General features: G+C 39.6%; 1 pseudogene; it reads right to left on the bottom strand.

Moving 5' to 3' along the window:
- Positions 1-54,069: 54,069 nt before the first annotated feature.
- LOC119056309 (C-1-tetrahydrofolate synthase, cytoplasmic-like) lies at positions 54,070-207,693 on the bottom strand (annotated as a pseudogene).
- Positions 207,694-288,358: the final 80,665 nt, after the last annotated feature.

The raw sequence follows: 288,358 nt of genomic DNA, 5'->3' as shown, positions 1-288,358 counted from the left end.
GTGGTTACCTAATTACTATCTTCTGCTAATAAATTCCAAGTCCGTAAAAGTATATGTGGCATCTTTTAGCCCATTCGACTGTAAACATCTGCCAAAGCCTTTCCAATGCATGTCAACACCATAAACTCCCCCTGCCTCACAGAGAAGCACACCAGAGTGAATTAGGACTGGCGACTACTGTGGGAAACATATAAACTTAACACAACAGTGGCTTAAATGAGACAAACTTCACTCATTCTCTTTCACATAAAAGCCAAGAGATGGCTTATATATAATCCAGGGATGGCAGAGTAGATATGTTTCACAAAGTGCTTGGAGACCCAGGCTGTTTTCTGTTCATTCCTCAGCCATTGCTGGAGTATAGCTTTGTCCTCACAGTTCCAAATACTTGTATTCCAGGCAACAGGTAGAGAAAAGAGGACAAAGGTATTAACCAATTATCTCCTAAAGAAGGTTCTCAGAAACTGCCACAAGACACTTGAAGTCTCATCCCATTGGACAGAATTTGGCCACAGGAACACACTTTGCTACAAGCTAGGCTGGGGGTATGCTGTAATCTATTCTGGGTGCTAGAAATTCTATTGTTAAGGAAAGAGGAGAAAACAACTGTTGGAGGAGAGCTAACAGCCTCTGGCACAACACTAATGTGCATGCACTCACCCCACCCCAGGACCTGGTTCCCTCGCTCCGTATGCCTGCTTTCCTAAGGAGTTGGGGGTCTGTAACCACAAACCTGCATCTCACGACAATCATTAGATTGCTACATTTTGAGATGCAAGGCTGGTTCTAAAGCCATTTCTGCTTCTAATTTGTTGTATGATCTTGAACAAACCACTGAATATTCCATATATATGTATATATATAATTTTTTATTTTACTTAATATACATTGAATATGTCTGTGTGTCTGTATGTGGGTATAATGAAAATCTCCAGCTAAATGGTGTTAAAGATTGTTTCTAGATTTTAAAGCATGCCTTCTGTATATGGATAAATAATTGTACCATTTTTGTTTGTTGTTTATTTTTAATCCTTAAACTATTCCTGTTAACTTTTGACATCTTTTTCAAAAGTTAACTAGTTGAAATAACTAAAATTGCAGCATTTACAACAGAGAACATGTCCCTTTATAAATAAAGCAATACCTTCATTTAATAATGTCACTATTTTTAAATTTTTTTATTTAATTATTTTTCAAGTACAGTTTTCTGTCTTTTACTCCCATCCCAGCCCATCCCCCCATGCTCCCCACCTCCCTCCCATTTCCACCTCCCTTAGTTGTTGTCCATGTGTCCTTTATACTAGTTCCTGTAAATCCTTCCCCCTTTTTCCCCTGAAATTCCCTCCCCTCTTCCCTCTGGTCACTGTCCCCCTGTTCTCTATTTCAGTGTCTTTGTTTTTATTTTGCTTGTTTGTTTGTTTTGTTGTTTAGCTTCCTGTTAAAGGTGAGATCATATGGTATTTGTCTTTCAATGCCTGGCTTATAATGTCATTCTTAAGTAATGAAATTTTATGCTTAATATTCCAGAAAGAGATCATTTGGCTTCTAAGGGCTTTTTTGGATCTACTGCCTTAATTAAATTCCTGGTGTCAAAATCCATTACAGTGGCCACATGTGAAAGCTACCGGTTTGTTGCACTAGATAATGAAATTGTGTCAAAAGAAATATGGACTCAATGAAGTAGTGTCAATGGTTTGTATCTCTCAATCTGAAGAGACTAACTTTAACTGTTGCATTTCCAGAATAATTTGGAGTTTTTAACAAACAACTTTCTTCAAAGCTTTTATGACTTTAAAACCCAGTCAGAATGGTATCGGTGAGGGAGGTAGGGAAGCCAGTAGAAATGGAGGTGGAGAAAGGGAGATAGAGAGCAAGAGAAGAAACATGAGGGGAAGTGAGGGGAAATAAGAGGAAAGTGGAAACAGGTTCAATATTCTTAGAAATGAATTAACTCATGTAGCCACTCTCACATATCTCTGTGCTCACCTCTGGACAATGGATAGCTGAGTAAATGGCCCCTTTAATTTTTTTCCAATAAATTGTTTTTCTTAATATTTTATTTATTTATTTTTAGAGAGAGGGAAAGGGAGGGAGAAAAAGAGGGAGAGAAACATAGATGTGAGCAAGAAACATCAATTGGTTGCCTCTCCTATGAACCCTGTTCAGGGATAGAACCTGCAAGCCAGGCATGTGCCCTGACTGGGAATTGAACTCATGACCCTTTGTTTTATACTTTGCAAGTCACCCAATCAACAGAGCCACATTGGTCAGGGCATTTTCTGTGACTTGTAAATTAGTAGTTATTCCCTGAGAAATCTTGGGAAATCTCCTCATTTACAATGTGGTGTCCATATAGTTGACTTTAACTTGTACAAATCCAATATGTATGCATATAAAAACAGGGGGAAGAATAAAACTATAGCTTTGATAGTGGGGGTGATTGCACTCACATTCCATCTAAAAGCAATGTTCTGAATGGAATGTGAAGAGAGAGCAGTGCTCTGCAATTCCTCCTGACGTGAGTGTCTCACCATCACGAGGGTAAACCCGATGTTTAAAGACAGGTTTTCATGCATCACAGCTTTTTTTCTGTAAATGGCATTTTACTGAAGAATAGTTTGTTCCCATTCTTGGGGAAGAAACTGGCTGTGCTGGGCTTCCCAAGGCCCCATGTTGGTCTCCATCAAGCAACAAACTATAGAATTTTTTAATACATTTTACCAACATACTTTATATCCTAACTTCTGCTTCAGGCATGGTATCACTATTTTGTTGAAATGAATACTTTATTTTTTAAAGATATTATTTACTTATTTTTAGAGAGAGGGGAAGGGAGGGAGAAAGAGAGGAAGAGAAACATCAATGTGTAGTTGCCTCTTGCATAACCCCTACTGGGGACCTGGCCTGCAATCCAGTCATGTGCCTTGACTGGAAATCAAACTGGCAACACTTTGGTTCATGGGCCAGCACTCAATTCACTGAGGCACACCAGCCAGGGCAAAGTGAATAGTTTATAGTGTCTGGAATTTTGAAACTTTATGAAAAATAGAACAATCTAGAATTATAAGATTTAGCATTTGGAATGGATCTTAGGGGTCAATCAGTACTATCTTGGCCTCACTGAGCCATCGATCTTTAGCACCTTTGCCAGATGAGTAGCCTGCCTGAAGTGATGACTGAGCATCATTTACACCATGCTCTTCTATATGGCAATCCCACTTTTGCTTGCCTCAATTTTTAAAATTTAAACAAAACTAGCTTATCATATTATGAATTAAAAGTCATTATTTTAGTTTTTTGCCTTTTTAGATTCTTTGGGTTTACTAAGATATCAAAATGTGCTAACTTCAAAAGAATTGTCCACATATAGTGTGAACAATGGAGAATAATTCAGCACTGCCATTTCCTATGATTAGGCACTAGTGTTACCCTTTATAAACTGTCAAAGAGCATTAACATTTTTTCCTACCCTGGGCCCCAGGAACCATCGATCTGATTACTCTTCATACTGTTTTACCTTTTTTGAAATAGTATCTGAATGGGATCATACAGTATTCAGTGTTTTGAGTCCAGATTCTTTTACTTAGTATAAAAAAATTGAGATTCTTCCAATCTATCGGTTCATTATTTTTTATTGCTGAATAGTATTCCTTTGTGTGGACATACGGTAGTTTGTTTATTCATTCATCAGTTTATAGACATTTGATTGCTTCCTGTCTGAGGCACAAATAAAGCCATTATAAACATTTGTGACAGGTTTTGGGGTGCACAAACATATTTATTCTCTTGAGTAAATGCCTAGAAGTGAAATGGCTAGATAATATAGCAGGTGTGTGTTTGAGAGTATAAGCAACAGCCGAATTCTCTTCCAAAGTAATTTTTCACTATTATACATTTCCAACAGCCCAGGGTCTCTTTCTCATCTATGTTCTCCTTCCCTCCAACTGGACAGAAATTCAATTTAATAACCATTTATTGAAAGCCTTGCTGCTGTCAACTCTTGTGTTTTCCTTTGGGGAGCTGCATACTCAGGGGTAGCCAAAACATTCTTCTGAGCTTTAATAGGAAGACCACTAGAAACTGTTTAAAACATTTTTTGTCTTGAGCCTTCCTTTTTTTTAAATAAAAATTTCAGTAAAGATGCATATACTTAGTTGTGATTTGTTGGACGTTTCACCTTCTCCACTTTGTTGCACATGTGAGTAGATGCAGGAGTGACCATGGTCAAGGTTCAACTCCTCCCGGACTGGGTTGCCAGGGAATGTGGCCTTCGACTGAATGAATAAAAAAAAAAAACCCTGAAGGGGCTGTTACCCTATTCTGGCATCCTTTCCACCCTGTTACTGAAGTTATCCATTGGTTACCCTTTATCTACACTGTTTCTCACTGCTTAATCACTTGTTTAGGGTGCTTCTATGTTTGGATCTTGCTGTTTAGGAACTCTTGTTTTGCTGTTGTTTGTTATAAGGTGAGCTCATTGTATCTCCCCCTTAGAATAATAAAAATAATCATTATAGTATTAGACTTCATGTAGATGCCTTTTTTACATTTGTTTTATTTAATATTCATAATAGTTCCTTAAAATGACTATTTTGTTCACATTTTACAGAAAGGGGAATTGAGAATTAGAGAAAGTAAAATTTTCAAAGCCATAAAACAAGGGGCAGAATTATAATCTATGTCCATGTCTTTCTGAAAACAACTTTTGATGACAAAATTTTAATTTTTTGTCAATTTATTTATTTATTTTTTAAACATTTTTATTGATTATGCCATTACATTTGTTCTATTCTCCCCTCCTTTCCCCTCCACCCTGCACACCCCTCCCCCATCATTTCCCCCTTCTTTAGTTCATGAACACGTGTCTCAAGTTCTTTAGATTCTGTATTTCCTCCACTATTCTTACCCTCCCCCTATCTATTTTCTATCGTCTGTGCTACTTATTTTCTGTACCTTCTCCCTTCTCCTTCTCCCACTCCCCTGTTGCTAATTCTCCATGTGATCTTCATTTCTATGGTTCACTCCTGATCTAGCTGTCCTCTTAATTTGCTTTTGTTTTAGGAGTGGTTGTTGATAACTGTGAGTTTGCTGTCCTTTCACTGCTCATCTTTTTTTATCTTCTTTTTCTTAGGTAAGTCCCTCCAACATTTCATATAATACGGGCTTGGTGATGATGAACTCCTTGAATTTGGTCTTATCTGAGAAGCACTTTATCTGTCCTTCCACTCTAAATGAAAACTTTGCTGGATAGAGCAATCTTGGTTGTAGGTCTTTGGTTTTCATGACTTGGAATACCTCTTTCCAGCCCCTTCTTGCCTGTAAGGTCTCTTTTGAGAAATCCGCTGAGAGTCTGATGGGAACTCCTTTGTAGGTGACAGTCCCCTTATCTCTTGCTGCTTCTAGGATTCTCTCCTTCATTTTAATCTTGGCTAATGTAATGATGAGCCTTAGTGTGTTCCTTCTTGGGTCCAACTTCTTTGGGATTCTCTGAGCTTCCTGGATTTCCTGGAAGTCTATTTCCTTTGCCAGAATGGGGAAGTTCTCTTTTATTATTTGTTCAAATAAGGTTTCCACTTGTGACTGTTCCTCTTCCCCTTCTGGTACCCCTATAATTCGAATGTTGGAAAGTTTAAAGATGTCCTGAAGGTTCCTAAGCCTCTCCTCATATTTTGAATTCTTGTTTCTTCATTCTTGTCTGTTTGGTCATTTTTCCCTTCCTTCTGGTCTACTCCCTTGATTTGAGTCCCAGTCTCCTTTCCATTACTGTTGGTTTCCTGTGCATTACCATTCATTTCAATTAGTTTAGCTTTCATATGTTTCTCTAATTTGTGACTAAAATCAACCAGTTCTGTGAGGATCCTGATCACCAGTGTTTTGTACTGTGCATCTGAAAGTTTGGCTGTTTCTTCATCACTTAGATTTATCACCTCTGGGGCTCTCAATTGTTCTTGAGCCATTTTTTAGCCTTAGTTGTTTACCAGGGCGGGGCCACTCCGGTTGCTGGTTTGTGAAGCTGTATGTGGGGGCGGGGTAGAGAGGGAGCAATGGAGGTCCTCTCTGCTCGCCAGTCAGTCCCACTGCCCTGGCCTGTTTATCTGAGCGGAAATGTGCAAGCCCGCTGCCCTGCGCTGTGCGGTCTCAATGCTGACCTCTTCACTGGTTTATCTGCTTACAAATGCTCTACCGACCGCAGGCAGCCAGCCCCTCCTCTTCCCTGTGTCTGCCAGTAGCTAGCTCGCACCTGGGATCTGCGCCTTCGGCTGCTTGTGCACCACCTAGGTCGGGGATCTTTTTTGCCAACCCACTCTGCTGCTGGCTTCACCCCTCTTACCAGTTTAGCTGAGCATTTTGTTGTTTTCGGACTCCGTATTGTCAATTTTCTGTGTGGTTTGATTATGTTTATTGTTGTTAAAACTCTGTTTTTAGATTTGGTTGTGCGCGGATGCAAGGTATTTCCACCTACGCCTCTATCTTGGCGGAAGTCCTCCCAAAATTGTTATTCTTAACTTCTTTCCTATGATGACATCTAAGCCAAGAAGAAACAAAGGCAGGTTTTTTGGGCAGCCCACCAAAGCCAGTAATTCTACCAAGTTTCAGGGGAAAGCTTCATCAGTGACCAGTTAGCTTCTGTTGTATAACAATCAACCACAAAATTCTCTAAGACTGGGATTAATGAGAGATCAGCTAAGCACTTTGGTGGTCACAGCTGGGCTTGCCCTTATATCTGATGGTTGTCTACCCAGTAATCTAACCTGGCCTGCCCTTTGCTAGGGCAACAGGCTAGTTGGCTCTGCTTTATGCATCTCTTCATCCAGCAAATGAGGTCAGGTGTGTTCTCGTGGTGATGGCCAAGGCATGAGACAGCAAGCCCACTTCAGGACACAGTTTGTGTCAGTCTTCTCACACCCCTTGGGCCCAAAAAATCCATGTAGTAGAATTCAGGCTCAAGGGTCAAAGCCCATCACTCACAGCCCCAATCCTACACTAGCATAAAAGTGGGAGGACATGGTCAAAACAGTGTGCTGCTGCACTAAGGATATCATAGAGGTGAATGTAATAGAATGGGATAAAGAGTACAGAAGTAAGCCCATACATTTATGCTTTCAGTTGACTTTCAGTAAAGTAGGTACATATAAGTCCACTAATTCTAGAAGGAAGAATAAAAATAATACATGAAGGATACTTTTTAAAAAGTGCGAGAATCAAACTATATACACGAACTCTACCTTTTGCTTGGTTCTCCCCACTGATGACCACCTAAGAATTATGTGACCTTCACTTCCTAGTAAAGAAAAAAATTCCTTCTTTTCTGTGTTCTCTTGTCTAAGTACCCAGTGTCTCCTTGATTCTATTTTTCTTCTTACACAGAGTCCTTAGGAAAGGGAGTTTTGATGTGTATCCTGGGTGCGTTCATGCTGAGGACCAGGTTTACATAGATGTTATATCTGGAAGGTATTTGCCATGGTGGGGATAGATGATGTCTCTATTCCCAATATCACCACCATTTCTACCATTAGTTTATGGTCTTCAGGGGACTCTGAAAGTATCAGAAATTGCATAGCCAAAGCTTCTATTCCTGGTCCAAACCAACAAGTCTGCAATGATTGAGCCATGAATTGGCAGTGGTTTCTAAAATCAGGGTGTAGGAAAAGGAGGGTATAAATGCAGGTGAGATGACTCCTATTTTGGAGGATAAAGCAAGCATTTTCTATCTTAATATGGAGTAATATTTTATGTATTATTTCTCAAAATAATATTAACCACCCTTAACTCTTGTATAGGATTTCATAAAATAGAAGTCACTTTCACCAGTCAAGATGGAGGCATGGGCAAACATGCTTTACCTCTGTACACAACTACAGCAAAAATTACAACTAGACTGCAAAACAAGTATCACCCATGTTCATCAGAAAATTGAGCTGCATGGAAGTCTAACAACCAAAGATAAAAATAAGGCACATTCATCCAGATGGGTCAGAGGGGAGGAGATGCAGAGAGATGCAGAGAGGTGAATGTGGTGGGTAAAAATTGTAGGGATACCTCAGGGCTGAGTGATCCCAGTCCAAGACTAGACCACCCAGCTCAGGGTTCTAGAGCCAGGAATATAAGTTCCCATAACTCCTGGCTATAAAAACCAGTGGGGATCGGGGCAGTGGAAGAGACTGAGGAGTCCTCTAGATACTCCTCTTAAAGGGATTGCAACAGACTTAGGACACACACAGACCCACACCCTCTGGGATTCAGCACCAGGGAAACAGCTAGGGCACAAGTGGCATGTGGGGAGAAGACAAGAGAGGTTACTGGCAGCAGGGTGAGTTCCGGGAGACAGCTTTCTTCTGGAAAATCTCCAGAGGCCAGGCAGCGTCATTGTCCCCCCCCTCAGAGACCTCCTCCACAAAGAGCCACAAAGCAGGGAAATGGGTTGCCTGGTGATTAGGTAAGGCTCTGTTCCACATAATTTATAGGTGCCTTTTCTACAATAGGACATGCTGCTAAGACAGGGAGCCTAAATAGCTCTACTTAATACACAGAAACAAACACAATGAGTTCTGCCAAATTGAGGTGACAAAGAAATATGGTCCAAATGAAAGAACAGAAAAAGACTGCAGGAAAAGAACTAAATGAAATTGAGATAAGCAACCTATCAGATGCAGTGTTCAAAACACTGTTTTTCAGGATGCTCGAAGAACGCATTGGGTACTGCAACAGCATAAAAAAGACACAAGCAAAAATGAAGGCTGCATTAAGTTCAATAAAGAAAAGTCTCCAAAGCCAAGCGGTGAAAGAGAAATACCATATGATCTCACCTATAAGTGGAACCTGAACAGCAAAACAATCAAGCAAGCAAAATAGAACCAAGATATAAAAATAAAGAACAAACTATCAGTGACCAGAGGGGAGTGGGGAGGGGGATAATGGGAAAGAAGGGGAAGGAGCAAGTCCAGGAACATGTATAAAGGACCCATGAACAAGAACAATAAGGGGAGGATTGAATGTGGAGGTGGATGGTTGGGCAAGGCAGGGGAGAGTAATGGGAGAAAATGGGGATAACTGTAATTGAACAGCAATGAAAAGTTTAAAAAAATTATTTTATCATATTATGGGTCTCTATTCTAACTCACTTTTTTATACCAAAAGCAACATCATATTGTTTTTATTGCTATGTTTTTAGAGTATATTTTAATCACTAGTAAAGCATACTTCTGACTAAAAAAAAGAAAATCTCCAGAGAACCAACTTTGAAGGGGATGAAACCAAGAATCAAATCAATGATTTGGAACATAAGGAAAAGCATTCATTCAGAATGGCAAGAAGAAAAGAGAATTTGGGGGTAAAATGGATAGAATAAGGAGACTCTGGGACATCTCCAAATGTACCAATGTCTGAATCATAGAGATGCCAGAAGGAGAAGAGGAAGAGCAAGACATGGAAAATGTATTTGAAAAAATAATCACAGGGAACTTCCTTAATTTGGTGAAAGTAATAGACATACAAGTCCAGGAAACACAGGGAACAAGTTGGACTCAAAGAGGACCACACCAGGACACATCATACTTAAAATGCCAAAGATTACAGATAGAGAGACAATCTTAAAGGCAGCAAGAGAAAAGCAGAAAGTTACTTACAAAAAGTTCCCATAAGACTGTCAGCTGATTTCTCAAAAGAAACTTTGCAGGCCAGGAGAGACTGGCAAGAAGTATTCAAAGTAATGAAAAGCAAGGCCCTACAACCTAGATTACTCTAAATTGCCTCCCAAACAAGGTGAAACTAAAGGAGTTCATCACTAAGCCATTATTATATGAAATGTTAAAGAGAACTATATAAGAAAAAGAAGATCAAAACTATAAGTGTTAAAATGGCAACAAACTCACAACTATCAACAACTGAATCTAAAAAACAAACTAAGCAAACAAGCAGAACAGGAACAGAATCATAGATATGGAGATCATTTGGAGTGTTATTAGCTGGGAGCAGGAAGGGGGAGAATGGGGGGAAGGTATAGGGATTAAGAAGTACAAATTGGTAGGTACAGAATAGACTGGAGGATGTTAAGAACATAATAGGAAATGGAGAAGCCAAAGAATGTATACATATGACCACTGGACATGAACTAAGGGAGAGGATTGCTGGAAGAAATAGGGGTACTGGGTAGAGTGGGTAAAGGGGGAAAATTAGACAACCATAAGAGTATAATAAATAAAATATATTTTTTAAAGAGCACTTTCACATTCATTGTCTCATTTTTCTGCCCTTCAACAATCCTGTGAGGAAAGTAGAATTTGTGCTGATCTCATTCAAAAGAGGGTTAAATGGACATGCAGATAGGTTTGTGATTTTCATGAAGTTTAACAAACAGTAAGAGATCAAGAGTTCACATCAAACATTTTTCCTCTTTCTCTGCATGATATGTGCTCTTACCGCATCCCAGGCCCCTTACCTGCCACTGCACAAATTAAGACATGTTCATTTCTGCAGGAAGCTTCTAAGTAACTCCTTGCCTCCTTTATACATTATATTCTATGTAAATATTATCTGCTCATCATAAAACACAAATCTGATGATATCTTTCTCTTCCTTAATATCCATTAATGCCCTTCTCCTTACTGTTATCTGAAAGATATAGAATGGCATAATCTGATGTCCAGTTTCTCAGCCTCTATACCAAAACCCTATACCACAAAATCTGTCCTCAAAGTGCATACAAATTCCTCAACTAGAACTGCACACCCCAGAGCAGCCTAATGCTTTCTGAAGCACCAGCATCTCCATCAGCATCCTTCAATGAATGGTTCCTAAAGAGATGCCAAGTTGAGTTGTGAGTTTCTTTTGTGCTCTTGAAGAATCTTGAAGGATGTTGCTTGAAGAATTTAGTTCTTTTCATATGTTCTACCCTCTTGGTGACTCTTCTCCCCTTGTGGGGTTATAAATGAATGCCTATTCATTCTCCACACATCAGGTCTAATATTACTGTACATGCTGTCTATTCCCTGATTCTCATACTGTGAAGAGTTAATCACTGCTTTCTGTGAGTTCTTTTGGTCTTGTACCATATACTGTCCTATAATAATGTTGCAATTAAGTGGAACTGTAGATTATTAACTCCATAAATTAGAGACCAGGATTTTTGATTGGTATAACCTCATAATACAATATAGTTTCTGGTATATAGTAAGCACTCAATAAATATTTGTTAAATGTGTCCATGAATGATTAAGGACCACTTTATTGATAATATGATATTGACCAGGTGGAGAAGGTGTTTTCTGACTCTCACCCTTTTTTCCTTCATTCCGTGCTACCCAGACTGCTCCCACAACTTGTTCATCTCTGTTAGGATAGCTGTGACCTGCCAGATTCATCCTCGCTAGAAACAACCTGCTTCCGTCATTAGCACACTCTCTGTGGGTGTTGTGCAGCAGCCCATGTGGAGCTGAGGCAGTGGAAACAAGGACTCTGAGGATGATACAGTTCCACCTGATTCCTTCCCTCTTTCCACACCTGTCTCAGGGGGCAGAAATCACATTGCATATGATTGCATCTGCTTCAGGGTCTTTGAGACTAGAAACTCATAAGACAGCTGGAGTCCACAGCTTCCTCAGAGAAACCCTGGGCTGGCATTGACCCAAAACATGGAAATCCCAGGGGCTTCGACTGAAACAATCTGCAACAGGAATGTAATACTCCAAATAGTTTCAGTTAGTTCTGGTTTCCATTTATCTTTCTTTCTTGGCAGGTAGGGCAAGGGTGAGAGTAAAATGGGACAGGTGGAGAGTGGAATTTGATGGAATTACCTTCCAGGACTACAGAAACCCACACAAAAGAAACTCACAACTCAACTTGGCATCTCTTTAGGAACCATTCCTTGAAGGCTGCTTAGGGAGATGCTGGTGCTTCAGAAAGCGTTAGGCTGCTCTGGGATGATTCACATGGCAGCGTCAGTGTAAGAACATATTGTTCTTGGCAGAGGTGTAAAGAGGCTGCTGAGATGGAAGGCAGATAAGAGACTTCTCCAGCCTACCCTCTGTCTGCTGCCATTATTTAAACCTTTGCTTCTCATGTCCCTGAACTAAGCCAAGATTTTCTCTCCTCATAAAGTTTGGGTTCACAGTTTCCATGCAATATTTATCCTGTTCTCTTTAATATTGAACTTCTTATCTCGGCCACAGAGAATTTGTTACCATCCTTCCTATCCCATTTGATATTTACGAGCACACTTTCTATATCATTTAGTGACCGAGACCATTCTTTTTACTGCTTGAAATGTACAAATATCACTTACAAAAGAATATTCTAGTGATTTCAATATAATTAGAGATTCAAAACAGGCCAGTCTATTTCCTCTATCTTCTGGAATCTTAGATTAGTTATTATTTCTAACATTTACCTGAGGCTTGTTCATGCCAGAGTCCATGCAGCGGGTGCTGCAGACCTTTACTGAGGTCTAAATTTGTAGACCTTTACTGAGCAACTGTACCAGACTTGTCATTGAAAAACACAATCCCTGTCCCCACCATAATATTGTCCTTTGTAGTGCCACATAGCACCCATTTGCTTCAGACATCCTGCTCCAGGTGAGTTCGTGAGTCAGGGACTAGACATCCTTGTACTGTGCTCATCTTGATACAGGGTGCAGCCAGGGGGGGCCCCCAAGAAAGGGATTTGGAATGGTGTCCAGACTTCAGAGTGTATAGGAATATTGGAGAGACATGTAAGATGCCCTCACCACCCCCAGGGACAAATGGAGCAGGGGCCATTGAGAGCTGTTTTGCATAGCAATAGTTTTGCAGCTAACCTCTGGAATGATTATTTAACATATCTATAACCTTTAACTGGTTTCATAGATATGTTAAATAGCTGTGGCCAAGTTGGGAGCCAGGGAGAAGGGAGTAGTGGGTTTGGACTCAGGATGAAACTAGGGGCTGCACTCCCAGAGTGAGAGCACCTGTGTGAGAGCTTAAAAAAGACTGGCTCCAAGACATGAAGGGTCCCTGTTTGGCCAGATGGAGAGACAGCCACACAGTTTCAGCAGAGTGAGGACCCCCTCTTGGTGAGATGAAAGAGGGAGCCACGTGGTTTTGGCAGGGTGCAGACTCCCTCTTTCCCAGGTGAAAGGGAAAAACCACGCAGCTTTGCCAGAATGGAGATCCCTGCAGCCAGGTGAGGAAGAAAGCCACATGCTTTTGGTGGAGTGCAGACCCCTGCAGCTTTGGTAGAAGAGGCCCACGTGGCTTTGGGGTGCCCCCTTTGGCCGCGGGGCCTGAAAACCAAGAGAGACTTTGACTGGAACTGGGCACAAAGCACTCTTGCCAGTGGACCATGAGAGGGTACCACAGTACTTTGGATTAACTTGAGATCCTGCGCAGTGACACAGCTGACGGTGCCAGCGGCCTGCAACACAGACGTGTGCTCTTTTCCTGATTTACGGTACCCGGAGTTGGGACAGTGGGAGAAGGGAGTGCTGTGTGGGTGTAGGTGTATAACCTAAAAGACTTTGATATTTTAGTGGAGGCATTAGGCCTGAATAGCATTAAATAAACATTTTGTTTCCTTTTCACAAATCTCTGGCATTGAGAGATGTCTTCCCAATTGGCGGCGGACAGAAGAACCCAGTAGATATTAGTATTTGTTTTTTTGGGGGGGGCCCCTGTTGTATAGCAGTTTTGGGCATCCCTAGGTGGGCCAAATATTGTATTGCCCCTCCCTCGGACCTCTTGTTCGGTAACAATCTCAGTATTAGGAACATGGCACAAAAACCATTTTTTCTTAAAAAATTCAGTTCTAATTTCTCACTGTCTTTTTGTAACAGGGTACAGCCAAGGTGGGGGAGGGCAGGAAAGGGATTTGAAATGGGTCCTAACTCAGGGTGTCCAGAAAATATTAGAAAAAAATATAGGGTGTCCTCACCCCCACAAGTCTGAGCTGGGGGATGGGACACATGGGGCAGGGCAATTGAGAGCTGTTTTACATAGCAACAGTTTTGCAGATAACCTCTAGAACAGTCATTTAACATATCTATAACCTTTAACTGGTTTCATAGATATGTTAAATAGCTGTGTCCATGCTTTGAGTCAGGGAGATTGCAGTGACTTCCACCCGGGTTGTAACAGGGAGGCAACTCCCCATGGTTACAGATCTTGCTCAAGAGCTTGGAGATGATTGGCTCCACACCACAGGGCCACACCTGCCTGGACTTATGTGGCAGCCCAGTAAAGCTGGAAAAATACGGGAATGCTGGCAGCTGTGGCTAATTGTGGGAGGGAGTCAGAAATGGTGTGGCAGAGGAAGATTGGCACTGGGATTTAAACCCAGGTGAGACAGCCATGCAGTGTCTTTTTGGGACCACACAGCTTGGGCAGATAATCCCTTACCTTTTCACCAATGTCTGGCATTGACAGATGTCTTTCCCTGGCATCAGGCAAGACAAAGCTACTACAGGGTTGGGGACCCCCAGAGCACAAGGGTGGGTCCATTCTGTAATAGTATATCATTCACCACTTCACTGGGTGTGTTCTGCAACATTTTCACATCCTTGATAAAGATGGAATCACAGTATAAGTGATTAATCCAAATAAATACACTAATTCTTGTACAACTCTTCAGAATGAAGACCTCTAGCCTCTGTGATGTAGGGCCTTCCATGTTTTTCTGGGAGTCTCCAGGAGATGTCTCAGAAGATCCAAAGAAGTTCTATTTCCACTGCCCTGATGGGCCCTGTAGTTCACATCAGATACTGATGATAGTCTTCCATCTGTTACCTGGCCTTCTTCCTCTGTTCTACCAGATACCAGAGGCCCTGCCCCGTGCTCGCCCAGTGACAGTACTTCCCTGCAGCACTCTAGATCCCAATGCTGTGCAGGCCTCTGTGAGGTCCCAGAGTCCTACACCCTGCTACATTTAGGGAAGTGGCTCTTTCTGACTTAAACACAGACTGCATGTTAGAGTTCAGAATAGTTGGAGATTACATTGATTAAATTGTTCTCAGAAATATCATTCTCTCTGGTGATTATGGCTTGTCATTTTTTAATCTTCATCCAAGGATATGTATATTGATTTTAGAGGGTGGGACAAGGGGGAAAGAGAGAGTGGGAGAGAGAGAGAAAAATAACATTGATATGAGAAACTGATCTGTTACTTCCCATGCGTGTCCTGATTAGGGATGAAACCTGCAACCTAGATATGTGCCTTGACTGGGGATCAAATCCACAATAATTTAGTGGATGGGGCAACACTCCAGCCACCCAGCCAGGGCTATAGCTTGTTATTCTGTCCATCAGCTTTGTGAAATATGCCCAGTTATGTCTGAAACCCTGAATGAACACTACCTGTGGCCAAAACTTAAATCTATGCTATATTTTAAAATGTCTTATTATAAAAGTAATATATGTTAAATGTAGAAGAAAATAAAAATCACTTGGAATTCTACCACTCAGACTTAACATTTTGGCATATATTTTAGTTTTTTCTGGTGTTAATTTAAAATAAAGCTAAGGAAAATGCTATTGAGCAAAATTCCTCTTGAATTTGTTTAGAGACATACTTTGAGAATGAGACACTAATATGAGGCTTAGTAGCAGAAGTTGATCTCTATAATTGCTCAGAAAACTAATGGGTTAGAGCTTCTCTAGAGAAAAAAAACTGGAGAGAAGAGCGGAAAAAGGTAAGGCTGGGAACATTCTTTCAGAGTAGAGAAGTAACTGGAGAGAACTGAAAGTCTGAATGAAGGTTGTTGACCCATGGGCTGTGATCTCTATTATCATGACTTTAGAGAACAACAGAGAGAGGCAGAATTAATAGAATGTCATATATATATATAATAGAGCCCCTTGGTTTGTAAAAAAAAAAATGGTAGAAGGGAGAGAAGTATCAAAGGCAGGGGACACTCTAAAATCAAAAAGAAAAAATAGGTAATAGTGTGTCTTGAGCCTAAGAACATTGACTGTGAGACCCCCACGACTTATAAGAAATGAAATTTCAAAAATGCTTAACAGTGCTGAGTGTTCGCAAAACTACCATATTTCACTATGTATATTTAATACAGAGAGTCTGTATCAATAGGGTACCTCTCTCAGCCAATGGGAACATGGAAGGAAAGATCAGTGAGAGGGAGAATGAGATCCTTCCTTATGAGGTTGGCCTAGACCAGCTGTGTTCCTTGATGAAAAGTCCTCCTCCTCCCAAGATAATTGACTATGCAATTCTGTCCACTCCAAATCCCAGGAATCTCTCTCCCCATGCCCCTTTAGGTCTAGGGTTGTAATAGCTCAACTTCTACCCGTTCTAGGTAATCACACTAGGTAATCTAGAAAGGATCACACTATCCTTGTGAATCCCTTATACCGACACCTCATAAAACTGTGCCATCTGTCTTCCTATTTGGAATGATCCTATTTTAAGTGTACCATATGTTTTCCGTTGGGACTTGGCTAATAATTGATTCCAGAAATGGCCTAGGAAAGAGGCTCTCAAAATGAGATTGCAGCATTGGGTTGGTCATGTATTCAAGGGGTTCAAGAATATCTTCCTTGCTGAATGAAAATAGAATAATTCAAATTATCTCTGGTGGCTAGAACAGGATAAAAGACAGGAGGGAGAAGAAAATGTATTGGAAGAACATAAGCCTGTGGCCATGGCTTCCTGTGGGAAATAAAAATGATAAAGATTATGGAGAAACTGGGCTTCCTCTTAGACCTTAAATGCTATACACAGAGAAAAAGAAGTAGAAAACCACGGACATATAATTGAGGACACACATGGAAAACCAGGAGATTCTCCAGCAAGTATTCCAGGGTCCTTCACATCCTGTGGTTCTAGGAAAGATGTAGCTGAGAGATAAGTCCAGAGGATGAGTGTAGGGATGGTTGAGGTGCAACTCAACTATATGCTTAACCCCATTGAGCCTCTTAGGACATTATAAGGACATTGATAGGGGAAACAGGCACCCTAAGAGATAAAAATGAGAACATCTGGGCAAACATGGACAAAATTGAAAATAGAACATCCAAATTTAACTCCCATTGTAGGAAGAGGCAACCTAGCATCCTCCCTGGTAAAGGTAACTAACCAGTTATTCACATAAAAGCTTCTGACTGACTATACCTGTGGCAGGTGCCTTATAAGTTGATGCCTATTCACCTAGGACCCACACTGAGGATAGCCAACTTATCCCAATTTGCCTGAGACTTTTTTAGTGTTTAGTAATGAAAGTCTCATGTTTGAAGAACTTCCTCTAGGTTAGGAAAACTGGGACAACTGGTCACCCTACTGTACCCAATAACTTTGATTTCTTCTAGGTCCATAAGGTGAGTTAGAACTTAACACAGCATAAATGCAGAGGTACAATGTTTGCTCCAGAAGATAGTCTATAATCTAAGACAGTAACTAACCTTGTTAATGAGTATCAGCTGAAGCCTAGGGAGAGCATCAATTTTGGAACTTAGAGTGTTAGCTCACACAGCTTGCAAATACATTAATGGTCTGCTAGTTTGCCTAACCAAATGTTAAACTTAATAAACATTCATATTTTGAATGTTTATTAAGTGCATTGCTGACATATAGTAGAAAGGAGGCTTAGCAAAATGGGTGTGTTGGAAGAATCTCTCTTGTATAACTTGCTCACCCACCCATTTCCTACCATGCCTCTAGCAGAGCACATGGAAATGTTAGTTATTTCAATTTTTTTATTCTAATTTATATTATTTGACTATTTACATAAAGCATGTGTTTTAAAATCAGGAAAAAGTGGTTTCACTAACTAATTTTTCAAACAAGATATGAGAGAAAAGACTGATAAAAGAGTGTAAAATAGTTCATACATTTTTGGGTGAGTTTAAAGATGACATACTTCTAGTAGGTGGAGATTTGAAATTTCCTGAGAGGCAACAGGAAAGAAATGTATGGAGGCCACTCTCTAAAGGAATGTGGAAGAAAAACAAAATGGCACTAGATGAGGCTCAAGCTTGAGAAGCTGTTGGACTTCTGGATGGACACTGCACTGGAACCTACAATTCTAGGATAAGGGGTATTGTTTACAGAATGGATGTGATTGGCAGCCTAAAAACTTACTGACATTATATTTTTTTTATTATTTGGCTAGTATGGTGGCAGGACAGACACATGAGAGAAACATCTAGAATCCAAAATTTAAAGAATATTTATCTGAACCAAAAATATGGGGGTAAGCAAGGAAAAGAGGTCCTGAGTCAGGCAACCATTTAATCCTTCCTGTGGGTGGGAAGGAAAGGGATGCATTTTAGAAACCAGTAAAACTGTTAAAAACTAGGTTGAACTGCTGCAAATGAAATTCCAGTAATATTTCTCAGCTGAAGATCTTAGTTCCTTCCCTGGCCAGGTAGCTCAGTTAGTTAGAGCATCATCCTGATGTGCCAAGGTTGTGGGGTCAGTCCCAGGTCAGGGCACATACAAGAGGCAACCAAAGAATGCATAAATAGGTGGAACAGCAAGTCAATGTTTTGCTCTCTCTTCTCTCTCTCTCTTCCTCCCTTCCTCTTTCTCTCTTAAAAAAAAAACATATTGTTTCCTGTTCTCTCTGAACCTGGAAGATTCAAAGTTTTTGGAGCACTAATTTGGTGGAACTTGTAGCAGAAGTCATACTGGTGCACATGGGGCACTGACCACACAGATGTTTAAAACATCAACAGCTTCAGTTCAAAAAATCATTGAGAAGGATGGTCCTGCTGGAACAAATCTAAGGTTGAAACAAATACACTCCTGTGCAGTTGTTTTCATAGGCTTAAAAAATTGCAAAGCAAACACCAATACTTAGAGACATGTCCAACAGACTTCATGGGCCTTGGGGCCTTGCTGGTGATTCAGTGAGAAACAATAGGAGATCAAAACAGCAAAGGAAGCAACTCCATGGACACTTCTATATCCCCACCACAAATTGTGAAGAATTCTTGCCACAAGAAGGGATGAGATCTTTGTCACTAGATTCTAAATTTACTTTAATGTGGAGATGCCAGGAAAAATACTCAAAAGGAAATAAAAATCACATGTTCACTAGGTACATGCTGAACCCTCAGGGGGTAAAAAAAAAAAAAGGACACACAAACAAATGTGGTGATTAAAAAGTTGGTATTATTGAAAAATTTGGAATACAAAAACACTATTTCTAACATTAACTCTTTCAAAATATAGTATGGAAGGTAACAGAAATTACCGGGTGTGAAATTTCCCAACAACTATTTTAGTTCCCATTTGTTCAACTCTGTGCAACAGGCCCAGGAGGCTGCCTGACATCCTTGAGCCTGAGGTCTCGTGGATGTTGTTCTTTTCTCTCACATTTCCATCTTTGCTCCTTTTTCAGCAAATCACCAAGGTTCTGCTGGAAGCAGGTGCTGAGTAACATAATTTTATTGTAATTGCTTGGAGGGCAGGGGAGATTCCTATTTATTTTCCCACGTTTTATAGTGGGGCACACTCTGTGATACCCTACAAGTTTTATTGACCCTCAAACACTACATAAATGTTGCACAGTAGAGTTGGGGGTTATTTTGCTTTTGATTCATACTTTTCTACTCCATTTGGTGGGAAATGGGCATTGTTGCCAGACAACTATGAGGCAAGTCATCTTGACTAAACCCAGATATCTTTAAAAGGCAGCAGCCTGAGAATGAGAAAAATATAAGATTTCAGGGGAAAAAACTTCCATTTATTTTGTAAGATTTCATTTGAAACTTTAATTTTTCCTTAGAGACTGAATATTGGGAAAGTGGCTACATCCAAAGCTTATGTGTATCTCTGTATGTGTTTCTGCCATTAAATTGTTTGACTATATTTGGAACCCTTTGCTACCCATCTCATAACCCTCTCAGGTGATGCAGGTAAACTATATGGAACAACATGGCTAACAGTTATAGGTTCACTGAGCAAGAAATAGTCACTTTTATTGTTTGTACCACTTGTTCTTGTTTAGTATCATAGTTCCACCTACAGGGCTAATTCAATGTGTATCCACACATTGTGTTTTCCCTACTGTACTGCATTCTCTTTAGGGGAAGAAATTTGGTTTTTGTAACCTTAAAAATAAACACGGTGCCTCCACTCATCAGTGTAGAGGACTCACCCACTGAGTGAGATGCACCTGCAGTGTGAGCCCTTCTACACTGCAGATCAGTCATGGCTGCTGTTGACGATTCTGCATACAGCAGCAGTAATGGTGGTGGTGACAGACACAGCTGGGAAAATATGCTTCAGCTGCCAAAACAGTCAAAGAAACAGTCAGCGAGAGACACAGACACATTGCTTGTGGGGAAACAGTATTCCCAGTCTCTGACCAAGCACGTGACCTCTCACCCTTCATATGCCTTCTCTTCTCTGTCAGTTTTTACACAAAGAAGTCATGGACTTTGGATCTACCCACCTATACCTGCCATGCTTAATTTACTTAGTGCTGGCTGAGGCCCTAGCATCTTGGTCTTTCCCTAAGTAAACAGAGACCAGGGGAGGGAGGAGGGAATTATAGCAGAATTTTACTTAAATATGTGCCGAGTGCTTTATAATATTTTTCTTGGCCCTGCCACTCAGTAGTTACCTTTAAATTTACTTTATGTGAAACCAGAGAAGCCTCTCCCTGAAAATCCATTTCAGGTGGAGTTCGAGCTCAGAAACTTCAGATTACCTGGTTGGTCCACTCACTGCTTTGCCAAAACTATTGGACAAACTGCCACTTGTACTTCTGACCCCTTGAATTCTCTTTTTGCCCCCTAAGTATATACCTAATAAATAAGCTACACACACACACACACACACACACACACATGCACACTGTATATCCCCAAATATAAGGTGATTCTTCATTTTCCCAATGAGAATATCAATGAAAATAAAATGTTGGTCAATTCAAGTATTATTAATATAGATAAAAAGATAAAATCTCTGTGCCCAATAATTAATTAGATACATATACTATTTAAAAGTGCAAACTATGTAGAATAATCCTGTAATTTCAAAGCATTGCTTTTTCACATTTAATCAAGAATGCTACTCAAACCTTCTCCATGCAGGTTAGAGTAAAGATTCAAGATCACTGACTTGTCTTCTTTAAATCACTTTCCCTGAGTCATGAAACATAGTTTCCCCGAAAATGGTATCTCTGCTTCTTTTCTGAGAGGAAGTCTGGTCTGAAGCTGTGTGTAGGGATGACACTGAGGGCTTCATGCCAGGCCACAAGTTTCCATTTTCAGAACATAAGGGCAGTTTTTGGTTTCTTTGTTTTTGTCCCATCTCTCCTTGAGGGGTGTTCAGGTGGGGGGCTGCCACATATTCACTTACTGTTTGACTTCTTAAAATAATATTTAAACGGTTTTGGTTTTTAAAAATTTGATACCCCTCAGGAATAATTACTAGATTTGTTTAAATTTCTTTGCATATTTTTAATAGATTATGTCAGGTGCCCACTATAAAGGTCCAAAATTAGCAATAATTGAAGCTGTTTCAAGCTAACATGCCTTTCCCAAATGGTTTGTTGTTCTTTAAAGTAATTTAGAAAGTAGACACAATATTAAAGGAATGGTAAAGATTCAAAAATACCACAACACTGTCTTTTCTAATGATAACTTTGTCTTAAATGAAAAACTCAGCTTCACATATCTGTACATGTTTAAATAGGTCTTTTTTTCTTACATAAAACCCGAGTTAGATCTGTAGCAAGGGAATTAACTCTTATTTAATGAAAGCTCTTGGCTTCAAAAGATAAAAACTTAACTCAGACCCCAAAAACATGTCAAGAGACTTAGTGGGTCATATAAATAGAGGACGGGGATAAAATAGGTTTGGAACTGAGTGAATCTAAGAATTAAAGGATGTGGACTTCTCTTGATTTTCTTCACACTCCTGAGTAATGTCTTTGTCGATCCTTCTTGCTCATCTCTGCTTGCCTATCTATTGGGCTCATTTTTCTCCTCTTTCATAAAGTTCTTTTCCACGTGGAAAACACACAGACCAGGGAGTTACAGCCTTACACCATTCTGAGTGAGCAACTGTGATCAAGGAGGAACAAGGTTGTTTCTCCCCACTAAGCAAGTGAAAAATGACAGAAGAAGGATCTGAGGTTGCTTGTCCATCTTTGGGATTCATTTCATTGTGAGTCATTCTCACTGGCCTGGCCTGGACCCTGCACAAACCCCTGAGAACAACAGAGTACCCACCAGCTACTCCAGCAAGAGTGAAGAGAAGAGGAAGGAGCTTGCAGAGAAAAGTGTGGGAAGGGAATTCTGCACATATCAAAACCACAGACGTGCAAAGCAGACACATTAGATTCATTTATAAGTTAACAAATTTGAAGAAAAATGTTTAACTAAAATATTCAGAAGTTGCTTTATTTTAAAAATCATAAACTACTTAAAGCACATCTTGCTCTGAGTCTGCATTATAGCTGTGTAGACTAAATGTCCAAACTACTGATAGAACTGATTTCCGCTTCAGAAATATGATTGACTTAATAATATTGTATGTCTCTGTCTGAACTTACATGATAGGAAAGTCCAAATAATAAATTTATTCACTTTACTCCTGTTTAACCATTTCTGCTATAATGATTCATACTTAAAAAATGTTTCTACTGTCCTGCTATTCTTTATATCCTTTAAGAGAAGTAAACCTATATGGTTTTAGAATTTAAAGCAGAAACTAAGTCCTAGTCAATATTTTGCCATACTTGTAATCAAAACTTTGGTCTTTCTTAAAACTATAAACAGTTATGCTTCACAGCAAAATATAATTTTGTCCTTTGCCCTTTGAGAAAGAGTTCCAGCAGCCTTCTCCATCCACCTTAAACTGCTTTTCCCAGCTGCAGGGGATTAAACAAGTTATGAGATTTTCCTAGTAGTAAACTTTCTGAACAAATAGAACAGTTTTTCATTGTGGTGTTTGGGAATTTTTCAAAGCTTTAATTTTTTTAGTTCTTTTCCATTAGGTTTTAATTTGCAAAGTTTTATAAGCAAAATTAAGCAGGAAAATCAGATCTTGATATATAAAATGTTTCCAATTAGAAAGTCTTAATTAAACAACATAGCTCTGGCCCTCTGTCTTTCTCTTTAAGTGGTATGCTTGCAGGTATCTGGAGGGCATGGGAGAGGGCTCAAAAATCAGAACAAAACTTCAGATTTCAACATACAAGACAGTGTGAATGGAATAAATTAATGTAGTGTGAACTTTTATGAGTTCCAAATACCAGTTATGGCCAAGTCAGTTGGGGCTCAGGTGAGCAACACTGGTGTGCCTGAACATTACAAAAGACAGCACTCTTGGCTATAACTAAAAGACCTAACATAAAACATCACCTATTGAAGACTTCAGAGAAAAGAAAAAGCTTTAGGAGCTACTTTGAAAACCGTATATCTATCGAAACTTGCTCAACTGTCTCAGGAAGAGTAAAAGCTCAAGTCTTACAATGGCTACCAGATCTCATGAGATCTGCTCCCATGGAATTGCTAGGTTTTGCAAAGACAGATACAAGCCACCCAGTTAAAGTTGAATTTCAGCCCTGACTGGTGTGGCTCAGTGGATTGAATGTTGGCCTGTGAACCAAAGGGAAACAGGTTTGATTCCAAGTCAGGGCACATACCTGGATTGCAAACCAGGCCCCCAACGAGGGGCACATGAGAGGCAGCAACCACACATTGATATTTCCTTCCTCTCTTTCTACCTCCCTACCCTCTCTAATAAATAAATAAAATCTTTTTAAAAAGTTGAATTTCAGATCAACAACAGGTAATATGCTGGCATAATAAATCAATGTAAGTATGTTCTGTAGTTTTTCTGGCCACCCTACCTGCATTTCATCTCCCCCCTCCTTACCTGCCTTGGTCCATTTAGAGTGCAATTCTGTTTTGTGCCAAAACACCAGGCTCTTTTTGTTTACACTGCCTAGAATTCTCTTCTCCCAAGTACTCACATAGTTAGGGCTACCAGATTTAGCAAATGAAAATATAAGATGCTTGGCTGTATTTGAACTTCATATAAACAACAATTTTTAGTATAAGTAGCATGCACAATAAAACTTTTTTGTTTATATAACATTCAAATAAAATTGTGTATCTATATAGTTTCCCGGGGCTGCTATAACAAAATATCACAGACTGAGTGACTGAAACAATAGAAATTTATTTTCTGACACTTTTGGAGGCAAGAGATGCGAGATGAAGGTGTTGACAGGTTTGGTTTCTCCCAAGGCCTCTCTCCTTGTCTTGCGGGTGGTCACTCTCATTGTGTTCTCTTATGACCTTTACCAGGGTGCATATACATTTCTGGTGTCTCTTCCTCCTCTTTAAAAAAGATTTTCTTTATTTTTAAATTATAGTTGATGTATAATATTATATTAGTTTCAGATATAAGACCCAGTGATTAGTCGTTTATGTAATTTACTAAGAGATCTCGACAAATGTAGTACCCCAACTGATGCCTAGCTATTACGGTGTTATTGACCTTATTTTCTATGCCCCACTTTATATACCCAAGACTATTTTGTAACTGCAATTTGTATTAATACTTCTTAATCCATTTCTATGTTTTCACCCATTCCCCGTAACCCTTCTCTCGTTTCTCAGTCATCAAATTGTTCTCTGTATCTATGAATCCATTTCTGTCCTGCTTGTTTGTTTGTTTTCTTAGATTCCACTTACAAGTGAAATCATATGGCAGTTTTCTTTCTCGGTCTAACTTATTTCACTCAGCACATTACCCTCAGGTCCATCCATATTTTTGCAGTTGACAAGATTTCATTATTTTATTATGACTGTAATATTCCATTATATGTATGTACCACTTCTTTTTTATTCATTCATCTATTAATGGGCATTTAGGTTACTTCCATATCTTGGCTATTATAAATAATGCCACAGTGAACATAGAGATGCATATGCTTTTTCGATTTAATGTATTGGGTTTCATAGGATAAATACCCAGTAGTGGAGTTGCTGGGTCCTTCTTTGACTTTTATTATAGTCTTTGTTTTAAAGCAGCAGTGTCCAGTCTTTTAGCATCATGGGCCACATTAGAAGAAGAGTCGTCTTGGGCCACATCTTAAATACATGGCTACACGTAATCACACACAAAGTCAAAGTGTTTTTGTGTGTTCACACACACAAAAAACCTCATAGTGTTTTAAGTAAATTTACAGTTTTGTGATGGGCTACATTCATAGCCACCCTGAACTGAATGTGGCCCACAGGCCACAGGTTGGACACTGGTTTTAAAGTCTGTTTTGTTTGGTTTATTATGTATTGCTACTCCAGATTTTTTTTTTCATTTTCATGAAACATTCTTTTTCATTTTTTACTTTCAATTTGTGTGTCTTTCTATCTGAGGTGAGTCTCCTTTAGACAGCATACATAAAGGTCTTGTCTTGTTATCAATTCAGCCACCCTATGGTTTTTCTTGGATCATTTAATCCATTTTTATTCAGAGTAATTAATGCTTGTTTTGTTGATTAGGTTCCACTTACAGGTAAGATCATATGGTATTTGTCTTTTACCACCTGGCTTACCTTCACTTAGCATAATGCTCTCCAGTTCCATCCATGCTGTCATGAAGGGTAGGAACTCGTTTCTTTCTGCCATAGTATTCCATCATGTATATGTACCACAGTTTGTCTTTAACATTTTTTACTGTTGTTCAAGTATAGTTTTCTGCCTTTTCCCCCACCCCTCTCCACCACCCTAGTCCTCCCCTATTTCCACCCCTCCCCTTGTTATTGTCCATGTGTCCTTTATAATTGTTCCTGTAAATCCTTCCCCTTTCCCCCATTATTTCCTCCCCTCTCCCCTTTGCTCACTGTCAGCTTGTTCTCAATTTCAATATTTTTGGCTATACTTTGCTTGCTTGTTTGTTTTTGTTAATTAGGTTCCTGTTAATGGTGAGATCATATTGTACCACAGTTTTTGATCCAGTCATTTACTGATGGGTACCTAGGCTGCTTTCAGCACTTGGCTTTTGCAAATTGTGCTGGCATGAACACTGGGGTGCAGGGGTTCTTTTGAATTAGTGTTTCAGGATTCTTAGGGCATTATCCCAGCAGTGGAATTGCTGGATTAAAAGGCAGTTCCATTTTTAGTTTTTTTTGAGGAAATTCCACACTGTTTTGCACAGTGGCTGCACCAGTCTGTGTTCCCACCAAACAAATAAGAAAACAAAATATAACCTGAGATACTGAAATAAAGAACAAATTGACATTCCTGGCTGGTGTAGCTCAGTGGATTGAGCTCAGGCTGTGAACCAAAGGGTCGCCAGTTCGATTCCCAGTCAAGGCACATGCCTGGGTTGTGGGCCAGGTTCCCTGTGCAGGTCATGCGAGAAGCAACCACACATTAATGTTTCTCTCCTTCTCTTTCTCCCTTCCTTCTTCTCTCTCTAAATAAATAAATAAAATCTTTTTTAAAAAGAACAAATTGACAGTAACCAGAAGGGGAGGGTGAGGGAAATAATGGGAAAAGAAGGTAAGGGTTTGTCAGGAAAATGTATGAAGGACCCATGGACAACGCCAAAGAGGGGTAGGATTGAGGGTGAGGTGAGGGAAAGTGGTGGTAGGAAAATGGAGACAACTGTATTTGAACAATGATTAAAAATGATAAAAAACAAAAAACAAAAAAATAAAGTAATTAATGATAGGTATGTATTTATATACATACTTATCCATTTTACTATTTATATTTTTATCTCTTTTTTCTTCTTCTTAAAGAAGACCCTTTAACAGTTCTTATAAAACTGGTCTGGTGGTCATGAACTCCTTTAGATTTTTCTTGTCTGGGAAGCTTTTGATCTGTCCTTCAATTTTAAATGATGGCTTTTCTGGGTAGAGTAATTTTTGTTGTAGGTCCTTGCTTTTTATCACTTTGAATATTTTGTGCTAATCCCTTCTGGCCTAAAATGTTTCTGTTAAGAAATCAGTTGGAAGTCTTACAGGAACTCTATTGTAGGTAACTATCTCTCTTGCTTCTTTTAAGATTCTGTCTTTTATCTTTGGCATTTTAATTATGATGTATCTTGGAGAGGGCCTCTTTGGGTTCATCTTGTTTGGGACACTGTGCTTCCTGAACTTGTCTGCTTCCTTCACCAGGTTAGGGAAACTTTCTGTCATTATTTGTTCAAATAAATTTTTGATCCCTTGCTTTCTCTCTTCTTCTGATACCCACCATGATGTGGATGTTGGTGTGCTTGATGTTGTCCCAGAGGGTCCTTTAACTAGGCTAGTTTTTTTTCTTTGTTTCTTTTCACTGCTCTAATGGAGTATTTTCTGCTACCTTACCTTCCAAATTTCTGAATTTATCCTCTTCTTCCTCTAATCTACTGCTGATTTTCTCTAATGTATTCTTCATTTCAGTATTGTACTCTTCATTTCTGGCTCATTCTTTCTATGTTTTCTATCTTCATTTTTGTGTTTTCTATCTCTTTGTTGAAGTTCTCACTGAGATCATTACGCATGCTTATAACAACTGTTTTGAACTTTTTATCTGGCGATTGCTTTTTTCTATCTTATTTAGTTATTCTCCAGAGTTTTGTTCTGTTCCTCATTTGGCACATGTTTCTTTGTCTCCTAATTTGGCTGCCTCCTGTGTTTATTTATATGTATTAGGTGGAGCTGCTACATCTCCCAGTCTTGTCAGAGTGGTTTAATATAGTAGATGTCCTATAGGGTCCAGTTATGCAACCTCCTGGGTAACCCAAGCCAGACAATCCAAGTGCATCCTCCTGTTGTATTTGAGCTTTAGTTTTGATACATCAGCAGGAGGGATTGACTCCATGCCAGTTGGGTGCTAGTGCCAACTGAGACTATGGTAAAGGAGCTGCTGTGCAGGGGAAACCACAGAGCAGGATTCAGTTTAGCAGGGCTCTGGTGCCTGCCAAGGCAGCTCCTTGAGTGTGTTGCTAGTGGAGGTGGTTGAGTCATGCTCCAGCATGTTCTGAAGCTATTCATTGCACCTGGTGCACTGGCTCTGGGGCCTTTCAAAAATATAGGCCAGTGGTCCCTGGCCCAGGCCAGTCAACATGAGCTACAAAGAAATCTGCAGATGGATGTTACTTGTGCTGAGCTTGGAGGTGCCTGGGAGAAGCCAAGCTGTGAACCAAGGACAGCTTCCTCTACTGCCGGGCTTAGGACCAGTTAAAAAGAGGTGTATGACACTCAGAGGCCAGATGCTCTTTGTATGGGGTATGTAAACCTTTGAGAGATTTTAGGATAATCTGCAGCATGAGCCAATACAGGCCATCTGTATTGAAAGCCCCTGGAAACAGCTTGGGTGGGCCCCAGTTCTAGGTGGGATGGGGTCTCAGAGCCTCACCAGCACAGGGTGAACATTGTTAGCCAGGTTGATGAAGATTCAGATGTAGTGCCTGCCTGCACCTACAGTGGGAGGACTCAGCAAAGGAACAATGACCTTTGCCAGCATTTCTGTCTAAGGGAAAGCTGGCCCTCCACCCCACCCCAGAACCAAACAATTCAGTTTATTCCCCCAGCTGAGCTATCCCTCCTGATTTTTAACTACCACACAACTCTGCTCCTCCTACCTGTCTCAACATGGTTCTTTCTGTATATTCTTACTTAGAGAATTCTGTTCAGCCACATTTCAGGTGGTTCTCAATAATGGTTATTCCATAGTTTAGTTGAAGTTTTTATGTGGTCATGGGCAGATGGAAGTACCATGTTTACTTACTCTACCATCTTTACCAGAAGCTCTTACTCTTTTTATAAGTACACCAGTTCTGCTGGCTTGGGGTACTGTCCCTACAAGCTTCATTTAACCTTGATTACCTCTTTAAAGTTCCTGTCTCCAAAAGTAGTCACACTGGGTGTTAGGGCTTCAACATATGAACTGAAGGGATATCACTGTTCAGTCCATAATACTCCACCTTCTAGACCCCCAAATTTATGTATTTCTCACATGCAAGATACATTTATCCCTGTATTAGTAGCACCAAAACTCTTAACTCATTTTGGCATCAACTCTAAGTTCAAAATCTCCTGTAAGTATCACCTAATCAGGTATTAGTGAAAGTGAAGTTATTGTATTTCACCATGAGGCAAAATTCCTTTCCAGCTGTGAACCAATGAAACCAAACAAGTCATGTGCTTCCAAAATACTTTTCTACATTTTACTTATTTATTTGGCTATTATTTGTCTTCTCCCACTTGAGTACCAGCTCCATGAGGGCAAAGGTCTTTATATGAGGTGATTCTCTACAATATCTGTGGACCTTGAAATGATAGGCACTCAATAAATATTTAATGTTAACAGTCAACAAGTAAAGAGGAAGATCCCGTTTTATGTAGGATGGTACAGTTAACAGGTTTAACAAGAAGAGTAAAATTTTGAAAACTTGCCCTGACTGGTGTGGCTCAGTTGGTTGGGCCTCGTTCCACAAAGCAAAAGATCACTGGTTCAATTCCCAAGGTCAAGGCACATGCCTGGGTTGGGGGTTCAGTCCCTATTCATGGTAAGTAAAAGAGGCAACTGATCAATATTTCTCTCTCTTTCTTTCTCTCTCTCTTCCCCTCTCTTTTAAAATAAATTAATTAATTAATAAACAAACAAACAAATAAATAAAATCTTAATTAAAAAAATAACTATAGAAATTCCAGAGTAGCCTCCAGCCCCAGGTAACCCACTGTGAAATATGAATGGTTCTGAAATGTCAATGCTCCTGGGCTACTTGCTAATAATACAGGTTCCTGAGCTGCATTGGATTCCATTAAACAAAGACCTATTTAACATGCACCTAAGCTGGTCCTACACAAGGACAACTCCTTGAAAAGCAGAAGGCTACCCACAGCCCCCAAACCAATCTGGCCAATACAAGAGGATTATGGAATGGAAATGGGGGTTGAAGCAGGGTGCTTCTTGAATTAAAAAAATAATAAAAACCACCTTTGGCTCCCTTTAGCTTTTTAATTGTTGCTTTTGCTCAGAGTTTTTTACAGAAACTTTTTATTCTATAAAACCATTCTCCTGGACTTCTACCATAGCTTCCTTGCATCCTTGCCCTCATTTACTTTACTTTCCATCCCCAGGGCTTCAGTGTGGGTATGGAGTTGAAGAGTCATAGCTGTACCTGACAGTGGGTGGGGCTGGCCTTCACCTGCTTTCACCTCTCAAGGCAAATCAGGGGAGTCATTGAGGCAGGGACTGTTAATGAAAAGGGAGAAAGTTGTTAGGATACAGAACTGGCTGACATTTCCCAGACCCTAAATCTGTGTTCTGGGTCACACCAGGAGGTCCATGAAACAGACCACACCAGGAGATCCATGAAACAGCACTAGTGCCAGCTATGTTTCATGATTCTGCATTATCTTATCTCACTTAAGGTAAGAACTATAGCCTTCACTCTCACCCACACAAACATGGCTTTGCTGATTTCTCTAGGTTTTGTGTCATGTCTCTGCTTCACCCCCTCAGCCTCAGTTCTGTTTCTCTGTTCTGCTCTGCCACATCTGGCTTCTTGACATCCACTGCTTTCTGAACACTTCTCTTGTTTCCAATTAGATGCCTAAGTTGAAGAAAGACAAAGAGATTCAGTTTTGATTTAGGCTAACTAGCTGGTAATAAAATTTTAGGCAAATATTTTGTTTTCCTAGCAAATGCAAATGTTTTCCATTGCCTCCCATCCACACACAACCTTGGAACATTTCTTTCTTTAAAAATTTGAAATCATGCTTTTATTTATAAATGCCTTGCCACTTATGAAAATAAAGGTATACTAGCTTCCTAATGATTTTTGTTATACCCGTCATTTTTCATAACTATCTAATGGGACCTATTTGTGAAAATACCACGTTTTCCTCTCTTGTACTCTACTTATCTAAAGTCAACACTAATATTTTTATTTTAATGTTTTGAATTATTTCTTCTGATATTTATTATCACTTTGTTAGTTTAGTACTAGATTAAGTGTATAATGTACTAAAATAGGGTTTTACTTTAAATTAGCAATTCATATTTTATATATATAATTATAAATGAACAATTAAAGAAAATTCTGGGGAGAAAGCCAAATCATGTAAAAGAAGCAGTTCTACTTTATAAATGGCACATGGTAAATGATTAAGAAATATGTGTCAAGAAATAAAATAAAGGAAATTAAAGCATTGGGTGGTTAGGCACTCAGCCACTAAAATGCTTTATAATTTGGAGTCAGTCATTTAATTTTTTTGAACATTGGTTATCTCTCTTACTTTATAAGGATCAAGTGTCATAAGTAATTAGAAAATCTTTGAAAACATTATATTGCAAATATAATTAGTGGTGTTTTTTGTGGAAACACAGGTTAATTCTTTTACCTTGGCTAAAGCTGGCCTTCACTTTTCCTCACTACATGTGATCTACCTTTGAATCTGCATACCAGTGACAGTGCAAGAGCTGGGTGAGGCTTTCTGGGAATGCTAGGCAATGGGTCTCAGGACTCAGGAATGGCTGTTCAGGACAGAGATATACACTTCTGATGACCAAATCCTTCCTCTTTCTGATATCAAAACTTCTGCCCTTGCTGGTGTGGCTCAGTTGGTGGGAGCATCAACCCATAACCTGAAGGGTTGCAGGTTTGATTCCTGGGTAGGGTACATGCCCGGTGTGTGGTTTTGTCCTCGATGTCCCAGTTAGAGTGCATGCCAGAGACAGCAGATCAATGTTTTACTCTCACATTGATGCTTCTCTCCCTCTCTCTCTCCCTCACTTCCCCTTTCTCTGGAGTCAATGGGCATGTCTTCAGGTGAGGACTAAAAAAAACCATCCATTCCATTAAAAAAAAGCCCTCCCTTTTCGGTAACCTGCTCAAGAGCTCATTCATCTGGATGGAGGTAGGAGACGTGCCCCCATTTCAATCCATGTCTACTACAAAAGATGGGCAGGTTTTGGCCTCTTTTCTGCCCATGAACAGCCAATAAGAAAGCAGTTGACCTGAGGTCTTTCCATTCACATCAGGAGACACACACCATTTCTGGGTTTCCTATTATGAGCAAGCTTTGATGGAATGCTGAAAAACTTTTCCAGGGCATGTTTAGTCATTCAACCATGCACACACAATTAACTTCTCCACAATATGCTCCTCATTAAAAAAATTGCCTTTTTATTCAGATTCTATTTTCATTTCTCAGTGGTGATCTATAAATCCATATGTAACCTGACTACAGGCTTAAAAGGACAAATAATTTGAAGCAAAAGACTACTGAAAGGTGACATTAGTAGAAAGGCACTGAGGGGAAGATGCTTTAGAGAGAAGAAAGTTACAGATTATGGAAAAAGCAGAGATAAGGAATCACTTTTCCTTTCAGTGTTGGTTAGCTATTGCTGCATAACAAACTATCCCAAGATCTGGTGACTTAAAACAAGAAGCATTTATTATTGCTCATCACTCAGTCATCTGGGTAGATCTGCTGATTTGTGATTTGTTTCGGGCCAGTTCAGCATGTCTTTAAGGAGCAACCAAGGAACAGATTTAGGTCATTTGTGGACAGGTTTAAGGTGGCCTTGCTCCTACATCTGTGGTTGTTTTTTGTTCCTGGGGCAACGACCTGCCTGAGCCGTGTATCTCCCATGGTTCAGCAGGCTAGCCTAGCCTTATACACATGGTACTAGCTTAGGCTGGGATCCAGCACACCACCTTGTCTGCTGCATGCTATTGGTCAAAGTGAGTCACAAAGCCAGGCCAAATGCAAGTCGTGAGGAATAAACTCTACTTTTTCACTGGAGGAACTGAGAAGGATTGTTTTCATGTGTGCAGTCAGTGAACTACTCCTGTCTTTCATAAAACTTGTAAAGGCTCTCCATAAGGACAGGTGCATTGTTTTGGAGAATGCACAAAGTTGGAGGTATGGCTTCCCATGTAACATTGGATTCCCAAAAGACAGGTGAAGCAGGTTGGGGCAGATGTCTGTGGATGATCCTCAAAAGATTATTTAAAAACCTCTCTGGTAAAACCTCTCCCTCGTGATTAAGCCTAGTTTTCAAATGTCAGACGACAGTATTGAGTATCAACTTGTGTGTCTGCCACTAGGGACACAGCAGCGAACCACACAGACAGACTCCCTGAGTTTGAGCTAATGGAGAAGATGGTGAAAATGATTACATATGTGCTAAATAAGACAAAGGGCCTGCTTTTTCTCCAGTGCTAGCCCTCAGCATTGTCTCTCAAATAATAGATGTACTTTCTTAAAGAAAATAAATAAATTTCAACACTTCTTAAAGATGGTAATGCAGGACTATGGCGACAGGTATAGGGACTACTGTGACGTGATTTTACAGTGGGGAAGAGGGATTGAGCTCAACTCTGAATACAGCACTAGCAAGTGGGAATCGATAGCCAAGGAGGGTGATGGAAGGTCAGTGGATGAAAAATTACTCGGAGGGAACACCAGAGGAAAGGGGGTTTCTGGCTAAATGGACCTAACAGGATTATTGCTGAAGGCAGGCCAGGGTGATCCGACATCATGGCAGGGATGGTGGAGGACAAGGGACTTGATTCAATATGAGATCCAATATCAAGGGGTGGAGTGCTGATTAAATGGACTTAGCAGAGTTTTTACTAAAACCAGCTTTTATCATAAGTGCAACAATAGGCCTAGGAGAAAATTCAGGAGTCTTACTAAAGTTTGGTCAAGCAAAGGATCTCTATCAACTTGCAATCTCCCAAATGCACCTTGCCATTTAAGCCTCTGGGCCTGTCCATCCACTTTCCTTCTCTGGTAGTGCAGGGCTCCCTTCCCATAGCTCCACATTCTCTCTTGAAGCAATGACCTCCTGCAGTCTTTGATTTAGATCTTGCTCTTCCAGGTAGTGTAGCTGTCCCTACCCTTCACCACAGTGCCATCTGGGCTCTCCCTTCTCATCCTATCACAGCATGGCCCACACTCTCTGTCACTGCTGTCACCTTGCCAGTTTTTACTAGGAATCTCGGGAAGGGCTTATGAATATGCTGCAGTGGTATAAAGATTACTTTGAGCTGAAGACATTTGCATCAACAGCCAAAGAAACAGAAGTTCCTGTTTTTCTCAAATTCTTTTATTTGCCTGAAAGCAATGCCTTCCAAAACAATTCAACTGCCATGGATGGGGTTCAGGTCACACTACTCCAAATATGGCACCTTGGCTGGTGGGGCACTTTAAGCTGAATACGTTTCAGAGGCTAAAAAGAAAACAACAGGCTCCAAATGGAGTTGTTTGTACAAAGCCACACTGAGACTGGACTACAGTTTTGGCTCTCCCAACAATGGCATCTGACACCCACCTGTCAGGAATGCCCTGGTCAGAGGAGGAGGTCACCTGCCTGATCATCCCCCACCACTCCCTAAAGGAAAGTGACCTAGCAATAACCAATGGCAGTTTTTTCCAGTGCAACTTCCTGTCCCCACTCCCTTCTGTTTACCACGGTCTCATTTTGTACCACTTTCAGAGCTCCTTCCCATCTGTGAGATGGAGGTACCTGATTCATGTATCACTGAATAAAGCCAACAAATCTCTAGTTTTTTTTGTCTTAGTATTATGCTTTATGCCTTATGTTTTACACCTAATATATTCCGACAATAACAGAAACAGGGAGGCTACTCTGACCTTCCCCACTCTTCACCCCTGAAGCAGCTCATAAAACTCTTTGGTGAGAGGGGCCCTGAGATGAGGCCTTCTTCCACCAGGATGAAAGGAGCATCTTCAACTTCAGACAAATTGGGCTACAAAGAATTCCATCAGGTCTTGTGACTGTCGCCCAGTTTATGACACTTACCTCCTATGCTCTGGGCTCCCACATTTCTACACAGCTGCCCAGTTTGCATCAGACCTGGCATAAATATATTCAGGATTAACTACTTCTTTGGGTCTTCATTTTCTTACAAAGGCTCTTGTGTCATGTAAAACTTACATTAAGTTTAGATGCTTTTTTCCTGTGAATCTGTCTCTGTTGGTTTAGTTTTCTGGCCCAGCCAGAGATCCCCAGAGGTCTCCCCTACAAGGTGGTGAGGCAGGTTAAAAACCCCAGTGCCTGTGGGGCCAGGCAGGAATAGCAATGCATGAGGCAGAAGGATGCAGGAAAAGCCAGCTGTTCCCTTTCACTGCCCTGAAGTGTCCCACTTTTCATAGAAATGTGTGTGAGGAAAATATTTCTGCATTAGAATGAAAACATCAGTTCAAGGACAATGATAGTGGCTAGTGACACAGCCTTGGGAGGGGAGGCATGATGGCCTTGGAGGACTTGGGGCACATTCCCACCAAAGAGCATAGCTTGTCCTGGGAGCCCATGTCACAGCTGTGTGGGGTATAGGGCCAGCTTTGTCACACTGGCCCATTTTTTTTCAAGAGAAACTGGAAATGCATACCTTTCTGTGAAATGTGTTTCTTTTTAAATGTTGGTTTGAGCTTTTAAAGAACGATGGTGTAGGGCAGAGGGCACATCTGCAGGCCACATCGAGGCCACAGCAACAGTTTAAAACCTTAGCTGCTGAGGCTCCAATGGACAAGGTCTCATATATAAAGCACTGTATTTAAAATATTATTTATAACCATTTCAACAACACAGATTTTTCTAGCAGATAGGATGGTCCCTTGGACTTAGCAGTCTCTGGCATCCATTCCCATGGGGAGAGTGATTTGCTTTGAGGTAATATGACTGGCTAGCTCCATGCAAGGCTGTAGAGACTGAAATAGTAGTCCTTAGTCCTCTTCAAATTCACCTCCTGGGTGGGCTTTCATTCCAGCAGGAACCTGGACTCAATCTTCATTTTGGTTTCAACTCAATGTCTGCCGATCATGCCCAAAGACATGAGCTCATAATGGCTAAAAGCCTTACACTTTGAAAAAATATTTAAATTTTAAATGAGGATTCAAAGATGAAATTTTAATCTTCTTTTTTTACCATCCCTTTCTAAAGAATGGGGATGTTATTAAACGGCAAAGTGTGACAGGACCTGGAGGCCTTCCATAGATCTTGCTGACACCACCCATGCTTGGATGTGAAGTAGCATCACCTAATTAATTTTATAGTAATATTGCTTTGTTCTAGTTTTGGAGGTTACCAGGAATCCATAGAAGTAGTCTTCATGATATCCTAGCATTCTCAAGAAAATAAAACTAATTATTGAGAATAAATGTAAAAGCTCAAGAAAAAGAAAATGGCTTTTTTTAAAACTAGGAGCACTAAATCCGTTTACTGAAAAGATTCTTTTTTAATGTTGGCCACTCACACAGATGAAGTTGATTATGAAGAGAGAAATTGTTTGGCTCATTAGGCTTTAATTATAGAGATGAATTATTATGGATGAAAAGAGGGAACCACAAAATTATGGAGATTGAATTCCAGTTCAATAAACCAGTTCAAATATCTTTACTGGAGACATAAGCTAGTCATGTTCCTCTTCTTTTTCCCCAATTTAATCTGATGCCCATTGACCAATGATGTTAGAATGTCCCTGGAAAAACCTTAACATCTACAGTGTGTTAGTGGTTATCATTTAAATTATACTTTTTCCCTAATTATATTTTCTGATGGAGGTATGGAGAGAGATAGGCCTTATTTCTGTTTCAATTTATGTTATGTAATAATGACAAAATGTTACATACTGTTATGCCATTATCCATGAAGCCAAATTGCTCTTATAATAGCTCCAAGGCCTTCGATGGCTCCCCTATGAGTGCAAAGATAAGCTGAAAATCTTGGGCTTAATATTTAAGGACTTTCAGGATCTGATCCAATATCTAATATTATCATTTAGTATTTTGTTTTAAAGTTACAAAAGTTCTGCCATACCAAATGTTCTGCTCACCATCTCACAAAAAAGGCCTTGTTTCATTTGTTCTCAAGATTTGAGGCTTACCTTCCCTTATTTGTATTTTCCCTTTTATTTATTTATTTTTGATGTTTACATTAGCTTTATTTATAATTGCCAAATTTGTAAGCAACTGAAATATTCTTTAGTATTTGATTTCATTGTCTGGATTGTCATATTTTCCCTCCTAAAGTCTACTTGTATGAGTCTATTTTCCAGGCCGTGTTCAAATTTTATGTACTTCATCTACTTTTCTGAGCATACTGCTTTTGTTGACCTGCTGCCTGTTTTATAAAACATATTTATACCATTCTTCTTTAAACCTCTTACGTTATTGGTAGTTTTTACTCTGAAGTCATTCAACCAAATTTTAAATTCTATACTCAGTATATCTTACATGATAGTCTACACTGAAAACCCTGTAGTTTCCACTGAAAAACTACTCAACCTAATAAGTGAATTTGGCAAAACAGCAGGATAAAAAGTCAATATTCAGAAATCAAGAGCATTTTTGTACATAAACAATGAAATATCAGAAAAAGAAACTAGAAAAAATCCATTTACAATAGCAACAAGAAAAATAAAGTACCTAAGAATAAATTTAACCAAGGAGGTAAAAAGCCTGTACTCAGAAAACTACACAACACTGAAGAAAGAAATTAAGGAAGGTACAAATAAATGGAAGCATATACCATGTTCATGGATTGGAAGAATTAGCATAAAAATATCCATACTGCCAAAAACAATCTACAGATTCAATGCAACTCCTATTAAAATACCACATTCCACAAATCTAGAATAAATATTTTAAAAAATTATATGGAACCAAAAAAGACCCCAAATAGCCTCAGCAATCTTGAGAAAGAACAAAGTAGGAGGGATCACAATACTTCATATCAAAGTATACTACAAGGCCACTGTAATCAAAACAATCTGGTACTGGCACAAAAATAGACACATAGATTCATGGAACAGAATAGACATCCCAGAAATAAATCCATGCCTCTATGGTCAACTGATATTTGACAAAGGGGGCATTAGTATACAATGAAGTAAAAATAGCCCCTTCAATAAATGATGTTGGGAGAACTGGACTGGTACATGCAAAAAAAATAAAACTAGACCAACAACTTACACCATATACCAGAATAAACTCAAAATGGATAAAAGACTTAAATATAAGTCATCAGACCATAAAAGTCCTAGAGGAAAACATAGGCAGTAAAATTTCAGATATCCCATGTAGCAATATGTTTGCTGATATATCTCCTAGGGCAAGGGAAATAAAGGAAAACATAAATAAATTGGACTACATCAAATTTAAAAGATTCTGCATGGCTAAAGAAACCATCATCAAAATGAAAAGGGAATCACCTGTATGGGAGAACATATTTGCCAATGATATATTGGACGAGGGTTTGACCTCCAAAATATACAGGGCCTGGCAGAAGTAATACCTGCTTGAGTGTTGTTGGTAGAGTAATTATATGGGTATAATAATTTATAGTTTTAATTTGAACATTTCACCTAAAATGTCATATGGTATATTTGAGTGTTATATTGTTATGTCATAGAATTACGTACTTATGATTTTTGTAACCTGGCAGCCATGGTGAGTGGCCTGAAATGCGCATGCATGAACAATGACAACTTAACTGTACTAGTCAGTGGGGGGTGGTAGATGCCATTGAGTGACCATGTGTACTTTGTGGCCATCGCATTCAAAACAACTGAGTGAGTTGAGCAACGAATCTGTATCAAAGTTTACATTAAACTTGAACATTTCTCCACAGAAACTACTTGGATGATTCAGAAGGCTTTCAGGGATGATGCAATGAGTGCAGCACAAATAAAAGTGTGGTACAAACACTTTCAAGACAGTCAAGAATCTGTTGAAAGTGATCCACATTCTGGAAGATCTGCAGCAAGCAGAATACCTGAGAATGTTGAACATGTATGGGCTGCAGTTAACCAAGATTGGTGACTGACAATATGAGAACTAGAAGCTGATCTGGGGACTACAAAAATTACTGTGTCAACTATTTTGATGGAGGATCTTGGCATGAAGTGTGTCATGGTAAAATTTGTTCCACAGGTTCTGCTACCAGAACAAAAGGAATGTTTCACTACAGTTGGGAGAACTGAGGTCCCAAGGTGCCTACTTTGAAGGGGACTGAGGAGTCATTGTCTTGTGTACAATGTTTCTAGTATCTACTGCAATAAATGTCTCTCTTTTTCATAGTTATATGGCTGGATACTTTCTGGACAGATCTTGGTATGATCATGTTGAATCAGAGAATCGAAGGAAATCTTAGATTGTAGAGTGAAAAGAGACCAAGTGAAATCAATTAGGCAGGTGAAGTCCAATCCAACCAGAACAGGTATCAGATTCAATTGTTGCAAAGTGCCCAGCATATTTTCACTCAGTGATGAGGAAATCTTGATGCCCATCTGAAAACTGTTCTTTCAACATGGAGCTATGCTAAGCCTTCTGTGGACACAGGGGAAAAAAAAGTGTGCCAGCTCTATGACTATCAAATGCAGTTCAAATAAAGGCAGATAACATGTTATCTTGACCCTTGCCATGGTTTAGCAACCTCTTCAAGAAAAGCCAATTCACACAGATAACCCATGGGTGGTGGGACTGGGGAACACTTCACCTTCTCAGCCTCATTGGAATGAAGACTCTTGGGCTTTACTCAGCACAAATGCAAGACATCTGGAGGGCAATGATGTTCACTATCCTTGTCAACACAGGGTTGACTTTTATGGATCACAAGCCTTGATTCCTATAGTCTGTCACTTTCTTATGTTAGCTATTCCTCCAAAATGTTGCTGAATCCCCAACTGCTGGGTAACATATACAACACTTACTGGAAAACAAAGTACAATAAAATTCATTATTCAGCTAAGAGTAGGACAAATGAGTTGATTTGTTGAGTGCCTGCAGTGTCCCAAAGGCTTTGTAAAAATTGTTTATACTACAATCACCTAAATTAAAAGACATTTCCCCATACAAGGTGAGGAAACACCAATTGACAGGGCTGGGATTTCAAAGCAGGTGACAGAACACGCGAGGACCCTTCTACTATATGTGGTTTCTCAAATTTGTCAGCACCTTAGAATGATCTGGAGAGCTTCAAGGAATGCCTAGGCCCTATTTCTTGAATATCTCAATTTAACTTGTCTTGGGTAGGGTATCAATATTTGGGGGGGATTGCCAAGCACAAATGGGATTGCCAAGCTAGTCCCCTTCCCTTCTCCTTGGTCTATAAAATGAGGGGATTGGCATGCAGTCTCTCTAAGATGAAGAGAAGTTACCTGGATGAGCACACAGGCTCAGAAGCTGCTTGCCAGGGTTCGGATCCCACGCTGCCACTTACTAGCCCTCTGGAATGTTAGTTACTCCAACTACACAATAGGAATATAAGCAGTGCCTACCATGTACAGTGGCATTGGGAGTATAAGGGGGCAGAACATTTAGAAGAGTGCTCCATGCTCATTAAATGCCACCAACTTCAACATGTGTCACACAGAGGCCAAGGGAGAGCATATCCTCACAAATTTCCTGCACATGTTCTGCATGGACAGCATTCAGTTTAGCTTGTAAGGCTGTTCTTGCACCTTTTTGGGTCTATTCTCCTCTCCCAATTCCCCAATCATTACTGTTTTCACATTTCCTGAATGCAGTCTTTGCCCTAGATCTTGGCTACAGCCGCTTTGGAGGTTCATTATTCTATTGTTATCTACTTTTCATCCACTTTAAAACTGCCCAATAAAGAGCTAATTTTTAAAAAATAAAATGAGAATAAAGCTGTGTCTCATCTCCTATCTTAAACATATAACATCTAGTTTCCAAAATATTTTCCAGGGGCTCAGGGCTCACATTTACTATTACATGTTGTTATTGAATAAATTTATCAAGAAACCTCATTATAATACCTATTCATCTGGCCTTACCATTTAATCATTCACTATTTACTTGAGATTAAGCCAAGCAGACAACTTGTCACCTTTGCTAACATTAACACACTCTCTTTAGTGTATGTCCCAAGAATGCAGACTGATAAATTTAGACATTTTTATTTGTTATATATCTATTTCCTTGTCTCAGCCAGTGACATCACAGGCATTTTAACAACATTTTTCTGCTAAGGGTCTCATTATCTACAAGGCTTCAATAGTTTGTTGTCCTGCTATCTTGAGGAATGTTATCAGACCTTCTTACCCTTCCCAATATCTCTAGAATGTGCATAATAATTGCTGTTGTGAATATGTAGGGTTTAGGGAAAGAGTACTGACAGTGCTGAGAATTATGATTTGAGCTCTAAAGGGAATGGCAGATCTTCTAGGCCAACAACTGATTTTGCAGAAATGAAAACTTAGGACCAGAAAGTAGCTGTATTTGCCCTGTGTCCCACAGCTATCCAGCAGTGCAAACTATTTCTTTTCTATTTGCAGGTGACTTACATGGTCCTTAGCAGTGATGACAGGGGGTGTGACAAGGGAGTGAAGTGGGAGTGAGCATCCTGTGCACATGGGACAGTTGCTTTCAGAGAATACAAATACTGACTGGCCTCATTCAAAGGTTTCTCAGGCCAGTGCTTCTCACACTTTAGTATACATCAAAATTATGATGAGGACTTCCTGAAACACAGATTGCTGGGCCCTGTCCTAGGAGTTTCTGATTCTGATATTTACAAAGCCTGAGGGTTTGCGTTTTTAAAAGATTTTATTTATTCATTTTTAGAGAGAGGGGAAAGAGAAGGAGAGAAACAACGTGTGGTTGCCTCTTGCACATCCCCTACTGGGGACCTGGCCTGCAACTCAGGTGTGTGTCCTTACTGGGAATCATACCAGTGACCCTTTGGTTCCCAGCCTGGCACTCAATCTGCTGAGCCACACCAGCCAGGGCAGGATTTGCATTTTTAACAAGGAGACCTAGCACCCTGAGGACCAGATTCCTTTAACAAGGAAGGCCTGAGAACCAGAGTCTTAGCCAAACACACCTAATTCATATCCCTTACTCCCAGTTGTTACCATTGTTAATCATTACCAATCATTATTAATAGTGTTCTCAAATGCAGTGCTCTTCTCAATACACTTGCTTCCATGAAAGGTGGTTCACATGGCACCTGCTAACTAAATTTTCTTCCTCTTCACTCCACTGTCACTCTTCTTTGCCCATCACCACTGAGGCACTTGTTATGTGTCTAAATGTCAATGGTGCTGTTTGGCACTAGCTCTGCCACATTGGTCACTCTAGGTCATGCGCCATTCGTGGTAGGAATCCCAGCAGGGGATTTCCACTTCAGCTCTGTCATGTGGTAGGAGAGAGACACAATTGTTTGTTTACAGTCCCCAGACAATATGGGCCCTAAGAATAATGTTCTACTTTTTTGATAAGTTATTTATTGTGATTAACTCATACATTCCTTAGTTGTGGCTCAATATGAAAGACTCTCCAAGGAGAAATGTTACCTAGAAGCACAGCCTTACCCACAGTTGCTGGGATACTAATTGAGAAATTAACACTAAGACTGTTTTCCCCTGATGAGAGCTTCTGGATTTCTATCTGTTATAGGGTAATGATGCAGGTGGAAATTCCTCATCTAAGTGATACAGGTGTGGACTTCACACAGTGTAAGACATTCCAGGTTGAAAATAAGGAGCATGTTGCCACCAACATTACATATGGTAATGCATGTGGAATTGTGTTTCCATGAATAGTGAATCATGTTTTTCAATCTGAGCAAGTATTTTATGATTTCTGTTCATAGAAAATATAATGGACACACTCCAGAGGTATGAAAGAAACTTTTTTTAAAAAACTTTTTTAGTGTTGCCAGAATTATTGCAAAAACATTCAGAGAAGATGAGAAAGGGACAAATTTAGTCCCCTGGGGAGAAAACATACTGCATTCAAATCCATTGATCAGAAAAATTTACATTGCTAATCCATAAATACTTAATTAAGGGTCATACTACGTGGATAATTTATTTTTTATGGTGCCTTGATTTCTAACCTTTCCTCATTTACACATGTCTGTTATTGATTCACTTTTCGGCCAACCAAACTGCACATTACCAAGACTTGGCATTTGTTGCAGCGCATTTGAACGAACACATGAGAGCACATGGACAACGTGGGGTCTGCAATGCAGGGGTCCCAATGACAGCAAGTGGGCTTCCTCTGGGTACTGAACTGCTCTACTCCCCTTCCTCCCAAGCCAGGACTTTTAGCATGTGTCACAGTGTATCACTCTGTCATTTTTCAGCCCCTAATTTTTTTCTAGCTGTGAGCCAATCAGATCACTGACACCACTTTCCATGTCTCTTAGAGTGTTATCTAGGGATTCATTATTTAAGAAGCTGTTTTACCCATGAGTGTGCATGTGTGTGTGTGTACATATAGAGAATAAAGTTCCTCTTGTGCTGTTGCTATGATGTCAGGGGCAGTTTCTCATTCCCTTCTACAAAGCTTTCCTTCTTCTGATGCAGCAATTAGTCGACTATTAATAAAAAGACATTAGGTTATGCTTATTTATTTTTAAGGAATGACATCATTCCCTGCCTTAATGTCTAGCAATGGAGCAATTCACAGGTCTTTCCATTTATTACATCATGGAAGCCAGTTGAACTTGGCAATTACCTTGCTGTTTTCACAACAGTGTTGAAAAGGGTACTGAAAGGGGGGTCGGTTGCAAGGGTCTGAATAAACATCTATGTGGCTATGTGTCCTCTTATTTTGTTAAGTAAATTTGTGGGCAGTGAAAAGTACCTGAACAGCCTGGTTCAGAATGCAAATGTCCTCATTTTACTGCACAGAAAAGCTACAACTCAGTCTGAGTGGATAGAGCAGACCTGGTAATATCCCTTAGTTGGCTGGCTGTCAGAGGTTATCCGATAACAAAGGCCTGCTAACTAAAAGCTACAAACTTCTAAGTTGAGCAGTTCTAGGAGTGCACTAGCTAAAACACTAAGGTTCATAGAAATTTGCAAGTGGAGAGGACTTCAAGGCTCAATTTTAGACGCAGGGGAATTGAATTCTAAATTGCTGAAGAAGTTTGATTAGTGAGGAATAGTTAGCAAGTGGCAAGACTGATTTTATTTCTACTCTGTGATAATACTCCTGTCTTAAACATTCCACCCCTCTAGACTAATAAAGATTCTCTCTCCACAAGTGGAACTTAAATATATTGCTTGAATTTATCTGACTCTTTGTATTGATTTTTAAAAAGCTATTTCTCATTGCTGGAGTACTCAAGTCATGAGGCTGCTTCTCACATTGAATAACTTTGTACCTGTAATTTAAACTTCAGTAGCAGAACCATTCAAGCCATTGGTGTCAGTGGCCTATTGAAATGGAATTATTTCACCTCCATCCTTCCCAAAAGACTGTATTTTAAGGGCAGAGGTTAGTCCTCACCAAAGGGATAATATTTTTTCCTGAACTCTCATTGTGGTCAGGAGCAAGGCACTGGCTTTATCAATAAAGGATTGATTATGTCAGTCATGAGGAAGATAATCAGATGTATTTCTCAGTGATGAAACTGCCAGAGGTCTAACTAATTGAATAGAGAGGTATGGCCTTTGACCCAGTCAAGAGAAACACCTGTTTCACAACCATGGCTCCTGCTCATGAGAAGGTCTGGTCATAATGATGACAAGACCCACTGACTCTATCAACTTGTACTTATCCTTAGAATCAAGACTTTGATGGAAAACACTGGCAGAACTACATACCCAGTGTTGCAACTCTAGGGGAGGAAGAAATTTTCCTCTACCCTCTTAGGGTTCCTGGCCAGCTCTGAAAATTACCATATTTTTCGGACTATAAAATGCACTCCCCCCAAATTTGGGAGGAAAGGGGGTAAGTCTTGTAGTCTGAATGTAGCTTACCTGGCTTGCTGTGGGAAGGGGGCGTGGCAGTGGAGCGGGGTCACAGGAGGCAGGAGCAGGGTCACTGCTTGGTTCAGGAAACCAGTGGCAGCAGGAGTGGGGTGATGCTGTGAGCCCTGGACTAGGAAGAGGGGTGTCCAGGCAGTGTGAAGCAAAGGAGGCAGGAGAGCAGTCCCTGCTGTGGCATACTATAGTGCTAGGGAGGAGGGCACAGATGGTATAGACACATTTGGAGAAGAAAGCCTGTGGCACCTGTAAGTGCCTCCATCATGCAACTAGTGTGTTCCCCATTAACATTAATAGGCAAAATCATTAGCATTAATAGGCAAATTCCACTGCAGGGTCACCTGTCAATGTGGCCCTGCAGCTGTTGCAAAACTACAACTCCCATCATGCTTGGACAGGTTGGGATGATGGGAGCTGTAATTTGGCAACAGCTACAGAGCCACACAGGTTGTACAAAACTGCTGTCCTTATACAAGAGTGTTGCATCACCTGTGGACCTCCAGCAGCAGATCTCCCACATAACAGTGTCAGCAGCAGATCTCCTCATAACAGTGCATCATCCACTGATGTTCTCAGCTACAGTGCCCCATAACTATGAAGGACACAGTGCTGATAGTTCTGTCATTACTGTATTTTGTTGTAGAAAGATATGATAGTGTACCATAGTCTCCTGCTAAATCTACCATAATCATGGAAAGATGTCAAAGCAGAAAAGGATTTCATATAAAATCCCTTTAAACTGGAGGTAGTGAAGTACACCAAAGAACATGGGAACAGAGCAGCAGAGATACACTTCAGGCCACCTCCAACTGAAAAAATGATACAGAAATGGAGGAAAGAGGAGGATCAACTGCAAATAATGGACAAAACAAAACAACGTTTTTGTGGGCATGCTGCAAAATGGCCACAGATAGAAGTGGATATGAAAGAGTAGATCGCACGTCACAAGAACAATGGCTTTTCAGTATCTATGAAAATGATCATTTATGAAGGCAAACATCTTGCTGTAGAGAAAGGCATTGAGGACTTCACTGGATCACCATCATGGTGCCACAGATTTATGAAGAAATGTGGCCTTGCTCTGCACACCAAAACTAGGATTGCACAAAAATGGCTATAGAATATGAATCCAAGATGTGTCTTTTCACAAATTTGTACTGTATGCGAGAAAGAAAAATGGATTTGAAATAAGCCAGATGGGGAACATGGATGAAGTCCCACTAGCCTTTAATGTTCCATCAAGCAAGACTGTTGATGTGAAAGGTGCCAAAACCATAACTGTGAAAACCTCAGGGCATGATAAACCCCATTAACATGGTTATGTTGTCCTGCTGTGTGGATGGCACCAAACTGCCACCAATGCTGATTTTTGAGAGTAAAAAACATGCCAAAAAGGCAGTTTCAAGAGGAGTTATTGTTCATGTTCATGACAAAGGATGGATGGACAAAAATGGCATGAAGATATGGATAGAAAAGGTGTGATCCAAATGTCCTGGAGGACTTCTGAAAAAACCTGCTCTATTAGTGCTTGACCAGTTTAGGGTACATATCACTGAAGCCACAAAAAAAGAGATTTAAAGAAGAGAAAACCCATCTAGCTGTAATTCCTGAGGGGCTTACCAGCCAGTTGCAACCTTTAGACATTTCCATCAACAAGCCATTTAAAATTTTTCATGAGAGAAGAGTAGAACAAATGGATGGCTGCTGGAAATCATGATCTGACACCAACTGGATGAATGAAGAGGCTCACTATTAACCAAGTTTGTGAGTGGGTGAAAACCTCATGGCAGTCACTTAAGGATGAAACCATTGTGAAGTCCTTCAAAAAATGTGGTATCAGCAATGCTTTAGATGTCTCTAAAGATGGCATCTTCTATGAACAGAGTGAAGACAATGATGCTAGTGATTCTGAGGAACTGCGCTTCATAAATGTGGACAGCAGTGATGAGGAGTTCTTGGAGTTCACTGATGATTAGAGGAGTTTCTGTACTCAAAACTTAAAGTCAGTCATAATGGTTGTTAATGCTGCTGTTGGATTCTGCTTACATTTACTTTGGTGAAATATTATGTTATTTATGTTATTGAATATTTTACCACATTTTTCTGCTTCAAAAAAATTTTCCCTATTTTTCTCCTCTAAAATCTAGGTCCGTCTTATGGACTGATGTGTCTTATAGTCTGAAAAATATGGTTCACTGACAGAGAGCAATTGATGGGGAGCAAGCAAGCATGCTTTATTAAATATTTACACTTACATGGGAACCTTCACAAAATAATGAAGGCCTAAAGAAGCAATCAAAGCAGGAAGATTTTATACCTTTTAGGCAAAGAAACAATACATTTGTGAAGAATTGACAAGACAAAGGGGTTTGGGCTATGTGCGGTGTAGTTAATGGGGAAGAAGAGTCATTTATCAAGATGTTTGTACAGTCTTCTCAGCCCTAAATTCCTTGTATCTGGTCATAAGAATGTCTTCTTTTATCCTGGCACAGGGTGGCTACTTCTCACATGGAGGTGTTATGTCTCAAGGAGGAAAAGCCTCTGCCGTTTCCTGAAATTCCTTTAGTTTAAGATTTTTAACACACCAAGGTGCCATCTCTGGAGTAGCATGTCTGGAACCCTATCACAAGCAATTATGTACCATGTACATACCTAGAAGATTGTCATCCATTCCAATAACCTACCTGTTTCAAAGGTTTAAGGAGTTTAGAGCACTTTTATTTGTTTTGGGACAGAAGAAGATAAGTATAACGTGATATACAACCCAGAAGTACCATTTTTTCATGGAATGTTTTTATTTTTTGCTTCACGGTGATTGTTCCACCCACAAGAGAGGAAGCACAGCACCTTACACACAGTGGACCCTGCAATGTTTGGCAACAGAAGCATTAAAAAATTTAAATGGATTGTATTGCTCATCCCAAAGCCCCAGGCAGAAAGCTCATTTATAATAAAATACAGTCATTTGAAACAAGATGTGGAGACAGAGACACAAACTCTCTGCTGCCCACCAGCTCCACCAGCGCCACCATACATTTCACCCTAGGGTCCTCAAAGCTTCTACACTGCATACATGGCCACTGGCACACCACGTGCCATAGCTGAATGTTTGCTTCCTCCAAAAACATCATAAGTTGAAACCTAACCCTCAGAGAGATGGTATTAGGCGTTTGAGAGGTTATGAGGTCTCAAGGGTAGAATCAGACAAGGATCCTCACCCAACCATACTGGAACCCTAATCTTAGACTTCCAAGCTTTAGAACTGTGAGAAATAAATTTCTCTTGTGTATAAACTGACCAGCCTGTACTGTTTTATTATCTCAGGCTGAGTGGACTAAGACACCATACATTGTATGCTATGTGGACCCACTAGAACTTTTATATGAAAGAGAGGTCTGAGGAGAGTCCATATCAACAGCGCTAAGCACTTATTAAAATGATGGAGTATTGGGCTCCAGCCAAGACATTCTGAATCAGAATCTGCATTTTAACAAGTTCCCCAGGTGATTCTTATGCAAGCTAAAGTTTGAGAAGTACTCTTTTATGGGAATGATTCTCAAACTTTGATAAATGTGGACTAATGGGGAGTTTTAGAGAAGCCCGGGCTCTTTCCCTGAGTGTTCAGATTGAATTGCCATGAGGGTGCATTCTGGGGCTCGGGATTCTCATGTGCAGCCAAGTTATTGAATCTGTGCTCTAGACCAGTGTTTCTCAAGCTTCCCTGGTAAAAACTAGCTGGAGGTAACTTAAAATTTCATATTCTTAGGCTTAATTCTGAAGTCACAATTGCAGTATCTCCAAGGGCCACATCTTGGAAGCTTATGTTTATAGGTGCCCCAGGTGAAACCGACCATCAGGAACCTTGGGCAGACAGTGCTTCAGAGTAGTTTGGATACACAGAGCCTGAGAAAGAAGTAGTATCTTTCAAAAGAATGTGGTCTGGGCTCTTCTCAGATGTGGCATTACTTCCTGTCTTTATGAGACAGCTCGTTCCCAAGGCACAGTTACGAATGTGCTATGCTTGGTTCACTAAGTGCTTTGACTATTAACCTTTATGCTTTCAAGCAGAATCTTTAAAGTCATTATTTTTCATTCAACAAACATGTGTCAAAGGTTATATTAACTAGACAATGTTCTAAACACTGAGAGTATAGCTAAATACTCTATACTGATGACATTTTTATTCAAATGAGGAAACATATCAAAAAATAATAAAGGATGGCTTTGGTGATACAGACTATGAAGATAGAAATGTAATGTAATAGAAAGTGGGTGCTGGGTGTGGGTGAGAAGCAGTCTTCTTTGGAAAGGTTAATGGAACAGCTTTCTGTAAGGTGAGATTTAAAATATAAGAACCTCCAAATAAATAAATAAAACTGTCAGGGAGAAGTATGTTCCAGATAGAGAAAACAATTAAGACCGAATGAGCTTGAGCGAGCTCAGGATGCTCCAAGACCTGGTTGATGCAGCCGTCCCTACTTGAGCACTGGAGTGGTTTGGGATGAAACTGCAGACAGTTAGGGAACTGGTACATGCAGTCCTTGTCAGCTGGGCTCCTGGACTAGGTTTCACTAGGGGAACAATGGAAGGTCATTAGAAGGTTTTTACAGGGAGGTGATAGGATTTGGAGGCTCTTTGGAGGATGGATTGTCATGACAAAAGTGGGAGCTGAAAGCCCAAGCAGATGGTTACTGTCATTGTCCAGGTGAGAGAAGACAGAGGCTTGGGTGGGAAGAGCAGGTATGGAGAAAAGTACATGCATCCCCTAGTGTATGCTCCATTGATATATTGCTATGAGTTGATTTAGTTCCCATTTCAGAAAAGGACATTTGTTCTATGCAGTTTATGCTTTACTTGTTTTGTAGAAGCCTTAGTTTTGTCTTTGCTCAATCAGCCAAAAGACAGGAATTCACTGTAATATGGGTGCAAGTCCAGGGAGATTCTGTCCACTCACTCTGGCTTAGTTAAAGGTTTTCATTCATCAATCTCTGGAGTATTTGCTTGTTCTGATTTTTTTCTAGCTTAGGTTTTCAAGTTCCTCTAATGCTTTTTGTCAATTGTGCTATACTTTTCATGTGAGTTGAAGGAGAACTCACACCATTTTCAGTGGTCAGGTGCCTTTAAATGATTTAAAATGTGGGAAGATATTTAACTCTTTGGCAAGGGGATTTGGAGAACATGTTATTTCCAGCTATGGGTTAGATCCATATTGGGGAGGAGAAATTCTTAGCATCAAAAATAACATAGAATACAACCAGGTATTTTTAAAAAGCTGCAAAAAATATTGCAGCCAAGAAGAATCTTTCATTGTTCCTTCATGATGCCATACTTCTTCCTCAGTGAAAATGGATACCACACATCATGCTTCTGAAAGAACTCTTGGATTCATTCCAGTCACCTAGGATGGAAAACAGGCTTTTGAGAACATTAAAAGCAGGAAACTAGAGCAAGAGAGTGTGGGCACTTGCAAAGGTGCTAAAGATGAACAGGATTTAACTTTGTAAAGAAACGAGTCTGGGGTAGGTGGTAGAAAATTCCATTCCGGAAGAACAGGGATTGGGAGGAGGACTTGAGAAGTAATAAACCATTACATTGATGGTGCTAACTTAAGAAGAGGAAAAAAAATAAAGCAAGACTATGTCATCATAACTCAAGTAAAATAGTTGCTTTCGGGACCTGCACAAGTTATCAGCTCACAATTGGTTATATACTCAACATAACTGTAACTGGGTTGTAAGAGTAGATGCCTGGAGTTTAAGGTTGACCTCCAGGAGGACAATCAGACAACAAATGCCTTTGTGTTGCCTTAGAGAGAGGACGTGGGAGTGATTGGATCATGGACCATTTTAGTATAAAGACTGAATTAAGTTTGCTGGGCTTCGATCCAATTAATAGCAAAGCAATTCAACATAATTGACCCCAGAATAGTTGATTTGGTGACACATGGATAGAGCTTTGACAGCTTAGCAGTGAGATCAGGGAAGGAAATTAATATGTGATTTAAGTAAACTCAGGCACCTGGTAGTTTAATAGACTTAGACACTTTCATCTTTTGTTATTGGATTGAATCTGGCCCAGTTGGGAGTTATTGAAAAATTGATTGCAATAAACTGGCCTCCATGATATGCCACTTTGGGCTCAAAACTCTTCCTGGATCACCTAAGGGAAATGATGCAACAGCAGCACTGGCACACAGTCCTGTATTTAACTTACACAGACCAACCTTGTGTTTCTTCCTAGGAGGTGGCTGCAAGGTGTGATAAATGGTGAAAAGTTTTGGAACCAAAGGTAAGACTTAAAAATGACAGAAAGACCTGTGTTGGACATAGTTCAAGAAATACACTTTTAATTAAAGAAAAAAATTGTTCTTGACTGATTTCTTCTAGGTTCTGCTCCTGTGTTTGATCCAATATTTTCATGGCAGAAATAATGAGTTGGGCATATTTGCTCAGCTCTGCCTCTCATGCTTGTTCATTTTTTGCTTTTTAGACTTTGCTATTTCACCTTCTCGTTCCACTACTCCATGTTGGCATGTATGTGGTGTGCGTGTCGTGTTATGATGTATCTAAAAGAGAGGGTCTAAAATTTTACTAGCTTTTTACTGTAGCTGTAATACATGAATAAATTTTCAAACCATCTGGAAGTAAATAAAGTAAAAGAATATTTGAAATTTGAATAGGCTTACCACATTTTGGTGCCTTACCAAATAGGCATACCACCTTACCAGGTGTCTTACAAAAAGTCTATACCGATTTATCCTTCCACAATAGTATAGGAGCAGGTCCTTTCTTTTTCATATATTTGCTCAGAATTGATTTAACAACTTAGCATGTCTCAGACTGAATGTGGAGATATTTGAATGTGTTTTTTTGTTTGTTTGTTTGTTTGTTTGTTGTTTCACAACATGGGATCACTCAATGTTTTCCAGGTCTACTTTTCTCCCTTCTGGTCTCTTCGAAGTGGCCTGCTCACAGACACTACTGGGTGTTCCTAGCTGGCATCTTCTCATCTTTCAAGCCATTGCTCAAAAGAAGCTCCTCCTGACAGAATTTTTCTCTCCACTGTTTGAAAGAGAAACCCAATTTTCTATGAGGTAACTGTCTATAGTTCTCTACTTATTTCCCTCAAAGAATTTATCATAATCTGAAATACTTTTCTTTGGATATTCATCTGTTCATTTTCTGTCTTTTTCCATTACCTCTTTGATATCTGAGACCTGTGCATCTTTTACTGCACTCTTTCCCACCTGGCCCAGTAACTGGCAAAGAATAACAGTGAATGTGTTGAATTTATGGTAGGCAGCAACTCCATTCTATTCTCAAAGGTCAGGGGGGAAGGAAAGGGAGGTAGATGGATGTGGCAGCTCTGAAGACTCCCGCTAACATTGCAACTTCATCACTTCTCCTTTTCTGGAGATAAACATAATGTTTCCCCATAAAATCAGGTGCTTTAAAATTTCCTCTTCCTATTCTCCTTTTATTGAAGTTTGTAAGAAGTTATTACATTTGAGACTCATACTTTTTCCTATTTATTTCAATGCATTTGCCAAATTAGAATTTGTACCATAGATAATTTACTTGTTTTTAAGGGGGAAAATATATTACTTTATTAGACTTTTGTGCACTCTCTACCACCTAAGAAAAAGCAGGGAAAATTCATGACAACTTGATAAGACAGGAGTTTTTCTTGATGCATATTTTTATCCTGATCACATGTTTATTATAGAACATTTAGACAAATTCTGAAGAGTATAAAGAAATAAATGTAATTCTTGCATTACCTTTTATTACCCAAATATGCATTTTGTCTTAAGCCAGATTTCTCTAAGAGCAGACACAGAGGTAAGGATGAAAATGTAGGTAGTATTTTGGAAGTAATCTCAGGAAGCACTTATGGGAGCGTGGAGAAGTACTGGGAGGAAGGGAAGAAAGGGAGTACAGGCTGTTTGAAAGAGCAGGTGGACATTGTGGGAGCAGGTGGACATTGTGGGCAAGGGGAGCTCAGTCCCTCTGGTACATCTGTGAGATGATGTAACACATCCTTCTGTGTTGTTTCACCTGAGAGACAAGTAAATCTGTGTATTTGTATTCTATTTCCAGTTCATGATTGATTGAGGCATGCTTCTAGGGTTGTTAACTCCATGCACCCCAACTTTGTCTTCTGGGTCCTGCTTTAAGAACAGGCTGAGCAAGCTAACGTGTCCAGAGAAAGCCTTTAGGCAAAGAGTTGTGGGTACTTAAAATATGAAGCCAGTGTGTGACAAAGACCTAGGCATGGCATCAATAGCATTGCCATGCAATCAGTAGAGGAACCAAAGGTAAGACTTAAAAATGACAGAATCTGCCCCAAGTGGACCCAATGTATACCAAGTTTTACCCTCTCCCACAAACATAGTGCTTAAAAAGTAGGACACTCACAAAAACAATAGTTTTTAAAAAATCAAATTCAAGACTGAGCAAACAAAAATCACCATTAATGAATGTGGCAGTGAGCCAAAGTTTCAAACCTGCTTGTGCTGATCAGTTTGGTCTCCTGTATTCCTACACTCTACCAAGAAGAGAACATGCCTCCAGGTAGCTTATCTAAGGAAGGTGTGAAGTGAGTCAGACCTGAATCCAACCTGAATTTGAAAGTCCAGCCCAGCCAGATACCATCTAAAGTGGAGCCACCTTGATTTGTAGACTTGAGAGCAAGAATAAATAAATGCATATGGTAAGCCATTGCTCTGCAGAATTACCTGTTCTGTAGCATTCTCATAACATTTGACTGATATAGTGCTCACTGATACAGCTGCTATAGTTTAAAAATAAATACACACATATATAATTATGATTATTACAGATCTTTTTAAAATTTTTTTATTTAATTGTTGTTCAAGTACAGTATTCTGTCTTTTACTCCCATCCCAGACCACCCCCCAACTCCCCACCTCCCTCCCATTTCCACCTCCCTTAGTTGTTGTCCATGTGTCCTTTATACTAGTTCCTGTAAATCCTTCCCCTTTTTCCCCTGAAATTCCCTCCCCTCTCCCCTCTGGTCGCTGGTCATTTTTTTTAAAGAAAATAAACTAGAGAACTTATAAATTATAAATTTTATCACTAAAATTAAAAGCTCAATTATAGGGATTAAATATCATGAAAGCAGATACAGAAAGACAAACTCATGAGTTAATAAATTGAACCAAAACCTTTTTTTTCAATTACTTTCTTTTATTCTGTGAGATTTTAGTAAACAGGTATGTGCATGATATATGTTAATTTAGACATGATGGGAATGAAGGCCAAAGGAGAGGCTTCTGGGGAAACTCCCACTACTTTCAGATCTTTAGGATAGAGACTAATTTCTTTTGACTTCCCAACACCCTTGACAGTAGGCTGAATACATACTGGCCTAATTTTCTAATTAATTTCTTGAAGATGGACAGTTTGTATAGAGGAGACCATTCACCTGTTCAGTTTTAGGGTCCAAGTCAGTGTCATAGAAACAGGGCCAGGTAGGGAGTCCAGGCATTGTGCTCATCATCCCCATCAGGGGGTACAGAAAACTTGCCCCAACACTGGTGCGGAGGTCACAAATGGGCAGGATGAAGCAGATGGGCACGCCTTTTTGCTTTGGATTTTGAGACAAGGACAGGTGCATTTTGGCCATGCTGGTGGGCAGATTCCCAAAGCCCTGCTTTGTGTAGATTCTGCCTTGTGCTGAGTTTCAGGGAGCAACTCAATGTCATCTGCCCCATAGATCTGTGTGATGATCCTGATTTTATCTTCAACTGGAAGCTTGAGGTCATAGAGGAGCTGGAAACTGCTAATTGCCTTAGCTGCTCTCCGGACAGCCTGAGCAGGGCTAGGGCGCTCTTGCTCCCTTCTGCTGAGTAAGTATATTTCACAGCGTCCAAAGCCATGTTCTTTGGCAAGGTGGCTGACGTGGTCTAGCTCAGTCTCTGTATCTGTCTTGAATGCATTCATGGCCAAACATTCTGGCATTTTCAATCTGTTTCTTCAAGTTACTGAGGCCTTTTTTAACCAACTCCAGGTTGTCCTCTATGTAAGCCTTGGGAAGAGACAGTATACAGTCACCATGGGGCCACCTCCATGCAGCCCTGACAGTAGCAACAAGCACCACCACATGAGGGTGGAGATCAGAACACCGGCATTGATGTTAAAAAAACTTTTCCATTCCAATGTCAGATCTTAATCCTGTTTCAGTCACTACAAATCCTTTGGGCCAACAAGTCTGAGCACAATCTGGTCTGCAATGATAGAGGAATTCCCATGCTTGATATTAGTGAACAGTCCAGTGGGAACAAACACTGGAGTGCCCTCTAATGTCTGCATGAGATTGGGCTTGACTGCATCCTTCATGAGCACGGTCCATTCGCCACTCATCCCCAGATCTTCAGTACTGATAGGCTCCCCTTTCTTGCTGGATGCCACCACCATTTTGCTCAGTTTCTCTCTCCTGTCTTCTAGGGAACTGGTCAGAACCAGGACAGCCATGATTTCACTGGCTACAGAGATATCAAACTGGGCCATCCATGTGTGCCCTTTCTCTGTTGGAGATCAAAGAAAGGGCACACATGGACTGTCTGATTGTGATCTTCCTCAGGAATCAATCATTGGTATCAAACATTCTTTGCCAGGTTATAGATTCCAGATCAATATCCAGTCTAGCAAATCTGTTTATCTCTTCATCTGTCAGTGTTATAGGGTTGGTCTTTTCAACACCTAGTCTCCAGAACTTCTGGATTTGGGTATCAGAAAACTTTCTCACTCCATTTACTGATAGTACCAACTGATTAGAGAGAGCCTTGTCAGTCTGGTCAGTTCATGGAATATGTGGGCATTAATGGCAGCAGCCATGAGGTTATTAGCTGCAGTGATGGCATGGATATCATTAGTGAGGTGCAGATTAAACTCTTCCATAGGAATGGCCTGTGAGTAGCCACCACCTGCAGCACTACCTTATATTGCAAAGGTGGGGCCCTGAGAAGGCTGCCATACACATGCAAAGACATTCTGATGGAGGTGTGCTCCAAGGTCTTGCACCAGTCTGATTGTGGTCATGCTCTTCCCCTCTCCCAGGGGAGTTGGAGTTATTCTAGTTACCACCACATATTTTCCATCAGGTTGCGGCTTCAGGCATTTCAGCACCAACAGCAAAACTTTGGCCTTTGTTTCCCCATATATTTCCACTTATTCATAGAACAGACCAATTTCTCGAGCCAGGTTACCAATGGGCTTTGGCTTGTGGGATCACGATATATCAATGTCACTAGGAACAGGTGTCTTGAGGTTAAGCTTGGTATATTGAATCAGCTACTTTCCATGCTTAAATTTCTTCAGGAAACACTTTGCACTCTCTACTGTGCTCTGCATTAGCATGGCCCAATGCCACCAGGAACAGGAGTGATGAAGCCCACCCTCTCCTTTGCCTCACTGTATGCCACATTACCCACAGTCTTTTTCCCACTTGGTTTAGTATCATCTGGGACATAGTTGACTCCACAGTTGATGAAGATTGCTCCAGGTTTAATCCACTCCCCTTTCACCATTTCAGGCTGACCAGTTGAGACCACCAGGATATCATCTTTACTTACCTCCTCATCCAGGCTGGCAGTCTTGGAGTAGCACATGGTCACTGTGGCATGGTTCCACAGAGGCAGGTCATGCTGGGGGGTGCCGCACAGTTATTATTAACTGCACAGTTATTTTGCTGCACCCAGCCACCACAGTGTGCCTCCCAGCAGTCTGCACCCTTGTCCCTTTGATGGGTTCCAAGCATCCTTTAGGTGCACAAGAGATGAAACAGCAATTTAGGTCACCTCTAGCAAATTTTCCAGCACTGATATTAGTCAATCCGTCCACATTTTTCCCCAGTGAAATAGTGTTGACCACTGCTCTGGTGTTAATGGGATTTTCTGAATCTAAAGGTAGCTGCACTATGAACCCGTGTATGGTGTATGGTGAAGTCTTCATTCAAAGATGTAATGTACTTTAACACCTCATTCTGTGGCAGATTCTGTGGCAGTTCTTGGTAACTTAATGTGAGTGGCTTTGATCCCAATCTCCTCTGTAGCCTTCAGCTTCACATTTATATAAAGATTGGAGTCACCTCTGTTGCCATCCTGTAGTATTGCCAGGCTTGGTGTGAAACCAGGTAATTGCTCCTTTATCTCAGTGACCTGGTTCTTAAGTCACTGCCGTATTTGTGTGGAGACCTCATTCCTGTTCAGGATTTTTGCTAGTGTTGTGACCTTTACTAGTCTGTTACCCACGATGGATAAAATCAATGTTCACCTCCCTTTACTGTCGTACGGGACCTGAGCCAAAAACTTGATCTGATAATTTAGCACAAAGAAAGAAAAAGATAATTATGAAATAAAAATTAAAACATGTTAAAGAGATTAAATAATGGGGAGAAGGAAATAATAAAAGAGGTAACAGAAAAAAAGCAAGAAGTAAGAACTCATCAGATTGTTCAGCAGGACTAAATGAAAAGGGGCTATTATGCAGATACATTGTGGCAAAATTTCATTAGAATGAGAATTTGGAAGAGAAAGGGGAATGGGGAAAGAATACCTACAAGGTACATTAAATTAATGAATACCAAGATTCTCATAAGCAACAGTAGATTAAAAAAATTAATTTAACAAAAGCTTTAGTAAACTAAGACCAGAGGATAACTTCATTAATTCACAACTTTAACTTCTAGAAAACTATATCAAACATTATACTTAATAGTAAACTCTCAAATTATTTCTTCTATGGTTTTAAATTTCAAAAATATCACATATATGTTTTCATTCTAAATTGATATAGATCTATATAAACATTTTGAATCACTGCATGGTATTTCATTATATGCATGCATATTTTCTAAATTACTTAATCAGTCCCTCTTTAATAAGGATTAATTGTTTCTTATTTATTATCAATAAAGTCTACCTCAATGAACATTGTAGTTGAAATTTCTCATATCCTCTCAGATTGAATATCATCAATATCTTTAAACTTGACTAAATTAATGATTGAAAAATAAATACTGTAGGGTTTTTAAAGTATTCTTGAAAAATTGCTAGTGAAGCTAAAAATCATCCTGTGTTTATTCATTCAACAAATAGTTCCAGATCTCTGCCAGGTCTGTTCTATGAACTTGACACACATCCATTGCTGCATCAAACAGATGTAATTCGCTGCCCTTGGGTATTCTGTATATTTCATCCTTTATGAGCAGCTCAGAAATCTACTTATCTGGGAAGCACTTCATCATCACCAAGTCCTTATTATATGAAATGTTAAAGGGACTTATCTAAGAAAAAGAAGTTAAAGAAACATGAACAGTGAAAGGACAACAAACTCACAGTTATTAACAACCACACCTAAAACAAAAGCAAACTAAAAGGACAGCTAGATCAGGAGTGGAAACATAGAAATGAAGATCTCAAGGAGGGTTAGCAACAGGGGAGTGGGAAGAGGAGAAGGGGGGGAGAAGGTACAGAAAATAAGTAGCATAGACAGTAGATAGAAAATAGATGGGGGGGCAAGAATAGCATGGGAAATATAGAATCTAAAGAACTTGAGACACATGGTCATAAACTAAAGGGGGGGTAATGGTGGGGACGGGGGGTAGGGTGGAGGGGAATGAAGGGGGGAATAGAACAACTGTAACAGCATAATCAATAAAAAAATTTAAAAAAAAAGAAATCTACTGAACTGTTCAGCTTGTTCCTTTTGTTTTTTTAGAAAGTTTTATGCATTAGAATTTTTTAATTACTTAAATTATATTATTGTTTAATGCCATAATTACAACCAATTTAATATCTGTTTATATTTTAACTTTTATAGGTTTTTTTAAAATTCTTTTGCAGCCCCAGAAGGTATACCTGTCAATGTTTCCCAGTATTTTTATTCCTACCAATCTGAGGATTACAGAAATACTCATCCATATTTTCTTCTCATGTACTTATAATTATTGCACTTTTAACTCAAAAACTCATCAAATAATACACGAAACAGACTTTCTCTCCAGCTGGCCTGACCTAAGAATCATGTATACCATGAATAATGTTGGCTGCATTGCTTGGTAATGAAGGTGTGCTTTTTTACCTATTAAAGGGTATGTGTTATTCCTGCATCAAACTCTCCTGGTATCAAAACATGGTGATGTCAGCAGAATTGCTTCAAATAACCTAAGTCAAAATGTTGTTGGAAGCAGAATGACCACCTTCAGAATAAGGTCTAAATTCTTAAGGGACTCCTTGGCCCTGCACTGATTCCACTGCAGCTTCTTGGACAGGGCATGTCCTCTCCTATGCACCTCTCAGCAGGCATTGATCCTGAATGCCTGGGTTTCCTCTCTATCTTCACTTGACTGACCCCCATGACACTTCAGACCTCAGCTTCAAATTATCTAGTTGGGAGGAAACTGGCAGTCAGTTAATAAATATTTATTGGACCAACTAGTAAATGCCAGCTCTTCTTTGATCACACTCTCCCCTCAGCTCCCTAGCCAAGGGTGGTGAGGTGCTACTCCCATGTATGGTCATATTACCCAACACACCACGTTATAATGGCCTCGGTACTTCACTATAACAACTGCAAGGGAGTAAGCACCTTGTCTTGTTCACGAGGGTATTCCCAGCCACTGACATATAAATCAAAGTGGATATGAACCAAATAGTAGACCAATAAGGATCAGGAGGAAAATGTGAGACAGTCAAGAGAAAATCAACAGTCAAGAAAAAATGTACCCATCCTACAGAGACCTGTACTATGTTTGACTTAGAATTCTAACACAGGCTTTGAAGTCAGAAAAACTTATTTCAACTTGTGGTAACATTGGGTCCTACTCCTATGACCTTGGACAAACAATTTTTCTCAACTCCATTTTCCTTGTCTATTAATTGACATAATGCCTACACTCCCGATGTCTTAAAATAACATTTCTTGAGCTCTTTTTATGTGCCACCCATTGAGATTATTTTATTAATTATATTACCTAGTTTAATCTTCCCACCTTATGGTGCAGATACTATTATTGTCCACACCAATAAACTGAAAAATACAAGGACATTGAGTCCAGATAAGGACATTGGATAGGCTTACTGAGAGTACTAAGAGTGATTAGAGGTGCTTTAATTTACTCCAGAAGTTTAAAAGGTTAAATGAGTTAACCAAATTCACACTTCTTGAAAAAAAAACAAACCTGTGATTCTGACCCAGGACATCCCCAAACCTGACCACATCACTGAATCATTGTTTAAGACTTATTCAATCAGGGCAAGGGAGTTGTAAGTGGATGGGCTTTGTAAACTGTCAAGCACAGGGAAAAACCTGGTCATGAGGAGCAACTCATCTGTAGGTCAAAGAAGACAGCAGCAGTATCTGAATGTGAATTTGCCTTCAGGGAGGAATGAATGCCTGGGATTTCAGATCTGATCCAGTTCAATGTGTTTAGCCCAAGGTTATTTTTGACTCAAGGCCACTCTGTGCTGGTTTCTATCAACACTGAAATAAACACCACTTTGTAATCTGCACCTTTTATTAATGATGTGACTCACTTAATGAGGGCTTTGCTGAGTCACATCAATCTTCCTTCTAGAAGAGGCCCATCAAGGAGCTGTGGGCAGCTGCCAGCCTGGGTCTCCCCTGTGTTCACATTTGGCAAAAAACAGCCTCTTTGCAAGCATCTCCTCTCTCCAGCAGAGGGGAAGGCATGAACCCTAAAGACTCAGGATGTGCACAAAAACACACATGAGTTTTAAGGGCTATTTTATTGGCTTTCTCTGTACATTATTTTTTATTTTACTTTATTTACTTTATATTATATTATTTTATTTTATTTATTTGTTTCAGGCAGCCAAACAGCCATGGATGAATTCCTCTAACAACCTGATCATAAAATATTCTCCAAGTGGACAAAGGCACTAATCAAAATTGTGAAAGATCTGAATAAGGAAAGAACAAAATGAGATGTAGAAGATTTTTTATTGCACAATTTCTCTGATTTTGCACCCCAGGCTGACTCTCCCATAATGATAACATGTGAATTAGCATTGTCATTATGGAATGGTCATGTGAGAAGGCAGCGTGGTTTTCCCAGATTCTGTTAATCTATGATTCTGTCTGTGTATAATCAAACAGTGACCATTTTTTTCCTGAGGAACTGCTTTTTGTTTGCTGTGAAAATAGAGCCTTTACACAATCCACTAGTTCTTAAGTCTAGTTATTTCCACAGTCCACATAGAGTTCTGGGAAAGCAGTTCAGGCCAAACGGGTCTTTGTTTTACATGGAGATGCCAGTTGCACCTCCCTCCTTCTCATTCTGTGAGTAGCATATCAGGTTTGGGAGCTTCCGGATACTGGTACCATCTTGAAGACCAACTCCTTTCCCCTTATCACCATTGCAGTCCTGACTGAACTGAGGAAGAAAGCCCCAAAACAGGGAAGATGTCTTTCTAAGTATAGCACAATGGGAGGGTGCTACTGAACTGTGAGGATATAAACTACACAGAACACAAAGGTGAAAGATAAGGACAGCCAGGACAGAGTGGTAGCTCATCTTTCTCGGAAGGCAGTTTGGGCCTCAGAAGATACATTTAGGGAAAACCTGGTTGCTCTTGTGTTATTTTGGTTGTTTCAAAGTTGAGGGAGGTTGCAAGTGAGGAAATGCTGAAAGGCTCAAAGGGAATGCTCCATACAGGGGACTCTCCTTGGCCATGGTGGCACACTGGGAGGGAAGACTTCTGTGCAGTGCAGAGTGTGGGAATTTCCATAAGCAGCCACATCACTGCCCCCAGGTAGCAGTTTCTGGAGAGAAGTCTTGTGGAATTTACAGTTGGTTTCACCAGAACACCTGGGCATGAAGCCAGAAGCCAGAAGTCAGCAAAGGCAATGAAAATAGTATACCTGGTCTCTCCAACTGCATTGTACCAAGCAGGGCCCACCACTGCCACATAGCAGCTGGTCGGGTATAGAGAAGAGTAGCTGTGAGGAGTTACCCTGCCATATCATGGTGTCTGGAGCATTGCACACCCCCATTGGGCTGTTTGGCTTCTGAGTTGGTAACTAGCCACCCCAGTTAAAATTAAAGAGGAAGACCCTGTCGGAAGAAAGGAAACAAATGGAGGACCTGAACAGTATCCAAACAGAATGAAAATAAAAAAAAGTCAATATTGCACTCCAGATATGGTGGAAGAATTAGGGGTCATTATAGTAGACAAAATACAGGTGTGTTGCCACCTCTTGCATTTCTCAGCAGTGCTCCTCAAAAGAGAGATGAACTTCATCTCCCAGCTAGCCAGCCTGGCAGCCAGGTGGAAGGCAACACAGGTCTTCCAGGAGAGACATTTTCTTCCCATGGTCTTTGATCTAAGTTGATTGAGAGTTTGTTAGTATGAAAGCCTTGCAGGGGTGAAAACAGAAAAATGTCTCCTAAACTCTGAGCCGAAGCAGTTTTAAGTAGTGACTCAAAGCTCTGGGCTTAGAAAGAGGTAAATCCACCTTCATATCACTTTAGAAATATCTTCCATTAAGGGTTCCCTGCCAGAGGACATGTCCCAGGCTGGTGGGAATAGTCAGGGTCCCCAGGAGAATCACTGAAGTCTGTTGAGAGGAGAGCTGGGCAGAGCACAGAAGCAATTAAACAAAAGACCTCATTTGAAATGGTAATGGCACCAGATCTTTGACAGTAGTGGCTTGTACATGGAACAGATGAGAAGCAGATAAACAGCACAGCTACTAAAATACTGAGGAAATTGTCTTCGACGGTATTGCTAGGTAGGCTACACTGCCTAAGAAACTCTCAACCCTCAGAGCCCGACACCACAGGAAGAAGGTCAAAAGGATACACAGTGCCCTGGACAGTGACCTTTCCTAAATCCACCTCCACTGTGACCCCAGGAGCAATGAGCAGAGAGCAGGACCAAGGCTGTGAGATGGGACACCTAGCATCCCCGCTCACCTACAGAAGCTGATTCTGCTATTTCTCTTCAGTGACTTGGGTCACTTTTATAGATTGAACAGAGCTGGGAAGGTAGAGAACTAGCAACACACAGTAGTCACTGGTCAGTAACTGTGCTGTGCTTTCAATTCTCCTGTCTTATTTTCCTCTCTAAAATTTGTTCATTTGGTTTTCACATTACTTTTTCACTGGTGTAGCTTAGGCATATGGGGACAGAGCCCTTGGGTTTTAGGTTATGACATAGTCATGGGAGCCATTCTAGACTTAATAGTCAGAGTTGTACCTCACCCAGGGGTCATGGAGTTTGGGTTGCATGCACAGCCAGGTAGAACCTGAGACTGTCTCCCTGCAGGAGAGGATGGTGAATATGTAAGGGAAAACAATGCATATATTTAGGCAGTCAAAACAGCAGATGAGCAGAGATGAAGTGCACCAGCTAGCTAGAAACAACCATGATGTGATGCTGTCTTGACCTGTATCCCCTGGGAGAAATCCTTCTCACTCACATGCCCAAGTTGCACTGCTGGCTGGCCAGTTTAGATCTAGCTCCATACTCCTAGGACTGCTGTGCTCTAGCGGTTGAATTACAGGGCCATGGAATGTTAGAACTAATAAGAACATTACGATTGTCTTGCCCTGTCCCTAAATTTCACCAAAAGGAGGAACTAGAGGTCAAAGATGCAGGGTGACTCCTGATGTCACAGATCTATGTTATGGCGAAGCGTGGCCTAAAAAACTTAGTTCCCCCAGTACCTGGGCCTGTGAGCTTTCCCACCACCTCACCATCTCCAACCAAAACACATCCATTCTAAATGGTCATTCCTGGCATATGCCAGGCATTCTTTTCTGCAGCTCTCACAATAAAGAGGCTCCCAAAAGGAAAACACTGGAAGGATTTGGGGTGCAAATGCTGGCTTTGAGCTAAACTTGCTATGTGGCTGCAACTGAACCATAAAGCAATTTGGTCTTGGCAGCCCACTTCTTTTCATTCAAATTTGCAAGTAAAGTAATAAAGTATAACAGAAGCTTCCTTTGATTTAAGGCTGCTGGGGGAGAGCCTTGAATTAGATCTGAGTTGTTTATTTAAACCAGTGAATGGAACTTTAACAGAACAGCTAATAAACAAACCCTGCCCAAGGTCATGCCAGGCTCCCTGGGACCTGAGGTGTTGGGCCTGAAATCCAGCCAAGGAGACCAAGGCCCCATTGGTCTCGCAAAAGTCTCCAGTGGTCTCCAGCATCCCTGTGAGGCTCAGCTTTGGAATGCCTTCTGACAAGCCAGGCCTTGGGGATGGAAGCAAGAGGGTATTTATGTTATCCCCCCTAGAAGGAGGGACAGCCAATGGATGCTGCCAGCCAGGGAGGCCAGGACCCTACAGTGCTGAGGCATGCAGCAGCCTCTTTGAGATCACAGACCCATCCTCCAAGGCTGCCATATTCTCCACAGAATGCAACAGAAGAATAATAATAAGACTTCAGACACAAGCCAACTAACATTTAAAACAGACTTTTACCTTTGATTTATAATTATTGGGTGGGCAAAAAGTTCATTCGCCTTTTTTCCTGAAGATGGATTAAGATTTGGTTTTTTGAAAAAATGGCTCTAGTAGTGCTTGGTTGTCTTTAACTTCTTTCAAAAACAATTGTTAGATTGTACTGTGCCAGGTGTAATATCAGAATGCATTTAAAAAAACTTACCAAAATTGGTGAATTTTTGCACAGCCATTTTAATATTAAAGATAGAAGAAAATATGCAACATTTTCAACATGTTATGCTTCATTATTTCAAGAAAGATAAAAATATTTGTGCAGTATGTGGAGAAGTTGCTATGATTGATCAAATGTGTCAAAATTGGTTTGTGAATTTTTGTGCTAAAGATTTCTCGCTGTATGATGCTCCATAGTCGTGTGGACCACTTGAAGTTGATAGTGATCAAACCGAGACATTAACTGAGAACAATCAATGTTCTACCATGTGGGAGATAGCTGACATACTCAAAATATCCAAATCAATAGTTATTGGTGAAAATGAAAAATGTGTCTTTTATTTTACAGAAAAAAACCTGAATGGGTTTTTTGGCAACCCAATATGTTCACTAAGGACATAATAAGTGGCACTCTGACCTTAGAATGTTTCCTAGCTTCATCAGAGATTTTTCTCCCTAAAGCTTCTATTCCTGCTGCCCCTTCTTATGCAGAATTGTCTTCCTTCTTCTTTCTTCCTGTTTTTCAAGATTGAGGTCAGAAATAGCATCTTTCATGTTTTCTTCTTTTAACAGCTCAGGAAAGATTGAACTTTCTTCTGCTTCCTAAGGAAGCTGGACCTGTGGCTTGCCATTACAATGTGTCTTCTAATATTGTCTAGCTCTGAACACAATTTTCTCTTTCCTGCATGTTTTGTCCACAATGAGCACTCAGCAGAAACAATGGGAAGCAGGGAGAATGTCAGCACAGTGATGGAGAGCTGGTATCATCCCAGAGAAAATGAGGGAGGCTAAGGTGTCTTGCTGTGTTACAGTGCCATAAGGATCCATCTCCACTCACAAAATGAGCTCTGGATTTTGTTTTGTTTTGTTTTTGGTAAGAGAGGTGCATCTTAGAGCTTAATTCTATTTCTTTTGCCTTTTTAAATGAGGTGTAAAGCCCCAGCTGAGGTAACAATTACTTATGACTTCCCTTTGAGTTATTTTTACGAAAGCAGTTTTACTAATAGGCTGTTTACAGTCACTTCCCTTTCACAGCTGGCCCCAGAGTGAAGTGAAAAAAAATGATACCCAGGGGTTTTATCTATTTTTCTCCTTTATAAACTGTTAGTATTTCTCAGCAGGAAAAGTTCACAGTTCCTGATTTACAACTCCTTTTATCAGGACTTGTCTGCCCAGGTTGACTCATCACATGGAAAAGGCCCAGAGCCCTCTGGCAGAGCCCAGTGCCCCTTGCTGAGCCTGGCAACATCGTCATCATTGGGTCGGTGCAGTGGTTGGGGGTCTGTGGTTTGTGGAGCACTGGAGCCTCCCAGAGAGAAATAAGGACACTATCCTGAGGTGAATTAATGGGGATTCCAAAGAGCAGAGGGATTTTCCCCCTCTTTACATGTTTTCTTATTTTTAATTTTTCCAAGAAAAACCTCTGGTATGATACTCAGTATACAGGAAGTAAGGAGCAGCATGCCAGCAGCACCTAACATTTGAAGCCAAAGTAAAGAAAGTAAAGGGTCAGGGGCACAGACCAGCCGGGAGGAAAGGATGATGCAGAAAGCAAAAGCAACAAGTCAGATTACCTCATTGATGTGAAGAGAAGGCCATAGCTGAATCCCATCAGCATGGCATGTGTGCTGAGCTGTGACAAGAGTCATCACCTCAGAGACAGGTAAGTGGCAGGAAAGAGTTTGTGCAAGGGGCCTTTTCATCCTTTAGACATGTGACATGTTAAATAATACAAGACCATACTTATGATTTGATTTTGTGACCTTTTATCCATTTAATATTTTATTCCCTTATTTATTCATTTACTCAAAATGAGTATCAACTACAGACTGAGTTAACAATAAAACAATCTCTCCACTCATAACACTTTCACTTTAATGCTAGGTGTGAGTTTAAATACATTATTCCACTGACTAGCTGTGTAAAAAGGGGGAGTCATCCCCAAATCAGTTCACACAGCAGAAGCAGGAAGGACAGTCCTACAGAGGTTCCATTGGGTCTGAGGCCTAAAGGATCAAAAGATTGAGGCAGAAAAAGAAGTAGAGAAACAAATGCTATGTGGAAAAAGGATCCTAATACTAAAAGAAGCTTATCAAGTTAGAGAGAAAGAAAAGGCCAATATGATCAGACCAAGTGGCTTAAGACAGGGAGTGGGTAGTGGATAGTCATTTAAGGTGCTATAGTTCACACTGAGGATAATGAATGATACCTAAAAGGCAGTGGGAAGTTATTGGAAACTTTTACATAGCAAGAGATGGTCGGATATGTGTATTATGAATATTACTCCATATTATCTATAAGAAATGAATCTAAGGGTGCAAAGACCACTGGGAAGTTAATATGATAGTTTGAGGATAAATGGTAGTTCATTCATTGTAGAATGTTATCTTGGGCTCAGGTGATGGCAGTAGAGTTGCAGAGAGTGGAGATTTAAGTGAAATAAGCCAAAGGAAGAAAAATACCACATGATCTCACTTATAGGTGACATCTACTAGACAGAATAAACTGACACAAAAATAGAAACTGAGGCATGGATACATCAAATGGACTGACAGCTGTTGGAGGGGAGAGGGGACTGGATGAAAGAAAGTGAAGGGATTAGCCAAAGTACATGTATGTATGCATGATACATAGACACAGGCAACAGTGTGGTGATAACCAGAGGGAAAGAGGGGCAGGGGCTTGAAGGAGGGGAACAAAGCAGAGAAAATGGGGACATCTGTAACAGTGTCAATAATAAAATAAAGTTAAAAAATTAAATGCAGAATCTCCCACAAAAAGCACAACAATGCAAAAACAAAAACAAACCCAAAATGTGGCACTAGTAGATCTCAAGCACACTTGTTTACAATATGAGAGCTGGAACAAGAAGTTTTTAAAAACGAAGGTAGATTTGGGAAGTAGATTTGGCAAGATTTGTTGATAAGTGGGATATGCAGTAGACATCTCACACAGCAAGCTGGTAGCTGAGGCTTTTGTTTTCTCCAGCCAGCACCTTACTGTCTACTTCCCCTCAATCAGAACTGGAGTGAGGCATCAAGTTTCCCTCTCTTCAGTCTCATGTTCAAGCTGCCATCCACCTCTCTATCAGCTTCCTCTAACCCCTGCCTTTCCACTTGCCAGCTTGGGGTCCTTGGCAAGCTATTGAATTCCATAAGTTTCAGAGCCCTTGTCTGTAAAATGTGGGAAGGTGTGAAAATTAAATGAGTGCATATCCATAGACTCCAGGAACAGAAAAAGAACTCAGTTGATGTGTTTATTTCCTCCCTCCTCCTCTGAGATCTTGAACTTGGTGTTTTCCTTTTCTGAATATAACCTCCTTCCTGCTCTCTTTCTCATTCCCTATCCCACAAAAACATGCTCTTCCACCTCATCCAAATAAATATTCACTTATTGCCTCCATCCATCTAGTTAATTCCATTTTCCATGTCTGTTCTACTCAATTTCCAATACCTATTTTTGACCTCATGGTTATTTACAACCTGCATTTACAAAGGCCTCCTGTTTCCTGGTTTCAAAAGCAGTAAAGTGGCTGAACTTGGGGACAGAGGTGGAGTGCTCAGGAAATAAAGAGATGTTGCAGGTCAAAGGCAGGGCAGACAGGGACACTGTCTGGAGCTGGAGCCGATTCAGAAGCAGAAAAAACAGAGCCAGGCAAGCTGTTAGGTGAGTGGAGGCAGACCTAACCTGACAGAGATAAGGGGTTTTGAAACAAAAGCAAAAACTTGCCTCAGACAGGAAACCTCTCATTCCCTCCTGTCACTATTGTGGCTGGATCCAGGGATCGCCTTCCTCCACACATTTGCTAAAGGAGTCCTGGAGCCCTGGGCTGCTGTCTGAAGCCACTGCCTCATTAGCAGGCCAGACAGCAGGCTGCATGCAGTCGTGAAGTCTGGCTTCTTCTAGAGATGTCAGATCTGTACTGTGTGCTCCAGAGAGTGCCTTCCCAGCGTTTCAAGATATCTTTAAATGAAAGAGGCAGTTTAAGCCAGTTTGTCTGAGAGTCCTTCCAGGTCTACGAATTCTTGTCATCAATGGAGTAACTTGACTTTATTTTGTTACTTAGCACATTTCATAAAATTATTTATTGAACAGATAATAAATGTGTGTGATAAAATGAAATCAAACAGCATAAAGGGGCATGTATATGCCAGAACCTTCACTTATCTTCTTTAGAGAGAGCCACTGCCACAGGTTTTACAGGTAGTATGTATGTATGAAATTTTTCATAAACATTTCATTGTGAATAATCACTTACAAGTATGAACAGCTAGGCACCTTTTCCAACCATTCAGTTATGTTTTAATCATGAAAGCAAACCTTTCCCCTACCCCCATTTATAGATTGGTTCCTTTCTATTTGGTGTTCCCCTTGTACTGAGTATAGACTCCTGTCATGTCTATAATGCTTTCCCATCTACATATGACTCACTCCACATATCAAAAAACAATAAACAAAATAATAAAATAAACCCCCCCAAAACAAAAGGAAGAAACCTTAAAGGTGGTAGCAGAAATTAATGCTAATATAAAACAGCCACACAGAAAAAGTTATAGTTGATCTGTAAAACCAAAGTTTGTTCTATGTAAAAACTAATGAACCACATAAATCTTTGGTAGGTCTGACTAAGAGAAAAAATAAAGAGACAAAAGTAAGCATTATTGAAAGCAAGAAAAGTGATATAATGATAACTATAGAGGAAGATTTTAAAACATGAGAATATTTTGTACCACTTTATGCCAACAAATTTTAAAATCTAGATGAAAAAATGGTTTCTCAGGAAAATAGAAATTGCTTGAGAATGAGTATACAACCTGTATATACTAATAACCATACAAATACTGACAAGGTAGTCAAAGATTACCACTAAAACTTTGGGCCCAAGGGTTTTATAAGCCAAGTCTACCACACTTTCAAGGAGAAGAATCTCTACATCATTGAACTTACTCTATAGCATAACAAAAGATAGGAAATTTCTCAACTCAATCTGCAAAGATAGTGCAGGGGGAAAAAATGTTGGCCAGTTTCACATACATAGATGTACATGTTCTACATAAGAAATTAGCATATAAGTCCAGTAGTTTAGTAATAGAATGTCAAAGTGGTTTATCCCACTTATTATTGGACAATTCACTAATCCAATTTATCATATAGGCTGATTAAAAGAGGAAAAAAACATGGTCACCTCAAAAGATGCCAAAGAAAGCATTTGATAAAATTCAACATCATTACTCAGTAAAATAAAATACTTCAAAAATATTCTTTCATTAGAATGAAATGCCCTCACCCTCCAAAAGGGTATTTGACAATACTACATTTAAAATATCATGTAACCGTGAAATATTAAGGTGTTTATACTAATCAGGAACAAAACAAGATCTCTGTTATAATTGTCACTGGAAATGTAAGCCAAATTATAAGACAAGAAAAAGAATAGTTTAAATTATTGCAAAGAAAAGAAACAAATGACTAATTTTCACAATTATCAATAAAGAAAACCTAAGAGAAACCATTAAAATATTATTAATAAGAACATCCTTGGCCCTGGCTGGTGTAGCTCAGTGGATTGAGCGCGGGCCTGCGAACCAGACAATCGCGGTTCGATTCCCAGTCAGGGCACATGCCTGGGTTGCAGGCCGGTTCCCTGCAGGCCAGTTCCCAGCAGGGGACACACAAAAGGCAACCATACATTGATGTTTCTCTCCCTCTCTCCTTCCCTTCCCTTCTAAAGATAAATAAATAAAAATCTTTGTAAAAAAAAAAAAAAAAAGAACATCCTTTAATAAAGTGGCCAATAGAAAACAACATAGCAGGGCCATTTGTTTTGCTATATAAAAGAAAATATATGAATAGTAAGTTGGCAAATATTTATATATTCCTATAATATGCAATGTGATACTTTAAGTGTTTTACACAGATGAACCCATTTTATTCCTGCTCCAACCCCAGGAGTCAGGTATTACTATTGTTACTACCTCACAGAGGGGACGAATGAGCCACAGAAAGGTGGGGCAATGTGCCCATGATCACGCATCTGATAAGTGACACTGCCGTGGTGTAAACAGAGGGAGTTTGGCTGTGTATTCCATGCTTTGGAAATTAAATTCAGAGTGAAAATCCTCATTAAAAGTTTTATGAAAATACAAATGATTCTATCAGGTTGGCAAACTCATTTGAATTTGATAAACCTAAGTAATGATGATCACTAAAGAATTCAGATTTCTCCAGTACTGGTACTTGAGCTATGAACTGATGATGCCCTTTTGAAGACAAGTTGATAGTATCTATAAAACTGCAAACAAGTTAGAAATGTTACAGAAAACATCTCAGTCGCTTTTGGGTGTACAGAGTGGAACTTGATTTACGCATGCAGACCCAGAGGAGGCAGTCTCCAAATTCTGGGCCCCCATCAGTGGGGAACAATTGCTTATATAGGGTGAGGGGGTGGTCTGTCACTTGGACCGTTACTTCTGGCGGAAAAGCAGGAAGCAGCTTATAGAAGCAAGAAAGCGGAACTGCTGATAGGAGTTAATACAATTTTTTTTTTGTTTTCACTTCTTAGTTACTTAGTTACTTGCTCTACCTGATCCTGTTGACTCAGCTGCGAGCCCCCTCCTGGGCAGGCCATTAGCCATTACATTCATCCTATTGATTCAGAGGCTAGCTCCCCTCCTGGGCAGGCCACTACAATGTATGTTAAAGAAATCTTTGAGTACAAGAATACTTGTTACAGAATTATTGGAATTAGCATGAAATAGACAATGGCTAAATAAATCTCCATTAATAGGGGTTGAATACTGTTACTATAAAATAGTATGCAGCTGACAAAAAGAATGTATCGGCATGGAAAACAATCATAAAGACAAATTTTCAGATGAACTGTTGGGAACTGCTCTGCCTAGTTTCAGGAGTTGTAACTACCTCCCATGGCTAAGGCTGAGTGAGCAACCTCAGGAATGCGAGCCAGTAAGGAGACAAAGCTTGTCCCTGGCAGCAAGTGCTGCTTCTATTTCTTCCCCTGCCCCCAATGCTTGGTTGGTTAGTCTATGATGGGTATGACCCCTCAGAGGAGGGGCAACCTAAGCCAGACATGATCACGTGGGAGGCCATCATGGAAAGACTCGGAGGGGCTGCAACAAAGAAGGAGTGATGGACCCTTGCCCCCAGCTATTCTGACATAGCCTGAGTCCCCATTTCTGTCTGGGAGAAGCTCTTCCTGGCTCTAATCCACTTAAGCCTAAAATTCTATGATGGGGAAGGTGGTGCAGCCCTGTGCTGGAAAGGGTGGATTACCCGGGTGATCAGGCCTAAGAAAGAATATGTAAAATCCTGTGAAACCTGCTTTGTTTAGAATGCTCTCATTTAAATGATAAGGATCCAAGCAAGAAGTTAGTTCCTCAAAGTTTTAAGGCTTGTTAGCTATCTGACCCTAACTGAGAATAAGCACTCATAGTTCTTTGAATGCTATCTATTTTTTATCTTTACCTGCATTCTTGTGCAAACAAACCCAATAAAAGCCCCTTGAGCAGGGGGCTCTTGGCCCTTCCCCTTTGAGGGATAGGCCACCTTTCCTCCCCAAGTAGATCATGTCTTGGTAGTTTCACTTTCATTCCTGGCAAATGGGGGGACTTGGCGGGCAAAGTTGCCCCTACAACGAACAAAGTAAGCCATAGAACAATATGCATAGCATGACCCCACTTGTGTTTTGAAAATGGCATTAGATATGTAAATGGCACCTTCCTCTCCAGAGAAGTGATTCAATGCCCTTTCTCAGAGGGCACTAGAAAGCTGAGAGTGTAGGAGTATGTGGAGGTGCTGTGGGGAGAGGAACTCATGCTCAGAAAGACTGGCTGGCTGAAACACCATCCCATCTGTGGCTGGTAAAAAGAGCCAGGGAAACATTGCCTGCACCCATATGCTTCAGTGTGAGCAGCTCCAGGTCTGGGTGAGAGGCATCAGTTAGTACTCAGGAAGGAGCAATAATAACAATAAAATAAAAGCAAACCAAGAAATAGCAGCAATGCCTAGTGTTAACAGTGCTGGCTCTGAAAACATCTGCCTAAAGATCTTCAAATGCTCTGTGACCTTGGGCAAATTGTGTAATTTTTTTTATCCTCAGTTTATGCCCCTTTAAAATAATGATAAAACAGTTTTCTCATAGGTCTGTTGTAATAAATAAAATAGTCAAGTGCAAAGCACTTAGCACAGTACCTGGAACATAGTAAGTATTTAATATATATTAGGTATTATTATAATGTTATGACCACTTTAAGGACTAGATAAAAGCAATCAGACTCCTTTAGAAATTTGTTCTCTAACTTATGGTGTCTTTGCTCATTGACAAAGTGTGTTCCAGGCTCTTAGAGAAATACATGGTTGTTTGGGCTGGGCTGGAAAACACTTGTCTGCTAACACACAGGCTGGAGCGGTGCTGTCCAGTGAAATAGTCACCAGTGTCAAGAGGATACTGGGAACCTGAAGTGTGATTGGCCCACATGGAGGTGCCCTGTAGCATAACTAATACTCTGGATCTGAAGACTTCATGTGGAAAAAGCATGTAAGATATATCATTATATTTTTTATATTAATTATATCTTGGAATGATAATATGTCCGCGATATTGGGTTAAATAAAATATATTATAAAATTACTTTCATCTGTTTCATTTTACTTTCTTTAAGTGGCTACTAGGCAGTTTTAAATTACACATCTATTGGACAGATCTGGGTTTCAATCTATTTGTCCCATTAAGTATCATTTTGGTATTTTCAAAACACCTTCTTTAAGTGTTTTGAAAACACTTCTTTAAGTTTCTAGAAGAGTGGGTGAGAAGAAACTTTTCTCTGTTACTAAGATAGAGAAACTGAGAAAGTGATTTGCTCATAGACATTCTCAAAGTGTCCATTCAGGGAAAAATTCAAGTAAAACAGAAGCCTTCATAATAAAAGGCAACAGCCTTCCATTTCACCGTGTGTGTGTGTGCGTGTGCATGTGTGTGTGTGTGTGTGTGTGTGTGCGTGTAGTGGGGCTCCTGGTCACTTCAGCATGAGCCATGCAGCTCTTACCAGTTCTGAACATTTCTTCCAAAATTCTTTTCTGGTGCAGCACCCTGCCTTCACTAGAACAATTCAATCACTCAGTTGTCAAAGCACAGTCTTAAGTTCATAACAAGGACTGTGGGTTGCTTCCAGAGAAAAGGAAGTAAGAAGTGTTTGACTTCAGTCATCTTTTTTCCACAACTAAATCTTTTGTGGCCCTAGTGCCCGCCCTGATTTGCAGCATAGAATAACCGAAGTGGAGATGTCCTTCCTTCTAACAGAACTCTCCCAATTTTTTGAACTAAAGAATTCTTCTCAAAAGATGATATGGCCTCCCCAAAGTCTGGCATTAATTATCAAGGGGAAAGAGAATGAAAAATCACATAGAGCCTACAATATTAACTACAGGGTCCAGCAGAAGTAATGTCTGCTTGAGTGCAATTGGTGGAGTAATGATATGTATATAATAATTTATAGTTTTAATTTGAATATTTCACCTAAAATGTCATATAGTGTGCTTGAGTGTGATATTTTATGTTACAGAATTACATGCTTATGATTTTCTAATAAAAGATTTTGTCATAAAAAGAGGTGTTATTTGCGCCGGACCCTGTATAAGAAAGATTAACTCTGAGGTTGGCAAACTTTTTTCTGTAAAGCCATATATTATGTAAATATTTTAGGATTTCGGGACTATATAATCTCTGTTGCAACTAATCAGCTCTGCCATTGTTGCACAAAAGCAGTGCTAAATAATACATAAATAAGTGGGCATGGCTGTATTCCAGCAAAACTTTATTTACAGAAACAAGCAGAGGGGCACTTTTGCCCAGTGGCTGCAGTTTTGCCAACCCTAGGATTAAGGGTTCTAGATAAAAACCACATCCAAACCACAGACATAAAATCTGCACAAGGCAAGGAAATACATTTTACACTGAGTAACTCTGTCTATGAAAAACAGTAATACAGGATTATCTGCCAACAGGATATTCTGAGAAGATGCCTGGATTTTTTCTGAAGTGATGCAGATGGTGAGAGAGCAGCCCTGATAAGGGGCACCATGGTAGATGTACCTTGAGATGCTGGGCTGGGGGAAAGTTAAGAAAAAGTAGCCAGAGAGGCTGATATGCGTATCTGGTGTGCATTATCTCCCCAACAGTGGGGAACACTGTTAACACAGTTAACACAGTTAACGGAGAGAAGAGGTGAGTAGAGAGGAATGATTAAGTCATTAGGGAAGCAGGAGGACTTGGTGTCACAAAAGGTGGTAAGTTTGTCTGGACAAGAAAGAGCAGCATTTCTTATTTCAAGAGAGGACTGAGGATTGAGTTAACCCCAGTCTCTCAATCACCACTCAGTTATCTGTTTTCCCTGCCTTCATGATGCATTACCCTGTGTCCTTTTCCTCTCACTCACCTGTATCATCATGGCTGAGTTTAATATTGGCCTTTTTTCTTGAGCAAAAGGAACCCATGTCAACAATCTTTTCATCTTTGTATCTTTTCATATGGTGTGCTACAAAGAGAAGACGCCCAGTATTAGACTAGAGGCAAGAAAGTGTGCATGTCTTAGAATGCATGACAGGGCAAGAGGGACGCTTTATTAGCAAGCCTCCATTTTAGATAGAATTAAAAACCATCACAATTTAAGAGGTCACCTAGCAAAATGCGGGCCTACCCTATGAGTGGATGAGCATGAAATGGGGCTGATGGCAGCCATGCTTCCTGAGTGTCTGCAATCAGAGGATAAATGGAGATGACTGATTTTCCTGAGTAAAGCTGGGTTTGCATTCAAGATAAATGGCCAGGCAAGGTGAGTTTTGATGATGAATGAATTCGGATTAGAATTGCAGGCATGATGGTGAAAGATTTTCTATTCCTGACACTTAAAATCATTATTCTTGATTAACATCTGCCACAATTAATCACTCCACTCCTGTGTGTGCTCAGAGTACTTTGTTTGGGTCTCAATTTGAGTACTGATTTTAGTCTACCTTCTGTTATTCATGGAAGCATGAAAGCCTGTTTTTCCCCTGGACTGTGCTTCCTTTGAGAGTTTGGATGTTTTAACTAAGAATGTATCATAGTGGAAAATCTAGAATTACTGCAGAGAAGTGGTTTGGGGGGTACAATCTAAGGCAAGGCATGAAAGAAGAGTCTCTGGGCTGGATTTGCATTGCAGCTGAATTTTCTTTTACATTGTATGTTTCTTCTGGTAGCTTTAGGGGGTGGATGATGGAGGAATAGTAAATCTCTGGTAAGCCACCCCTTGGCAACAAAAGCATTTCTAAAATACCTTTTAAAATGAATATGTTGACATTTTACATGGCTTTTTAAAAAATGTTAAGGATATGGAGGAACTGTGTGTCACCTAACTCATCTTTCTCACATGGACAGTTGCTCCACATGTTGGAAGCCATATTTTGATGACTTCCAATGTCTATGTCCTTCAGAGAACTTGAGATTGTACTTCCAAGGACTGGCCTTCAGTTTCCTCAGTGTAGGAATGTGATTTAGGACTGGGGGGCTCACTTGTTACCACAGAGAGAAGAGGCATGAAGACGCAGGTACAATAGTTTGAGGAAAGTCAGCTTGAACCAGCTAGAATGGCAATACACAGAAAGAACACCCCTTACACATTCATGCATGTATGCATACCTTTACTGGTGATGCAGTTAAAAATGGGCTTTGGAGAGCAGAAATATCTAAAGGGCATTTAAATCTATTTCTTGAGAGTGTACAAGGTGATCCCTGCTGCAGACCTGGTGACCTGAACCACAAAGTTTTTTGTTCCCCAGTGTGAAAGGACACAGTTGATACAGAGAGGTATCTACCCAGCCAGGGAGTCTATTTCTTAGCTTCTTTGTACCTGGGTTTTCCATGTGGCTAGTTCTTGCCAATATAATGTGGGTGAATAAGGTATGACCTTCCAAAATGTGGGGGTTAAAAATTGGGAGCTCTATTCTTGAGGTCATAGGTTGGCATATTTTTCATAAAGGGAAGATAATAAATATATGCAGGCTTTTTTAGGCTACATAGTCTTTATTGCAACTACTTGACTCTGCTACTTTTTATAATAGAAAATATATAAATCAATGGGCATGGCTGTCTTCCAATAAAACTGTACTCATGGGCATTGAAATTTGAATTGTAATAATTTTCATTTTTTTAATTATTTTTTCACCCATTGAAAACTGAAAACCATCTTTAGCTTTTAGGCCATAGAAGCCTGATGCTGGGCTAGATTTGACCCATGAACCTCAGCTGGCCACCTGCTCTAGGTGATCTCTCAAACCACATGCCTCACATCACCTAAATACAGGAGACCCACTGGAGGACTCTGAGGTCCCAGGGAGCAGTGGGATGACAAGATGGAAGGATAATCACCCAGGTGAGCTGCTCAAGAGAGCTGCCCAAGTAAAAATGTCTTTGAATAAAAAATAAACCTTTATTTTGTGAAGCCTTTGAGATTTGGAGGTTCTCTGTTACAGGAGCTAGTGTTATCTTTATCACTTCCCTCTTCCATCTCTTGCCTCAAAGAAAGAGTCAATAATTTCTCCATTGTTCACTAGGTTTTGCGGGGTGGGGGTGGAAAAGAGAAATAGAGGAATACTAGACACCTAGGCTACAGCATAACATGTGGAATGTGGTAGTTAATTTTTGGCAAAGTATTCTTAATATAAATAACCAAGAGTCCTGGTGAATAGTGTTGCATCCGCCGTCACGAGAAACAGAGGTTCAGAGACTTTCAGAATTTTCAAAACGTTACTTTATTGGCCAAGTTTTACCTGCGCAGGGGCGAGCTCTCTGAGTGTCCGAGGACACTATGCTCAGGAGAGCTGCAGATGAGAGCTGCGCCCGGCGCTTACAGTTATGTCCTTATATAGGGGTATGCAAGCAAGCTTTGAACAGAAGCAGATGTGGCTGTTAGCTATTGGCTGGCTCTAAACAGCTGATTGCCATTGGCTTATTAGGGAAATTGGCAGTTAGCCCTTTTAGGAAGTAAAAATCTTCCTGCTCCTGGTCAGCCTAACTTTAGTTCCTGGTCAGCCTAACTTTATCCGGGGCTCGTTCGGGATTGTCCCTTTTCAACATCTGTTTTGGACCTCAACAAATAGAAGCTTATACCAAATACTGGCTGGACTATTTTCAAAGGCTTTTTGTTCTACTTTAAAATAACATCCCAGAAACAAGCACTAACACTTCATTAATTCACACAATTGTCCTTTTTCCTTCACTACCTGCTATATATCTTATAGTAGTTGTTTATAATTAATTCCATATTTTCTCAGACTTCCAGTGCCATCTTTATCTTTGATGCCACAATTTAACTGAGTACATCATTCTCTATGAATCCAGGTTCATCTTCTCAAAAAATTCCTCTCTCCATCTGTCACTAGTCTTCATTTCATTAAGATGCCTTTAAATCAGTATCAGCTATTTTCATTCTGTTTTGAAGAAGGAGGCTCCGTCTTTCTACACAAATGGATCTCTCTCTCTCTCTTTGTCTCTCTCTCTCTCTCTCTCAAAATCTTTCTCTCCTCAAAGGATCTCTCTCTCTGTCTCGCTCTGTCATTTAGTTCCTCTGCTTCTAATTGATTCTTTCCTCCTTTCTTCAGAGATGCTATAATTGTTCTTATTTTTTAAGTGTTTAAAGTGAAAACAGAGAAGAACAGTTTCTTTGAAACCCTTAACTTCTCAAGCCTATGACTTCTCTCTCTCTTTAATACACTTCATTTTTAGAGCAGTTTTAAGTTCATGGAAAAATTGAAGAGAAAACAGATTTTTTGTGTATTCCCTGCCCTTACACATACATAGCTTTCCCTATTATCAACACCACCACCACAATGGGAAATTTGTTACAGCTGATGAACTTACATCGTTATCACCCCCTGGAGGGGTACATTTTATGGACAAATGTGTAATGATATATATTCACCATTATGGTATCATGCAGAAGAGTTTCTCTGACCTAAAAATCCTTTGTGTTCTGCATGTTAATCCCTCTCTTTCCTCTAACTTCTGGAAACTATTGATCTTTTTGCATTCTCCATAGTTTTGCTTTTTCTGGAATTTCATGTATTTAGAATTATACATTATACAGCCTTTTTGATTTGGCCTTTTTCACTTAGTGATATGCATTTAAGGTTCTTCCATGTCTTTTCATGGCTTGGTACCTCATTTATTTTTAGCACTGAATGATATTCCATGTTAAATAATTCAGTTTATCCAGTCACCTACTGAAGAACATCCTGTTGCTATGACTTTTCTTGTCCACCACTAAGTTTTTTAGCCAATCCTTGATATCTTCATTTTATCATTCATCATTGTTACCTTTTACAGTCAAGTATCAGCCCTATTCAGACCACTATAAGAGCTCTTGGGGTCATCAATGATTTGCAGGCTGGAAAATCAGTGATCTTAAGCCATGATAATTTCTGCAGTCTTGACCCCATAGAACACTAAGTGCCCTAGGCCTGGGGTATCCAACTTGTTATATATAGCTTCAAAGCCTATATTAAATCAGTTATTTGTCATTAGTTCTGTATATTTACAGGCTCAGTAGAGGAAAGCTAGATAAGACATAAACTTAAGTGTGGTTTAGGCAGGATAGAACTCTCTGCTAGTTGCTAGAGGTGTTATCTAGTGTGCTCATCTGCTTTCTTGTAAATTGTGTTTGTGACAACTAGTCACTTCTGACAAAGTCAATGCTTTTAGTAGTGCAGGGGAAAATGCATAAAAGTAGAGTAAATGCAAGAAATATAGGGAAAAATGAACAAACATCAATATACTTTCATTGTAAAATTTAAATATTATTAGACTTAATCAAATGAAATCACCAATATTCAACATTTCTGACCTACAGAAATTTCAGTATTATATGACTTGATCTATTACGTGGAATATCTTTATTTCCAAAAGCTTGCATTTAAAAGTCTGGAAATTACATATATCTTTAAAGGTTGGCATATAGTAAGCACAATGCATGTTGAACTGACTTGGAATTCAACTGAAGACAAAGCCTGCACATCAAGAAATTTTATGTTTTAGTCTTTGCTCTGCCACAACTACCTGTGCCAACCTTGTTGTCACCATTGATCTGAGTCAACATCCTTCATCTGTAAAATCAGGATGGTTTCTGTACTCTCTCCCTCAAACAATTCTTGCTAGAATCAAATAGCATTGTGCATATGGCAGTATTTTTGTCAGTTGTAAAAAGCTGTGGGGCTGTATCTAATTTATAGACAGGATTCACTCATAGGTACTGTTGAACTAACATGAAAATAAGAAAAATACTACCATTGTGACCTAAATGTGTTTTCCTATTCATAGATCAATAAGTGGGGCTGAACAGGGACATAAGTCAGCTCAGATACCTGGGGTACATATCTACTCCTAGAACCTGGATGTTTTGCATATACCCTTTCCCTTTTTGAACTGCATAGGGCATTGAGCCATAAATTTCACACTACTTTTAAAAGGCAGGGCTTTCAAAAAAACTGCACTGTTTCTGTTCTCATCTGAAAATTGAGTGAGCAGCTAATGAGTAGAATTTTTAACACTGAAAAATTCTACTATCAACTCCCTAAAACTAAGAATTCTCCCAGATACCACTTGGGGCTTTGCTTATGTCTTCTGGTCAAGACCGTTCATGCCCAGATCAACTCCAGCCTCCAGTTTGTGAAAGATCTTCAGGAGCTCTCTGCTGTCTAGTCACATGCTTCTTGACTTGGTTCCAAGGAATCTTCCCTTTCATCTTCCCTTTTTCATCTTCCCTTTATTAAAATAATTTCATTTATTACAACCTTTCAAGAAGACATGGACTGCAGCAGGGAAATAAGTAGAGCCAATCTATTTTGAATCATCAAAGTCCTTAAATGATATAGATGTGAAATGTCAATTTTCTCTTCTTTTCCTTTTCATCATTGTGCTGAGGACTATTGAAAAAAATGAAGCCTGTTTCATTTTTCTACTATTAATGTGGATTTTAGCTGAAATGAAATGAAACATTGTCTTTGAAGGGAGATTACTTTTACAAATTAAACCAATGTATCTTACTGAGTTCTATTTCCAGAAATGTGACCTTATTATACTTCATAATTAAAAATGAGAGCAATAAAGACATGCTAGCCAACATGACTTCTAATAATGCCTGCTGCATTTGAAATAAGTTTGATCTTGACCATTAAAACATCAGCAAGTATCCTGTGTGGACTGTGATGAAAAGCTCCCCATTGGAGCAACAGTTATTGTTCATTCAAGAAAAAATAGAAGTTCCCATCTTTTCTTAGTAAATAAAAGGCTCTTGAGTATTTGGTGCTTTGAAGAGAGGATTCTTAATATGGCTGCCTGCAAGATGAGAAAGAAGGAAAGGAAAGGAGAGGGAGAAAGAAAAAGACAGGCAGGCTTAAAATCCAGGTTTCCTTTGGAAAGGAAGAAGCAGCATAAAAGCAGAAAAGGAAAGAACCTAAAGATTGACTTGTGAAAGGAGCCACGGTAGAGGTGTGAGAGTTTCATGGATGGTCTGGGCTGGGAGAGGAAGGACCTGCACTGTGCGAAGTTCTAGGAAAGTAAATCAGAGGTTTCAGGACATCAGAAAACAGGGGGAAACTTTAAAGGGGAAGACGGGAGTAGACAAACAAAATGACTCAATCTTATAAAAAGAATAAGGTTGTTGAAATGTGCCTGCTAAGCAGGAAAATGCAAAATGCTTAAGCCCATAGATTCTTTTGGAATGACTTTCCCTTCCCACTGTGGTAGTAAACTCTGGTGCATCTAGCACACCAGCTCTCAGACTGTTGTTTATACAGAAGGACAGAGGTTGGGGAACGTAAGGGGATGGCTCTGTGATTCCAAACCTTGTCTCTCCTTCGGAGCCCCAGTGGTTAAGACCAAAACATTTTCTCTTCATCCACATTTGCTCTGCATTTATGGTCTCCATTTATTGGGGTAGTTAAAGTGCCTTTAATCCTCCATGCCCAGCTGAACTTGATCCCAGCCAAAGTAAATTTCAAATACTCTGAAGTCTCAAAAACAAGCCTGCACTCAATATCCCACAATTCCAGTACAGAATGCAGTGGTCATATTTTAAACACCAGCTGGTCTAGGCAACCTGTGATATTGGACATAGATGGAATTTCACGTATCACCTGCCCAGTCTTAAACCACCCCACTTAAAAAGGTGCATTGTCTTCACAGTGGACAGTGCCTAGAATTACAATATAGCAGCATCTATGTCTCAGAGTATATGCATTCTTATCCCACTTTCTTGCTATGTCATATCAAGCAAGTTCTTTAAACAGCTTCTAACATGTGAGATATGAACATTAATGAATCTACTTTATAGAGGCATTGTGAGAATTAGATTAAATCATAGAAAATATGCCAAATGCTAGGCCTGCCAATAGCAAGCATTCAGTGATTAGCAAATATTACCACTGTAGCTAATACTTCTTATTATTGCTGCTGCAGTGTCTATTCTTATTATTAGACTGCTTGTTCTGCATCTTTTCTCTGAGTGTGGCCCCTTTCTCCACCATTTATTTGGTTGCAATCGGAGTAACCATTGTACTTGCTTTTTCCACCCACTTACAGCCTCTACTATAATTTATGTCCCAGGAGTTGTGTGTTGATTCAAGCTCAATCAATGGGTCCCTTCTGAATAAATTTTAATGCAAGTACAAATGACAGTGAATTCAGACTTATCTTTGTGTCTGAATGCACAGCAAGGAAAAGATAGGTGACATCACTGTCATGAAGAAAAGAGAAATGTAGTCCATGGCAGTAATCTTTATTGAGCACCAGAATCACCAGGAGGACTTGTTCAAACTGTACTTGCTGGCCTCTACCCCTGTTCTTAATTCTGGGGCAGGGTCTGAAACTATACATTTGTAACAATTTACTAGGTAATGTTGGAGCCACTGATCTGGGTATGACACCATGGTAAGCAGTGATCTATAACAAGAAAGAAGAATAAAATTGATTTATTGAGTACATCAAAGATGATAGATAGGAAGGAAGGAAGGAAGGAAGGAAGGAAGGAAGGAAGGAAGGAAGGAAGGAAGAAAGAAAGAAAGAAAGAAAGAAAGAAAGAAAGAAAGAAAGAAAGAAAGAAAGAAAGAAAGAAAGAAAGAAAGAAAGAAAGAAGGAAACATATTCTGGATTCTCTGGAGATATTTAATTCCTTCCTAAGGCTCAGATGCTCCATCTTTTGATTTCATGAAATAATCCAGGATTATTCCAACAATGTAACTTTCTTGCCTAAGTTAGTTTAGAGATTTTTGCAACACAAAACATCATTAAAGAGTTTGGAAGGCAATGTAGTCCTCTGTACATGAAAAGCCAATTCTTTGTATTTTATTTCAAACTTCCAGGTAGTATCTATACCCATACTTTGTATGAACAGGCAGTAACCTAATTTTCAAACTAAAATGAAGCCTTTGGAAGTAAGGTAAGCCTTCCAGGACTATACCACCACTGAGCTGTGTGATGTGTATTGTAATTCCACAGGCAGCCAGAGTGAGGACCACTGCTCCAGCCTGTTGGGGGAGAGACTCTAAAGCACTTCCCAGCCAAGACCACATCTGCAGGGCCTTCCTGCAGCCTGGCATGTTGAAAGGACAGCAAAAGAGGCTCAGATATGGACCCCTGCTTGGCTGCCCCCAAGCTATGTGTCCTTGGGGAAGTTATTATTTCTGAGCTTCAATTACTTCATCTATCAAGTGAATTGGATAACCTTGCCACATTACGGGTTTGTCATTCTGCTGATTATTAAGCAATGGAAAGTATCCTGTGTAATTTCTGGGGTGTTTGAGGAAGGTGCAGAAGAATCATTACCCATAAGTAGGGAGTTGGGGCAGGGGGAAGCCAACAAGATGAGTGGTATGAGGTCATATAGAAAACCAAACGGCTGTAGCAGTTTGTCAGGTGATGAGGCCAGAGGGTCACTCTGGCCTTTTCCATGCTCCCTCCTTCTCCCTGTACCAAATACATCAAGGTCTACTGCTGGGAAAAGGCAAGTGCAGAGGCCTAGCCCTTAGAATCCTAACATACCACCAAACCCTCTTTGTCTGTTGGTTTATTTCTTTCCACTCAGCGACTACAATTTCTAATGAGAGCACAGAGTAACCAAAAATCCCCCTGTGGGGACATGCTCAGGTCAACCTCCAGTTGTATGTCCTGGCTCTTCCCATAAGGTCCCTGCCCCACACAGACTGTCCTGGGAGGTGGCTGGCTCATCAGCCCTGTTCTTCAGAGCAGGAGCTGACAGCAGCGAGTCCCAGTCGGGAGCACCCTGTTTCCTTTTGCCAGTATCCACACCATCCAGGGAGGGCCCCTGAGCTTAACTGGCTGGGCTATCCAGGTGTAACACTGAGGTAATTCACTCACTTTTAATGAATGAATACCCCAGCACCATGGCTCCCTGATGTCTGCTGTCCTGTTTCAAGCAGGAGCCTGTAGACGTAGCGATGTCTTGCTCTACATGTCTCTGGAATTCCCCCAGTCCCCAAAGCCACAGCATGTCCTCCACAACATCATTATTGGTATCAGATTTTCATCTGCTCAAAGTGAATTTGATTTTGGAAATCAGCTAAGAGCTATTCATTGCCAAGCCCAGAGAAGAGGGCTGATCAGTAATAGAACTTTGGATAATAAACAAGAGTGACTTTTGAGACTGAATTTTCTGGGCACAGATCACAGACAGGTTCAGAGGGAATTAAGAAATACAGGCACTTGCTCTTTCCCAAATAGGCTTCCCTACTGAGTGAGTGATTGTGCATGGGGGTTGTGCCATGGGGATCAGCTTGTGGGTGTTTTTATAGTGACGTGGTGAGTGCCCTTGTGACTCTTAACTGCTCCACCTGAGCTCTAGAGGTTGCGGCAAAAGCTTGGGAGAGGGAGCAAGGCTCCTGCTTACTAAAGAAAATACAGTTGCAAATTGGTTGCAAGAGAGAGCAACCTAGAAAGAAAACCCTTTTCCTCTGAAATCCAACACACCCTTATGACCTTTCTGAAAAGCACTTTGGGGTCCTTGGCCCTTACCTGGGTTAATGTGTGCATATTCCAACCAAGTTGGTGTGCCGTCCACAATGACAGCTCCTAGCCCTGGGTCCCTGCTCAGGCACCAGCTGATGTGGACCCAGCTGGTGGGGTCCACGACATTGTGGATGGGGGAGAGATATTCATACGGACTACCGAGTCCTGTGGAATAAAAGGGACAGCATTTTTTTCTCTTAAGGGGAGCAAAAAGCCTCGGCCTCCACCATGACAGGTGTTTATTATTTTTTTCTTGGCACATTACAGGGTGGTCCTCATTACTATGTACAGGTTGCTTTAGGTGGTTACCTTTTATAGAAAACAAAGGAGCCAATGCTGCTAATTACATCACAGAAAAGAGATATTTGCAAATGAAAAGGGAAACATAGTTGAACTGGTTACACTAGTCCTTGGAAGGTTTAGCATGGATTTTAGGAAGCTATTTTGCTGCAAATTAGGGTGAAAGAGTTTTTAGCAAAAAGCAAGACTTGAAGTAGCCTAGGCACATTGCAGGCCTGATTCCCCAAGGGAGACCCTATCTATGGGTCTGGGTCCTGTGATCTCTGAGTGGGCACTGGGTCCACATCACACAGAACAGTCTCCTACAAGTGAGCAGTGAAGTGACAAATGCTGAGTGCCTCCTGTGTACAGATGCTTTACATACATCTTGAAAAACATGCTCTGATAACTATGCTACATGATGACCATTTGCAAAAGAAGAAATAGAGCTGCTGAGCAGGGGCCCACTTTATCTCACAGAGGTGGTGAATGGCCCAGCCAGGATCAGAATCTAAGCTTCCTGACTGCAGATGCTCAGGGTCCAGGACCACGGGGGTGCTGGGCCAGCCGGCATTGTGACCTGACTCCCAAGTCAGCTGCCCCTTTCTCTCTACATTCTCTTCAGCAACTTCCTCTCTGAACCTCAGCTTCCTATCTAGTACCTTCCACATCCTCAAAACATTAGATGAGGGTGACTTCACTCCACAAAATAAAACCTTTATGCAAGACTAATGAAAATAGAGTGCTCAATGTCAAAATGTTAAGATGTGGCAATCACCCCACTTTTCTCAGAAACAACCCCAAGGCAAGAAGCAAACAATCAGGAAACAATGAAGACAGTCACAAACTCTGACCTTGGTGTGACCAAGAGACACCGGTAACCCAAATTTATGACCCAGCTGGTTCTTGCCATCTGCAGTAGCTATGTTCTGTGAATTTGCTGTGAACGCAGTATGAACGCACACTTAACCAGTGCTCTGAGGGAAAATACAGGGTTAGGGTCCTGCAAATGTCTGCTCATGGCATTTTCATCTATCAATCAATACATATCCTTGTTTTATGCATACTTCCATATAGACATTTCCTAATTAGCCCCTGCTGTGATACATCAACATGAACTCACAGCCAACAGCACTCTAACTCATGCTGATGGAAGCTTATCTAACATCTGCAATTTCTCCCCATGGCTCATCGCAGCCTTCTTAGACACGGGCAGCACTTTAGATCTATGCTTGGAGGACAATCAAAACAGCAAAGTTACCAAAAGCGAGTTTACACCTGTGACAAATGTGGCACTAAATAGACCACTAGAAAGAACACTTGCTAACAGTATGAGAGCTAAAGCAGGAAGGCTGGGTCTCTCGTCCAGTTCAGCCTCAGCTGGGAAAGTGTGTGTTAGGTAAATCAAAATTTCTACCACTCTGAGAATGTCCGTGAAAAACCACAAAAGTGCCATAATTATTGATTTAAGGATTACAAATAAATTTTAGTAAGAGGGAAATTTGCAAATACAAAGCCTGAGAACAATGACCATCAGCTGTTTAAGAGAAAGTAAGATGAAGGTGGCACAGACTTGGGAGCTAGAGAAGAAAGGGCATGGAAGCTTCGGGTCTCAGATGCAGCAGGGAGAGCAGAGCTGTCCAACAGAAGCAGTTGTGATGGGGTCAGAACCAGGGCCCTTTTGTTTGGAATAATGGAATAAGTGAGCAGGCTGGTAGAGGGGGATTCTCTCAACTTAGTCTGCTACTAAGTAGAAATAAGGAGGGTAGGCAAAAAGAGGAATCTCATAGACAGGCCGTTTTGTGGGAGTGATGGACTACTGAGATGGGGTGAGGGAGAAGGACCTGTGCATAGCCAGCCATCCTTTCCCTGCCAACGCTGGTGGACTGGGGACAAGTCCACACGGCAAGGGTTTGCTCAAACTGCTTATCACAAGGAGAAGTCCTGCTGGCCCAAAGCACTGCCCTTCTTCCTCTCCCCAGGCAGGGAATGCTGGCAGACAGCAGGTCAGGAAGGATTCATCTGTCAAACCACGACAAAAATAAGTGTTCAGCAAAGAACATAGGAAAAGCAAATGGAAGGTGAGTAACACTCACCAATAAAATGTTGCATGGGGCCGAGGAAAATTAACCAAGGATGTGATCATTCGCCAAAAATCTTAAGAAGCACTCACCTTTATTATATAAAAGCAGAAAGCAGAGGTACTAGGGATCAGAAAAGATAAATAAGATGACAGAAGGAAACAAAACATGAGTTGAAAACTATTAGAAAAAGAAATGAAAGAAAAACAGATTCATATTTAGGAGTAACACATGAAATAAACATGCTGTAAGCATAGTAAAGAGGACTAGAAATAAGAAAAACAAGAACAATAAAATAATTAGAATTTTAAAAAACAAAAAGAGAAACCAATAGACAAGAAGGACATACATGGTACAATACACAAGTAATTGGTATATCCAATAAAAGTAGTAAGAGAGGATAAAATTTAGCTAACTAGAGATAAATGGAAAAGAATAATGTGACAAAATGATTGATGGAATTATAGAGCTAAGATGAAAACAAGAGTGGATGATTGTTCAGAATAGAATATAAATTGAAACTGAAAATGTTAAAATAAAATTCTAACAAAAGTCTGATGAGTAAAGCAGAAAGAAGCTGGGGCATAGCAGTACAGCTGGAGAGGGAAGAGAAAATAGCATTTGAAGATGATATATCAAGTCATTGAGCTGAAAGTGTGCCTAACAACTCTAAACTAAACACTGAGAAAATTATGTCAAGTAAAATTGGGTGGTGGGAACTGAAGGAAAAACACAAAGTCAGCATAATAAGCCAATTTTTTTCTGTTTTGCAGACGCTGGAATGTTCACATAGCTATTTAAGTGTCATACACTAATATGTTATATGTATCTTTACATTTACAAAAGTAACTCTGAAACTAAGACATAAATTTTCCAAATTAGAACACACACATCACAGCCAGAATGCCAAGAAAATTCAGTCATGGAAACAGTTCTGTTTTTTAGTCAATAAATTAAGAAAAGCTCAAAACTTAAAATAAAATAAATTATAGAATGAAGAACAATTGTATTTTTCATGATAAAAATGGACAATAAGCACTTTAAAAAAAGATAGCTCACACAGCCAAATACAAATTTCATTGTGTAAATAGACAAATCTGAAACAAAATGACCCAGAAAGGTCATTACTTATCCTAGAAAATACTAGGATAGGCAACCTGGCCATGATCTTAATGACAGACGAAGTTATATTCCAGGTGAAAAGACTTCAATGAACCAAAGGAAAATTATAAATGACAGGTTCAATTTGCAATGAAGAGCTAACACTTGTTGATGAACACCAAACAATGGCATTACCATTCATAAAAGACGTGAGCATATGGGAATGTCTTTTAAGAATGTATGCCTTTTATGAGCATCTGGGAAAAGACATGGGAATATTGGGTAGACAGGTGCAATTGTAGAGAACTTTATTTCACCTCTCTCATTTTACAAAATAACAAGCAAATATTTTTAAAGGCTTCTAAAAGGCTAGAAGAATGTAATAATATAGATACCATTTATTTATTTTTTGCCAGGTAATAGATCTCTGTTTCAAATGCCCATGAATCCTTGGGGGGCAGGGATCATTTATTAGGCCAGAAAATAAGCCTCAGTAAATTCCTCACAAGGAAATTGTTTAGAAGTCTTTCTCTTCTCACAATAAAGTAAACTTTAAAAGTAACTATAACACTAGCAGATAAAAACACCCAACTACCTAAAAATATAAAAACACTTAAATAAAGGTGGTGTTAATTGCAAAGAGCCACAAAAACAAAGATGATAAGATAGAGCGTAGGGTGCATGCATGGTGGGGCAGAACTACAGCAGAACTCAGAAGACAGTCTTTAACATGCACATTAACAAACCACAGAAAGGGAATAGAGAAAACTTATACAGCCAGAATGACATCTTGGAATGCATAAAAGATCAACTAACCAACAAAAAAGAATACAGAAGACAGAATGATTGTTTCTTTCACTAAAAGAAATTTCACATTAATCAAATGCAAACATTAAAGTAAAATGACCCAAAATTGCTACGTTCTTGCTATAAGGAAGAACATTCTATAAAAGGCAAAGTGAAAACACTTGACCACTACAGAATATTTTTTAAAAATTTTACACTGAAAAAAATTGTAAAGCAAAAATGAAGAAAAATTGAGAGAAAAAACTCCCTCTACCACAAAGTAAAGTTCTTAATATATAAATATCCACCCCCATAACAATAGGATAAAGATGTAGAGCCTAAGAGAGAAATGGACCAACATTGTGAACAGACAATTCAGGAGAAAAAATACAAATGGCTCTTAAAACAATAAAAACATATTCAGCTGACAATTAGAAAAATAAAAATGAAACTCTAATATGGCCTTTCTTTCTTTCTTTCTTTCTTTCTTTCTTTCTTTCTTTCTTTCAACAAACAGGCAAATACCACATAATAGATGATGCACATCTCACGAAATTGCTAGGAGAAAGGCTTGGAGAGTGAAAAGTATGTCTCTGTTCACAGCAAGTTAGCAATAACCAAAAATTAAAGTATATTTGCTCTTGATTCAGAAATTATACCTCTACAAATGTAGCCATAAACTAGACTCACAAAACTGTGAATAAAACATATGCAAATTTACTTATAGTATTGTTTACAGCAGCAAAGTAATTGAAACAATTTCAATGTTCATCAGTAGGATGTGAGCTAAATATATTTTGAAGTATCCATACAGTGAATACAATGTATTTGAAAATGAAAGGACTCTAACTATACTGGTATGGAACCAAATTTGCAATTCATAATTGAAGATAAAAAGCAAAGTGCAAAAAGAACTACATGCAGATAGATATGCATATATACAGATATTACTGATGTAGCACTGGCACTGGAGAAGGAAACTGATAGCAGTTTTCACTTAGGCATGAAGGGTAGGGGGAAGGCAGTGGTGATGTAGAGTTTACGATAGACCCTTTTGCACATTTAGGGTTTGAATATTTAGAGTTTAACTGAAGGTCACAGAGACACGGAGTGCAGGATGAATAGTTGGTGGTAAGTACAGCAGGACTTAGGGAGATCCAGGGGTGTGTCCTCCTTTCCTCTCTCAATGGGTCCTTCTCTGGTCTCAGCTCCCTTTTCCCTTTGCACACTGACATCTTCCTCAGCACAGAATCCAGCTTTGCTGTCAGAACCAGGAGAACTGATGATATAGATCCAGTTCATAGGCCAGCAGACTTGAGACCCAGGAGAAATCAATGTTTCACTTCCGGTCTGAAGGCAGGAGAAAGCTGACGTCCAAGGTTGCAGGTAGTCTAGTGGGAGAAATTCTCTCTCACTTGGGAGGCTCAGCAATTTTGTTCCATTCTGGTCTTCAGCGGACTGGGTGAGGCCTACCCACACGGGGGAAGACCATCTGCTTCATCAGTTCAAACAATGTTCTTCTCCAGAAACTCCTCACAGGAAAACCCAGGACGACATGTTTTTATTTTTTTTTTAAATCCTTACTCAAGGATATGTTTACTGATTTTAGAAAAAGAGAGAGAGAGAAAGTGCGATGTGAGAAGAGAGAAGAAACATCGATTGGTTGTCTCCTATACTAGCCCTGACTGACCAGGGATTGAACCTACAACCTTTCAGTGCATGGGAGGATGCTCCAACCAACTGACCCACCCGGCCAGGGCACAAATGATGTTTGATCAAATATCTGTGCACCCTGCAGCCAGCCAAGTTGACACATAAAACCAACCATTAAACAAAGTATATGAATGAATAGGGAGTAAATAAGAAAACAACTAGTCATCCTTGCTGAGAATCTGGTATGAGGTGAGAAAAAATACTACTAGACTATAGATTAATGCAGATCTTAACAGGTTGAAACTGCAAAGCAGCCAAAGGAGAATTTACCTACTGCTTTAATGGGGGCTGGGAGGGGTATGCCGGTGAACAGTAGGACAAACTGGATGCACAAGCCTGTGTTAACTTAGAGTAGCATGAGAGATGCTTCTACAAAGCAGCCAATTAGGATTTGTAGTGAACACACAATTGCTCTTACACACTATTTCTACAAGCCAAACCAGACATCACTGTTGGGAGAGCAATGTTAAGAGAATGGAAAAATCCATGGAAAAGTTCCTGAGCAAGAAGTTCTTCTCTTTTGAATGCCAAGGGTGGAATGTACACACTCACAGGAAGTCTGAGGACTCCAGCGCTGTTCTCTTGCTACAGGAATACTGATCGCCTCACCCGAGCCCCAGGACAGGGGCAGTGCCATTGAGGAGCATGGAGTTCCTTTCAGACTCGACCAGCCTGGCTCTTTCAGGGAGCTCTGAAGGTACACATTTAGCAGTAATCCAGCCTGGTGGTGATAATACGTAAAACCATGGAACTGAATGAGATCATCTCAGGCAATGGTTCTCAGCCCTATGTGAATGTAAGGGTTGCCTGGAAAAATTGTACAACCTGCCAAGGCCAGAGACACACCCCCAGACACTGAAACTTGCCGTATCTGGTGCCCAGCATTCCTGCACTGGTAACCTGTCCCAGAGGAGGCTGATGTGCAGGCAGAATGGAGAATCTTCATTCCAAGGAAGTAAGGAGGAATCTCAACCAAACAGGGAGGCAATCAGCAGGAGTGTGAGGATTAAAAGCCACTTCAGGGAAGGAAAGCCAGAGAGGAAAGAGTTTGGAGAAGAGGTGAGGTCACAGGTGGTACATGCTGCTCAGTGAATCAGGCAGGACTGGAGAAGCCACCAAGCATTGGGCAACAAACTTGATGGCAGGGTCAGGGACAGAAGCCAGATCAGCAGGCACTGAAGTGGAATCAGACATTGTAGCAGCATTTCTGAGTTTTACTCTGAATAGATATGTCCATGGCCAAGCAGCTGCTAGAGAATGTGGGGTAATGGAGAGCTTTCTCCTGCACCCATGGGAATGGCCTAACAGAAGAGAGGACTTTTATAATTATTGCATGTCCCTGTGTCCCTATAGTAATGTCCCTGTGGAGGCCAGAGTAGATTGAGTCCTGATGATGAGTGATCGGCTTCTGACAGGAGCTGGGACCCGGATGGATTATGGAGAACCAGGGAATTAATCAGGGCAGTCTGTGCACCTGGTGGTGGGGAGGTGGGACAGAGGTCCATTGGGTGATTTCCACAGACTTGTATTCATATCAATAAGATCATGCATAAATAATACTTAGAAGTTTGTTTCAGTCACCCCATTGACTATACCATGGGCATATTTTTATGTCAACAGATATGCATCTCAAACATCCTTTTATAATCACTGCATGGTGTGCCTTTGTATCATTAACCATTATTTATTGGGGCATGTTTATTTTTTGCCATGTTTTCAAATTATTTTCCTCAGGATAGATTTTAAGGTAGAGTTTTTGTAAAAAAAACAAAAAAACCACCTCATCCTTGGTTCTTAATCAACTTTCACTTCTCCAATATTTTCATTACTTCTTGAAACAACCAGAATTCTACTTTGTGCCACACAAAGGATATAATCATCATTGTCTTTACATTTTCTATATTAAGAAAAATTGTTTTCCTTTGACCTGATTTTTTCCCACAGTCCTCTGTTAATATATTATGGTCTTACAGATTTGTTGGACTTCCATGTGAAATTGCATATTAATTATTTACTTTAAAACACTGCTTGCATTTTTTTTTGGCAACAGAGATACCAAACAAGAGCTGACTAGCCATTATTTGCAAAACTGCTCCTGGAAGTTAAAAGGCATCAGTTTAAATGCTCAAAGACCATTGCTCCTCTCCTTCCCATGTGTGAACAACACACAACCCTCTTATTATCTTCACTCCTCTATTCATTTTTTGTTTGTCTCACATGTGACTCTCAAAATCTGACTCTCAGTTCTCTGAAAACAAGACCCATACCATTTAAACTTGGCTCAAATACTTCAACTCTCCACCCAAAAGCATTTCTCAGTTCTTGGCATGGGACCATCTACTCAAAGCCTTCTTAACATGGGTGTATGGAATGGCTTCAGGGAATCAATATACTGCGACTACATAAAATTTGGTTTACACATATATTGACTCTGATAAGAGCCTGTGGCATGCATTAAATATTCCAATGCCCTTCCTCTCCAAAAAGATGAAAAACCATTAGTGTAATCCAGTTTTTAAACAGGAACTAGATACATGGCCAGAACTGAAATCTGATCCCTTGCATCCTCAGTTAGTGTCCTGTCTATTCCCTTTTTATCAAAGAGTAATAATGATAATAATAACAATACATCTGTCTGAGTCAACTCCTGATCCTGTGAAGACCCACTATGCAAAGTTAACTCTTTGATGCTCTGGGCTGAGTGTTGGGTGAAGGGAGCCCTGGCTAGCTTCCTTCACTCATCCAGCCTCACCTCCTCTCTCTGCGTCCTCACCTCCTCTCTCTGCGTCCTCACCAGTAGATAGTTGTGAAGGTGGCGTGCAGCCTAGGGCTTTTCACCCTCTGTTTGCCTCTTGTCCCTAGCTAATGAAGCCTCATGCCCTTGTTGGGTCTTGTTTCTACAAGGCAGGACACCTTATTTGAATAGTATGTACTTGAAAAACAAGATATTTTCCTTTGTACTAGAAACAAATGGTGATTAATGTGCTTATTGTAATTAATCTGTGGTGACAGATTAGCGATGTAGCAGCAGTTCTTTTGCTGCTGTGGGAGCCTTCCTTGATAGGAAAGCTGGTGAGAGGGGACACCAAATTCAATTTGTTTCTCATTTGCATACATTTGACAACCATCTGTGCTAATAGCACTGCAATGTCTCCATTAGGCCCGGTGCTAGTGCAAGGGCTCTCCTGGGCTCCTGTTAGGCCTGGGAGGGGAGCTCCAAGCATAAATGTTTGTAGAGGCAAAGGAGTGGGCTTAATGGAACACAACCGACCATGTTCCTCCAGAGTTCAGCACAAAGCATGGGCTAAGATCCCTCTCACCCAGAGGAGGATGACCTTTTGAGAAGGCCTTTCATCAAATACCTTCTACCCATTCCATCTCAGCGATGTAATCATATTACTAATGGTCTATTCCCTGTGGTCCTGTTGCTCCAACCAACTTCACTTTGGTAAAGACCTCTTTCTGTGTGTGTTTCAACTGGCCTGTTCATTCAAAAAATATTGATGGAGTATCTACAAAGTTCAGGAACTATTTCATGTGGAAGAGAAATAGGAGTTAACAAGAGAGAAAAGGTTTTCATTTTGTGGGGTTTACATGTAGTGGTGAACCCTGGCAATAAAAAAAAGCAAACAAGAAAAATTGTGTAAAGTGTTATGTTCTAAGCAGAGTTTCCAAAGTGGGTGAAAGATGGAGTGGAGATGACAGGGTGTGATGACTCCTTAGACTTTGAGTCTAAGGTGTTGCCTGGGGGGAGGAGAGATTTAAGCTGCTATTTAGATGCCAAGAAGGAGTCAGACTGGGAACATCAAAGGAAAACACATTTTTTTTCAAAGAAAGGGAATAGTGAACTTGACACGTTGAAGAAAAGAAAGATGACCAGCGTGACTGGAGAAGGGGGTGAGATGGTAAGAGTCGTGGTCTGTCTTAGCTTCCTGGAGCTGGGGTCATACAGAACTGCAGACTGGGTGACTTAGAGCAACACAAGCTTATTGTCTACAATTCTGGAGGCTAGAATGAAACAAATCACAGCTCCATCATGGCCCTGAAAACTGTGGCCGGGGGAATATTTCCCTTCCCTTTTAGCCTCTAGTGTGCTGGCAGTCCTTGGTGCCCCCTTGTAGTAGACCGCTCTGCCTGATTTTAGGAATTGTATCTCTATGCCTTGTAGCTAAGGGCAAGAGATGACCTTTGGAATGCCAGCCGCAGGAGACAAAGCCTGTCTCTGGTAGCAAATGCTGCCTCATTTCCTCTCCCTGCCCCCAGAGCTTGGTCAGAAGTCAATGACGGGTAAGACCCCTCACAGCAGGGGGCAACCTAAGCCAGACTCGATCACCTGGGACGCCTTCATGGAAGGACTCAAGGGGCTGCAACAAAGAGCAATGGACTCTCGCCCCGCCCCGCCCCCCTTTGTCAAAGCCTGAGTCCCCATGTTCTCTGGGAGAAGCGCTTCCTGGCTCTAATCCCCTTAAGCCTGAATACCTATTGGGGGGAGGTACAGCTCCTTGTCTTGCTAGAGTGTGTCCTGGGAAAAAATCTGGCACCACAAAGACTAGCTGATTAACCTGTGAAATCTGCTCTGCTAAGAGTACTTTCATTCATATGATAAGGGTCTGAGAGGAAATGAGTATGTTTCCCGAAGTTTCTGCAACTCTTTTCCTGACAGACACTGACTCAGACTCTGAAACCCTCAGATCTCTCTGAAATGTTATTTACTGTTTGATCCTTGCCGCCCTGTATTCCTGTGTATTACAACCCAATAAAAGGCTATGGAAGAGGGCACTCGGGGCCTTTTTCTCCTCGGAGGAACTGGTCATTGCTGGCCTTTGTCTCCCCTGAGAAACTGGCCACAGCCCACTCCTCTTCCCCAAACAGATTTTAGCATGTCTCCGTCATTATTCACTCACTTGTGTCCATGGCACTGGGGGGACTCCAGAGAGAAGTTGCCCCCACATCTGGTGCTCAGAACAGGAACTCATATGGATTTGGGACCTTCTCTAAGCCAGAGGCCTAGGGCCAAGCAATGCCACGCATAAGAAAGTAATAGAAATAAGTGAAAGGACTCTCATCCCTGGCAGTCAGGGGGACTCAAGAAATAGTTGCTCCCACACCCCCTGCCTTGTAGATACATCACCCCACTCTCTGCCTCTGTCATCACATGCTGTCTTCTTTTGTGTGTCTCTGTCTCTCTTTTCCTATTCCTATAGTGACATTAGTCATCTTGGGTTAACCAGCTGGAGCACATGGGGATTTGGAAAGCAGGTGAGGCATGTAGGTCATAATGTAAGAACAGTGGGTAGCCTTTAAGGGCTCGTTACAATGAACTGACATGAGGTAATTCCTAGGTGGGTGTCATAGGTAGATTGGATGAAGACAGGGCAAGAGAGAAGGATAAAGATAAACCATTTACCTTGTCTTTTGGAGACTGAAAGGATCATGGTTTTGTTCTGAATAGTTGGAAAGATGGTACAATATTTTCTGGAAGAGGAAATATTTGGGGGGCAGGAAGCACTTTGGGGAAAGAAAAATAAGAGTTCCATTTTGGACATGTTAAGTTAGAGAGATTCTATAAGACATCCACATAGAAATATAGAATTGCCCGTTGGGTATATAAGGCTAAATGTCAGAGGAAAAAGCCAGTCTTGAGATAGAAATTTGGGAGTCATTTACTTCAAGAGATTATTTAAAGTCCATGGTGTTAGATGATACCTCTCTCTAGTGAGAAAGAAATATGGGGGTAGTGGAAACTCTGCCCCAATTCAGAGGACCCCTATGGCTCCCTTTTCTTCTTCTGTCTGTACCTTTGCTAAGGGTTATACTGTTTCATGTGCAAGTGCCCTTCCTTAATACAGATGGCTTTGCTCCACGAAATGCCTTGTGTGCTGCCGAGGCAAGGCTTGGCTGACCCCTCTCTGTTTTGTGCCTTATTGTATCCATATTTCATCCCTATTTTCCTTCGTCCTGGTCCTGCCTCACAAAGAAAGGGTCCATGAGCAATATGTCTTTAGATATACACTATTCTGAGGTGTCTCCACCTCAGAATGGTTGACAATTCAGGATGGATAATTCTTTGCTGGGGAGAAGTGTCTTACACATTACAAAGTGTTTAGCAGTGTTCCTGGCCTCCACCTACTACATGCCAGGAGCACCTCTGAGTTGAGACAATTTTAAAATGTCTTCAGACACTGACAAATGTTCTCTGGGAAGTAGAGGGCAGGCAAAATGACCCCCAGTATAAAAAACACTGCCTTAGACATATCACAGGGCTCTCTATACCAGGGACAATCATTAAATATTTGCCACTGATGGTGACAGCAATTACATCTTGGCACACAGCTTCTCTTTACCTTCTTGTATTCACTAAAGAAAATAGATTCTTTATGAAAAACCTTGTAAAATGGCATCAGAATTTCTCATTAGTCTCTGCCCAGGCCTCCAGACTCCTTCTTCATAATTGAAGACAAATTTGTGAGAAGCCAGCATGAGGTGTGAGAGGGAGTTATTCATTCAGCCAGGCAACAAATGGCAAAATTAAACAATTGAATTAAAAGAGACCTTGTGCGACCAAAGCCTGGTTTGATAAGATAGGGAAGGTCATTACCTAAGAAAAATGGCTACCATACATTCCAGTGACTTTGCATCCTAAGTAAAAAGTCATCTTTAGTACAACAGATGTCCTTTTAAAATTTTATCAACCAGAAAAATAAAGGGAGGGAGAATTAAAACCAGACCATTAAAATGCAATCTAGAGTCTACAAATTAATAACATGGTAGCATAATCAGATTGAAATGGCATGAAATCAAATAATATGCAGCTATCCATATGGCACTCCATAGCTCGGGAAACCTAAAGGTTGCGAGGGACTATGGGCATGAGCATGGGGAGAGGAGCAGGCTTCCCTGGTGGCTCCCAGTGTGGCCCCAGCAGCCTGGCTCACACAGCATTCATGGAAGCCACTAGCAGTCCGTCTGAGGGGCATTACAGGCCATGTGTCCATGCCAAAACTGCCCCCTTGGAGGCTTTTCTATGGCTCTACACTTAATCATGAAACCCCAATTGAAACACTGTTTTTTTTTTAAGCAGAAATAGAATTGAAATCAAGGTAAAAAAATCTTTCTGTCTAGAAAAGGAAACCTGGTCCACTGGCTTCCTGTGTACTTCCCCTGAACTTCATTTAGTCCTGATAGGTCTCCAAAGTGGAGTTGAAAACCATGGCTGGTTTGCTTCCCAAGCAGAAAGGCGGCTCAATTAGTCCTGGTGCTTCTGTGTCATGCATTCAAGGATAGAGAAGAGTCAGGAAGAAAAAGAACAACATTCCCAACAAAAGTCTTGCAGGAAATAGCCTTGCATGAAGAAACAGTGGTGTTCTGGTTACCAGGGACAGCATAACAAACCACCCCAAAATGTAATGCCTTAAGACACAACAGTTTATTATTTCCCATTCTGAGGGTCAGATGTGACGTTTGCTGCTCTTGGTGGTAGAAGGAACCTCACAATGACTAAAAGGTCCAGAATGGCCATGCTCATATAGCTGGCATGTGCTTCCTATCACCTGCAAGCTAGCTCTCAACCCTCTTTGTGGAGGCCTTTCCCCAGAGCTGCTCAGTCTTTCTCACACATCGCAATTTCTTTCCAAGAAAGAGCACTTAGAAAATGAAGCTCCCAAGGGAAGTTGTCAGTCTCCTAAGGATTGAGCCTTGAAAGGACTAGAAAGACATTTTAACTACATTCTATTGGAGAAACCAGTCACAGGCCTGGCCTCTACTCCAGTGCAGAAAAGACAAGCTTTGCCTTCTGCCACGAGGAGCCGCATTCCTGTCTAGAACGCGGACAACCCTGACATGAAATTGGATCATGTCATTTCATCGTAATGAGCATTTAAAGGTCACCCCTGGCTCTGACGCTATGACTTGCATGCCTTATCTGGCTTTCAAACTCCCAAAAGCTGCAGTTGGTTAATCTAAGATGACAGGTGTCATTATAAGGAAATAACAGGAGACACAGAGATGCATGTGGAGTAGATGGCTGTGTGACAACAGGGGGTACTGGAAGAAGCCATCTTTGGACACTGGCAGCCATAATAAATTTGTCATTGAACTTCATGCCCAACGACTCTTGTGTATTTCTCTGCTCCTGACTGGTATCTGTGTCTTTCCTCCCCAAATGTATAATCATATTGTAAGAGCAAGGATGGGAAAGGGAGAGAGCTCGCCCTCCTACAATTACACCCATGTGTGTGTGCTGACTATATATGTGTATGAATTTAAAAAGTGATTTGAGGCAGAGAGAATGACACCCCCTTTATACTTTTGGCTTATACTTCAAAACTTTTGGCCTTGAACATCAATGATTCCCCATGCTGCTTTGACAGGGACATGTGCTCCACAGTCATTTCCATCACCTAATCAAGTTATTCACAAACACCATGTCTACTCCCTCTTCTGACATGTACTGAAAGCATGAGTAAGTAGTTGACTTTAAGAAAAAATACCTTCTTCAGATGGGTAGTACAAAAATTAAATGAGCAAACGAGATTACCTGTTATGTAGTAAATGCTCAAAAATGTTAGATGATGATGATGAAAATAGCTAAATACAGTGTCTAACGTACTAGGTGCTTAATAAGTGGAGCTATTTGTTAAAGAGATGCTCTTTTAGAGGAAAAATGGCTGATTTTCCTCTAAAATTTCTTTTAGAGAAATAGGGTGCAATCCGTTTGAATGAGGAAGAGGCACATAAGGGCTAAGAAGCTTGGGGTCAGGAGGAGGGCGATACTCTGCTCAAGAGGCATTTGACAGAGCTATCTTTAATAGCAAATTATCAGAGACAGTTTTGGGATTTTCACTGGCACAGACAAGCTTCCCCCCTGAGCCCTGGAATAAATACTTACAAGGTTAAAGGTTACTTCATTAATCTTCTCACTTGTCTGTTTGTTTGGACATATGGATGCTCCATTGTAAAGGCAATTTGCGGAAGGGTGACAGAAATTGAGACCAGGAAGAAATATGTACTCTAACCCACTTCAATACTATTACATTGTGGGTGGAGAGTTGTGCAAGGGAAAAAAAATGTTTTAAATTTAATTCTCTGTTTTTTTTTTTAAATCTGTGATCAAAATTGGAAGGGTGTGAGTCAGTTCTGTACTTGCCAGTATTTGTTTATGCAACTTGCCTTCTAGTTGACATTTGATCAACTTTTCTCTTCCTAGTAAATTTCTGGTTTGCTCAATTAGGCAAAATCTGCCAAGTAAAAGCAGTGTAAGTTCTCACCTGGTTTCTTTGTGTCAGTGCCACCTCCTGCCTTAGTGTAACTCCACATCTCTTCCACCTTTTGTGAGGGGTCTCAGTGAGCCTCATTCTAAGAGACGCTGAAACAAAAGCAGAGAAAAGGCTTTACACCTTCCAATGAAGTAAAATGAGAAAAATTTTGACTAGAGTTATTCTTATTAAACTCGGTACCATTTTTATTAATTGCCAAGATGCCTCTTTATTTGGCTTCAAATAACCTGGAAACAGGTAGCAATCCTGGAGTCTTGCTAGAGAAAGAGCCTCAAGAAAGAAAGGATGTTATTTGCAAAAGATATATAGACTTCTACATATCATAGGAGTATAGAGAAAGCAGGCCCTATATAGTCACTTTTTACCCTTTTGGAGGTTGTGGCAGACCAATTTCGAGATGGCCCCCACCTGATCCTTGCCTTCTGGTGGTCACACTTTTGTGTAAGCCCTTCTCTTTGCATGTGGACAGGACTTATGACTTCTTATCAACAGGTTACAGCAAAGGTGGTGGGCTGTGACTGCTGTGACTGTGGTATGTTGTATAACATCTCATACTGTTGGCGTGGTCACTCTAGAGTCGGTCCTTGCTGGCTTATAAAGGAAGTGGCCATATTGTGAAACATAGCATGAAACTATGAGTGGCCCCTGAGAAACACAGATGGCCTCTGGGAACTATAGGTAGCACTAGGAACTGAGGGCAAGCAAGAAGTAGGCCCTCTGTCCCCCAATCACAAGAAAATAAATTCTACCAACAACCTGAGAGTGGTCAGAAACAGAGTCTTCCTCAGTCAGGCCTTCAGGTGACAATGCAGCCCACTTAATATCTTAATCACAAAGCAGAGGAATGAACGCAGCCTTATCTCCTTCCCATAGCAACTAAGCTTGTAGTAATATGTTTACATAGCAACAAAAAACTAATACAGGGTCCTCTGCTAGAAGTGTTGTTATGTCTGTCAGGTAACAGCACACAGTGTCTGCCATGAAGATATTTCTGACTGCATAGCGAAAAACCAAGTGTTTCTCCTGATACATTTTTATCTAAGCTTAAAATTCCTAAACAATGCCCCCTCCATATTTTCTATCTCAGCAAAACTATTTCTTTAAATCAAAATTATTATGGCAAAGAAAAATTAAAATTGGAGATAGAATTTAGGTTGCTAATTAGTTGACCTTAACATAGGGTGGTTATCCTGGGTTATCCAGCATGCCCAATGTAATCAGAGGATCTTTAAAAGTGGAAGTGGGAGAGAGGAGTCAGTCTTTGAATGAAGCAATATGAGAAAGACTTGACCAGACATTGTTGGCTTTGAAGGTGGTGGAAAGGTCATGAGCCATGGAATTCACGCAGCCTCCAGAAGTTAGAGAAGGGCAAGGAAACAGATTCTCCCCTAGAATCTCCAGAATACATGCTGCTCTGCCACACCTTGATATTTTGCCTGCTGAGCTATATTCTATTTTTGACTCCCAGAATTAACTGTAAGATAATAAAACTGTTTTGTTCAAGTTGCTAAATTTATAGTAGGTTTTTTTTAATGACAGCGGTAGATACCAATACAGATAACCTTACTCACATATGTGGTGGTTGGCTGGCTAGTTGTTCTAAGGACCTTAGCTCTGCTGGACCCTAACTGCAGCAAGCTAGCCTGGGCTTCTTCACACCATAGTCTTAAGGCTCCAAACTTAGAAAAGAGAAGACAAGTTCGAATGCACACTTTTAAGTGTCTACTTGAGCCATATTTATTACTGTTTCATTACCCAAAATAAGTCATAAGACTGGCCTGATTCAGGGGTGAAGAAATAGATTCCACTTCTTGAGGAATGAAGCTACAGTGTAATGTTCAAGGACATTCTAAGGAGAGACTTCTAAACAATATTTTTGTTGTTGATAGGAAACACACATACAAAAAAAAGATGTATATGTATATGATAGCTGGAACTACTGCAGCCACACTGGATTCTTGAGGGAAGCTAGCTTGACAGAGAAGAAAGATGGAAGAACTGGATCTTGATAATGCCACTTGAGCTACTTAATGAATGATCCTTAGGTTTCTTATTATATGAGATAATAAATTTTCTTTTTTTGTTTTTATCATTTGAGATGGCTTTTTTACTTAAAATTTTCACATAATATATTCAATTGACAAGTATGAACTAGCTGAATTTAAGAAAGGTATTTGATTTCTGAGAGCTCATTTTCTTGTGTTTACAATAAGGGCACTTCCACCTCACATAGATATTGTGAGAAATAAATAAAATATTATTTGGCCCATAATAGGGAGCAATCCAGGGGGGATAGTAATGAGAATTGACGTTTTGTTGTAGTTGTTGTTACTAGCCCAATGTTGTTATTTAGCTATAACCTACAATCTACTCAATTCTTACCCCATTTCAGACCATTTCAACTCATCACTCAGTTGGTCATTAAAATGTGTCTTCAGTGACAAAGAAACCACATCAGCTAAGTCATATAGATACAGTACCTATGGGCATCTGAATGCCATATTATGGAGTCTGTTTAATTCATGTTTGCAGGTGTGATACATAAATCAGATCATTTATCCTGTATCTGGATCTGCAACTATTAAAAGTAAACTAGGACCTATCAATATAGATAGTTTTCAAAATCATCATGCTAAGTGTAAAAGGCAAGTTGTAAACTTCTCTGTATTGCATTTTGCATTTAACCCCTTACATGAATGTAAAATGATGATGATGATGATGATGATGATGATGATAACAATGAATTCTGCTTCTGGGAAGATAAATTAAATGTACTTTTTCCTGTTCTTCCCATGAAATACAACTAAAATGAGAAGACTTTGAAAGGAGAAGAAAAGAGGAAGACTGCTAGAACCCTCAGAACTGGAAATGGCATAGCAGTGAGTCCTCTGATTTTCTCTTCACCTTATATATTCTAGATGTGGAGCTGCAAAAACCAGCAACCAGAAGATAGCAACAGACTCAGACAAAACACCCCAAGAAAAGCCTGCTGTCTACAGGTAAAGTACAGGAAAGGAGAAGCCTCATAAGAGAGAAAACTTCTGGACAATAACCTCTCTATTCTAGCCAAACTCCATGGTAAAAACTGGCCCTACCCTATCCCCATTAGCGAAGGCTAAGTGGGAACCTAGACTCCACCTGTGAGGCTGTAATGAAGTATTCCAACACCTTGCACTGTCCCTCCTCCAACGTGCTGACACAGAAGGACAGTTAGTAGCAAGGACTTTTATTCCCATGGGACAGTTACAAGCCCTTGGGCCATTTACCATGTCTGTGGAGATCATGCCAGGAGCTTAAAATGCTGCCACACCTAGTAGTAAAGAAGAGCCCATCCCATCCCACAGGGACAGATGAAGGCCAAATGAGGATCCTGGCCTTTCACCTCTGTATGGCAGGAACAAGGAATGGGATGATCCTCTTCCCTTGCTGGAGCAATGTCAGAAAAACTCAATTATAACGGGAAGTTTAAATAAGATCCAGAATTGCATCACAGAGTACAAAAATGTACAGTTTCAATTGAAAATCATTCATCGTACCAGGAAACAGAAATACCTCAAACTGAATGAAAACAGATAACACTGAGATAAAGGATATGTTAAAATAATCAAAAAAGACTTTAAAGCAACCCCATTAAAAATGTTTGAGTGAGAAATTGTAAACATTACTGAAACAGAGACAATGAAATAGAACCATATGGGAATTTTAAAACTAAAAGATGCAGTCAATATAAAAAGTAAAGAATGAAAAATAGAGAAATATAAACTTTGCAGAAGGGCTCAGTAGCAGAAGAGAAGGGGCAGAGGGAAATATCGATGAACTAGAAGATAAATAATAGAAATTATCCAATCTGAACAATAGAGAGAAAACAACAATAAAAAATATTAACAGTGCCTCAGGTACTCACAAGCCTAGAGCAAAAAAATCTTACCTCTGTGGCAGTGGTATTCCAGACAGACAGAAGAAAAAGCACTTGGAAAAATGATGGCTAAAAACTTCCTAAATTTCACAAAAGATATAAACATACAATTCAAGAAGATGTGTGAACTTACAACTAAAAATATCAAGGTGACCTTTCCAGATGGATAGAATCTAGAGAATACTAATGGATCTTACAGTTACGTTTAATATGAATTTGTAGTTGAACTTGTTGCAGAGCCAAGCCAAGAGCTGGTGAGAAGAGGGGAACCCCTGATCTTCACCAGTCAACCCAAAGACATTCCACATAAGCACACAATTCATATTATGATTAGCAGCTACATACAAACCAAACAGTAAGACAAGTCCTCTAATTCCTTGGTCCTCAAAGTGAGACTCAAGGATTAAAACATCAGCATCACCTTTGGGTGCTTCTTAGAGCCACATCATAAATCCGAAGCATCTGAAACTGTACACACAAGATCCTCAGATCCATATTCAAGTTTGATAATCAGTTCTCTTGATGCTTACTCATTTCCTCCAATGAAATGGACACCCCTATATTTCTATTGCATAAAAATTCTGTAATTCCCTGTGAACCTCAGGCTAGAAGCAGACCAGAAGAGAAACTTAATTATAAACTGGTAAAAGCACTGGACTAAGAGACCAGCATTTTGGCCTCCATCCTGAACCTTTGTATCTGTAAGTCACCTAATCTACTGGCAGTTAATGTTCACAGGATTTATGTTCTTTGTTTTCCTCATGAGTCTAGTACTGAAGATGAACTAGATAATCAGAGGCCTCTTCCCATTTGAATATTCTATGATTCCATTACGTGTGAATCAGGTTACCCATTACTATAGGCAAGCTGTGTACAGAGAAATTAATTTTAAGATCTTAAACTATGCCTGGTGTATAATTATAGCAAGGATATTTTTTAATCTAACTGTAATTGTATTTAGGAATTTGGATGACTTGAGCTTTGCGCCTGTAGCTTATAATATCACCACAAACCCTTCACAGAATTGTAACCTTGTAAGGCAGTTACCTGTTGATGCTCAAATATATACATATATAATTTTAATCATGCCCATTACACACAGACTTCCATTATAACACAATTTCCACTCAGTCATAATTTTATGAAAAATCCCCCTACTGGCTAAAATTTTCCAGGCTTAATCACACTTTTGAGGTAAACTTTTTCAATTAAACTCCACTTAAGCCAATTTTGAGCTCTTTGAATGAAGGGAAAATATATATGCCAGACTCTTAAAAATAACTGTCAAGCAGGTTCCTTTTTTTAATGTTTATTTAACACACTAGCATTCACACTTTGCAAGAGGACTGACCTGCCTGCATCTTAATTCCCAGAGGATGGAGTCAGAGGTGCTTTTTTGCTTGTAAATCTCCAATAACTCTCTCAATTATCTCCTCTCCCCTGGAGAATTGCAGAGAGTCTATAAAACAGGTATTTTGTTTTAAACTTGTGGGGCCACTTAGCATCTATAAAGCTGAATAGTTACTACACATTAATTCTCCTCCTTACGACCCTGGCAAAGTTTTTTATTTAGGGGCTAATGAGAATAAAGTCATTTAAATTATTGATCCAGTGTGAGTCATATAGAATAGGGGAAGAATTGGTAATTACCATTATTTTGAATCACCTCCATTTATTATTTCTAAACTTTATTTTGGAACTTACAGCCTCTGGTAACTATACTATTTCTAAAGAGGAAAACAACCTCTGATTTATCTCTCAACAATTTCAAGGCGATGATTTCTGGCTTTTGCTCATGTCTTTGATCCTTTGCTTTTCTTTTTTGAGCACATGCTTTTATTCGTTCTGTACATCTTCACTTGGCCGACTGGGAGCAGGACATCTGCCAGAACACACACAGCCATCCTCCATGGCATGGCCAGCAAGGGCAGGGCAACAAAGAATGCCTTGTTGGATTCCTCATGTCCAGGCCTTAGTGCCAATTGACAACTCTTGGAGAATTTCTTCTTGATTCTAAAGAGTCTCCAAGTACAGTTATATGGAAAGAATTTTTAAATGTAATAGATTTTAATTGCTACTTCTTCAAGCTACGACTTTTACATGTTGCTTAAGGGGGAGCCATGTCTGAGGAGCTCAACTGGGTGGAATAGCTTTGTTCAGGCTGAGCTGCCTTGGACAACTGACTTCTTTTGAGTAGATCTCTATGCTCTCTGCACCATAACCACACTGATCTTTTTAGTCCTGGCATATTTAATCCTACCTCCTGTCACAGGACTTTTGCATATGCCATTCCCTTTGCCTAAAACACCCCAGTCACCACTCTTCTCTTAGTGAACTTCTACTCATTATTTAGATCTTAGTTGTCAGTTCTTCAGGAAGGCTCTCACTAACTTTCCCTACTGGGTTGATCTCCTACCAGTATCTGTCTCATGCCACTGCATAGTTCCTCTTGATGGTGCCTATCACAGCTATACTCTTATATTCTTACCTTTCTATCTCTGATTTCTCTCTTATTAGTGACTTTATTCCTACTAGCTCCATGAGGCCCCAGACCATGTATTCTCCCAATGTCTGTCACAGGCCTTTACACATAGAGCATGCTCAGTAGTTCTTTGTTAGATGGGTATATGAATGACTTCACTTTAGAAACTCACAGTGGGCAGTCACACAGCCTAAGTCAGCTCTGTCAAAGGACTTGGCATCAGAAGAATTTGCCCAGTCTTTTTCATGATGTTGTTCTAACCTTGATATATGAGATCAGGGAAATGAGAGAGTGGATAGAGAGGAAACAATCCAGAACAGGATCTGGAAAAAATCTCAGCTGAGTTCTATGTAATACACCTTCTGAGTCATAATATCATAAACCTGGAAATGGACCTTGGAGATTGTTCCCGGGATTTTACACATGAAGAAAATGAGGCCCAAGTGTCCACTGTAGTTACTGGCAGACCTTACTTACCCCTTCCAACATCTTGTCCATTTCTGATCCACTGCTCCCACAAGGAGACACAGGAGCCAAAGCTCTGAGGTGGGGATACCATAGGAGAGAAATAGAATGATGAAATCATATATGAAATCGCCGGATCCATGAGTGCTATGGTTAGAGAAATAAAGTTCTTTCCACTTCTTCTAGAATCAGTGTAGGGAGCTTCATTAGCAAGTCTCCAAGGGAACAATGGCCATCTTTTTGTGTAATCCCTAGTAATCTCTTTTATTCTCTAATCTGGGAAGACCAAGAAAGTTAGGTAGTTGAAGCTACCCAAATATCACTTATTTTCACTATAGCAAGTGGCTTTGAGTGTGGGTTCTGGGCTAGCGTTGTGAATGCAAACTCCACCAACTCTGTACTTTGGTCAATTTACTTAACCTCTGTGTGTCTCAGTTTTCTCATCTGTGAAAGATGTAGTTGAACCCATCTTTTAGGGTTGTTGAGAGGACGCAATGTACTATGACTTTCAAGCACCTGCGCACGGCACATAGGAAATGCTTGGTATGACCTAGTATTATTCAACAGATATATATGAGCATCTACATGGGACAAGGCTAAGTTATGGGAGTGGACTTACATTATAATGGGGAAAGAAAGATAAGCATGAGAATCAGTTTCACAGATTAGACTCAGAGCGCTGAGGAAAATATTACAGAAAAACTGAAACAGGAATGGGGAGCTAGCAACTTGCAGGTTGGTTAAGTCAGGAGATCAGAAGAGCCACTGTGAGGACATGACATGTGAACTGAAGGATCCAGCCACTTAAATATCTCCGGTAAGAGTGCTCCAACCCATAAAATATTAGGAACAAAAAGTGCAAGGCCTTGATGTGGGAAGGCCTTATGCCCAGTGGCAGGAGGAACAAAGGAAGTTTTTTTAACAGGAATAAGATAGGACCTGAGTTATATTTTTAAAAGATACCTCTAGCCAAACCCACAAAATGTACAACATAGAGACTAAACCATAATGTACACTATGGGCTTTGGGTGATAAAAATGAGTTTGTGTTGGTTCATAGATTGTAATATGTACCTCTCTAATGGGAGATGTTGATAATGGGGGTGCTGATGGGTGCAGGGGGAAACCCAGGAAGTGTATGGGAACTCTGTACTTTCCATTCAGCTTTGCTATAAACATAAAACTGCTTTAAAAACAAAACAAATAAAAAAGTTAGCTGCTAAATTGAAAGAAAAAACAAGCTCCTCTTGCTGCTATATGGATAATGGGGTTAGGGGGAGAAACAAAAGCAGTGAGACCAATTGGAAAGCTCATGGAAATGAGAAGGTGAGAGCTGAGGTGATGGCAGTGTGTATGGGTGTGGATGGAGGGGGGAAGAGGGCACAGTCAAGATAGAACTTAAAGATCTAAGCAGTAAAGTGAGCAATTGAGAAGCACGTGTTAGGAAAGAGGGAGTAGTTGAGAATGAGTCCTAGACTTTTGTCTTAACAAATGGGAAATAGTGATGCCATTTATTGAGACAGACAAAAATAGGAGAGGAGACCCTGAAGCTTATGACATTTGCTTTTGTTTTCATAAGATCTGGAATTCTGTAATTCTGTGTTCAATAAAATGTACTCCCCTCCAAAGAGCTTTAAAGCAGAAAACTAATTTATCTGGAAAGGCAATAGGTTGAGCTCTTTAGGTGAAAGGGAATAGATAAGTTCTTCTGTAGCAATGCCATTTATTCTTTAGGAATTGGGATCACTTACTTCTACTGATAGTCTTCTTTGCTAGGGAACCATTTCCTTAAGATAAAGAAATGAACAACAGTGACAGATAAGTAACATGCTTCATATGTTTCCCAGGAATCTCATTTAACTACGTTTTTGTCTTTTTTAGGGGGTGGTTCAGAGAATTGAACATTACCAAAGTCACATTCTGTTTAGGAAAAGTCTGAGAGTTTATCTTTTAAAAAAGTAATTTGCAAGGTTTTAGGAATCTTATTTTGTTATAACAGGTGATAAAGTCTGAACAACTCCATGTCACTTTTATGTCAGCTTTTTCTTTTGACACAAACACAATGAGAACAGTAGGTCGGAAATCTTAGAAAAGACATCAGTCCCTCCCAACCACCTAACCTCTCTGGGCTTTTGTTGGTTCCACTAGAAGAAAAGAGGAGTTGGGCACGATGTCCTTTCCAGATCTGCGGTACATCAAAAATTGGCCTGAGTGAGATAAATGTTTTCACACTAATCATGGTGATGAGCATCATACATGTGCATTTCATGGTGTTTGATTTCCCAGATGCTCCACAATGCTCAGCCCATTGCTTTGATAATCTGTCATCTTGAGGACTCTTTCTGTAAACTTCTCTAAATTGGTAATGAATTTTGGAGAAAAGAAACATTCTTTGTGTTTCAGAATCAGCTTTCAGCATAAACTTTGTCTGGGGGCCACATGTCTTGGGGAAGAGTCATTTTCAACCAAAAGCACCTCAAGTCAGATGTCTTTTTAGCTTTGATTCACTTTGAGTGGCTGCCCGAGTGATTGTACTATGTGTAATGCAGTGGTAATCAGCCTTGTAAACTTACTTTATAACAAATGTATGGCTTTGATTTGAAACTAATGCAAGAGCCATGGCTACAAAAGTGGCTAATCAATAAAACAGGAATAAGGCAGGGTGGCTAAGTGCAAGAACAGTTACTGGGAGCAGAGGGTTTAGTAAGTTTCCCAACACTGCCCGAAATTAGGTGTGTGTCCTTGAGCAATTTGTTTTGTGGCCCACCTTGTCCTTATCTCTAAATTGTTGGGATTGGACCATAATTCCTCAGGTCTCTTACCTTGGAAAGTCAATGAGTAGTTGGGGGCTTCATTGATGTCTGTGGCACAGGATAAGGGAACAGTACCATCTGGCCCTGTTACTGACCTTGAATCACCTCACTCCTGCCCTAATAAAAGAACCTCAGGCAGGAACGAGTGAGAAGCAGGGATAGAGGCTCACAGAAGCACTAATGAGGGATTTCACCTTTCCCTGAAGGTTCCCACCAGTATCTTTGAGCAGGAGCCAAGGCAGGTGGCAGCTAGAGGGGAGTTGTGATTAGTAAAGTGCAATCGGGTGGCACCTGCGGGGTGAGGTATTTACTTTGTCCTTCTCTATTGCAGGAGAATGAACAGATGGAGCCCCAGACCTTCACAAACAGTAAGTTAACCTTGAATTAGTGTAGGGAGGCAGAGGTCTAAGCCCTTGTAACCCAAAATATCATTTCTTCCTGACTCTCTTCATTGAATAAAAAAGTAAATCCTGTATTATTCCCCTGGGTTGAAAATCTTCATAGTTTTATAAAATACAGGTAGAACTGAAGAATAGGATTCACAGAGGGAGCATTTTCTTTTGAGTCTTTTAACATGGAAATTAATGGTCAGAATGTACTCAGTGAAACATTTCTCATGATGAAGTTCCTAATTATTTTATCATTATGATTTTAATTATTCTTAATAGTGTCAGCAGCTACCAGTGTCCCTGAAAAGTTTCAGGTAAGAGGTGATAGCTCTACTGGGAGTTTTGTGTCCTAAACCAGAGTATCGACCAGTTTGTCCTTCTTGAATCCTACTATTTTTGCATTCATTTATGCAACAAAAATCAATTGAATATAAATTATGTCACATACTCCGCTATGCACTGAGAATAAAGTGATAAATAAGAGAGACAAATCTCAGCTCTCTTCTGCCTTTTACATAAATTTGAATTTCCTATTCTTTAAATTCCCCTATAATGTAGCTCCAGTCAATCCAAACACTATTTTTCATCAATGCAAGTGTGGTATACAGCTCTTCTGTTTGTCCTCACACATACACACAACCCCACACATACACATAGACAAGCACAGTGCTCATTTCCCTGTCTCTATCTGTTCTCATGTATGCATGTTCTGGCAATAACTCTGTCTCTACCATTAACATCTTTAAATCTTGCCCAGCTCTCAAGGCTCAGCACAAACCCCTTTCTCTGGGAAGGGCTTTGCTGACATAGGAATCCAACCTGATGTATCTTTTCTTCAGCGGTCTATGCTCCTGGACAACACATCATCTAATTGGTCATTTCCTGATCCCAATTTTTCCTTCTCTTTTCATGTGTGCTGCTCAGCACATGTAAATTCTAAAATTTCTAGAAAGATGAACAGTACTTTGTATCTTCAGTATCCCTACAGCATTTGAACAGTGTAAGCGCAAGGTAAGTTGTTAAGTACTTGGTTGGCTGGTCAAACATGTAGTCTTCAACCAAGGTAAAGTTCCACAGAGGTAGTAGAGCTGAAACTACATGGCATATGTTTAGAAGAACATGCTTTAATCTACTGCATTTGTTTAATCCTTAAATACCTCAGACATTTCTCTTAATTCTACAACTATTAAAATCACAAAACATCACAGGATATTATTCTTTAAAGTAACACATACCTAAAATATTTAAGTACAACTTCTTACCTTTCTAATACCAATGACTGTACTTAAAATTAACATACTTTTAAAGACTGTTCCTTCTCTATTGTTCTGTAGTATCACCATCATAAATTGAGTGACCATGTATGTCTGTCTATTTCTGAACTTTCTTTTTATTTCACTAGTTGATTTTTCTGTCCCTTTGTCTACACTGTGTGGTCTTAATTATTTTGCCTTTACAATAAAACTTGATATCTAGTAGAATAATCTTTTTACATTTGTTTTTTATTTAAGCGTGTCTCAATTATTTTTGGTCCTATCCATTTCCAAATGAATTTAGGGATTAGGTTGTCAACTTCCACAAAGAAACCTGTTGGTCTTTTGATTGAGATTACATTAAATGTATAAATCAACTCGAAGATTGTTGTTATTTTTATAATATTGAATCTTATCTTGCATGAACATGATATTCCTGCTATTTACATATATGATAGTCATAAAAATATAAAATATGACCACCCACCTCACACCATGAACATAAATCAGCTCCAGGTTAATTAAAATTCTGCATTTGAAAGATAAAACAATATATCATCTAGAAAAAATATAAAAGAATAGTGTCATGCTAATGAAATAAGAAAGGGCTTCTTAATCAAGAAAGCAAAAGCTAGCTATAAAAGAAATAAAATGTAAATTGATTGTGATGAAATTAAAAATGATAAAAAGACACTAAGAAAGAATAAAAATGCAAGTCATGGAATAGGAGAGATATTTGCAAAAACCCACCAAAGAGATTATACCAAAACATACAAAGAATGCCTGCAAATCAATAAGAAAAGACAGCAAACTCAAAAGAAAATTAGGAAAGAAACTGGAAAGGAATTTGACAAAGGACATTCATATGGACGATATACATAAATAAAGGTGTTTAGTGCCAATTTTCATCAGTGAAATAAAATTAAATTAAAACTACAATGAGACACCATATTACATCCACCATGAAGAATAATATTACCAAGATTTAACAATAATATGAAGTAACAAACTTTTATACACAGCCAATATAAATGTAACGTAGAACAACCACTTTAAAATATTGTTTGATATTAACTAATAAAGTTGACTATATGTATGATCCATGGTTCAACAATTCTGCTTATGTCCCCAACATGCACCAAAGACTTGTACATCAAAATATATGCACAAGAATGTATCATCATTTTAATATTAAAATATAGACATAATCTACCAATGTTCATCAGTAGTAATCCAGGTAAATAAATAATTTGTTCATGCCTTGGAAAAATCATGAAGCAGTGAAAATAAGTAACCTACTTCTATGCGGAACAGTATAGATGAATCTCACAAAAATGTTGAGCAAAAGAAACCAGGAAAAAAATATGTCAACCGGTTCTGTGTATGTAAAGTTTAAAAATAGAACAAACTAAATTAGGAGGGAGCAAGGGGAGACAAGAACTGGAGGGCCTTCTGGGGTGTTAGCTGAGCCCCGGGTGGTGATCACTCACCTGCTCACTTTGTGGTTATTCATGGAGCCACACAACATGCTCCAAAAACTTGTGCACCTGTGTCATTTCTGTGTTTTTTTTTCTGTAGGGGTGGTATACCTTAACAAAACAAAAAATTTTATTCAGGCAAAATTTACCACAACTAATTCTAAAATCTAGTATAAAATATGAATTCAACATTAATTACCTAAGTTCCAGGAAAACCTAAAGCGATATGTAAAAGAAGCATAACACCTAGGGATACTTTGGTGTTTTTTGTGCTTAATACCATCAGTTTTCAGTTTTTACTTGGTTAACCCATTCTTTCTTTGTGTTGATGTGCTGCATCCAACAAGACCCTACTGGAGGGCTGAGGATGCCACCTGGCTGTTCTAGCTCAAGCCACTTTGACCTCTGCAAGTCCTGAGCTGGCTACAAAGGGCTCATGTCACCACTGCTGTGGTCTTATTTCTGCCCACTTTCAGAGAAAGGAAATCCCCTTGACACTCCGTTATTCTCCCTCAACCTGCAAAGTGCTTTTTTACCTTCCTGCTTAGAAACTGGAAAAGGTTTTAGAAAATGCTGTGTTATTGTTAGTACCCATTTAACTGCTATTATTTTGAATATCACAATAAATCTTCAATTAAACCCAAATATATTCCTGGGACTATGTTGACTTTAGTTTTTTGTTTGTTTTTTTTCATTAATGGCACATTTATCATGAACTAAATTCTGTTTAAATTATCTATGGCTTTTCTGTTTTGTTGCATTAATTGGTCTGTTCATCTGTAAACTAGCACCATACTCTTTCAATTACTGCAATTTAAAACAAGTTCTTTTATCTGCTAAAGCAGACGCCACTCCTTGCCAGTGATCCACCCCTGCCCTAGTGGAAAGTCACTGCTGCCACTGTGAGTGGTTCTCTCCTTGAGGGAGGAGTAGACTCCATATCCAGACACTAGATGAGGCCATGTGACTTGTTCTGGTGGTGCTTGTGAGCACAGTGGTGTGTGTTATTACTAGGACAGCATATTTAATTGTCAATTTATGACTCTTCAGAGATCTCTTTTAAAAGCAATGATGCCTGGAAGAATCTGAAATAGAGGCTAATACTTCAGTTTGAATCTCAGTGCAAAGAAAGAAAAAGAAGTCAACCTTCAGTAGTATGTGTATCAGAAAGAGAGCTTTGTTGTTTCAAGCCACTAAGATGGGGGGATGTTTGTTACTATACCACAACCTAGCTTATTTTGACTGATATAGACCAAAATAATTAATGTTTTCAAAAACTTCCTGGATGTAATTTCTCATTGAGATTTCAGTTGGAATCGCATTAAACCCTGAAGATTAGTTTCCAAGAAACTAACATCTTTATAATATTTTATCTTCCTGTCTAAGAATATGGTATGACTCTTTCATTACTCAAGTCTTTATTATTCTAAGTAAAGTTGTATATATTTCACTAAAAATATAAACTAAGAGTTAGATGTATATATTTTTTCTTAATTATTTATATTTGTTATTATAATGTAAGGATTTTTTAAATTATCTTGTAACTGGCCACCCAGGTAAATTTTTAAATAGTTCTAAGACCTTTGAATTGAACCTCTTGTTTCCCATACAGAAAATTAATAGTGCCAAGTAATGGTAACTTTCTCTATTTCTTTTCTACTAATTAATATTTCCCACTTATATTTTATAACTTAAATATAAAAATTGCAGAATAAGGTTGATAATATCTATGAATGTAGATTTTTTTCTTTTGTCTATTGTCAAAGGTCAGTAAGTTTTTTTCTGTAAAGAGCCAGATATTACATATTTTTAACTTTAGGGCCATTCCCATCTTTATCACAGCTACTGAACTCTGTCATTAACAGCATGAAAGTAGCCATGCACAATAAATAATAATTAAAAATAAGCTTAGCTGGATTGGACCTACTAAACCCTATTCTATTTTAATGTATTACTGTTACTATGATTTTTGTTTTTGATTTCTTTGTCATTTTAAGGAATGAGTCCTTTCATTGTAAATTGCCAAAGTTTTATTTTTATTTTTAGCAATACTTTTTCTTTCTCAAACCCATCAACATCATCACATTTAAAAATTGTTTACATATCAATTGTATTGAAAACATCTAGAATGTTCTACACATTCTCTAATGTTGAAACACTTTTACATTCCTATAATAAAATTAGTCATAATAAATTGTTTTATTTTTTTTTTGGATTTTACTAAGCATATATTCATTGGATGCCCACCATGTACCAGATGCTTTTCCAGAAGTAGTGGCTACAACAGTCAACAGAAGAATCAAAGTCCCCATTTTCATGGAAGTTATATTCCAATGGGAGGACAGAGATAATAATAAAAACACACAAATATGTCAGGTCAAAGATAATAAAGCAGAGTCAGAAACAGACAAAGTTGGATGCTATTTCAGGAATGGGGCTCAGGGGAGTCCTCTGTGGTCAGGTGACACTTAGGCAGAGATTTAGGAAGTGAGGGCACAGTCTGGTCAACCAAAAGAGGGGATGGCAGCAGTACGTCCCAGCATTAGGATGGGGACTGCACAGGTCACTGTGGGAGTACACTGCCAGCCTCCCTGACAGTGGAGGCTGTCTCTTCTTGTAATGAAGCCAGCAAGTCTTTCTGGGAAGAAGAAACATTTCATCCGAGACCTTGGAGTCACAGACTGCATTGTGCCAATTTGCCTGGGCCACGGGCTGCCCAGAGACTTGCCCACACGTTATCTTCAATGACCTGTGAGTATGTCTCTGGGTTGGAGAAGCAGTGGAGTCAATATACTGAGTAAAGCAGACTGTCCTCGCTGAAGGGGGCAGGACTCATTCAACCAAGTGAGAGAGCACCCTCACCTCATTCCTCCTGCTTGACTGCCCAGAGCTGGGACGTTAGTCATTTCTCTGTCTTTGGACTCAAACTGAAACATCAACCCTTCTTGGGTCTCAAGCCTGCCAGCCTTCTCACTGACCCTTGCCTCCTGGGTCTCAGGTGCTCAAACTAGAGCTCTATCTGTGCCTAGGGCCCTCCTGCATCTCCAGCTCAATGACCGCGTGGCTTGGGGCTCCTCAGCCCATGAGCTGCACACATGTGTACATGCTCACACTCCATTGGTTCTGTTCCTCTGAAGAAGCCTGACTGATACAAAGAATAGGATATAAAGGAGTGTTCCATAACAGGACTTAGAGACCCCAAAATAGAGGAAATAGGCACTCTTAAGCAAATGAAAGAAATTCAGTGGGGTTGAAGCATTAAGCATTGGAAGAGGTGAGAGATGGGCTAAATAAATGGGCAGGAAGTAGGTTGGGTGTGGTTCTGAAAACCTTGTTTCCTGGGCATTGTGTCCTTCAGGCAATTGAAAGATCTCACTTATTTTAATTAGCAGAGGAAGGTGACCAGTAGGGCTACAGATTTCACACCCTCAGCTGTCAACACCATGTGGAATATGTGGACTGGTGATGATGAGCGAACCAGGCACTGTGGAGTACGGGCCTGGACTGTGTCATGTCCTAGGCCAGAATTGACTTATCCATGTGGATTTTAAAAAGGAGAGCTTGTTCTGGCTTGCTTTGGCTTAAAGCCAAAAGAAATAAAAACACTATGAAAAGATGGCTCCCTTAAATTTAAGCACATAGAAAAATTTTGTAATGCTCTTTTAAAATTAGTGTTGGGCCAAGAGGTACATAAAATCACAATTCTAAACTATTTCAAATTTTTTTAAATTAGAATATTATAAAAGATAATCAAAACAATACAAAAATAAAATGCCCTTTATTTTATTAGAAAATAATAAAGACTTCCAATAAATAAAATATTCAAGAAATTTGAGAACAGTCATGGGAAAAATAATCCTGACACAAAGGATAGAGCGCCCCATGTCTTCATATGCTCTCTCCCTCTGATACCTGCATCCCTTCAGCCCTTACTTCCTTTGGGTGCTTTCTGCTCAAGTGTCATCTGACATATTCTGTGTGTCTTTGTAGTTTTCTCTATCCTCCCACTGGAAAATAAGCTCCATGACAGCAGGGATTTTGTCTGTTTTGACCCCTGCTATGTCTCCCACTACTGGAAGCGCTCCTGGCATGTGGGCTTCATGTGGCAGGGTATGTGACTAACATGTTCACATTTCATCCCCTACCTAGTGTGAACCCTGGCATTTGGCAGATATGTAATAAATCTTTATTGAGTTAACATTACAATGTTTTACTGGTCACTTAAAATAATCAATATTTTTTGGAGTACAAAAATCCCTATATATACATAATTATTAAATCAAATAAAATAAGTTAACTATTACACTTATCTGTAACATACTTTTGTGTCTGATTAGTCAAATTCTGAAAGTCACGTTTTGTTAAAGTACTTCATCAAGTTTATATTAACTGTTCATCTTCCAAGCAGTTATAAGTGTATGTATCTTTAGTTCATAAACTTTCTTGACTTTTAACTTTTTAATTTTGAATTTTTATTAATACGAAATAGTTATTTTATTCTGCTTAAAGCTTTTGGTATTAAATTCCATTTTGTGCAATATTAATAGAAACCTCTGAGGGCTTTTTGTTTCATTTTTCTGATGTACCAATTCCCATCACATTACTTTTAACATTTCTGTGTTATTTTGCATTAGGTGACTATCCTATAAACTGCCAGTATATAGTTAAAATTTGGCCTTTTCCCACAATCTGAGAATTCTGTCATCTGATCAGAAGTTTAATGCATTCACAGTCTTAACCTGACAACTGAAGAATCTGGCCATATCTTCATCATTGCATTACATGTTTATTATTTTGTGAACATCTTTGTACTAGGACATTGTTCCAAATCTACTTCTTTTCAGCCTGACCTCTCTACACTCCTCCTTTGTGAAGGCTGAGGTGTCTGTCTTGCAGAGAGCAAGCAGCTGAGTGTCTGCCACCAGGCCTGCCCCTGTCTTCTTCCGCTGCCCTGGTCCTGTGCCTTCCAGCCCAGGTGCTCCTGGAAGCTGCAATCCCCCAGTATAAGGGGTCCAAGAAGCAGACATCTATCCTCCATGGCCTCCTGTCCCTGCCATACACCCTCACCACTGCATATCCACTTTGGATACTTATTCTAAGCCACCACTGATGCTGAATTACTACAATACTCAGCGATGTGACAGCTGACTCGGCAGGCTCGCCAGAGCCAACCTGTGCCTCTTCCCAGTTGTGCTTCTGTGTGCTGAAATGGCTGAGGCAGGAGTACCTATATCACACATAAAATCAAGGATTTATTTTTTCTGAGAGCCGATAATTCACTTTCCATTCACCACTCACCACTGCCAACACCCGCATTTCCTAAGCAAGGAGAATTGTCACTTTATACCCTTTGCCACTTCCTCCGTACTGTCTCAGAAATACCTTAAACTTTGTAACATGTTACTAGAACTCTTCCCTCATTTGTGGTGTTGCTGCAGTGTTTTCCTGATTTTTATGTCCTTTCAGTAACTTAACCTAGTTTCTGGTGGGGTGGAGGATGTACAACCAAGTGCAAATTATCCTGTTTCGAAAGTCCATTATCCATGCAAAACATGGCCAGAATTAGGCAGGTCCCTGTTTGCTGCTTTAATGATCACTGTTCATCCAAACAGCACTTGCTCTTGCTAATGATTCTAATCTAAACTGGGAATTGATGTTGACAAAACACAAGCTGTTTAGATTTTTGCAAAGGCTGATCAATCTCTTCTGGAAACTAGAGGCTTTATTAGATAGATATCATAATCAAAGCCCCATTGATTGGGGAAATTTTCAGCAAATAGGCAGGAGGTAGATAATCAAAATCTCAGAAAACAGTAGGAGGAAGGTTTTCAAAATCAAGAAAATACAGCTTTGGCTATATCAGTGAGGAAAAATCTGACCAAGTTAGCAGGAGGTCCCTTATGAAAATAGGACAAAACAAGTATATGTGCAAGCCCTGCAGATACTCCCCATGGATTGTCGTTAAAATAACAATGAATTTAGGGCAAGTGTGTCAAGGGAATAGGGGGTGTTTTACAGTTTAGAGAAGAGTACAGTTGGAGTGCAAGGCAAAGCCAGAGAGATTATGGCAATCTTGTAAATCAAAAAGACTGTATAGTAGGAAATAGGGAACCATTGAAGGTTTTAAGTAGGAAAACAATGCAATAAAAGTTGTAATTAAGAAAGATTAGTGTGGCAACATGAGGACAAGATTTCTTTTATGATCAGAACAGGAACAAAGATAGAATAAGTAATGAGTTAAAAACAAAACAAAACAAAAAAGAAAGAGAAGCATCAAATCTCTTCTACTTTCAGTTGGCAGGTAAGAAAACACATAGGCTAGGAGGTACTCAAGAAGGTTTGCAAAGCTTTTTTCACTTCATTAAGCTAAATTATCTCTTTGTTCTCACTCTGAATTCATGAGTGCCAAAGTGGGTCCTGTAACACAGGCAGTCTCCAGGCTGCCCAGGGACCTCTAAGACTTTTTTTAATGTCATTTCATTGTTGTAGGAAATGAGCTCCATTAGTCAACAGCCCACATACAGTGTGAGCTTCTCATTGTCCTCTTTTCTGGAACAGTTGAAATTTCATTCATTCTTACAGGAATAAAGACATAGAAACCCAAGCCTGTTTACTCTCATTCAAGAGTTATTAGACAGCTGTAAAAATTCAACCAAGAATACCAGGATGGCCAGAGGCTCTTGCTGGCTTACCTCATGAAAGAATCAGACTTTGCCACATGTAACTGTTGGGCACTCATTCTTGGGATAGATAAGACCTAAAACACTCACACCAAATGGCTGATAGGCAAAAGCCTGCACACCTGCCTAGAATGCACGTCCCACTTTTCCACACTATCTGATCCCTAGTCAACAACCAACTAGTATCCCCCCTCTTTGATGTATCCTTCTCGGCTCCACTAGCTAACAGCAGTCCTTGACTTGAATTGTAATAGATTTTTTTGTGGACCACACAAAGGCTTTTAACTTTTTGTTTTCTAGATGGTTATTTATCCTTTCATGTATTAATTTTCTCTCCAACTAGATTATAAACTCCTTAAAAGTAGGAACAATGTTTACTCTGTTATCCACGTTCAATGGCATAGGAAGATGAGTCGTTAAGCTCACTCTTAATGATCCTTGATTTGAAATTCAGGTGAGCTATGTTTTTTCTCCCAAGCCCAAACCCTCACTCTCAGAAGTCATCTCTGATTCTTCTTTTTCTAAAATGATAGAAGTCATGCAAATTAAGTTCCCACATCTTCCTCTCTGTTTTCTGAGGGTTTTTTTCCTCCCCTGTTCTTTTCACAAGAATAAAAATTTTTTATTGGTAAAGCTGAGAACTTCCTTTTAGGATTTTCTTTGTTATTCTTTTATCCTGACATCTTCACTCCATCCTCCTTCTACTATAAACATAAAAAATCTACCCTGACTTAACTTTCCAAGTGTTAGCTTTCTCACCATTACTCCTAAAAATGCTTTCCTCCAAACCATGCCTAAAAAATATTATCTACTCACTGCTCCCTCAGTCCCATCATTCATGAATTCCTTGACTTTTTTCAGTCTTGTTTTCTCTTCTTGACAATCTATTGAAGTTGTTTTCTTAGGACTTCTAGTATGAGCTCAAGACCGCAGTCCCAGCTTTAATTCCCCCCAATTCCCCTGGATGTGGAAATAGGTGGCCCAGATCACTTATCAAGGAGGGTTTACTTCAGATATGAGCTACCCTGTGATCTGCAGGCCACTGCAGCTACCAGCCCCCTCAGAGATTCTCAGCTGATTCACTTTCTCAAGGCAGACCTTTCTCAGGCCCCCACAGCTAGGCTTGCTGGATGAAATATCAAAGGCACAGTTAAATCTGACTTCCACATAAACCACACATAGTTTTTTTGTTTATTTATTTGTTTGTTTTTTGTTTTTTAGTATTAGTATGCCTCATGCAATATTGGGGACATATTCATATTTTAAAGCATTTGTATTTACCTGCAATTCAAATTTAATTGGTCATCTTGTATTTTTCCTTTCTAAATCTGGAGACCATGGCTAAGTGGGGTGAGAGTATAAGGGCCAGGACTTTCTGGCCAGGGAAACAGATCTGTTAGATGATACTCCCTCCACAGCTCCATGAAGGGCTGTCAGGACTGCGTTGGACTGGCATTGCCAGCTGACCTTTTCCCCAGCACCACCCTGCTTCTTCCTGCCCCCACTGCAAGGGCTAAGCCACTAAAGCATCCTCACATCATTCTCTCCCTTGGCACTTTTCAGAGAACCCATGCTAAGACATTTATTCATCCCACATTCCTCTTCAAACATCCAAAGAAATAAAACACTAAGGGATAACATAATTTCAACCCTGGAAAACAGGAAAGGGTGACAGAAATTGGGAAAACAAACAAGCTTTCCTCTGCTCCATTCATGTGGAGAAAGAATGTCTGGGGCAACAAGTAAATGGTGTTTCTAAAAGAACAAAATACACTAAGTAGGAAGACTGCAGAGAAAATTAAAAGAATTGTACAGAAGAGCAACTGCAAATGCCATATAAATATAAATATATATAATGTATATATGCATTATATATATAAATATATATATATATATGAAAAGAACAGCATAATTAGGAATCAAAGAAAAATACCAGACTGAGAGTGATGAGAGGGGAGTGGGAGGGGGGTAATGGTGGAAAGAAGAGGAAGAGACTAGACAAAAAACATGTATGAGTGACCCACAGACAGGGGCAACAGGGTGGGGATTGACTGTGAGAGCAAGGGGTGGGATTAGCAGAGGAGGGCAAAGGGGGAACAATTGGAACAGCTGTAGTAGAATAACAATAAAAATTATTTTAAAAAAAGAAAGAAAAGCACCACCTGACTATCACTTCTTACCTGACAAATTGGTAAAGACACAGATGGAATATGGTTTAGCAAATGAACAAGTAATCGATTATGTATTTTCTTAGCAGAAGTAATAATTGCTACAAGCTTTCTGGAAAGCAAAGATTATATCATGTACATATCCTTGAATCCTGTAATTCTGTGCCTAGAAAGTTAAACTAAGGAACTAATCAGATGCAAGTACATGCATATACAAATAAAAATGTTTAAAATGCCAAAAATGAGGAACTACTAATAAGAAAGTAACTACATAAATTATAGTAGCTATATTATAGCCAGAATGCCTTGTAGCCATTTTAAATATTTGTGGATATGCATTGACATAGAAAAACATTTGTGGTATAATGTTTTATCAATAAATCATTTCACATTATTATGTAAATAAAATATCATTTTTGTTTATAAAAATACAGATATATATTTGGAAAGAATAATTATAGATATTAAATGTTTATCTTTGAGTGGTGGAATTATGGGTGTTTGGTTTTTATATGTGTTATTTGTAATTTGTATTTTTTCTAAAATGAACAATACACTTTGTATGATTTGAAAAAACACCTCCTATTCCATATACACTAAAACTTTAAGGTTTTTTTCTTTTTTTAAGCCTTTTTGCAACATTTCATATAGTGAACTCTCTAGACTACTTTTCCATCTTCTTGTCTTTGTATTATATTGTTCGTCTTCAGCTGTAACTCTCTTCCCTTGTCCTTTTTCTTTTTTTTTCTTATATTGACATTTTCCAGTACTAACTCATCAACATTTTCCCCTTTTCTCTTCTTTCTAGCTAAATGATTTACGTTATTATCTTTATACAATAATTTAAACATCTGAATCATAGTGATACTTACCCCTTTACAAGTATAGAAAACTTTAGATCTAAATGCCTGGTAGACTTGCAGATTCCAACGTTCATTCTGTACCTAGCTGTGTACCGGCCATGTTCTGACTGATAGTACCCTGAGATGAGACCACAATGACAAGGACAGCCTGCCTTCAAGGAGTATCCAATCTGTGCTTGCATTAGCTAATTTCAATATATTTCATAACAAATGTGTCTCCTTACCATTTCCCAAATTAATAATGGCTCTTGACCTTTCTTTTTCTTTTTGTTATCAATGCAGCTATTATGGTAGTTACCCAGCCCTGCTTATTGCCACAACTAATTAATAAGTTCACTTAACAAGAGAGGAACCTGCTAATAGTAGTACTCAGCCTCAACTACATGTTGGAATTATCTAGGAACTTTTAAAATATACAGATGCTTATTTCCCACCCCCAAAGATTTTGATTTAATTGGCCTAGAGTACCACCAAAAATTTGGAATTTAGCATCTCCCTAAGCGATTCTAATACACGGCCAGGCTTAAAGTCAACTGTGCTGGAGAAGAGCAGAGCTTTACTACTGGTTGCATGAGGAAAGAAGATGATCAAACTTTTTTTTAGTATTATTATTTCCTAGTGTTGTCCTTTGAGTTCCATATTTTTCCCCTAGATGATAGAAGTTCAATTGGCTTTCCCAGTACCATCAACCACTTCCTGAATGTATGGAGGGAATACACTTGTCATTTAGATACCTCCAGACGGGTCTTTTCAGTATTATTGTACACATACACACACTATTTTTAAAAAATATTTTATTGTTGGTCAATTACAGTTGTCTGCATTTACCCCCCACCACTCCCCTCCACTCCAGCCAAACCTCCCTCCCTCCCTTGCTTCCACCCCTCCCTTGGTTTTGTCCACGTGTCCTTTATAGTTGTTCCTGAAAACCCTTCCCTCCCATAATCCTCTCATACCTCCTTTCCGGTTACTGTCAGATTGTTTTTAATTTCAATGTCTCTGGTTATATTTTGCTTGCTTTTTTCTTATGTTGATTAGGTTCTTGTTAAAGGTGAGATCATATGGTATTTATCATTCACAACCTGGCTTATTTCACTTAGCATAATGCTCTCCAGTTCCGTCCATGCTGTCAAAAAGAGTAGGAACTCCTTCTTTCTTTCTGCTGCATAGTATTCCATTGTGTAAATGTTCCATAGTTTTTTGATCCACTCATTTACTGACAGGCACTTAGGTTGCTTCCAGCACTTGGCTTTTGTAAATTGTGCTGCTATGAACACTGGGATGCATAGGTTCTTTTGGATTGGTGCTTCAGGGTTCTTAGGATATAAGCTCAACAGTGAAATTGCTGGGTCAAAAGGCAGTTCCATTTTTAGTTTTCTGAGAAAATTCCATACTGTTTTCCACCGTGGCTGCACCAGTCTGCATTCCCACCAACAGTGTACTAGAGATCCCTTTTTTCCACATCCTCTCCAACACTTGTTTGTTTGTTACTTTGTTTATGATGGCCATTCTGACCAGTGTGAAGTGGTATCTCATTGTGGTTTTAATTTGCATCCCTCTGATGGATAGTGATGCTGAACATCTTTTCATATCTCTCTGGGACCTCTGTGTGTCCTCCTTGGAGAAGTATCTGTTGAAGACTTTTGCTCATTTTTTAATTGGGTTGTTTGTCTCCCTGGAGTGGAGTCGTGGGAGTTCGTTATATATTTTGGAAATCAAACCCTTGTCTGAAGTATCATTGGCAAATATGTTTTCCCATATAGTTGGTTCTCTTTTCATTTTAATGCTATTTTCTTTAGCTGTGCAGAAGCTTTTAAATTTGATTAGGTCCCATTTGTTTATTCTTTCCTTTATGTCCCTTGCTCTAGGAGACATATCAGTGAAGATATTTCTGCGTGGAATGTCTGAGATTTTCCTGCTGATGTTTTCCTCTAGGACTTTTATGGTGTCTCGACTTACATTTAAGTCTTTTATCCACCTTGAATTTATTTTTGTGTTTGTTGTAAGTTGGTGCTCAAGTTTTATTTTTTTTGCACGTAGCTGTCCGGTTCTCCCAATAGCATTTGTTAAAGAAGCTATTTTTACTCCATTTTATGCTTCTGCTCCCTTTGTCAAATATTAATTGACCATAGAGACTTAGGTTTATTTCTAGGCTATCTTTTCTGTTTCATTGGTCTACACATACACACCATTTAAAGAAGGCTGCCAGACCTTGCCTCTGTTCTGGCTCTGCTTTTGCCCTTAATGTTCTTTCATCTTGCCAAGCCTTTACTCCCACCTCCATCACATTTCTACCAATCCTTTAACTGGAAGGAGGGATAATAAACCAGCCTTGATAGCACACTCCTCCCATCCCCTGGAGCAACTCCTCACTCTCCTAACCCACAGCAACTCTTATTGTACTAATAACCCTGCCTATGGAAAATTTGTGTGTGTGTATATCATATACTTCCAAACAGATTTGAAGCTCCCTGATGGCAGAAACTAAAATTTCTTCATCTTTATTTTTCTTACTGAATTTTATTGGGGTGATATTGGTTTACAAAACCACACAGGTTTCAAGTATATGACTCAACAAAACATCATCTGCACATTGCATCATGCACCCATCAGCCCAAGCAAAATATCTTTCCCTCTCTTTGTCCACTTCCACCTACCTCCCATTCCCCTCTCCCTCTGGCTGTCACCACCCTGTTGTTTGTGTCTATGTGTTATGTACATATGTTTTTTGCTTAATTCCTTCATATTTTTAATGTAATCCCCCAATTTCCCTCCCCTCTGTCTGTCAGCAGCATGACCTCATGGGGCTGAGTCATCCTGCTTGAGTTTAGATCCAAACTCTGCCGCTTACACAGTTCCTATGACATTTTGGGAAGAAATTTACTTTTCTGAAATCTGTTTCCTGCTCTACTGCATGAAAAACATTGTGACCTCTCAAGATGGTCATGAAGGTAGAATGAAGGAATTTGTATACAGTGCTGAACACAATAATTGCTCCAAGTGGCATCAATAATGATGGTGCTCAACATTTGAGGAACTAAATCATATCAAGAAAGACATTTAGCTGTAAGTTTAAGATCATCTCTATGTGGTAAATAGGTAGAAAATAGAAGCTTTTGGATTTGGCAAATGTTTATTACATTTCCTAATGTTACTCCCTAAGGACAACTCCTGTCATTACTGCTGCTTTCAATTATTCCAGACAGCTAGTCCTCTTTCTGATAGTATGTAAATTTCCCAGCTTGGTGCCATCTCTCAGATTCTAAATTTCATTTTGCAATGCCAGTCTTTCTTCAAACTCTGCCACTCAGAGACCCCTGTGTCCTATATGTGGGACACAACATTCTTAATTGAGAAAACAGTGGTAGAGAACATGTCAGCTATACAGGCAGGATAGAAGCATTTGTGAAACATGAAATCCTGCTGGTAGGAATCCAGTGAACCAAGAGAGAAACAAGCTATTTCTGTCTAGTGGGCTGATAGCATTATATCCTCTGGATCTCAGATGAGATCTATTTTGGATATAATTCATTTTCTGAAGGATAAATAACAAAAGTCTTATGTATGCATCTGAGTCAGAAGACCAAATGCTGTGGAGTCGGGTAAGTAAGGTGAGAACTCAGGAGTGCAAGCTTCCTAGGGTCTTGTGGCTGCCACCTCTCCCAGCAAAATGGTCATGTTCTTTCTCAAGCCCACTTGAAGTACTGGAGCCTTAACAAGGAGTGATTCCTTGTAGTCAGGCTGCAAACAAAGAGACTATTTCAGCTCAGAATGCATCTGTGATTTCTCTCCTTTATTACCAAGTGCTCTCTCTCTCTCTCTCTCTCTCTCTCTGGGGTAACATTTTTATTGGCAATTACACATGGTCAAGTTCCTCTTATCCTAAAAAATAAAAATAAAAAGCTTCTCTTGGTTCTCCTTTCTCTTTAGCTATCACTTTGTTTCTTCCTCCCCTTCAGTAGTAGCCTGGAACTTTCTATCTACACTATTTCCCTGTCTCATGACTCATGCATTCCTTATACTATACCAACAAGGCTTTTACATCCATACTCCCTAATGTCATGGAAATGACCCTCATGTCACTGATGACTTCTAGGAAGCTAAATCCATGTGACACAATTAACCAAAACCTCCCTCTAAAGACACTTTCTTCAGCTTTTGTGATTCCTCATTCTCTATGGCTTCCGTTATCTCATTGGCTGCTCCTTCTCTGCATCCTTTGTTCTCCCCTACCACTAAAAGGGACCCTTAAGGGGTCTATACCCAAGGCTGACTCAGGGACCCTTTTCTTTCTTATCCTTCTTTCTAAGAGATCTTGAGCACATTCACAATGTCAATTACTGATGACTACTGACTGTAGGTCTTTAGCCCACCCAGAACCCTACTTCCAGTAGTATGTATCCAAACATTTACCCCACTTCTAGATGGTCAGGAGATCTACAAAAACAACACACTTCAAACTAGCTGTCACCTCTGCTACCTAAGTGATCCAGCTGGAAACCTAAGAGATACCCTCGGCCCTTCCCTTAAACAGGGCCACCCAAATATTTGCAGATCCCATGTCAAAAACTCAGCTAAGGTACCCCATGGTATTTCTGCCTCTGCACCCGTTCTGTTTGGCCAAGTAGGCTGCAGGGACCTTAAACTGATCCCAGCCTGCTTGAAAGCACATGCCCTAGATGGCAGTCTACAGCGTCACAGCAACTGTAAGCTCCTGAGGTGATTCCCCACCTCCCAGGATCTTCCCCCTGTGTGCCCCTTAGATCAGACCCCCTGGAACTTACCAGAATCCTGCTTTTTTGGTTTGACATGGACAACCCAGCCTTAGGCAGGTACCCCAAAACACTCCACCCATGCAGTCATGTGCCCAAGTTCAGGTCTTTTCTCTCCTTGCCTGCATCCTGCCTGGACTTCCCTGTATCCTGCCCCTGACCCTCACACACCCCACTGCAGGGTGTGCAGGGTTTTTCTTTCAGAACCCGAGTAATAGACCTCTATTTCAATTTCTCTTGTGGTCTATTGTTGGGTCTTGAACCTTGAATCACCATCTGACACCCTGTGCTCCACTTAAAAAAATGTTAATTTAAGCCCTGGCTGGTGTAGCTCAGTGGATTGAGCGCAGGCCTGCGAACCACACAATCAAGGTTCGATTCCCAGTCAGGGCACATGCCTCGATTGCAGGCCAGTTTCCAGCAGGGGACGTATGAGAGGTAACCATACATTGATATTTCTCTCCCTCTCTCCTTCACTTCCTCTATAAAGATAAATAAAATAAAATCTTTAAAAAAATGTTAATTTAACCAAGTCATAACAGCCTAGAATAAGAGTATAAATGCAGCTCACATGCACATGTATACTTTTTATGTTTATATAAAGAATTAGTATCATACTTCATTGATTTTCAGTCTAGACCAGAAAAAAATGAGTTGCTTAATGTAGAAAAATATTCCTGAGCCATCAAGTGTAACTTCCACTAAGACCATGCTAATTTATAGGTGTTTCAGAACAAAACAAAACAAACAAGACATGCTGAGTATCACTGAGAAATTACACTTTGTTATGAAGCATTCATTTTATTCCTGCTATAGACTAAACAAAGATTTTAACAAGTTAATTAGTGTTTTCTTTTACTTAGGAATCCCCTTTACTCAAATACTACCTGTGCTGGGTAGCAATACTGGCAACTGCTACCAGTGAGACCTGAGTGAATGCCCTAACATCTGAATGCCTCACTTTCCTCATCTGTGAACTGGGCCACCAAAATTGCAAGTGGGCTGAGAACTTGAGGTGTATTGCACAAGAAACCTACACAGAGGGGTGGTAATAGGTGCTCCAATTTTTCATGTTGGTTCTCAGGCCTACAATTTAGGGCAGTTTTTCTCAAGGCGGGCTTTTCAAAGCACTTGCCTCGGATTCACCTGTTAGCATTTTAGTTTAAAATGTAGATTCAGAATTCCATGCACACCAACTGAATGAAAGTATCTAGAGATGAGCCTCTTCAGTTTGCATTTTTAACACGCTTTCAGAAATTTGGATGCACACTAACACTTGAGTGTAGTATGATTTAGGGTTCGTTTGAAGAATAAACTGCTCCCTCCCCATTAAACTATTTCACCTGGCTTTTGCTCATTGTCATCAAGAAGTTTGATTGAGAGGCTTCTGCTTAGAGGTATTAACAATAGCACTGCCTGGGCTTGAAACAGTTTATGTTGTTAGAAATACAGGTACCTCTAGCTCCCTCATACCTGCAAAGAAAGCCCTCTGGACACCTGCCACAGCTCTGCGGATGGCTGGGCAGGCAGCACAAAGCACAGAGGGACCTCTGCCCTCCCAGCTTACTGCAAATTGCCAATGCACTACTCTTCAGCAAGGCCATGTGGGCTACACAAGTTGTAATGTTCTCATGTCCATAAAGTTCAGCCTGCTGATATTACTGGGCAAAACACAGAGACACTCTTACTCTCTGTTCTTCATGGGGCCATGGCCTTTAAGGAGGGGCAATAATGCAAAAAAGGCAAAGCCAAGAAGGCCAAAAGCACAAAAATACATGTTTAGCAGAGATTTCCTGAAATGCTAAATATTTGTTGCAACATTTTTTTAAGTGACAGACATATTACAGGAAAATCTGCCTTGGTTGGGAGGCTGAGTTTTTTAATACTGCCATTTTGAATAATGTCCATTTTTAAAGGTTAGATTGCGCAGTAGTGAGGTTAATACCATTGTTATTTCTCCTCTGTTTTGGAAAAATCACCTCCTTCTGAAGTTCCCAAGAAGGTTATTGGAGAAAGAAATAAATACTGTGTAAAATTTCCAGTGTCACTGAACAAAGGTGAGCTACTCCAAAAGCAAATAGAAGGCTCAAACTTAAATCTCTCTAGGTACATATGTAGCTCAGTGTCAGTATCTGTAGAGGGCCAACAGATTTACTCAGAGTTCCAAGTAAATAGGTCTTAATCTTAGTGGCTCCTAAATCTAGTCTTACAAGGCCCTGAAGTTTTTGTATTTATCTGAAAGAGTTGGGGACAGTGGCATTTGATGGCCGTGGGGTTTAGAGAGGGTTTGCTGGTGGTAATAAAGAGAAAATGGGAAGCAAAGTGAGTCTTTTAAAATGGCTCATTTTCAACCACATTAAGGAGACATGTTGCATGATAGTTATAAGGGCACATAGATAAAATGTCAGGGGAAGCAGGGTGAATGAGAGGTCACTGAGTTCAAGATGGGTTTGGATCATAGGGGTCCGAGGAGACACAGAGACTGGTGCACAGCTGAGGCTATCAGAAGTTGTGGACTCCCAGCCCCACCCCAGCACAGGCCCAGGGAATATCCTGTCCTCTGAAGTTAGGGGCAATACCTCTTTACAAGGGCTTGGTACCCCTGGTTGAAGAGATTCCTTCCACTGCTGCCTGAGGCCTGTAGACCAACATTACCTGAGAGCTCCTGAGCTACATAATATCTCAGGTCCCACACTGGACTTGCTGAGTCAGAAACTGCATTTAATTTCAAACAAGTCTTTCAGGTGATGTGAGTGCACACTAAAGTGTGAGAAATATTGGACTAGAAGCATAGCCCTCAGAAGAAAGGAAAGCAGTAGTGATCACTTAATATTGGTCTAAGAGAACTTGAGAGAGTGACCATGAAAGTGACACTGAGTGGCTGCTGGAGGTTGACAGAGGATGTGTGGGCAGTGTTTACATGAGTTTAGTGGTGGGTGTCTTGGCACAAGTTCATTCGGATGCTTGGGTTCAAAAAAACAGAAGACTCATGTTGGCTTAAACAAACACTTCTGAATATAAACACAAAATAAGTCAAGAGTAAATAAAATGTAGCACCTGGGCCCAGCCTGCATCCTGGAGCCCAGCCCAGCTCAGGGCAGTCACCTGAGCAGAGCAGCTGAGGGAATGAGCCACCAAAGGGGAATGATGGACCAGCCTGACATCATTCTGTAAGAACTAGCCGATGCAATCAGACCCAAAAAGTGGAGTAAGAATTGGACATATTGAAAGGAAGACATGGAACTGTTAAAACAATAGGATTATCCTCATATAAAACTCAAGAGAAGCATATGGGTAATAATTATTATGCTTCTCTTGAGTATTCTACCCAAGAGAATTCTATGGGTAGAATAATAAGAGACAATGTTAATCTTAAGAATATATTGATGTTTCTATGTACTGACAATAAAACAAATAGAATGTAATAGGGGAAAGGTTAATATAATAATAATCACCAGAGCAACAAATATAAAATACTTATGAATTTCAAGATCAGTGCAAAATACACATGAAGTTAATTGAGTAAATGGAGTGTATCGTGGCCTTGATTGGAATCCTCAGCATGGAAAATGTATTGATTTTCAAAATGTTCTGTATGCTACTACAACTCCAATAAAAATAGAAATAAATTTTTGTCAAATTAATGATTCTAGAGTTTATTCTAAAAATATAAAAACACAAAAATAGATTAAACAACTAAAAGGAGATTACCATTAATTGGTATATTTATAAAATATTACTGTATACTTTATAATGTTTTATACATATTATAAAGCCTACTGTTATATTTTATATTTCATGGATTGTATACAATTTAACATTTTATATTATATTTTATATAAAATGTAACATGTGTAGTCAGGGGATACATTGATGTTTCTCTCTCTCTCCTTCCTTCCCCTAAAGATAAATAAATAAAATCACTCTTGTATGTTAGTATATTTATTTACATAAGATATAAACACATAGTTCAAGATATAGTTTAAATAGTATGGCATTATAATAAAAAAGAGCCAATGGAGAAGAATAGTTGAATAAACCTCACTAGAATCTGTTTCTTCATCTAAAAAAATGCAATATAATGTATATACTTGAAAGAGTGGGCATGAAGATTTAATGGGAAAAAAATATTTAATATACTTATCACATAAAAATGAATAAAAACAAATACATCCCTAGGAATTTATTTATCAAACAGGGAAAAGGGAAGAAGATTAACTCATCCCAGATTTAATGTGAATAAGAGAAAAAATGACATATTAATTTTGTATATAACTTCAGACAGAAAATAAAATATGTGAAAGGAATGAATAAATGATCAGCATTTTTATTACAACAAAAATAGCACAAAAGAGGTAGGCAAAGGAACCAGTGTGGAGAAAAACATAACCCAAGGAACCCAAGTACCTTGACCTATAAGATAAAAATTTAATAAAACTGTAACTGAGAGACAAGATAATAAAGCAAATGGTTGATATGCAAAGGAGAACAGAGAAAATAAGTTGAAGACCATAAGTAGTCAATAGTACTTTGAGTCCAATAGCACTTTAGAAAGAGAAAAATGTAGTAGATAAAGTTAAATAGTATATTAATGGCATAGAGGAAGGACTTGGGATATGCTCAGTGAATGGAAAACACAAAGAAGTTAAAGCAATTGCAGAGTGAATGATTAAAATGGGAGACAAAGAAGATCCAACATAAAGCTAAGCAACATCCCTACAATTAAATGAAAGAGAAAAAGTATTCAAGCTTATAATAAAGAAAAAATTCCTCCCCCAAAAGAAACTGAAAGTACAGATTGAATCTGTAGAATATATATGGAGGATAACAAAAAATTATTGGCATCAAGACATAGCTTCATTCAATTATTAAACTTCAAGGATAAAGGCAAAATCTTCATCCCTACTGACAAGAGACAATATTTTAGTGCACAAGGTAAAGTTTGGCTGGCCTCAGATTTCAACACAATAGAATCTAATGCTGGAAAACTATGGAACAATACCTAAAAAGTTCTGAGGGATATGTGCATGAATATATACATTATCAAGTTAAGTACTAAATATAAAAACAAAAAAAGAACTGAAGTGATAGGCAACTCTTAGCCATTGTGGAAAAAGAAAAAAATGAAGATGATTACTAAAATTGTTTTGTCTAACCTTAAAGGAATTTAAGATTAAATTTTGTGTAGAAAAATTTCTACAGATTTGTCTCATCTTCTCTTTCTTCAGTTAAATGGAAGTTAATTCTTGTTATTATAATGTAAAAAAAATAGGAGAGTTTTATGCCACCAAATTTGGCAGCATTGTCACTTGTCACTTGGATAGGAGCTTTAGTTAGCAAATGCATCACACATGTACTGTGTACACACACACACACACACACACACACCTTATCATTGTATAATACCTGAGTGTTGTGAATGCCCCAGACTACAAGTGTTTTAGTCTGTAATTAGATAGTGTGTTTAATAGGATAAGCAGGGAACATCTTTTTGTAGGCCTCTGTCTTTGCTCTACTTTTTGTTTGGTCAAGTGGTTTGCAATCAAGATGTTATATTAGAATCACTTATAAATATTTTAATTTTTATAATACAAATGCCTTTGCTTGTTTTTTCCAGCAGTGTTTTCACTCCCAATGAACCACCAATTTAGAGAACTATTTCTTTCTTTCTTTTATTTTATTATTGTTATTCTATTACAGTTGTCCTAATTTTACCCCCTCTGCCCTCCTCCACCCAGCCAACCCCCTGCTCCCACAGTCCACCTCCCACCATTGTCCGTGTCCGTGGGTCATTTATACATGTTCTTTGTCTCCCCTCCTCACTCACATGCTGCCTGTTTTTGCAAGTTTTGTGTGTTACTGTTCACTGAGCTGTCCAAGGCAGCCAGGAGAAGGCAGCAGAGCAGTGTGAACCTGGAGCCCTTCTCCTTCCCTCAGGAAAGGAGTCTGGAAAAAAAAAGAACACAGAAGTGACTGTGGTGTATTCTGACTGAATAGCCAAGATCTTGGGAAACATACACCACCATCTCACAGCATCCTCGGGGAAGTGATATTGTTGGGTGAGCAAAAGGTCAAGGCCATACCACTGCAGGTAGAAGTGGAGTTTCTTCCAAAGCTAATGTATCAGTGTTTTGTTTTTTTAAGAGGTCTGTCTTGGAATATGAAAATAAGACTTGGCAGATGGGCCATATATTCACTGGTCTAAAAGGGAACAAACTTGTCCCTTTCAGTGCCTTTTAGCAATTGGGCCTGAACCTGAAGGCAAGGAGATGGGTAAAAAAATGGTGGAGCATGTATGACTCAGGGGCTCTGAAGTCTGGCAGTGATGATTCCCATCCCACTCGGCCTTTGCTAGCTGTGTGCCCTTGAGCAGGTGACTGAGTCTCTCTGTGCCTCATTCTCCTCATGTAAAGTGGGGGGGATAATAGCATGTATCTCAGAATTATTGTGAATATTCATGGGATACTTCATGGTATAAAAATTAGAATAGCTCCTGGCACATAATAAGCGCCCAATACATGTTAGCTGTTGCTTTTATGACGTGGAGCAAGCTAGGATCCAGCAAGAAGAGTTTCTTAAGGACCTCTCAGAATTGGCCTGGATAGATCTAGAGCAGTGGTGTCAAACTCATTTTCACCAGGAGCCACATCAGCCTCACAGTTGCCTTCAAAGGGCCGAATGTAATTTTAAGGCTATGTGAGTGTAACTACTCCGTAACAGTTAAGCAAGAGCTCAGTGCTGCAGCTGGGTGGAAACAAGGTGCTGAGCTGCATAAAAAGAAGGTAGAGAGCCACATTCAGCCCACGGGCCTTGTGTTTGCCATCTCTGCTTTAGAGTCACTGTCAAAGAGAGAAACAACCCTGTCTTTGTATAATTAGGAAGGAAACCCTATCTGCCTTCCCCAACCCCCCACTCCCCCATCCACCCACCTCCACCCATCCCCAAGGACAGGTGGTGACATTGTGGGTACCAGCAGCAGAGAGTTGTGGCTTCACAATGGCCAGCAGCTACCTCTCACTGTGGCAGCACAGTGCAGTAACCAGCATCCTGTTACAAAGGGCCAGGGCACAATTTCAGGATGCCTGATTTCCTGTCATCAAGCCAGTGGGACCTCTTTTCATCAAAATTTAGATATTAAAAAATGTGAGGCCTTAGACACAAAGTTATGAGGCTTCACCATTTGGATTATTCTAGTACAGGTATCCCAGCACAATGGGTACTCCAGACAGGGTACCAGAGGCTCACAGTAGGTAGAGACTCCTGGGCCTCTCAGCTCTGTTGTCCTCCTGCTGCAGGAATGGCCTGGAATCAGCCCTTCCCACCCTCCTCTTTCATCACAGATGTGGAGGTGTGAACCTGGGTAGACCAGATGCCGGGAGCTCTTAAATGCCTTCAATTAGTCTCTGAAGACAATCACGATTGTAGGACAAATGATGATGTGGGCAGAAAGGGTGATTATTCATGACTGAAACTTAGGAATACTCTCCAGCCAGTGCTAAAATGATAAAACAACAACAGAAAGAACCTTCTTTTGGTGGGACAAGCCCCCAGTAACCTTTGCCACTGAACTAAAAGCTTTCAAAGGGTGAACAGAAGTGCCATAAATCTCAGAGGCGACATTAAATATTTGTCACTGAAACACTTAAGACTTGTTTCAAACCCATTCCTTTCTGAAAGTTTATAACAAATAACTGGGTGACTTAACCTCTACAAGATCATCTCCTTTTTCACTACAAATGGAAACAAATGGCCTATAAAGAGCAGGACCCCGCTGATGGGCGACTTTCAGCCACTGTGTGGTCTCCAAGCCCTGCCCAGATGGGTGAGCCGCCCTTTGTTTAGATTACACTGGCTCTTGCTGCCATGACACTAGGGCAGCAAAGGTTTTAACTGGACTTTCTTTTAAACTGCCCATTAATCTTCCCTCCCTTTGCCCTGCTGAATGAATGAGAAAAGTAAATTATTTACATTCTGATGTTTCAAGAACTCTCCATACATTAAGCTTTCATTGGAGCTACAAATATAGCTTTAGATGGTGTTTACCTCATCACCCCCTTTATCATGACTACATAGCTTCTCCAGAGAGATCACCTGTGGGACTAAAATATGACAGAGATACAAATCTCTTCTCATGGTTTGCTGATTCTTGTCCCAACATCAACACTAAAATAACTGAAATCCCCTGAAAATAACTCCCAACCATCCATTATTTTAGGATAACCAGGAGAATGATATTAAGTCTGGAGTAACCACTGCCTGGGGGCCACTCTTTTCTTCCTCTAACACTTGCTCCAGTGATTCCTAAGGTACTAAGTAAGGGTGCCTCTGAGCATTGCCACTGGATTCCCCTGGGAACAGCTATCTTCACTGTGAACCACAAATCGTGCCTAGTGCCGAGGACTGCTGTCCCCTGGAGTTCTTAGTGCACTGAATCTCCATGTAAAACTCTACCTTCATTTTGCACATCACCATGTCTGATGAACGACAAAGAAATGTTGTGTGTATTTTAATTTCTTAGAGTTATTAGTCAAATCTTTTAGTGTTTGCTCAAAAACCCCTTCTTTAATGGTTCCTGGACTAGTAACTAAGGTCAGAATACATGTCTGAGGGCAAACACTGTCTGGAACTCAGACCTATCTCTCCCTTTGACTGCACATGAGTTTGGTGCTTGAACAAGTTTATCTACAGGGCCCTATATGCCAATCAACTTCTGGTGGCCTGCTCTAGCAGCTGACCCAATGTGTCTGAATTCTAGGAGTAGACACAGCTGAGAATCCAGATGGGGGCCCTCACACACTAATGTTCCTTGGCTTCTACTAAAAGCTGTCATGTCTCAGTTAGCTCTTTTGTTCCCCGACACATCTTTCATGCTAGAGACATTCCTAAATACTGGCAATAGGCCAGTAGCATCCAGAGTACCTGCATCCCTTGTTAAAAATACAGATTAAGGCCCTCATTCAGAGCTTCTAAATCAGAATCTCTTTGATAGTACCCAAGCACAATTTTTTAATTCTCAAAAATAATTTTTTCAGATAATTAGGTTTGCAAAGCATCATTTCAGAGCACCAGTCTACTCTCAGTGCTGTCTGAATATACCTTTTCTTCACAGAATTTCACTCTTATCATTATTCTGGTTCCCTCTCACTCTTTCTTCTTCAAAATCCTATATTTAAGGTATGTCATGGCCCCTGCCCATGTTTAATGTTTCTAACTGACTCTTTCATGCTATGGCGGGGCCAATGCCTTTGCTGATAATTCAAACACTTGTGGACGGAAAGGAAGGAGATGGGTGGGTAATTCCACTATTAGGTTTACCCAAGATCCAGATTCAACATATTCAGAGGTGGGCCCAGAAATCTTTTTGTTTATTTTTTTGGAGGCTTGGGAACTTTAGCAGCAGCATTTAGCAGGATGTTTGGGGTTTCGTTTTTTTTTTTTGATAGATCAGTATGTTAGAAACCATGATTTCAACACACAGCCAAAACATTTCCTAGTGATAAATACTCAGACTTTAAAAATTAACCAGCTTTGAAATGTATCAGGAAAGAAGGTGAATTGGTAAGGGATAAAGAGATATTTATATGATAACGGAAATGTAGTAAAATGTTAACTGTAGAATCTACATAAACCAATCTACCCATAAACCAATTTACCAATTGGTAAATTGGTTTATGGGTATTCACTGTATAATTCTTGCAATTTTTTGTCCATTGGACATTTTTCATAATAGAATGATGGGGGAGGTACTAGGACTAAATTTTTCTTCAGAACATATTTTGACACAGCACCTAAACTTAATAAATGTTTAGTTTCAATGACTGATCAAGTAAACTCTAGTGACCCCTAAATATTATGTGTACTACATTTGAAATAATTTACTGTCTATGTCTATTAATTAATATCTTTCTTAAGTAGAATTAAAAAATAAATATAGTGCTGATGTTTTATCCTCATAAAATGTAAAACTTTTTTTAGTCTCCTCCCCCTTTTTATTTGCATATGCATTTTTGTCCTCAAGTTATTTAAAATGGAAATAGAAAAAATACAAGATTTCACTCTCATTATAGTACCTTTTTAAGGTACTATTATGTTATTATAAAGTGAAAAAACAAAAAGACAAGACTATAACCTCTGAAGAAAGTTAATAAAGTTATTGCACCCCATGCTAGTAACGTTAAAAAGCTTTTAGTCAAAGTTGAATCTTTGCTGCTGAACGATTTGAGCCTGGAGAAATCAATGTGATTCAGGATCACATAAGTGGTAGCCAAAAAAGAAAAAGAATATAAATGCCCTGACCTTGTTATAATTAATTCACTCTCACAGTTTTCTCAGTAACATAAATATAAATGATATTAAATATCTGGAAAAATTACTACTATACTGTACTTAAAATTGTTTTTTCTAGGAGACTTCCGCCAAGATGTAGACATAGGTGGAGGAACCACCTTGCCTGTGTGCACAACCAAATCTAAGAACAACTATTTTTAACAAAAATCACAACCAAGCCACAGGGAAAATCGATAATACAGAGTCCAAAGACAACTAAATACTCAGCTAAATCGGTAAGAGAAGCGAAACCAGCAGCAGAGCAGGTTAGCAAGAAAAAATTCCCGGGTGGTGCGCAGTGCACAAGCTGCTGAAGGCGCTGATCGCAAGCTAGCTACGGGAGCCCACAGGGAAGAGGCGTGGCGGGCTGTCTGCGGTCCAGGGTCCCGCATCTGCGTGCGGAGAAACCAGGGAGAAGGGAAGCCTGCTCGGGACAGCAGGCTCGCACAATTCTGATCGGATAAACAAGCCCGGGGCGGGGCGGGGGGGGAGGGGCGAGCGGTGGGACTGGATGGGTTGGGCTAGGGAGAGGACCGCCATTGCTCCCTCTCTGACCACGCCCCCTGGGTCGCCCAGTCCTAGTAAACAACTAAGGCTTCGCTCGCTCCGCTTACTTAACAGCACAAATAGACCAAAAATGGCTCTAGGACGACTCAGAGCCCCAGAACCGATAGATCTAAGCGATGAAGAAATAGCCAGTCTTTCAGATGCACAGTTCAAAACACTGGTTATCAGGATCCTTACAGAACTGGTTGATTTTAGTCACAAATTAGAGAAACATATGGAAGCTAAACTAATTGAATTGAATGGTAATACAAAGGAAACCAATAGTAACGGAAAGAAAATTGGGACTCAAATCAAGGGAGTGGACCAGAAGGAAGAAAAAAGTGATCAATCAGAAAAGAATGAAGAAATAAGAATTCAGAAAAATGAGGAGAAGCTTAGGAACCTCCAGGACATCTTTAAACGTTCCAACATCCGAATTATAGGGGTACCAGAAGGGGGAAAGGCACAGCCACCAGTGGAAAACTTATTTGAACAAATAATAAAGGAAAAATTCCCCAATTTGGCAAAGGAAATAGACTTCCAGGAAATCCAGGAAGCTCAGAGAGTCCCAAAGAAGGTGGACCCAAGAAGGAACACACCAAGGCACATCATCATTACATTAGCCAAGATTAAAATGAAGGAGAGAATCCTAGAAGCAGCAAGAGCTAAGGGGACAGTCACCTACAAAGGAGTTCCCATCAGACCGTCAGCTGATTTCTCAAAAGAGACCTTACAGGCAAGAAGGGGCTGGAAAGAGGTATTCCAAGTCATGAAAACCAAAGACCTACAACCAAGATTGCTCTACCCAGCAAAGTTTTCATTTAGAATGGAAGGACAGATAAAGTGCTTCTCAGATAAGACCAAATTCAAGGAGTTCATCATCACCAAGCCCTTATTATATGAAATGTTAAAGGGACTTACCTAAGAAAAAGAAGATAAAAAAGATGAACCTTGAAAGGACAGCAAACTCACAGTTAGTAACAACCACACTTAAAACAAAAGCAAACTAAGAGGACAGCTAGATCAGGAGCAGAACCATAGAAATGAAGATCTCATGGAGGGTTAGCAACAGGGGAGTGGGAGGAGGAGAAGGGGGGAGAAGGCACAGAAAATAAGTAGCATAGACAGTAGATAGAAAATAGATAGGGGGGAGGGTAAGAATAGTAGGGGAAATACAGAATCTAAAGAATTTGAGACACGTGTTCATGAACTAAAGGGGGAAATGGTGGGGGAGGGGTATGCAGGGTGGAGGGGAATGGAGGGGGGAATAGAGCAAATGTAATGGCATAATGAATAAAAAATAAATAAATAAATAAAATTTTTAAAAAATTGTTTTTTCTATTAGTTAATACATGATTTAGGGATATTTAACAAAGTTACACTTCTAACTCAGTCTTTTCAACATATCAGATCCCTCTAAAGGGGAGATTTAAAAATAAAACGTCCTAAGACAAGCCATACACTGGGCAAAAATATTTGCAAGTTAACACCTGATAAAGGATTTGTAACCATAATATATAAAAAACATTCAAAATAAAGAATGTTAATACAGATAACCCAATATTTTTTAATGGGAGGAAGTTATAAACAGGCATTTCAACAAAGAAGACATAGAGATGACCAATAAACATGCAAAAAGATGTTCAACAGCAATGGTCATGAGGGAAATGCAAATTAAAGCCACAATGACTTACCACTTTCCATGTATTAGAATGACTAAAAATAAGGAAATTAACATAGAAACAGACAGCTCACAGCTATCAAGTACTGGCAAGAATGCAGAGTGACCAGAGCCCTCAGAGATCTGTGGTGGAAATGCTCAATGGCACAGATACTCTGATAAACGATATGGCAGTTTCTTATAAAATGAAGCACACACTTACCAAATGACTGTGTAATGACTGGTATTTATCCAAGTGAACTGAAAATTTATGTTCTCACAAAAGTGACATGCAAATGTTTACAGAAGCTTTATTCATAATTGCAAAAGGCTGGAAATAGTCTAGACCTTCAATAAGTGAATGAATAAACAAATTGCCATACATCCATGCAATAAAATATTCTAGCAATAAAGAGGAATAAACTGATTTCTACTTCTGATCAAGGTGTAGACCTGTGTTGTAGACCGCTCTGCCTGGTTTTAGGAATTGCATGTATCTCTACCCCTTGTAGCTAAGGGCGAGGGATGACTTTTGGAATGCACAGCCACAGGAGACAAAGCTTGTCTGTGGTAGCAAACGCTGCTTCAGTTTCCTCTCCCTGCCTCCAAAGCTTGGTCAGAAGTTAATGACGGGTAAGACCCCTCACAGCGAGGGGCAACCTAAGCCAGACTCAGTCACTTGGGAGGCCTTCGTGGAAGGACTCGGGGGGCTGCAACAAACAGCAATGGACCCTCACCCCCTAGCTTTGACATAGCCCAAGTCCCCATGTTTTCTGGGAGAAGCACTTCTAGGCTCTAATCTCCTTAAGCCTGAATACCTGTTGAAGAGAGGTGTAGCTCCTTGCGTTGCTAGAGTGTGTCTTGGGGAAAAATCTGGCACCAAAAAGACTTCCTGATAAGCCTGTGAAATCTGTTCTGCTAAGAGTGCTTTCATTCATATGTTAAGGGTTCAAGCAGGAAACCCTAAAACTCTCTTCCTGACAGACTCTGAAGCCCTCAGATTTCTTTGAAATGTTATCTACTGTTCGATCCTTGCCACCCCGTATTCCTGTGTATTAGAACCCAATAAAAGGCAATAGAGCAGGGGGCTCGAGGCCTGTTTCCCCTTGGAGAAACTGGCCACAGCTGGCTTTTTTCCCTGAGAAACTGGCTACTACTCACTTCTCCTTCCTAAGCAGATCATATCTTATCTCGGTCATATTCACTTTGAGCTGTGGCAGTCAGGAAGACTTGCGAGGAAGTTGCTCCCACAAACCTGAGAATGGATATACCTTCTTAATGGAAACAAACCAAAAAAACCATAAAAATACATATAATAACAGTTTGCAAGACCCTGGATACCAGGCAATGGAGAAAAATGATCCCTGATGGACTGGAATCAAATCAGGTGAGCCGTCTGTCTGTCTTGGCCTGCAGCCTGGAGAGCCCTTCCAATGGCATCCTGGGAAGAGGGGACCAGTGGATCCCAGCAAGCTGCTCCCTGTGTTGAAGGAATAGAACTGAGAATTCAGAGAAACCAACATGGCTAGAAAGAGAACTGCTGAGACCTGAAGAGGAGACTCACCTGATATTCACAGGAACACTGAACAGCAAATGCCTGTGAGAAACTAGTTGAGGCTGAGAAGAACCACCTGGAAGGACAAGAAAGAGAAGTGCTAGAGCTCAGACCAAACTGGACCATTGGTACTCAATGCATTGTCAACTTAGTTAGGCTAGACGCTGTCATGTCACAATTACTTTTCTATTTATTTACATTTTCTTTGTTCCTCTTTTTCTCCATTGTTTTGGATGAGTTGAATATTTTTCGTGGATACAATTTAACAACTATGGTGGCTTATGAACATTAATTCTTTGTTATGTTATTTTAGTGGTTGCTTTAAGCTTTATGTTAAACTTTTTAAAAAATTAACCACAGTCTAGCTTCAAGTGATATTACACACTTTATATGTGAAAAGCTTCCAATAGTGTGCTTTGTTTTTTCCCTCCAACTTTCATACTATTGCTTTAATACATTTCTCTTTTATATATGGTATGAACCCTATACCACACAGTTACTATTTTTGTTTAAATAATTATCTTTTAAACAGCTTTAAATGGTAAGAAAATACCTTACATATTCGCCAGTGTAGCTACTATTTTCTGTATTCTTCATTTCCTGGTGTTGATTCATATCTTCATCTGGTAGCATTTTTCTTCCACCTGAGTACTTTTTTTATTTTTTCTTACAGTACAGACCTGCTGGTGATGAATATTCCAGCTTTCATATGCCTGAAAACATTTTTATTTCATCATTATTTTTAAAAGTTATTTCATTGGGTGTAGAACTGTAAGTTGGCAGGTTTTGTTTCATTATCCTTTTGCTTGCATCTTAATAAACTAAATATATTATAATCTCAATAGATACAGAAAAAGCATTTAACAAAATCTACTCCTGATTTTTTTTAAAAAGCCTTTCAGCGAACTAGGAATAGATCTTCCTCTACTTAATAAAGAACATTTATTTTAAAACCTTGCAGCTAACATATTTCATGGTGAAAAACTAAATGACTACCCCTCTGAAATCAGGAGTAATCCAGGATATCTGTTCTCACCATCTCTACTCAACACTGTACTGTATATTATTTTTTAATATATTTTATTAATTATGCCATTACAGTTGTTCTATTTCCCCCTTCATTCCCCTCTACCCTGCACACCCTTCCCCCACCATTCTCCCCCCTTTAGTTCATAAACACTTGTCTCAAGTTCTTTAGATTCTATATTTCCCATACTATTCCTACCCTCCCCCCATCTATTTTCTACCTACCGTCTATGCTACCTATTTTCTGTACCTTCTCCCTCCTTCTCCTTCTCCCACTCCCCTGTTGCTAACATGCCCGATCTTGTCTGTACTCTATATTCTATCACAGTAAGATAAGTACAAGAAATTAAATGCATACAGTTTAAAAAGATGATATAAAGCTGTCTTTATTTCACAGGACATGATCGTCTATGAGAATAATTTAACAGAATCACAAAAAAATCTACTGAAAATAATAAATTTAGCCAGATTATAGAAAACAAGACCAACATAAAAATCAATTATATTTATTTATGCTAGTAAAAAAACGATCAAAAATAGAAATTTAACCACAAATAATTTACAATAGTATCAGGACAATGAAATGTTTAGGGATAAATCTGACAAATATGTAAAATACTTGTGAAAACTACAAAACTTCTCAGAGAACATAAATAAGACCTAAATGGCTGGAGAGATATGTATATTTATTGATCGAAATGTTAAATTTTTCTCCAAATGATATATAAATTTAATAAAATCAAAATAAAACTCAAAGGTGTTTTTTGTAGAAACTGACAAATTTTAAAAATTCATATGGAAATTCAAAAGACCTGGAACAGACAAAGCAATTCTTCAAAAGAAGAGCATTAGAGGACTAATTCTACCTGAATTCAAGATTTATTATAAAACTACAATATCAAGACAGTGTGCTATTGATGTAAAGATAAACAAGTAAACTGATTTAACAGAGAATCCAGAAACAGAACCACACACACACATAGATAACTGATTTTTGACAGAAGTAAAACAACAGTTCAGTGGAGATTGTCTTTTCAACAAATGATGCTGGAACAATTGGATAGTAATAAGCAAAACAATAAACTTCAAACCATCCTTTGTATCATACCATAAAGAAAATTAACTTAAAATTAACTCCAAAATTAACTCATAGACCTAAATATGAAACATAAAAAATAAAATATCCAAAAGAAAATACAGGAGGAAATCTGTGCGATCTTGAGGTAGGTAAAAATTTCTTCCATAAAATACCAAAAGCATGATTCCTAGAACTAAACTGATATGTTGGACTTCAACAAAATTTAAAACTTCTGTTTCTCAAAAAACCTGTGGACTAAAAAAAAAAAAATAGCTACAGACGAGTATTTACAAGTCATATATCTGATAACAGATTTTTAACATATGATGAAATTAAATATATTCAAATACATTTTAAAATCTCAAAGTTCAATACATAAATTTAAATAATAAACATGGAATTCAAGAAAACATTTCATTAGAAAAGATGGCAGACTCCTGAAAAAGTACTCAACACCATTCATCATTAGGGAAGTGTGAATTACACACAATAAAATACCACCACATGACCACTAGAATGTCTAATTTTGAAGATTAACCATATTGAGTGTTGGCAGCAGTATGGGGAAACTAGAACTTCCTGCATTGCTAATAAGAATGTAGAATGGGGTAACCACTTTGCAAGAGTTTGACAGTTTCTTAAAAGGGCCAGCAAAACCTACCATCTGATTCAACCATTCTACTCTAGGTATTTGTCCAAGAGAAATGAAAATATATATTCATGCAAAACACTAGTACTTTGTTGTAGACCGCTCTGCCTAACTTTAGAAATTGTATCTCTACCCCTTGTGGCTAAGAGCAAGAGACGACCTTTGGAATGCCAGCCGCAGGAGACAAAGTTTGTCTCTGGTAGCAAACACTGCCTCAGTTCCTCTCCCTGCCCCCAGAGCTTGGTCGGAAGTCAGTGACGGGTAAGACCCCTCACAGCGGGGGGCAACCTAAGCCAGACTCGGTCACTTGGGAGGCCTTCATGGAAGGACTGGGGCGGGGTGGGGCTGCAACAAACAGCAATGGACTCTTGCCCCCCCCCATTGCTTTGACAAAGCCTGAGTCCCCATGTCCTCTGGGAGAAGTGCTTCCTGGCTCTAATCCCCTTAAGCCTGAGTACCTGATGCAGCTCCTTGCCTTGTTAGAGCATGTCCTGGGGGACAATCTGGCATCACAAAGACTTGCTGATTAACCTGTGAAATCTGCTCTGCTAAGAGTGCTTTCATTCATATGATAAGGGTCCGAGAGGAAATGAGTATGTCTCCCATAGTTTCTGCAACTCTCTCCCTGAAAGACACTGACTCATAGTAAGCCCTCAGATTTCTTTGTAATGTTATCTACTGTTCGATCCTTGTTGCCTTGTATTCCTGTGTATTACAACCCAATAAAAGGCTATGGAGAAAGAGGCTCGGGGACTTTTTCTCCTCGGAGAAACTGGCCGCTGCTGGCCTTTATCTCCCCTGAGAAACTGGCCACAGCCCACTCCTCCTTTCTTAAACAGATCTCATCTTGTCTTGGCCATATTTACTCATTCACACATGTCTGTGGCACCGGGGAGACTTGAGAGAGAAGTCGCCCTCACAGTACTTGAAAGAGCATGGTCACTATATTTGTAATAGCCAAAAACTGGAGACAAACCAAATTCCCATCAACAAGTGAATGGATAAATAAACTATGTTCTATCTGTACAATGGAATACTAATCTGCAATAAAAAGAAGTGAACTAATGTAACATTCTACACCATGAATAAATCTCAAAGTAATTTTGCTGAGTGAAAGCAGCCAGTTGAAAAGGAGTGCATATTGTACAACTTTATTCATATATTCATATAAAATTCTAGAAAATATAAACTTACCTCCAGTGACAGAAAGATTAGCAGTTGCTCCTGACAGAAAAAGTGGAAAGGGTATGAGAGGTGATTACAAAGGAGGACAAAACACTTTTGGTAGTGACAGATATGTTTACCATCTTGATTACAGTGAAGCTTCTATGGGTGCCAAAACTGAAATTATGTCAAAAATTATCAAACTGAACATTGAGTATTTGCAGTTTATTGTATATCCATTATGCTTCCATAAATATGCTATTTTTAAAAAAGAATGCACTATTGATCCACTAAGATTAATCTTAGATGAGTCTTGCAAAGTGAAAGAAGCCATAATCAAAAAGCTATATATGGATCAATGTCATTTACATGTTATTCTTTTTTTTTACTACAAAGCACTTTGTTTCCATTTGGTCTAAGGCATGAGAAGGGGGGTCCAGGGCGGTTAAAAAGGTGCCTAGTGATTTCAAGGAAAGGCTCAGGCAAAAGCCAGATACCAGGGGGTCATACAGGAACCCCTCAAAGTCCCCTGGGCTTCAGAGACTGCTAATCATGCTTACAGGGGAGCCTTTTGAAGTGTCTCTCTCATCTAGCCCAGCTTGGGAGCTGGCAGCCTGAGGAGGTAAGTCAGGTGGTCACCCATCTTCTTGATGAGTTTCACCTGCACATACAGGCACTGGTTCTCCAGAAAGTCACTGGGCTCATGGCATCCTGAGTGTCACCTCATTCACTCTGGAAAGTCTTCTTCATGTCCTGGAATAGGGTGGGCGACACTGCTGGCTTTGCATTTTTAAGAGATGGTTGGCACCCTCATGTTTCTCCTCGGGCAACTCATGCAAGAAGGGTCCACACCCTACTGGGCCACATCACCTCAGTCAAAATAGAAGCCCAGAGAGAGGTTGGTATAGGTAAGTAGGAGGCCCTTAGATGCAGGATGACAAATTTGGGAGCCTGTGGTTGCTTGGTGATAAGGAGTTAAACACAAAAACCAGTGTTGGTTGGTCTTGGAGGGCAAGGATGGCTAAGATGGTTCCAAAGGCAGTGACTAGAAAAGAGGCTGGAGTATGGTTGGAGGCTGGATGAAGAGGTGTCCTTGGGTCTGCTCTATCCAAACATTGAATCAAGAGGCTGATCAGGGAAACCCCCAAGGGCACTGCTATATGATATCCTTGAGAAGACCAAACTATAGGAATATGAAACAGAACAGTGGTTGTCAGAGTTTGAGTTGTGAGGAATTCATTACAAAGGGGCAGCATGGGAAATGTTGGGGTCAGTGAAACTGTCCTCTGTAGTACTCTGGGGGTCACACACACCTCCATGAATTTGTCACAATCCATAGAAATGAACACTACAAATCGTGACTTTTACTGTATGCAATTTTTTGAAAACAACCAACCAGGTTATTGGGGCAACTGAAGATGCCCTGCAGACTATGACAAATGCATATAACTGTATTGTATATGAATAACATAATCACACAGAAGAGGTACATAGGTAAGAATAGAGCTTACCTGCATGAAAAAGAGTTTTCTGACTGAGTTCAGGCTAGAGACAAAATTATCTATACACAAACACTATATTCTAGTTAGTGCATTTATTTCACACAGGGTATGTGCTAGTAAATTTGAAACTACGGATATACCAGGCTTAAACTTATATTCAAATAAGTAAATGTATTACAGACAAGGACAGAGATCTTCCTGTTGAAGAAAGAAGTTACAAATAAGCAAAGGGGAAATTGTAGAATTTGGTGCTAGATTGAAGTTTGAGTTATCTGTACGAATGCATGTGCTTTTCATTAAAAACGTTAATTGTATTTAAAGCCAGGTAAATAAATACAGTATGTATGTATATTAATATGTACATATAGCTTCTCAAAGTAACTCCCCCAAATAGTTATTAATTATACAGGGGAAGATGGTAATTACAGTAGAAAAAATCTGTCAGACACCCATTTAACATCATCAATAGTAGGACATTGATACTGTGTGCTCCCAATATAATGCTGTGAGAAGAGCACACCTTTGTGGCATTCTCATAAATCCATATCCTTAATAGGGAACCATCAGACAAACCTAAATATATGGACATCCTACACATATTTGACCAGTATACTTAAAAATGTCAAGGTTGCAAAAGACAAAGCAAGATAGAGGAAATTTCACAGGTTGGAGGAGAGACTAAGGACACAGGGCAACTAAATAAAATGCAGGGTCCTAGATCAATACCTGCAACAGAGAAAGAACATTTGTGGAAAACTGGAAATTTTAAACTGCTACAGTCCACAGTTCAATTAGGAATATTATAGCTATGCTAACTTCAAAGTGTCAACATTAGACAAAAGTGGGTGAAGGCTAGTTTAAAACTTTTTGTGAGTCTACAGTTATTTCAAAGCAAATGCTTTGTAGTAACATCAAAAGTACTAAAAAAAGATTATGAAAACTTTTAAAATAATCTCATACTTACAATATACTAAGTATGATCCAAAACTGAAAAAATAATCAAAGAAATTCTACCACACAAAAATTTTAAAACTTATCAGAAAACAATATAAAGTCCAAATCTGAACAACAAACTGTGAAAAAACATTTGCATATTAAATATAAAAGAATACTTTTCTGAATACATAATGAATTCTTAAAAAGCAATAACAAAAAGGTAAACAATACTATAGGAAAACAGTCCAGATATACAACCAGAGGTTTTTTTTCCTTAAAAATAGTTACAAATGAGTCTTTATGTATCAATGACCAGCTTTACTAAAAATAAGAGACATGAAAAGTAAAACTACATAGTATGTTTCAGTATAAAATTGGCAATGGTCAAAATTTTATAATACACTGTATTGTTAGAAAACATGAGAAAATAAGCTTCCATTTGACCACCATTATAGAGAATAATTTGATAAACTCTCAAATTATAAATATTTATACCCAGGGACCCAGCAGTTCTTTCCAGGAATTTATCTTATAAATATGCCTAAAAGAGAAATAAAGATATTCACTGAAGCATTGTTTGTAAAAGCAAAAAATTAGGAACCATTTAAATGTCTATGAATAGTATCCTGATGAAATAAATGAAGACGTGTTCACAATAGGATCCCATGAAGCCTTTAAAAAAGGGGGTGAGGGTATATTGGGAACTATACCTAAGATGCTTATAAGGTAGAGAATAAGGTGCATAATGTGATCCTATTTATGCTTTAAAAAATGGTAGGCATATGTCTGTAATCATACAGCACATCTTTGAAATGGTACACAAGAGATCAGGCAATAGTATTTGCCAGTGGGAAGAGAAACTGGGTAGCTGGGAAAGGGGTGGAAGTAAAAGTCCTAGTGAGACTCTCTTATATACCTTATAAAATGCTGTACCAACTACATCTATTAATTATTCAAAAAATGATTAAATGCATAAATTTTATTTTCTTGTACTAAGAACACAGGAGAAGAACGTCTTGTCAAAACAAACTCAAATACTGGGAAGAGTATAAGTGACATATATATATGTGTATATATAAGTGACATATGTATGTACATTTGAGCTACCCAGGCAGGAGCCATAGCCGAAATGATGGCAAAGCAGAGCTAGAAGCCAAGGCTGTGAGGCTGTCTCCAAAAACCTCAGCCCAGCCCAGCCCAGCCTGAAGCAGTGACAGGCATCTGTTAATAGAATTCCTGTCTCAGAGGTGCTGTGCTGCCATCCAACCAGCACTTGGAGTCAGGCTTTATTGATAGATAAATAAGATTGAACATGACACCTGTGTCCAGCGAATCCCCTGGTACCATTTAACTAACACTTAGAGCAGCTGCTTTTGAAAAATTACTTTCAGACTGGGCCCACCCTAGCAGAACAAAATCATCACCTTAAGTACTTTTCCAGTTCTCAATAAATGAGGATCCTTGCCCTGCAAGAGGAGAACTCAGCCATATTTTATTTGAAGTCACATCTGTTGCTTTCTTTTTATTTTCTCTGCTGCCTACCCTAGATCCCAATGCCTGTGTTATCACCATATCCTTCCAAGGGATTTTGGCAACCCCCTCTTTGAAGACCATCAGCTGCTGCCTACAGCATAAAGTTCATGCTCAGTGATGTTTACAAGGCCTTTTACAATCTGCTCTCAAAACATTTCAGTCTACTCTCACCCACAAAGTGATCAGAATTTCTCCAACCACATCGTCTACATCTTCAACCATCACTCATACTTCTCTCTTCATTAACCTCTTAATGAACCAGCATTAGTTTATCAAGAGTTGGGTCCAAAAGTCACCCTCCTAGAAAAGTATTCCCCAGCCCTACCAGGGCAAATTGATGGATACTTTCTTCTTGCTTCCAGGGCAGAGATGTGGTTTGTCTGTACTGTGGCATTTATCACAATGCTTCATTATGTATTTTCCTCTTCTCCCCTGAAATCTGTAATCTCTGAAAAAAGAGCGACTGTGACTTACCTTTATATCCACAGTGCCTAGGTAGCACAGCTTCTGGCACCTAGGAAAAGCTCAATAATTATATTCTTAATTAATGCAGAGGTTCTGTTTGCAGTTTCTGAATATGCAATGCAATCTCACATTCTCTCGAACTCTCTGATTTTCAGTTTCTTGCTTCAGATAAGCAAGAGACTGTGTGCTCTGCCCATAGCTGGAGGGGTGCATTTTGAGTCCATAGTGCTGGAACTCCTGAGGATGTGTCAAGTTCCATTTCTCACCTACAGAAATATAACAATTTAACATTTCAATCCAGTCAAGCAACCCTGAATATGGCTTGTTCTTCCCTAAATCCAAACTTTCATTCATTCCATTCTCCTTGCCAATATTCTCCACCTGCTTGAGAAATGGTCTCCTACCTTTTGCAAATGAGCTACAGAGAACACAGCTGGGTCCTGAATTAATGTTCCTTCCAGAATGTGGGATGAATCCTACCAGAGAAGGAATGATCTTTGACCTGATCAGGACTCTGAATTTCTCTTCAATGTGATAGCCAGCCATACCACACCTCCACCACCACCCCCCACTCTCCACCCATCTCTTGCCCTGCCAATGATAGGTCAGGGCTGAGCTGATTTCTGGATTGATAGAGACATAAGCAGAAACTAGAAGTCCTCTTCAAAGAATTCCAAAGTGAAAATGGCCCATGATGCTGCTCCATCTTGGAATGGCCTGCTCCAGTTTTCCCACCCAATTGGTTATAGTGATAATGTATTATTGCTAAGCATTGGAAATCTCTCACCAAAGTATTAACTTCTTGATTAATATGAGGACTCCAGTCTCCCTCTTTTCATTGGGTCACCTTACCCATTTTTCCCTTTACCAAAGTTATATCTCCGGTTCTAAATAGTTTTTTTTGTATTTTATTTAATCTTTATTGTATTTTTCAATACCCTTTAGTCCCCTTATACCTCCCTCCTCCTAGCAAATCACCACACTGTTATCCACATCCATGAGTCCTCTTACATTTTTATTCAATCCTTCTAGCCCCTAACTGCCCCCCATTAACTGTCATCCTGCTATCTATAAGTCTGTCCCCATTTTCCCTGTTAGTTCAGTTTGTTCATTGGATTCCATATATGAATAAAATCATACATACAATATTTACCTTTCTCTGACTGGTTTATTTCACTTAGCATAATGTTCTCCAAGTCTGTCCGTATCTTGGCAAAGGATAAAATTTTCTTCTTTTCCATGGCCAAGTAGAATTGCACTGGATAAATGTATCATAGTTGTTTTATCCACTCGTCTACTAATGGACACTTGGGTTGATTCCATATCTTGGTGATTGTAAATAATGTTGCAATGAACATAGGGCTCCTTACATTCTTTCAAAATAGTGTTTTGGGTTCCTTCAAATATATTCCTTGAAGTGGGATCACTGGGTCAAAAGGCAGATCCAATTTTATTTTTTTGAGGTTATCTCCATACTGCTTTCCACAGTGGCTGCACCAATCTGTGTTCCTACCAACAGTGCAAAAGGGTTCCCCCTTCTCCACATCCTCACAGGCTCTTGTTTGTTGATTTATTGATGATTGCCATTTTGGCAGGTGTGAGATGGTATCTCATTGTAGTTTTAATTTGCATCTATCTGATGATTAATGATGTTAAATTTCTTTTCATATGTCTATTGGCCATCTGCATGTCCTCCTTGAAGAAGTGTCTATTCAGGTCCTTTGCCCATTTTTAGTTGGTTTGTTAGTTTTATAGAATTTTTTTCTCTAGTAACTCTCTTAGCTCCAATATGTTTCCCTTGTTATCTGATATCTTTTGTCAAAGGAGGACTATGAGACTATATACTATGCTATGTACAATTTACATAAATTGAAAAATTTAAAAAAGAGATTTATTTCATTACTTTCTTCCACAACCATCTATACTAATGACAAGATTGCCCCTTCCCTCCTGAGCATGGAGTGCTGTCATTTGTCATTTCAAAGTGCTGCAGGTGAAAAAGTGGGGATGACAGAGAATTCTGATGAGCAAAGTGTTCCTCCAAACTCCTGTCTCAGTGTCAACAGAGCCCAGGTGGCCCTGCTTACAATCCCTACCCAGCACCACCAAAACAATCCTGTGAGCTACTATCTGTTGAATGCATTCTAAGTGCCAGGTAATGAGCTCAGTGTCTTACAGAAATGTATTATTGAATTAACCCCATGATAACCCTATGAGGTAGGTATCTCCATTTCCAGAGGAGGTAACTGGAACTCAAAAATATTAAGTGACTTTTGCTTATGTACCATTATAAGTATGGTCATTATTCAAACTAGGTTTTTCTGATTCAAAAGACACAGCTCTTAATGACTACAAGATGGATATTAAAATCTGAAGGTGCTTTCAGCAGAATAGCTGGGAAATTAGATATGGGATTCTAATGCACCACTGCAGATTTTGAAATATGATAGTTATGAATTTTCCCATGATACTCAAAGTGAAAAATGTAATATTTCTTAATTTTCATAAATCAAATTAAAATCTGGCTTATAGCCCTCACACACTGAAGTCGACTTGGAGTTCAACATCAGCAATAATTGAAGCTTTCTTTTCTCTTCTCTGGGGCTTACATAGGTCTATAAAATGGGGGCAGAGTCTGGTCCTTAGCATATTGTCATATGTGATACCTCTAACAATCCATGTGCCTTCACTATCTATGGTCTTTGTGTCTCCTGGTCAGCTTCACTGGCCTTTACTTTCACCTAGGCTTCAGTGTAATGCACCAGGCCATCTCCACAAGGAGGGCTTGCTACTTGCAGTCTGCTGTATCTAAGTTGGATCCAATTCCTTCTGTGTGCATAGCCCCGCCTACCCCTCTCCAGGACAGGTAAGGCTTCTCTCCAACTGCATCTACTTCCAACCTCTTCCATATCGGGCTTAATTAATTATGTCAACCCCCACCAACATTTGTAAATAAGTCTCTTAAGATTTGACCCTTGGGTTTTTTACTGTTCTGCAACATTACAAACAAAAACAAAAGAAAATACCTGTTGTTGTTGCTCTTGGCCAGGAAAGCTAAAAACTGAGAAAAATGAGAGAACTACTTTCTTTCTTTCTTTTCTTTTTTTTGCCCCCTAATGAGAACATGGGGAGTTGGGACTGGGAAATCAAATACCAATTTTTTCTTCATTAGCTCTTATTTTCACTTAAATGGTCTTGAATTCAGGACAAAATATGAGAGTTGAAAGCAAGAAAGCTTCTTTTTCAAATCTCTCTGAGATTCTCCTGTTATGTTCCCCAGATTGAAATCCTCTGGAGGTCATAGCACGTAAATCAACAATGTGCTTTTTTTTCTTTCCTTTTCAAGGTCCAACTCAAATGTCATATCTTCCATGAAGACTTACTTGATTATCATTCTGATCAGAATTATTCTTTCCTTTCTCTGTTCTCACAGCATTTGCCTTATAGTAATTGTACTCTGATTTGTATCTTATGTTAAATGTATTGAGTACAATTTTTAAAAAATACCTGTGATATCTCCCAACTAAGTGTTTTAGGATACAAGAACATAAAATTGCTTTATCCAGTTCTGACAGAGACGGAGGGAACAACTTTGAGCTTAGTAGCTTTACCCATAAATTGAGAAGAGAAAATCATAAATACGTTCAGATTTTGACCAATATCGTCTTCAAAACATATCAAGCAGAGTAACTTTTGCTGACATTCAGGATAATTTTATGGCAAATTCTCTTATTTAAAACCTTAACCTGAACATCAACTAGGTCTACGTAGTTGCATTCTTATGCTGTCAGAGTACCTAAATTCTCTGTGAGGGTGTCTGTCTCTAGGAAATTGTGCAGAACATCCTAACTATGATGGTGATTAACCCTCCTAGGGAGCAGAAGCTGCAGATCCTGCCCTGTGGCTGCAGACAGCTTGGAGATGCAGTCTGGAAAAGAACAGACAGCACTCATCTGGGGGTCAGAAGCCCAGGGTGTACTGGGAGGAATGACCACAGAGCCTCCGCCACCTGCCGTTTGGATATGTCTTGTGGTTGTGTGAACTGGTCACTGTGAGGTGACTGCTGTGGCTCCTGGTCTCTCACCTATCCACTTAGTTCAGGTTCAATGACCATGAACTTTGAGTCATGTAGGATTGGAGGAGTCACGTTTGATCTTCTCCCCTGCATAGCATAAATTAATTGTCACTTTACTCCTTGAAACCAAGCTTCTGGAACCTCCTACACCACTTCTTATAACTTGGTTGTGATCAATTTTGCCTTTTCCCAGATTTCTGAACAGTGCTCCAGAGCCCTGGAGTTGAACTCACCAGTTGTTTTCATAGTTCTGTCCCTGAACCCCAAGTTTAATTTGAGGTCCACTTATCAGATAGCCCTTGGGAATTGTACCTCCTCCTTGAACCTCAGCATAGTGCCTCCTACCAGATTTCCTCATTACTGAACTCTGCAGGCTTTTAGAAAACTCATGTACTTCCTCCTGTCACCTCTCGTTGCTATCTGCTCTGTACACTGCCAGCCTGGCCTCCACCTCCTCCCACAATGGTGTTCTAGACTCATCAGGATGGCATATTCCCCTGGCCTCTTCTGTTGGGTGATTTTCCAACTGGCAGACCCAACTGTGTGGATCTTTCTGTCATCTAGGCATCAGCCCCCACTGGTCTGACCCATCCCTCTAACAGTCAACACCTGCTTTGGATAGGTTTCCAAGTGCTGGTGTTTTTCCTAATATATTCTGCAGAATGCATTTGGTTTAGATAGGATGCCAATAATTAGTACCTTTTCCAAATATGTTCTGCATAACCATAGCATATACAAAGAGTTCTATAGTTAAATGTTTGGAGAATGTATAAACATTTAAATAGGATTCTTGTGGGAGGGTTTCCCGGAGGCTCTAACATGATAACCGGCACTGACAGTACAGTACTGACAGAACTGACACAGCATTCAGTGTTTCCAAATCTTACTTGACCACATTATCCTCAGAGGATCTTATTGCACTAGTGTTCCATGGAACAGACTCTGGGAAATGCTAAAATTACATTCTTCAGGCTCTAGCCACCTTGACCTTTTGAAATAATAATGTCAGACGGAGAAAACCCCAGAGGCAGTAGAGCCACATACACTGGTTTTGAGTCCCAGACTTTCCCCCTTCCTCTTACCCTTATTTAGTCATTGTTTGACTCTTGAAAAAGTGTTTAACTTATCTTTATTTCCATTTCTACTTCCACTTCCCAGCATGATTAATATGTAATTATGTACATTATTGGTATTTTCAATAATGGCAATCACTAATGTTTATATATTGAGCAATTACTCTCCACTTATCTTACTCTAAGGTTTGCCTGCATCACCTCTTTTAATGCTCACAACAATCATATGATGTACAAGGGTTTATGCCATTTTAAAGAGGTGCTGTTGAGGCACAAAACAGTTAAATAACTTACCAAAGTCCACCAGCTAATAACGCTAAAGTAAGATTCAGATTGAGGTAGTTGGGCTGCAAGGACATTGTTCTCAATCCCAAAACTGGAATTACTCATGCATTCAACACCTTCTATATGTAGAAGTCATGCTATAGGACCCAGAGAGGCAGCAATAAGTAGACATTCTTGCCCTCGTGGGCTTCTGTGCTTGTGGGAGGAAGCAGGCCATAAGCAAACAAGCAGAGGTCTTACAGGAAAAACGACATGGAGAAAAATGAAGCCAGGTGTAGGAAACTGGAATGCTATTTTTATATGGGGTGTTAAGGGGAGGTCTTTCTGTTTTAGGGTGACGCTTGAGCAGAATGAAGTGATAAGCGAAGGAAAGAGTATTTCTGGCCCATAAGCCCATGGCCAATAAGCACATGAAAAGGTGTTCAGCATCTTTAGTCCTTAGGGAAATACCAATCAAAACCACAATGAGAGAGCACTTCACACCCTCCAAGATGACCAAAATGAAATCACGTGTTATTGAGGATGTGGGTGTACTGGAACCTTCACACACTGTTAGTAAAATTGTAAAATGATGCAGATGCTTTGGAAAACAGTTTGGCAGTTCCTCAAAAGCTTAAATATAGAATTATTCTATAATCCAGCAATTTTATTCCTAAGTATCTATCTAAAAGGAATAAAACATGCCTACACAAAAATTTGTACACAAGTATTTATAGCAGTATTATTAATAGAAATAATCCAAATGTCCATCCCCTATGTTATGTGGCATATCCATACAATAAAATATTTTTATTTATCCATAAAAAGGATAAAGTATTACTATATAGTACAATATGGATGAAGCTTACAACATTAGGCTAAGTTAAATAAATAAGTAACTATAGATTGTATATTATATGATTCTATTTACATAAATATTCAGAATAGAAAATTGTACAGGGACAATCTCCTAGGGCTAAGGAGGTTGGTGGAAAATGGATACTGACTGCTAATGGGTATGGAGCTTCTTTTTCAGGGATGGAAGTGTTTAAAAATTGATTGTAATGGTGGTTGCATAACTCTGAATATACCAAAACCACTGAGTAGTACAGTTTATAAATGGGAGAATGATTTGGTATGTGAATTATATCTTAATAAAGCTATTAATCCATTCACAGAAAATCAATAAATAATATTACAAAGAATCTGAAGGTACTGCAAAAATTGTGAAGGTACTACCCAAATGACTGGAGTAAAAATCAAACCCAAATCTTTAACGTGGTATTCAAAGTCCTACAAATTTTAGCTTTACTTTCTTATCTCTCCCCAGTACTGTTTCCACACCATGTGAATTCTGGAGGGATCCCAGAAGTTAAGTAGTGACCAACAGGCAGTGGTGTGTTGTGACTGGGTTGCACTGGTTGGTGAAAGTTTGGTATAAACATTTCTTCCCACATTCACGTTGAGTGATGTCAAACTAGTGTGGCACAGAATCAGCTGTCATTGGAATATTTACACTATGGAAACTAGCAAATGCTTCAAACAAGGGCTTTGGTTTGTCTATTTTGTTGTGTTTTATTGAGAGCCAATTATTAAACATTTTATACGACTTAGAATAGAATTTTAAAAGTGTCTCCTATTGATTTTTTTGAGAGAGAAACATTGATTTGTTGTTGTTCCATTTATTTATGTATTCATTGGTTGATTTTTATATGTTCCCTGACGGGACATGAAACCTGCATCCTCGAGGTGTTGGGACAATGCTCTAACCACCTGAGGTACCCAGCCAGGGCTTTAAGATGAGTCATTTAGAAACAGTATTAAGAGCCTTCCTCAAGGCTGTCCCAGAGCTTTTAACAGGCTGAGACTTTTCCTAACAGTTTTCTCATCCAGCTAGTAATCTACCATCTTTCCAAAATGACTTCTCTGGATACTTAGTAGTTTCACGTTATGGTATGGCCCCCAACTGTGGTTGGCTTTGCATACCCTTCATAATTCAAGCCAAACCCACATACCACCTGCACTACTAGTTATTTAGAAATTTTCTTTAAATTGTCTTTTTTAAAACATTCATATATATGTTTTTAAAAAGAAACCTAACAGATACGGCAGGAAAAGAAGCACAAAAAAAAATGGAAGGGGCCACGACCCCCAGAGAAAATGCTTTCGTGCTCAGGAAAAAAAAACAGTAATGGCTAAAACATGGAAACGTCAGTGGGTCTGACGTTTACCACCTCAAGGGGTTAGAAAAACAGCTAAGAGAAAAGAGTGGAGCCTGCTGAGAGACCAGCCTGGAAAGAAAGAAGGAAAATATTGCACCAGTTGGGTGTGTAGTATTAGATAAGGAATCAGAATATTATTCAGATCAGCAAAGTGAGGATGAAGCAGTGGAGACAAGTGGAAGCAGGAAGTCTGGGGATGAGAGCATCACTAAGCAACTGGAAAAACTATAGGAAAAACTGATCTAGTTGATGAGATAATGTGAGTGGTAGTTTAAGAGAGATGGAGCTAAAGAGGATGACACGGTGGGCTGAAGGCTTGGGAGAGGTTACTTGGAGAATTGAGAGTAGAAAAATTAAAAGCAGAGATGAGCTGATAGATGAGAGAGAGGATGCAAAGGAGCCATGGTGGGTGGACTGTGGTGTCAGAAAGATCACAGAGAAAATGTGGTGGAGAGCGTGGAATGACTATGCCTACCATCATATGGGGGTGAAAACTTTGCCCTTCTGAGCCTTGAGAGTGAACACGCTGAGTCTGTATGCAGTAAGCAATACATTACCCTGGACAAACCTCATGTCTTAAACAAAATTCCCTCACTTGTTTACCAGTTCTCTGAAATCATCTACTCTCAACACTCCTTAGAAAGGGTAGTAGACACTATAGATTGCTACCTGGCACACATTTTTGCTCTTTCTTCTCAAGAAAACATGGGTCTTAGGAGGATCAGACACCACCCCCAACTCCAGGGGTGATCTGATGGGGCTAACAGTAAACCCATCCTCCTTGCCAGTGAATGGCTCAGGAGTGAACATGAGACCTCACTGTGGACAAGGAGACATAATGAGAAACCTGCCAGAGGCTTTTGGTAAGCTTCTTTTTGTTCTGAAGAGATTCCTAGGATGAAGTGATCCCCAGGAAGTCAGTTTCTCTCCCAAAAGATAAACATGCAACTTGAGAACCTGATTGTTGCTGGCAACCATCCTAAAGACATGAAAGGAACCAATCTTAGGATGAAGCTCATGCTGGCTTGTAAGACAGAGAAACAGAAGTGAAGCATGCAGGTCCTTAAAACATCATCAGGTCATCTGGGAAAAATGGTGGCAGAGGTAAACATGATATGTGAGTCCTCCCACAACCACATCAAAATTACAACTAAAGGACAGAACAGCCATCATTCAGAACTGCCTGAAATCTAGTTAATGGAAGTTCTACAACTAGGGAATTAAAGAGTCATGTCAAGACTGATAAGAGAGATAGAAATGACTGGTCCCACACCATGTGTGGTGGATAAAAATCAGGAGTGATATCTCAGCTGCAGAGTTCCCCCCGAGGAGCAAGGGCCTCCAGTGTTACACCAGGCCCTGCAGCTCAGGGTTCCAGAGCCAGGAAGAGAAGTCCCCATGACTTCTGTATGTAAAAACCAGTGGGGATTGAGGCTGAGGGCTTCTAGAGTTTCTCTTAAAGGACCTTCACACTGCATAAGAACTTACTCGAACTCACTCCCTCTGAGATTCAGCACTGGGGCAGTGACTCAAAAGGCACCAGAGACCTGTGTGGAGGAACTGAATTGTCTGGCATCAGAGTGAGAACTGGGGAGACAGCTTTCTTCCAAACAGAAATGTTGGCAGAGGCCATTGTTCCTTTAATGAGCCCTCCCCCAACAGGGCCAGCAGTTGGTCCCATTACTGAGACTCCATTAACCTGGTTTACACAGTTTGCCCCATCCTGGTGATTCCCTGAGGTCCCACCCTACCCAATTTGCAGGCCTACTCAAGCTGTTTCTAGTCGCTTTTCCATAGAAATGGCCTGTCTTGGCTCAAGCTTCAGATTTTCTTAAATCTCTCAAACAAGTAGTATGCATCTGTCCTTAGCAAGCTCCTAAGTGGTTTCAGGCCTTGCATTAGCAGCAGCCAGCCTTGGTCCTCAGCTTGGCCTTGCCTCAGCATATCTAAGCCCAGCACAACTAGTAACCACCTTCATATTTCTTTGTAGCTCATGCTGAGTGGCACTGGGCAAAACCCAGGTGGTGGCAAACCTTGGCCTGCATCTCCCAGGAGTCCCCACAGCCAGTGCACCCAGTGGACAGCTTCAGACCACATCAAAGAATCACCACCCAACTACTTCCACAAATGACACATTCAAGGGGCACAATCAGCCGGCACCCGAGCCTCACTAAAGTAAGTCCTGCTCTGTAGGAGTAGGTCCCTACAAAACTGATTTTCCACAGTGGTCAGAAATTGGTGGTTGTTGGTCGCAGACAGTCCTTGTAGCTAATCAGCCTGGAGATAAATCTCTCCCATTGACATGCCAATAGCAATCAATGCTCAACTACAGCAAGAGAGTATACACAGCCCACACAGAGAGTGCACCTCAACTACCCAAGCTTGGGTGATCAGGAAGGCTGTGTCACTGGATCCTACAGGATGGTTACTACATTAGTCCACTATCTCAAGACCCCAAAACTTAGCAATTCTACCTAATACATAGAAACAAACACAGGGAAGCTGCCAAAATAAGGAGATAAGAAACATGACCCAAATGAAAGAACAGAAAAAACTCCACAAAAAGAACTAAACAAAATGGAGACAAGCAATCTACTACTTGCAGAGTTAAAAACACTGGTTATAAGGATACTCAGTGAACTTAGTGAGAACCTCAACAGCATAAAAAAGGGTGAGTCAGAAATGAAGGATACTGAAATAACTAACTAAATAACTGAAATGAAGAGCAATTTACAGGGAATCTACAGTACAGCAGATGAAGAAGAGGATCAAATCAGCAATTTGGAATACAAGAAGGCAAAAAAAACATCCAATCAGAACAGCAAAAAATAAAAAGAATCCCCCCCCAAAAATGAGGATAGTGTAAGGAGCTCTGGGACAACTTCAAGCACACCAATATTCATACCATGGGGTGCTGGAAGGAGAAGACAAGAGAACAAGAAATTGAAACCTATTTGAAAAAATGATGATGCAAAATTTTCCTAATTTGTTGAAGGAAATAGACATACAAGTCCAGGAATCACAGAGTGTGCCAATCAAGATGAACTCAAAGAAGCCCACATCAAGATACATCATAATTAAAAGGCCAAAGGTGAAAGACAAAAAGAGACTCTTAAAAGTAGTGTGAGAAAAGCAGTTAGTTGCCTATAAGGGAGTGCCCATAAAACTATCAACTGATTTCTCAACAGAAACTTTGCAAGCCAGACTGGTTGGCAAGAAATATTCAAAATTATGAAAAGCAAGGACCTACAACCAACTCTACCAAGTGCAGTTATCTTTTAGAGTCAAATGACAGATAAAGAGCTTCCCAGAAAAGAAAAAGCTAAAGGAGTTCATTACCACTATATCAGTATTATATGAAATATTAAAGGGTCTTCTTTAAGAAGAAGAAAAAAGATAAAAACTATGAAAAATGGCAGTAAGTACTTATCTATCAACAACTGAATCTAATAAACAAAATGAATGAACAAGCAGAACAGAAACAGACTCATAAAAACAGGGAATATTTGTTTTAATCCTCACCAAAGGATATGTTTATTGATCTTAGAGAGAGAGGGAGGGAGACAGAAATATTTATCAGTTGCTTCCCCTACATGCCCTGACAGGGATCAAATCTGCTACCTAAGTATGCGTCCTGAAGGGGGATTGAACACACAACACTTTGGTGTATGGGATGAATCTTCAACCAACTGAGCTACCCAGCCAAGGCAATACAGAGAACATTTTGTTGATTGTCAGAGGGGGAAAGGGGTGAGAGGGAGATGGCAAAAATGATGAAGAGATTGGGAAGTATAAATTTGTTGTTATAAATTAGTTACAGGGATATAAAATACAGCATTGGGAATATGGTCGATAATATTTTAATAACTATGTATGGTGTCAGATGAGTGCAGGATTTTTTGGGATGGTCACTTATAAGTTATGTAATGCCTAACCACTGGGTTGTATACCTGAGGCTATTATAATAATGTTTGTCGACTGCATTTTAAAAATAAAAAATGATTTAAAAATAAAAAACATTATTAGCTCACTGGTTGAGCATCATTTAAGTCTACTTAACACCTAAACCTTACTCTTGTGGGCCAGTAAATTGTGTTCATTAAACACAAATATGTTAAATAACTTCTATAACCAATTAAGTTTGCTTTTCTGTTGTTTATAGCCCAAACCACCCTAACTGGATAGTGATAATAATACAGTCAATATGGTAAGTCCATGGTGAAAAGAAAAGGTAGAAGCTGGGAATAAAATAAAGTTGGAAGTGTAACTGCCTGAGATAGGAGACTCTCCAGAGAAAGCCTGGGATCTCCCTCAGGTTAATAGCCACCACAGTATCTTTGGCACCAACTCCCTCCATTAATTTAAATCACTGGTTCTGGATGTGTTGTTCTGGAACCAACATCAGAAACACCTGGGAGCTTGTTAGAGTTGCAAATTCTGGGCTTCCTCCCAGCCCTCATGAATCAGAAACTCTGGAATGGCAGTCCAGGCATCTGTGTTTAAATAAGCCCTCCAAGGGATTCTCATGAGAAATTGTAAGAACGTACCCAAAGGTGAATTTGCCCAAGTAGTTCTCAGTATTAATAATTAGCACTGGATTTGGAGGGGAGTTGAAAACCTGGCATCTTAATCTCAGTTTGAATGTTGGGGTCACACATGCTCATCTGTTCAGGGTCTTGAGTCCCTGAATAGCACTTCTGGCAAAGTGAATCCCATGCATATTAACCTGAAACCAATTTGGAGTTGATTAGGACTCCCTTTACTGCTGTTAAGAAACCAAACTTTAAAAAGCACTGGTCCACCCTGTAGAGTAAATATGAACAGTTTTATTTGGTACTAGAGGCACATAGAGAAGTGTGGTATTTTCTAACTCTTTAAATTTCTGCTTCTGGAGCATTTTAACTGTAGTTCTGGTCTGGCTAAGGATAGATTTTTAATTAATGTATTTTTTTCTTGCTAAGTAATTTTACAGTTTGAAAAATTCTTTAATATGCATTTGGGGGTTTTAATGCTTTATGCTCTGTGAATATTTCTGTAGAGCAACCTGCTCAGAGACAATTATTTTAGCAGTGTTCTGGGAGTGACAAGTATCGTTAACACAGTGTGATCATATTAAAGGGAAAACGTTTTTCACCCAGGGAATCTAACATGTGGTTAGTGTCTCGATAATTAACCCATTGCCCTTGAAAAGAGAAGGTAATTAGAAGCAGAGGCAATTAACTCCTTTCAGGTAATTTCCCTTGCATCTCCACTTCCATCCTATAAAGGGGATTCCAAAAGGACATGAAGGAAACAAGAGGATAGAAGCAGATAGACTGAATCAGGGGTTCTAATGAGGCCACCATACCTGAGAGTGAGCTGCTGCTTCAGAACGTGGGGGTACTCTCTCTCTCAATGACTGTACCCTATACCTTTGACACTTCAGAAACATCAAGAGCATGGCTTCCAGGTCAGAGTCTAAAACTAGACAGGCAACCATCAGGCACTTATCTCCAGTGACTCCCCATTTTACCCTCTGTAAAGTGGTGATAATTACACCCTCTTTAGGGGCTGCTAAAAGGATTGAATACAATAACTAAGAGAAAAAGATTTAGTAACTTATAGTGATAGGTTCATATCAGAGATTATGATTCTTCTTGGTAATCACCATTGTGACAGTTCCTTTTGGCAATTTCTGTTTCTTCCATTTAGAACACCAAAGTGTGTGTGGTTGTCTCTGTACAAAAAAGATAAAGATAATGAAAGAGGCTGGAAGCTTGATATATAATTTCATGCCTAAATGAAGTCATTAAATTAAGTTCCTAAAAATTGCAGTCCCAACTGATACAATTTCAAATAAAAAGAGAAGTATGCTCAGAGTGCATCTAGATGAGGCAAGTGCAAAAGTTTCTGGAAATGATGTGCAGAGGGTATAAATATAAGTGAAGAATTAGGCAATGTGTTACCCAATTAAGACCTGGATAATTGGACAGTTACTAAATTGGGGGGGGGGGGGGATGCATTCCCATAGAGCAAACAGGATGGGTAAAGTATTGCACACAGGATCTGGAAACCATAGCCTACTGGGGGAAAACCCAATAGTTCAGTATGGTCGGAATACAGAGATGTATTGGTTAAAAAGACAGAGTGGGGAGTATCAAGAGGTAGGCTCAGAGACAGAGACAGAGCTTGCTTTTTTTTTTCTTTTTTAAATTTTATTTAGTTATTTTTCAAGTACAGTTTTTTTGTCTATTTTTCCCATCCCAGCCTCCCCCGCCCCTTGCTCCCCCAGAGCTTGCTTTAAAAAGCCTTTTTTGCATCCAATTTTAAGGGCTTATCACACACACACACACACACACACACACACACGAAACTATTGTGACTAAATATAAAACAGAGGCAGTGCCAGAAGTAACCAGATTAAATTCTTGCTTCATTATTTATTTTGACTTGGCTTTTCATAAAATTAAATCTCTCATGAATGGAAATCCTTGGCTGTTGGTCCACTCTGTTTGTTTTACATCAGTCTCTGCCAGTTACAGCACCCACTTTCACCAGCTGCTATCCTACTCAGTCCGACTGTGAATCAGTGAATGGTTAGAATAGATTTTGGATGTTATCTTAATGAAAATAAGGAGACACTGAAGAATTTTGCCTCAAATTTACAAATTCCATCCTTGTGAAAGCTTTGTGTAAAAATGCTGAAGGAATCTGAGACAGGAGGCAGATAATCCCAGTCCTCCAGAGAATATAACTCCCTTGTTTCCCACTTAGGTAGTAGGTAGGTGGTGGTACCAACCACTGAAGCAGGTTATACTGGAGGGTGAGCAGGGCATGGAGAGGTAGGCAGGTGATAAAATGAACAGTTTTAGAAGTATCATATCTGAGGAACCTAGTGGACATCCAAGTGGAGGTATCAATTAATATAACAGGATGTGGATAGAAATTTAGAAGTACTCAGTATAATGGTGATAGTCAATGGTATGAGTATATGAGGTTTTCAGAAGTACCAAAGAAGATAAGAAAAAGAAAGAACTTTGCTGATAATAGAATTCTGGGGAACACCCATATGGAAGGAATGGGTGGGAAAAGAGTATTATTGGAAACAATGAGAAGAAATGGCCAAGAAGTAGAAATAAAACCAGTATTTTGTATTATCTCAGAAGTCAGGGGAAGAGAGGGGTTTAAGAAGTGTATAACAGTGTTAAATATTTTTAGAAGGTCAGCTAATAAATATAAGGACTAGGAAATGTCAATGGGATGTGGCTAAAGTTGGTTATTGGTGACCCCAACAGAAATAACTTGAGTGCAGTAAAGAGAAGAGGTGCCAGATTGCAGTGGACTGGGAGATAAATAACAGGGAAGACATAGAAGAGTCTACAGTATTATTTTAATATATTTTACTGATGAAATTATCTCTATAACCTTACCTTTGCCTAGCCATACACCTGTTGGAGGTCCTCTTTAATAAATTTTTCTCATACTGCATGCTTGTCCAAAGTTTCAGCATCTGCCAAAATTCTCTCCAGCAGATATAGTAAAATAATGAGACAGAACCTGACTTTGTGAATAGTTTTCAGTGAGAATCCAGGAAATGTTGGCCTTTACTTTCCTGTCTGTAAAATAAAAAGGACGTTGAATGTGTGGGGTATCTGAAAAAGTGAAACTGGGAAACAAGAGAAGAGCATAAGTACAACAGAAACCAGGGTTATTTCTTAAAGGGTTGTGTCTTGAGTGGAATCAGAGTGCAATACTCCCTGCTTCTCCCAACACAAATATCAAATCCATGATTTATGTTGTTATGCTATAGTCAAAATGAACATTAAAACTTCCAAATAATGCATCTTGACTACAAACACCAGGGAATAATGAGTTAATCCTTAAAGAAGGTACTTTATATGTAGGGAATAATTGCAGTCTTCCTACACCCTCTATGTAACAGCTCAGCATTAGAAGTTGGTGTAGGGGACACTCCTCTTAACCTCTTAGAGTTAACTGACTCTTCAATTTAGCCTATGGCCAGTCAATTGCATCTGATAGTATATTGCAGGTTAAATGAGTCCCAAATTATACTGGATTTAGAGTTGCTGGAGAAGAAAACTGGAGAAGAAAAAGTGCTTGCTAGTGATAAAAATCTAGGAGTGGGTTCAGTTTTATGCAAGATGAAGGAAGCACCTTTTATTCTGACTTTCTCACTGAGTGCTTCTATAAAATCTGGAAAGAATGCAGGTGGTAGCTATTCAGTGACTCAGGAAAGAACACAGTAACAGGGTAATTGACAAAGGAGACCAGCGTGTGAAGTGTCATTGAGTTGGGATGTGTTGACTATCATTTTCTTCTTATATCTTCCAACATGAAAGCAAGGAAATCTAAAACTAGTGAGGATCAGAGCAGACAGAGAGCTCCAGGAGAAGCCCTTGTGCTCTGCATGGAGGGACAGGAATGAGGCAGCCTCACACTTAGATAGACTGGAGGAGTCTCCCATTGTTCTTTGATTTTTCACTCAGATCTTATTTTCTTATCCTCTTGAACTCCATGTAACCCTGTGGTGTCTGTAGTGTCCACAATGGTAGTGGAAGAGGGGATAGACCCACAGAAACCTACTACTCAAAAGCCAGAGAACCATCCTTTCTGACCAAAGAAGTCATGGTCTCAGAGGAATTGAGCTCTTTTCCCATTACTGTTTTCCTCCCTCTGTTCTTCCACACCTTAGCTTAGCAGATAGTCACAGGAAGTGCATGGCAGAACAAGGTAATCATGCCCCTGCTCTCTGGCCATAGAAAAGGAGAACCTCAGGAAGTTTGAAAGTACTGTGGTAATCACTGTGAAGAAGGAACTCAGGAAAGGAGCCTAGACCTCATCACATTATTGATAAATTCTCAAGATTACCAACAAGTAATGCATGTATGAATCTCATCCTAAACATACACCAAAAGCTGTGAGAACTAGGATTACTATCTAGGTCCCGAGTCACTCATATGGTGGAGCACACATTTGACACATTCACATAGCTCAGCAAAGGCTTTGAGCATGGAACAAGCATTGAAACCACAAGCCACAGAAGGCAATCTCAACATCAGCCTGAATGCATCTGATCGACTGCCTGCTAAAACAACCATATCAATATCCTCCACGGGATTTACATAGACCCAGAGTCTCATAGGATAATATTCAAAATGATAAAGATGCAATACAAAATTATTTGACATATGAAGAACCAGAAAAAATATAGGTTCAGGTGACAGAAGACAATAGCAGCAAATGCTGAGATAATACAGATGTTGGAATTATCTGACAAAGACTTTAAGGCAACCATTATAAAAATATAGCCAATGATATTATAATAACTAAGTACAGTGCTGGTTGGGTACTGAGAATATCAGAGAAGACACTTTGTAAAGTATATGATTGTCTAACCACCATGCTTTATACCTGAATCCAATACAATGTAATATTGAATGTAAACTGTAATTAAAAAATAAAATTTAAAATACTATAAGAAAGCAGAGTAAATACTCTTGAAATAAATGAAAGATAGAAAATATCAACAAAACAATAGAAGATACACAAAAGAGCAAAATGGGGATTTTATAACTAAAAAAACATAATATACAAAATTTTAAAACCTACTGATAAGTAGGACTGATAGCAAAATGGGAATCACAATGGAAAGTCAATAAATTTGAAGATAGATTAAAAAATTATTCAATCTGAGCAAAAGAGAGTATAAAGAAGTTGAAAATGAGTTGTACCAGCCAGTGTGGCTCAGTTGGTTGGAGCACTGTCCCATAATCTGAAAGGTCACAGGTTTGATTCTCAGGGCACATGCCTAGGCTGTGGGTTCAGATCCCAGTTGGAGCGCATTCAAGAGGCAACAAATCAATGTTTCTTTCTCACATCAGTTTTTCTCTTCCTCTCTCTCTCCCTTCATTCCCCTCTCTCTAAAATCACTAAGCATGTCCTCAGGTGAGGATTAAAAAAATGAATAGAGACACAGGGAACTATACAATGGTATTAACATATCTAACATTTGTGTCGTCAGAGTTTAAGAAATAGAGGGAAAAAGAAGCATTACAGGAAAAATTATATGAAGAATAATGGCTTAAGATTCCCAAAATTGGCAGAAGATATAATACTATTGATTCTAGAAGTTCAGTAAATCATAAATAGGATAAACAAATAAACAAATAAAAAATCCCTGCACAGACACATTATAAACAAACTGATATAAACTAAAGATAAAAGAAAAATTCTTGAACGCAGTCAGACTTGTAAAATCTAAGTCAACATTATTCAAATGACTAGATTTCTCATCAAAAACAATGAAAAACATTAAAAAGTATATAAATAAATAATATCTTTTTTAAAAGTAAATTAATATGTTTAAATTGCTGAAGGAAAGGAACTGTCAACCCAGAATTCTGTATGCAGCAAAAATATCCTTCAAGAATGAGGGTAAATAAATATATTCTTAGATTTTAAAAAGAGGGAGAGAATCTATTTTCAGCAGATCTGCCATTTAAAAAAAGTAATTCTCCAAGAACAAAGACAATGATACCAGAAGAAAACATAGAATATCAAAAATTATAAAAAGAGGTTTACAGGTCTGATATAAGGAGTTTGAAAGTCACCACTCTGTCTTAACAACTAGAAAGCCATATACTAAAAAATCAGCAAATCTCCTAGAATCTTTCAGATAAGTAAAACCATAGGGCAAATTGTTGTCCCCAAAACTGAAGAAACAGACAGCAAAATAAAGAAAATCACAACTCACAAGAATGGAAAACAGTACCAAAGTAGGAAAACCTAACCTATAATTGACAAATTGCTGAAGGCTCAGTAAGGACAACAAGCTCTGGGAAGTAAAAACTCCAAGGAACCCAGTCACATGGGAGCACCCACACTATTGCAAGTTTTACCTCCAGCAGTGCCGCCAGATTTCCAGAGCAAATATTGGAGGAAAATGTTGTACTTCCAGCAGAGGGAAGGAAAATAAATCATTGTGGAATACTCCAAAGCATTCTGCTCTTTTAACAACAGCAGACCTCAGATAAACTCTTTTACCAGAACCTACCTAACCTGCTAGGGTTTTATCAGATTCTAAGTGACCTGGGTGAAGGGAAATACCAAACTCTAGCCCTCTCCAGCCATCCTTTCTCATCTGGGGCAGGGAGGGGCTTGGAAGATGAAGAGACTAAGTGAAGTTCAGAGTCTGGGTCCACAGGGTCACCCAAAGACTGAAACCTAATCATTAGATGATAGAACATTTCCCCTCTCCCACACCTTACCACTAAGTTACTAAAGGCCTTTGTCACCCAGAACATCATGTCCACCTCTCAGGACAAAATTTCAAGGCACACTAAAAGGCCAAAAAAAATGTAGTTTGAAGAGACTGAACAAGCATCAGATCCAGAGTCAATCATCAGGGATGTTGGAATTAACAAACCAAGAATTTAAAAGCACTGTAATTAATATGTTAGGGGTTTTAATGGAAAAAGCAGAAAACATTCAAGTCATATGGATAATTTATGCAGAAAGTTGGAAATTGTAAGAAAGAATAAAAAGAAAATCTAGAGCTCAAAAACACTCTAACAAAGATGAAGAATGCCTTTGATGGGCTCATTGTTAGATGGTACCTGACTGAGGAAAGAATCTGTAAGCTTGAGAATAGAACAACAGAAACTTCCAAAATTAAAAAACAAAGAAAAAAGGACTGGAGAAAAACTGAAAGAACATCCAGGAATTGAGGGCCAATTTCAATGTGTAACATATGCATAATGGGAATACCAGAGGGAGAACAGAGAAAGGGCAGCAGCAATAATGACTTGGAATTTCCCCAAACTGCTGTCAGACACCAAACCACAAATTCACAAAACTAAAAGAATACCAACCAGGATAAATGCAAAAAAAAACCCCTTATACCTATGCTTATTATTTTCAAATTATTAAGAACAGAAAGATTAAAAAATAATTCTGAAGGAAGCAAGAGGAAAAAACCTTACATGTAGAGAAGTGAATACAAGAATTTTATCTACCTGACTTCTCAGAAACCATGAAAGCAAGAAGAGAATACAGTAAAATATTTAGTGTTGAGAAAGAAAATTTTTAAAAAACAACCTAGAATTCTGTATTCTGTGAATTTATCCTTCAGAAATTAAGGAGGAATAAAGATTTTCTCAGACAAATGAGCATTGAGATTTATTGCCAGGAGGCTTGCCTTATGAGAAATGTTGAAAGTTCTTCAGAGAGAGGGAAAATGATACAGGTCAGAAAACTGGGTCTACATAAAGACAGAAAGAGCATCAGGGAATAAATAAATAAAGGTAAAATAAAATAATTTATTTTTCTTATTATTAATTGACCTAACATAAAACAGTTTGTTTTAAATAATAACTGTAACAATGTATTGTATCTACCTATATTCTTGTGTATAAATGAAATGAACGACAGCAATAATACAGGGTGGGATAAAGGAATCAGAAATATTTTATTATAAGGCATTTGCATGATCCATGAAGCAATATGGTGCTATCTGAAGAAAAATAAAGATCAACAAAAATAGTGAGTATCTGAATAACTGTAATAGACCACCTTTCCCTTAAATTTTTAAAAATGTTCATGATGACACTAAAAATTATAAAATTATCTGCTTTGTTTTCAGTGAATATGGATGTAATACCTAAGAAAACTACAGGATAAAGGGAAGAAAATAATGAAACCTACATTGTGATATGTTTATTACATTTCATTTGAAATGATAGCAAGAGATATAGTAAAAGAGTAAATGAATTAAAATGGAATGCAAAACTTCAAATAACATAAAATACAGCAGAGAGAGGGAACAAAGAAATAAAAAAGAGAAGAAATGGAAAACATAATTAAATAGCAGACTAAAATCCAAACATAGCAATATTTTCTTTAAATATAAATGCATTAAACTCACTGATTAAAAGGCAAAGATTACCTTAACAGTCTAAACACACGATCCAACTTTATACTATCTAAAGAAATGAAGGGTTACAATGATATTTTATAAACATAAAAAAGTCAGATTATCAAATGACATAACAATCTTAAATATGTATGCATGTGACAAAAAAGTTTTAATACACAAAGCAAAAACCCACAGAACTGAAAGAAGAAATAGACAAATCCACAGTGTACTTAAAGACTTCAGCACACTCTCTTAAGTACTTGACAGAACCAGTAGATTAAAAAAAAAATCAGCAAGGATATAGAACTGAATATCAGCATCAAATTACTGTGTCTAATTGACATTTATTAAATATTCTATCCAACAACAGCTGAACATTCATTCTTTTCAAGGGTGTGTGGACGTTCTCCCATATAGACTATATCTGAATTCATAAAACACACCTGAACAAATTTAACAGAATTAAACTCATGCAAAATATGTTCTCTGCTCCTAATGGAATTAACCTATAAATCGATAACAGAAATATAAAAGAAAAATCTTCAAAAACTTAGAAATTAAACAATATATTTCTAAATAATCAATGTGTCTAAGAAGATATTTCAAGAGAAATTAGAAAATATTTTGAACCGAATAATATAAAAATAGCAAAATAAAAATTTACAGATTGCAATTAAAACAATGTTTACAGAAAAATTAATAGAGTTAAATATGCATTTTAAAGAGAAAGAAAGTCACAAAACTGTTATCAAAGTCTCCTCCTTAAGAAACAAAAAAAATAAGAGAAAAATAGGTACAACATAAGATGAAGGAAGGTATTGAAAACAGAAAAAAACAGTAATAAAAATCAATAAAATCAAATACTTGACTATATCATATAATTTTATTTTTATTTTTTATACCAACCCCCTTTCCCTCTGGTAATCACCATACAGTTGTATATCTATGAGTTTTTGGATTTGGGCGGGGCGGGGGGGGGGAGGCTTAATTTCCTCACCTTTTTCACCAAGCCTCCAAGTTCCCCTCCCCTCTGACAACTGTCAGTCGCTTCTCTGTATCTATGAGTCTTTTTTTAATCTTGTTTGTTCATTTCTTTTGTTCATTAGATTCCACATATAAGTGAAATTGTATGGAGTTGTCTTTCTCTGACTGGCTTATTTTACTTAGTGTAATAATCTCCAGGTCCATCCATGCTGTAACAAAGAGTAAGATTTTCATTTCATTTTATTTCAGCTGAGTAGTATTCTATTGTGGAAATTTGCCACAACTTTTTTATTCACTCACATAGTAATGGGAACTTAGGCAGCTTCCAAATTTTGCCTATTGTAAATAACACTGCAATGAACATAGAGGTGCATATATTCTTTCAAATTAGTGTTTTTGGTTTCTTCAGAAATCTTTCCAGAAGTGAAATCACTGGGTCATAAGGCAGTTCCATTTTTAATGTTTTGAGGTCTCTCCACACCGTTTTTCACAGTGGCTGCACAAGTCTGCATTCTCACCAACAGTGAGCAAGTATTCTCTTTTCTCCACATTCTCACCAACACTTGTTTGTTGATTTATTAGTAATGACTATTCAGATAGGTGTGAGGTGACATCACATAGGGTCAATTTTCATTGGGTTTCATTTTCATTTCTCTGAATATTAGTGACACTGAGCATCTTTGGGTCCCTTGACCATTTTTTGATTGAATTTCTTTGTTTTGGTGTTGACTTGTTTGAGTTCTTTTCAAATTTTACATATTAATTCCTTATCAGATGTATTATTCAGAATGTATTTCCATTCAATGGGTTGTCTTTTCATTTTGTTGATAGTTTCCTTTGCTGTGCAAAAACATTTTAGTTTGATATGGTCCCATTTATTTATTTCTTCTTTTGCTTCTCTTACCTGAGAGGATGTATCAGGAAGAAATATTGCTAAGAGAAATGTCCAAGATTTTATTGCCTATGTTTTCTTCTAGGGTTTCTATAGTTTTGAATCTTACATTTAAATCCTTAATCCATTTGAGTTTACTCTTGTGTATGGTATAAGAAGATAGCCTAGTTTCATTTTTTGCACAAATCTGTCCAATTTTCTCAACACTATTTATTGAATAGACTATCTTTATGCCATTGTATGTTCTTGCCTACTTTGTCAAATATTCATTGACCATAAAGGTGTAGGTTTCTTTTCTGGGCTCTCTATTCTGTTCCATTGATCTATATGTTTGTGTTTATGCCAGTACCATACTGTTTTGATTACTATGGCCTTATAATATAATTTAATATCAAGTAGCATGATGCCTCCAACTTTGTTCTTCTCTCTTAGGATTGCTGTGGCTATTCAGGGACTTTCTTGGTTCCATACAAAATTTTTAAAATTATTTTATTGTCGTTAGAACAAATATTCCATACAAATTTTTGAAATATTTGTTCTGGTTCTGTGAAATATACCACTAATTTCTTGATAGAAATTGAGTTGCACTTATAGATTACTTTGGATATTATGGACATTTTGATGATGTTGCTTTTTCCTATCCATGAAAACAGTATATACTTCCACTTCTTTGCATCTTCTTCGATTTCTTTCTTCAGTGTCTTATAATTTTTTGAGTACAGGTCTTTCACATCCTTGGTTAAATTTACTCCTAGGTATTTAATTTTATTATTTTATGCAATTGTAAATGGAATTGTTTTCTTAGTTTCTTTTTTCTGATAGTTCATTATCAGTATGTAGAAATGCAACTGATTTCTGGATATTTATTTTGTGTCCTGCTACTTTACTGAATTCATTTATCAGTTCTAGTAGTTTTTGTGGCATCTTTAGGGTTCTCTATATACAATATCATGTCATCTACAAATGAGAGTTTGCTTCTTTATTTTCAATTTGGATGCCTTTTATTCTTCTTGTTTCATTGCTGAGGCTAAGACTTTAAGAACCATGTTGAATAAAAGTGGTGAAAGCAGACAGTCCTGTCTTGTTCTCAATCTTAAGAGAAATACTTTTAGTTTTTGCCTATCAAGTATGATGTTAGTTGTGGGTTTGTCATATATGGCCTTTATTATGTCAAGTTACATTTCTTCTATTCCCACTTTTCTAAGAATTTTTAATCACAAATGAGTTCTGAATTTTATCAAATGCTTTTTCTGCATCTATTGATATGATCAAGTGATTTTTATTATTTATTTTGTTTATGTGGTATATCACATTTATGGATTTGTGGATACTGTACCAACTTTGTATCCACAGAATATATCCCACTTGATTCTGCTGTATAATCATATTATTAATTTTTTTAAATTCCTCACCCAAAGATATGTTCATGATTTTAAACAGGAATCAGGAGTAGGGGGTGGAGAGAAAGAGAAATAGATTGGCTGCCTTCTATAGGAGTCCTGACCAGGGATCAAACTGCAAACTTTTGGTGTACAGGACAATGCTCCAACCAACTGAGCCACCAACTAGGGCTGCGATTTTTTTTAATGTATTGCTGGACCCAGTTTGCTAAAATTTGAGGATTTTAGCATCTATATTTATCCAGGATATTGGCCTATAATTTTTTTCTTTGTAGTGTTTTTACCAATAATAGATGTGGAATTAGGATAATGCTAGCCTCATAGAATGCATTTGGGAGTCTTCCGTCCTCTGAATTTTTTTAAATAGCTTGAGAAGTATAGGTGTCAGTTCTACATTTAATGTTCAGCAAAATTCTTACAAAGCCATCCAGTCCAGAACTTTTGTTTGTTGAGAGGTTTTTGATTACTGCTTCAATTTAATTAGTTGTAATCTATCTATTCAGATTGTATAATTCTTTCTGATTCAATTTTTGAAGGCTGTTTGTTTCTAGGAATTCATTTATTTCATCTAGATCGTGTAATTTGTTGGCATATTATTGTTTGTAATATTTTCCTACAATCATTTGTATTACTGTTTTTATTTATTCAGGTCATCTCTCTTTTTTTCTTGATGAGTCTGGTTAAGAGTTGTCAATTTCTTTTATCTTTCAAATGCTAGTTTCTTTTAAAACACAGGTGGCAAACACAAGGCCCTTGGGCCAAATCCAGCCCTCCACCTTGTTTTATCTGGCCCAGCACCTTGTTTTTAACCAGTGGCAGCACCAAGCTCTTGCTTAACTGTTAAGGAGTAGTTACACTTATTCAGCCCTAAAATGACATTAGGCCCTTTGGAGGCAGCCACGAGGCTGATGTGGCCCCCAGTGTAAATGAGTTTACACCCTTGTTTTAAAAGATCAATAAAATCAATATACCTCTAACAAGACTAAAAAAAGAAAGAAAAGAATAGATATGTTTCTATTGTCAGAAATTAAAAAAAGGATCTTCAATAATGGCCACAGAGTTCACAGATTGAACAACTTTGAACAAAGCACTTGAACTCTTAACAGCACTAACAGGCCAAAATAATCAGAATTGACAGCTTCTCAGAGTATACACTATACTAGGCAAAATTAGCTCAGCTGTAAGAGACCCTAAAAACCCAATGTAGCATTAGTTTGAGGAAGGTGTAAGTCAGAAATTAGTCTGCTCAGAGCTGGATGCTGCTCTATTACATTAATCCCTGGCTCCTTAATTCTTGCTGTTCCACCATCCATGGCTTCCATTCTTGAGATTGTCTCATGTGTGGGGGAGCTCCACCCACAGGGCCCCAACCCCAGCTGACACCGATGAGAATAAATCTACCAAGATCTGATCTGCTTGGTGAGGAAAGGCTGATTTCTCAAAGGAAAAGGGCCAGAAGCCTATTCCTCAATGGGCTTTTATTGGGTTTAATTTGCATAGGACTACAGGGTATATACATAAAGCTCATTGATCATTGTCAGGCAGTAATGATCAAACAATAGATAACATTCAAAGAACTATGACGACTTATTCTGAGTCAGGGTCAGATAGCTAAAGGGCCCTAACACTTTGGGAAATCAAACTCATTCTTGCTTGGACGCTTATCATTTAAATTGAGGGTATTTTTGGCAAAGCAGGTTTCACAGGATTTCATGCATTCTTTCTTAAGCCTGATTGCCCTGTGGAACCTGTCTTATCCAGCACAGAGCCACACACACCTCCAGCATTGTTTCAGACTTAAGGCTTTATCTCAGGTTTAAGTCGGGCAGAGTAAGTAAGGCAGCCAGGAGATTAGGTGACTTTCTTGCACACAGAATGAGGACTCAGGCTATGTCAAAGCTGAGGGACAAAGGTCCATTACCCCCTTTTTTTATAGCCCCCCAAGTCCTTCCCTGAAGGCCCCTTCATGACCATTACTGTCTTAGGCCATCCCTCCTTTGAGGACTCTTACCCATCTTTTACTAACCAGACATTCCCCCTCACCCAGGGCCAAGCAGGGTGAAGTAAAAGGGGGCAGAGGCAGTGCCTCTACAAGGAAGATAAGCTTTATCTCCTTAGTGGCTTATTGTCCCAAGGTCTTTTTACTCAATGTTAGCCACAAGGTGTTATACTTTCTGAAACCAGGCAGGGTGGTTCCCAACACTCATGGTTCAAGACGACTGAAGCAAATCATTCAATATCCATTCCAGCCCATGGGAAGAAAGAAGCTAGAAAGAGAGGCAGGAATCAAACCTTGAAGTACACTCCCTAGGAATTGTACACATCACTTCTACTATATCTCATTGGCTAAAGCTTAGTCATGTATTCACATTTAACAGCAAAGGAAGTGGTGAAATATTATCTTTATCCCAGATGCCTGTGTTTGTAGGTAAAATAATCAAGGAAGAAGCAGATAAGGGATAGGAATAGTTAGCAGTATTTGCCACATATAATGTAAAAGCTCCTCAAGATATTATCAAAACAATTCCTACCTCTTTCAAAAGTACAGTTCCTTCTAGAAAAAGAAAATAGTATGCCCTGTGAGACCAAATGGGAACCCCTACTTTCAATTTTAAATCCTATCTTGGAATAAAATATCTTTTAAACTACACATCTAAAGTCTTGCAATTTTTTCCATAAGATTAGGCCTCCACATCCACTCAAAACCATTTCCACGTACTGATATTAATCTCTCCCACTCCCAGGGACACATCAGATTAGATCATTTCCATCTCAAAGCAAGACAGTATCCACCTGGATGAAGTTCAAAATGGGCCAGCCAAGGATTCTTCAAGAGTCCAAGAAGCTGAGGTGTCCTGCTCTCCTCCATGACCCTTCCATTAGTTCTCCTGCCTCTATTTCTTTTCTCTTGCCTTCTATTTTCCTCATAGGCCTCAATCCAGCAACCAGCAATTTCTTTTGCATGAACCTTCAAAATAAATCCTCAATTCTGCCACTTCTTCCTGTCTCTATTTTATACTTTAGTTCAAGCTATCCTGACTCTTTTTTAATATATATTTTATTAATTATGCCATTATAGTTGTTCTATTTCCCCCCTTCATTCCCTTCCACCTTGCACACCCCTCCCCCACCATCCCCCCTTTAGTTTATGTCCACGTGTCTCAAGTTCTTTAGATTCTATATTTTCCCTACTATTCTTGCTCTCCCCCTATCTATTTTCTACTTACTGTCTATGCTACTTATTTTCTGTACCTTCTCCCCACTCCTCCTCCTCCCACTCCCCTGTTGCTAACCCTCCATGTGATCTTCATTTCTATGGTTCCACTCCTGATCTAGCTGTCCTCTTCGTTTGCTTTTGTTTTAGATGTGGTTGTTAATAACTGTGAGTTGGCTGTCCTTTCACTGTTCATATTTGTATCCTCTTTTTCTTAGATAAGTCCCTTTAACATTTCATATAATCAGGGCTTGGTGATGATGAACTCCTTGAATTTGGTCTTATCTGAGAATCACTTTATCTGCCCTTCCATTCTAAATGAAAGCTTTGCTGGATAGATCAATCTTGGTTGTAGGTCTTTGGATTTCATGACTTGGAATACTTCTTTCCAGCCCCTTCTTGTCTGTAAGGTCTCTTTTGAGAAATCAGCTGACAGTCTGATGGGAACTCCTTTGTAGGTGACTGTCCCCTTAGCTCTTGCTGCTTCTAGGATTCTCTCCTTCATTTTAATTTTGGCTAATGTAATGATGATGTGCCTTGGTGTGTTCCTTCTTGGGTCCAAGTTCTTTGGGACTCTCTGAGCTTCCTGGATTTCCTGGAAGTCTATTGCCTTTGCAGATTGGAGAAGTTCTCCTTTTCCACTTTCTCTTTCTCTTCCCCTTCTGGTACCCCTATAATTCAGATGTTGGAGCGTTTAAAGATGTCCTGGAGGTTCCTAAGCCTCACCTCATTTTTTTTGAATTCTTATTTCTTCATCCTTTTCTGTTTGGTCATTTTTTTTCTTCCTTCTGGTCTGCTCCCTTGATTTGAGTCCCAGTTTCCTTTCCATCACTATTGGTTTCCTGTGTATTTCCCTTCATTTCAATTAGTTTAGCCTTCATTTGTTCCTCTAATTTGTGACTAAAATGGAACAGTTCTGTGAGCATCCTGATCACCAGTGTTTTGAACTGTGCATCTGATAGTTTGGCTTATTTCTTGGTCGCTTACAGTTATTGGCTCTGGGGCTTTGAGTTCTTCTTGAGCCATGTTTTGGTCTGTTCACACCTGTTACATATGAGGAGCAGAGCCCTAGGTATTCACCAGGGCGGGGCAACTCAGTTGCTGGGTTGTGACACTGTATGTGGGGGTGGGGTCAAAGAGAGGCAATGGCAGTCCTCTCTGCTGCTTCCTGCCACTGGGGCCTGTGCAGTCTGTCTCACTGCTCACTGCTTCACTGGTTTATCTGTGCTCAAATGTGTGACCGCACTCAGCCTGCTGCCTTGTGCCCTCGCTGGGTCTGCCCATTGCTACCCCACGCCTGGGATCTACCAACCGCTGCCATGCCTGGGTCGGTCCAGGGGATCTTTCCTGCCCGACCCCACTCCATTGCTGGCTCTGCTCCTCTTACTGGTCTGGCTGAATGTTCATTGTTGTTGGACTTTCGTACAGTTCAATTTTCAGTGTTTGGCTGCGTTTTTGTTACTAAAACTTTGTTGTCTTTAAATTTGGTTGTGTGAGAGGCACAATGTTTCCACCTATGCCTCCATCTTGGTGGAAGTCTCTCTGAATTTTTTCCAAGCTATCCTGACTCTTGTGACACATCTTTGTTCTTCTTCTATAAAGTAGTATTTAACCCTCTCTGAAGTCTAGACCAGGGTTTGCCAACTTTTTCTCTAAAGGGTAAGATAATAAGGATTTTAGGCTTTTCAAACCATGTCGTCTCTGTGGTACCTGCTCAGCCTTTCCATTGGAGCACAGAAGCAGTCACAGACAACATGTAAACAGACACTCATGGCTGTGTTCCAGTCACATTTTATGTATAAGGACCCGCAGGGAGCCAGGTTTGTCCCACAGGCTGCCCTTACTCCTGGTCTGAACTCCACCTGTAGGAAGTCCCTGAGCATGTTTCATAGTCATTGAAACACAATTTTCCATTTTAATCTTTACTCATTAGAAGTCAAACCATCTTTTTTTACTTCATTATTCTGTATCATGTTATGCTCCATTTTCAAAATATGGTCACAAGTGCTCTTTTATTTGGTCACTGATTTGGAAACACAGGTTGCCATGATGTTCTCTATACAGTGCTGCAGTGTCATCATCTGAAACCCCTGACATCACTATTTCATCTAGTCTCCCTTCCCTAGATCATGATCTATGTGATAGAATTGCTCCACAGACACTCATTTCATCTCTACAGGAAAACTAAACACTCTAACTAATAACTCCTCTAATTAAACCTTTTCACTCACCCTGAACTTTTGTTAAGAATGTAAAGAAGCCCAATTAAGTACTTGAACAGCAATAAAATGAATGAATGAGTGAATGAATGAATGAAGCTTGCATTTTTCTTGCATGTTGGAGAGCATATAAGGATCTGGAACGCATTTTGTTCCCAGAAGTTTTTCAGAAAAGAAAGGAGTCATTCACACTATCACATAGGAGTTATGGAATACAAATTGGTGGGGAAAAAAGGGAAATTAATTTGAGATAAGGCAGAATTTACAAGCCAATGGCTTGTAGGCTAAATCCAACCCAGAGACATGTTGCTTGGTATTCATAGTAATTTTATGTAATTTGAGCCACCACTAAAAAGATCAGGACATTTCACACTTAAAATTTAGGTTTCCAACTTATCTTGCAAAACATAGGTATTTCTGATAATATGATGACCAATTATTTCAGGGCAATAATGAGTTAGGGTTGAATAGTAGCCAATTACTTATAGATAAAGAGTATGCCTACTTTTCCACAATTGCCATTACTCACTATAGTACACTTAATACTAAAGCAAAGTGTCAGTTGCTAATTATTATTGTCTTCACACTCTTTTTATACCAAAGAAATTTTTGTGTGCCTTTGTTTCAATCAAAAGCAAGAAAACAAAACAATAAGAAGCTAATTTAAGGGGAGAAGAGGGATAAAGTACTTATTTATGTGGCCTGTCTAGCCACCGTAGACATTTTTCTCTGTGCAAAGAGCCTAGGCAGGAAGCTGGACCTCAGTTCTAGTCTTAATTCCAATTCAGTGCAGATGACTTTCAAGCAGGGTCCATCTTGGCCTCAATTTATCCCCCTGTAAAATAAAGGTTTTGTATATGTTAGGGTGCTTCTGTGGCAAAAAAAAAAAAAAAAGATTAATTGGAGGATATCAGATGTCATGAAATTGATTTGAAAGCTGATGAACCAGATTTAAGAAATGATGCCCAGTGCACTGCAAAGAGTGTGGCAGCAGCAACAGCAGAAATAGACCTACAACAGATCAAACAGGGCAATAATGCCAGTGCCAATGAACCCCAACAATTCCATTTGCTTTTGCAATCCTTGTTCCCTATTCCAAGTTCCAGACAGATAGGCCATGCTTAGGGAAGGTGGCCTTTTACTAGCTGCATCAGCTCAGAAAGCAGACAGGCCTGGGAGAAGGAGCCCCAGAGGTAAGAGACCCCTCTTACCTCTCTTTGCAGAATGGACACCTGGATTTATAGTCCCACCAAGACTGAATGAGGGAGAGGCAATTCCTCAAAAGGAAAGGGAGCTGCTATTGGAAAAAGATAAGAGCTGCCCAGGCCAGATAGATAGATAGATAGATAGATAGATAGATAGATAGATAGATAGATAGATAGATAGATAGATAGATAGATAGATAGATAGATAGATACACCCCACTGGATTTCATCAAATCTTCTCTGGAACCTAAATATGAAAGACCTTGGAAAGTGCAGCAGCTCTGTTTAGAGCACAGCAAAAACCTTCACTGCCCCCTCCCTCTGTCTGAGTCCCCAAAGTCCTGCTGACCTAAGATCTCCCAGGAGCACCAAGTAAAAACCATAGGACAAGGTCATTCTATAAGACCTTGTGGAGCTTCAGTTTGGGGATTCGACTAGCAGAAAAATTAGCTAAGTATCCAGTGGTTGACTCAGCCAAGGACTCTAACTAGAAGATGTCCACAAAAGGTAAATCTCAAGAGACAACTGGGCCATGAGAATTGTTCCCCTGGAAGGTGCAATAGCCCACTAAATCATTCCCATTGGCTCCCAGTGAGAGGGGCTGACATCCAGATTGCTACCATCAGAGGCAGAATTGGAAACAGTAATCTCAGTTTTAACAGCAGAAGGGCTGATCATAAGCCCCTGTACCACCAATGGATTTTCAACGCATTTGGAATGCATCTTCCATTGCATTTCTGAGAATATTTGTGCCCACCTCTCTCATGCACATTAAAATGTCTTCATCTTTTGTTCAGCAAGGGAATGTGAGAGGAGAAGAAAACAGGCCCTCATGGCCTCTTAGCATAAGTAATCAGCAGGAAGAAATGAGGAATGTGAGACCAAAATATTATATTTACCAAAGACTTGTTTTGAAAACCAGCCACTTAGGCTACAAAGCAGCTGAAAGCACATTATGAAACCATTATAATATCGAAACAGGGTTATGATAATAGCACATATAATAGTGCAGAAAGCTCCAATTGCAGAAATGATTAACCCTTTGGAGATTTTGAAACAATTTTTTTCCATTCTGGAAATGTCCCGACCTTACATTCTGTTTACTGAGTCTCTGGTGGTACTGGTGTTTACACAGAAGCACACAGGAAGCTCAGTTTGCAGATCAAAGTTTTCTCCTTGTAAAAGGGTCCTGTTTACAGCCTAATCTTAATTTGCTGTTCAGACATGACTGTGCTATAATTTTCCAGGTTATAATCAGTAAGAAGCATCATCATTTCAGAGGGAGCTGAGCCATTAAAGGAGCCCGGATGTGATGTTACAAGAAGTGCTGTCTCTTACCCACAAGTTCACGTCTCCAGGGAAACACACTTCTGTCTTCTTAATCTCTTCAGAAGTTAGAGACTCCTGACATCACTGTCAGTAAGGAACTTTGCATAACTACCTTCAGAGGACAGGTCACCATGGTTGGTTCTGGGAGTCAGAGTAAGAGATCAAAGCTTCCTTCACGTGGTTTTCAGACTGCTCTGCTGGGCAAGGGTGTATGTCAAATGGAGCTGAGCAGCCCACTTAGGAATAACACCTTCAGACACCCGACTCTTGGCCCTTGGGCCCACCTACCATCCCCTCAGCCATGAGGACAATAGAAGGTCATGCATAGTGGCACAGGCATTAAAGACATGTCAAGATATGAATATAATCTCAGCTTTGTTGTGTGTAAGCTTGATGATCTTGACAATGCTGTTACCCCATTGTTCCTCTTGTGAAATGGAAATAAAAACTCACTGCACATATGAGGATTAAAGGAGATGATGTATGTTGTAAAGGGCTTCAAGCATCAGACCTATCCAATAAATGGAAACCCATTATTTCCAAACTTACCTCACAGAGTGCTAAACATTACAAATTGGCCTAGCAGTCCTCAGAGGTGAGTGTGAAGTGGACTCATCATCTACCAAAAATAGTCTGTGCTGCAGATAGGCTGTGTCCAGTCACAGAGGATGGCATTCACATGTGTGTGCATGTGTGTTTATTAAGCTCTCCAGGTGATTCTGATACAGCTCATCTGCAGGCGGCAATTTGAGATCCACTGTGTAATAGGAAACTATTTTGTGACTGTGCTTTGGTTTGAATTAATTGCATAATTGAACATGATCTAAGAGGCATCAAGCAGAGGAATAGAAAGGGGGACACAGAGAGTGAAAACCTAGTGACGATCTTAAAACCCGTTTGTGCTCATGTCTTCTAACGATGTCTTTCACTAAGGTCCTTCTAAGCACAACCTTCAGATAACCTGCAGATCTCCCATGATTATAAGACTTAACAGAAAGTGTTTCAATGAAACAGTTAACACTAAGATTCCTGTATTGAATTTAAGGTAAATTAGAGTTTAGGCACCATTCAGCATTTTTTTGTCTTTGTACTCACTTTTAAAAATGGCATTCAGGTTGCATTTGCCACCACATGTTGGAAGAATTATTTGGAGAGTGACTTTTTCTCAAATTTATCAGTGTTTTCTGTGAGCCAGAAATCATCTTGTGGAAGACAGAGTGGGTAGTGGCCACTGCTGACCCCTGAGCTTAGGAAAATTTGGGAAGGCCTCCCGACTCCTTTTCTGTTTTCTAATACAGACATCACCTTCAAGGAATTAACATTTTTTTCAATCCTCATTCTTCAATCCTGGCCATATATCAAAATCTCCTAAGGAGGCTTGAAAAATTCTAAGCCCCCACCCCAGGTATTCTTTTTTTTCTCTCATCTTTTTAAAAAAATTTTTATTTAGTTATTTTTCAAGTACAGTTTTCTGTTTATTTCTCCCATCCCAGCTCAACCCTCCCCCATGTACCCCACCTCCCTTAGTTCTCGTCCCTGTGTCCTTTATACTTGTTCCTCTAAATCCCTCCCATTTTTCCCCTTAAATTCCCTCCCTTTTCCCCTCTGGTCGCTGCCCCCCTGTTCTCTATTTCAGTGTATTTGTTTTTATTTTGCTTGCTTGTCTGTTTTGTTGTTTAGCTTCCTGTTAAAGGTGAGATCATATGGTATTTATCTTTCAACTCCTGGCCTATTTCACTCAGCATAATGCTTTCCAGTTCCATCCATGTTGTTGCAAAGGGTTAGTAGCTCCTTCTTTCTCTCTGCTGCATAGAATTCCATTGTGTATATGTACCACAATTTTTTGATCCATTCATTTACTGACGGGCACCTAGGTTGCTTCCAGCTCTTGGCTATTGTAAATTGTGCTGCTATGAACATTGTGATGCATAGGTTCTATGAAATTGATGTTTTGGGGTTCTTAGGATATAATCCTAACAGTGGTATTGCTGGATCAAAATGCAGGTCGATTTTAATTTTTCTGAGAAAATTCCATATTGTTTTCCATAATCGTTGTACCAGTCTGCAATCCCACCAACAGTGAACTAAGGTCCCCTTTTCCCCACAACCTCTCCAACATTTGTTGTTGGTTGCTTTGTTTATGATAGCCATTCTCAGGTATTCTAATTCCATGTGTTTATGGTAAGACCCAATATTTTTTAAATATCTTTTAAACTTTTTGTGAGATTCCAGTGTGCAGGCAAAGTTGATAACCACTGCTTCAATTAAAATCTCAAACTCTGTCAACAACAAATAGTTCACATTAAGGGAATATTTTAAGCCATTAATAACTTCTTATACTTTAATGTTTCTGATGGTTTGTACTAAAAAGTACTAATGTCACGATCTCAGATAAAATACAAGATTCCAAGCTGAATTTAAATTTCAGATAAACAACAGTCATGAGGTATACATACAATGAATATTATTCATTATATATCAGAAATTCAAATTTACCCTAGTGGCCCATAGTTCTATTTGCTAAATCTGTCAGTTTACCAGAAGGGCCTTAGGAAAACTAGAGGCAAACTTCCAGTAAAAAGGGAAGAGGACAGACATGGTGCACATCCATCGGTTTTGCCTGCATCCATCCCTCATTCTGTTTGTCACTACACTTCAGCTTTCCTTGGGGAAAACCTTATCGCTGCTCTCTGTCTGTGTGGTTTAGGGGAGCACATGAGCTAGATGTGCCACCAGCAGTGTACTTCTCCCTGGCAACAGTTGTTAGCATAGGCATGGCAGGCATTCAAGATGAGAGAAATACCTGACTGGAACCTCTGTGTGGCTTGGGGGAAGAAGTAGCCTTTCTCCTGAGGTCCTTGAGAAGGTAGACTTTAAACCCAGAGCTACTGGTAATCTCCTTTTGTGAAGGATCTCCCTGAATAATGCCAAACAAGAAGAGAGCAGAGCTGAGCAGTGAGGAGAGACAGCACCCTAATGAGCCCTGGGATCCAGTCTGGCCTGTGTGTTGCAGTTTTTGTGATTCCAATGAATTGATTCTTTTTTTTTTGTTTCAGCTCACATCAATTTGAGTTAGTTTTATGCTCTTAGTCCTCAAAACCATCCTGAATAATACATGCAATGGTATAGATTGAAAAAGTGGAATCTAAAAGTGAGCATTCCCTGCCTTACCATGTTACCTTAACTCTAAGAAACAATTCTAAATGCACCAATATTTCATTCCTTTCAGTAATTATCACTGATGCCCCTCTGTTCCTAATTCAATATCCCCTTTTCCATACCTCCTCATGGCATGTCCCCTCTATCATGAGACTTCTCATGCAATGTATAGCTATTCATACACAGAGCTCTCCCAGATAATTTATTTGCCTTTGTATTCCAAGCCAGGGTCTGGCACATAATGGGTGCTGAATTGATCTTTGTCAAATTAAATCGATGGTGTAGGCAGGCTGTGATGATGATGTACTCAAAAGCTACATCAAGCTATGGGTTCAGCCCACACCAGAGGGGAGGGGAGGCTGTGAAAGAGAGAGTTGGCTCAGATCATGCAGATCCTTACTTCTGTCCAGCAGCCCTGCATGTACGGAGTGTGGGTCAAGCTTCAGGCTTCGTGTTAATTTAACTCCCAATGTCATCAGATTTTTTAACCAAATTAAGATGTGCCACATTCATTATTCAATGTATACTCATATTCTAGAGTTCAGTAACAATAGTCATTTCCAGGTTATTTTCTTTCTTTGGTGTGATTCTCAAGAAAGGAAGATAGGAGATGAGATAATTGGTGCCTTTTCTCTCCCTATAAATGGTTCTTAGTCGTTGAGATCCACTACATGACGAAAAACAAAGAAGGTTTTTGTTTTATGACAGGAAATGCAATAATGACATACTCCTTGACTTAACATTGAACAATGTGTTGGTGATCATTGACTTTAAAAATTTACAATAACTCACCCTGGCCCATGTGGCTCAGTTGGTTGGAGCATCATCTTATAAATCAAAAGACTGAGGCTTCAATTCCCAGTCAGGGCACATGCCTGGGTTGCAGGTTCAGTCCTGAGTTGAGCACATATGAGAGGCAACTTCAATGTTTCTCTCTTGCATCAGTGTTTCTCTCTCTCTTTCTCTCTCCCTTTCCCCTCCCTCTAAAAATCATTAAGGAGGTCCTGGGGTAAGGATAAAAACAAATTACAATAACTTAATTGGGAATATGGAGAGAAGGAAAGCAGTGGATTATAGTGAGAGTTTCTTCATTTATTTCAATAGGCAGTCAGTTGATAATGTCTATAATCGATAATATGCCTAGATCACTACTTCTTGATATTTAGTAATATGGAGGCAAAGGCCAGAGTAAAGAGCTAAAATAGTTAAAAGCAGATGCTTCTAGATCCAGAACACACAGAGAGTGGAGCCAGGGACAGAAAGGGAGGTGAGGAGGATTGGGATGCAGTGTGTCCTTTTTTTTCACAAAGACATTTATTATACAGCCAGTACATGCCATGGTGGAATCTGGTATTGAATGGATTTAAATGCATGAAAATCTTAAAGAGATAAGATGTTGCTCAGAGCAAGGAGTTCTCCTGCTTGTGTGAAGAGTTAAGTAACACTAGGTCTCTCACAACCATGTCTGCAACAGCAAGCATAAAAGGCAAAGATCAGTTATGCTGGGAGAGTATTGAACACTATAATTCTCGGCTTCCCATTTGAGTCAATACCATGAGAACAGTCTCCTGAAAGCATGACACCTGACTTTGTCTCAGTGTGAATCTTTGTAGACTGGCACATAAACTTCTTTTTAAACTCCCAGTGCTTTATTTAACAATGATGAAAATCACTCTCTTTCTAAAATTCAAATGACTATGAGCACCTCACACTCCACGGGGAGCCTCAGGCTTGGCCACCAGGAACACCACACTATTCTTCCTACGAACATGGCTCCCAGTAACCAACCTGGCTGTTGATCTATCAAAACAGACTAGTAATTCTTAAAGTCAATTAACAATAAATGAGGCCGTCATGTGGCAGGAATCTCCCTCCATCAGGCAAATCAACACTTTCAAGTGGTGCAGATGCCACAGAGCTCCATTAAGAGGATTGTCTTTGACTGGGTCCCTCTCATCTTGGAAAGACATCACAGGTAATGTCAAAGGCTGTCTGACGATCTTGACTAGGAGCTGCCATTGTTGCAGCTTTGAGATAAAAAATCATTCCATGCTCCTCTTTAGAACTGCCCATCATCCATTTTCTCTAGGAGATTTCCTTGCCAGTTAGTAAAACCATCCAAAGCAGACTGACAGGGGGCAATTACAGAGAAAGAGAGCTTTTGACACAATTATTTTAAATAGAGAAAGGGAATAACATGAGGCAGAAAGAATGCTTCAAAGGCTTGACTTCAAGTAGCATTAAAAGAGGACCATTTTAATTCCTTTCATGACTTTATTTAGTGTCTACCCCCTGGTCTAAAGGGGTTATCAGAATCAGATAAATTCATGGGAAAAAGCCACATCTGATGCTGCAGTAGATCCTGGACAAATCCCAGGAAATTGAAGTCTTGTGGAGGAGGACAGCATGTGTCTGTGAGCTTCCTTTTTCTTCAAAGAACCAAAGAATTTTAAATGCTGGGAACACATTCAAGGCAACACTGTGCAACCTTCCACCCAACACAACACCCTTTGTCACTCAGTCTTGTGTTAGCTTTAAATTTTCAGTGATGGTGGCTCTCTGCATTCTAAGGCAGCATGATCTATTTCTTGAAAAGCTCAATTCGCTGAAAAGTTCTCTATGGAGGCTGAATAAAATGTTGCCTTGTAACATTCACAAATTTCACTGTGTGGAATAACAAAGAGTTATTTTTAAATTCTCCTCCTTCTCCTAGTCATCCTTCAATTGGAAAATGCTACCATGTCAACAATTTCTCCAGGACAAACAGCCTCCATTATTGTTCCTTAACTTGGTTGCTTTTCAAACTGCTCTTTACCATGATAACTGTCTCCTGAGTAGGCTGTAAGGCATTATCATCACATACAGAATTACAAGCATCTGCGGCAAACCAGTTTCTTAACCCTGAGAGGTATGCTATCTATAGTCATGCATTGCTGGGGCATTGTGAACATTGTGCAAGTGTTATTCACTATGTACAGATATTATAATTACAAAGCACAATGACTACCTTGGTTCCTTATCCAATTAACTTCATGAAGTAAGACAGGGGTGGAAGAATTTAAAGAAAAAGTAATATTCCACAAAATTTTGGTCATTACTTCTTTATTGCCAGCAGAAATTACCCATTCAGTTAGTAAATTAGCATTTGTTGGAGAATAACTATGGGAAGAAAGAAACAATCTGGCACTATACGGGACATTACTGGCTCTTCTTGGGAATTCTGCTACTTTCCTAGGTGATGCAAAAGTAACCTAGGCCATTCCAAAGCACAGGGATTTTCAAGCAGGACAGCCAGTCTGTAGCTTTCCCTTTTCACTTGTAGAGCAGCATGTAGATTGTCCTCACATAAGGCTCTGGGTAGGCTCCTGAGCCTCCCAGAGTTTCACCATTTATGACTTGCCCCTGGGTGTGCTCCATGCTCAGCTTCCATGTCCAGTGGGTTCAACCCCTTGTAACTGAATTGACTCTCTCAAGAGGTTAAAAATGAGTCAAAACAGTGTTGACACAGTCTTTGATTCTCTTCCCTCCGAAGGCTAATTTGACCAGCTAGACTTCCATTGATTCCCCTCCTTCCTTTGCCAATATTGACACTGGAGGACCAACAGTACTTCAGGAGCAGAGCTCTCCATTTTCCTGGGGTCTGGAGTTGCAGGTCAGTAATGTTAAAGCCAGATATGCCAGCAGCGGTTAAAAGATAAGCCCCTGGTGTATTGAGCTGTGTTTGTTGTTTTGACAAAGTAAAGAACTTAAGGATGCAGAGGACAGTTCATTTTCCCTGTCAGTGTCATTGAAAAAGACAGATGTGTTCAGAACAAGAGCCAGAGGGCCAAGAACCTTGGCAGGAGGCCAAACAGTCTTGTCTACATCAGCAGGTAGAAGAATCGACTTCTAGCACTCTCATGTTGCTGAGGCTGACAGATGGGAAGTTCTGATCAGAAATTCAGAACAATAAGGCTGTTGGGCTCTTGGTCTGGTCTCCATGAAGCACCAAAATCAGCTGTCCTATGACTCATCCCAACAGAGGGCTGGGTAATCACTAAGTCTGTGGCTCAACAAAACCAATGCCCTGGAGGTCACAATAGTGGAAAATACCAGGATATTCTCACTGAGTTCTGTCATTGCAAGTGGCCTATTTCCCAGCATCCCTGTGAGAAATAGAACCAGACATGGTACTGCCTGCAGAGTCACGCAAGGTGAGTCATGCCCACTGCTCCTTGAGGGCATTATAGGTGTCCTTGCATTAGATCTTTTTCTGTGCTGCACACCAGCTTGAAACAATCTCATGTTTCCAGGTAAGGAAGAAAAATGAATGCAAAGCTCCCAAATAGATATTTAATACTACTTAAAAACTGGTTTGTATATGTAAACATATAAATACATGTATCTATGTACAGATACACATGTGTATATCCTCATATATACATGTATGTACTTGTAAATATATACATATATGTACACAGATGTTTATGCATATATCACTTAAAATATTTCTTATTTTCATCATTTATATATAACATCTTTTATGTGTTTATGTTAGTGTGTACCAGAGTTTATTTGTATTAAAATAACTCATGAATCTCATTATCTTCCCTATTTATCATCCATGTCTCAGGTGTGAAAACTATTTCTTGCCCACCTTTAAATTCCCCTAGAGTATTCTAGAATGATTTATTTTATTTTTAAATTTAAATATTTTTATTTTTAATTATAGTTGACATATAGTATTATATTAGTTTCAGGTGTACACCCCAGCAATTAGATATTATATTACTTACTAAATGATTATCCCAATAAATCTCATACCCATGTGACACCAAATATAATTATTAGAATATTATTGACTAAACTCTCTATGCTGTACTTTACATCCCCATGATTATTCTGTAACTACTAATTTGTACTTCTTAATCCCTTCACCTTTTTCATCCATCTTCCCAATCCCCTCCCACCTGGAGTCATCAAAACATTTTCTGTATCTATGAATCTGTTTTTGTTCTGCTTGTTTGCTTATTTTGTTTTTTAGATTCAGTTTTTGATAGATATATATTGATTGACATTTTATTGTTCATTTTTTAAATCTTTTTTCCCTCTTCTTTAAGAAGACCCTTAACGTTTCATGTGTCAATAATACTGGTTTTGTAAAGATGAATTCTTAGCTTTTTCTTGCCTTGGAAGCTCTTTATCTGTCCTTTGATTCTAAATGAAGATTTGCTAGGTAGAGTAATCTTGGCTGTACACCCTTGTTTTCATCATCTTGTACACATCTTGCCAACCCCTTCTGGCATATAAAGTTTCTGATGAGAAATCAGTAGCCAGTCTTATGAAAGCTCCCATATCAATAACTAACTGCTTTCCTTTTGCTGCTTTCATGAGTCTCTCTTTTTGTCTTTCACCATTGGCATCTCAGTTACGTCATGTCTTGATATGGGCTTATTTGGGTTCATTTTGTTTGAGACTCTCTGTGCTCCCTAGACTTTTATGTCCATTTCCTTCACCAGGTTAAGGAAGTTTTCCAAAATTATTTTTCAATTAAGTTTTCAATTTCTTGCTTTCTCTCTTTTCCTTCCAGCACCCCATGATGCAAAAGTTGGTATACTTGAAGTTGTCCCAGAGACTCCTTATATTATCATCATTTCTTTAGATTCTTTTTTGTTTGTTTTGCTGCTCTGATTGGGTGGTTTTTGCTTCCTTATGTTCAAATCTCTGATTTTATTCTTGTTGTCATACACTTTACTGTTGATTCCTTGTAAATTATTCTTCATTTAATTCCTGACTAGGTCTTTTTTATGGTTTCCATGTGTTTTTTTATGCTATTGAGGTTCTCACTAAGTTCATTGAGCATCCTTGTAACAAGTATTTTGAACTCTGCATCTGGTAGATTGCTTGTTTCTATTTTGTTTAGTTCTTTTTCCAAAGTCTTTTTTTCTTTAATTTAGGACAGGTCTCCTTGTCTTCTCATTTTGCCAGCTTCCCTGTGTTTTTTTCTATGTATTAGGTAAAGATGTTAAGTCTCCTGGTTTCCTGGATTTGGTAGAATGCCCTAAGGTTCTATCAGTGTTAGTTGAATAGTCATTTTAGTCCATACCCACCACTTCTCAGTGCTGTCTTCTTGTAACACCATTTACTACACATAATTTTCTGCCTATTGTCTTAGTTAGCCTGTTCATCTTTCTTATTCCATATTTTTCATCCCCTTGTCCTAGGAGAGGTGGTCAGTTTTGTTTTTTCTCATATCATCTTCCCAGTAAAAGGGATTTTGTAGCTATTTTTGTATTTCAGCATTTACTCCATAAATATCCAGGAAGTCACTTAAAACATCTGCCAAGTACTCCCTTTTGGGGGTTGAAAGTGGTCATTCAGTTTTATGAACAACGGATACAGTTTGCTTACCTTCCTCCCTAAAACTTTAAATAGCAGAGATTAACTGATAGAAAATTGTAGTTTTCATATATGTTTGGCAGACTTGAAATTTTGCATGCAAATGCACGTCTCCTTCAATAAAATATTCAATCACTGTACTTCATCCCTACTTTTTGCCAGTTTGGTTTATTTTTCTCATTTGTTATGACTAATAAAAAATAAATGCCTTCCTCCACTGTCCCTGACTACTCCCTCTCTAGTTACTGCTGAAGCCCAGCTAGAAGAATGTAATAATATGTATGTGAATATGCTATATTTTCTTATACTGTATTCATCAAAGAAGCATTCCTCCATGAAATTAATGCTTTTAAAAATGTTGATGATTTATACTTTGAGTTTCTTGGTCATTTTACTTACTAACATTTTAAATGCTTAATTTATGTGTACAGTGTTCTATACTAGTAGATATTAAATACATATTTGTCCATTAAATAAATGAAAAAAAAACTATTTGAAAGGATTTTCATTATGCAATTTTAGCCCCTCTGACACCTGCCAGTTTGTCAATGTTTCTACTTTCTACCAGAGCAGGACTGAAAATAGAGATGAAGGAGAGTGAGGAGTCCAGACCAGCAGAACTTCAGATGTGTGAAAGCAGAAAAGAAGCAAGAGCACTGTCTCATGCACTTGATCTAATTTAATGTTATGTGTCCCTACCCCTTTAGAAATGTGAAGAGACCCATGCCTATTGTCAGGGTCTGATCAAATCTGTATACTTTCCCCTGAGAAGAAGTAAAAACACCTTGGAGAAAGTGAATATAGAAGTTTTAGTGAGTATAGATGTTCCCTAAAGCTTAGTCACATGTTACTTCTTGGGGAAAAAAATCTTCAGAGTTACACCTATTGTCACTCAGAAAGCTGGAATTGAATTCTTCATGCTGTAAACTCCCACATAAAGTATCAATTATTTCCTAGGGATTTATCACTTGTTTACAATTGTCACTTTTTTGTTTCAGCATGTTATTGAATTAATGTAATAAACTGGGAACTAAAAAAGACACTCTGATGTACATACCAGTAGAATTAGTAATTAGTAACAAAAAACATATGAACAAACAAAAATAATTTCAGTAAAGGTAACTAGGAAAACAAACAATGATTAATAGCTTGTGCTAGTTATTTTTCCATGTGATATTATTTACAACTACCATTTAGTGAGCCTGGATACAGCAGTTTCAAGATAATGTGACATGGAATCTTAAGAACAACCTATTGGTTCTTATTCCCAACAACATTTTCATAGATATTAAAGTAATTGATTTAATCAAACAGGTATGGAGAATTTAATTTGCTCTCTAGTTATGTCAGAAATGCAAAGATAAAGCAAAACTATTGTCCACAGAAAGCTGTTGGTTTAATGAGGTAAACATACAAATAAGAAATTGCATTTTGAGATATTAAGGCAAGTTTTTTTCTTTGATGATTATTTATTGAATTTCTATTCTGTGCTAGGTACTGATTTAGGCACTTGAAATATATCAGAGACCAAAACAAACTATAATATAATATAATAAATATAATAGTAATTAATACAATGGAGAGAAGTGCAGTGGGAGGAACATGGAGATGCTGCGGGACATGACAGTTAGGTTACAATTTTGAAGAAGATCAGAATGACCCTCATTAAGAAAGTGATATTTAGCCCTGGCTGGTGTAGCTCAGTGGATTGAGTGTGGGCCTGCGAACCAAAGGATTGAGGTTCAATTCCCAGTCAGTGCACATGCCTGGGTTGCAGGCTAGTTCCCAGCAGGGGACACAGGAGAGGCAACAACACATTGATATTTCTCTCCCTCTCTCCTTGCCTTCTCCTCTAAAGATAAGTAAGTAAAATCTTTAAAAAAATAAAAAAGAAAGTGATATTTAACCAAAGACTTTAAGTAAGTTCACCATACAGATAACCAGCACAGTAGAATTCCAGGAGGAGGAAATTGATGATAAAAATTATTAAGACAAAAGGAAGTCTTGCATGGTTGAGAAATGTCAGCCTGAGAATAAGACTGAGAAAAGCATCAAGCAGATTTAAGAGGGTGGCAGCTAGATGTTTGACATCAACCACCAGGAAAGCTTCCATTAGCATGTTCTCTTAAAGAGAAATCCAAACAGCCTATCACCAGAGCTGCTGCAAGTGTAAAATAATCTGGACTATATATAAAAATCACTCTGGCTGCTGGGTAGACAATAGATTGTATGAGACCAAGAGGGGAGGCAAGGAAGCCAGCTGTGAGGCCACTAAGATCATCCAGGTGAAAGATGAAGATAGCCTGGAATAGAGCCATGGCTCTCAAGGGGACATGTGTCTGGAGACACTTTTGGTTGTCACAACCAGAGAAAATAAAATGTGCTATAGCTTCCTAGTGGGTGGAGGCCAGAGATGCTGCTAAACATCTTACAGTGCACAGGACAGCCCCCACCACAACAGGAAATTGTCCAACCCAGAGTGTCAATAGAGAAACCCTGGAATAGTGTAAAAGTAATGCAAGTAAATGAGTTTCCCCCAACATTGTTTGATTCAGTAGAACTGACAAAATTTGATGATAAATTAAACATGAGTTGTGTTAGAAAGGGGAATGTGTGTCAGGATTCCCTGAGTTTTCCCCATCACCTAAAAAGATGGTTTCAGCTTTCTTTGTATGACTTTATTTTTAAATGGAGCTAGAAAAGGAAAAAAGTGGTCTTAGGGATATGTACAATTTAAGAATTTTGTTTTGGCTATGCTTAGTTTGTATGACTATGAGACATTCAGCTAACGTCAGATAGGCAACGTGGAGGTTTTCAAGTCTGAGAGAGACTGGAAATTAAATGTGGGAATCATCATCACAGAATTGGTATTTAAAGCCACGGGACTGAAATAATTCCCCTAGGACATAAATATTGTTAGAAATGAGAAGAAATCCAAGACAGATTTTTGAGGTACTTCTTCATGCAAGGTGGAAAAATGATGGGGATCTGGTTAATTGAAAAGGGAACACCCAGTGAGTTAGGAAGACAATGAAAAGAAGATGGTATTTGTTCTGAAAGCCAGAAGGAAAATGCCACGGATAGCTTATGCAAGATGGAGAGTGAGAATTAACCATTGAACTTGGGGATGTGGAGGACACTGGTGACCTTGACAAAGATGATGGCAAGAGATGATGTGCCTATACCTGATTGCCATAACAGAGCTCACAGAAATGGGACAGGAGGAGGCAGCTGAGTGGAGGCTGGGTGGGTCTGCTGAAAAGGATAGTGTTGGAGAGGCAGGCACAACATTGTCTATTCCCATTTACTATGCAGCTTTTACTTAGTCAGACCTTTCACATATATCACAAGGAAAGCATTCACATTATTAGCGCTCTACATGAGAAGAATGACCTCAAGCAGACCCAAAGGAGGCTGTAGGAAGTTATCAGGTTTTTAACTTTAAAAAATATTATAAGATGAACTCTGAGCAGTTCCCAGGGGATAATGCCCATTCCACACATTTTCTATTTCCAGCAAGACAGAGACCAGAGATTGTTGTCTCCTTCTTTGGCAAGTTCTGCTAAATTGAAGGCTTTAGGTGGCTGCACTGGGGAACAACTGTTTGTTTTGTGATTTATTGTAAACTTTGATTTGGAGTCAAGATATAGTTGTTTATTTCCACCTAGAAGAGTACTCCTGGACTGTCAAAATTCTATTTCCCATGCTAAACTTCCTATAGTTGCAATATCACCACACATTAATCTAACTCAGAAGATGCTCAGAAAATAGTAAAAGAAGTAATGTTAAAAACCCTTTGACTTTTTGTTCTTGCCACTAACAGAACAGACCAAGAGCAGACAGTGTTTTTAAAAGCACCAGTTGGCTGGATTGAGATACTATTAATTTAATTCAGGTACTAAATTAGATAAAATATTTAAACATATAACATGCCTCATAACCAACAATGGCCAGAATGTTCAGCTAGTTGGTTTTTAATTTTTTTAAGTTCCTTGGTTTTTACAATGAAAAATATTTAATTCCACCAGCTAGAAACTCATTTGTAAGATATGTATCAGTTATCTGATACATAAGTAAGTAAGACTGAATGGGTTCCCCATCTCCCCTCTCAGCCAGTTGCCAAAATTAGTCATTTTATTAGAGAACTCTTCACAGTGCTTCTAGTTGACCTTTTTTTCCCAGGGATAGGACTGTAATGTTGTTATAAATGGGTTAAGGCCAAGGCTCTGGATTCAGACTGCCCAAGCTCAAATCCCAACTTTGCTTCAGACTAGCTGTGTGACTTTAACCAAGATACTTAACTTCTTCATGCTTCAATATTTCTTCTTTTACAAGGAACTAATAATAGCAACAAGATAATGCTCTGTGCAAAATTTTATCTTTCTGATTTTCAGTGCATGCACATGGATGTTTGTTACTTCTTATGCATAAGTTATTTGTAGGAAGTTTACCCTTAACCCAAGGAGAATAAAAAACTAGGAAGCATACAATGTAGATTCTGGTAGTAGCTCTTCAGCTAATAATCATGACCTTGTGTCAGTCTTTCTGCCCCTAGTTTGCTGGAGAGTGTTTGTTATGCCCTATGTTTTTTTCTCTTTCAGAAATGCCACACTAAGTTGTTGCTAAAGTTCATATCTGGAAGCAGAGTTAAAATAAAACTTTAAGTAGTGTGACTGAACCTGATATTACATGCAATTATAAGAATAATGTCAGTGCCAAAAATAACTTACTCCATCTTTGAAAGACTATTCTAAAACCCAAATTTTGATCAGTTTAGTAAATCAGCTTTCCCAATGTACATATTTAACAAAACCCATTCTAATGCCCAACTTATCACAATGCATCAACTAGAAATTATATTTTATGTTAAAATAAAAATGAGCAATTAAAATAAGGTTTTGTCAGCCTGTACTCCTTTTATTATAAGGGTAAATGCATACTTTCCTGACAGTTTGTATGTATATAAAGTAGTTCAAAGAGCTTACATCCATTTTGGATCTCTTAAACTTAGAGTACCCCAAGGTGAGGACCATTTGCATGTAAAACCCTGAGTCAGTGCTGATAAAGCAATAATAGGCTGGTCCACAATAGTTTAAGCAATAGTGATATTACTTATCATTTACAATTGTCCACTAGGGACTTCAGAAATAACGTCAAAGCAATTAACTAATGACCTGCCTTTGATTATATCTCCAGCTTTGAAAGCAAAAAGGTTATAGTTCATATGTCAAGCATATTGAGAGAGTGACACAGCTGGGTGGCCAGCTCCCTTCCTGAATAGAACACTGAACTCTTACCTGCTCAATCTCCCTTCAGAGTGCACTTTCAGAAGATGGTAATCTTTATAGCCTTTTACCATTTTTATAACATCTTTTTTCATTTTAATTAAAACGATTGCTCAATATAGAAAATTTGGAAACCACAGAACAGCACACAGGCAAAAACACATTATCTGTAATCTCATCATCCTCCCCAAAGTTACTTTTAATATTTTAAGTTTATCTTTCCAACTTTTTACACATCAATGTATAACATTTTACTCAAAACTTAACAAAATTTTAATACTGTACCTGCACTTTTCACAGCATGTTATGAGTATGTTTTTATGACAGTAGATATGTTATAGGTACATAGTTTATTTAATTCCTTTCTGTAGGGCATTTGGATGGTTCCAATGTTTTCATGACTATAAATAAAACTAGGATACTATTATTTCATTAATTTATTAACAACTATTGATAAGCATTCTTTCATATAAAAGATCTCTTCCCACTTATATCTTACATTGATAGGACAAAATTTTAGAATGGAATTAACATCAGTGACATATGTATGTTTCTGAAGCATATTGCATATATTCTCCCCAAAACCATTATTTTAATTTTTATTCTCTCTGAAGGTGTATATGAGAGTGTGACCCTCAACCTAAGGTTTGGCAATATTAATAATATTTCAAACACTGACATATGACAAAAATCATCTCATAGGATTTTCACTTGCATTTCTTTGATTATTAATGAAGTTGCATATTGTTCACATGGTAAATGGTGATTTGTATCTCTTATCGAATTGCTATATGTAACCTTTGATCATTTTTCTACCAAGATATTAACCTTTTCCTTATTGATTTCCTGATTGATTTTCTCATTGACTTATTTTATTGTCATTTTATTATAACCACTTTTATGAGCTAGGACAAGTGAAGCTAACTCATTCTTTGTAAAGATGGTGCTAAAATATGTCTTATGCATATGCACAAAATGGACACTTTCACATGAATTGAATCCTCCCATGCATGATGGATTTACAATACACTTCTCTTTACTTTTTCTTGCCTCCTTCCCACTCCTCCCCATACCCATCCACATCTTCACCAGCACAATCCATAATAACCTATGCTAACAACCTAGTATACTTGTATGTCTTTTTTATTTTTCTCCATGTTTCATAATTATGTGTTGACATATATAGATGCAAAAATATATATGACATTTTTCATTTATTGTTTCATAAAAGTGAGATCATATTAAACATTTTCTGCATCTTGTTTTACTCACTCAAGTAAATCTCATAAAACTCCTGCCAAGGTAATTGGTATAATTCTAATTCATTCTTTTAATAGCTACATAAGTTTCCCTGAAGTGGGTAAACTGTAGTTTATTCAGCCATTTCCCTATTCCTGACATGTACTTTGGTTCATATATAGAATTTCCCTATATAGAATTTCCCCATATCTGCACTGACAGTGACCATAGGGGAGTGGGGAGATATTGGGGGTCATCAAGGAACATGTTTAAAGGATCCACAATGGGGGGTGTGGAGGATTGAATGTGGGAAATTGTGGTGGGTAGGGCAGAGGACAGTAATGGGGAGGTAATGCGGGCAACTGTAATCAAGCAACAATAAAAAATAAAAATTATAAGAAAGAAAGAATTTCCCCATACCTGCATTAGCAATAGGTATTATAGCTCTTTTCAGTTTATATGTCTGAAGAGTAGAAACATAGCCCTGACCACTTATAAATCTAAATGACATATTGAACATTTGGATTTCACTTCTCTGAATTACAGATTTTTCCTTGGTCTGTTATTTTCATTGTTTATGTTAATTTGTATAATTTGTGTATACTATCAATTTTAATACTTTTTAGTTGTATTGCAAATAATTTTTTCCAGAACTCATATATGTCTAAGCATTTTGTTTGTGGTATTATTTTAAAATTTCCAATCCATAACAGACCAATGTTTCATATAATACAGAATCACACACTCAGATGTCATGGCAACATCTGTATTAGTTTATAAGTGCTTATTCTCAGTTTCTGTACATGCCATGACACAAGTTGGTAACTAAATGTGGATCACCACTGTGCCACTGGCCATACTGTGAGTAACAGCGGTTTATTCCATTTTTTTTGTAATCTAAACATTTCACTTTTGTGTAGGAAAAATATTGTCTTTTATAGTTTTTAGACTTTCGATCTTGCTTAGGAAGTTAGTTTAAGATTTCTTTGTAAGAATTCTATTGCTAAGCTTATCCCATTTAAATTTTTACTTTATGATGATTTTATCAAATTTTATTTTATTCTTACTTTTTCAACTGGGTTTTTTATAGTGTGGGGTAGGGTCCCAATGCGATTTTTTTTTTAAATGTGCCACCACATTATCTTTGTCATTGTGGAAGATATGGGCTGGCTCATTCAGCAGTCACTTCCTCTCCCATCTTGTTCGCCCTCCTGTAACATAGATGCAGACTCTGGAAGGCTAAAGTCTTACCGTCTCAGGAAAGCTGTACCACAGCTCCACATAGGACATTCATACCACCAAGCAGACACCCCCAAGTGAGTCCTGGAGCTGAGAGGGCTACAGAATAAGTGGTTGCACACAGGGTCCTCATTGTCCAGGAGGCACAATAGCATAGATATTTTATTCCACTGAGGTGAAAGGTTTCTCAAGCTCTCTATTATAAATGCAAACTAGTAATAACAAAAGTGGTACTTCTGCTTGATAAGTCTCAGGTATGATCAGAACTCCTTTCTGGCTGCATGACATCCAACCATTGTTCTTTCATCTCCCCAGATACTGATGAAAGAAAGTTGCAAAATAACCCTGATAATGGATGGCTGTAGATGGAATGTCCTCAAGAAAAAAATGATATATTATTTGACTGTTTTTTATGTGAAAATTTATGTTGAAAAACATTGAATCAAACTTTAGAAAATGTTGGAATATAATCATAGCCTCAAGGAAAACTTCATGAATAAAAAGACAATATTAATAATAATATGCAAAACAAAAGTGTATATAGGCAACAAAATATAGTAATACCAAAATACCCAGCTTAAAACAACAATATTAATATGGTTATATAACAACCAATTAACTGATAACTAATTTAATCTATAACAGTTAATACCCTGAATATGGACTTAACATCTTTACTGAGGTATTATTTATGTGCAATTAATGTCATACATTTAAATTGTATGATTCGATGAAATTTTAACAAATAATTATACCCAGAAACTACTTGCACAATAAAAATGTAGAATTTTGAATACATGTGCCCCTATGTTGATAGCAGTATTATTTACAACAGCCAAGATTTGGAAGCAGGCCAAGTGCCCATCAGTAGATGAGTGGAGAAACATGCTATGGTACATTTACATAATAGAATACTATGCAACTGTAAAAAGGAAGAAGGCCATACCTTTTGCAACAGCATGAATGGACCCGGACAGCACTATGTTAAGTGAAGTAAGCCAGTCAGAGAAAGACAAGTACGATGTGATTTCACTCATATGTGAAATCTAATGAACAAAACAAATTAACAAACAATATAGAAACAATCATAGATAGAAAACATACTGATAGTTGTCAGAGGGAAGGGGTGTTGGGAGGCTGGCTGGTAACAGTGAAGGGATTAAGAAAAAAATTATACACACAGACAACAGTATGGTGACTGCCAGAGAGAAAGGGAGTGGAGGGGGAGGTAGAAGATGGTATGAGGGTATAAATGGTGATGGAAGGAGATTTGACTTGGGGTGGTGAGCACACAATATAATACACAGATGATGTCTTATAGAATGGTATCCCTGAAACCTATATAATCTTATTAATCAATGTTACTCCAATAAATTCAATTTAAAAATGTGTACAATTTTGACATTATCACCAAAAGACTCCTTAGAATCCTTTGCAGTTCATTCCTCTATCTGTTCCCAAAACTAGGCAATAGTTTATCTGTTTTTGTCACTATAGAATTTTACAAAAATGGAATCCTATAGTATCCATTTTCTCACTTTTCACAATTTCTGTTACCCACAATGATCTGCATATATATGTAGTAAATGGAAAATTACAGAAATAAACAATTCATAAGTTTGAAATTGAGAACCATTCTGAGTAATATCACAAAATCTCATGCTACCATGCTCTATCCCATCCAGGATGTGAGCCGTTCCCTTGCTCGAGGTATCCACACCACATATACAAAGCCCATTAGTCACTAAGTAGCCATCAACAACTGTCACAGTGTCACCCTTATGTTATTTAGCGATGGCCCCAAAGAGCAAGTGTAGTGAAGCTGGCAATTCAGATATGCAGGAGGGAAACCCTGAAGTGCCTCTTTTAAGTGGCAAAGTTCATACATACAGGAAATAAGCATAGTCGGTATAGAGTTCAGCTCTATCTGTGGTTTCAGGCATCCACTGAGGGTCTTGCCATGTGACTTATCCTCCACGGATGAGGCAGGACTACTGGGTGTGCTCTTTCAACTCAGCCATTCCACTCTGAGGAACCTAAAAAAAATGAAAACATATACCCCCAAAAAGCTTTTCATACAATGTTCTTAGTACTTCTATTCACAATGATTTTTAAAAAACTGAAAACATCCACCAGCAGAAGAATAGATAAATAAATTGTGAATGTCCATATAATAAAATACTATTTAGCAGTACTAACAATAACAGCAAATTGTGATCAAATCAATTTACCAAATGGTCTTATCTATTTCTTTTATTCCAAAATGAAAAATGAGAATCTAATTAAGTTTCTGGCCCACCTTTGTCCAGTTTATGGAGGTTTAAGTTAAATTTCACCATGAAAAAGCAATCAAATATATCCACAAATTACAATATTCTACAAAATAATGGGCTTTTTTGCCCTGGGGCTGGACATTCTCTACATGAAAGAATTGGGTTTCTTACAAAGCTTGTTGTGTTTTCTAAGTGTGTAATAATTTTACCAGCAAAAGTATTATTATTTTTTAAATTTTATAAAATTTATTTTATTGCTTTTCTTATTAAATCACCGAAACATCATAAATAATTTTGAACAACAATAAGGTCGAGACCAAGCATCCCTGCTGAGTTCCTAATTTTAATTAAAATAGTTTACTTTTCTCTATTGCAGTGTGATTCCTGATTTTAATTGAGATAATAATTATTTTTCTATTTAATTAAAATACCTTGTATTACTTTAATTAATTTTAATTAATTTAATATGAAAATTAATTAAAATAGTTTGTAATATTTGCTGTTGATTTGGGGGACAAAGGCTGTATTCTATTTATTGAATCTGAGTTCCTTTTTTAATCAGTATCTTACTTGGAGTTTTGTTATAAATAGATCTTAAATGTCTTTCAGAAGCTATTGATATGTTCAATGTTATTTTTCTTTTTAATCTGTTCATTTAGTATAGTATTTTGATGAATTGCCTAACACAGACTCTGGAATCAACTTTAATTGATCATCCTTTTGATATGTTGCAAGGTCCCATTTCATAGTATATATATTTAAAATTTTTTGTATTCATTAGTGCGGTTAGTTAAAGTTTCTTTCTTGTGGTACATTTTCAAGTTTTTTAAAAAAGATTTTATTTATTTATCTCTAGAGGGGAAGGGAAGGAGAGAGGGAGAGAAACATCAATGTATGGTTGCCTCTCATGTGTCCCCTGCTGGGAACTGACCTGCAACCAAGGCATGTGCCCTGACTGGGAATCGAACCGGGATCCTCTGGTTTGCAGGCCCGGGCTCAATCCACTGAGCTACACCAGCCAGGGCTTAAGTTTTTATATTATATGTATTCTGGCTACATGCAATGAATTGAGGTTTCTCCTGTTTTTCATGATCTGGAATTAACTGTTGGTACAGTTACCACTTTTTAAAGGCATATTTACTTATTTTTAATAGTTTATTTTTATTGTATTTTTTCATAACCATTCAATTACCTCTTCTCTAAAAATGTTGGCTGGAACTCATCTGGGTCTCAATGCCTGTTCCAATGGTGCTTCTTTAATCACTTTTCCAATGTCATTTATTTCAAATTGGCCAACTCAAATTTTCTACCTCTTGAGTCAAATTTAGTAAATTATATTTTATTATGAAACCATTTTTCAAGGATTTCAAATATATCACCATAGGGGTCAGATGTAGAAATTGTTATGAACCTTTCTGTTTCTTCTGTATCTGTGATATCTCTTTTCTTATTTCTAATCGTATGTGTTTTTTACTTCCTTTTATAATCAGTTTCAAAATGAGTTGACTTATTTTGTTGGTCTTTTCAGACATTCATCTTTTGACTTTGTTTCTCTTTCAGTGTGTATTTGTTGAACCAGTGAATAGTAGTCATCAGCCAAGAGCTTGATGTCAGTGATCATCTGGGAGAAAGCGTATTGAGTGAGAAAGGTGAAGAGGTCTCTACAGAACACCTGTATCTGAGGGTTGGACTGGCAAAAAATCCACAAAGATTTCAAAGAAGCAATCTGATAAGTAGGAGGAAAATCAGGAAAGGACAACATCACTGAAGTCAAGATAAAAGTGCTGCAAGACGGAGAACTTTGTCAACAGCTCCAAATGTTTCCCAGTGAGGCTTTCTTGCCTAAGGACTTAGAACTGTCCATTAACATTACCTGCAAATAGTTTGTGGATGGACCTTGCAAGAGCAGGTTTATGGAGTATTAAAAGAAAAAAACAGAGTTCAGTGAGTATAAGAGTTTGAGGGGGGACCCCCCAAAACAGAATTTATTTATAAAAAATTGTGTATTTATTCTTACATGTTTAAACTTCTGCCACTTTCATAGTATTCTCTGCTGGATGCAATATACCTATTGAGATGTTGTTTTTCCATGGTTCAAAACAGTTTTTGAATTTGTTAATTTTGATGCCTTTTAGTGCATCTGCCATTTTTCGTTTCACCTAATTTTACAGTTTTAAATAGTTGGACATTTTCAGATTTTTTTGTTAACCAGATTGACATACACTAGTGGATAAACTTAAAGCCTCTCTTTAATAAATCAGAAGTTGGTTCCCTTTACATTCCTTTGAAAATTCTTGCAACTTTTAATAGCAGTGGTATTATGATCACTTAGAGTCTGAAACAAAATATGTCCAGAATCTCAAACTCTTGATCTTATTTTTCCTTATCTTTTTTAGATAGCCACCAATAATTTTTCAGTATGATTTAAACTTTCCAGTAGAAACAAGACATATTTAAGCATGTGCTGACACTTTATCTCACCCACTATTTCAGGACAAAAGCTGAAATTTCATGAGTGCCAGTGGGAGGCGTATTCTTTCCCTAGCACATGTCAACATGTCTTTCACTTAGGAAAAAATTGGAAAGTAAGATGTGAGATAGATAGATGGATAGATGGATAGATAGATAGATAGATAGATGATAGATAGATAGAATGATAGATAATCTTCATCCCAGCTCTTTCCTGTACCCCCCATTTTGGGGGGTATATAAATTTGCTCTGTAATTTAGATAATATTATTATTATTATAGTCATACTTAATTGTAGAAACCACTTGTAGTTCTTTGATCCAGTCAATAAATATCTACAAACTATTGTCCAATTTAGTTTTCCTTTAAACAAAAAGTTACTTTCTTTTTTTGTATAAAGAATAAAATATTTAATAAAATGGTATTGATTTAAAGTTCCAGCTATTCAGTAAGACTTAGGTAAATTAATGGACTATAGAGTTTAAGTGGACATGAGCCTTAGAGACCATCTAATCAACTATGTACACACTTACCATTTTCCTTTAATAATGAACAGCCACTGCTCTGGCTCCCACCACCACAAGACACACCCTCTGTTCAGCTCCCTAGTCTGCCACTGCTTATTCTGAGGAATAAAAGAAATAAATGTAGGATGGATAGCAAAGAGCTCATTACTCTTTTCCTTTTAACAGTTTCTATTCTGTCCTCAGAATAGCGTTTCCATGTACTGGTTCTGCTAAGATCTTCAGAAAACTATCCCCAAATACTCTGTTGTATAAATCCTGTCCATCAGTGTTCTTGATAGAATATTACACCTATTGTGGTAAATTCTTCTGGCTTTAAATTGACTTCTCATTTATGTGTCATCTAGACTTCTCCAAAAACAATACTGTTGTGGGTTTATTCTTGGTGTCCTATTTATAGTAAGAACCTTTTCTTCACTGGCTCTTAGTATTGCCTAAAAGTTCAATTTCTTTAGATCTTTGCTATTCAAAGTAGACCAGCAGCATTAGCATCTCCTGGGAGCTTCTTAGATGGAGAAGTTTAGTTCCCACCCCAGACCTGTCACAGAATCAGAGTAACATTTTAGCAAAATCTGCAGGTATTCACTATAGTGAAAGAAGCACTTCTTTTTTTCTGCCAGAACTTCTCCATTTAGTACAGGAATGTCCAGTGAAAGCTCACACATATGGCACATCATCTACCACATTGTACCTACCATGCCTTTCTCTCCTGCCCTGAAAGATCTTTTTGGTGATGAATGCAGCCAAGTTTCCCAATGTCTGCAATGGTCCTTGCAGATACCTTGCTACCACGCCCTTCACCTACTGGCCAGACACCTGCTGATGGACAACACTCCTTCCATCTCACCACCCCAGTGCATCGTTTCTGCTCATGCAAGCAGTTTAGGGCCTTAAGACTCCATGGCTTGTTAGCCATGTGAACATCAAAGCAGCTCTGCATTCCCAGCCCAAGAAGGAAAGGAAGGCTTCTCACCCCATTTGTTATATAAATAGGTTAAGGAATGCTGTTGCACACCAATGTCTTACAGTTTTTAGAGGAAATATCTTTGACATTTTATTTGCATCCCACTTTCTGCCTAGGATTGAGACATGAAGCCAAGTGCAGCTGAGGAGCTGTAGTGGGAAGTCATGGGCCAAGTGAAAAACAATAGAACTCATTCACTCATTCATTAACTTATTCATTAATTTATTCATTTAAAAGAGATATTTGTCTAATGCCCATTGAGGCACTGTGGTAGACCCTGGGGTTACACCTTCTTCTGTCCTAGTGAGGCTCTGTCCTTGGGTCAAACTTATGCCCCCGGCACATTCTCTTCTACAGACCCAAAAGTTCCAGGTGATAGAGTCAAAGGAGAATAAACCAGACATCTTAGTTGTTTAAGCAGAATCTCAAAAAAATCTATCTATCTATCTATCTATCTATCTATCTATCATTTACTCACCCACCCATCCATCTCATAGTATCTTTTATTAGATTCTAAGTTCCCTCAGAACAGGGGTCATATGTTCCTCAACCAGCCACACTGCAGCACTGATTCTACATTAGAATCACCAGAAACACCTCCATTAGGGGTACCTGAAATGCAAATTTCTACACTGAACCCCAAATTTTCTGATTCTGAATCTGAGGAGAACACAGTGCACTCAAAGATTCATCCTGGGGCATTTGAGACATTTGATTAAAAATGGAGATTCATTGGTGACTCAGAGGCACAGTGGAGTCATAGAGGCTTTTATACCTGCATTAGCTTATACATTGGACATCTAAAAACATGTTATTGTGAATAAGGATTATTTTATACCTTAAATGAAAAATTGAATGGTAATTGTTCCAAAGCACCCAGCACAAAAATACTGTGTGGGATGAGATAAGAAATGAGGAGAAATCACAAAATCTTTAGGGAAAATAAAGCATGGAAGCAAGCTGAAGTTGGGACAAGGTATACATAGAATTAAGTGAGGAACCAAGAGTCCATTTGTGTGGTCCTGCAGGGTCGGTGTCCAAGCACGTTAGCCAAGTAGCAAGCTTGGAATGGTTTGGAAGCCTGTAATAAATGGCCCAAACACAGCTGCAAAGACCAGGTTAGGTTCACACCGAATGCCTCTGAGGGGCTTAATCCTGGCCCTGTGACATGCCTCTGTTGCTCTGAAAAATTTCTGCTTGATCCTTGTCAAAACCCTGTCTGAGCTGAGAACAAAAGCACAAAATGAAACCCATAAACTGGTGTCTTCCCTGCCCTAAGTCTTATTTCCTCATCCTTAAAGCAAAGGAGGAGGGCCAAGTGTCTCCCACACCCCTGCCAGGGCAGCGTTCTGAAGCTGTGGGAAAGGGGCCAGTGCATCCTGGAACCTGAGCACCCAGCATCCAGTGTAGATTTAGGTGCAATTCACTTCCTAGTTCACCTAAATTAGAATAATAAGTAATGACTGGTCAGTTTCCTTTGTAGAAATAGAGCATCAAGGATGAAGCAATATCTGTGGTCCTGCCCATATGTGCTTCTTTTAGGAGACAAGTAACTGCCTTCAAATAAATGGGGTGGGGAGTGGATTCCTTGCATCCCATGAAAAGGCATCCTGTCCATGGTGGTGGAATGGAGAAAAGGGCAGGAGTCACGGCCAGTTCTGGACAGTCTCTGAGAGGAGGAGACAGTGCTGCAGAGGGAGCTACTCCCTTCTAGACACAGCTGTGGGAGGGGCAGCCAGGGATCTGATGAGCAGCCTCAGCGCACTTGGAGAAACCGTTTTACTAATGCATCCCAGGGGCCAGCACTGGATTCCAGAGCAACTTTATAAGGAGCTACTATAAGGTAATGAATAGGTTTTTATCAAATGTTCCAGATCTTACAGAAACAAGTATTGAAATAACCCCTTTTGCAAATGCTCTCTGCCCCTCAGAGCCTATGATGGGTCTTAATTCTCTGAGTGATATTGAATATTTGAGACTTGGAAGCAGACAATAGGAGCAAAGGAAAATGAATCAGGTAAGCACCCAAGCGCAGTGTTTGGGGTCATAAAAAAGTGATGTTTCTCCACCTGGCAGGTGACTTAGTTAGTTCAGGCATAATTCTGTACACCAAAAAGGTTTCAGGTTTGATTTCCCATCAGGGCAAATGCCTGGGTCATGGATTTGATCACCTGTCAGGGTGTGCATGAGAAGAAACTGATCGATGTTTCTTTTTCACATTGATCTCTCTCTCTCTGTCTCTCTCTTCCCTTCCCTCCCTCTCTTTCCCTCTGTGAAATCAATAAACATATCCTCAGGTGAGGGTTTAAAAATGTAATGAGGATGTATCACTTTCACAATTCAAAAACATCAGACTTACTTCCTTTCATGACTCAAATTTGTCTTGAAAATAATTTGCCAAGATAAATATAAAGATGGCTGGTAACATTCATATGCGTTCACCCATGGTGATGCTACTGTGGGAAATAACCCTCACTACAAATGCTGGCATTCATTCTAAAAGGTCTTTGTAGAGTTCTGAAATGAACACTCTGTTCAGAGATTTGCATGACCACCCAGAAACCCCCCAGCTCCAAATCCTCGGCGGTGCCTCAACCAGAGGTCCTGGCATGATCCTAATGCTGGGGACAACTCTAGGGACTGAAAGAAACCAGGGCTTTTTCCAGGATACACTTGGAGCAGAAAAATGGATATTCCTGTCCAGAAAAAGGCATAGACCATGCCAACAACCTTCTACCTAGTGCCTCTGGTCCCGTCTTGCCTCCCCTGCATACCATCCCACATTGCCATCAGAGCTAGCTCACTAATCATCATGTTGTACCCTTGACTTACAGGTGCACAATTTGTAATGTTCTACTTACCTCTCCAGGACACAATGTAAATCCAGTGCATGGCACACAAAATCCTTGGAGCTTTCCTGTACAATCAGGTCACTGGCCCCTTTCACACTGCACACTGCAGCTATCCAAACTGGCTGCAGTTTCTCTGCAACCATATACTCTTTCTTAGCCATGCTGCTATGTGCAGTGCTTGTGGCCTCCACCCCAGGGGCAAAGTATCTTCTCTTTACTGGTCCCTTGGATGTCAGAGGTGGGAGGAAGGGATGACTTCTGTGTCAGGATCAATTTGGAGGCAGTCCCAGTATGTAGAAGCCATTGAATAAACTTTGTCCTGGTCTTGGTCTTGTTTCTGCCTGAACACCATCACATAATGGCTGTTGTTCTACCAATTATTTCCACATGGAGCCTCTGAGCTGACAAGTTTTGGTAACATTTTATATCCAGGAAGATCCCTATAGATAATTCACCAGGATAGTGAATTGGGTCAGTTTACCATGCTCATGGATCTTAAGACCAGCTGTATGTTCAAATCAGCTGTGAATTGTTTTTAATGTAAAGCCAGTGACATTAGAACTCCTGAAACTTAGCCTGAACATCATTACATCAAAGCTCCAATGGACATTCTAATGTGCCGTCATGTCGATGACCACTGTACTGTTTTCTCAGTTTCCTCCTGCTCTGGATCTTTTGCTCACTTTTTATTGTCCTAACATATTTTATTTTGGGGGTAGACTAGTTTACTTATCATGATTATCTAGTGGAAATGGAACAAATGTTTTAACCAGGGTTGCACTATAGTTGGGATTCTAGGCTCTAGAAACACCATTTTGTCATATTCAGTACAGCACAGTATCTGGTTTCTCTCCAGCTGGTTGGTTTATCCCCTTTGGAAGAAACTGGGTCTGACTCAATAGAGACTATGATTAGACAGGCAGAAACTAGGCAGGACTCAACAAGGTTAGGCTACTAGTCTAATGGAGTGGTTACTTAGAGTGGTTGAAAAAAACACAGATCCAAGGTGGAGGTGAAAAGACCTATGTTAGAGAGGATTCTAGAGAGGTAGGGTAACCATATTAAATCAAAATGATGGGAGAAAGGGAGAGACAGAGACAGTGAGAGAATAGGTCAAAAAACAAGAAGAGAAAGCAGGTTGATAGTTGCCTCAGCTGGGTGTTGAGAGATAAGAATTGACTGGTAAAGTGACTCAAGAGAACTTTTTAGGATCATGAAAATATTGTCTTGATTGGAGTGATAGTATGCAGGTATATTCATTTGTCAAAACTCACCCAACTCTTATGGCATGTCAATGATTTTCCATTTGCCAATAAATTTTATACTTTTTTGTTGATTCTTTTTTTAATGTTGTTCAAGTACAATTGTCTCTATTCCACACCCCCACCCATCCCCACCTCCCATCCTCGATCCTACCCCCTTTGGCTTTGTCCATGTGTCCTTCATACATGTTCCTTGATAACTGTTCCCCTTCTTTCCCCCATTATCCCCTTCCCCACCTCCTCTGGTCACTGTCAGTTTGTTCATTATTTTCAATGTCTCTGGTTATATTTTGTTTATTTGTTTGTTTTGTTGATTAGGTTCCACTTAAAGGTGAGATCATATGGTATTTGTCTTTCACCACCTGGCTTATTTCACTTAGCATAATGCTCTACAGTTCCATCCATGTTGTTGCAAAAGATAGGAGCTTCTTCTTTCTTTCTGCTGCATAGTATTCCATTGTGTAAAGGTACCGTAGTTTTTGATCCACTCATTTACTGATGGCACTTAGGTTACTTCCAACACTTGGCTATTGTAAATTGCGCTGCTATTAACATTGGGGTGCATAGGTTTTTTTGACTTGGTGTTTTAGGATTCTTAGGTATAATCCCAGAAGTGGAATGGCTGGGTCAAAAGGCAATTCCATTTTTTATTTTCTGAGGGAAGTCCATACTGCTTCTCACAGTGGCTGCACCAGTCTGCATTCCCACCAACAGTGCACTAGGGTTCCCTCTTCTCCACATCCTTGCCTAATAATTTTTTAAGTAGGAAGAACAAATAGGTGCAGAAACTTGAATAAGGGAGAGGGCCAAAACTCTGGACCAGAACTGTGCTGAGATTCCTCAAGTTGCCATCTCACGAGGAGCTAGTTATGGACACCAAGGCAAAAGGGGAATCCAAGATTGTGATGATATTATGAGAGATGGAGATGCTACTCCACATTATAAAACCATGTGTTGGAGCTGAATCACTTTACTAAAGTATATTCCATAGGACAATAATTTTATGAGTTGCTCCCTACATGAAAAGAATCTGAAGTGCTATCAATTTTGGAAATGTTCATACTCTGCCTACTTCTTGGATGACTAACACTGTCCACCAGAATTATAATGCAAGTTAAATTTGTAGTTTAACATTTTCAAGAAGGCATTGTTTTAAAGATAAATTTAAGTTAATTAATATATTTTGTTTAACCCAATATATCAAAAATATTAATATGCAACAAATATAAGAAGTATTAATAAGATATTTTACCTTTTTAAAAAATACTAAACCTTACAAATCCAACATGGCCCTAATTGGTGTGGCTCACTCAGCTGGTTGGGCATTGTCCTGCAAAAATGAAAGGTCACCATTCTGAACCCTGGCCACATGTCTGGCTTATGGGTTTGGTCCTTGGTCAGGCCACATATAAGAGGCAACTGACAGATGTATCTCTCCCTCTTTTCTCCCTTCCTTCCTCTCTCTGGAAAAATAAATAAATGAAATCTTTAAAAAACAAATGTTTAAAAAAGTAGTGTGGTGTGTATTTTTTACTTCCAGGCATCTCAGTACAGATGAGCCACATTTCAGAAGCTCAAAGCCATATGTGCCTGGTAGCCGCTTTATTGGACAGGGTAGCCTCATAGTACTAAGGGCTCTGAGAAGTCCTGAAAAATGTCTTTAACTTTGTGGAATCCAATGTTTACAAAACTTATTTGACCACAGGCCTTTTTTGGGGTCAGTTACATCTATTTGCATCTCTCCTATAGAAACACACTTCAAAAATATTAACCTAGCTCAGAAATCACAAAGTTTTTATACAAAAATTAGACATAAATATAGGTTTTGATTGTGCAATAAAATGTTTTTAAGTAATTTAAGCTGCCTTTTAAAATTGGGAAATTTTGTATTAAAACTCTGGATTTGGGCCATGGCTGGTGTAGCTCAGTGGATTAAGTGTGGGCCTGCAAACCAAAGGATCACGGTTCGATTCTCAGTCAGGGCACATGCCTGGGTTGCAGGCCAGTTCCCAGCAGGGGACGCACAAGAGGCAACCATACATTGATATTTCTTTCCCTCTCTTCTTCCCTTCCCCTCTAAAGATAAATAATTAATAAATAAATAAATATATAAATATAAATAAACAAATAAATAAACTTTAAAAAAACCTCTGGATTTGTAATTTCTTTATAAAAATGGAAAAATCTGGGGAAGATGGCGTCAGAGTAGGAGGGAAATGATGCTAGCTCCTGTACTCATGGGTGAAAATCCTGGCAGACCTATAGAGAAACAGCACAATAAACCATCGGTTACATTTATGAAATTAAAAGACCAGCATTTATGAAATTACAGCATTTATGAAATTAAAAGACCAGAGATTGTGACCGACGCTGAAACACCAGACAGCGGCAGAGTCAGCTACTGAAGCGGGGACACATGTGGCCCCTGTGCCGCCACCATAGCAACAGACCCAGGAGCCGGGGAGTTGGGTACGGGAACCGGGACACTCCAAACCCCTGTGACTGTCCTGGGCGACAGCTATGGAGTCAGCTATGCAGCCTAGGCATTCTCAGCCCCTGTGCCGCTCCCATAGCCACAGGTCTGGATGCTGGGGAGTCAGGTACCAGAGCTGGGACATTCTAAGCCTCTGTGCCACTGCCATAGAGAGGACTGGATGCTGGGGAGTCAGGTATGGAAGCTGGGACATTCCAAACCCCTGTGATGGCCCTGGGTGGCAGAGGAGCCAGCTACAGGAGCCTGGACATTCCCAGCCCCTGTGCCGCTGCCGTAGTAATGGGCCTGGGTGCTTGAGGAGGTGGCTACTAGAGCCAGGACATTCAGCAGTGGTAGGCGACCAACGCAGGGACCAGTGCGAGGACCAGCATAAGAGTAGGTAGAGATGAAGAACATCAAAAAACTTCAAGGAGTCTGCACCACTGAACTTCACAAGGATCATACCACAGAAGTTCACACTATAAAACCAGGGTTTCAGAACAGATTAATTTTAGAAGCAGAGACTAACAAGAAGAGTCTCAAACAATGCGAAGACAAAGAAACAACCCCCAAATGAAAAAAAAAGCAGACACTTCTGAAAGAATGTTAGATGAAATAGAGGCTAATCAACTATCAGATAGTGAATTCAAAGCACCGGTTATTACGAAGTTCAAAGAGCTCACAATGAACTATCAGAAACTACAGGGGAACTACAATGATCTCTCTGCAAACTACATTAACATGAAAAGGAAATGGAAACTATCAGCAAGGGACAAGAGGAAATGAAGAATACAATTTCCGAATTGAAGAACACAGTAGAAAGTTTCCAAAGTAGGATAGATGAAGCAGAGGATAGGATTAGTGAGTTGGAGGACAAGGTAGAAATCATCTCACAGAAAGAGCAAGAAAATGAAAAGAGGCTCAGAAAGAATAAAGAAGGATTAACAGAAATGCAAGATAATATGAAACATAATAATATCCGAATAATAGGAATACCAGAAGTAGAAGAAAAAGAACAAGGGATAGAAAATGTATCTGAACAAGTAATGAAAAAAATTTTCCCTAATTTGATAAGAGAAAAAGTCACACAAATCCAGGAATCACAGAGAGTCCCAATCAAGAGGAACCCAAGGAGGCCCACTTCAAGACACATCATCAAAATGGCAAAATTCCAAGACAAAGCGAGAATCTTAAAGGCAGCAAGGGAGAAAAAAGAAATAACATACAAGGGAGCCCCAATAAGGTTAGCTACCGACTTCTCAATGGAAACACTTCAAGCAAGAAGAGAATGGCAAGAAATATTCCAAGTAATGAGAACCAGAGGCCTACAACCAAAGCTACTTTACCCAGCTAGGCTCTCAATCAAGATAGATGGCCAAATAAAGTGCTTCCTAGACAAAAGAAGCCTAAAAGAATATGCCTCCACCAAACCAGCTCTACAAGAAATACTAAAAGGACTGCTTTAAGGGAAGGAAGGATAAGAGGGAGACAGAGAGGAACACAGGTACAAAAATGGCAATGAATAACTACCTATCAATAATAACCTTAAATGTAAATAGATTAAATGCTCCAATCAAAAGACACAGAATATCGTCATGGATAAGAAAGCATGACCCTCACATATGCTGCCTACAAGAGACCCACCTCAGGACAAAAGACCATCACAGACTAAAAGTGAAAGGCTGGAAACAAGTTTTCCAAGCAAATGGACAAGAAAAAAAAGCTGGGGTGGCAATTCTCATATCGGACAAAATAGACTTCAAAAAAATGGCCATAAAGAGAGACCCAGAAACTCACTTCATTATACTCAAGGGAAGAATCCACCAAGAAGACATTAACATTGTAAACATATATGCACCAAACATAGGGGCACCCAAATATATCAAGAAAATCTTAGAGGACTTCAAGTAAGATATTGACAGCAACACAATTATAGTACGAGATTTTAACACCCCACTATCAAAAATGGACAGATCTTCCAAACAAATTATCAACAAAGATATTGTGGCATTAAAGAACACCCTAGATGAAATGGACTTAACTGATATATATAGAGCCCTTCATCCCAAAGAAGCTAAGTACACATTCTTTTCAAGTGCACACGGAACATTTTCAAATATAGACCACATAATAGGACACAAAATGAGCCTCAAAAAATTCAAGAAAATTGAAATCATACCAAGCATCTTCTCTGACCACAAGAGACTGAAATTGGAAACCAACCCCAAAGAAAAAAACCAAAGCACCCAAAATCATGGAGACTGAATGGTATGCTGTTAAACAATGAATGGGTCAAGAATGAAATTAGGGAAGAAATCAAAACGTTTCTGGAAACAAATGAAAATGATCTCACAACCCAAAACTTATGGGACACAGAGAAGGCAGTCCTGAGAGGGAAGTTTATAGCAATACAGGCCTACCTAAAGAAGATAGAAACATTTCAAACAAACAACCTAACCCTACGCCTCCAAGTACTCCAGGAACAACAACAAAGACAGCCTAGAGCAAGCAGAAGGAAGGAAATAACCAAGATTAGAGCAGAATTAAATGACATAGAAACTAAAAGCACAATTCTAAGGATCAATGAATCCAGGAGTTGGTTGTTTGAGAAGATAAACAAAATAGACAAGCCTTTAAGTAGGCTCATCAAGAAAAGAAGAGAGAGGACACAAATAAACACAATCAGAAATGAAAGAGAAGAGTTTACAACTGATACCACAGAAATAGAAGAAATTGTAAGAAATTACTATGAAGAACTGTATGCCAAGAAATTTGAAAACCTAGGGGAAATGGACACATTTTTAGAAAAATACAAACTTCCAAAACTCAGTGAAAAAGAAGCAGAAAATCTAAATACACCAACAACAGCAAAAGAAATTGAAGCAGTAATCAAAAAACTCCCATCACACAAAAGCACTGGACCAGATGGTTTCACAGGAGAATTATATAAAGCATTTAAGGAAGAGCTAACCCCTACACTCCACAGAATATTCCAAAAAATTCAGAAGGATGAAAAACTCCCAAATTGTTTTCATGAAGCCAGCATCATCTTAATTCCAAAACCAGATAGAGACACAAGAATGAAAGAAAATTTCAGGCCAATATCGCTGATGAACATAGATGCTAAAATCCTCAACAAAATATTGGCAAATCGCATCCAACAATACATCCAAAAGATTATACACCATGACCAAGTGGGATTCATCCCAGGGATGCAAGGAGGGTTCAATATTTGCAAATCAGTAAATGTAATACATCGCATAAACAAAAGTAAAGACAAAAATCACATGATCATATCAATAGATGTGAAAAAAGCTTTCGATAAGGTACAACACCCATTTATGATAAAAACAGTCAGCAAAGTGGGAATACAGGGAGCATTTCTCAAAATAATAAAGGCCATATATGAGAGACCTACGGCCAACATCATACTCAATGGGAAAAAACTAAAACCTTTTCCTCTAAGATCAGGAACAAGACAAGGATGTCCACTTTCACCACTTCTATTTAATATAGTATTGGAAGTTTTAGCCACAGAGATCAGGCAAGAAAAGGAAATAAAAGGCATCCAAATAGGAAAGGAGGAAACAAAACTGTCACTGTTTGCAGATGACATGATAGTGTACATGGAAAATCCTATACACTCTATCAAAAAACTGCTCAAATAATTAATGAATTTGGCAAAACAGCTGGTTACAAAGTCAATATCCAGAAATCAAAGGCATTTTTGTATACCAACAATGAATCAGCAGAAGCAGAAATCAAGGAAAAAATCCATTCGATATAGCAAAAAAAAAATAAAATATCTGGGAATAAACCTAACTAAGGAGGTAAAAAACCTGTATGCAGAAAACTACACAGCCCTGAAGAAAGAAACCAAGGAAGACACAAACAAATGAAAACATATACCGTGTTCATGGATTGGAAGAATTAACATCACCAAAATGTCCGTACTACCCAAAGCAATATACAGATTCAATGCAATACCTATTAAAGTACCAATGGCATATTTCATAGACATAGAGCAAACACTTCAAAAATTTATATGGAACCATAAACGACCCAGAATAGGAGCTGCAATTTTGAGAAAGAAGAACAAAGTGGGAGGGATCACAATACCTGATATCAAACTGTATTACAAGGCCACTGTAATCAAAACAGCCTGGTACTGGCATAAAAACAGGCACATAGACTCATGGAACAGAACAGAGAGCCCAGAAATCAGCCCAACTCTCTACAGTCAATTAATATTTGACAAAGGGGGCAGTAACATAAAATGGTGTAAAGATAGCTTCTTCAATAAATGGTGCTGGGAGAACTGGACAGCTACGTGCAAAAAAATGAAACTTGAGCACAGACTTACACCATATACCAAAATAAATTCAAGGTGGATAAAAGACTTAAATATAAGTCGTGACACCATTGAAGTCCTAGAGGAGAACATCGGCAAGAAAATCTCAGATATTCCACGCAGCAACTTTTTTACTGATATGTCCCCTAGAGCAAGGAATATAAAGGAAAGAATAAACGAATGGGATCTCATCAAAATAAAAAGCTTCTGCGTGGCTAAAGAAAACAGTATTAAATTAGCAAGACAACCAACTGTATGGGAAAACATATTTGCCAATGATACCTCAGACAAAGGTTTAATCTCCAAAATATACAAAGAACTTACATTACTCCACTCTAAGAAGACACCCAACCCAATTAGAAAATGGGAAAAGGAGTTGAACAGACACTTCTCCAAGGAGGACATACAAAACATCCAGAGTCACATGAAGAGATGCTCAATATCGTTAGCGATCAGAGAGATGCAAATTAAAACCACAATGAGATACCACTTTACACCAGTCTGGATGGCTATCATAAACAAAGCAACAAACAACAAATGTTGGAGAGGTTGTGGGGAAAAGGGGTCCTTAGTTCACTGTTGGTGGGATTGCAGACTCGTACAACCATTATGGAAAATAGTATGGAATTTTCTCAGAAAAATCAAAATCGACCTGCCTTTTGACCCAGCAATTGCACTGCTTGGATTATATCCTAAGAATCCTAAAACATCAATATCAAAGAACCTATGCACCACAATGTTCATAGCAGCACAATTTACAATCGCCAAGAGTTGGAAGCAACCTAGTTGCCCATCAGTAAATGAATGGATCAAAAAATAATGGTACATATACACAATGGAATTCTATGCAGCAGAGAGAAAGAAGGAGCTACTACCTTTTGCAACAACATGGATGGAACTGGAAAGCATTATGCTGAGTGAAATAGGCCAGGTGCTGAAAGAGAAATACCGTATGATCTCACCTTTAACAGGAAGTTAAACAACCAAATAAACAAGCAAGCAGAATAAAAACAAAGACACTGAAATAGAGAACAAGGGGACAGTGACCAGAGGGTAGAAGGAAGGGAAGTTAAGGGGGAAAGGGGGAGGGATTTGGAGAAACAAATAGGAAGGACACAGGGACAAGAACTAAGGGGGGGTGGAAATGGGAGGGAGGTGGGGAGCAAGGGGCAGGGGAGGCTGGGATGGGAGAAATAGACAAAAAAACTGTACTTGAAAAATAACTAAATAAAAGTAATTTTAAAAAAAAGGAAAAACCTGATGTCACTGAATCTATATTTCTTTGTGGCAACAGGCTAAAGCTGTGGCAGCTGCTCTCTTTATTATGGGGGTGGGGAGGTGGAGAATGGGGGCAGAAACACACACAGAAGGGCATGTTTGCCCTTCACTTGTTCAGAATCATCCATACCACACCCACAATGTACACAGGTACAGTATAACCATGCTGGGCACCCATCCATGTAAGTTACCTACTTGCCCTGGAGGCACTTGAGTATCTATCTAATCCCTGGTCAAACTCCATCATCTCAATTCTCAGAGAAATATAGTTAGGTAATAAAAAGTCGAAGGTCATGTGCCTGAAGTCATTTTACTAGTCATGACAGAGCAAGAATTTTCCCCATTTCTTCTGACCAGTCCCATATGCTCTCTGATGTTTCTGCTACTATTCTTTCATCTGTTCCTGCTTCTTCTCCTGCTACACCTTGAGAGAATCACGGAGTTGGAGAGTCACAGACCTGCTAACTCTTTAGTGTTAAATTATGCTCTTTAAGCTAAAGTGGTTCTCTGCCTGACACAACTTGGATCGGCACTCATCGCTAATTAGATGCGGATGAAACAAATCAAGGGATGATAGGACCTTTGTGAAGGTCAAAATATCCCACTGTAGTGCTGAAGATAGTCCCAAATTCCTAAGATAATCATTCTGCCTTCTTGTTTGGACTTAATCAAAACATCATGTCCACTGTTGAGAATAGACATCAAGAATCTCTGAACATAATCCCAACACAAGGCATCGGGAGACAGCACCTCTGGGCAGGAAGCCAGAGCTGCCAGGGTTTTACTACTCCCAGAGGCATGTGTGTTGCTTTTAGCAAGATTCAAGTCTCCTATGGCTGATGCTTATCTCCAGGCCAAGGCCAATAGCATTTTTTTTCTTTATAACAACAAGAAATTTTTCCAGAGAGTTTTAGCTACTTTTAATAAGAGAAAACATATCTAAGAATGTAGATAGATGTGTTTTTGTGTGTTTGAGAATTTGTGGGTGAGAGAGAAGTGCCTGGTACTCAGCTATTCTCATTGCCTAGAAAGACAAAGACCAAAAAGCAGCGGAAAATGAACCTGCAATGGTTTTTCTCTACATTTAATGCACTTGTTAGCTCACTGTGTGCTGGGAGCTAAATAGAGAGATGCTCTTCCTATGACCACAATATTTTCCAATGCAGACCTTTGACTAGTCCCAAGAAGAGATTTTACTCCCTCAACTTCTTGTTATAACCTCAATCAAAAAGCAGAAAGTCCATTCATAACCCTGCAGAGGAAACACAATGGGTGGAATTACAATGGATGCCCAAGAGTGGCCTAGGGAGACACTGTCCACCCACTGTTTCCAACCACTGTGCTCCCACAACTGCAGTTAACCTCATAAGTACTTCCACAACCTAACAAGTTTGAGGGAAACCATGGTGTCTTTTCCACTTTGTGTTCTAAATAGCATCGATCAGAGTTTCCCACTTACTGGTTATTTTTGCCTGGCTTCCCTAGAAAGCAGACCCCAAAGCAAAGTAATAAGGTCTCTACTAAAGAGGCAATACAACAGCAGGGACAGGTGTGAGGATAAAGGCAGTGGAGCACTGGCAGAAGGAGAGCGTTTGAGGGTATGTCATTGGGTTGGCCATCACATGGCATCCAGGGAGACTTCGGATCAAGAGGCCTTCAAGGCAAGAAAAATAGGTGTCAAGCACCACCCCCCTCTACTTTATATAGTGAAGTGCTCCACTATCTACACAAGACTTGTAAAGGGATTGAATAGCCCAAAATTATTATGCCTGCATTATCCCATCACCTACCCCAAGGTTACTAGTGGCTCAGAGGCTGGTTAATGAGAAAGATTAGAGTATAAAGATTAGCAAGGGTAATGTTTGTTTTCTGTTACCCAAGAGGAAGAGAAATAGAATGTTCTTTTCTTTCCTTTCCTTAAGTGGTGATGTAAACTTCAGAAGAATAATCAGAGACTTGACTTTTTACCATAGAATTTGGGGACACAAGGCCTGATGCCTGCTTCACACCTGAGGAAGAAGTAAAGGCAAGGGCCCTGGTGCAGGCAGAAGAGTGAAGAGAGCTGCATTAGGAGTGGTCTGTGATTGCAGCGTTTGGGATAAGGACACATACATGTTGCTTTGGGTCACATGAGCTTTTTTTTGGAAGAGAGTCAGCCACAAGTAGTTCTCAAATGGACCCCACATAAGAAAACTGAAGGAGCAAGATGACCCCAATAGAGAAGTGGACCAACAAAAGCCAAGAGTCCGACTAGCCAGGTAAATGAGGTATCAACCTAGTCAAGGGGACTGCTGGTAGCAGACCTCAGCAAAATAGAAGCAGTCTCTAAAGAAACCCCCTTTCAAAAACTGCACAAGCAAAAGATGCCAAAGTGCTCACTGTGCCATAGTCAGAGTGTACCTATGGCAGGTAAAATAGTTCCACAGGACAGCGCTGTTTCTCCTCTAAGCTCAGCACCACCCCAGCTACTGAATGTAAGGTAGTGAGAGAAAGTGGGGAAGAAGCTGGGCCTGTTTCCTCTCCTACTACAGACTTCCTACCCATTATGGCATGAGAACAGGGAGGGAAGAAATTTTAAACTGATTAAGAGCCCAGAGCAGAGTTTTGATGTTAGGCTGACCTGGGTTATATTATCATTACTACCCAAAGAGAAGTGACCAAAAAAAGTCTGGAACTTTCTGGGATTTCATCCAAAGGCTGAGAAAAATACATGAATAAAACAGGTTGGAAGAGGTAGTGGTAATAAAGATGGAAATTGGACCCTTGATGTGCCTGCCCTGCAGAGCAACCGAACAGCCACGGTGCTGAACCGGAGGGCCCTTCAGACTATTGTGCATCTTAACTGGTTCAGTCAACGTCAAGACGAAAAGTAGACATCATGTCATCTCATCAATTTATTCTTTTCTACAAAACTTAACTTATTAAAGTATCACAACAAAGTTTCTGGATGTTTGCAGTGTTCATTGAATGAACATCAACCTGCTCCCCAAACCTCTCTGCTGGCCTTTTTTTCCTTACCCCATTTGGCAAGTAAGTAAACTTTGCTAAAAGCAAAAATGTCAAAAGTGAAAATTTCTAGGGGAAAAAAAAACTTGTTCTTGACTGTGAAACAGAAATCACTAGACAATAAATTTGACAATAATGCCAAAAAGAACACCCCTTTCAGGGGATGGAAAAAGTAAGGGGGAACACAGGGTGATAAGCTAGATGGAGACTGAGGAGCTGAGCAGGAGGGAGGCGATAAGGAGAAGATGCCCACACGTGGGAGTAAGAGGAAGGGGGGCTGATGTGCTGGCTCCCAGCTCTTATCTGGAAGGGACAGCCTAGGGATAAGAAAATAAGAAAGAAGGTAGAGGGAATATTTAAAAGAGAGACTCTTCATTGACTTGGGGGCTGAAAGGTTGACCAGCCCCAAGAATTCACCTGGTCACTAATGAAACACATCAAGGCAAAGTTCTTGGCTATTTGCCAGACATGAGGCCACGCCTGTGTGGAAGCATCCACACTAAATCTTCACACTGCATATGCCACCCCCAAAACCCTCAGTAGTCCCTCTGGTGCCAAAGAGGGGGAGCCATCTCACCAGTACACAGGTGCTGATGAAAGAGGGAGACTTCAAGGAGGTCTTCAAACAGGACGCCTCTCCTCCCAGGCCTGACACCTGGCTGAGACGGTTGCTTTATCAACAGCAGCAGCCAGGAAGAGAGAAATACACTCAGATCAAGGGCTTTGAAAAGAGCCAGGTAGGAATTATTAGGGTGGAGACTCAGAAATCAGACCAAGTTATAAAAACTAAATTCAATATCCAAGAGGCAGGCTGTGTCTCCCAGACAGTCATAACTGTGAGGACACAGCCTCTGAGCACACTTGTTTGTCCTTTTCCCTGGAGTCCAGGGGAGGGTGGGAAGCACAGTGGTGAGGAATGGAGAGGTGCTGGCTCCTTCCCTATGATTCCCTTCCTTGTCCTTCCCTGTTCACAACAGTAAAAAGAAACAAGATCAACTAAGCTGATTAAAATATTTCTGTGTAGTTTCTCCATTTCTGTTATTTTCAATTAGAATAAAAATGTCTCTACCCACATAATCTTTTACACAACTTCCTAAATACTGAAAGAGTTTGCACCAGTTTGTTAATGTTATACATCAAAGATATCTCTGGAAGAAACCGTATTCTATAAAAAGCTGTGCTTTCCTTTTTCTGAATATTTAAGCAGAATAAAGCCATTTATAAACAAAAATAAATGATGGCATAAAAAGTCCTCCCATGTGAAATTGTGGCTGTTGGTTCCAGTTCCCTCTTATTTAAGGGAACATTTGGACTACACCAGTGTGAAAATAAAGCATCTTGACATCATGAGGTTAATGGAGCAGAACCACCTGTATTGAACATGCCAGCTTCTACTCCACTAACATGCCTAACTCAGTTTTCTTGATCTGCCAGGGAGAAATTGGACTAAAATCAATAATCTTCTCAAAAGCATTGATGAGGTTTTGTTCTCTCAGACTGCAAAGGAATGTCAGATTTCTTTAGGGAGATTTCCCTAACAAATTGCAGTGTTGTGATACAAAGCAATGTTGTATGAAATCAAGAGTGTACCTCATTATTTTTTCCTTCCTGCAATGTATACTTCATGTTTGCATTAGTGTATTCAAAATTCCAAAAAGATAAGTACTTTACCAATCCTAAGACATAAGTAAGTGGAGGCACTTGTTAATAGTTTCAGTACATTTCCTTTTGTTGTAAATTCTGCTTTCATATCTGTCCAAGAAGTCCCTCTCTCTATTTTGGCAGTGAATGAACTTGCCTGGATGCCTCTCCACCCCCAGTTCTAGCCCTGCTTTACCAAAGAAGAGGCTGCATATTGGACCACTATCCCAGGCTTCGAAGTCTTTCCCACTCACACACTGATAAATGGATGGGAAAACAGAGCTTCTGCTAGAGGAATGAGGTAGCAGTTCCTTGGCTACCTCAAACTGATCCTCTGCACCTCACAGTGCAAAACTTGTTTCCCTAGATGCTTACAGGCCATTCTTGCTTCAGCTGCCTTCTTGAACTTGTTATTGTACTTGCCTGAGTGGCCTCACTCTGCTCCACTGCCTGTCTAACTCATAGTATCTGCAAACCTTAACCCCCACCCCACTTACCTAAATGCTCCTTGCTCTAACTATACATTCCTGCCATTCCGCCCTCCCCCTTCAGAGTCAGGATGTCAGGAGCATGTGCCCTGTATTCTGAGTGTGCCCATCTTGTGTTAGAGCAGGGGTGGGCAAACATTTCCTATAAAAAGGCAGAGAATAAATACCTTAGGCTTTATAGACCACACAGTCTCTGTCACAATGCCTCAGCTCTGCCACTGTCCTGTGCCTTAGTCAGGAGTCTCCAGGAAACAGAGCCAATCGGAGGTACAGACAGATATGTGAAAGGGGAGTCAGTAAAATGGAATTTATTAAAAATGGTGTATTTATTTTTCCATGTTTAAACTTCAGTCACCTTGAAGTACCCACCATTTGATGCAATACACCTACTGAGACATTTTTTCCACTGCTCAAAACAGTTTTTGAACTCACTGATATTGATGCCTTTTTGTGCTTCCGGCGTTTTCTTTTGTTTGTTTGTTTGTTTATCCTCTTCCACAACAGCAAGACATTTCCCTTTGGGGAGTTTTTTTCACTGGGAAAACAAAAAAGTCCCTTGGAGAGAAATTAGGTGAATATAGGGCACAGGGGTCATGCTGTTTTTTGGTGAAAACTGGTGAACATTCAGCGCAGTGTGGGCAGTTGCACCTGTAAATCACCTGTCATGAAATGGGCAAATGCGTTGAAAGAGTCTACAAAAAAAATTCACTGAAGCCAAACACAGCCTCTCACAACAACACCAGCTGGTACACTGATACAGATGGGTTACTAGAACACTCACCTAGTGGGATAAGCCTGTACTATAAGGGGTCTGCCCTCCAAAAGATAATTTCTTTTCTGGGGTTTTCCCCCTTGTAAAAGGAGATTTATTATGACAACTGGTTCACATGGTTATGCAGGTTGAAGAGTCCCACAATCTTCAAACCAGAGAGCTAGGGAAACCAGTGGTATCAGTCCTTCTAAGTGCAAAGGCCTCAGAACCAGGGTCTCCCAGGTCTGGAGGCAAGAAAACATGGATGTCACAACTCAAGAAGAGAGAGAGAGAGGATTTGCACTTCCTTAACAGTTTTGTCCCTTTTGGGCCCCACTGGTGAGGCTGACCTTCCTGACACAGTCTCCTCTAAAACACTTCACAGGCACACTCAGAAATGACGTGTTGGCAGCTCTATGGGCAGCCATAAGGTCAGTCAAGTAGACACATGTAATTAACCCTTATACCCGTGGAAGCCGCCCTAGATAGTACATGTGAACAAATGGGCCAGGCAGTGCTCCAGTGGATCTTTGTTTATGGACAACTGACATTTGAATTTCATCTAAATATCCTGAGTCACAAAATGTTATTCTTTTTATTTTTAAAACCATTTTAAAATGTATGCCCTGGCTGGTGTAGCTCAGTGGATTGAGAGCGGGCCTGCGAACCACACAATCACGGTTCGATTCCCAGTCAGGGCATATGCCTGGGTTGCAGGCCAGCTGCCAGCAGGAGACTCACAAGAGGCAACCATACATTGGTATTTATCTCCTTCTCTCCTTCCCTGCTTCTCTAAAAATAAATAAATAAAATCTTAAAAAATATAATAGCTATTTTCAGTTCAGGGACTATGTGACAACAAGCAGTGTGCCAAATTTGTTCCGTGAGACTTTATCTGCTGAACCCTGCGTTAGAGATGTCAAATAAGCTTCTCGTAGTGGTTGGCATAGAGTAGATTAAAAAAAAAGTTACTTTGTGAATGAATTAAAAAATAATGAGGAAAGAATGATAGTATGAAGGAATAAATGATAAAATAACAGAATGAAGGAATAAAATGATGATTAAAAGTATTTTATTGATTCCAAGGCCCTACAAAAATGTCTTTAATCATTTTCCTTATTAATTCCAGTCTAAAGTTTGATCTCTAGACTCCCCTTCATCCAATTTTCAACCTCTTGCCCACTTTCTGATTCAACAAATGCTCTTAAACACCTGCTATTTTACAGCCAGAGCTGATGCCAGCGACTAAGGACAGACCAATGGGTGAGAGAGGCCCCACCCTCCTGGAGTTCAGACCCTAGAAGAGGCTTTACTAAGTGGACAAGAAATTACATTACTTTATGAATCCCTATGAGACAGAACAGGGTTCTGGGATCATGTGGGATGTGACCTGTCAAAATGGAATCAGGCTTCAGTAAAAGTGAGAGAGGCCAGCCCTGGCTGTGGCTCAGTTGGCTGGAGTATCATCCCATACACCAAAAGGTTCCAGGTTCAATCCTCAGTCAGGGCACATACCTAGGCTGTGGGTTCAATCTCTGGTCAGGGCACTTATGGGAGACAACCAATCAATATTTCTCTTTCACACTGATGTTTCTTTTTTCGTCTCTCTCTTTTTCTCTCTCTTTCCCCCTAAATATCAGTAAAAACATATTCTCAGGTAAGAATTTTTTTAAAAAGTGAGAGGTCGAATGAGATAAACAGATGGACCTTTGACCACGACCAAATGGGACCCCCTTCCTTCCCTTCTAATCAAATCCACCCTGTGTCATTCTGGAATCCTTGGTAGGACCAAACCCAAAGGACTTATACACTAAACACTGTGTGCCCTGCAACCCAAAGTCATATGTTGAAATCTTAACCCAAAACATAATGGCACTTGAAGGAGGGGCCTTCAGAGTGATTAGGTCATGGGGGCAGAGCCCTCATAAATGTTCTTTATTAGAAAAGACTGGAGAAGGATCATTTTCTGTCACCCAAGTAAGGGTACAATGAGAAGATAGACACCTGTCAACCAAGAAGAGGACTCCCTTTGGACACCAAGTATGCTAGCACCTTGATCTTGGACTTCCAGCTTCCAGAAGGATAGGGTTAGGTGTTTGCTGTTTAATCTCCCAGCCTGTGTTATTCTGTAGTAACCACACAAACTGACTAAGGGAGAGCTCACCTAATGTTCAAAATATCTCTCTGAAGTTCTCTTAGATGCCCTCTAATTGTTAATTTGTATGTTTATTGGTTATAAATTCCAAAAAGAACGTGAGATAAATTTTAATTTTAAAACACATGTCAAATATTTTCTTTGAACAAAGAAAAACCAAGCCCCAGCTGCCATGTGTTTTTATGAAAAATACAGAAAGGTTCCCTAAAATGGATGTTTCTTGTATGGCCCTAGATAAAAGCTAGGGAAATAGCATTAAATCTTAACGGAGTAGAAGCATTACTGATGGGGACTGAGATAATATGGACCAGACACAGGCTTTCTGAAAAGCTAACTCAATACCGGGCTTGAGCTCAAAGGGTGTAGATGAATCGATGTTTAACATGAGCCCTCTACGGTCTCTTACACACATCAAATGTCTCCAGCCAGCTTCTGGCAAGTGCTGAGTTGTAGCAAATTCATGATGGGTTTCTCTGATGCACTCCTGAACACATGTCAGTGGATCCTGCTTTAATCACCAAAAGGCAAAGTCAGCCTTCCAGGAAGGTGGAGAAAGCCATACACCGTGTGATGGGAGAGGCAGGAAGGCCACTACCCAAAAACATCTGCGTGCATCCAGGTGGCACTGCACTGGGAACCCTTCCTAGAGCAAAACTGATCACCACTCTGTCCTACTTGGCTTCCTTCAGGGACACCCCGTCAGCTTCCAAATAAAATCCACATCCCTTGAAGTGATAGAAAGAGATCTTCCTAGAGAAAAAAATTAAGTTAGATTTCTACCTCATGCTTTAAACCAAAATAATTTCCAGATGGGTTGAAGAGAGTTAAATGTAAGAAATAAAGCCTAGAAAAAACCTGAAAAAATACAGAGAAGTGAGTATTCTCTGATCTATTGGTTATAAAGATTTTCTAAACATGCCAGCAAAAAGGAAAAGGAATGGATAGATAGGTCTATGTAAAAATCAGAAAGGTCCATATATGACAGAAATAAAAATCGTGAAATCAGAAGGCAAATGGCAAATAGAAGAAAATATTTCACTATATGATGAAGAGTTACTGTTTAAAATGCAACCAGCACTCTGAAGAGAAATGAGAAAACAGATAATATGGCAACAAAAAAGCATGGGTAAAAGCATGAACAAAAGAAAGAGAAATTCAGTGATTTATTCAAACACATGTAATGCTTATTCTACGCCAAACCCCGCATCTGTTAGTGAGCAAAGGGGTTATGCGTGGAGGTTGCTGTGGTCCTCCAGCCCACAGAGCCCAGCCCCAGGGAGTGGTGGCTGCCAGGGACTCTGATGGAGTCCCTTTCTAGACTTACTTCCAGCAAAAGTAGTTGTCTCTCCCACAACAGTGTCCCTCCCCGGGGCAGCTGCACATAAAGACTGGTCAAAGGACAGGTTACCAAGAACAGGCCCCCTTGCCATGAGTCAAGACAATTCCAAAGGTGACCCAGCTCATCATTCAGCTTCTCCTCTGCCTGGTCCTGTTCCACTCTTCTTCAAGTGGAGTGCCCAGGGCCACCACCCGCAGACACACATAAGCCAGCCAATCTCAGGTCTGTTCCTATGGGACCTAAAGTGAGACAGTGTGTTCAGTTTAATCGGTAATAGAAGAAAGGCATATGGAAGCAATAGCATGCCCATATTTTTAAAGGAGAATACCCTGAGTTTCTAAATAAGACAACAGGCACTCTCATATCAGCCTGACGCAGATATGAACTGGAATCATTTTTCTAGAGAATAATTTAGCATAAGTGAATACACATAACCTCTGATCCTTCTAATTCTGAAGATTTAGTCTCATGGAAATATTTACAAGGAAGGTGACTTTTATTTGAGACATGCTAAGCATATAAGAAAATATGCAGTAAGAATCTAAATTTTTAATAAATTATGTCACATACCTATTATACCACCATTCCAAATCATTTTATAGAATATTAAGGGCATGGGAAAGATTTTGATCTTAATGAATAATTGACAAAATATCATGAATATTTTAAGATAAGTTGTTTAACTTACCTCTTGCACGGAGAGGGCACCTCACGCTTTTGCTTTAAATGGGGCCATAAGCTGGGCCTGAAAGATAAGTTCAACATACAGATGTTTTACATTTGGCCAAACAGAATTTAAAATTTAAATAATGTGCATAGTTTGGAGGGAGGGAGGAAGAAGACATATATACTCTCCATTGCAGTCCCCACTACTATCTATCACTGTGGGTTTTTCCTATCCTAATATTTTTAAAAAATTATTGAACTTATTGGGGCAACATTGGTTAATAAAATTATATAGGTTTCAGGGGCATAATTCTATAATACTTTATCTATATATTGTACTGTGTTTACCACCTTGAGTCAAGTCCCTTCCCATCACCATTTACCCACACTTACCCTTGTCTACCAGCCCACACCCAGCCTTCCTTCTCCATGCCATCTTCTGTGTCTATAAGTTTTGTTTGTTTTTTCTTAAGCCCTTCACCTTATTACCCAGCCTCAAACCCCACCTCCCCTCTGATATTTGTCAGTCTGTTCTCTATATCTATGTGTCTGTTTGTTAGTTTATTTTGTTCATTAGATTCCTCATATAAATGAGATCATATGACATTTGTCCTTCTCTAACTGGCTTATTTCACTTAGCGTAATACTCTCCAGATCCACCCGTGCCTTCACAAAGAAGGTCAGATTTCCATCTTTTTTAAAGCTGAGTAATATTCCATTGTGTAAATACATCACAACTTTTTATATCCACTCATCTGCTGATGGGCACTGGGACTGCTTCTATATCTTGGCTATTGAAAATAACACAGCAATGAACACAGGGGTGACTATATTCTTTTGAATTATTGTTTAGGGTTTTTTGGATATATTCCTGAAGGGAATTGCTAGATAATAAGGCAGTTTAGTTTTTTGAGGAAACTCCACACTGCTTTCCACACTGGCTGCACCAGTCTGCATTCCCACCAAGTACACGAGGGTTTCCTTTTCTCCACATCCTCACCAACACTTGTTGTTTGCTGATTTACTGATGATAGCCATTTCAACAGGTGTAAGGTAATACCTCATTGTAGTTTTAATTTGCATTTCTCTGATGATTAGTGACAGTGAGCAACTTTTCATATGTCTATTGGCTATCTGTATATTCTCTTTGGAGAAGAGTCTATCCAGGTCCTTAACCCATTTTTATTGGGGTGTTTGAGAGGTTTTTTTTTTGGTGTTGAGTTGTTTTGAGTTCTTTATAAATTTTGGATATTAACCCCTTATGAGATTTATAATTGGCAAATATGTTCTTCTATGGAGTGGGTTGTCTTTTCATTTTGCTGATAGGCTTTTTAGCTACACAAAAACTTTTAAATTTGATGCAGTTCCATTTGTTTATTTTTTTATTTTGTTTCCCTTGTTTGAGAATACATATAAAAATATTGCTAAGAGAAATGTATGAGATTTTACTGCCTATGTTTTCTTCTAGGATTTTTATAGTTTCAAGTCTTACATTTAAATCTTTAATCCATTTTGAGTTTATTCTTGTGTATGGCATAAAAATGTGGTCTAGTTTCATTTTTTGCACATCTTTCAAATTTTCCCAACATCATTTTTTGAATAGACTAGTTTTACCCCATTGTGTTTTTTGCCTCCTTTGTCAAATATTGATTGCTCATAAAGGCAAGGGTTTATTTCTGGGCTCTCTATCATGTTCCATTGACCTATATGTCTTTTTTTTTTTATATCAGTACCATGCTGTTTTAATAACTATGTTCTTGTAATATATTTTTAATATCAGATAGCGTGATTCCTCCAACTTTGTTCTTCATTCTCAAGATTGCTATGACTATTCAAGGTATTTTATGGTTCCACATAAATATTCAAAATATTTGCTCTAGTTCTTTGAATTACACGATTGGTATCTTGATAAGAATTGCATTGAATCTGTAAATTGCTTTGGGTAAGATGGACATTTTAATGATGTTAAAATGTCCTATCTTCCTACACATGATCACAGCATATGCTTTCACTTATTTGTATCTTCTTCAATTTCTGTCTTCATAGTCTCATAATTTTCCAAGTATAGGTCTTTTACATCCTTAGTTAAATTTATTCCTAGGGTCGGGGGGAACCAAAGAATCACTGCTGCTTAATGCTCATTGGCTGGCCCAGCTTGGCACCTGGCCTGTCTGGATTTCACCGTGGTTCTGAAGTCTCTGAAATGTGGAATGCTGAGACTCTTCTTCAAAACATTCCAGTGAAAACCAGCCACCCAGAACCTATTCTACTGTAGCAACCTTTCTCTCATACCCACTCCCTTATTATCCGCTTATCATCTAAGGTGCCAAAGTAGAAAAAAGGCCAAGGATGGGTCCTGGGCCTTGCTTCTGTTAGGATGACAGAAAGTGGTTCCATTCTGGAGACCTCTGAGGAAGGACAAGGGCAATATGCTCTGTGGTAGAGTCTCCCCGGTTCTAACCATTAAGCTTTCAGAAATTTCAAAGAGATGAGGCACAGCTCTCAACCACAGCTTCCTGGTAACAATCACCTGAATGGGGCCATTTATTTGTTAATATATAAAGACCCACCTTCAGATCTTCTAGTTTAATTAATCAAGAGTGGGGCTTGGGCTTCAGTATTTGTCATAGGTGTTTCTGAGGGGCAGCCAGGGTGAGGAACCCCTGAGCTGGAACAGAATTATTGATCTTTCATCCAAGGGGACCTAGACCCCAAATAATTCAATCTTCATTTGAAAGATGAGAAAATTAAAACCCAGAAAGACAAGAATTTGCCCAGGATCACAGAGCTTGTTAAATGCACTGGGCTTAGAACATGTGCCCTCTGACTTCCAGTCCAGGTCTCTTTCTGATACACTGCAGTGGTTCCTGTGGTCTAGAGACAATGGCACTAAACATATTTGTCCTTGTTGAACTTCCCTACGACAAGGGCTTTGCAGCTCAGGTACTCAGCCCTGTATTTCTATGAAGAAGTTCTCAATGTTTACACTTGAGGAAGACAAACAAGGTACAATATTGCTACCCATCAGTACCATCAATAGTAAGTTATCTTTGAAACATCTTTCTCCACAGTTGAAGAGAAAATATTTTCTTGACTTGGCATGCTTATAAATACAAAAAAGAATGATTAAGTTTGCTTTTAAGTTACCAAATGCACCATGCAGGTCTGTAATTGACCATGAGAGTGTCAGGAAAATATGATCCATCCTCTATAAATCAGGAAACCTTTAACAGACTCTCTAATCGTATATGCCGATCCGGGCAGTGTCCAAAAGAGTTGATGTTTATAAATTGTTCCCTGATGTTTTAAGTAAGTGCACAAACACAAATCATACTAAGGACTTCAGAAAAGACTTAGCTGTGTGGCAATTTATTATAAGCAGTGTAATTTTCATCAGTCAAGCAGCCCTAGACTGTAATTACCTCTCCACCAAAAGAGTCACAATTGCTTTCATTACATTTTCCTAGTCATATGCTTGTCTGGAGTGCCACAGAGACACTGAATGGAAAATGCATTTATTTATTGTTAGTCTTCCTAATGGCTCATTACTCGGTTTCTAAAGATGTTATCAAGTCACTTGCTTTCCCTACTCCTCCCATCCCCACTAGTGGCATTTATAGAACACAAAAGAAAACTCTCAGCTCACACTGAGCATCCAAAAACTGCCCAGCATCTACAGAGAACCCACTGGGTGGAGGAGTCCCCGTTAGGCTGGCTAACGTTCAAATGCTGGAGATTAATTAAAACCACACATCACTGAGCATAACTACCAGCCTCCCAGTCTGAAAAGAAACCACATTTTGTTCCCTGTAGTTACAGTTTTACAGGAACATTTAAAAGACTCAGAAAGTGATCCACAGGGCTGTCTCCCAGGTGGGTGGATGTATTAATAAGAGTACATGGTCTCCCTCGCACCTTGAAACATGTAAGAGTCAGGGAATATTTCTGTCCTTCTTAGAACCCTCTTACCCCTGATGCTCTGAAAGATAAAACTGGAGATAGAGATCCTGTATTTGGAGGATGAGCGTGGAAGGGTAATGAGGAGATCATGTCTCCAAAGGGCTGGTTGCATTTTATCAAGCCAATGCATTTTTTCAGTTGATGGAGGATTTGTGTATTGGTTAGAACAAAAGACGACTCTGGGTTGCATTCCATAGAAATCGTCTCACAACTATGCCACATGCTGTCAGCTCTGCCACTCAGCAGTTGTGACTTTGAGCAAGACACTTAACTTTCAAGAACCTTGGCTCCCTGAAGTTCCACCAAAGAGCCAGTAGTTGAAAACTACAACTCTTACAATTGTCACATCAAACTGGGGACATATAGGAAAGAGAATATGTCAATACCGGGAGAATTCCTTCCTGTGCTTTGTTTAGTTTTGCTTTGTTTTCTTGTCTTTTCTTGTTTAAAACCATGTCATTACATACAGAAGCAGTAACCCAGCCCAGAAGCTCTTTATTAACAGTGTTGAGAAAGAACATACTAAATAGCCTCAAACCACAGAATGCTAACAATTTAAGTCTTGGAAAGATGTCAGCAATATCATCGACTCTATATTCTTGTTTTATAGATAAGAAAGCTGAGGCCTGGAAATGCTCAGAAATTCATCAGGGTCATGGAAATGCTTAGCAACCAGTTTCCTAAATTGGCCCTACCAAAGCCCATCTCCCCCTGATGCATTTGATAGTGACTTGCTGGCCATGGATTCAGAATGCCATTCACTAAACTTCACCCTGCACATCAGAGTACACGCACCTTCTTGAGCATGTATGTGACGTGGCTTAGACCCAGTACATGGGACCCAGTACATGCTACGTTTGAACGCTCTGTCTTCCTTCTATAGGCGTCCCTTAGAATCACTCTTAGGACCAGGAAGAGATTCACACTCTTTTTACTAAAAACTAGTCCTGGGGATAGTGGCCATGTACAGTATGTCCGCTTCGTGGCAAGTTGCTGGAGAGCTCAGAGAAGCCTTAACCTACACCTTGAACTGCTTCCCAAGAGAGTGGGGGACAGGCACAATTTCATCCCACCCAAATAAACTCAGGTTGGATGTGCCAGAACCTGTTAAAATGAATCCAAAATGCTTCCCAATGACAGCTGGGCATAGACTCAGACTTTATGAGGCTGGTTCCTTCAGAGTAAAAGTTTCTGCTTCATAGGATTTGTCAAATGGAAGAGCACTTGCCACTGGATGAGTCTGTCACTTCTGCAGAAATCCTATACCCTCCATTTCCTCTTATTTGCTTGTATTTCACAAATGGCCACATCATTTTGTCAAATTGTGGAGCCACTTAAAAATTGGGCTTAGAGTTTGCATAATTATTCATGTCAAGACTGTGACACTCTGTGATTATATATAATGGTCTCTGAGGAGTCCTGATGTAGGCGAATGCTACCTGGTTGGCCTCACAGCCAGATTTTCTCACAACCATTTCATGAAGAGGGACACTGGGAAAATAGCTTCATCTCCCATGACCCTGTGCAGCCAAGCAGAAAAGGCTTTAGTTAGTGAGTTAGTGTTGGGAAAATACATTAATAAACTTATCTAAAATTACCCTTCTTGAAAATTATTTCAGTTAAATTAATTTCTGTGCCTAGCCACAAAGACCAAATTTCACTAAAATTTTAACAGGAAAAAAAATAGCTTGTGTTACAAGGCACTTTACCTTTATCTCTGAAGATAAAAATGTAACCATCTCTCAAGAATGGAATGTTACTAGTATTAGGTATTATGTGACATAGCTACATAAGGGCTCATTGTTATTCTATCTTCTCAGTATGTTTGCAATTTTTCATATTAAAACTTTTAAAATAAACCCTGTAAGATTTTTTTGGATGTGAATATTGTCAAAATGTTTGACCATACTGTTGAAATCTACATCGTGTAGAGAAAACCAAATGCACTCCAGGAAATCCCAGAGAGAAGCAAACATCTGTAGGAGAGCAGGGAGATGAGAACACAGAGGTGTGTCATGTCTCCTTTTCTGGGAAGAGCCTTGTAAAGGCAGCCAGTCTCCAGGGAGGGAGGGCGGCAGGCCGTGCCGGGGTAGGCAAGTGTTGTATGATTCATACCCGCCAGAGATGCCTGCCCGGAGAGGCACCACCTCGTCCCACCTTAGTGCCACTCGATTCTCAAGCCTCTCTCTAAAAATCACCTGCTCCACGGACCTCTCCCTTAAGGTCCTAATCCAATTCAATCTTCATTTTCTCCCCTATTAATTTCTCTACCACTTCATCTATATCCTCTGGTTTCGCGATTTATTTATTAGTTGCCTTGCTTGCTACCGCTTCCTGCATGTTAATTTACCTCACCATGGACTCTCAGTCCTCCCAGAGGTGGGATTACACTGTATACTTTTCAAGTCATCCCTGGTTTAGCTCAACACCATTTTGTACTGCACAAACTTCTCCAATGATTACAGTCTGTACCCCCCTCTGTCTACTATATTTAATGTCTATGTTTTACCTACTATATTGAGTTGTTCTTAGAACTCATGTTCTGTACTTATTTGATATTTCATTATGACAGCATATTTCTATGTTAACAAAATAACAGAGCAATATGAGATGGTAGCAGATATTAATCATTTTTCAAATAGTACCTCTGTTCCCTGCCTCCTTCATCCTTTCCCACCTTCAATCTATGAGTGAGAGAAGCTCTGTACTTACTTTTTCAGTTCCCCCTTCAGCGAAGTGTGGACAGGAGACTCCCGCTTGGTCAGTGAGATGGGAGAAGAAGCAGGCTGAGCACTTCTGGAAAGGCTTTTACTTGTCCCAGCAATGAGAACAGATGTGGCTGGCAGAATCCCTTGCTGCCCATTGTGTGGATTCTGAATGTGATACCTGAAGTTGGGGTAAATTTCCTAAACTGATTCTAGGCTTTTTTCCAATCCAGCTCTACCCAATTTATTTTGCCAATTTCACCTCTTAGGGCTCTCTTCCATTTGAATCAAAATGATTTTCTAAACATGATTTGTCTGTCTATAACTCTGCTTGTGTTGTCACCTCTACATAGGAAGAGCCTCTCCCTGTTCTACGTCAAACTTTCAGACCCAGTCAAACCTCTGCCTCATTGAAAAAGTTGCCATTAAATATAATCATGTCTTCTACCTTGAATCTCATTGCTCTTTTTGAACCCACTGCTTAAATGGGCCTTGATAGATCTTCACAATACTTTTTATATTATTGCCTTTTTCAATATAATTTATAGTAGTCTTATCTCTCCAACTGGATTATTAGCTCACTCAGATTATATGTTCTGTTTTTCTGTGTCTCTCATAGCACCAACACAATAATAAAATGAATGCTGGGCACTCAATGCATGTTTATGAAATGAATGATGTTATTTTCAGAACACTCTTAAAAGTGGCAGCCTTGCCTTCTAATGAGAAGTTGCAAAGCATGGTCTTATCCATCTTTGGCTGACAGAAGATGGAGATCAGGCAGAAACAAGCCGATAAATACAAAGGTAGTTTGCATGATGAGTTATGAATATGAATGCTGACTTTTCCAAGTAGGATGCTTTATGAATCAAAAGGGGTTAGGCTATGCTGTGATAACACTCAAATCCCAAATCTCAGTGGCTCATAAGAACCAGGTTATTATTGCACTGACTTTATATGTCCAGTGTGGGTAAAGGAAAGAAGAGAAAAGGTTTTTTCTCATCAGAATCACTTGGAGACTGAGGCTGGCAGAGGCTCTGTTGTGATACGGTCACCCCTACTTGCCATGGCAGGAGGAAAAGCAGGAGGGAAGGTCTCAATTTTTATTACAAGAGACAATTATGGCCACATCTAACTTGGAAGACAACAAGAAAGTGCCTTTCAACCATATGTCCAGGTAGGAAGGAGAACAAGATGACTATGACTAGCACAGGTGCTAATCCTGGCTAAGAAAAGCATACCAGTGTTCCTTACCTGCAGCCAACTAAAGCCAACTCTGATTAACTTAAGCAAAGGAGGAAGAAGAAGGAGGAGGAGATGGAGAAGAAGAATAAGTGAAAGGAGGAGAAGGATGAGGAGGAGAATGGGGGAGTAGCTCAGAGAATTAAAGAAAAGCTATCTTGAAGAACAAGACCAAGGTCAGCCCTGGGCACACAGATGGACTAAGGTTCACAGTCTCCTCAGAGGACCTTCATTCACATGAATCAGCTGCAATCACATTCAGTCTTTGTGTCATTTGTTTCACTTTCAAATTCTTAGACGACAGCATCCAATTGGCTGGGCTTGGTCCATGTGCCAGTCTTGACCAGGGAGGAGTAGGCACCTGGATCAGCAGTTCCACCGAGACTGTGTGGGCCTGTGATCCAGGTAGATCAATATCCTGTTGAAGACTCTCAAAAGAAGGGTAGTAACCCAGAGGAAACTCAGGGCACTGTTAGAGAAAGGAAGAATAATGGAGGGCAGGAAAAAGCTACTCATGTTCATCTGCATGGGGAATTGTATAATAATTTTAAAGACTGATGGAAGGATAGAATATCTACACACCAAAAAATTGTGCAAGGGCTAAATTTCTTTGTCCCCTGTCTAGAGACTATTATTGTTATACCTCTCTTTTGGTTCACTTCCTTCTAAAAAGAAGTTTGTCTCACTCTCTTCCCTGAGAGCAAATCCTATCCATGGCATTAACAACAGCATGATATAATTGTGGGAATAATTAAGGGCTGCAATGTAAAGACATAAGTTTCACTTTTAGTGAGCAAAGCCAAATGTCTGCTCTTTTAAATAGGTTACGGCAAATCTGCAGCTGATTTGCTCCTATGTTTCCTGGTAGAAACTTGCTCTAAACGGAGGTGGATGAATGTGCAGCACTTTGAGTGACAAAGGAATGGTTTGCTGGAGCACAAATCAGCCAACCCTAAAACCTCTCTCCAGTCTCCCAAATGCCAACCAGAAGCAGCAGCTTCAGATCTATGGCTCAAGTTTCATTCACCAGCAAAAAAAAAATATTCTGGGACGCTGTGGCTAGGCCAAAAGCTCCTCCTCCCAACATCACCTTTATTCAAACAAGAGCTGACATGACAGAGTAAATAAGTCAGAGCTGCCCTCCCTGGGACCAAATTTGGGGTTTGGGTGTCTTATCCCTTAATCCCTATTGTTCTGCCTATAGTTAGTTTTTGCTAGATAGCATACCATCCAAAACTAATGACTTAAGACAGTAGCTATTTAACAAATGGTTTGGGACTCAGCAATTTGGGTTGGGCTCAGCCAACCAGTTCTTCTGCCAGTCTCAGCTGGGGTCATTCCTGCATCTGCAGTCAGCCACCCATCAGCTGAGCAGCTCTTCTTATAGGATCGGCTGGCTGAGATGACAAGTGGGTCTCCCCTCACTCTGTAGACAGACTGGGGCATCTCATGGTTTCTGAGGAGCTCAGGAGGACAAGCTTTTTACACAAATGCTTTTGAAGGCTTTGCTTATCTCACGATTGACAGTGTTCCAGGTGCCAAGGTAAGTTATACATCCAACCCAGATCCAAACAGTAGGGAAACAGTCTTCACCTTGTGCAAGGGCATGAACATGGGAATAGACAGAATTTGCAACCATGTCTCAACCTTCCACAGATGGTAAACTCTGATGGCACTCCATAGATCCAAACTTAGGAATCATTGGGCTACGCTAAGCTGATTCATCATCCTCCGTGTGGATGAATGACTGCTAGTTCAGCTAAGCACTGTAAGGGAAGCCAGCTTTGTCTGAATCTCTTATTTTCTGCAGGCTTTTAGGTGAATAGGTTAGCAAAAGTGACTCTGTAGCCCAGTGAAATGGACATTTATCTCGTCCCTCCAGCTTTGGCCATCTGCTCTGACACTGCCTGTCCCTGTACAATGCACATTAGCAGATAGAGACCCCCGCGCCATCCCCAGGCCTTGGGAAGACAGGCTGGCATTCAGTGTAGCATATTCTCCTGACAGGGAAGCAGTTGACAAAGGGATAATTTAAAGCCCTTCTTTAACTCAAATAATTCATTTGTCTTTTGATCCACCTTCCATTCTGACAAATACTCCCTTCTCTATCACATTCAAACACACACCCCCTTCAGAAGCTGGTAAACTCATCCCCTGCCAAGGAATGGATTTTCCCCATTTGCTCTGTCTGAGTGATAAAGGGGTTTAATGCCCCGAGTTCGGTCTTCAGTAGCTAACTCAGATATACCCAGCACAGCGAAGTGCCTAAGCTCTTTCTGCAGTTATTAAACCATTATCCCTAATTCCTCTGCAGATGTGACCTAGTAGCAATGATTCCGAGGGCACTGCCTATTAAATCTGCATTTTGCGCAGAGAGATAAAGCAGGCCAATCTCGGCCTCTTTACAAGGATGACAGGATGGCTTCTGCAGGCTGCTGGTGCTGTCAGCACTTTTTCTCTCTCAGGAAGGCCATGGGAGATGGGCCCTCCCAGCTCATGGCCGAGGCATGTTTGCCAGCTTTTCAGACTTTTCTCAAACCCTTCTGGGGCAGGATCTTGAAGCCTCCTGGCAGCACTGGGGCAGGGGCAGGGGGGCACAGTTTGCTGCAGGCACGACATGAGCATGCACACAAACAACCTGCTAGGGACAGGAGAATTTTCCAGACACACCTATTGCATACTATACAATAGATGATGTTGTATATCATGTGGAAGGAAACAAACAGGTGTGGTATGATATACCAAAGAAATCTCCAAACTGTGTGTTCAACTGCCAGGGGACATATAAGATGATGCATTGATGTATAGGAACAAGGTATTAGAATCATTTATTTTTGTCTCTAACATTTGTTTTAAAATGTTTAATATACAGAATTCATCAAGCACCTCACGGGATGGCTTTGGGAGGTGGTACGTGTGTTATGGAGCACATGGGCCTGCACCAGGGAGAGAGGGCAGAGATGGAAGAGGACCCCTCCTCGTCTCTTCTTTCAGCAGACTGCGGTGTATCACAGCTTCCGTGAGGCCAGGGAAATTAATGTAATGACTACATGATTTATATCAACCTAAACTAACTCTTACGAAACATAACAGTGGCTTATAAGGATTCTCGGGAAGATGGGTGTCCATCCTGTGGCCCACAGGCTACATGTGGCCCAGGGTGGCTATGAATGCAGCCCAACACAAAATCATAAGTTTACTTAAAACACAATGAAATTTTTTGCAGTTACATGTTGCAATGTATTTAATGTGTGTCCCAGAGATGCCAAAAGGTTGGACACCCCTATAAGGATTAAAGGTAATGCACATGCTATAGGTGCAAAGCCAACAGCAGCCAAGCAGTCCATCCTCCCAATGGCCCTGCAAACTCTCTGTCAGCCATGCTATGAGAAAAAATAAAATAAAAAGAATGGGCTGACCAGAACTGAGGAAAGTTTAAAAGATGAATGTACATCCACTATTGTCAATGACCAACCTCATTTAAACAACCTTGAAAAATGAAGTAATGATGTTGCAAGCCTTCACAATTAGGAAGACCCTTTCAAATATTGCATATTTCTTATTTACTTCAATCTTTTGTGATTCTGTTTTGTGTATGCCTTACCACATAAACAAAGATGTGTATATTGAGGATACATAGACATTTTTAACCAGGTCATACCTGGTTAAATGGACCTTGAGTCCATTATGCTCAGTGAAATAAATCAGATGAAGGAAGACAAATGCCATATGATCCCACTTATATGTGAAATCTTTAAAAAGAAAACTGAACTCATAGATACAGAGAACAGATTTGGCAGCTGCCTAGGATGAGGTGGGAGGGTGGACGGATGGGTAAAATGAGTGAAAGGCGTCAAAGGTACAAGCTTCCAGTTATAAAATAAATTAGTCCTGGGGATATAATGTACAGCATGGTAACTATAGTTAATAATATTGTGTTACATATTTCAACATTGCCAAAGCAGTATATCTTAAAGTCTCAATCACAAAATAAAATTGTAACTACGTATGGTGACAAATGTTAACTAGATTATTGCAGTGACTATTTCGCATCGTATACAAACACTGAATCATTATGTCATACACCTGAATCTGATACAATGTGACATGTCAATTATATCTCAATAAATACAAAATAAAACAATAGTAATTATGTGACTTTGTATCTTTTTCTAATATTTAAACCACATAATTACAAAAGAGTAGCTTCGAAAGTCCAGTTAAAAAGAAGGTGAAGAAGACAGCCAACATTGGTGTGGCCCAGACAAGTTGTCTATAAACTCACTCTTCACAACTCCAAACACTGTGTGTTTCCCACTCACCCTGTAGCCTCTAAGAAAATAAAATTAAACTATAAAGCTTATTGGAATTATTATATTTGTTAATTATTGTTAACTATTTGTTCTAAATAAATCCTATCATCCCAGGCCCCTTAAAGATCCTCTGAAGACTTTTCAAGAGCAAGCACAAATCAGAGACATATCCTCTTGGCAGTAGTAACAACGCCTCCGCCACAACCAGCCATCACTGGCCTCCTGAGGAAGGGTCCTCTTCTAAGAGCTGGATATGTATGAACTCATTTACTGCTCACAATAACCTTATGAGGCATTGTTGTGGACAGACTGTAAAAGTGGCCATGACTCTCAGTTCCTGGTGCTCACACCTTTATATAATAACCGCCCCCCACCTTTGAGTTGTGGGCAGGACCTATGACTTGCTTCTAGTCCATAGGATGCAGCAAAGGTGATGTGACTATATGGATGTAATAGTGCCTGACTTGCAGGAGCTTCTTTCTCTCTCGATAGTTTCAAGAAAGCAAGTGGGCACATTGGGGCCCAGGTGGCAAAGGACTGAGGGTGGCCATCAGTCAACAGCCAATAGAAAAACAAGGCCTGCAGTGCTGCAGCCACAAGGACACACGTGTTGTTAATAGACCCAGTGAGTGTGGAAGCAAATCCTGCCCTTCCCCGGCCCCATCATGTCTCAGATGAGTCTCCTGTCAGGCACTTTGATTTCAGCCTTGCAGGGAATCCAGTTAAGCTGTGTCCAGACACCTGACCCATAGAAACTGTGACAATAAATATGTGTTGTTTTAAGTGATTATGTGTGTAGTAACAGTATTGCTCAACAACAGATAATTAATACAGTGTATATATGTCTGTATCCCTATTTACAGGTGGAAGGTTCAATAAATATTCCCAGTTACCAAAGTGAGTGAGAGGCATGGTTGGGATGAAACCCCAGGGGGTCTGGTTCAGAAAGATTAGCCTTGACCCTCCACTTTACTGCCTCTGCTGACACTTCACCTACTAACCCACCAGTCTTTGCTGTGGTCTCGATCCATGTCCTTAGTGTGAGACCCCTCTCCTATGGCCACAGGCCCTTTGGGGCACCAAACCCAATCCTTGGCAACCCCAGTGCCAAGGCCATGGCATGGGACTTGTGCTGGTGCCAAGGAGAGGAAGGGGGTAGGACACACAGTCACTTCCTCCATATCTTTGGTGTCAAAGAAGGGGCAAAGCAGTCCCAGGACTCTGCTGTCAGTGGCTCTGAATACACTCTACCAATAACTCAACTTTCCCCACAAATAAAGGAGGGAAATATGTCTGTGGGTGTCACAGAGTCTTGGCATGAAAGTCAGCAGACTTAAGCTCTGACCTTGACTCTGCCAACCAGGAGACTGTGGGAACCTGGGGAAGTCACTCTGTTCCACTTGGCCTGTGCTCTCTCATTTCAAAAAGGAAGATCTGGATTGGATGATTCCTAAAGTCTCCAGAAAATTTACATAACTCTAAGGTACTCTCTTGCTTTGAATTTATTCCATGTCTTCTTCTTCCCCCACTTTTGAAAGGGCCTTTATTTCAGCTGCCTAATTTTGAAACCCAGGTGACACATTTTTAATGGAGAGTAGGCAGGGGGAGGGGGGAATAGAGAAAGAAACCTCATGCGATCAGAGACACAGAAAAGAGGGAATTAATACCAAAAGGAAGAAACTTCTCCCACAGCTTTTGAGGGCCCAGGGCTCTGGCCTGGGCATTCTCTGCCCACTACCTGCATCAGTTGCCAGGGCTGCCTGTCCATGCCTCCCTTTGCAGATTGAATCCCAGCCTGCATGACAGTCTCATTTTTCACTGCATGCACGTGCTGCATGCTAAACTGTAATCTCTTTTTGCATGCTTCACTTCTGAATCCATAACTGGAGGGGCAGGCCAGTGATCTGGGAGGGAGTGTGTTAGCTGCTCTGCCAGCCCCGCCAGGCAGTCCTGCGGTCCCAGGCTTTCTCCCTGCTTCACACTTTGTCAAAATACATCACCAGTAACACAAAGGAAGGGCCCTGTTTCTTTGGAACTCCCTGTTTTCTAATCCCTTTATTATCTAATTGTTTTTCTTCAAGACTTGGTCTGTTTTCATTTTAAAGCAAAGTGCTTGACCAAAAAGAGGCCCCACCCACCACTCCGAGGGGGCAGTGCTGGTCCTCATTGTCCAAGACTCCCTGGGATGCTGGGATCCCACTAAGTGGCCCATTCCGCCCATACTAGTAAAACTTGATCCGATGAAGAAGATGTGGCATAAACTGAAGCAGACCGGCCCTGGCAAACATCCTCTGTGGGCTCTCCGTCACCCTGGGAATGACTGCCTTGGACCGGTCCTTGCCTGCCTCTCCTGCCTCACACCTAGCAGGCCTGGGAGCGTCCATGCCCTCCAGCCACATGGCCGTCCCATCTTTCTCAGGACCCCACGAGGCCTTTGCATGTGCTATTCCCTTCACTGTAAATACTCTGTTCCTAGATCTACCCTTGGCTACCTCCTGCTTGTCCTTTGGCAATTGAGGCCAGCCCTGTGAGCCCTGAGAGAGCAAACCCTGCCCTAGGGGGTCTCGCTGGCCTGCGCATGGCTGCACACTGGTGGCCAGCACCTGTGACCTGACCTGAGGCCTCTTGGGCCCTGGTGCCCACTCTGCTCAGATGCAGGTGGGGCTGGAAACGTCAGTGAATAGGGCCCCAAGAAGAGCCCTCAGTCTATAAGCAGCACCTGTGCCCTCACCTGGGGTGACTGAGGCACAGTCTGTACTGGCTCCCCAGGTCCCAGGTGCTTGAGTAGTCACTTGCTGGGGGTCACCCACTCCCCTTCCTTCCCCTCCCTGTCTCACCTCCCCTACTCTCTGCAGTTATTTTCTGCCATGAGCTCTCCAGAAAACCACTTGCTCTCAAAACTTTGCCTCCCTCAGAGCCTGGCTTTAGCCTCAGCCTAAGTGAGTCAGCACTCCCAGGTTCTCCGCCTCTTGCCCCTTTCTATTTCCTCATGGTGTAACAGCATGCAGCCGAGGGTAGGGAGGAAGCCCAAACATATATGTGTGTGTGTGTGTATGTGTTTTCTAATATTTCCTGGATATATATATATATATAGAATGTCCTCACCCCCACAAGTCTGAGTTCTGGGATGGGACACGTGGAGCAGGGCCATTGAGAGTTGTTTTGAATAGCAACAGTTTTGCATATAACCTCTGGCATGGTCATTTAACACATCTACAACCTTTAACTGTTTTCATGGATATGTTAAACACCTGTGGCCATGCTTTGAGGCAGGGGGATGGGAGTGACTTCAACCCATGATGTAACTGGGAGGCAACTCTCCCTGGTTACAGAGCCTGCGTAAGAGCTTGGAGATGATTGGCTCCACACCACAGGGCCACACCTGCCTGGGCTTACTATGACAGCCCAGAAAAGCTGGAAAAAATACAGGAATGCTGGCAGCTGTGGGCAATTGTAGGAGGAGTCGGAAATGGTGTGGCAGAAGATTGGCACTGGGATTTAAACCCAGGCATGGCAGTTGTCTGGGGTCCTTTTGGGACTGCGTGGCTTGGGCAGAGATACTTCTTTTCCTGAGATACAGTACCCTGGCCTAAGCAGAGGGGGAAGGAAGGTCTGTGCATTTGTGGGTATTCTAAAGGACTTTGGGATCTCGATGAAGATATTAACTCATTACTCTTAAGTTTGTATAACTCTTTAAATAAATTATCCCTTTGCTTTTCACCAATCTCAAGCATTGAGAGACGTCTTTTCCTGGTGGCAGGCAAGGTAAACCTAGTGAAAGTGAGGGACCCCCAGAGCACATGTGTGGGTCCATTTGGTAATAGCATATCATTCACCGCCTGCCCCCACCCCCACCACTGGGTCTGTTCTGTAACGATGACTTTTGATCTCTGAATATTTTCTTGTTGTTGTTGTTGTTTCATTTAATTGCTTACTCCTTTTTATTGACCCTCTTCTCTACATAGGGAGCATATAAGTTCCAAGAGAATTCTTTATCTGTCCCCAGCATCTGAACTACACCTGACACATAGTAGGTGCTCAATAAATGTCTGAAACGTGAATAAACTCATCATGAGCTTACTGCAATTTTGAAAATTCCTTAAATGGAATTCTTACTCAAGGCTCAGGATATTTGATGAAGCTTTCCCACACATTTGATACTCCACTAAAGGAATGTCAAGTTCCTGGAGAGGATGAAGAAATAGACATTCTCTCTAGTGCCTCTGATATCACCTCCTGATGACTGAGACACCCAGAGTCCAGCAGCCCTGGTCACCCAGTCCTGCAGGGAACTTCTGACCTGAGAGTGAAGTTAGACAGATCGTGTGCAAAAAACTGAAGAAGTTTTTGAATGCTTGGGACTGCACAACTACTAGAACTCTTACTCTTGCCCCAAATGTGTCTTGTTTGTTTCTGCTGATGGAGAAGCATGCTTGTGCCAGTGGCCATCCTTTGCCACAGGATTTTATCCATGGTTCATGGGGTTTGGGTCTCATTTCTCAACCGAGGAATGAGCTTCTCTTTAGGTGACTGCCAGCAGGAGTTCAAAGAAAGCCATCTTCCCAGGAGACCTGTTCTAAACACCAGAATCCCATCATACACACCCTTGAAGGTTTCTATCACCCATGAGTGTGAGGTGCATCTGCAGTGCTGTGCACCTCTGTGTCTGCTCCTTACGCACACCTCCTTATGCCTGGCCCACCTGTCTAGCTTCCCTGGATGTGGGAACAGAGACTATCTGTTTACCATTGTGTCCCCAGTGTCTATTACACACAGTTGACACTCTATAAATACACAATGGGCAAGTGAATGAATGAATGAATGAATGAATGAATTGCACTTTTTCCAGAAAATGCTAAAACATAAATTCCTAAAGCTCATTAGGACAGAGTACAGTCTTCAGGAGCCCTTAATAAAGAAAGAAGCAGAAGCAATGCCTAGCCCACTAAGAAAAAGTCACAGTGCCAGGGGATAGAGGACGAATGGCATTTACAGAGAAGCATGGGATTGCTCCTGGATGACTTCTGCCCAGGGCACCATGGCTAGCTATAAGCAGATGGACTGATTTCACACAAACTCTACAACCAGCACATGATCGCCAGAGCTGGGTCCTCTGCCAATGAAGTCTAAATCATTTTACCAGTCGGGAGGGATGTGCCCAGATTCCTTTCTTAAAATGCAGAGTGACTGAGGGGCAGGGAGCCCTGAAGACAGCATGGAAGCAGGAGATGGGCTGCTGCAGAAACTGGACCAAGGATGAATGAGATGATATATGAGGAGGCGTTTTTTAAAGCAGATATCTCTTTACCCACACTGTGTGTTTTTATGATGATGATAAATACTGCTGCTAAGTGTGTTCAGTGGATAATTAGTCCCATATGAGGCCCCACTGGGGAAAAAAGAAAAATCTGTGTGGTCAAAAAGGCAGAGTGAAATTCTTTTAAAATGTAAGTCAGATTGTGCTATGCCCCTGCTCAAAACCCTGCAGGGGCTCTCATTGCACCTAGAGAAAAACTCACCCCCTCCCCCTAACCCCCTGCAAGTTGGACGTGACTTTCTTGCTGGCCTTCGATCACCTTAATCTTAGCATATCCTTCATGTAGAGTCTGTGTGGGTCGCATATGAAAAAGGTACTCAACATCACTGAGCATAAAGAAATCCAAATCAAAACCACAGTCAGATACTACTGCACAAACATTAGGAAGAGCACTATGAAAGAAAACAGAAAATAACAAGTGTTGGCGATGATGTGGAGGAATTGGAATAGTTGTGTGCTGTCGGTGGGGTGCAATTGCTATGGAAAATAGTATGACAGCTCCTCAAAAATGGAAAATAGAAAGTAGAATTTCCATAGAATCCAGCAATTCTGCTTTCCAATTATATGTATGGAAAATATGTAGATGAATCCAAAATGAAAAACAGAGACTCAAACAGATATTTGCACTGCTGTGTTCATCACAGCATCATTCTCAATAGTTAAGATGTACAAAGAACCTAAATGCCCACAGATAAATAAATGGATGAAAAAATGTGGTATGTACATACATACAATGGGATATCATTCAGCCATAAACATGAAGGAAATTCTGACGCATGCTACAGCATGGATGAACCTTGAAGACATTATTCTAAGTGAAATAAGCCAGCCACAAAAAGACAAATACTGCATTCTTCCACTTATGTGAGGTACCAGTAGAAGTCAAACTCATAGACAGTAAGTAGAATAATGGTTTCCAGGGACTAAGGGGAGGGGTGATGGGGAGTCACTGTTTAATGATGTAGTTTCAGCCTGGAAAATGACAATGTTCGGGGGGAGGATGGCATTGACGTTTGCACAACAATGAACTGCATGCCACTGAACTGTACACTTAAAAATGGCTAAAATGATACACTTAAAATTTTTTTATTGATTGATTTTAGAGGGAGAGAGTGAGAGAGAGAGAGAAACGTCAACCAATGCATTCATTGGTTGATTCTTGTATGTGCCCTGACCTTGGATTGAACCCACAACCTTGGTGTATCAGGAGCATGCTCTAACCAACTGAGCTACTCAGCTAGGGCTAAAATGGGAAATTTTATATTGTGTATATTTTACATTTTTTAAAAGATGAAAAATCCATACAGGTTTTTCTTCACTTCATTCAGTCTTTGCTCACCTCCCCAATAGACCATGCCTGACCACATGACTTAATAAGCACATCTAGTTTCTCCTCACCCTCTTCCCCTGCATCCTTTTTCTTCCTAGACCTTCTCCCTGCTTAACACAGAATTGCTCACTTCAGTGTCTGATTTTATCTGTCTCCTGCAGTATAAGCACCATGAGGACAAAGCCCATTTTTGGCCCACTACCGTTTCCCCAGCAGCTGGGAAACTAGCTTACACCTGAGCAGCTCTCAGCAAGTACCTGTATTTTTAAAATATATTTTTAAAGATTTTTATTTATTTATCTTTAGAGGGGAAGGGAAGGATAGAGGGAGAAAAAAATCAATGTATGGCTCCCTCTCTTGTGTCCCCTGCTGGGAACTGGCCCACAACCCAGGCATGTGCCCTGACTGGGAACCTCGATCCTTTGGTTCGCAGGCCCGCTCAATCCACTGAGCTACACCAGCCAGGGTTAAATATATTTTATTGATTATGCTATCACAGTTGTTCCATTCCCCCCCTTTATTCCTCTCTGCCCTGCATACTCCCTCCCACCTGCCTCCCCCCTCTTAATTCATGTCCATGGGTCGTACATATAAGTTCTTTGGCTTCTACATTTCCTATACTATCCTTACCCTTTCCCCATCTATCTTCTACCTATCATTTATGCTACTGATTCTCTGTACCTTTTCCCTCTCTCTACCCTAACACTCCCCCACTGATAACCCTCCATGTGATCTCCATCTCTGTGATTCAGTTCCTGTTCTAGTTGTTTGCTTAAAAGTTTACCATTGCCTAGCCCTTATTACATGAAATGTTAAAGGGACTTATCTAAGAAAAAGAAGATAAAAAATATAAACAGTAAAATGACAACAAACTCAGTTATTAACAACCATATCTTTAAAAGGTGTGAACGTGGTGCCACTTTCTGGATGAGGAAACTGAACTTATGCAGAGTGAAGTCATGTACCCAGGCTCACACAGTCAATGAACACCCTAGCCAGCCTGGCTCCCAATGCCAACTTTGAATCCTTCCCCATGACACCATGTGGTTGATGATGGTGACACTAATTCAAATGCCCTCATCTTTTCCTATCTGAGGAGTATTTTCCCAATTCATAATCAAATTGCCTGATAGCCAGCAGAATGTGGAGCCATTCCTTCCCTTGATGCCTATTTGTCAAGCACTCTGCTAGACACTGGGCTGCAATGGCAAGGAGATATTCCTGCAGTCCAGGGGGAGAAGATTACTGAGGAGACAGGACACAGCACAGCCAGGTCCAAGCCACCTGGCCACACCCATGGTGGCAAGTGAGGGTTACAGCAGGGCTAACCTTGTCATGTACCTACCAAATCCTTAGCCAGGTGACAGGAGAAAAGGAGGATGAGGCAAGTAATTTGTTGTAAATGAGGCTCAAAAAGTAATGTGGACGCTAAGAAATGAGAGTGACAATATCTTAATGGATTCTTTTCTGAACTGCCAACTTTTCTTCTTTCCTTATCTTTCTAGTCTCTTGCTCTTTGACGCATTTGGCATAGCGTGGGTTCTCAGATCAGATGGAAGTACATTCAGTTTTGGCTCTGCATAACTTCAGACAAGTTATTAAAATGGCTCTGGGACTCAGATTCTACGTCTTTAGAGTAAGAATATAATGATACTTACCTTACAGAATTATAATGATCAAATAGGAAAAGCCCATACACACCACAACACCAAGTACATGGTACATAATAAACACTGGATAAATGTTGGCTCTGTTATTATCCTGCACAGAACATGTTCCCTGTGCCTTTTTAAACACATTTCTTAGCACTTCTGGTTACCCAGGGTAGAAAAAATCTGAAGAATTTGATAGAAATTTATCTGGAGGTAGACAATGAGTCTATGGATTGGAAGAGATCTAACAGAGACAATTTATTAGTTTTTTCTGGCTGAAATTAAGGGTCTTGGGGGAGAACCATCAGAGTGGTGTGCAGGAGACCAGCAGACAGCTCTACCTCTCTTCCCAGCTCCATGTTCAGTAACTTCAGGTGGTGGCTTTGCCCTGATGAGAACAGACCCTGCAGAAATCAGCAAATACCTCAAACCAGGGCTTTTGTTATTTTTAACTTTTCCTGGAGAGCTTGTTCATCCATGCCTCTCTGGAATGATACCACAAGTTTTTCCAAAGTTTAGAGGTTAAGTTGGCCAAATTAATAGACTAAGTTTGACCTAGCAGAGCACGACCCTGCACAGATGTGATCTGCATTTATACTCAGCATATTCTAATACAAAGTATACTAGGTTTCCAATGAACTTTAAGTGATGGAAGTCAGAAGAAGGTCTTTGAGTAACTTCCCCTACTGCCCCTCAGCTGCCACAGGAGGATGCCCTAGAGGCACATACCTTCACTTTGGGTGGGCACAGACAGAGAAGGCATTTCAGAAGAAGAAATATCTATGTAAAGTGTTAAAGAACAAGGATTTAGGTCACCAGAAGAGCAGGGAGAGAATTCCAGGCAGATAAATTTGGGCGGAAGTCCAGAGGTGAGTGAAAGTCTAACACGTTTAGGGAATCAAAAGTCATTTCAGCATAGAGTACTGGAGGGAAAGTGCTGACAGGTAAGTCAGGAAAGGTAAGCAGGGCCAGGTCATGCAGGGCTTTATTAGGGTTTGTCTCCCAAGGGGAACTGGGAGTTAAAGAAAGCAGGGGATATGATCAGAATTGCCTTTTGAAAAGCTCAATTTGGCTCCAGTGTTAGGTTTTTAAAAACAAGCTGGGGACAAGACTGGCCAAGAGGAGCTTTAGGGAGCCCTGAGGGAGAAAGCTGGGGCTCTCTCCAGTCAGCAGTGGTTCAGGTGAGAGGGTGTGATGGCCACCTGACACCAGGCAGGACGGCGAGAAAAGAAACAATGGAACCAAAGTGCGGACTGTGAGGATGGAAGGTGGGGTTGAAGCTCTGAGAAGAACTGAGAGCAGGGTATTTGTACCCTGGACAGGTATTTGTAACCTCTGTTCACAGCATCACTATTCACAACAGCCAAATGGCAGAAACAACTCAAACATCCATTGATGGATGAAGGGATAAACATATTATATCTATTCATACAGTGGACTATTATTCAGACTTAAAGAGGAAGAAAATTCTGACACACGCTACACGATGGATGGACAAAACTTGAAGACATTGCCCTAAGTGAAATAACCCATCCCAAAGGACCAATACTGTATGATCCCACCTACATGACACATATAATCTGGTTCATAGAGACAGAAAATAAAATGGTGGTCATCAAGGGCTGGAGTGAGGGAGGCTGGTAGTCACTGTTCACAGGTAACTACCTGATGGGTAACAAATTCAGTTTCAGTTGATAAAAAATGTTGGAATTGGATGGTGGTCATGATTGTATGACAGTACAAATATACTTAATGCCACTGAACTTCACACTTAAAAATGGTCAAGACTGCAGGAACTTCCGCCAAGATGGAGGCGTAGGTGGAAGCACTGTGCCTTCTCCCACAACTAAGTTTAAAAACAACAAAGTTTTAGCAACAAAAACGCAGCCAAACCACAGAAAATTGAACTACACGGAAGTCCGACGACAACGAACCCTTCAGCCAAACCGGTAAGAGGGGCAGAGCCAGCAGCAGAGCAGGGTTGGGCAGAAAAGATCCACTGGACCCACCCGGGCGCATAACCCAGGTGCGCCAGCAGCCATGGGTGGATCCCAGGTGTGGAGAAGCGGGCAGACCCACTGAGGTCGCAGGCATTGGACCCACTGAGGGCGCAAAGCAGTGGACCCACTGAGGGCTGATCGTGGTCACACATTCACGCACAGATAAACCGGTGAAGGAGCTAGCAGTGAGACGGACCACGCAGGCCCCAGTGGCAGGAAGCGGCAGAGGGAACTGCCCTTGTCCCTCTCTGACCCCACCCCCACATACAGCGTCACAAACCAATGACCTGAGTGGCCCCTCTCTGACCCCGCCCCCACGTATAGAGTCACAAACCAGCAACCTGGGTGGCCCCACCCTGGTAAACAACTAAGGCTCCACTCCTCATACTTAACAGGCACGAACAGATCAAAACATGGCTCAAGAACTCAGAGGCCCAGAGCCGATAAATCTAAGCGATGAAGAAATAGCCAAACTTTCAGATGCACAGTTTAAAACACTGGTGATCAAGATGCTCACAGAACTGGTTGATTATATTGACAAATTAGAGGAACATATGAAGGCTAAACTAATTGAAATGAATAGAAATATACAGGAAACCAATAGTAATGGAAAGGAAACTGGGACTCAAATCAAAGGAGTGGACCAGAAAGAAGAAAAAAAATGACCAAACAGAAAAGGATGAAGAAATAAGAATTCAAAAAAATGAGGAGAAGCTTAGGAACCTTCAGGACATCTTTAAATGTTCCAACATCCAAATTATAGGGGTAGCAGAAGGGGAAGAGGAACAGCCATGAGTGGAAAACTTATTTGAACAAATAATAAAGGAGAACTTTTCTGTTCTGGCAAAGGAAATAGACTTCCAGGAAATCCAGGAAGCTCAGAGAGTCCCAAAGAAGTTGGACCCAAGAAGGAATACACCAAGGCACATCATCATTATATTAGCCAAGATTAAAATGAAGGAGAGAATCCTAGAAGCAGCAAGAGATAAGGAGACAGTCACCTACAAAGGAGTTCCCATCAGACTGTCAGCTGATTTCTCAAAAGAGACCTTACAGGCAAGAAGGGGCTGGAAAGAAATATTCCCAGTCATGAAATCCAGAGACCTACAACCAAGATTGATCCATCCAGCAAAGCTTTCATTTAGAATGGAAGGGCAGATAAAGTGCTTCTCAGATAAGATCAAATTCAAGAAGTTCATCATTGCCAAGCCCTTATTATATGAAATGTTAAAGGGACTTATCTAAGAAAAAGAGGATACAAATATGAACAGTGAAAGGACAGCAAACTCACAGTTATTAACAACCACACCTAAAACAAAAGCAAACTAAGAGGACAGCTAGATGAGGAGCAGAACCATAGAAATGAAGATCATGTGGAGAATTAGCAACAGGGGAGTGGGAGAAAGAGAAGGGGGGAGAAGGTACAGAAAATAAGTAGCATAGACGGTAGGTAGAAAATAGATGGGGGGAGGGCAAGAATAGTATGGGAAATATAGAATCTAAAGAACTTGAGATATGTGGTCATAAACTAAAGGGGGGGTAATGGTGGGGGAGGTGTGTTCAGGGTAGAGGGGAATGAAGGAGGGAAAGAAAACAAATGTAATGGCATAATTAATAAAATATATTTAAAAAATGGTCAAGACTGTAAATTTTATGTTAAAAATGTTTTACGACAATTTTTAGAAAAACAGCTGTTTCAAGGATCCAGCCCAGCCTTCTGGCTTGCAGACCATAGAAGAAAGCCATTTTCCTGATGGGCCAGAAGCCTCCCATTGCTGCAGCTCAGAGGTGGTGTCACTGAGCCAGCCAGGTCAACCGGCCTGCTCTGTCCAGCCACACACCAGTGTAATGTTTGTCTCAGCAAACTGTCAGCTCATTGGACTGAATGAACTCCACAGGCAGGTCATTTGTGAGTGCTTAGACAAGGCTAACACTGCTAGAAATAATGAGAGTAGCCTGGCATGGAAGTGGCAGATCATGAATTACTAAAGTTAAAGTGCTCTTCAGTCTGGCTGAAAACAGCACCCTCTGGATTAAAAGGAAGAAACAACTGATAAAAGCAATGGTATGGATGAGTCTCAGAAGCAGTGTGCTACATGAAAGAAGTCAGGCACTAGAACACTTATGCAGTGGTCCATTCACACAAAGCTCCATAACACATAGAACTAATCTGTGGTGGAAAACATTAGAATAAAAGTTGTTGGGAATGAAGAAGTGGAGGTGAGGCTGGGACTAGCTGGAAGGTCCATGAGGAAATTTTCAGATGTAATGAAATGTTTTGTATCTTGATAAGGGTTTGACTACATGAATATATTTTTAAACCTGTACACTAGGTCTATTTATTTTATATGCATAAATTTGACCTCTTAAAAAGAACTCTAGTTAATGCTTGAAATGCTCACTGGATGGAGCATTAGGGATGAAATGTACTGATGACTGCAACTTACTTTGAAATGCATTTAAAACTAAGATGAATAGAGGCAAGGCCCAAAACAAGCAAACTCTGATAACTGTAGAGTCCAGGTAGCAGGTGTACAGATGTTTACAATCCTTTCAAGTTCTCTCTATGTTTAAAGTGTTGAGGGAAACACAATTATACTTTAAAACACTCACTGCTTAGGACATTGCAGGACTGGACAGAGTAGAAGAGCCACCTGGCCACCTGATAGCACCACAAACAGCAGTTCTCAAACCACATTTCCCAAAAACATTTCATGGACCACCTCTCCTGCAGTACAAAAATCTCTTATTTAATGTTTCATATATTGGAGTTTTGTGTAAGATCTTTATTTGAAAAATATGGTTCCACAATTTTAAAATGTTGGTGTTTCTCAGTTCTGGGCTATCCACATTTGGGCTTGGTGAGGCTTTGCTGAAAAATGGCTTCATAACACTGTTCTTGGGAACCCTCATCTTCAGACACTAAAAGTCAGTAACTGCCCCCCACTGTGGTAGCAATGTTTAATGGCCCATGTATTTCCATCTCAGAGTCCAGCCCCCTTCACTTGCCCACATCTTGTTGGAGTTAGAGACAAATCTAAAAATCCAGGTGTGCAGGTCTGCCCTTAAATGAAGAAAGTTTCCCCACAATAGCACCTTGCCTGCCAACACTTTCCTGAGTGTTAAAAATGTAAATGGGAACATGGGAGGCTGTTTCCACAGTCCAAGAGCAGTTGTTACAAGAAATGATTCTCATCCTGTCCTTTGTGCTCTCAGATGGTGCTCTCTCCTGCTAAATGAATAGCTTCTTAGATACTTGTCCTTCACAGCTTCTGGAAGGAAATGACTGTCATGATCATGCTGACATTTGTACATCTGGTCTATGTGACAATTCCACTCACCACTATAAATGAATGAATGGGACATCTGATATCTAAAAATTTAAAAAGACCACAGTGCTTAAAATCCATGGTGTAACCCAATCAGGGTACCAAATGTTAAGGGGTGTAGCTGTATTATACTTTTGTCTTTCACCCACTGTCTGGGTGATCACCTCCAAAAAGGACAGTGGTGAGGTGGCACCCCCTCTATCCTCAGGCAAACTACATTCGCATTGTTTTCTTCTAAGAAAGTGCAAATGAAAAATGAGCAGAAAGTAAGTTGGAACAGATGTCTAATATCATTAAAGCGGGCTCCAAAAGAATCCAGATCTCAGTTCAGTATATTAATGCTCTATTTATCTTTAAGCACAGATGGATATTTTTATTAGTATTACTTTGTTTATCTGGTTTCAAGAAGGGTTAGTCCAAGCGACAGATGCCTCTGTTATGAGAGCACATTCCTGTTGAGAGAGTCAGAGCAGGGAGTAGCCTTTTCAGTAGAACTTTAATTAGAAAAGCCAAAGTTATAAACGTTGGCAGCTCCTGCCTGATCTAATGAGGCCAGTTGCAACAACAAACAGAAGACAAATAGGACGTTGGCAAGCCTGTTTCCCCACCTCCCCTCCTCACCCACCAAAATGGGAAATGACACAGAACCTCCCCACTCCCAGATGCAAGACAGACCACGAATCCTCTGAAAAGAGTCACTCATAAGCAGCTGGTTATCACCGAAGATAAACAAGAGCAGTAAGCCTGTTATTGATATCCTAGTTATGAACACATGGAAACTTCTAGAATCTTCTGGGTGAAGCCATTTCTATGTGGCTTACGGATTTCAAGGCTTTTATTAGATGATAGTCTAAGATCCTGCCAGCAAAGGCCAGTCTCTCTCAACAATTACTACCTCTAAATTTATTTTTCACTGGACTTAATTTCTTATTAGTCTCTTTTTACAGGATTCACATTGGATTATGGATCTGTATACCCAGGAAATTACTTACTGCATTGGACTAGGAGAATTCATTTGCCTGACGCTCCTCCAAGAATCATTACAATGTGTTTTCTTCCCTAGCAGCATAATTCTTTATTCATCTTTTTCGGATCCTTTTCTCCCTACCATCCTCTCTATACCTCTACTTGTGCCCACACACTCGGAAAGCGGTGACTGTTTTAAACGCCGAGGATCTGGCTCTGTGAGTCAGTCAGCCATGCACCCTGTGAGGGTTGACGCAGCCACCATTGCGCCGTCGCAATTTTCCCACCTCCACAGTGGGAACCCTTGTGTCCACCCCACACACACACACCCTACAAAGTCCTTTGGAAGAGGTGAATCTACCATGCTCCTTTCCAAAAAGCCACGCTGCCTCTTGGGCATCGCATTGCTCTCTTCCAAACTTGCTGGCATGTGGCTCCTAGATCCCTCTCTCTCCCCCACTCCCAATATCTGTGGACGTGGTCCACCAGACCCATCGTCTCCTCTCCATTTGCAATTCTTCCACCCGTGTTGCATCTGAGTACCTGTGTCTGCTGCTGTCACGGAGGCTTCCCCACTGATCTGCCCACCTGGCTCACCTAGTCACCTGATGTGCACTGACCGGGGAGTCCACCAGATGCCCAAGCACACTCCTCTGCTTCACGGCTGTAAAAGACTCCATCCAGCATATAATCTCAGTTTGCTATATTTTGCTGGATATAAAGTAAGATATAGGGGACTCGGACCCCTGGTCAAGGATCTCCTGGATGTGGCCTCACTACCCCATTTTCACCATGATTTCCCAGACAGTACCCTTCCAAGTTATTATTTAGCCCAGATGAACCTTGGCCCTGCCTTCCCCTTGTATTGCCAGCAACACCCACCCATTGCTCTTTCTTCCGGGAATTTCTTTTCTCTTCACATCCTGCACATGTGCACATCTCTCGAGGCTCAGTTCAAATGCAGCCTTCCTGAAGCTGTTCCAACTCGGCTCTGTTATCTGGCCTTCATTTTCTGCACCTCTCTCATTGCACTTCTTTTTGCTTCCCTACCATGTGTTTACTTACTACATGCCTATTTGTGTAATGCAGACCTTGAGTGCAAGTCCTGTGCCTGATTTGATCTCTGCCTGGCGGGAGCAGATTCTTCAGCGAGTTCACCTTTGAATCAAGATGTCCCTGCGGTGTGGAGCCTGAACAAGGGCCCGCTACTGTGATGCAGGCCTGGGCATGGCTGGCCTTCCCATGCTAGTGTGCAGAGACACTTGTGGAGCCCTCTGAGAAACTGGCCGTCCTAAGGGAGAGAAGCGGGCAGAAATGCTTGGCCCCATCACAAAGGCTTAGTCATGGTGCAGTGGCCTGGGTTTTGAGCAGGGCATAATGTTTGCCTTTCAGCTTTGCCTCCCTGCCTGAGAGCTGTTTCCAAAAAAGTCTAGAAGTCACTGGAACATAAACACTATGGTTTTAAAATTCCTGTGAAAACACCAGGAGTGGAGAGAAAGCAGTCTCCTGACTGTACAGAAGAAGAAATGCCTTTGACTCTGAAGGGATCAGAGGACATGGAGCTGTTGCTCTGGTGCCCAAGGGTGCAGGGCCTCAAAACCCCAATGGGAGAGGCAGAAAAGAAGAAAGGATGGCACAGATGCTCCCTGAGAAATGCCCATTCACTAGTGGACATGTATAACATGGCCCTGGAGATCTCAGAAGTCATTTGTTGAGAGTGGGGAGTTTGCAGAGGCTGGAAATCCTGCAAGGGCAGGTGGGGACACAGAAGGGGAAGAGCAGATAACTTAGCAGCACTGAGGAGACAAGCCAACCCAGTGATGAACACAAAAATTGTCCAGAACTCACACAGATCCCAGGTTTGGGTTATTACAATTCATTGGTTCTGTGGGTTTCCCTTTACTGTATAAACATAGTCTTACAATCTTGATCTCACCACTTTAGGATTAACCAGTCTCCCAGGAACTTTATCCCTTTTTACCTTTAATTTTTCTTTAAAAAAAAAAAAACTCCCCCCCATGTGTTACCTCTATTTGCATCATCCCTCTAAGGTTGCTACAAATAAATCTATGAAGCTGTGGGGACCCATGTTACCAGTCACAAAGACCTTTAGTTTGTCATTACAAATATTAGCTCTCAGATGTGAGCAAAGAGTGGATGAAAGAATCCATGACGTATGCCCCTGGGGTTTGGGAACTGGTTGAAATGGTGGCAGGGAGTGGGAGGGGAACTAGGTAGACTACCCTGCCTACCTGCTCTTCATTTCTCATGCCTGATGATTATTAATTACATTCGTGCATTGATACAATTTGCTAGTTTTGTGAGTAGCTGAATTGTGCTTAGTCATCTTGGCATTTTTAAATGTAAATGAAAAATTACCCAGCGCTCTGAGCCAGAAGCAAGAAAGATAAATAACACCAGGAAGCTGGTTGTTGCCCGTCTGTCATAAAATTTCATTAGTTTTGACAGCCTGTACAACATAAGCAATGAATGAATGCTAAGTACACTTCCTCATCTGTCTTCTCCCATAAGTCACTGGGGCTGCGCAGGCTGGAGGAGGTGCCAACTGAGGGGGGTTGGGATGGGGGGCACACCAGCCTTAGTGTAACCCAGGAGGATGTGAGTCTGAGCAGGCTGGGGGAGGTGAGCGTGGTTTAGCCACAACACCACCCCTTGTTACTGGGATCAGAGCCTTCTCTGCTCATGAACCAGTTCTCTTCTAGGACACATTCTTTAAGCAAATGTTCCTCTACACATCCATAACCAAGCAGAGAGTACTGAGTGCTGGAGCTGTGAGAATCCAACTCATCAACATAGCCAGGTGGTGACAAGTGCCAAGAGGACACACATCAGAGTCAGGAGAGATGAAGGGCAGCAGAAAGCTGCCTCACTGGCCAGGGAGCCATGTGGCCATTCGAACACTGGAGTTCGGGATTCCTCGGGCTCTTGTGGTGACTGCCATAGATAAAAATGAGGCACTTTTGTTTCTTCTCCCTTCTCTTCTCTTCCCTTCCTGAGCAATCCAGCTCAAAAGCTGTCAGGTGGGTCAGGAGAGCTGTCATCAGTGCAGGATGGGGAGGAAAACGCAGTGGGCCAGGGGTGTCGGAGCAGGATAATAAGGGCGTGCCTGCAAAGTTGTGATCTGGTCCGGGTGTCTGAGGTCCACGTCAGTATTTGGGAATCAGCAGGGTAAGGAGGGCCTGTATGTGTGGGGGCTGCCAGCCTGGGAACCAGAGCCTGAGCAGGAAAGAGGGCTTCCAGGTAGAGGGGGCCAGGCCCTGGGAATCAGCCTCAGCAGGTGGGGAAAGCATCCATTCATAATGTTGCCTCATTTATGCCTGGGGTGGGTTGGGGGGAGGTCAGAGCCCCGACAAGGCAAGGAGGGGAGCTCCACAAAGGAGTATCAGAGCCCAAGCAGGATGGGGAAGTGTCAACACAGAGGAAGAGTTGGGGAAGGAGTGGAGGAAGGGGTACTTGGTTACAAACAGGAGCATTGATCAGCTAAGTAAATAGGTTAAGAAAATGGGAGCCTGGTTTCTCATCACCAGAGAAGGGCCATAGGTACACCTATGGAGAAAGGGAGAAAACTTTAAAAAGCCCTGTGCTGTCAGATTGCAATGGAAGAAATCATCATGAACAAAGTTTTTAATTATAAAGGAAGATATACAGAAAAATGCAGATGTGCACACACATTATTTTGCTGTGCCCATTGAGAAGCTGAGAGTAAGAACACCCAGTAGAAATAAATGCACCTGTCTTTCTCATGGGGTGACTGAGCTCATAACATGAAAGTTTAGATATATCCACGATAATATTACCACCATAAAGGGAGAGGATGCCTGGGAACAAAGTGGACATAGGAGGAGGAAATTAAAGACATAGGATCCCAATGACATAAGTTGAATCCCTGGATCCAGCCATACCTGAAGCCTATATCAGTGAAAAAATGTGTATGTGTGTGTAAACTGAGGTTAGTTGTTGTCACTTGCAATGTAAAGGATTTTGATTATTAATATCCTCAATAAATTTCTCATGATTGGTTTGAATTGGAAACAACCTCAAATACCAGAGGCATCTTAGCCTTTTAAAGGTATTTGCATATCCCTGGGATCATTCATTTAACAAGTATTTACTGTGTGTCTACTACATGTCAGGCACCACCCTACATCCTTTTTTCCTCATAGCACAAATGCTGTGGGGTGAGAATACAAAGAAAAAGAGCGCATTAAGGAAGTAATAGGCATTCAGCATAGGAAGGGTAGTCAGGGCAGAATCCAGTGAGAAGGTTATAGCTGAGCAAAGCCTGCAAAATGATGAAGATAGAATAAATACATCAAGGAGAACAGCATTTCAAGTGAAGGAACCTGTGGGCAAAGGCCCTGAGGCAGAAGCATGTCTGGCATGTTCAAGAAACAGAAAGAAGCTGCTGTGGCCAGAGCAGCCTGGGGAGACAGCTGGAGTTGGTGTGGTCATAAACAGAAAAATTCGGGGCAGATCACATAAAACCTTGAAGGCACTTAAACAGCCAGCTTTGACTCCAAGTGAAAGTAATCACGTCATTTTAAGCAGAAAATTTCATAGTCTCAGGTGTTAAAAGATACATCATGGCTGTTAGGTTGAGAATGGCTTAAGGAGGTGGGGTGGAAAGGGTAAAAGCAGAGAGAACAGGTAGGAGTAGCTCAGGTGAGAGATGCTGGTAGCTTAGGCCAGAGTAATGCCTGTGAGGAGTCAAAACTAGTTCTGTGCTTGAGCAGCTACAATGCTGAGCTATGTTGGGAAGTGCCACAGAAGGAGAGGTCTGCGGGGAGAAGAGCAGATCGGTTCTGGGCAAGTCGAGTCTGAAGTGGAGATGTTGACTAGCAGTTATACACAACAATTTGGAGTTCCAGAGATGACTTAGGATGATTTTACTTATTTAATTCTTGCAAACCTTTTCAAAATTAGCTGATATTTAATAGTTCATTGCAGGATTACTTCCTGAGTGCAATGCCATAAAGATTAAGCCAAAAGTCACAAAACCTTAGCCTATAATTCCCAAAGCTGTAGCCTCCAATGCATCTTTCTTTATGCCACTTCTTAGAGCCACCTTGGTACTCCTCCAGGGTATCTGCAAGACAAAAATTACTCTCATAATAATGTTAAGGCATTATTCACCTTTTTTATTCTTGCTCTTTCATGAATTCATAGGAGAGCCTCCCAGAGGCTACATGACATGTATTTTTACAATAACCTGAATGCAGGAGCAGGTATGAGGTAGGTACTGCTGTTGTGTATGAAGCTGTGATACTGTGATATAAGGAGAAATATACAGTATTTGATCTTTGTCTCTAGTTCTAGCTCTTAAAATCCATGCAATTTCCTGACAGAAATGGAAGAGAGGAGCATCTTTTATGATTCATAATAAGCCCCTTTCAAGCATAGAGTTTCTGCTAATGAGGTGAGTCTTTGGGAGTCCCTAGGTAGCTTCAGGATGGAAGTGATTGCCAGGGGAACCAACCATGCAATTAAAGGGTTGGCACTGTCAGCCCAACCCCCTCACCCCCTGCAAACTCCAGGGAGGGGAGAGGGGCTGGAAATTGAGTTAATCACCAATGGTCAATGATTTAACCAACCATTACTACTTGATGGAATCTCCATTTAAACCCCTAAACTACTGGGTTCAGACAACTTCTGGGTTATTGACAGCATTGAGGTATGGGTAGGGTGGTGAGTCCTGAGAGGACAAGGAAGTTCTTTCCCCCTCCCCCTACCTTTCCTTATGCCTCTCTCTCTTCTGCTTGGCTGTCCATTTGTATCCTTTATAATAAACTGGTAAGTGCAAATGCTATGGCTGCACTTATCATAGCACTGAGTGCTATGGCTGTTTCAGCAAATTACAGAACCTGAGGAGGGGACTGAGGGCACCCGAACTCATATTCTGTTGTCTAGAAGTATAGGAGGCCCACCTGAAACAGAGATGGTCGTGTGGGACTCAGCCCGGAACTTGCCGGGCTGGCAGGTAACTGGTGTCAGACTGAATTAGAGGCTACTCAGTTGGTGTTTGGAGATCGGGAGAACAAGTTGTTAGTATGCAAAAGACCCACACATTTGATGGCAGAAATTCTGTGAGTAAAATGCACATAAGGCCACATTAAAAATTTGCAAAACTATAAAACAAGGCCACTTGTCTCACAAAAAAACTTTTGAATTAGTATTGTCAACATAAGAAATATTCAAACCTGTAGAGAATTTTTGGAAGTTTATTTGAGCCAAACTGAATGGCTGGGAAGCAAAACTCACTGAGTTGAGATAATGCTCTTGAGAATGGCTGTTTTGCTCCTTATTTTATACATTATAACCAAAAGAGGAGGCATTAAGGGGTTACATGAAATCCATTGGTGATAGATTAGAGAGGTGGGAGAAAGCAAAAGGTGGGGCGGGTGGGGAGGCAGACCTCTTGGATTGGATAAAAAGCAAAATGATAGATACATACTTTTACACAGGTGGGTACAGGATAATTAACAGTAAACAATTAACATGCATGATCAGGTACATATCATAGATGTAAAAAGCATACTGGCCTACGACATGCCTGCCCACCATGAACTGCTTTCAGTTAGAAAGTTTTAATTTCAGACCATCCTATGTGGTTACTTGGGGTCTCTGAGTTTGTAAGGCTGCCACGAAGGTCTCCCTGAGCTTGTCAGGTTTCATGTGTAACCCCTTTTTTCCACAGCATATATTCTAATTATTAAAGTTATTCATATTCACATGCAATGTGTTTTTGTAATTGTGACTTTTAAGGTATTGGTTAATAAAGCTTTTATAATATTTCTGTATTCATATCTAATGCTATCAGTGTTGAAAAATTTAATCTCCATAAATGAGAGTACTGGAGTGCTCAGTAACCTGGAAGGATGTGCGGGGATCCTGAGACCAATAGTCTGAGAACCATGCTGTGCTGTATTCCCTCATCACTGCAGGATTCCCCAGGGGGCAACAGTTTTCTGCCCTTGTCCCCCACCCCCACCTCTCATCAAACACCCCCTGCTTCCTCCTTCTTCCGAAAACTTCCTATTTGTAGACACCACAGTCACCTGCATACTAAAAAAAAGTTTGAAAATAAAACTGACCTCCTTTCTCTGTGATGATCTTCAGTTTTTGGTGAAATGAAAAATCGGACCTCACAAAAAATTTCCCTCACTTAAAAAAAATTTGGAAAATTAATCCAGTTTACTTCTTACATGATTCAGAGCAAATTGCCCCACTTCTTTTCAAACTTTCCTTTATAAAGATAAATTTGATGATGAAAATAATTCTCTCACAAATGCCAGCATCCCAAACATAAGGATTAATTAAAATTCTGTCAAAAATATCTAAAATGGAGGCATAGATAAATACAGCTCCTCTCCTTTCACAACCATGGCTAAAATCATGACTAGCCTACAAAACAAGTATTACCCAGAATCATTAGAAAATTGAGCATTATGGAATCTGACAACCAAGGAATTAAAGAAGCCACATTCATCCAGATGGGTAGGAGGGGCAGAGACATGAAACAGTCGGTCCCACACTCAGGCGTGGTGGATAAAAAGCCCCACACCAGATCACCCAGTCCATAGTTCCAGTGCCATGATGATAAGCCCCATAATTTCTGGCTGTAAAAACCAGTGGGTGTGTGGACAGTGGGAGAAACTGCAGGATTCTCAGGAGTCTCCTCTTAAAGGACCCACAATGGACTTAGGACTTACATAGATTCGCTCCCTCTGGGCATCAGCACCAGGGCAACAGCTGGAAGGGCACCAGTGGCATATGGGGAGAAACTGAAGTTACTGGTGTGAGGGTGAGTGCTGGGGGACAGCTTCCTCCCAGACAAAATCCCAGAGGCCAGGCAGCAGATGACCCCCTAACTGAGTCCTCCCCTGCACAGAACCACCGAGCGGCAACTAAGGTTGCCCCACACTGGCAATTATCTAAGGCTCCACCCAATCCAATTTACCAGTGTGATTTGCTACAATAGGCCATGCTACTAAAGCAGCTCTACCTAATACACAGAAACAAACACAGGGAGGCTGCTAAGTTGAGGAGACAAAGAAATTGTCCCAAATGAAAGATCAGAACAAAACTCCAGAAAAATAACTAACCAAAATAGGGATAAACAGTCTATCAGATGCAGAGTTCAAAACACTGGTTATTAGGATGCTCAAAGAGCTCATTGGGTACTTCAACAGCATAAAAAAGACCCAGGCAGAAATGAAGATTATGTTAAGTGAAAGGAAGAAAGATTTATAGGGAATCAACAATAGATGGGATGGAGCTGAGAATCAAATCGATGATATGGAACATAAGAAAGGAAAAGAGCATTTAATTGGAACAGCAAGAAGAAAAAAATCAAAAAATAAAAATAAAAACAAGGATAGGCTAAGGAGCCTCTGATACATCTTCAAAAGTACCAATATTCAGATCATAGGGATGCCAGAAGGGAAAGAGAAAGAGCAAGAAATTGAAAACTCATCTGAAAAAATAATGAAAGAAAACTTCCTAATTTGGTGATGGAAATAGACATGCAAGTCCAGGAAGCACAGAGAGTACCAAAACAAGATGAACCAAAGAGGACCACACCAAGACACAGCATAATTAAAATGCCAAAGGTTAAAGATAAAGAGAGAATCTTAAAAATAGCAAGAAAAAGCAGATAGTTACCTACAAAGGGGTTCCCATAAGACTGTCAGCTGATTTCTCAAAAGAAACTTTGCAGGCAAGAAGGGGCTGGCAAGAAGATTCAAAATTATGAAAAGCAAAGACCTACAACCTAGATTACTCTGTCTAGCAAAGCTATCATTTAAAATTGAAGGGCAGATAAAGTGCTTCCCAGACAAGGTGAAGCTAAAGTTCATCATCACCAAATGGTTATTATATGAAATGTTAAAAGGACTTATTTTTCAAAAGATTAAAACTATGAACATTAAAATGACAATAAATTCACAACTCTCAACAACTGAATCTAAAAAATAAGCTAAGTAAACAAGCAAAACAGAAACAGAATAATGGATTTGGAGATCACTTGGAGAGTTATCTCCCATCCAAGTACTAACCAGGCCTGACCCTGCTTAGCTTCTGAGATCAGATGAGATCGGGCGTGTTCAGGGTGGTATGGCCATAGACAAGAGTTATCAATCAGAGGGGAAAGGGGGAGAAAGGGGGAAAAGGCACAGGAATTAAGTGTAAATTGGTAGGTACAAAATAGTGAGGGGGATGTTGAGGGCAGTATGGGAAATGGATAAAGCCAAAGAACCTATATGCATGACCCATGGATATGAGTTAAAGGGGTGAATTGCTAGAGAAAATGGGGGGTACTGAGTGGAGGGGACAAAGGGAAAAAATTGGGACAACTGGAATAGTATAATCAATAAAATATACTTTTAAAAATCCAAAACGAATAGAGCATGTTAGGTTTTTTAAGCTATATTGAAAATTATATTTATGTAAAACAAATACAGATTCACACTATGAGCAATATATGGGTCCTACACAGTATCTACAGGCTTTTCTTGTTGATTTGGGGATATTTATCTGTGGCTCTTTTTAATTACACATTTTATCTTTTTGTATGACTTTCTAACCCAGTGTGACTTTAGCAATTCTTAAATGACATAGAATAGGATCCACAGCCTAAGAAAACTATATTTCCCAAAATACAGTTTCCACATTCCTTTCCAAGAAAGTGATAAAGTGAAGTGATTTTAAAAAATCACCCCACCTCCTTCAGTGTAATAATGTATAAACCATATTTACATATACTGATTTCTTAAATTCTATATCTTATATATAACAAAGTTTTGTTTAAATACAGGGGCTTTCTGGTTCAGAAGTCACATTGTGTTAACGGTATAAAAGGAAGGCTTTTACAATTTTTAGCTAAAATGTAAAGAAAGAAAAATTTTAAAGGAAAACCCAAACATTCCTCAGTAACAGACAGACACACAACCTAATGTAAGAATCCAGTAGAAATCATTTGCAACATAACAAATCAATGTGGATAAGGATTTTGCCTTACATGTTGTCTCCTGAAGCAGAGATCAAATAGAAAGCCAAATATAAGTTACAACTGTGAACTGATTTAAAAATATAAAAAAAAACAATCATAGGACTACAAATTAGGAGACACAAATAACTCGCTGTGGCACTTGAAAGAAGTAAAATGTGAAGGATGGGCAGAAAAAAGCAGTGGTTTCAATAGGAATGCCAGAAAAAGAATTCTGCATGGACAGCACACCACTTGTAGAAGGGCAAATCGATGCAGTATTGCAGGCATGGCATTTAACAAAATGCATCAATATTTAGTCTTAGTATTTGATATACATGTTGACCCAACAATTTCATTTTAAGAATTTTTCCTGTGTTCATATTCAAAAATTTTCACATTTGTGACAAGAAATGTAGGAGAAGATTTTCCTAGAGATGTATGTCATAGTATCCTTTAGAAAACCCTCTGGGGGGTCTGAGGTGTGGCCCACGGAGCCAATGGGATCCCCCTCAGGAGCTAACAGCAGGCCCTGGAGGCCCAGGAAACCCAGTCACCCCCCCACCCCAGGCCTGTCACTGGGCGGGGGGGGGGCTTCTTCCTTCCCAGCTTAGTCACAAAGAGGTGATATGGCTCTTCTGTGTCCACCCCAAACATTTTCCACACCACTGTGAGCTTGTCACTATGAAAGCATTATCTGGTTTCCTATCCAGAACTTTCCACTAATACAGTGACCATGTTTGTAAACTGTAGAGTATTTCCAACACACACACACAACTAGATATTTAAAAAGAGAGAGAGATCCTGATATAAAATCAAAGAATTTAAGAAAAATAGTAATGATAACCTTGAATTTGAAATATCAGTGTAAACCAGAAATATGTGTATATGAGTACATTTTCCAGTTCTGTCCTCAGAGAGAAACTAGAAGCACTGGCACTTCAAACACAAAGCACATGGAGCTCCCAGATCTTGATTTCTAAAAACCATTATTCACTAACAGAAACCAGAACTCCTGAAAGAAGTGGGCACAGCAGGGAGTATACAAGGTGAGCCTGAAAAATCTTCTGCTTCCAAAAGCAAAGATGGGCTCTCATGAAGAGGAATGTGTGAAAAAGTTGTAAGAACTGTATATGAGTTGGCCTACTGGTCATATTAGCATGACTTCAGCATAAAAAATAATAATTACACTTGAAAATACAAAAATCCACAATTCCATTCTGATAATAACCAAAGAGAAAAATGATTTTTAACTTAGATGATAAAAATATGACAAAAAACACTGAGTTTTGCAAAATGGCAGTTGACTAGTGGTTAACACAACTCTATAGTTTTATGGAAGTTTCTGTATATATCTTACTTTTTTAATAAACAAGGAAAATTAAACAAAAAAACTAGTGACTTAAATCTGGCACAAAATAAATAATCTATAAAACAGATGAAAGATCAAAATTAGTTACTTATAGTTGATGGAATTATAGGTGATTCTAAATTACCTTTCTTTTACTTTTCTTTTTTTCTAGTTTTCTACAATAAATATCTATTACTCTAGTAACATGAAGAAAGCAGGCTATAATGTAACCCACTATACGTGTTATGTGCATAATGCTAGCAGAGCTGGCATAGAGAGGTATCTATCACTCTTGCATGATCTGATCATTGGTGCCTTTATTTTTTACATATATCTTTTCACATTTCTTTCATTTTCAAAAAGATATTATGGAAACAGAAATTTAGTTACAGGTGGTTAGATTAAGTGCAACTCTTTCATTAATGCCCTTGAGATACTTTATATTGATCTGAATTTCATCTCTAACATGAAATAAGAGAAGATATGAAAATGTGTAAGACTGGACTATAAAATAATGGGACTTGAACTTTTTCAATATCAAAATATATCTGGAACTCCTCAAGTTCTTCAGAGTTGAAGTCATATTTCTTCCAGGGTTTCAATGATACAAATATTTTTAGCTTTGAGAGTAAATTTTATTTTTGGATACAATAAAAAATCATGCAAAGCCAAGTATGATCAAGGAGGATACTACTCTTTGGTTAAAAATCAGGTGCAATTGCAATTACAATTTTCCAAAGTGGAAAATTGTACAGCATTTCCAAAGTGGAATTTGTTAGGTATTTTGAGGCATTTCTTTTTTAGAAAAGAAAAGAAAAAAGGAAAGCCTCACTAAAGAATACTCATTTCTATGCAGCAGAGAGAAAGAAGGAGCTACTACCCTTTGCAACAACATGGATGGAACTGGAAAGCATTATGCTGAGTGAAATAGGCCAGGTGTTGAAAGACAAATACCATATGATCTCACCTTTAGCAGGAAGCTAAACAACAAAACAAACAAGCAAGCAGAATAAAAACAAAAGACACTGAAATAGAGAAAAGGGGGACAGTGACCAGAGGGGAGAGGGAAGGGAATTTAAGGGGAAAAAGGGGAGGGATTTGGAGGAACAAGTATGAAGGACACAAGGACAAGAACTAAGGGGGGTGGAAGTGGGAGGGAGGTGGGGAGCACAGGGAGGGTTGGGCTGGGATGGGAGAAATAGACAGAAAACTGTACTTGAAAAATAAGTAAATAAAATTTTTTAAGAAAAGGACAAGCAATGAAAAAAAAAGAATACTCATTTACCATCATCATTCCCTATGCCTTTCTCTCACCAAATGAGGATACCACAGTCTCAGACTCCAACTATTCTGAGCCCGTCACTAATGCCCTGAAGGGAACCCTTTCACTTGGCATAACCCCCATCTTTCTTAATTCTAGAAAATGTTTGAAATTCTGGCCTCTCTTTGAGAAATTGAATTCAATTGTTCATAAATGTACAACTCCTCCACATTTCACTTGAATTTGGGGGTAAGCATCCTGATCTGTCTGGATAAAATTATTAGTCAGTTATTCTAACACCTTCTATTTTCAGAATTCCTGTCTCAGCAACTAAAAGGTTGGATACTCTGGAGGCACAAATATTTCTTGTTAACTAAAACCAGCCCAAGGACTTTAAGTCTCTGGGTTGGGTTAATCTCTTCTTAGGATGAATTTTTGCTCTTGGGGTTACCTTTTCCCTAGAGTCTTCTCTCTGTGAAGCTGGAATTTGGGGCAGAAAAATCCTGCACTGTTCATGTCAGAAAATGTCTCTTTCTAGTTTTTGATTCAGTAGGTTTTTCTATATCAAAAATCCAGGCCACCAATGTCTCTGGGTAATCTTTTTAACAGGATGCTCTGAGGCAGTAGGGGATCCAGCAACTATGGCCCCACAGTCTTCTGGACTCTTGATGATAAAGTGAACTGGGTCCAGGAGTGTGACTGAGCTAACCAGGATAAGATCAAACTAGGTCCCAAGACTCCATCACCTCCATTCAATAAAGTTTTCAAAGCAGAATATCATCACGATAACAGCCAGTAGACATAAAATAGATCAATCCTAGCCTAAAAATATCTAGCCAAGCTTTAAAAAAAAACGAAGTTTCAAAAGTTTAAAGGAATGAGTGAGCAATATAAGATGGGGAAAGCCACACTGCATATTGCTTTAACCAGACCCTACACAGCATGCACTGTTGATTGTACTTGACTCTAATTTCAGCAAAAATGTTAATTTCAAAGACTCCCTTTCTTGTCAAATAGTTCTTACAAACAGAACTATTTGCTACTAAATGTGACATTTACATCCCATGACTCTAAACACAGACTTGCTCTCAGCCCAGGCCCGGGGTTGGGCATGTCAGGCCATGGCTGGAGAAGAGCCCTTAAAGAGCATCTCACAGCCTCTCCACCACTCAGGCTTCACCAAACCTGCAGTGGCCCATCTCTGCTCAAGGTTTGTCCAGCTCTTCCATTTATTCAACAAATTTGTTTTTTAATCTCTTGGGTCTCCGCCATGAGCAAGGTGTTGGGTGAATACAATAAAGACACAAATGAATAGAACTATGCATTGTCTTCAACTACAAGTACAAAACACACAACCACAGACAGTGTTAACTGTGGGAGCACTTGAGCAATGTGGTGCCTAAAGTGTCATCATGTAGAAGGAAAAGGAATCCATTTCACCTGTGAGGAGGTGGAGGAAAGGCTTTGAAGAAGCTGACTTTTGAGTTGGTCCTGGAAGGTTATTGTTTGGGAAAAGAGAAAAAACTCAGTAATCATTCCAAGAAAAGCAAGCACCATGAGTGCAGCTAACAAGCAAGGAGAAGTGAGTTAATATTTATTAAGAAACCAATGTGTATGAGGTACCCTGCTACCTCTACAGACAGGCAAAAAAATTAATAAAGTAAGGTAAGTTTGATCAGAGAAGGTTTTTTTATTATTTGAAAAGGGAAAGGAAAAGTTTATAAGTTCAAATAGCTGTGGTATTGAAATTCCATACAGCAGGAAATAAAATAACAATATACTACAATCATATACTATTTAAAAGTCTGTAGGGCCATTCTAAAGCATTGTCTGTGGTTTGTGACTCAAAATGTAGAAGGAATAGAGTATGAAATAAGTCTGGAAATGTAATTAGAAATAATTCTATGAAGTATCTTGAATGTCCAAATTAGAAATTTATAATTTGAGTTGAAGACACTGGGAATTATTAAGTATTTGAGGGTGGGTATAACTCTATGCTACATTTAGAAAATTAATATAGCAACTGAGTAGTCAATTAGACACAGTAAAATGAGGGGATATTAAAGAAAGGCAAACCAAGCAGGTTTTGGACGTGGACTTTTATTTAAAAACATGTGTGTACTATATATAGTTTTTACTCTGTTTCAACTTACTTTAAATTTCATATAAAAACCCATTATGACATTACTTGTTTCATCTCATCACTTGTTGGCAGTCTGTTCATTACAGTATGCCTTATTTTCTAACCCCTTTTCTATCTCATGAGGATGGTAGTGTTCTCCACTCTGTACATGGATGGACTAACTTCATAACAGCCCTCTGAGAAGGGCACACTGCTCTCCTATGCTTAGAGCAATTGCCCAGCTCCTACTACATTGTAGGTGCATAATAACCATGGGTTGTTAAGTAAATACCCATTTTACATATGAGGAAACATTTAGAGGTTAAATAAGTTGCTCAAGATCACGTGACTCTGAAGTTCTGAAGCTGAGCCTCCAATTCTGAAGGGAGAATCTTCCATTCAAATCACCATTATCAAAATTCTTTTATCTGTTTCAAAGATGTTCTTATTCTCCTTCTTCTATGCAACCTCTCTCTCTTTTCTTGCATTGAATCTTTTTGTTGGCCTATTTTGGTATTTATCAATCTTGCTCAGTTTATGAATCAGAATTATTCAAAGCTATTTAGAATGTTTCCACAGCTGAGTGATGTGAAGTATGTTCATTCTCTGGTTGGGAGCACTTAACACAATTTTCACAGCTCTATGTACTGAAAATACCTTGCATTTGGTGTCTCTTTTTTCCTGGACCTTTGCCTCTGGGTTTCTGGGTTATTACACCTGCAGTTATGAGAATCAGAAAAATCAGTCACTGAAACACAAATAACAGATGGGTTGGATCGTAAAAAGGTGGGTGAGAGGAAATTGGTTAGAATTCCAGTTCCTGTGTATGCAACATACAATAGAACACACACACTCAACCAGCCTCTGCCTGTAATCAGTCTTCTGTTATTGCCCTTATAATAAACCCTCTGTTTCCTTATCACTGACTATATGCTTAGAACTTCTGAGTCCTTAAGTATAGGACCAATTACATTGCATGTTTTTAAGTTTCTAGAAGGTTCCCAGCAACTTTATGAATTCTAGAAATTTGGTATTTAATTTTACCCAGCAACTTGAACAATCTTTGAAGATGAGAATCAGATTTCCTTCAAATAACAGTCTTTCTTTCATTTCCTCCATATAGGAAATGCTCCATAAATTCTCCATGCATACACATATTTGCACACTTTCACAAAGACACACACATGGTAGTGACCTGCTCTCTTTCAAACAACAGTTATCAAAATTATATTTTGGAATTAGATTTTCTCCTGTCTTGACTGAGTCTCTCATAAAAGTTCATTGAGAAAAAATTAAGTACTTCAATTTTCTATTCAATTTCACATTCTGCAATAAGGTTTTTATTTTTTAATTTTTTAAATATCTAGCCTATTTGAATGAAGGCCCACACATGGCATGGTTCTTTCACAGGATTTTAAAGACTGAATTAGGTAGTCTCATAGCAAACAAGCAAGATTATAATTGTCTATATTAATCACAACTATTGAGCATCTAGGCATAGGGGTGTCTGACACACAGGCCACGAGCTGATGTGGCCCCACACAAAGTTGTAAATCTACTTAAAACTTTTTTTTTGCCCATCAGTTTTCATTAGTGCTCGTGTGTGGCCCGAGACAACTCTTCTTCCAATGTGGCCCAGAAACTCCGAAAGGTTAATCATACCTGAGGGGTATGCTGGATTATATAGGCACTACAGATAAATATCAGATGCGGTTCCTTAACCTTAAAAAACTTTTAGACATCTCTGAAAAAGGAAATATAATTCTAAAATAAATCAATTAAGTAAGGCTGTGAATTATAAGTGACAAATAAGTAGTTCAGACAATGAGGATTATATGAAACCAAAAAGAGTGTTTGCTATGGGCTAAAATGGTCCCAGAAACCTTCACAGAAATGGGACTTGACCTTCAAGTTATATTTCAAATCAGCAGTAGGTAGAGCTTTGCCTGTTTCCTCCTCCTGAAATGTTGTTCTTTAGATGGCTGGCTCCCTTGTGTCATTCAGAGGTCCTAGGCTGGCACTTTCTCAGAGACACATTCTTTAAGTGCCAAATCTAAAAGAACCCCCAGTTATCCTGCAGTATAACACCTAGTTTTAAACCCCTCTCTAGCATTTACTTTCTGATATTTTTATTCTTCTTGTTTCTTTGTTCATTATCTGCCTTCACCTTCTAAAACATAAGTTTCATATGAGCCATGGCATTGTTTCATCCTCCTGTGTTCCCAGTTCCTTGAAGATTGTAACAGGTGTTAGTAAATATGTAGAGTTGCCTGAGTGAATGGATAGTTAAATGAATCACACAAAGAGCCTAAGAAAAGTCCTAGAAGGGCTACAATGCAAAGAACAAGTCTGACAAGGTGACGATTCCAACGAAAGTGGAGAGAAAGTGGAGCAGCAGAAATAGATTGCCTGATAGTCAAGGGAACGAGGGATATAAGCAGACAATTCACAAAATATAGAACCAAAACATCAAATAAGCATATGTAAAAATATACAGTCTCACTGGTTATCAAAGAAATATTAATGAAAATAATTAGCATTAAAACTGTCATTTAAGATGGCCATTGCAGAAGAGGAATAGCTTTAAAAATGAAATAATAAATAAACAAATAAATAAGTAAATCAAAAAATGTTTAAGATGATAAACTCAGCACTGACTATATTTTTCAAGTTCAGCACTATCTCTGGGGAAAATATATATCAAATCCTTAATAATCTCCATATTATTTGACCCAGAAATTCTACATTTGACCTAGAATTTATCTTATATTGGAAACAATTAGGCAAAATTAAGTCTGAGGAATGTGAACCTCGGGATTGTTTATGTAAGTGAAAAATTGAAAACTTCGTAAATGTGTCACAGTGGACAATTAGTTTAATGGATTACAGTGTGCTCATGCAATAAGGTAAGTACTATGCATTCATTAAATGTGTGCTTCAGTCATCAAAGATGTTAATGGCATGCCACTTAAAGAAAAGAAAAAAAGCCACTTACAAAACAATGTATGTGTCATGACCCTAGTTTCATAGAGACAAAACAAAAATAAAATGTATGCATCAAAAATACATTGGACTTTTAGTACCAACATGGCCCAGCAAGAATTACCTGTTCTATCTGCTAAATTGAATGAAGTCTTATAATTCAATTAGAAAGTCTGGCGTAATTAGTGATAGGTGTAAAGAAAATTAGGCAAAAGACAAGATGGCAGGATTATTAACTTTAAGGGAAAAATCATGTAATAAAGGAACAATCACTTTAATGTTGAATGTGGCTCAGTTGTGAATAATATTTGCATGCCTTAAAACAAACTGAGCACTGATATCAACAAAAAGTACAATATAACCATATACAGAAAAATGGGAGAGGTGACGTGTGTGTGAGGTGGTGTATGCAAGCTAAATTCCCTTCCCCTGTAGAAGGAAACCAATAAGTAAAATCTAAAATAAAAGTCAGTAATGGTATAAGGATAATATTTAGAAATATATACCAGAAGAAATAATAAAAGGATTGAAAGCAAATGATGCACCAGGACTTACTCTACATCATTTTTAAAACTCTGCTTCCAAATTAATTACATTCCTTCAAATAGAGGTTTGGGTTCTCTGTTATTTACTGTCTTAGTCCATTCTGAATGCTGTCACAGGAGGCAATAGACTGGGTGGCTTATAAACAACAGAAATTTATTTCTCACAGTTTGGGGGCTGGAAAGTTTAAGATCATGGAACCAGTATGTCACAGACTGGTGAGGACCTTCTTTCTGTTTTATAGCCCTGCCTCCTGTTTGTCCTCACTTGGTGGGAGGGACTAAGGAGCTGCCTGGATCCTCCTTTATAAGGCACTAATCCCTTTCATAAGGGCTCCATGATGTAAGCAACGCCTGAGTGCTCCACCAACAATTTCCTACAATACTGTAAAATCAGGCTTAAGGAGTTCAACATATAAGTCTGGGGAGACATTCAGTCATAGCATTTATCTGTCTATTGAATTTTGAGTTGGTGTGCTATTGCAATGTTTACAAAGATAAAAGGTAGTAAGAAGCAAAGTGCTTCTGCATCCTTGGGGATCCAAGTGAGTCCTAATGAATCAAATCAGAATGAATAAGGCTCTTCCCCCCATAGCAGGTGTGAGGATCTGAACAGTCTCTAACTGACCCCTAGTCCCAATTTGATGTGACCTTTGTTTGCCAAAGTCTTATGCCTCTTACTAGCTCCAAACATCCCAGCTTCTACAGCAGTGGAACCAAGAGAGGGCACTCACAGTGGTAACAGAACAAATAAATATCCACAGAAGAAATATTATATTAGTTCAACAGACATTTGTACTGTAGACCAGGCACTGTGCTGGACTCTCAAGAGATCTGACTAGGAAAGATGCTCAACACAATATGTTGTACCAAGTGCTAAAATAGAAAGATGCACAGGACATTGTGTAAGCCTCATGAGAGATGACTATCTTGAAGAAGCTAAGATTAAGGATTATGAGATTAAGGGTAAGATTAAGAGATAAGGGAAGGTCTATAACTGGACCCTGGAAGCAGACAAAACTCAACTCCATCATTTATAATCAATAATAAATCACTTAATCTCTCCAAGCTTTACTTTTCTTCTCTGTCAACTGAGGATGGCAACTGTAGTTCTGAGGATTAAGGAGATAATGTATGCAAAGTGCATAGCAACAGGCACTGAAAAAGGCTTCTTACGCTGCTCATTGTTTTTGTATTTTAGAACTGCTCTCCTGTGGCCAGGAATGAAGCTTCTTGCTTTTCCAAAGGGAACAGATGTGGTGGGCTTCAGAGGAAAATCCTGGTCCCCGTCTCCAGAGAAAGTCCTAGGGAAAGAGCAAGAGACCTAAAATAATCTGTAGACTCTTTGACCAGGGGAGACACAGGCCTTATTGTTTGGATGGAGCACAGGGATGTAGCAAAATCCAGAGCAGAAAATGCAGTGGGGAATGTCTAAAAAGAGGATCTTCAGATGTCCTCCTAGTTTTCTCATGGACCAACACACCATACAAGCAGTGAAAAAACTGTTGCCTGCCAAGAGTGGCACTATAGCAGTGGAGAGAGCAGCAGGCTTTAGATGATATGGGAATGAAAATGAGGAAAATGCTTTTGGCTACCTGTGCTCACCAATGACCAGGAGGCTGGTGGGGTGATGATGTCAGTGAGGACCAGTGGAATCTGGGATAGGAGCCATCAGTCCACCAGAACTTCCAGGTACCCTTGCAGAACTGTAGAGTCCCTAAATAACATCCACCTAACACAGTTAGAGCCCGAAGAGAAAATTAGGTTAAATTGTAGAAAAATGAATTACATTTTTTTTCATTCCGGAGTTTCTGGGCTGACATTTGTATTTGTTACATTCATTTCTTCTGAAATTTTCCAAAATATCCTGAGCTCAAACAGGCTTGAGAACCACTTATAGTATTTTTCAGACTATAAGACACACCTCCCCACCCAAATTTGGAAGGAATAATGGTTGTTAATGCTGCTTTTGAGTACTGTTTATATTTACTTTGGTGAAATATTATGTCATTTATGTTATTAAATATTTTACCACATGTTTTGCTTCAAATTTTTTTCCTATTTTCCTCCTCTAAAACCTAGGTGTGTCTTATGGTCCAAAAATTACAGTAAGTGTTTCTGCTTTGAAAGAGCAGAAGTTTGCTCTTGTAAATGCCCAGAGGACAAATTTGTGGAGAAAAAGGTAGATGTAGATGTGGCCTTACAGACCTGTAGTAGCTTATCCATTCTGGAATTCCTATTTGGGACCTAAAATAATCATAGAAATGTACCTTGGGTGAGAAAAAGTAAGAAGCTATGTGGAAAAAAAGTTATACCAGCTAAAGGGGACAGTACTTCTGGTTTAGAGAAGACAGCAGATGAGGCTACCATGCATAGCCTCTCCTACCACCAATAACATTTGGAAGTGCAGGCTAAGATATTATAGTTTTTAAAAAATTTATAACTATTCCTTTGGAAAATGGTTTGGCAAATCCTCCAAAAATTAAACATAGAATTACTATATGATCCAGCAAATCTACTTCTGGCTATATACATATATAAAAAAATAACTGAAGATAGGGACTTGAACACATATTTGCACACCTATGTTTATAGCACTTTTCACAGTAACAGCCAAAAAGTGGCAATAGCCCCAGTGTTCATCAGTGGATGAATGGACAGACAAAATGTGGTATATACATATGATGGAATATTATTCAACCTTATAAAGAAAGGAAATTCTGACACATGCTACGGCATAGAGGAACCTTGAGGACATCATGCTAAGTGAAATAATCAAGACACAAAAGGATAAACACTGTGTGATTCTTCTTCAGTGACATACTAAAGTAGTCAGATTCATAGAGACAGAGAGTAGAATGGTGGTCCTAGGGGCTGGGGGGAAGAATAGCAGGGAGAGAAGAAGGAAAGTAGAAGTTTGTATTTAAGGAATATGGAGTTTCATTTTGTGAAGATGAAAGAAGTTCTGGAGATAGAATAAGTAATATGGTTGTACAGCACTGTGAATGAACTTAATGGCACTGAACTGAATGCTTAGAACTAATTTAAATTAAACATTGTATGTTATATATATGTTATCATTATAAGAAAATCTATGGCTGTGGTCAAGAAAAGAAAGGGAGCGCCCACAAGTGAAAAGCCTGGAGAGGGCTGAGTGACACCTAGGTAGGTGCATTAGTTGACGCTTTAGCCATTAGGAGGAGTTACCTGATTTGGTTGGCTAGGAATTTGATACTTGATGGATCACTAACTCAGTAAAACTAGACCAATAAACTCTGCCCACTAGGCCAGAGAGATAATATGGCAGTTGTCTCATCCATGACTGTAGCTGGGAAATTGGAAGACTAAATCAATAAATAATTCTGCCATGAAAACTCAACATCCTAGGCCTGTGTGTTTGGAGTTTGTTCTTACACTGCATTCATGGTGTGAGAAATCTTTGAGCTAAAAAAATGTAAAATTGCTTTTAGGGTGCTTTTGGCTCTGGGGTGTGCAGAAGAAGCAAACAAAAACACACTGGAGGGATTCTTTGACAAATGAAACTGCCTAGATTCACAAAGGGGAAAAAAGTTCCCTCTTATAATCCACAATTTCAAAATGCACAAAGAAATTATTCATTGTGAACCAAAGTCAACAGAAATAAAAACATAAAAACCAGAGCCCCAAATATAAAATAATTTTTAAATAATCTGAAAGACAATACAATGTGACATGAATAAATAGAGGTACATTACCCAGAACACAGACTGAAAAAATAATTAGCAGACAGGAAATTTAAAAGAGAAGTTAAAAGTCATGAAATATAGATTGAAAAATTTAGCACGTATCTAATAGGAATTCTAGAAAGAGAGAACATAGATAATAGAGAACAAACAGTATTCATAATGTAGTGGTGGAGAATTATCTAGATGATTTAAAAAATGACTCTTCAGATTAAAGAAGTACAGTGAGTCTAAGCATGATATATAAAAATCAATTCACATTTGGGACTTCCAGCCAAGATGAAGCTGTAGGTAGACACACTGTGCATCTCACACAGCCAAAAGAAGAACAACAATTTAAAAACAAAAAAACAACCAGAACTGACAGAAAATCAAACTATATGGAAGTCTGACAACCAAGGAGTTAAAGAAGACACATTCATCCAGACAGGTAAGTAGGAAGGGCAGAGATAGGCAGTCAGGTGGAGAGGACTCTTGGCAAGGCAGCGGCTGCAGGACCAGGGAGGGCAAGGCTGCAGCTGGTTGAGCCAGGGGTCCCACATTCATGTGCAGATAAACTGGAGCAACAACTGGGGAACAAGGCAGGCCATGCAGCCCAGGGCTCCACTGCACAGAAAGAAAGCATCAAACCACTGATTGAAAACACCTATGGGGATTGAGGAGCAAGCAGGAGAAATTTTCAGCTTCACAGGAGAGTTCGCTGGAGAGACACATAGGGTCCTAGAATGTACACAAGCCAGCCCACCTGGGAATCAACACCAGAAGGGCCCACTTTGCTTGTAGGTAGTGGGGGAAGTGACTGAAATCTTGCAGAGAGCAGAGTAAGTGCCATTGTCACCTCTGGGACCCCTTCCCCACATACAGCATAACAACACAGCTACGTGGTTTGCCCTGCCCTGGTGAATATCTAAGTCTCCCACCCTTTATTACGTAACAGGCATGCCAAGACAAAAATAATAGCCCAAATGAAAGAACAGATCAAATCTTTAGAAAAAATACAACTAAATGAGGAAAATATAGCCAACCTATCAGGTGCACAGTTCAAAACACTGATAATCAGAATGCTCACAGAATTGGTTGAATTTGGTCGCAAATTAGATGAAAAAATGAAGGCTATGCTAAGTGAAATAAAGGAAAACATACAGGCAACCAATATTGATTGGAAAGTAACTGGGACTAAAATAAATGAAGCAGACCAGAAGAAAGACAGAAACAACCGAACAGAAAAGAAGAAGAAACAAGAATTCAAAAAAAAAAGGGAAGAGAGGCTTAGGGCATCTTTAAATGTTCCAACATCCAAATTATAGGGTACCAGAATAAAAAGAAGAGACTGAGAAATTGAAAACTTATTTGAAAAAATAATGAAGGAGAACTTCCCCAATCTGGCAAAGGAAATAGACTTCCGGAAAGTCCAGGAAGCTCAGAGAGTCCCCAAGAAGTTTGACTCAAGGTGGAACACACCCAGGCACATCATAATCACATTATCCAAGATTAAAAATAGGAAGAAAATCTTAGAAGAAGCAAGAGAAAAGGAGACAGTTACCTACAAAAGAGTTCCCATCAGACCGTCAGCTGATTTCTCAAAAAGAGACCTTTACAGGTAAGAAGGGGCTGGAAAGAAGTATTTGAAGTCATGAAAAGCAAGGACCTACAACAGAGATTGCTTTATCCAGCAAAGCTGTCATTTAGAATGGAAGGGCAGATAAAGTGTTTCTCAGATAAGTTCAAATTAAAGGAGTTCATCATCATCAAACCCTTATTATATGAAATAACTGGAGGAACAACTGGGGAGCAAGACAGACCACACAACCCAGGGTTCCAGTGCAGGGAAACAAAGCGTCAAAACCTCTCACTGAAAACAACTGTAGGGATTGAGGAGGCAGCAAGAGAAACTCCCAGCCTCACATCCCTGTGAGGCTGGGAGTTTCTCTTGCTGCCTCCTCAATCCCTACAGTTGTTTGGAGAGATACACAGGGTGTTCATTGGAGAGATACACAGGGTCCCAGACCATACACCAACCCACCAACATAAGGGTTGGAGAAGTGACTGAAAGCCAGCAGAGAGCAGAGCAAGTGTCACTGTTCCTTCTCAGAACCCTCCCCCACATACAGGGTCACAATGCAGCAATGTGGGTTGCCCCGCCTTGGTGAACACCTAAAGTTCCACCCCTTACTATGTAACAAGTGTGCCAAAACAACAACAAAAAAAATGCCCAAATGAAAGAACAGTTGAAAGCTCCAGAAAAAATACAACTAAGCGATGAAGATATAGCCAACCTATCAGATGCACAGTTCAAAACACTTGTTATCAGATTGTTCCAGGAACTCACTGAGTACTTCAACAGCATAAAAATGACCCAGGCAGCAATGAAGGTTGCATTATGTGAAATAAAGAAAAATCTACATGGAACCAACAGTGATAGGAAGGAAACCAAGACTGAAATCAAGGGTTTGGAGTAGAAGGAAGAAAGAAACATTCAACCAGAAAAGAGTGAGAGAGCAAGAATTCAGAAAAATGAGGAGTGTCTTAGAAACCTCTAAGACAGCTCTAAACATTCCAACATTCAAATCAAAGGGGTGCTAGAAGGAGAAGAGGAAGACCAAGAAATTAAAAACTCATTTGAAAAAATTATAAAGGAGAACCTCTCCAATCTGCCAAGGAAAATAGACTTCTAAGAAGTCCAGGAAGCTCAGAGAGTCCCAAAGAAGTAGGACCCAAGGAAGCACACACCAAGGCACAACATAATTACATTATTGAAGATTAAAGATAAGGAGAGGATCTTAAAGGAGCAAGAGAAAAGGAGACAGTTACCTACAAAAGAGTTCCCATTAGACAGACTATCAGCTGATGTCTCAAAAGAAACCTTGCAGGCAAGAAGGGACTGGAAGGAAATATTTGAAGTCATGAAAGTCAAGGACCTACATCCAAGATCACTCTATCCAGCAAAGCTATCATTTAGAATGGAAGAGAAGATAAAGTGTTTTCAGATAAGGTCAAGTTAAAGGAGTTCATCATCACCAAGCCCTTATTATATGAAATATTAAAGGGACTTATCTAAGAAAAAGATTAAAAATATGAACAGTAACATGACAACAAACTCACAGCTGTTAACAACTAAACTTAAAGAAAAGAAACTAGGCAAACTAGAACAGGAACAGAATCACAGAAATGGAGATCACAAGGAGGGTTATTAACAGGGGAGTGGTGGCAGGGAGAGAGGAGGAAAAGGTACAGAGAATAAGTAGCATAAATGGTAGGTAGGAAATAGACAGGGTGAATTTAAGTATACTATGGGAGATGTATCAGCCAAAGAACTCATATGTATGACCCATGGACATAAACTAAGGGGGGGGAATGTGGGTGGGAGGGGGTGTGCAGGGTGGGGAGAGATATTGGGGGAAATGGGAGAACTGTAATAGCATAAGAAAAAGAAGACAAAAAAGATGAACAGTAAAAGGACAGCAAACTCACAGTTATTAACAACCACACCTAAAACAAAAGCAGACTAAGAGGACAGCTAGATCAGAAGCAGAACCATAGAAACAAAGATCACATGGAGGGTTAGCAACAGGGGAGTGGGAGGAGGAGAAGGGGAGAGAAGGTACAGAAAATAAGTAGCATAGATGGTAGGTAGAAAATAGATAGGGGGAGGGCAAGAACAGTGGGGGAAATATAGAATCTAAAGAACTTGAGACACGTGGTCATAAACTAAAGGGGAGGAATGGTGGGGGAGGGGTGTGCAGGGTGAAGGGGAATGAAAGGGGGAATAGAAGAACTGTAATGGCATAATCAATAAAATATATTTTAAAAAATAAAATATATTTAAAAAATAAAAATAATGAATCCTTTGGAGGATATTATTTAAAAATGAACTTCTAAAAAGGTATAATATGCAAATTGGGTGAGTGACAGAGATTGGAATGAAAGCATCCTGAGGTCTCTGACTACCAGGGATGCACCTTAACAAGCTACTGGCTACCACTATGATAAATAAAAATCAAACTTATAATTCCAAATAGAAGAGCAAAGGCAAGGAAATAAAGTAAATATTCACACACACACCCCAATTTGTGAAACATATGGGGTTAAAATTTTATATAGCTGGATAATAGGTGCATGGAGCTCATTACACCTTTACGGGTCTCTGTGCTTGCCTGCATACATAGAGCATTTTCATACAAACAGACAGAAAAACATCATCCAGCGAAGAGAAGGTACAAAGTTAGAAAGACTGGGTGCATGAAACCTGATCAACCACAATACATGTACAGAGATTGTCTTATTAGTTAAAATATTAAAAGCATATCAGAAAAGAAATTTAGTTATATGCTGCTTTGATGAAACATCTAAAAATAATGAAAAGATGAGCTATAAAGGATAGAAAGATATAAGCCAGGTAAATATTAACTTTAAAAAGCCACTGTGTTGACGTAAGTATTGGATAAAATAATAATTAAAGTGAAAAACAACTGTTAAGGATAAAGATGACACTATGTATTAATGGAAAAATGTAAAAGAAAGATGCAATAATTGTATATGTGCTTAACAATTTAGACTCAAAATATATAAATCAAGAATTAATGGAAAACAAAAAGAAATTTACAAATCAATATGGTAGAATAGAATATAATATTCCTTTGTCAGAACGCAGAGACCAGACAAAAAATTGTATTGATATAGACTATTTGGAAAACATGATTTACAAGTCAATCAAAGAGATGTATATAGAACCCTGAGAATTTAAGAATATTGAAGTTTTCTGGTATACATGGAAAAAATGCATTTTAAATAAATTGTTTATATAGTGTGCTACCACCCAAGTCCCAACAAATACCAAAGAACTGACACAGATTACATCACAATAAAATTAAAAATCAACAGCAACAAAAATGTCTTAATGTGCTTAGAAATTTTTTAATAATATTTCTAAACAACAAATGGTTAAAGAAGAAATAAAGGAATTTTAGAATCCAGTCATAATGCAAACACTAAATACTAAGTCTGGAAAACAACCAGTAGTGAGTTGGTAAATGTATTCAGCAGGTTTTCTGGGTAGGGGTTCATGGTACGTGCATGAAGGCATTTGTTGGCATCCACAGTGTAAATGTCCCACTGGGTCTTTTTCAAGCTATTGACATGAAGCATGAAATTGGGAGGAAATCCACAGACTCCACTCTCACGACCAATACAAGCTGGCTACATTTGGTTCCAGCACACCAAGGAAAACTATTAAAATGTATCTTTAGATGAATGTATTGAATAAAGCAGATAGGTGAAAAAGGTTTGTACTTAGTATCTATATCAAAGGTTAGAAATAGAACAGCATGGCAAACTCAAATGAAACTGGAATGAAAGAAATAATAAAGATAAGAGCAGAAGTTAAAACATTACGAAAACACAGTCAAGAAAGTTACCAAAATGAAAAAAAAATGTCTCTTTTAGAAGACAGATTAAATACGCAAACATCCAGCTAACATGATCAAAAGAAGAAAAATTAAAATTAAAATAAACAACATTCAATAGAAAGAACATTAAGAGAGAAGCAGTAGAAAAATAAGATAAATATTATAAACAATACAAATAAATTTGATTAAACTTAGATTAAAAGAGAAGTTTTGGGGAAAATATAGCAATAAAGCTGGCTCCAGAATAAACATCAAATGTGAGCACACTAGCCAGCCCATGCGCCCCTGCTGCTGCCCTCCCTCAGACACACACAAGCACCGCCGCCAGGCCCAGCTGCTTTTACAGGCAAGTTCTGCCTTCAAGAAATGAATAATTTTAATATCATAAAGTTACCTTAGAAAGATGGAAAGAGGAAGATAGCCATCCAGCTCATTTTATGAGGCCATGAAACCTTGAAACAAAACTGGAAAGAAAAACTATATGCCACTTTCACACAGGAACAAAAAAAATGTATTAAATAACATTATTTTTTAAATCTGGCAATGTAATTGTTTGACTCATTGCTAATTATGATCCAGGGATATAAAAATGGCTTAGCTCAATCAATGTAATAATTATATTAACAGATTAAAGGAGAAAAATTATTTCAATAGATGTAGAAAAGGCAATCGATACAATTGAACTTTCAATTGTATCAATTTAATACAATTGAACAATCAATCTTGATTAAATAAATATACCTTTCCAAAATAAGTAAATGAATCCTGTTAAGCAAACTAGGACGAGATGGGAACTTGCTTAACTTAATAAAGTATATCCTTCATAGCAGCACAATTTACAATAGCCAAGAGCTAGAAGCAACCTAGGTGCCCATCAGTAAATGAATGGATCAAAAAATTGTGGTACATATACACAATGGAATTCTATGCAGCAGAGAGAAAGAAGGAGCTACTACCCTTTGCAACAACATGGATGGAACTGTAAAGCATTATGCTGAGTGAAATAGGCCAGGCATTGAAAGACAAATACCATATGATCTCACCTTTGACAGGAAGCTAAACAATAAAACAAACAAGCAAACAGAATAAAAACAAAGACACTGAAATAGAGAACAAGTGGGCAGCGACCAGAGGGGAGAGGGAAGGGAATTTAAGGGGAAAAAGGGGGAGGGATTTTGAGGAACAAGTATGAAAGACACAGGGATGAGGACTGGGGGAGGGGAAATTGGAGGGAGGGGGGAGACAGGGTGGGGGGGTGGGATGGGAGAAATAGATTAAAAAATGTACTTGAAAAGTAACTAAATAAAATTTATTATAAAAAATAAATAAAGTATATCCTTCAAAAACCCATTGCAAATATTGAAATTAATAATGTTAAAAACATAAGGATATTGCCATTAGCCTACTCTCAGTATTATACTATAGGTCCTTGTCAACATTAAGAAAATAAAAAGAAAAAGTTGAAAGATTAAGAACAAATGTAATGGCATAATCAATAAAATTTTAAAAATTTTAAAAAGAAAAAAATAAAGAACTTGAGACACATGGTCATAAACTAAAGGGGGGGATGGTGGGGGCAGGGGGTGCAGGGTGGAGGGGAATGAAGGGGGGAATAGAACAACTGTAATAGCTTAATCAATAAAATAAAAATTAAAAAAAAGATGTTGAAAGCAGCTTTATTTCTAATAGTCAAAATTCAAACTAGCCCACATGTCTATCAACAGGAGAACAGGTAAACAAATTGATACAAAGTGATGAATATTATTCAGTCACACAAGAACAGAGTACTGATACAGGCAACAACATACCGAAACCTTAAAACATGTGCTATGCAAGAGCAGCCCATCCCCAAATAAAATGTACTGTATGGTTCCACTTGTATAAAGTTCAAGAGCAGGAAACACTACTGGGTAGCTGCAGAAGGCAGATTATTGTTTGCCTGGGGTTAGGGGTGAGAACTGTCGGCAGGGAGGCACGAGGGAACTTTTGGTGAGGTAGGAATGTTCTGTATCTTAATTGGGGTGTTGATTTACACAAGTGTATATAGTTGTCAGATCTCATTGAACTAAATAATTGTGGCCTGTGAATTTTATTGTTGGATAATTATGTCTCAATTGTTAAAAGCACAGAGACACAAAAAACTAAAGATTGGGGGAAATGGGGTAATGCAACTAGTACATAGAATATACATTTACATAAAATATCCAAGGGAATCTACAAATAAATATTAGTGCTAATCAGAAAGTTCAGCAAGTTTGCTGGAAAGCAATATACAAAAATCAATAGTTTTGTTCAAGGACAGTATTAACCACAGCAGTAAAAGCTTTTAAGGTGCCCAGAAATAAATCTAGCAAATGGTGTGTAGGGTTTTTATGGAGAAAGCAACAAAACCTTATTAAGGGGAAAGAAACAAAGGATTTACTATATTCATGGATGAGAGGGTTCAATAGTTTAAAGGCTGCAATTCCCCCACCCCCAATTTACCTATAAATTCAATACAATTTCAATAAAAATCCCAGTAGGGTTTTTCAAAGAACTTGACAAAAATTAGCTAAAATATTGCAAGGGAAAAGAAGCATGGGGAAGGCTTCAGATGGATGAGGAGAAAAAAAGAGGGGGGGATGCTTACCCTTTTGAATGTTGGCACTCCTTATAAAGCTGCAGTGATGTAAAGAGTGTGGTGATGCCACAGGGAATGGAGAGCTTGGAAATGGAATCACTTATGTATGGAGATTTGGACTATGACAAAATAGCATTGCAAATCCCCCGGGGAAGATGATGGAACTTCAACATATGGGAAAAGAGAGGTCCAACTATTCATTTGAAAGTAGGCAGAACTGGATATCTACCATATATCACATCAAAAAATCACCTAAATGTGAAGAGCAAAATTTAAAAGGAAAACAGGAGAGAGTATCTTGATGGCATCTGAGTAGTGTCATATGATTACTGTCATAGTATTATATGATTATTTATTATGCCAAAAGAATAAACTATAATTAGGAAGGAAAACACTGAGAATATAACTATGTGAAACTCAGAACTTCTGTGTATCAGAGTGACATCAAAAAAAAGTCAGTAACTTCTAAGGGGATGTGTTTACAACCCATAGAACTGGCTTTATATCATTGTAGTACCCAATAAAATAGAATTCCTTAAAAACCAGACAAGACAATTAATCCAAGAGCAAATAAAGCACAAATTAATGTATAAAAAGATGCTTCAACTTCTCTGGTAATCACATAAAAATTGCAAAGTAGGACAACAATAAAATACCACCCCATACCTAGCAATTAGCAAAAATCAATCATTGATAATCAATAATAAATCCAATAATACCAAGAACTGGTGGGTCCACTGGGAAATGAATAGCTTTATACAGTTGCCAACATGGCTACAAATTGGTACAACTACTTTGGAGAATAATTTTGGAATAACTTTTTTAAATAGCTATTAATGTGCCTAATGTACCAACCAAAAATGTAGCTTCTAGATGTTTGCCATGGAGCAACATGTGCTCAAGAAAATATGAGCTACAGTGTCCATTACAACATGGTTTACAATAAGAGAAAACTGGGGAAAAACACAAATGTTATCAAATTATACACTTTTTAAATATACATGAATAAACCCTCTTTATATTCTTTATGGATGCATATGTAGTGAGAGAGTATATTATGATGCACACCAATGTCAGTATAGAGGTGGAGTGTGGGAAACCTATGGCTGTGGACAAATTGTTTAACCAATCTTTTTTCAGTTCCTCATCTATTAAGTGGTGCATAATAATAGTGAGTATGTTATATGTCTACTCTGTGCATTAAAGGAGATAATGTATGTAAAGGCCTTAAAATAATGGCCAGCATGCAATAAATTTGCTGTTTTTATTACCATCATTATCATCATCATCATCAGTGTTGTCATCATCAAGACAATGGTACCTCTGGGAAGGGAAAGGAAGAGAAGAAGATAAATTTATAGCTTTATCTTTAAGGAAATACGACCACATGCTAACATATATTAAGCCTGAATTTAATATGAGTATGTGGCTGAAGGTACTGAAGTATATGATTATTTGTATATAATTCTCTGGACTTCATCGTGTGTTTGAAATAGTTAATGTATTGAAAAAGGTTTTTTTAGTAAAAAGATAAATAGTCTGTGAAATATTATGGAGAAAGTTTAAACTGCCTTGTGTATTGAGTGACTGTGAGGAGAAGTTATCACAGAAACATATTTTTGGATCAATGCTTACAGCTAGCTAACTGCTAGCAACAACAAGTTACAAGCTAATATTTAAAGAAGGAAAAGCCAGAGAGCTAAAATTATTTCTTTCCAGGAACATCTGAGTCCCAAAGCAACAGAAAAATGTGCAGAAATGCAGTTTCTAGTGAGGACATAAACACAGAGCTCCGAGTAGTGCCAAAGAAATACTGTTAGTTGATATAAGTATCCAAAAATAATATGTTCCCTGAGAAAATTATTATAGTAACCTATAGAACATTTATTCATTTTAAATGAATATTTATTGAGCTTTCATTATATATACATATGTGTTCTCTATCTTTTCGCCTGAAGTAGACTTCAGCTATTATTTAAAAAAGAAAAAGAAATGTTTGCATTTATTTATGAATATATGTCACAGTAAAGGGCCATGAAGTTATATTCCTAGAAAGATTATCTGTTGGGATGCTTCCAGCAGCCAGTCGCAACAGCCATGTGAAAATAGCCATCTAAATCTTAAAAAGTGAGGGTTCTCTGTCATCTCTCCTGAGAAGTCTGGAGGTAGGCAGTCACAGGGTTGATCCAATTGCTTGGCTACATCCCCAAGACTCAGGCCCTGTCTCCCCTCTGCTCTGCCATCCTGTGTGCCAGGAACGTTTTACATGAGCTGGCCACAGCCACTCGAAGCATATCTTCGCACAACCAAGCTCAAAGGCAGAAAGCAAGTCGGGGAGCAGATTTCTTGGTCATCCCCCATTTTGTGAGGTAGAAAAATCTTTCCCAGAAGCCCCTCAATGGAATGTGTTTTCCATCTCAGTGACCAGAAGTGGGTCACATGGACATTCCTGAACCACTCATTGGCCAATGGAATTGAGTTCACCATCAGTGTGTTAGACTCATCACTAATGCATTACCTAGGACGGGGACCACCCGCTTGCAGCATGTTATCCTCTATGTTTGAACACCTGAGTTATGTTATCAAGGAGGAAAGCTGCAAAGAGGACACAGGCAACTCTTACTAATGGCAAAGGCAAAGGCAAACGACAGAGAAAACACAGAGAATGACAGAGAACCATATGGTATCTATTCAGTTTTACCCCAGGAAGACACGTGGCTTGTGGCACACACTGTTGTCTGCACTCAAAAGTTACTACCCACCTCTTACTTTGCTGGGGGTTCTGGCTTTGCTTTTGCATTGAGCAGCCAAATGTTTTTCAGAGATTGGGACCCTTTATGACCTAAGGATGAATCCATATTGGTCTACACTGACTATGGTAAATCCATTCCCCTTGCCAGTGAGCAGAGAGGAATAGGACTGTGATGTGAAGGGAGTCTTCTGTAGAGCTTCTGGGGAGGCACAGAAGGAAGGAGGACCTCTCTGTGGTCCTGGAGCTGGGCTGTGCCAGGACACCTGTGGTGCAACCGCTGCAGCATTGGGCAAGCCTGAAGGGTAAAGGGCTATAGCTGCCACAGGAAAAATGGGCCCTGAGTGTTACAGTGGAGGTTCTACGTTCATCAACCTTGAACTACCCAACCCCCAAACTTCTTGTAATGTGAGATAATAAATTTTCTTCTTTGTTTAGACCATTTTTATTTGATTATTTGTTACTTGCAGTCAAATTATCCAGATGCTACATCCACACTGAAAAAGTAAAAATCAACCAGTTTAATGAAAGACTTTAAAAATCAGGATAGATAAGAAGCTAACAAGAGCACATCTAGCTAATTTAGACTGGCTCAAGTACACAGAATAATTAAGTCAGACAACACTTACAGGAAACCTTGTGCTAAACTTTTCCCATGTGTAAGACACATTTGTAAGCCCCATAGCAAGGCAGCAATTGAGAGTGGGTTGGGGACACAAAAATATAAGATGCATGATCCTTAAATTCAAGGAGCTTACAATACAATTGGAGAGAAAGTTCAATTTGACAGTAAAAATTCTAAATTGTACATCAGTTTTGAAGAATGGTTCCATTGTGTTCAAGAATAGTACCTATTATCAACCAAGTAACAAATTGTGCCATCACACCATAATACATCAAATATCAGAACCCTTTACCACACAAAAATCTCTAAACCCTAAAGTATATTAGAAAACTCTTTAATTTCATAATATCAATCCTTTTGCAATAGCAACTGACATCTGAATAGATTTACTTTACCCCTGAGCAAACTGAAAATTCATAGAAAAAGATAAAATGTCCATGTTTTTACTTAAAGCATTTTACCATTCGTGAATAATCATTATAGACTTGGAATTAGTGAAGTCTAGATTAATGAGTCTTCACTTTATTTGAGTATAGTCACTTCAGATTTGATAGTTTGTCTTGAAGTTTACTGATAAAAAATAAAACTACCAGAGATGGTGGAGAGCAGGCTGACCTGCTCACACCTGATGTAATACAATTTGGTATTTGTGGAGAGAGTGCCCAAGGCAAGTAGGATTCCAAGCAATGATAAGTGTGCACTCTGCCTTCATGGGTACCCTGAGGGACATGAAGAGTGCTAAGCCTTAGCAGGAAGGCAGCAACCCAGATATAAAATACTTCAGCTCTGAATGTGTCTACCGGAGCATTAATTTATTAAAACCTCATTTTAGACCATAAAGCAAATGCATCAATAAAGCAGCAGCTCCCACCAGCTAAGCCAGGTTTGTTTTGTGTTTTGTTACGCTATTTTTTAAAAAGTAGAAGTGTGCATGGTTGGCTTTAAAAGAAGTGCCTCAAGCACCAGTCCCATGATGGGCGGTAGCAGAGTGAGTGGGCTGCCCATTGCCAAATGGCCAATGGTGGCCTTCTTCACAGACCAACAGAAAGCCTTTCACTATGGCCTTGTGCTGTATTTTCCTTTTCAGAAACTAGCAAATACCAACTTATTTCATAAACAGCAACTCTTCACTAATAGAGGATTGTCATTTTGACTGAATCCTAAATGGAAGACTTTAACTGGATTGGAAAGAGGAAGGGAAAGGCTGGTGGAGGGCAAAA

Source organism: Artibeus jamaicensis, unplaced genomic scaffold (assembly GCF_021234435.1).
Source record: "Artibeus jamaicensis isolate MK-2021 breed Jamaican fruit bat unplaced genomic scaffold, CSHL_Jam_final contig_781, whole genome shotgun sequence".
Taxonomy (NCBI): Eukaryota; Metazoa; Chordata; class Mammalia; order Chiroptera; family Phyllostomidae; genus Artibeus; species Artibeus jamaicensis.
Note: the sequence above shows the minus strand (reverse complement) of the source record. Positions and strands in the feature narration are given on the sequence as shown.